This window comes from Muntiacus reevesi, chromosome 12 (genome assembly GCF_963930625.1).
Source record: "Muntiacus reevesi chromosome 12, mMunRee1.1, whole genome shotgun sequence".
Lineage (NCBI taxonomy): Eukaryota > Metazoa > Chordata > Mammalia > Artiodactyla > Cervidae > Muntiacus > Muntiacus reevesi.
In genome coordinates, this window is record NC_089260.1 from 1,067,701 (window position 1) to 1,350,134 (window position 282,434).

The 282,434-nt window shown below is 44.7% G+C and overlaps 4 protein-coding genes across 11 annotated transcripts; 1 reads left to right on the forward strand and 3 right to left on the reverse strand.

The window, feature by feature from the left end:
• The first annotated feature begins 25,297 nt into the window (after positions 1-25,297).
• ENPP2 (ectonucleotide pyrophosphatase/phosphodiesterase 2) lies at positions 25,298-156,808 on the forward strand. 7 transcript variants are annotated; one of them, XM_065903044.1, is made up of 26 exons: positions 25,298-25,386; positions 63,279-63,381; positions 76,829-76,984; positions 84,300-84,425; positions 87,500-87,560; positions 89,892-89,989; positions 90,201-90,280; positions 91,047-91,166; positions 99,746-99,801; positions 104,814-104,879; positions 105,837-105,909; positions 112,766-112,874; positions 116,015-116,140; positions 119,624-119,655; positions 120,830-120,957; positions 122,578-122,665; positions 122,827-122,914; positions 124,008-124,192; positions 127,734-127,785; positions 138,796-138,870; positions 140,166-140,302; positions 141,449-141,584; positions 142,241-142,318; positions 145,816-145,948; positions 147,346-147,502; positions 154,518-156,807. In XM_065903044.1, exons 1-26 carry the CDS (start codon positions 25,312-25,314, stop codon positions 154,686-154,688), a joined length of 2,709 nt encoding a protein of 902 aa, XP_065759116.1. In that variant the 5' UTR covers positions 25,298-25,311; the 3' UTR covers positions 154,689-156,807. The 7 variants fall into 7 exon arrangements, with proteins under 7 accessions (XP_065759116.1, XP_065759121.1, XP_065759119.1 ...); XM_065903047.1 differs by lacking the exon at positions 25,298-25,386 and adding an exon at positions 26,172-26,316 and having other exon boundaries at positions 154,518-156,806; XM_065903046.1 differs by lacking the exon at positions 25,298-25,386 and adding an exon at positions 26,510-26,588.
• A 56,689-nt stretch (positions 156,809-213,497) lies between these two features.
• IMPA1 (inositol monophosphatase 1) lies at positions 213,498-237,874 on the reverse strand. 2 transcript variants are annotated; one of them, XM_065903167.1, is made up of 9 exons: positions 237,735-237,874; positions 232,496-232,558; positions 232,092-232,225; positions 230,268-230,372; positions 228,994-229,039; positions 226,694-226,802; positions 223,566-223,674; positions 216,054-216,205; positions 213,498-215,048 (listed from the first exon to the last, which is right to left on the reverse strand). In XM_065903167.1, exons 1-9 carry the CDS (start codon positions 237,735-237,737, stop codon positions 214,933-214,935), a joined length of 837 nt encoding a protein of 278 aa, XP_065759239.1. In that variant the 5' UTR covers positions 237,738-237,874; the 3' UTR covers positions 213,498-214,932. The 2 variants fall into 2 exon arrangements, with proteins under 2 accessions (XP_065759239.1, XP_065759240.1); XM_065903168.1 differs by lacking the exon at positions 237,735-237,874 and adding an exon at positions 235,381-235,473.
• A 197-nt stretch (positions 237,875-238,071) lies between these two features.
• On the reverse strand, positions 238,072-245,286 carry SLC10A5 (solute carrier family 10 member 5). Its single transcript, XM_065903165.1, has one exon. It carries the CDS (start codon positions 244,205-244,207, stop codon positions 242,891-242,893), a length of 1,317 nt encoding a protein of 438 aa, XP_065759237.1. The 5' UTR covers positions 244,208-245,286; the 3' UTR covers positions 238,072-242,890.
• Positions 245,287-245,668: 382 nt separating this feature from the next.
• On the reverse strand, positions 245,669-271,499 carry ZFAND1 (zinc finger AN1-type containing 1). The gene is made up of 8 exons (XM_065903169.1): positions 271,423-271,499; positions 268,264-268,306; positions 267,302-267,341; positions 264,340-264,467; positions 264,164-264,255; positions 262,935-263,056; positions 249,145-249,300; positions 245,669-249,051 (listed from the first exon to the last, which is right to left on the reverse strand). Exons 1-8 carry the CDS (start codon positions 271,475-271,477, stop codon positions 248,881-248,883), a joined length of 807 nt encoding a protein of 268 aa, XP_065759241.1. The 5' UTR covers positions 271,478-271,499; the 3' UTR covers positions 245,669-248,880.
• Between the last annotated feature and the right edge of the window lie 10,935 nt (positions 271,500-282,434).

The window sequence follows — 282,434 nt, forward strand, 5'->3', positions numbered from 1 at the left end:
TTTTATGTCAGCTGGATTGGGCCACAGGCTCTGCAGGTGTTCAGTTAAACGCGAGCGTCTGTGGGGGAGTTTGGGTGAGGGAAGCAGACCGCCCTCCCTGAGACGGTGCACGTCATCCAGGTCATCGCACGGAAGGAGATCTCTCTCGGCCTGGCCCTCTTCCAGCTGGGGCCGCAGTCTCCTTGTGCCTTTAGACTCAGACTGGAGTGTCCACCTTCTTCTCTCCTGAGTCTCCAGGCCTCACACTTCTCTGTCTCCACAGTCCCGTGGGCCCACTCCCTAGAGGGAGTCTCTTTTGAGCATGGGGAGGAACAGAAGGCCAACAAGTTTAGAGCAGTGATTCTCAAACATTTTAGTCTCAGGATCCTGTTGCACTCCTAAAAACTACTGAGGATTCCCAAAAGCTTTTGGTTGTATGGATTCCAGCTATATTTGTCATATTAGAAGTTAAAAATGAGGACATTAAAAAATATGTATTTTTTTCATTTAAAATTGTAATAATAAGCATGTCACATATTAATATAAATAATATTTTATTTAAAATAACTATATTTTTCAAAACAAGAGCATTTTAATGAGAAGGGGAATATTGTTTTGCCTTTTTTTGCAAATCTCTTGAATCTCTAGCTTGCTGAATGACAGCTGGATTCTCATAGCTGCTTCTGTGTCCAGTTAGTTGTATTGTGTTGTTCTGGCTTTAGAATATGAAGAAAATCTGGCTTCACACAGATACACAGTTAGAAAACATGAGAGTATTTTAATAGGCTTTTTAGATATTTGTGGTTATGCTTCTCTGATACCGCATCGAAACTCAACAAGTGATAGTCTTTTAAAGGGAAGTTGCAATGTGGGATTTGGAACTATATCAACAAAATATTTATCCTCTGAGAACACAGACATGAAAACAACATCATGGTGTTAGGATAAAAGCAGTCTTGGCCCCCATACTCTAAAATGGGTGTCAGGATCTAAACTTTGAGATCCACTGCTTTCGAGCAGAGTAACAGCAAACAATGGGTGAGGATGTCACCACGGACTTCACGTGGGAGCTGTGATCAGACTTGAAAGCTTATTCCGAGTGAAACATAAAGCCATCATGGGGTCTTGAGTGGAGAAGTGAGTTGGTGTAACATTTCAGTTCAGTCTCTGTGTCCATGGAGAATAGATTATGGAGGTCAAGGGTGATGCAGAGCTTCGGCTAGAAGGCAGCTGCAATCACCATGTGGGAGATGACGGCGCCTTGGACACAGAGGCAAGATGGAGGGGGTCTGGGTTGCCAGATGAACATCTCTGGAGCAACAGAAATGAGATCCATCTTTGCTGTTGTCATCTTGCCACCACGTGAAAGCTGATGAAATAAACGGCTTTAAGCAGAAGCCTTTACTCCCTTTGTGATGCTGTGGGCATCTGCCTAGACTCTTGATGTCTCAGAAGATCAGAGGGTGTCAGAGGGTGAAGGAACGCTGGAGAGTCGGTAATCTGTCAGGGACTTCTGCATTATCCTCTGAGGAACAGGAGGGTCTCCATGAACACACGGTGTCAGTAACCGCAGAAATTCTAGGAAACCAGTAGAGCGGCACTGCAGGGGCCCATCTCTGCTTCAGCCCGAGCAGCTTCACTGTTGCCTGTTTTATTAGTAAAGCCTTTAACAGCTTTTGTCCAGAGAAGGCATTCTGTGGCTGATAAGAGCCTGGGAATCAGTCTTGGCCCTCTGCTGAGTCAGGTGCAGCTTCAGAACCCTCGACACCAGTCTACGAGTACCAGGCCAGAACTGGCACTGTAGATGGATAGTATTTGCCCTGCCTCGTGGAAGCCCAAACTTTCGATCTTATCACCCGGCTGTCAGTTTCAACTCCTCCTGCTCTGAGTTTACCAGTTTCTACTTTTCACCGCCCTGCTCTCCTGGCCTGGGGACCGCCCCCGTACAGAGATCAAAGAAAGCTCAAGCTGAAGATAGACTGCAGAGCATAGCGGCTGAGAACAAAGCTTCAGTGGACAAGGGCGCCAGGCAGAGGGCAGGCCGCGCAGCAAGGCAGATGGGTCCCGAAGTGCGGCTGTCTCGGCTCAAGGCATTCGAATTCAGAATTTTTAAAAATTCCAGGAAACAATGACAGTAAGTCTAGGAAGCACACGGAAACATCCCACAGCGCCTCCTGGACTTTATTTTTTTTGGGGGGGTGCCTCTCTGGAATCTCAAATTGGTCCAACTTGCCCATTTTTCAGAGGAGTCTTAGTGGAGGTGCCATGTCTTGAGAGGCTGTGGTTGGGGGAATTGGAGCTTGGATTTCAGAGCCCGACAGACCTGGTGTGCATCCTAGGAGCACTCTTTGCTTGATGCGTGATCCTGGCAAACGCCCTGGTGCGCTGCATTTCCTCACCCGCCCATCCCCAGGAAGCACACGGCCCAGGGCCTGGCACGGTCAGTGCGCAGCGGGGCTGTTCGTGTTCCTCTGGGATAGGGTCCCACACGACCAGGTCGGTGCCAATGCCGAGAGGCTTCGCCTCCAGGAGGTCCGTCCCGGACGGCTGGTCTCTGCGCGCGAGCGCCGGCGCGGAGGCGGCTGCGAAGACGCAGACGAGGGTTGGAGAGCGGGGGCCTGGGCGAAGGGAGGGTTCCCCCTGGGCCTGAGGCTGTTTCTCGGGAGCATCTGCTTTGCCTTAAGCGTGGGGTCCCTGCAGGGAATGTTTTGAGAGGAAGCGGATTTCTGTCCTGGGTTTCCCCAGCGCTGCCTTGTGATGGGCAGAGGCCGGGCCTCTGCGCAGCAAACCGCCCCCGGGGAGCGCCAATTTCCTGAGTGAACGCAGCCGCGGAGTGGCTGTCAGGAGGGAACGATTTTCCATCGGCTCAAATCTAGAACAGATTTGAACTAATGCCCTGGAATTAAAACTCATCCTGTTTCTGGTTGAATACAGAATGATGTTTGCAAATGTGGTTTTAAGCATGCTGCTTGGATGGGTTTTCTGTTGCAGTATACCCTTCTCTAGAGTGTTAAACACTTTATAAATATCTGTTTGCTGTTTCGGTACAGTCTGGTTTTGATTAAATTATGCTCACAATTCTGGAGAAATGTTGTCTCTGACGTATCCATGCAGTGTAGGTTTTCAGAACTTAAAAAGAAAGGCTTTTATAGAGGGTTCACTCTGTCAATTCAGGACTGGGGACTTGCAAGTTAATCCCTCGTAATTAAATAAATTTTAACATGCTTAAGGGAGGAGGCAGCATGGTATAATGGTGAGAATATGGCATTGGAATCACAAGGACAGATTCCAGCTTTCTTGTCCAGGTGTGTGCCTTCACTAAGTCACTCACATCTGCCTGAACTTCTCTTTCCTCATCTGTCAAATGAGCACAATAACATCTCCTACTCAGGACAGGGCTGTTAGGAGGTTCAAACTGCAAAATGGGTTTTGAATACTTAGCTTGGTGTGTGGGAATTAGTGGGTGCTTCTGCACACCACATTGAAACCCTGCGCATCTTAACCAGCCTTTGATGAGCAAAAACAGAGACTCACATCTGCACAATCCGAATGAACTAATCATGAGTTTAGGAGTCTTCGGTGCAGGGGGAGTCATCTTCAGAAGTTTTCTTGTCATACATCAAATGCTGAGGGAAGTCAAGCACGGAACAGAGGACACCATCTCTTTCCCCTTTCCTGGGCTTTCCAGGGATCAGTGATATTTGCTCCGTGACCCCCTGGGGGGCGGGGGGGATGGGGGTTCCGGAGGGAGGGGACCTCGGACGCCTGCAGCAACTCATGCTGGCGTAGGGCAGAAGCCAACGCAGAACTGGAAAGCAGTTATCCTCCAATTAGAACAACATAGAAACTGCAGGAACGTCCCTGGTGTCCAGGGGTGAGACGCCACACTGCCAGCGCAGGGGGCCGGGGTTCGATCCCTGGTCAGGAAACTGACCCCACGTGCCACAGTTAAACATCCCGCAAGCCACAAGGAAGGTCGGAGACCCAGGGGAGCCACACAAAGAGCAGCTACAGAGGAAGTCCATAGCTGCTGCTGCCGAGTCCAGCTCTGGAGGGCAGACGGTGAGCTGAGATGCACCTTCCATGTGGAGCAGAAGCGACTTCCAGAGAGACTGCGGGGCTTGAGAAAGGGAAGTCTGAGATCCCCAGACAGACAGGCAACAATGCCCAGGGCCGGGCACAGACAGACTGCCTGGAGCAGCCTCTGTGCCCGCCTGCCTGGGGGGCTGGCCTGCCGCGACCCCCCGAAGCAGAACTCCCCAACAATGTGCTCAGCCCCCACAGGCCCCCTTACCTGCTGAAATGGTCTCCACTGCCTTTCACGTGAAGGCATTTTCCTAAACCAGCGACCCCTTTGTCCTCCATGAAAGTAAAGTCTTTCCAGAAGAGATTGCCGGCTGTTGGCTGCTCTGCCGTGTCAGAAGGCTAGTTTCCAGGGAGACAGCCTGCCAAGGGTGAGGATGAGGACGTGGGCTCTCGGATTCTGTGAGGGGAGGCCGTGATGCCTGCCACATTAGTCTGGGAAGCCTTTTCCTAAGCGTGGTCTGAGCACCTCGATCACAAATCTTACCTAGATCACTTATCAAAAATTCAGATTTCTGAGCCCCACCAAATCCGTCTTTTAGAGGCAAGACCTGGGAGTTTGTATGTTTAGCAAACATTTGAGTGATTTGATCACATTTTTGAGAGTCCCTGCTCTGGTGGAGGGACCTGAGTGTGAACTCCATGAAGCTTTGAGCAGTCAAATGTATGACAGATCAGCTTACGTATTGATAATTGCCCCCAGAGATTAAATCCACCTACTGTACCTCATTGTCTTTGTAGAGCTCATCCAGGAACTCTCTCCCTCCAGGCAAAGGATGGCCGCACCACCTGGCTGAGACTGGGAGAAGAGCAGCAGGAGAAATCGCCTTCCTTCCCCTTCTACACTCACTAGCAAAGTCACCACCCCCAGGGAGAAACACACAGGTCCCCTGATCCCCATCGTGTTCAATACAGTACCACTGTGAGCGCATCTGAATTGTTCGGAGCTTCAGGTAGGAGAGAAAAAGGGTTTAGCAGCTCCCTACAAGATCATCAGTCCGTGACGGAAGTCTCTGGTGAGTGAGGCTTGTCACCGTCTGCTGTGACCCAGACACGCGCTAGCTCACATCCCCACGTGGTAGGACTGGTTTGCGTGTTCCGTAAGTTCCGTGGAGACCTTTCGTTTTGTTTTGGCAGAGCTGAGGGAAAAGAGTCATGGGGCTTATTTTCCATACTTTTACCATAGATTTTTATTTATCCAGCAGGGAAGAAAAGGAGCAATAAATTGAATGTTCTGCTCTTAAGAAAGACAGGCGGAAGGAAGGAAACTTGCAAGGCTTTTAATGACGCCACTGACAAAGGAAAGTGCCTAGAAACCTTCAGTGCTGCCAGCAGGGCTCGGCTGGTTGGGGTCTGGAGGAAGTTAGTGGATTCCTGTTTTTGTACACAAGTGGAAAGGGCGAGACGTGATGAATAGCGCTTTTATCTTGACGCGTGTCCTCCAAACATGAAAACAAAAATAAATGCCCTGAAGTACTTTCTCAGAGAACCAGTTTAACCAAGTTAGGGCATGTCTCTGGTAGTCTTCATTTCTAACTGGAAAGGAAGGATTTTTGTATCTTAGAAAAAAATTTTTTAGAAAAGTATGGAAGGAAAAATTTTTGTAACAACACTTTTTTAAAAAAAGTAATACTGAATGCTGAGGTTTGAACTGTGTGAGTGCTTGTGAGTAGTTTATATGATAATTCAATACATCGTGAGCTTTCTTACAATTTTTACCTCTACTTTTCATATTATTCAAATCAAAGTCCTAGCAAAGGCAGCACTTAATTTCATAATAGTTGTCAATGTCTTGAGCACTTAATTTTGCCAAGGATTATAGTAATGCTTTAAAAGTCTGACCTTGTAAGAAATCAAAAGAGGTAGGTATGCTAATTTTTACTTTTCAGATAAGGAAACTGAGACTTGAAGACAACCAAAATTAATCCTCCCCCAAAATGACCTGTGACTTGAAACCAGACCATCTGATTTTGAAGGGTGTGGAGGGAATCCCAGCCTAATAAAACCCTAAGTTTCTGTAGAACTTTGCCACGGGCGTGCACACTCACGTACACACACAACACACACAGAAGGATGATTTTTCCTTAGGAACAAAAATTTTCTTTATTTCATTTTATAGGGACCAGATTCAAGAGAGAGAGGATACTAGAAGCCAAAAGAAAGAACCCAGGAAGAGGTCAGGAAAACAGATCAGGGCTGTCAGCCTCCTGAGAGTGTTTCCGGTCATTTTGATGTTGAATTTTAGTTTTGTTCTTTCACTGACTCTCTATGTTCTTAAGGGCTTGGCTGGTAACATCCTTGACTCTGGGTTTTCTCATCTGTAAAAGAAGAAGCTGAACCAAATAACCATTACATTCCTTGTTTCTAGCATTCTGTGAGTATGTATGGTTCTTGCCTTCAAAAAGCTTCTGGTCTCTAAGGCAGGTGTAAAAATAGAAGCAATGCATGATTCAAACAGGAGTTCAAGTTCAAGACTGAAGTACCGCTACAGGTGGTCTTGGAGTCATTGCTAAATGCGTGGTGAAGACTCTAAGGAAGGTGTGAGAAAATACAGCCCTGGGGCCATCTGAAAATATTTTCCCAAGAGGATAAATAAAACTTAAGCTGGGCTTGTAAAACGTTCAAACAACTGGACTTACAAAAATTTACACATTGAATATATGTTCTTTATAATAAGTCAAATACTGCAGGAGTGCTGAAGTTGGTGGAGAAGGAAATGGCAGCCCACTCCAGTGTTCTTGCCTGGAGAATCCCATGGACAGGAGGCTGGCGGGCTGCAGTCCATGGGGCCGGAAAGAGTCAGACATGCCTTGGAGACGAGACCTTCACCACCACCAGCAGCACTGAAGCTGAAGGGCAGCCAGGCTGGGTGGAGAAAAAGACGGGAGTCCTTACGCGGGTATAGGTCGGTCTTTCCTGTGACTGTGTTCTCATGAACAGGCACATACATTGTGACGGATGTCGCATCACGTGGCTGCCATTCGCCCTGACCGCTTTCCCATGGCCTGGAGTTCCTCGATGACCCTTCTAGCTCATCACACCTGTTTCAGTGCCTGAGCAACAATGCACTTAGCAAGTTAAGCTGTTGAATGGATATTGTTATACTTGAATAAATGTTTCTTCATCCATCAATTTTATTTTCCTTTAATGATTTTTTTTTTTTTTTTTTTTTTTTTTTGGTGTGGACCATTTTTTTAAGTCTTTATCAAGCTTGTTACAATCCTGCTTCTATTTTGTTTTGGTTTTTTGGCCTCAAGGCACGTGGAATCATAGCTCCCCAACCAGGGATCGAATCTTCCCCCCCATGTTGGAAAGCCAAGTCTTCGCCATCGGACCCCCAGGGAAGTTGCTGTTCATCCATATAAACAAGAACAGCAGCTCCATTGAAACTGTGGGCCTGGCGCTACATGCAAAAGTTGAAGTCAGGTTGGTCCTATTTTCATGTAGCTACATAACCCCAAGGAGATGTGCTCATAAATGCAAAGTGGGAAGGGAAGAGTTCCTCAAGAGAAGTGTTGCAAGTGAGACCCTCCAGTTTGGACCACAAGGAAGGAGGCCAGTGAATTTTCAGCTCAGTGAAGTCTAAAGAGAAGTGATGGGATGGCGGAATACAGCCCCAGACAACTAGGTGATTTTTCCTGTCCTGCCAGTCCCCGAAACTAGTTCCCTTGGAACTAATCCAAGGATTCATTCCCTTGGAGCTTGGATATCGATTCTTAAGCTTCCTCCACTATTCCAACGTCGTGTAAGACTGCGTGCCGGGGCTCAGGTCACGTCATGACTTGTGGGCATCGTTGCTGTGTGTTCAGTCACTGAGCCGTGTCTGACTCTGTGGGACCCCATGGGCTGCAGCATGCCAGGCTTCCCTGTCCTTCGCCATCTAATTCTAGACGAATCCAGAACATGTATGAAAACAATACAGTGAAAGCGCTGGTTCTCATCACAGACTGAATAAAACCCAGATGGAAATGCGAGCCTGAGACTGAGGGGGGAAAGGGGAGGATAAGAGAACAGGCCAGTTTTTCATTTCCAGGTATCAGTGCACAGAGAATTAAGCACGGGAAGTCTAGGTGAGTGGTGGTTCCGTTTTTAAATTCATTCATTCATTTGACAAACATAAATGGGGTATTTATAATGTCCAAGGCGTTGTGCTAAGCTCTGAGAGACTGGAGACTCACCATTCCTGTAAATCTGAGTCACAATATTCAAAATGTGTTAGTTTATTACCGCTGCCATAACAAAGCACCGCAGACTCAGTGGCTTGAACCACAGAGCTTTATTTTTCCACTGTTTTAGAGGCTAGAAGTGCGGGATCAGTGTGGCAGCGGGCTGTCTCAGCAGACCTTCCTCCTTGGCTCGCAGACGGCCACCTTCTCTCTCTGTCTCCACACGTTCTTCCCTCTGAGTGTGGCCTGAGTCCTGACCTGTTCTTCCGCTGACACCAGTCACGTTGGATCGGGGCCCACACGTGTCCTCGTCTGACCTTTGTCACCTCCTTTAAGGCCCCATCTTCAAATACAGTCACGTTCTGAGGCCCGAGGACTTAGGACTTGAACACGTGAATTTTAAGGGGACAAAATTCAGCCCATAATGTGACGTTTCAAACATTCGACTCAATTCAGGAAGGGGAGAAGTTTATTTTCGGAGTGTTTATTTTATTAAAGTTTACCTTTAATAGGTAAACAAATACAAGTTCTACCAAAATGAAAACCAGCTTGAAGAATCCAAAGCCTTAAAACTTTCCATTCATTCAAGTTCTCATTGTTGATAAAGACAGTGATTTTTACATTTTTGGGCACTAAACTCTGTTAACCAGCCTGTTTTGTTTACTAAGCCCTTAGTTACAGCCTAGAGATGACGTAGAATGTCTTATTCTGGGAATGTGCACACACTGTACAAGCTCTAAAAGAGGAAAAAACACAATACTTTGCTGACTTTATGCAGAGATTTACATAAAGAGGATTTCAAGCATGTTAAAAGAGGGATGGATGGTGCTGGATCGCTGTCTTCCAGTGGACATAGACAAATTGTTTGGACTCGGATAAAAGGAAACATTTGACTCGGGATCAAGGGGAACAACATGACGTTAACCATGTCGGCTGTGCTTATCAACAGGGCCTGCCATGCTTGTTAAAGGCACTTCTGTTCTCAGAGAGGTCCTTTTCATGTATGACCTTAGGCATGACAGATAAGAGCCTGTGCAAAAAGATGAAGGATAATGCAAAATTCCTTCTTTGAGCCAATTCTTTAATTGGTAACTTAAAAAAAAATCTAATTGTTTGCATGCAATATTAGATTGGGGTTATTTTAAAATAATACATCTTATATGAATCAAATCTTCTTGTTATAATTGATTAATTCATTGTTGTTGATTAAGGGACTTATGGCCTAGGAAATTGAGGGCACGGGAAATTGAGGGGAGCTGGATCCAGAGCCCACATCTGTATTTTCAGGCCCCTGGGAGCACTCTGCCGTGATCTCAGGACAGCCTGCAAGTGTGCTGTGCGCAGAGAGAAACAGGGCCCTGCCTCTCTCTCTCCCAGGAGAAGGGAACGTGGCGTTTGGGGCTCCTCGTCTGGAATCTTTGCCTTCCTTCTGCACAGAAGGATAAGCGGATGGAGCTTAGAGATCCAATAAGACACCAGCCAGAGTCCCACATTTCCTTCAGTGCAGTGGATCAACTGAAGACTGTATTTATCAACTGACCAAACGGTTGAGTGCCTGCGGGATGCCAGGGTAAAAAGCAAAAAAGCCCCAGAAAACAGCACTCGTTCTGTGCTTTCTCCCTCACCCATGCAGGGAACTAGATATAAACATTATAAAATATACCCAAAAATGCAGTATGCATAAGACCTTTCTACTCACAGGCCAGGTTTTCCATCTGCTTTAGTCTCAGGGGCATGTCTCCTCTCCTTGTCTTCCTTTGTCTTTGCTGAATACCTTTTTGGCTGCACGCAGAGCCTGTGGGGTCTAAGTCTCCTGACCAGGGATTGAACCACACCCCCTGCCCTGGAAGCTCAGAGTCCTGACCATGGGCCACCGGGGACGTCCCTCCTCCCCTCTTCTAAATGGAAGTGTCCTTGAAGTAACACTGCCTCTTAGTCATTTCTTGTTTTTCTTTTTTTTAAAAAAATTTTGGCCACACTAGCTGGCATGTGGGATCCTAGCTCCCTGACCAGGGATTGAACCTGCACCCCATATCGGATGTGTGGAGACCTAACCCCTGGACAACCAGGGAAGTCCGCTTTTGGTCATCTCTACCTACAGTATTTAGCATGCCCACTACTGGTTTAACTAGATGAACTTAATATTGAACATGTGTAACAACAATACGGGAAAGATTTCATAATACATAAGATGGCATGAGGCATCTAGACCCAGCTGTGGGAAACAGGAAATAAAGGGCAGTAGCTTAGAAAAGTGGAGAGGTGTTTTCACCCCGCACTCAAGGGGTCTGTAGGTGGAAGCCAGCCCTCCACGCTGCAGCTGGTCTAGATGCCTTTCTTAGCACACTGCTGCTTACGGCTCCCATTCCAAAACAGCTGCTGGAACTATAGTGATGACATAAACTCTAGCCAGCAGACTGGAAGGCAGTGATGAAGAATGATTTGCCCCCTTCTTTTTGAGAATACTTCCAAGAAATTGCATACTCCATTTCTGCTTGTATCATGTTAGTCAAAATTTAGTCATGGCCATAGCTAACTGCAAAGGAAGATGGGAACTGTAGTTTTTTTCTAGAAGACCATAAGAATTCAATTAAATATCAGGGATTCAAGTTACTGGAGGAGAAGGAAGATCAGGGAGAAAGCTGGCAGAATATGACAAAACCCTGAGCTCTAAAGAGAGATGTTTCACTGCAATATTTCGTTTTTTTTTTTTTTTTTTTTTCTATTTAGGGGAAGGACAGTGATCTCTAGTCTTATGATTAAGACTGTAGAATCAATAATAAACAGATCTGATTGTATTCTGGCTCTGCCAATAACTGCATGTGTAGGACATTGATTAAGGAACATAACTCATAGGATTGTTGGAAGAAGTAAGCCACAGTCCTGGCGCACGTGCAATGTGCAATAAATGATGGTGTTTATTGTTACTTTTTTCTTACTACTTTCCTTGTTGAGAAAATATATACCCCAAAACATGTCTAGTAAAAGATATACCATCTATCAGCTGGGGGATGCATGCCTTATAAGCTTCAGTCACCAGAGTGCCCAAACAAGGAGCTATTTTTTCCTTCTAATTGAGTTGGTCTGGGGACTCATCGCTGAGAATATTCTACATACACGGGTCTCGGTCCTGTAGCCCCATGGGAAGTGTCTTTACGTGTAGGATTCTCTGCATTTGCCGGCCAGATGCCCCAGACAGGAAATGGCACACAGGGATTCCAGATTCTTTAACTATGTTCCCCTTATAAATATGTTTATTAAACATATCTTTCTCCCATATTGAGGAAAACTGTAAAGTTGCTGGTACCTATTCTAGCCAATTTCATTGGTTGCTTGGTTGGTATCAAATTAGTTGAACAGTCAAGTTGAGCACCAGTTACATACCCCAGCTCTGGTGTTTTTAGGCTCTTTTTAACAGAGGCAAATAGGTTATAAAGCCACCTGCAGTGACCTGGGCCTGGAAAAGGCACCTCAGTAGAACAAATCTTCACTGAGTGCTCACCATGTGGCAGGCACTGCATGGAGTGCTGGACAGCGCTGGTGTCTTGTGAGAGAGAAGAATCCAAGCAAGAGATGATGCACAGAGAAAGAGCATTGATAACACACGCTCTGGGGTCAAAAAGGTTTGCATATTCATCTGTGTACAATATAACTGGGAATGAGAATGCATACAGAACTCAGATCGGAGACGTTTCTATTCAAGAATGAGCGGGTTCCACCTAAGTTGTTGCAAATGGCAGAATTTCTTTCCTTTTCATGGCTGAATAACATTCCATGGCAAACTTGAGGGTATTATGCAACTAGAAGGACTGATGCTGAAGCTGAAGCTCCAATACTTTGGCCACCTGATGTGAAGACCTGACTCATTTGAAGAGACCCTGATGCTGGGAAAGATTGAGGGCAGGAGGAGAAGGGGATGACAGAGGATGAGATGGTTGGATGGCATCACCAATTCGACAGATGAGTTTGACTAAGCTCCGGGAGTTGGTGATGGACAGGGCAGCCTGGCGTGCTGCAGTCCATGGGGTTGCAGAGAGTCGGACACGGCTTAGTGGCTGAACAACAACAACAGAATGAATCAGACAGAGGAAAACAAGTACTGCATAATATTCACTTATTTGTAGAATCTGAAAAGGCTGACTCATACAAACAAAGTGCAGGGAGCCCAGCGCACTGCTTTGTGACGACCTAAAGGGGTGGGACGGGGGTGAGTGGGAGGGGACAGAGGGATACTTAGGGCTTGTTCACACTGTTGTTCAGCAGAAATCAACACGAGGCTGTAAAGCAATTGTCCTCCAGTTCATTTATGTAGTTATGGCTGATTCACATTGTACAGCAGAAATCAATTTTAAAACAATTACCGTCCAATTAATTTTTTTTTAAGAATGATCAGGGAAAATATATAAAGATATTTGCATAATTGCCTTTCTTACGGCACTAACTCTGTGACCTCTGCTAGTTTTGTTACCCTTTCCAGGACGGTTACCAAGGTCAGGAATGAGGTCCATGCTGCCTGGCCGATTTACGAGAGGAGCTGATAGAGCAATGTTACACCAACACAGTCCTGGGGACAGTGATCACATTTTGTAAGACAGTCAGAATTTGTAAAAGGAATCGAGCACGTTTTCTGAGAAGTCACTAGGAAACTATGATCTGAAACATATTACATTTTTTTAGTTTACCGGCATTTGTTAAGTTGCTTCTAATCTGACCTAGAAATTAATATAGTGGAAACAGAATGGTGCTTTGGATGCAGGACAGATTCACGTGTAAACCTAGCTGTCTCCTGGGCTTCTCCGTGATGGCGCAAGGTTTACTTAATGTCTGTTAGCGTCTGTTTCCTCTTTTGGGGGATTTTTGTGAAGATTAACTGGAATGATATATGCAAAACACTAGTCGCCGCCCGGGTGTATCAGACACTCATCATTAGTTTGCCATCTACCCCACACTCTCCTTCCGTCCTCCCCAGATCGCCGTTAGCAGTTGCCAAACTCAACGGACAGCTTTATTTGGTGTTTGTTTATAACGCTTGTCAGCACTGGACACTGCTGACTCTACACCCTTTCTCTCCTGTGGTTTTCACAATGCCACTGTCTCCTGTTTTCTTCCTGCCTTTACAATTCTTGTTTGTTTTAATATTTATTTATTTATGGACTCTCCCAGTGGCTCAGCAGTAAAGTCTGCCTGCCAATGTAGGAGATGCAGGTTGGGAAGATCCCCTGCAGGAGGGCATGGCAACCACCCCAGTATTCTTGGCTGGAGGCTCCCACGGACAGAGGAGCCTGGTGGGCTACAGTCCCTGGGGTCACAGAGTCGGACAGGCCTGAGTGGGGGAGCAGGACGCTGGTCTGACTGGAGGGGGCTCAGGGTGGAATGCGAGCGGTGGGGGGGCGGCTGCCACACAGATGGAGCTTCACTCGCTCACCCCCCGCCCCGCCGGGCTGCTCGGTTCCTACCTGGCCAGGGACCAGCACTCGTCTGAGGCCTGGGGTCTGGGGACCGCTGTTCTCAAACCAACTGAAAAAAAAGGAAGCAAAATTTTATCTTCAAAGAACTTGGGAAATACCCACAACCCCAAACTCTGAAGAATAACTGCTAAACACAGTAAAACTTGAATCTGATTGAGGAAGGAAAATTACAGTAAGCTCACATTTCCATAGGCGTGAATGCTCAATCACAAAGCCTTGTCTGACTCTTTGTGACCCCGTGGACTGTAGCCCACCAGGCTCTTCCGTCCATGGGATTCTCCAGGCAACTATCCTGGAGTGGGTTGCCATTTCTTCTCCAAGGGATCTTCCTGATTCAGGGAGCAAACATGAGTCCCCTGCATTGACAGGTGGATTCTTTACCACTGAGCCACCAGGGAAGCCCTCTACATCTGACAACTTACAGCAAAACAAACTCTTGATTAAAAATGTAAACATAAAACAGGAAGTCCTACAAGTATGAAAGAAAAAGTGTTTGGATTTTAAAGTAATATTGGAGTGGAAGGGACATTTCTAAGAACTGGCTAGAGCCCAGGAGCCATGAATGACATTGTGGTCAACTTACCTGTTTTCTTAGTGTACAAAGAGTCTTACAAATCAGCAAGGAAAAGACCACAAACTAATAAAGAGTTTGGCAAGGAAAATAAAAAGTTGTTCACAGGAAAAGAAGTACAAATGGTTTATAAACATAAGAGTGCTTGCTCATCTTCACTCAGTTAAAGAAATGTAAGTAAAAACAAGGAAATTGCAAAAAGGTTAACTTATCAGATCAGGCAAGAGTTAGAAGTCTGATCACAGTAAAGTCAAGGGTATGTGGAAACACACCGTCATGCTCTGGTGGTGAGAGCGTAAGGAGGCACTTCTTTTCAACGGGCAAATTGAAAATAGCGCTCAGAGTTTAAGAGCACACACCCTTTGATCCAGCAGCTGTGCTTTTAGTCATTTATTTTACCTGAATACCCCCATATATTTGCATAGATAGAAGTACAAGGACGGATTGCAACTTTGTTTGTAATAATAATCAATTGAGAACTTAAATATTTACACACTGAGAATTATTTCAATAAAAGATGATGCAACAATCTAATGCGTGGGATACCATACAGCTATTTTTTTTAAAGGAGGTAAAATTGCATATACTGAAACAGAAAGATCTCTGTGATTCATTGTAAATCGAGAAAGAAGCACGTACAGAGAGCAGTATATAAATATTCATCCACAGGAGGACTTATAAGAATGTTTATATGGAAAATTTTTGGAAGAAGAGAGAATAAAGATTTAACTCAGGAGTGAGGGTAAACCCAGTGGTCTGGGATAAAGAGAAGAATTCATCTTTTATTATATCCTTTTGAATATTTTAAAAAATATGTATGTGGCTTTCATAATGAGAATTAAAAAAGCTAAATACAAAATGCAATCAAATTCAAAAGGGGAAATTTCAAATCTCTTTAATGACCCTGTCTGACTTACAGGATTAGGTCCAGAAGCCCCGCCTGGCACAGTAACCTCCTGGCAGAGTGACCTAGGTGACCTTGCTCACCCTGTCTCCCAGAATTTCTCTTGGTCAAAAAATGAGTGAATAAATAGATAGCTGTATAAAAATGTTTTTAGAAAGCCTGCACTGGTGTTTCCAATGAACATCGCACTTTGACTAAATGAGCTGTGAGATCTTCTGACCCGCTGTCTTGTAATTGTCTTCAGGGTATTTTTTCCTTACCTTCATTGAATCCTTCTGAAAGGGTGGCGCTCTAGGAATTGGGAACTCATCTTGGATTCTCCCAAACCCAGCTTTCCTATTTTACAGATTAAAGATGCCAGACTTCTTTCTTTGTAGTCTTTTTTTAAAAAGAGAGAGAAGAATGGAAAGCTCATCTCTTACAGTTTTTTAATTATTCACTTTTGGTTGCTCTGAGTCTTCCTTGTCACAACGAGCTTTCTCCAATTGCGGTGACGGGGGCTTCTCTTGTTGCAGAGTGGGGCTCCTGGTGCCCCGCTTCAGTAATTGCAGCTCAGCGGGGGCTCAGTAAAGAATACAGGAGACGTGAGAAGTGGGCTTGATCCCTGGGTCAGGAAGATCCCCTGGAGGAGGGCATGGCACCCCACTCCCGTATTCTTGCCTGGAGAAGCCCATGGACAGAGGAGCCTGGCAGGGCATGGTCCATGGAGTCGCCAAGACTCAGACGGGACTGAGGCGCTTCATCAGGCACGCAGGAGCTCAGCTGTGGTTCATGGCTTAGTTGCTCCTCACTGTGTGGAATCTTCCTGGACCAGCGATGGAACCTGTGGTTCCTGTGTTGGTGGCCGGATTCCCATCCTCTGTACCACCAGGGAAGTCCCTTTCTTTGCAGTTTTGATGGATGTTTCCAAATGAAATGATGCTGGTCTTTTTAAGATGTCTTCACTTCCCTTGGATTGCAAGGAAATCCAACCTGTCCATCCTAAAGGAGACCACTCCTGGGTGTTTATTGGAAGGATTGATGTTGAAGCTGAAACTCCAATACTTTGGCCACCTGATGCGAAGACCTGACTCGAAAAGACCCTGATGCTGGGAAAGATTGAGGGCAGGAGAAGGGGATGACAGAGGATGAGATGGTTGGATGGCATCACCAACTCTATGGACACAAGTTTGAGCAAGCTCTGGGAGTTGGTGATGGACAGGGAGGCCTGGCGTGCTGCAGTCCATGGGGTCACAGAGTTGGACACGACTGAGCGACTGAACTGAACCCTCCCCTGATATTGCTGGTCCTTTAGCCATATCTACCATAGCCATACTTATGGTTTCTTGAGCACATCATCACCTCACTGTCTTTATTTCTTTACCTTTTTTGCATGAATGTTTCTGATTCCTTCCTGGAAAATTGTTCCTCATCCATTAAGGCCCACTTCAAAGGATGCCTCTTTTATGAGCTCTGATCTGACACTTTCAGGCAAAATAAGCTTTTCCATCATCTTTGCTCTGGTAGGACTTTCATCTGAGGGAGGCCAGGTATGTCCTCATCCCATCTGCTCCGTGGGCCCCACGAGGACCAGAGCCCTGAGCCCTCTTCAGAGCAACTGAACACCAGACCGGTTCCCACCAGACGTCAGAGGGTTAGGGTGGGGAGCGGCTCTGCTGACTACAGTCGGCTCCACACTGGCTCAGGCAGGTCACCCCACAGAGGAAGGGCAGGAAGGGACCAGACAAGGGTGTAATGTCACACGCATGTAGGCGATGAGTTTACACATATGCATGTGGGATATGTTAATGTCACACGCATGTGTGTGTTTTACACGAGTTACCTCTTTCATTCTTTACCTTTCAAAACAAGTCATCTTATCCTCATTTTGGAAATGCAGAAATCTAAGGCTCAGAGACTCAGATGGTGAAGAATCTGCCTGCGATGCAGGAGACCAGGTTTGGTCCCTGGGTCGGGAAGACCCCCTGGAGAAGGGCTTGGCAACCCACCCCAGTATTCCTGCCTGGAAAGTCCCATGGACAGAGGAGCCTGGCGGGCTCCATGGGGGCGCAGAGAGTTGGACACGACTGAGCAACTAGCACTTTCAAGGCTCAGAGAGATTAAGTAAATTACCCGAGAGGGGTGGTGGAATTCGGTGTCAAACTTGGGACTTTTTGGTTGCCCCTGTTCCTATTGCGTTCTGGAATCTGCTTTCCGGGAGGGAGAGGTTGAGACTGAAGCAGCCGTGTTATCCCTCGAGGGGGCACGTCTCCAAGCTCCACGTTCTCTCCTGCCTTCGAGGGGAGCAGGGCCTGCTGAGGGGAGAGGAGGGGAGCAGGACTGAGGAGATGGGGGTGAGGGCAGCCTCCCTCTCCTCCTCTCTGTCTCCAGAGGAGCCCCAGGAAGCCTCGGAGGGGAGCAGGGCTGAGGGGATGGCGGGAGGGCGGCCCCCTTCCGCGTGGCTCGTCCTCTCCTCTCCAGGGGAGCCCGTGTTGTGGATGCGCTCCTGACCCCAGCCCTGTCCTTCCAAAAGGCCAGCTGGAGCGGTGACGCTTTCTGGAATAACACGGAGAGGACGATGATGAATACTTGGCAAGCTCTGGAGTAGGAAATGTGAAACACGTGCCTGGTTGGGGTTCCTTCACATGTTTCTAATCAACCAACCAGATTGCGCTGGAGTCTTTTATGGCTTCTCTGAAATTTGTAGGGAAATGGAAAGCCAAGTGTGGGCCTGGACTGATTTGTGGTTGCTCTTCTAACTACCCCTTGTCCCCGACTCCTTCCACCACTTAGTGAAAATTATTATCGCAGTAAAATTTCTTAGTCATAGTTTCCAGGGGGTTGAAATTTCTTAGCTTGTCATATGGATGACATGAGAGCAGTATGGTTGGATGAGTCTGTATGGAATCTGACAAAAGACCATTGGAAATAGATATAGAAACAAGTAGATACAAGTAGGATGTACTGCAGCTTTGGTTCCATTCAAGAAGCATTTTAAGCACCTATTGTGTATGAGGTATGACCGAAACTGTATACAGAGGTAAGTCCTACTTTTCTTAGGAAAGTCCATATCTTAAACTGAATACATCTTAAAGTGAACTCACTATCTTCATAGTTCTGAGCTCAGATGATGACACTGCCAGTGACCCAGTTGCTGCAGCTAGAAACCATGGGACCTTTTCTGATTCTTCTCCCTCCCTTATAACCATATTTAATCAAGTCCATGTGATTTTTCCTCTGCAATTAAAAAAAATTTGCTTCCTCATCTCCGTTGCCATGATTCAGGTCTAGACCGTCATCATCTCTTGCCTGGATGTTCCTGTGGGTTTCTGAGTTTGTTCCACCTCATGTCCATTGAGTCAGTGATGCCATCCAACCATCTCATCCTCTGTCGTCCTCTTCTCCTGCCCTCAGTCTTTCCCAGCATCAGGGTCTTTTCCAATGAGTCAACTCTTCTCATCAGGTGGCCAAAGTATTGGAGTTTCAGCATCAGTCCTTCCAATGGATATTCAGGATTGACTGGTTTGGGATTCCTTTAGGATTGACTGGTTTGATCTCCTTGCTGTCCAAGGGACTCTCAAGAGTCTTCTCCATGCCGGGGTCTCCATATCTAATCCAAGAGGGTCAGGGAAGGTGCTATTTAAGTGGAAAGAAGAAAGACTGCCCAGGTTTAGAGGAGAAGGTGGAAGAGAACGTGGGTGAAGAGTCAGAAGCGAAACAGTGGGGAATTTCGAGATTCTAAGAAGGAGGGGTTACAATGCTGAGGCCAAGAAGGAAGCAGGCAGAGGGGCTAGTAAACACGCACCAGCAGCAGGGGGCAGCAGGTCCTCAGACGCCTCCAGCCCTTCCTGGCTCTCAGGCAGAATGGCCAGGACTGGGCTCACGGCTTGGCTTGTGCGACATGGCCCAGGATCTAGCCAACTAGAATCCTTAGCTAGAAACCTTTGTCAACAGCCAGCAACTGTGACCAGATTATCACTAAATTAGGTTAAGGAGTTGACACTTTATCTTTGCAACAGTGGAAAACCTCGCAGGGCACTCAGCAGAGTCATTCGGTCAGGTTAGAATTTTAGGATGATTTGTCCAATTGCAGTTTGGAAGGGAGATTCGAAGACTTCAAACTGGAGTCAATGGGAATGGTTGGGGGACTTTCTCAGAGGTCAGGATGAGAGGAAGCGGTGGCCTGGCCTTAAGGAGTGGCATCCATCAGAATTAGCACCGTCGTGAGTAAAGAGAAGCTAAGCAACAGTCTGAGGGAGCCAGGCAGGAACTGGAGTCTGTTACTCTTTCTCGCCAAAAGCCCACGTTAGTCAGAGACAGAATAGTGGATTTGCTGAACCGTGATTTTGACTCAGTGAGGAAGCAGTTTTTTTTTTAAACACCTTTACTGAGGTAAAATTGATATTAGAAATCTGTACATATCTAATGTATATAATTTGATGAGTTTGGCCATATACATCAGGAAAAATGGTATAGATGATCTTATTTGCCAAACAGAAGTAGAGACACAGAGGTAGAGAACTAAGGGGAAACATAGGAGGGTGGGAGGAATTGGGAGACTGGGGTGGATACAGGCGTGGTATCAATGCTATGTGTAAATAGATAACTGTGAGAACCTCCCGGACAGCACAGGGAACCCCTGTGCTCTGCGGGGACTTGAAGGGGAAGGAAGAGCAAAGGGAGGACACACGCGTATATGTGAGGCCGACTGGTTTCGGTATACAGTAGAGACTAACACTGCAGAAGGCAGTGGCAACCCACTCCAGTGTTCCTGCCTGGAGAATCCCAGGACGGCGGAGCCTGGTGGGCTGCCATCTATGGGGTCGCACAGAGTCGGACACGACTGAAGCGACTTCGCAGCAGCAGCAGAGACTAACACGACATCATAAAACAATTACAATAAAAATTAATTTAAAAAACCCAACAAAGTGACAAACATATCTATCCCCTCCAAAAGGATTCTTAACAATAGAAACTCAGCAAAGGAACAGACAGGGGAACAGCACAAGATCCCGTGAGTCCCCCACGCGGGCCCAAACGGCCTTTTGAGGTATCATCACCTCACCCGCACCAAGAACACCGATGTTTGCGGCAGCTTGCACTGTTTGTCCTCCCCTGGAAACTTTTTCATGAGGCAATTGAAGAATCTCATTCATTATCCCGAAAATCAGCTTGAGCTTTCACGGTTGTGCAATCGCACAAAGTTAAACTTTTACGGGCCCTTGGTTGGCCTGGCGCGAGTGAAACGTGAGCATGCAGGGTGGGTGTGAGGCAGACAGGGAGTCAGACAGTGATGGGATCAGTCGCCCTGCGGACTGGCCTTGGTCTGTGTTCCTGTCCTCTGGCTCCAATTAAGCGGTGCTTGAGGGCTAGCGTTTGATCTGGAAAAACCATTAATGAACAAAATAATCGTTCATGTTTTCTCTAGTTTTCTAACCGTGTTCAAAAATCTGTTGTTTTATTTTTTTAGGTCTCTTGGCTTTATTAATTTTTTAAAAAGTTTTTATTTTATATTGGAGTATGACTGATTAACAGTGCTGTGACAGCAGGAGACAGAGAAGGGACCTGGCCACACAAATCCATCTTTCCACTCACCCTCCACAGTCCCCTCCCACCCAGGCTGCCACATGCGCTGAGTGGAGTTCCCTGTGGAGGACCTTGTTGGTTATCCATGCTAAATCCAGCAGAGTAAAAAAAAAAATTAAAAAAAATAAAAATAAATCCAGCAGAGTGTACATATCTGACTTAGAGAATGAACTTATGGTTGCTGGGGCAAGAATGGGGGAGGAGACAGCGAGGGAATCTGGGATCGATATGGACACTCGGAAAATCTGCTAGTTTAACCGAAGGGAGAAAAATCCCTGCTGTGAAAGAGCAAGGTGTCAGGAAGAGTTGGACTCTAATTCCTAATGTTTTCCTCTCAGGTTCTGGAGAAACTTGATGAGATACACCCTTCTCTGGGTCTCATTTCCTTGTCTGAAGATTCTTCTGTGTGACAATCCCAGGCTTCTATGAAATCTTTGCATTTTGAAATGTCAGCTCATAGTAGGTTCTCAATATATATCTGAAAATTGGAGGGATGAGCCTTGTATGCTAAGCCCAGAGCTGTTAATGGGAGATACAGATATGTATACCTATGGCTGATTCATGTTGATGTTTGGCAGAAATCAACAAAATTCTGTAGAACAGTTATCCTTCAATTAAAAAGTAAAAAAAATTTAAAAAAACATTAAACAAACAAACAAAAAAAGGCCCTTTGTGTTTCAGCTGTTCTCAGTCATCGGCACAGGTGATGACTGGACACAGGCCCACGGGCATGTACACGGGCTGTCCAGTCACAGATGGGAGGAAGGCAATAAAGAGACGGGCCTGCAGCATCTGGACAGAGGTTTGCTAGATGTGCAGGAAAGGCCATTCACAGCAGGCGAAGTCAGGGACGGCCCTGGTGGGCCAGAGGTTAACAACACAGGCTCCTGTGCAGGGCACACAGGTTCGATCCCCAGTCGGGGAACTAAGATCCCACACACCACGGGGCGACAACCGAGCCCAATTCATCTCCACCTACCCGTCCCCCCGCAACTTTCCACTCATGGTAGCTTCTGCTCCCCACCATCCCTACTTTCATCAAGCAGAATACACATGACCATCTGGCGGGGGATCTCAGCATGATGTGTGAAGCTTTCCTAGAATAATTTTTCCTAGAAAAATTTTGAATTACTTTTGTAAAGCAGCAGAACCCTCTTTCCATATTAAATTTTACTTAGAGAAACAGTATGAAAACAGCTGTGGTCAGACATCAACAACTACAACATCATAAATATTTATCAGGCATTTATAATCTCCCAAGCGCTGTGCTATGCACTTGCAATATATCTTCTCATTTAATCTTTATTACGTTCCTATGAAGTGCTGCTTATAAGCCAGGATTATTTCTATCTTCTTTTTAGAAACGAGGTAGCTGGGATATCGGTAGAGAACCCGTCTGCCAATTCAGGAGACATAAGAGACCTGGGTTCCATCCCTGGGTTGGGAAGATCCCCTGGAGGAGGGATGGCAACCCACCCATGGTTCTTGCCTGGAGAATTGCATGGACAGAGGAGCCTGGTGGGCTACAGTCCACAGGGCTGCGAAGAGTTGGACACAGCTGAGCACAGCCGGGACTGAAGGTGACAGCTAACACACGCAGAGCTCGGGCAGATGCAGGCAGTCTGTCCTCAGTGCGGGTCCTCATGGCACAGGAGGTCAGGGGAGCCCGCCTGGAGTCTGCCTGCTCCCCTTCCTCCTGCGAGGGCAGTGGTAGCTAAGCCTGAGCCTCCTTGCTCCAGCTCAGGAATTCAGATGATTTACCAGGTTGCTGTGTGACATGATTTAAGAAATATTGCCCTGGTTTCTTCTCCAGAGCAAAGCACTCTACAGAGTCCATGTTCTGCCACGCTGATTCAACGTGAAAGGGGTCCTGTGGCCAAGTGAGTCTTCAGATGCAGAAGGAAGTGACAGTCACACACACACAAATGGGTGTTGTATGATTCTATTTACATGAAATATCCAAGACAGGCACATCTATAGAGACAAGAAGTAGACTGGTGGTCATCTAGGACTGCGAGATTGGGGAGTCATTAATGGATGATTAATGGGATGATTAATGGCTACAATGTCTTGCAAAGTTTTTTTTTTTGAGTGAAGAACATGTTCTAGAATTGATTGTGGTGATGATTAACTCTGTGAATACCTTAAAAACCACGACTTGTACCATTTAAATTGAGGAATTGTATGCTATGTAATTTATAGCTCAATGTGGCTGTTAAAAAACCCAAAACAAAAATAAACACAGCAACGATCTCCGAGTCAAAACGAATCACGACACAGCTGTTGGCAGCAACATGACCACTCTAACAGGGACACACGCAAGGAGCGGGGTGAGCCCTCTGGGGACACTGGGGAGGATCTGGTAGAGAAAAGGTCCTAAGCCCAAACCAGAGCTTCCTGGAAGTCCAGCAGCAGGGAAACGCCTCAGGCACCTGAGATGCTCTGTGGGTGATCTTGGTAGAGCTGATATTATGCTGAAGCTTAGAGCCACGAGAGTACAGGGCTTGTTTGCCTTGCACGCCCAAATAACAGATGCTGTGAGGAGGACCCAGGGGAAGCGGATTGCAAGATAAGCAGGAGCTCAATGATCCCATTCCCTGAATCGTTCATTCATCCGTTCATTTCTCTTTTCAGAAAATATTTATATGGATTTATTTGGCTGTGCAGGTCTTAGCTGCAACAGTCAGGATCTTCCATCTTCTCTGCAGCATGTCGGATCCGGCTCCCTGACTGGGGATCGAACCTGGGTCCCTTGCATTGGGAGTGCCGGGTCTTAGCCACTCGATCCTGAGGGAAGTCCCCATCCCTTCATTTCTTTGCCAAGCCTCACCCATGTGTCAGCCAGACATTTTAGGTCTGTGGTCTCTGGCTTGGCTTTTACAATTGCCTGCAAAATTAACAAAAACTGGTAATAGAGTCTCACCCCAGGGAGTGCCCTGGGTGTCAGGATTTTTTTCAGAGCTCCTCAGGGAGTTCTCACTTAGTCAATATTGAAAACCAGTAGGCTGCCTAATGGAGATAAAAAATAAAACAGTAAGGCAAAAATGGTTGAGGCACTTGGGGGTTATAATCGACAAATGTTTTTTGAAAGTCTAAAAGATGGATCCCAGCCCTCATGAAGTTTCAGGCTAGTGGAAGCAGCAGGAAATAGACAGGTAAGGGAACAAGGGAATCTCTCGTCACAACACGGGGTAAAGGATGTGACTGAAGTGAAGAAGGTTGATAGCTGATAACAAGGGAGAGGACAGCTTCCTGGATCGGCTGGTCGGGGAAAGACTCTGTGAAGAGGTGACTTAAAACTTGGTTCTAAAGGAGGAACTGGCCTTGGAAGATCCACCAAGAAGTATGTTCTATGCAGTGGACACATGGTGTGTGTGTGTGTGTGTGTCTTTGTTAAAAAGAATAGGCGTGTACTCAGACGATATTAGGAAAGATGGAGCACGCTCTGTGGGAGACAGTTGAATGTGTTTGTAAACTGATGAAATCAGTAAAGAACAAACTGAAAGCTAAGGGGATAGTTGATGAAAGAATGTTCCAGAAGACCTGAGAAGAGAGGGATTCTGTCGCACGCAGACTGGAGACTGGACATACAGTTTCTGGTGCCAGGACAAGAAGCAGAGCTCCCTCCTGCTAGTTCCTGTGATCTCTGCTGGCGAAGGGGAGACTGCTGAAAGAAAGGCGGCAGGGAGTGGGTTCTGAGGGGTGGGAAGGACTGTGGAGTGGGCGGGGGGCTGGCCTGGGCTGCGTTGAAGGCGTCTAGGGGGCCAGGCAGTGCGCCACGGCCGCGGGGCAAGCAGGTGCTGGGGCCGGTGGACACGCTATGCGCTGCTGTGTGGCGCTCACAGAGCACGATGCTGTGGCTGGGGCTTTGGAGATGGTCTGACCCTGGTTGGACCGGGAAACAAACAACAGGAAAGCGAGTTAAGATGAAACTGACATTAAAGTCATAAAACCGGGACATAAAGGAAGGAAGTGATGTCGAGAAGGAGGAAAAAAGCAGAAGACCTCTAAAGAGTCAAAAACCAAACAAGCATAATGGGAAGAAGGGAAGGCATCAGAACAGAGTTAGTTCCTTGTTACTCCATGGTAGCCCTGCACATACACAATAAAGTACTTGTACTTGTAAGGATAACAGTAGCTACTTGTCACTGTCAGAAGAAAGGCAAAGGGTTTGACCTACATAATTTCATTTAATTCTCATGGCACATACCATAATCCCCATTTTACTGATGAGAAAACTGAGGCTTAGTGAGGTTAAATATATTTCTTGCAGTTTATAGCTAGGAAAAGGAAGAAACTGTATCTGTCTGATGACGCCAATGCCCACAACCACCAGACAGATACACATTTCTTGCTGTAGAATAGTCTATGACTCCTGCACCCTCGAGTTAAGAGCTGGTAACCCAAGCCAGTCATAGTAACCCATCAGGCTCGGCAGGATGAAGTCCAAATCCCCTCAAGAGACACAGAAGATCAGAGTCCAAACCACACCCTCCTCTCAGTCACAGCCTCCCACGCCCTCTGTTCTCCCCTGCAGGAACTATTTTCAGAAAGGCCTCAGGACAGCTTTTGGACATGATGCTGTCCGGGTCAGTGGTGTTCTTCTTCCTCTTCTCCTGGCCGAAACCTTCCAGTCCTTCCAGATTGAGTGTGAGTATCAGCCCCTCTCCCCTTGTCTCAGTGGAAAAATCAGAGTGATGCCACTTTCCAGACCAGCTGTCTCCAGAGCATCTCTGCTGACCTGCACCACAGCTGTCCTCCTCGCACTAAAATTCTGGTACACTGACTCCTTGTTCAGGGCTCTCTTTACAGTCTCACAGCCCTTTCCCCTTTCATTCAGTATTTCACCATCTGGAAGGGTCCAGAAAAAGGAGGGGAAAAGACTCTGACCAAGACCAGGGATGGACTCAGAGCAGCCTCAGGAATCCCTGGGCTTGTTCCAGCACTTCAGAGTGACCAGTCTGGTTCTCGCAGCATCCTTTTAGCAGTTGGCAAAGAGGAGAAATCAGACAATAAAACAATGTAGTCTATGAACTCAAGGTATCTGTGGACATCCTTAACTTTTAACACTTTTTTTTTTTTAACACTTCCTAACACTTTTATAATCCAAAAATTAGAATAGTTATCTTTGCTCTATGTTATTATACATTATGACTGTAATAGGTGCTTCTGTGTTATAATTCAGTTAGTGGGGTGGGTCACTCAGCAGGGAGGTGGGTGGTTTGTGGGTGCACCCAGGATGTGGTTGAAAAAACCCCAGCAGATTTCACTTTCTGGTTGGGTGACTGGGTAAATATCTTATTTTTCTGGAGCTGCTGTTTCATTCTGTGTAGAATGGCAGTCGTAGGAGAGCCTTCCTGGCATTGTTTGGGAGGTCAAATGACAGGCTGATTGTCCAAAGGTCTTTGTCAACTGTTGCAAGCTTCAGGGGGAGAAAATGGGGGTATTATTTCTCGGAGTGTGAGAGGACTTTATAGGAGGCACTGCCCGCGTTTAACCTGGAAATGCTAATTCAGGGAACTCACCAACCGCGCGGCAGGAAACCCCGGGGAGAGGCCGGGGCCGGATGCAGGAGCAATGGCAAGTCAGACCCCATGGAGTCTCCCTGAAAGACGAACATTAACCCGGCGCGTCGGGGTGGGGGCGGCGGCCCCCGGACGCCCCGTCTGCGCCCCCGGGGCCGCTCCAGGCAAAGGTCAAGCGCGCGTCCTGCCGGAGGCCGGCTTCCAATGGGCGCCGGGGCCCCGGGACGGCGGCCCCGCGCGGGGAGGCCGGGAGGCGGGCGGCCGGCCGGGGGCAGGGCCGGCGGGGCCGCGCGGGGCCGCAGCAGCATGGGCCGCCGCGCCGAGCGGGTAGGTGGGCGCCGGGCTGGGCCGGGCTCCGGGCTCCTCCGGGCGCCTCCCCGCGCGGGACGCGGAGGGGGGGCTCGCCTCCAGCCTGGGCGCCCGGGAGCGTCGGGGTTTGCAAACGCGCGCCCCGTTTCTGGAGACCCGGCCGCTGGTCCCGGCGGGGCGGCGGCTCCGGGCGATGGGCGCCCCAGGCGCAGCGGGGTCGGGGTCCGCGGGGCTCCGTCCTGGGGCCGGCCGGGCGCTTTGTGCGTTACCTGCGGAACCAGGGCTGTGCGGGGAGGACCGGCTTGTTGTTTTAAGCCATCGGTTACGGCGAAGCCCTCGGGGGGGTCCTCCGCCTGGCCCCGGAGCAGACGCCCTCCGGAGGCCGGGTCCGCTCCCGAGCCGCGGGCCTCTGTGCCTCCCCCGGGCCGAGCGGAGCCTCTCCGCTGGGACCGGAGCGGGAGCCGCGGAGTCCGGCCGGGCCGCCTCGGAGCCGGCACCCCGCGGGGCGGGACGGGGGCCCAGGGCGGCGGGGGTCGGGGCTGCAGTCCTCCACACGCCCCGGTTTCAGTTTAAAGGTTCACCCCGGATAAGGGCAGGGAACAAAAGCCCCGCTGGCGCCCGGCAGGACGCAGAGGAGGAGGCCGCCCTGGCGTCTGTGGAGGTCGTTCCCCTCCGGCCGGCGGGGCCAGGGACAGACCGTCCTCCTCACCTCAGCCAGTAGGTGTTTGTGAGTTTCCGCGCTTCCTCACCTCAGCCAGTAGGTGTCTGTCACGTTTCCGCGCTTCCTCACCTCTGCTACTAGGTGTTTGTCGAGTTTCCGCGCCTCTCCACCTCAGTCACTAGGTGTCTGTCACGTTTCCGCTTCCTCACCTCAGTCACTAGGTGTATGTCGAGTTTCCGCGCCTCCTCACCTCAGTCAGTAGGTGTCTGTCACGTTTCCGCGCCTCTTCACCTCAGTCACTAGGTGTTTGTCGAGTTTCCGCGCCTCTCCACCTCAGTCACTAGGTGTCTGTCACGTTTCCGCTTCCTCACCTCAGTCACTAGGTGTATGTCGAATTTCCACGCCTCTTCACCTCAGTCAGTAGGTGTCTGTCGCGTTTCCGCTTCCTCACCTCAGTCACTAGGTGTTTGTGAGTTTCCGCGCCTCCTCATCTCAGTCAGTAGGTGTCTGTCGCGGTTCCGCTTCCTCACCTCAGTCACTAGGTGTCTGTCGAGTTTCCGCGCCTCTTCACCTCAGTCAGTAGGTGTCTGTCGCGTTTCCGCTTCCTCACCTCAGTCACTAGGTGTTTGTGTTTCAGCGCCTCCTCATCTCAGTCAGTAGGTGTCTGTCGCGGTTCCGCTTCCTCACCTCAGTCACTAGGTGTATGTCGAGTTTCCGCGCCTCTTCACCTCAGTCAGTAGGTGTCTGTCGCGTTTCCGCTTCCTCACCACAGCTACTAGGTGTTTGTCGGGTTTCTGCGCTCCCTCACCTCAGTCACTAGGTGTTTGTGAGTTTCCGCGCCTCCTCATCTCAGTCAGTAGGTGTCTGTCGCGGTTCCGCCTCCTCACCTCAGTCACTAGGTGTCTGTCGCCTTTCCGCGCTTCCTCTCCTCAGCCAGTAGGTGTTTGTCGAGTTTCCGCGCCTGCTGTCCGCCGCCTTCCCATGACTCTCCCACCCAGCTTCTTGAAAGAGCGGATGACGCTCACCATCTCCATGTCCTCCTGCGCTAAGTCGCTCAGTCGGTCAGCATCTTTGAGACCCCATGGACCGCAGCTTGCCAGGCCCCTCTGCCCAGGGATTCTCCAGGCGAAAGCACGGGAGTGGTGGTGTGTCCTCCTCCAGGGCGTCTTCCCCACCCTGGGCTCGAACCTGCGTCTCTCAGGGCTCCTGCACCACTGGCCCAGGCGGTGCCGAGGGGCCTCTGCTCTGCTCTGAGGACGAAGCTTGGCCGGGGTGCCAGAGGCCTCTGGGAGCTCCACCGTGCAGTCTGTGGCCTTCAGCCTTCCCCAGGGCTTCTCTGTGTCATTGTGAGCGGTTGCTCACCCTCGCTCTGATGAGTTTACTGTCCTGGAGTCTGATGCCTGCCTCCTGGTCCCCTCTGACCTGCCTCCCTTGCAGTCCCATTGACTGCCTCCCTTCAGCAGTGTTGGTGTGTCCCGCTGCCCTCTGGCTTCCCCTTGGTCTTCCTGGGATACCTCATCCACTCTGGTGGCTCCCCCGCTCCATACATATCTGTAGCCTGTTTGGGTCTTTCTCCTAAATCCCACGCTTCTCTACCGCACCTCTCCGCTCTGTGGTCTCACGGAGCCCCTTCAAGTCCACTAGTTCAGACAGCATCTCCTCCCCTCCCCTCTTAGGCCCGCTCCCCCGCCGTTGTCCTCCGCTAAAATGGGGTCCCTGGTCGTCCAAGCCACACAGGCCAGAGTCACCCCGGACAGAGCCACCGTCCCCTTTCATTGATGATGCTGGTCAGGCCCCAAGTCCTGTCCCCCTCCCTGCTTCATGGGTTTTGCGCACTTGCCGGTGTCTCCAGGCCAGCTCCCACTGTTTGCCCCACGTTGACTCTGGTCCCAGCTTTCTGTGAGTCTCATTTGAGACCAGTACTGCCCACCCCCAGGCGCCCTGTCTTGTCACTCTCCTGTATCAAATGGTCTTTCTAAAATGCAGTGCAATCACGCAGATCTTTTTGGAAGAGTGTGCAGTGGGTTCCTGGTTTTTCCTTTTGAGAACAATGTTGACGTACACAGGAGCTCTGGACTTACCCTTCACCTCTGTCTTCAGTGTGATCTCTTGGCAGTCACCCACTCCCTCTGCACGTGTGATGCACGTTTGATGCGCACCGTATGCATGCAGTGTGTAAATTCAGGCATGTGAATCTGTTTCCTCACCCTAACTTTCCTCCGTGTCCTTCTCTAGGGTCTGGTCTGACTTACGTTTTTTTCTTAGACTTGGCTGGCAGCCCCTCTCCTGGAGACCACCCAGGCCATCAGCTCCTTATCCTCCAGCAGGGTGGGTGGTCCTTTCCTTTTCTCCCAGAGTTTCCTCTTCTCTTCTGTCAGAGCATTTACCGTTCTTTGTTGCAAGTGTCTGCTTGCTTGTCCGTCCTCCACTGGTCTGTAGGCTTCTCGAGGGCAGGATCAGCTCTGTCTGTCCTCGCGTCCTTTGAGCCTGTCCTCTGGATCCAGGGGGGACGCACAATGCATTTATGTGAATTCTTGTACAATTCTGATCAGTGACAATGATCTTCAGGTGTTGAATAAGATGACAGAGATACAATGTATAATACAACACGTAAAGAATGAAGAATGAACATCAACCCTGATGATCAGGGACAGGCACAGTCTTCCAGTATTGAACAAGTGAAGGTGTAGACTTTCAGGGTGTTTGAGATAACCCAAGTGAGGTGGACTTCTTTTGTTGTTTTAGCTGTACAGCATGTAGGATCTTAGCTCCCTGACCGGGGATCGAACCTGTGCCCCCTGCATTAGAAGCTCAACGTTCCAGCCCTGGAACGGCCAGTGGAGTCTCAAGGTGGGCCTCTGAGAGAGCCCTTTGATAAACTGACATCAAATAATCAAGCTGGCATGTTTTGACACCAGAAACAAGGCTCTGAAGGGACCAGCAGAGGAGATGTCTGAGGCCTGCTAGAGTGATGGAGGCTTTGGAGACTAGAGATGAAAAACTTCAGTTTAATTTTCTAAAGAAATATGTGCATTCAGAATTCTACGGGCAGAGTGACGGTGACGTTCTAATAGGGAGCTATTTAAACTGCAAATTGTACTTTGAACTGTTTGGAGACCCAGTACATTACTGTGAGATTCAAATATACATTACTTTTTAGAAAAAAATGTGTCATATACACCATATGGTGCTTTTTGTAAACTTTCAGGAGGTTCGTCCAAGACTGCTCTTGGGCCCCCTGGCATGGTCATGAACCTCAGGCTCAGAATCTCTAATCAAAGGTGTTATTCATTCAGCAGGCATTTGGGAGAGCAGGAGGTGATCACCAGGAGCCCACTTCAGTCCAAGAATGCACCTTTTCTCTTTTGGGAGGGTCCCAGTGGACTGAGTGCCATTGAGCTTGCAGTCGAATCACTGGGGGTCGTGTCCCTGCTCGAGCCCTTGTGAGCTGCATGACTTTCTCTCTGAGGGACCATTTTATTATCTATTAAAAAAGGATAACTAAAATAAAGTTTATGAAAGGATTGACATCTGGAACATAATTATACTCAGTTTACCTAGTCAATTAAAAAACTGTAATTTTAGGAAGGGCCCAGATCTCGTGACGTGCTCCTGTGTTAGAAGCATGAGTGTGGGCTGGATCAGTGACTGTCTGAACGCATTCCCTAAAGCATAGCTGATTGGCAGATGGACCTCTTTAGAAGGTGTGCTCCTGGGGTCCATCTCCACTCCTGTTTTATTCAATATTATTAATATCCATGAAGGTATAGCACACTACTCACGTTTGCTCAAGAGACAAGGCTTAATTAAGGATTAGGGATCCAGAAGTTAGCAATATGTTGTAGTACACTTTGATATTTTATCTTTGGAAGGAGTGTGCAAAAATAGATGAAAAATGTATTGTGTGTGCCCAAAGTCATTTGCACATTATTGTGTGTGTGACACAGAGAGGGAGTGCGTTCGAGCACAGAAGAGGGAAAGTTAAAGTCAGAAGTGGTGGCTTCGTATACTTGCGGTGTAGGGACTTAAATGGACAGTGAAATCAATTATGAAGTTTTCTGCTAAAATAAAGTTAGGTTTTTTTAAAAGAGGTGTGGAATATAGAAGGCAATTGTGTAGGGCCATTGTCACTCTAATATGTGTTATGCAGACCACATCTAGAACAATTGTATCTAGTTCTGGGTGCTAAATATGAACTCATTAGCAGTTTTTGAGCACATGTATGTATGTGGTGATGGTTTAGTTGCTAAGTTGTCTCCGACTCTTTGCAACCCTATGGACTATAGCCTGCGAGGCTCCTCTGTCCATGGGATTTCCCAGGTAAGAATACCGGAGTGGGTTTGCCATATATATACATTTTTTTGAGCACATATATTGGGTTGGCCAAAAAGTTCATTTGAATTTTTCTGTAAGATGTTACAGAAAAATTATATATATATATATGTATGTGTGCGTGTGTGTAGTATGTATATATATGTGTATGTGTATAGAGTATGTTTATATATACATATATATATGTATATATATATATGTACACATACATGTATACATATATTGGGTGGGCCAAAAAGTTCGTTCAAGTTTTCCCATAACATCTTATGAAAAAATCCATAAAATCCATCCATACTGTAAAATATATATATATATAATATATGTAAATATATATATATATATACACACACACACATACATATATATGTGCACACTGTGTTCCAGTCACTGTGCTTAGATTCTGATGATCATGGTGCTGAAAAAACAGACTTGTTTTCAGGGCGTTCACAGTATAGGCAAGGTGCTAGATGAACAAGCAGGGGATTTTAATTCAATGTTATACTTGCTATAATAGGGGAAGCTTAGGTCCCTGAGGAACCACTTAAGGGGTTTTTAATTCAGACTTAATGGAATCGGGGTAAACTTCTAGAGGCAATGATGTTTATACCGAAACCCAGAAGCGAAGTATGGGTTATCAAGGCACAGGTGGTGGAGGGAGGGAAGAAGGTTCCACGTGTAGGTGAAGTGACTTGGGTGGGGCAAAAGTCCTGTGCAAGGAACCGAGGGAAGGGGCATGCACCCCGGGGGATGTGGGGAGGAGAGAGACGAGAGCAGAGAGGTGGGTGGGCCTAGAACTTCGTGCTGCGAGGCTCTGGCTGACCTTCAGAGCAGTAGGGAGCTATTGAAGGTTGTAAGCAGGGCAGTGTCACAGTCAGTTTTGTGGAAAGATCAACGTAGTTTGGAAAGATCAATCAGTTTTGGAAAGATCAATATAGACAATGGGTTAGAGGGATGGTCAATGGGAGAGAGAGAGAGAAAGAAGGGGTGGGAAATGGCTTAGGAGGAATTGCTGTGGTATAAGCAAGAAGAGATGGTGGCTCCAACCAAGATAGTAGCAGGCAGCTGACAAGAGAGGGGCATTTTCAAAACTCATTAGGAGCTAGAAAGCAAGGAGCAACGCACATCGTGCTGCTGTGAGGACGGTTGCAGGACGTTTAACCCGCAGAGACGTCCAGAGAGCCTCTTTAGCCGTCTCCACGTCTTCCTCTCTCCTGTGGGAGAAAGCTTAGACTGTGCCGACTCTCCGAGATGGCAGCAATGGCCAAGTGGGTGGGAGATACAGGGAGATGAATTTCAGCTCAGTACAAGGAAGAACTTTCTAACAGAGCTGATCCAAGGCAGTGTGTTCTTTGTCACAGAGATATTTAAGCAAAGGCTTGATAAATATTCTAGGAACAGTTACGGAGGTAGGGATGGAGTGGCCAAGCTAGAGGGCATTGACATTTCTTGTCAACTCCAAGATTCTAAGATTCCGGGTATGAAGTTCAGATATCTTACTTAGCTTGGCATTTAAGGCCCACTGTGACCCCGCCGTCAGTAGGACAGCCATATGCCCTGGTTTCCCTCTGTCTTTCTAGTGAATGCCTGTCACCTTCTAGTAGCTATTAAGAACACTCAGTATTCCCTCTCAAAAGTCTTCGTCTGATACATTTTTATGATCATCCATCTCTTGACTTGGTATTCCTGCCTTATCCCCCGGCATCCTGTTAGACACCCTAAGAACTACTCATACTGGACTTTTGTTACTCCTAGAGGAGACGTAGCGTTCTGTTGCATGTTGGTTCACTTAAGTCATTTCCTCTGCCAGGAATACCCCTCCTCTTTATATTCTAAGTACCTTACTGAGAATATACTTTTTCATAAAGGCCTAACCTAAATGGGCTTTCCAGATGGTTCAGCAATTAAGTATTCACCTGCAAGCAGGAGGCCTGGGTTCGATCCCCGGGTCAGGAACATCCCCTGGAGTAGGAAATGGCAACCCACTCCAGTATTCTTGCCTGGAGAATCCCATGGACAGAGGAGCCTGATCGGCTGTAGTCCACAGGGTCCCAAAAGAGTTGGACACAACTGAGCAACTAAACAACAGAAACAACCTAAATCAAATGCCGAGTCCTTCATCCACTTTCTGATAATTTTATAAGCTTCGTTACAGTGCTAAGTGCTGCGTCATGCTCAGTCGCTTCAGCCGTGTCTGACCCTTTGTGACCCTGTGGACCGTGCCCCGCCAGGCTCCTCTGTCCATGGGGTTCTCCAGGCAGGAACCCTGGAGTGGGCTGCCGATAGTGCCGAGTGTCAGGGCAGAATGATTTTCATATGTATTTGGTTTTTTACTTTTTAATGGACGTGTCGTAGCTTTATCACATTGTGCCGGTTTCTGCCTTACAGCGCGTGACTCAGCTGTGTGCATACATCCATCCCCTCCCCGGTAAATGTCCCTCCCGCCCCAGCCTGTGGCTCTGGGTCGCCGCAGAGCACCGGCCTGAGCTCCCTGTGCGGCGTGGCAGCTTCCCACCAGTGAGCCTATTTTACACCTGGAAGCGGATCTTTATACATATTTGACCTCCCTCTGTTATCCCCTAGGAGTCTAGTGCAAAGACCTGTGAAAAACAGTCACCCAGTGGTGTGAATTATACAATGTCTAAGGCAGTAACCTTCAGAAGAAAATTCTCATTTATTAAAAAAGTCGTATTTTCATTTTATGATTTATGTATTTTGTGGAAAAAATTTAACAAGAAGAGTAACAGGGGAAAAATTATCTACAATCTTGGGTACCTAGAGACCAGCATATTAACATGTCAGTGGATATCCCTTCTTTATTCTTTTATGCACATGTAGCCTTAAAATTGGAATCACGAGTATCCTTCTATAGCCTGCTTTGCATTAAAACATACCAAGTGTTTTACTCCATGTCATTGTATGTTCTTCAAAAACGTGGTCTTCCATGGGTGATGAATTCTGTTCCATCCTGTGGCTGTCTCGTGCTTTGCTTAACTAACTCCTCGCAGTGGACGTCAGGTCGTTTCTATTTTTCAGTGTTGCCAGGAATGCTTTGATGACCATCTGAGACATACATCTTGTTCCCACACGTCCATTCTGTGAGGGACATTTACATTTTGTAAAATTGCAAGACAGCTGATGACCAAATACTGATATTGAGTTGCTTAGAAAACATGAGTTTAAAAAGGGTCTAATTTAACTTAAAAACTTCGTTTCTACTCTATGTTGTATAAATCTGTTGTATATGACACTCTATGTGTGTGCACCTATGTCTCCACTTCTCAGTCCTCTAACTGAATGAAGGAATCTGATTGTAAAATGTGTCAATAATCGTAGGCTTGATGCGGGAGTGAGACATAACCAGTAAATACATTTCTTGAATGAAGAACTGAGAGTTTGAAATCTAGAAACTTTAACATCTCTCTATCAGTATGACGCATTTTTATTTCCAAGCTAAATATAAGAAAAATGATGACATGTATGTTACAGGATAAAGAGAGTTCTCTGAAAAGAGAAACATTGCCTAATATTCTGGTGTCTGGAAAAGATACGTGACCATCTTCTTAGATTTTTATTCTAAAGAGAATAATTAATCTCCTTAGACACTCAACAAGCAGGTATATCTCCACTGTAGAGTGAAATGTTTTCATCTGAGAAGTAGGTCTTGGTTGGGAAACACTGTGAATCAGTTTGGTGACTTTTTAACAAAATAAATGAAAGATCTTGTCGTGGATTAAATGGTATCTGTCCCCTACCCCTTGAAGTCCTGATCCCTAATACTTGTAAATGTGACCTTATCTGAAGGTAAGTTCTATATTAGTTGTTCAGTTCAGTTCAGTCACTCAGTCGTGTCTGATCCTTTGTGACCCCATGGACTGCAGCATACCAGGCCTCCCTGTCCATCACCAACTCCCGGAGCTTGCTCAAACTCATGTCCATTGAGTCACTGATGCCATCCAGCCATCTCATCCTCTGTCATCCCCTTCTCCTGCCTTCAATCTTTCCCAGCATCAAGGTCTTTTCAAATGAGTTAGTTCTTCACATCAGGTGGCCAAAGTATTGGAGTTTCAGCTTCAGCATCAGCTCTTCCAATGAGTATTCCAGACTGATTTCCTTTAGGATGGACTGGTTGGATCTCCTTGCAGTCCAAGGGACTCTCAAGGGTCTTCTCCAACACCACAGTTCAAAAGCATCAATTCTTCGGTGCTCAGCTTTCTTTACAGTCCAAGTCTCACATCCATACATGACTACTGGAAAAACCATAACTTTGACTAGACGGGCCTTTGTTGGCAAAGTAATATCTCTGCTTTTTAATATGCTGTCTAGGTTGGTCATAGCTTTTCTTCCAAGGAGTAAGTGTCTTTTAATTTCATGCTGCAGTCACCATCTGCAATGATTTTGGAGTCCCCCAAAATAAAGTCTGTCACTGTTTCCATTGTTTCCCCATCTATTTGCCATGATGTGATGGTACCAGATGCCATGATCTTAGTTTTCTGAATGTTGAGCTTTAAGCCAACTTTTTCACTCTCCTGTTTCACTTTCATCAAGAGGCTCTTTAGTTCTTCTTCACTTTCTGCCATAAGGGTGGTGTCATCTGCATATCTGAGGTTATTGATATTTCTCCCGGCAATCTTGATTCCAGCTTGTGCTTCATCCAGCCCAGCATTTTGCATGATGTACTCTGCATATAAGTTAAATAAGCAGGGTGACAATATACAGCCTTGACGTACTCCTTTTCCTATTTGGAACCAGTCTGTTGTTCCATGTCCAGTTTTAACTGTTGCTTCCTGACCTTCATACAGATTTCTCAGGAGGCAGGTAAAGTGGTCTGGTATTCTCATCTCTTTAAGAATTTTCTGTGCATATGGATTTGCTCAAAAGTTCATTTGCATTTTTCCATTACAGGTTATGGAAAAACTTGAATGAACTCATTGCCCAACTATATATAAATAGTTGAGAGAGAGATTTATTATAAAAATTGACTCACCCGAGGATGGAGGCTGAGAAGATCATTCATGTATTGTCTGCAAGCTGAAGGACCAGAAACTGGTGGTGTAATTTACTGTTTGTCCAAAGAATTGCAGGGCTAATGGTGTAAGTCCCAGTCTGAATTCCAAGGTTTGAGAACCAGGAGCACCGATATTGAGGAAGGAGATGGATGCCCCAAATCAGCAAAAAGAGCAAATTCACTCCTCCTCCCTCTTTTTTTTCTGTTCAAGCCCCAGTGAATGAAGTGGTGCAGATCAATATTGTTGAGGATAATCTTTACTCAACCAATTCAAACACTCACCTCTTCCAGGAACACCCTCACAGACACCTGGGGAAATGTTCTGCCAGCTATAGGGGTGTCCCTTAGCCCAATCACATCAATTAGTCATCATAAGGATCTTTACAGAGGTAATCAAAGTAAGGTCCAGTGGGCCGTCACCCACTGTGACCACTGTCCTTGTGAAAAGGGGAAATTTGACACAGAGATGGGGAGGAAGGTGATGGAAGAGACACAGAGAGGAGATGGCCATCCTCGGACCCGAGAGGAGGGGACGGGAACAGACCCTGGAGGGACCCAACCCTCTGACACCTTGGTTTTGGACATCTAAGCCTCCAGGCCTGAGACACAATCATTTCTGTTATTTCAGTCACCTGGTTTGTGGTACTTTGTTATGGCTTAACACAGATTTAAATTAACACAGATTTCAGGAGAGCGTAATTCCCCTGGTGTGGTTTCAGCGGATAACAGCAACACAACATTGTTCTGCTCTTCCGTCACCAGAGATGATGGTGTTGTCCCTAGGCATGACAGCAGATGGAGTGTCGCTGTGTCAGTCACAGAGTATTTTCTAACTGATCTCCTTTGAGCCTGACCATAACAGATGAGCATTCTTTTCCTTTCTCTGGCATTGCCACGGGGCCTGCGGGATCTTAGTTCCCCGACCAGGGACTGAACCTGGACCCTTGCCTTGGGAGTGGGGCGTCTTAACCACTGGACCACCAGGGAAGTCCCGAGATGAGCGTTCCCCCGCCTCTGGTTTAGTGATAGGAACAGAGGTTCAGAGAGGCCAAGTGAATTATTCAAAGCTGCACAGCTCAGAAGTGGTAGGCCTGAAACTCAAATATTGGCCTTTGGATACTACATACCATATGATTTTAGTGAAAACATGATGCTTTTCACCTTTGTGGACATGCCAAATATCATCTTCCCTGTTTAAAATTTGAAAAGACTTTGAGTTGTGGCATGCTGAGCCGGTTTTTTTTTTTTTTCTTTCTTTCTTTCTTCTCCTAAATCCCCTGAGAATGATTTAATAATCCCACTTGTTGGAAGACCTCTGATGGCTGAAGACACCTACTCCACCCATGTCTTCATTATCAGATATTTATCAGGAATTTAGGCACCCGTGTTTATGTGCACAGAATATCTCTTCTCCACTCAGAAGCTTTGTTTACTGACAAAATGGACTTTCTCGGGACACAGTTTGATTACTGACAAATCCAACCGCAAAACTTTGGACATGTTGGATATAATTGAGTTTTTCCATCATTAATTCTGCTCAGATATTAATTCAGCATCGTGATGTGAGGAGCGCCAAACAAGTTCCAGGAAGCGCTTGTCTTTAGTCAGCAGGAACAAATGCAAGATTACTGCACTTTTTCCCTGGGTGACCTAAGCCTGTTCTTGGCACCAGTGCGTGCAGAGCGCTGGTTGTCTTAGTGTTTCAGTGGCTTCTACCCAGGGGACTTATTAGTTTTGAACCTTGGGGATAATTCCTTAAGAATGTAATTCTTCTTCTCCCTGAAAGAACAAAATGTTGCTTGTGTTGGGCTATTCTTGTTATGGGATAAAACCAGCAGTTTCCAAATTATGGCATCATAAAGGTTTGTAGGTTGGACTGTCAGATTCGGGAAAAGACAAGCAAACCAAAATAGACAACAGCAACCCTTCCTAACCCACTCCCAGGATGCCCCAGTTAAATTTCACTTGCAAATAAACAAGAACTACTTTTTTAGTATAAATATGTCCCCGATATTGAAAATACTAAAAAAAAAAAAAAAATTTGTCTCCGGCAACCTTACCTGTAAGATTATAAGATTACACTGGGGGTAGAGTACTGATAATTTATCAGTATTTCAAAAATCTATGAAAACTGTCCATTTACCTAAGTGAGACTTCAGAGTTTGCTGCAAATGTTAAATGTCCTTGATTTTGATTGGGATTTTCTTTGATCCAGCTCCACAGCATCGGTCATCTCACACTGAAACCATAGTTATATTACCATTTTTGATGACTTGTATTCCAGGGATCATGCAAAGTACATATATTATCTCATGTCATCCTCAAAATCAGAGGCTGGAGAACAATAGCCTATAGCCAGATCTGATCACTGCTTATTTTGTAAATAAAATTTTGTTGAAACAGTTACCTCCTTGTTTTCTGTATAGTTTGGGGCTGCTTTGATGTTACAAGTTGAGTAGTTGAGGTAGACCATTGTATGGCCCACAAGACCTAAAATATTTATTATTTGGCCCCTTACAGGAAAAGTTTGCCAACACTGGTTCAAAACCATCCTTTGAAGAAGTTACCTGTGTTCTCACTTTTAGAATGAAAGCATAGAGACCCACAGGGTTCGTAACTGGGTAAATTCTCATAGGGCTTCCCAGGTGGCTCAGTGGTAAAGAATTCGCTTGCCGCTGCAGGAGACAAAGAAGGTGCGGATCCAAGCCCTGGGTGGGGAAGATCCCCTGGAGGAGAGAATGGCTTCCCACTCCAGTATTGCCTGGAGAATCCCAGGGACAGTGGAGCTGAGCCCGTGGGGTCGCAAAGAGTCGGACACGACAGAGCAACTGAGTGTACCTGCACACGAGGTCTCACCACTTTTAGAATTCAAACCAAGTTCCGTCGAATCCCACGCCTTCTGCTCTGGCTATAGCTGGCCCTAAGGGTGATGGTCAGTTATGTGTATCCTTAAATGGTTTAACAATGGGGAAACTGATTTCTGATTTCTTATTGAATACTGTTCATCTCAAAGACAAGGCAGATTGTATGGGGTAGTGGTTAAGCAGCCAGGCTCTGGAGCCACATTGCTTAAGCCCCGGATCAACCTCCTAATTTCTCTGTATCTCGATTTCCGTTCCTGTAAGTTACAGAGGATGATAACACCTATATGCATAACTGTTATCGAGGTTAAGTGAGACGAAGTCTAAAAAATGGGAAGAGCATTTGATGTGTGGGTCACAGGGCGTTTATTATATTTATTTCAAATTATTACTTCAAAATAAGGGTGAAATAAAGAGTCTGGAGAAGTTGGGAGCATTTGCCACGGTTGGTTGACAGAGCAGCTCAGCCAGACGGCTCGGAGAGCGTGGTGGCCCTGCTTGTCAGCTCCCAGTGAGGAGAGACAGCTGTCTGGCTTCTTCATGTCAGCATGTCTCGTTTTATTTGCTTTACGGCGCTTCACAGATAACGTCTTTTTTTTTTTTTGTAATCTGAAAGTTTGCAGCAGCTCTGTGTGAAACTAGTCAATGGGTGCCACTTTTCCAACATCATTTGCTCAGTTTGTGTCCCTGTGTCTCATTTTGGTAATTCATGCGGTATTTCATGCTTTTTCGTTATTACTCTATTTGTTATGTGGTCTATGATCAGGGATCTTTGACATTACTGTTGCAAAAAGATTATGACTTGCGGATCGCTCAGGTGACAGCATTAGCAGTTGTGTGTTTTTTAAGGTAATTGTTTTTGAGTGGGCTGGGTCGCTGCTGCTGGGGGCCTTTCCCTGGTTGCGTGGAGTGGGGACTCCTCTTCACTGCAGTGCGCAGGCACAGTACTGCGCTCTCGGGCCCTAGAGCCTGGGCTTCAGGAGCCGTGCCTTCGGGCTTAGTTGCTCTGGGATGTGTGGGATCTCCCCAGACCAGGGATCAAACCCGTGTCACCTGCATTGACAGGAGGATTCTCAGCCACTAGACCACCAGGGATATGACCACCAGTCATAGTGTGTTTTTAAACTAAGATATGCACACTGATCTTTTTTCTTTTATTGTTTTACTTATCTACCTGCACCACACAGCAGGCAGGATCTTAGTTTCCCAAGCAGGCCCCCGCAGTGAAAGCGCTGAGTCCTAACACCTGGATCGCCAGGTAATTCCCTGTAGACTGATTTTCAGATATAATACTACTGCAGACTTGATAGGCTGCAGGAGAGCGTCAGCACCGTTTTTATTTGCACCGGGAAACTAAGCAGTTTGTATGCCTTGCTTTATTGAGATATTTGCTTTGTTGCAGTGGTCTGGAACCAAACCCACAGTATCTCCGAGGTCTGCTGGTAAGAGCTGTCTTTGTTCCAAGCACGCCTTGTAGCGCTTGGTTGGCTGTGTTTGCCTTGGGAAGGCGTGCTGTGAGATGTTACAGCATGTTCATCCAGTGCTCATTGGACCTTAAACCCCTTATTACTATTACCCTGGATATTTATAGTCCGAATATCCACTGCCAGTGGCTCCAAATTGACTAAAAATAGAGCCAGGCTGCCAGAGAATGACCTTCCTATATAACACAAGACAGGCAATTGTCCTCAGAAACATCTCAACCTGTGATTTAATCTCAGGAAAAAGCTGGAAAAAAATCAGTTTTTACCAGTATTCCTCACCCTCCAAAGTATATTTTGTGTATGGAGTCACTATGAATAAAAACTTTATGCAGAGCATGCTAAATATATTAGAATAGATTTGATCTTTTGAGGAGATTAGGAGATAAAGTCATTCCCTGAGAGTAGTGGGAGTGGAAAGGCTTGAAAAGACTGGAAAAATATGCAACATTATATAGAAATTATTGAAGGGTTAAGTCAATATGTAGTAACTAAAGACATGGCCAAAATTCTCCAAGCCAGGCTTCAACAGTACGTGAACCAAGAACTCCCAGATGTTCAAGATGGATTTAGAAAAGGCAGAAGAACTAGAGATCAAATTGCCAACATCTGTTGGATCTTAGAGAAAGCAAGAGAATTCCAGAAAAACATCTACTGCTTCATTGACTATGGTAAAGCCTTTGACTGTGTGGATGACAACAAACTGGAAAATTCTTAAAGAGATGGGAATACCAGACCACCTTACCTGGTGCCTGAGAAATCTGCATGCAGGTCAAGAAGCAACAGTTAGAACTGGACATGGAACAACAGACTGGTTCCAAATCGGGAAAGGGAGTATGTCAAGGCTGTATATTGTCACCCTGCCTATTTAACTTATATGCAGAGTACATCATGAGAAATGCTGGGCTGAATGAAGCACAAGCTGGAGTCAAGATTGCTGGGAGAAATATAAACAACCTCAGATATGCAGATGACACCACCCTTATGGCAGAAAGTGAAGAACTAAAGAGCCGCTTGATGAAAGTGAAAGAGGAGAGTAAAAGAGCCGGCTTACAACTCAACATTAAAAAAACTAAGATCATGGCATTCAGTCCCATCACTTCGTGGTGAATAGATGGGGAAACAATGGAAACAGTGAGAGACTTTATTTTCTTGGGCTCCAAAATCACTGCAGTTGGTGACTGCAGCATGAAATTAAAAGATACTTGCTCCTTGGAAGAAAAACGTTGACACACCTAGACAGCATATTAAAAAGCAGAGTCATTACTTTGCTGACAAATGTTCGTCTAGTTACAGCTATGGTTTTTCCAGTGGTCATGTGTGATTGTGAGAATCAGACCATAAAGAAGACTGAGCACTGAAGAACTGATGCTTTCAAACCGTGGTGCTGGAGGAGACTCTTGAGAGTCCCTTGGACTGCAAAGAGATCCAGCCAGCCCATCCTTAAGGAAACCAGTCCTGAATATTCACTGGAAGGACTGATGCTGAAGCTGAACCTCCAACACTTTGGCCACTTGATGCGAAGAACCGACTCATTGGAAAAGACCCTGATGCTGGGACAGATTGAAGGCAGAAGGAGAAGGGGACGACAGAGGATGAGATGGCTGGATGGCATCACTGTCTCAATGGACATAAATTTGAGGAAGCTCCAGGAGATGGTGAAGGACAGGGAAGCTGGAGTGCTGCAGTTCGTGGGGTCACAAACTCGGACATGACTGAGCGACTGAAAAACAACAAAGACATGGCCAGGACTGCTGGAGACTTTGCTTTGCAAAAATGAAGTGGCATGAGTGTGCATGGCCATTATCAACAGGGTTTTGCAATTTCCTGGTGTGTCTTAGGGGCTTCCCTGGTGGCTCAGTGGTAAAGAATCCGCCTGCCAATTCAGGAGACACAAATTTGATCCTTGATCTGGGAAGACCCCCTGGAGAAGGAAATGGCAACCCTCTCCAGGATTCTTGCCTGGAGAATCCCATGGATGGTGGAGCCTGGCGGGCTACAGTCTACAGGGGAGCAAAAGAGTTGGACATGACTTAGCCCCTAAACAACAGAGTGTCTTGGGTTCATGGAACAGAAACCAGAAAATAGCATTATTTTTCTAGGGCTGGAGTTTAGCCATCCTCTAGGATCTAGAAAATTCTTGAGAACTCTGGTTGTAGAGGCAGAGGGGGAAGGCCCCGGCAACCTTGCTGCCCTTTTATGGCGAGTGAAGCTGCCAGACGGCCGCCCGACCCTCTTCCCCTCTGTCTCAGTCCCCCACAGTCTGGGTGCGCTTCCCTTCCCCTCTCTTCAGCATCTTCTTCCTTTGTTTATCTGCTGAGCCAGCAGTGACTGTGTGCCAGGCTCCGGGGATAGGAGCAGAGGCATGGACTTGGTTCCTGATCTTGTAGCATCCACAGTCCAGTGGGAGAGGCGCACATGCCCGGAATTACATACTGAGCCTAAGCTCTCAGGCCAGCATGTGAGACATGAGTTGTTGCAGCAAGGAATAACAATTTTATTGGGAACGCCAGCTAGCCAACAAGATGGGCTTGTGCCCTAAAGAAACATCTTGCCTGAATTGTTTGTAGAATTTGGACTCCTTCTATACTGGAAGGGGAGGGAGTGAAGTCAAACACAGCCTGGGTTTCCATCAGCCTCTGGAGGGGTGTGTTCATTTCTTCCTCCCTGCAGTCAGGCACAGGTTGGCTTGGTCCGGATGCTCCTGTGAGGCAAACAGAGGTATTTTAGCTTAATGCTCATTATGTGGGAAGCAGGGTTTCCAGAGATGGGCCATTATGTATAATTTAAGCCTATAGGCCACATCCCTGTAGTAATTAACTTGTGTGTGTGTGTGCGCATGGGTGTTCAGTGATGTCTGATTCTTTGTGACCCCACGGACTGTGTCTGCCAGGCTCCTCTGTTCACGGACTAACTTAGAAGAACAAGGTTCTTCCTGAGAATTAATAGGGGAGATGAAACTAAAACTAAGCTCCAAAAAGCAGCTAGACATATTGGGGAGAGAAAGATTCTCTCCTGGAATAGGCATATGTAAATAATGATGATAATAAAGGTTCTTCCCTGTTACAGTTAGGGTAGAGTGTTGCAGTGGCAAAATGTAAAGATCTGTGGAGGGGGTCAGGAAGGCCTCTGTCTGAGCCGAGAACTGAAGGCTCAGTGAAAGCAGAAGTCTGATGAGTTAGCATGCAAGCTCAACCAGCAAGGCAGTGGCAGCCCTGAAGTTTGAACCTAGGTTTGCCTGACTTTGAGAACCCTTAACCAAAAAGGAATTATACTTGCTCTCAAAATGTTTACATTTAGCTATGTTGTCCTCCCGTGAAGCAACTTGGACAAGAATAAGGAGAGAAATCATTTATTCGTTCTTTACCCATTCTGATCATTTACCATGGATCAGCCATGATGTGTCTGCAAGTGCAAAGTGCAGCTGTGGCCAGAGCCCCCGGGACTGCTGAGAAAAGCTTTGTTGGCCTGGAGCTGGGGTGATGCAACCAGAATCCACAGGCTCTTCAGATGCGTCTCAATGCCCTCTTTGCTCCAAAGGGTTCCTGCCCTCATTAGAATGCGAGGCATGTGCGTCCCTCTTGTTTACTCCTTTCATTCCTGGGCAAACACAAGTCTAATAAAGAGGCAAACAAGTGTGTCCAGGTCAGAAGTCCACTCGGGAAGGTGGATATTTTGGGGAGGTTAGGCTGATGCTAGCAGGTGGCCATTGCACTGTGATCTCTGAATGTCATTCAGCTCCGTGAGGCTCAAGGGTAACATTGCCTGCAGTGGCAATTACTCACTGCAGCCCACTGCCTGAGGGAGGCTGAGCAAGTTTGAATGTTAGAATTGGCAGCCATCTTTCTTGGATATTTAGAGTTCTGTCTGGAAAATGCAGCTAGTTTAGATGGAAAAAGTTTAACAGTTTCTGTGCCAGATGTTGTGGAACTTTCAGGAGATGCTGGTGGGGGAAATCCCTGTCCTCGAGGAGCTTTCAATTTAGTAGGAAGAATTTCTGACATAGCAAACAACCAAGGAGGCAAGGTGTGGCAAAAAGATCAGGGAATTTAAACCATTCAGACTGGCTTTTCTCCACCATTACCATATAGGCTTGTGCAAATTATTTCATCTTTCTGAGTCTTGCTTTCTTCCTCATAAAAATAGGATGCTATAACTATTTCACTCCATATGTCAGCAAGTTTGCATAACTCAGCAGTGGCTACAGGATTGGAAGAGATCAATTTCATTCGAATCCCAAAGAAGGGCAATGCCAAAAAATGTTCAAACTACTGTACAATTTCTCTCATTCTACATGCTAGCAAGGTTATACTCAAAATCCTTCAGCAATATGTGAACCAAGAACTTCCAAATGTATAAGCTGAATTTAGAAAAGGCAGAGGAACCAGAGATCAAATTGCAAACATTTGTCAGATCATAGAGAAAGCAAGGGAATTCCAGAAAAATATCTACTTCTGCTTCATTGACTACACTAAAGCCTTTGACTGTGTGAATCACAGCAAACTGGAAAATTCTTAAAGAGATGGGAATATCAGACCACCTTACCTGCCTCCTGAGAAATCTGTATGCAGGTCAAGAAGCAACAGTTAGAACTGGACATGGAATAATGGACTGGTTCCAAATCAGAGTACATCAAGGCTGTATATTGTCACCCTGCTTATTTAACTTATATGCAGAGTACATCATGAGAAATGCTGGGCTGGATGAAGCACAAGCTGGAGTCAAGATTGCTGGGAGAAATATAAACAGCCTCAGATATGCAAATGATACCACTCTAATAGCAGAAAGCAAGAGGAACTAAAGAGCCTCTTGATGAGGGTGAAAAAGGAGAGTGAAAAAATTGGCTTAAACTCAACATTCAAAAAAGTAAGATCATGGCATCTGGGCCCATCACTTCACAGCAAATAGATGGGGAAATAATGGAAACAGTGACAGATTTTATTTTCATGGGCTCTAAAATCACTGTGGACAGTGACTGCAACCATGAAATTAAAAGAGACTTGCTCCTTGGAAGGAAAGCTATGAAAAACCTAGACAGCGAATTAAAAGCAGAGACATCTCTTTGCTGACAAAGGTTCATATAGTCAAAGCTATGTTTTTCCAGTAGTCATGTATGGATGTGAGAGTTGGATCTTAAAGCTGAACCAAAGAATTGATGCTTTTGAACTGTGGTGTTGAAGAAGACTGTTGAGAGTCCCTTGAACAGTAAGGAGATCTAACCAGTCCACCCTAAAGGAAATCAGTCCTGAATATTCATTGAAAGGACTGATGCTGAAGCTGAAGCTCCAAGACTTTGGCCACCTGTTATGAAAAGCCAATTCATTGGAAAAGACCCTGGTGCTGGAAAAGACTGAAGGCAAGAGAAGAAAGGGGCAACAGAGGATGCGATGGTTAGATAGCGTCACTGACTCAAGGGACATGAATTTGAGCAAACTCTGGGAGATGGTGAAGGACAGGGAGGCTTGGTGTGCTGCAGCCCATGGGGTCGCAAAGAGTCAAATATGACTGGGCAACTCACACGGGCTCCCAGCACACGGGAGCTGTTACTGAGCAGTGTCATTACTAGGGATAGACGAGTACACCAGGCCAGGAGCCACTGTAGAAATACTGCTCTCGCCTCCGACAGCGGGTGATGTTTGTTCTTAGCACTGGCATCTCATCGACCGTGTTGAGGCTGGGTGAAACAACGGGGCCATTGTCCATAGTGAGGTCACATGAGATCAACAGGAGTTTCAGAATTTTTATCAATTCTCAGGAAGAAGGGGAAACAGCTGCAGGAAGGGAGGAAAAGGAGAAAACAGAGTCTTTTGCAAAATATTTTGTCACAAGAGGCCACAGGCTGTGTCTCTGACTGAGGTTTACCCAGCTCCAAACCTAGAAGGCATACAGAAGCAGCTGCTTTGATCAGATAACACAAGAAAAGTACATTAGTATAATGGTCCCAACCTGTTATTTGGTGCCAAAGTGAGGAACTGCTTTACAAAATCTGTTCTGTTTCTGAACTGTTAAAGGCCCTATGGGATAAAACCCTCAACTGTCCTTCAAGGGTGAGATTAGAGGAATTTCTTTTAAAAGTAATAAAATATAGCATCGTGGACTATAGCAATAACTATTTATTAATAGAAGCTGGACTCTGGTTAGGCAGACCTTAGTTTGAATAAACTTGTGTGAACTTGGGCAAATTACTCAAATTTCTATGGGCTTCTGTCAAGAAGAGAAACCACTATGTACTTTGCAAGGCCGAGAATTCACGGGGCTCATTCCTGAACAATGTCCGGCACATCCTAGGGGCTCAGTAGATGGTAGCTGTTGTTCCCGACAGTGAACGCTAGGCGGATTCTTTTGCTTAATCCCTGCAATAACCCCATGAGGAAGATACTGGGATTCTCCCATTTTTACAAGGTCTAGAGAGGTTTTCTAACTCAGGCGAGGCCACACAGCTAGCAAGCAGAGTCACCACTCCAAACAACCCCGAGAGCCCAGGATTTTTGTAATGAACAAGTTGTATAACATCTCTCATAAGAGCAACAGAAGCTTAGCGGGTCAGCAGAAGGCCCAGAACTTCCGAGTCCTCTTGCGTAATACTCCAGTGGCAAGCTGAGGTTGTTGCACTGCAGCTTTGCAGTGGCTGCCTGTTTACAGAGGGTTGTAAGAGATCTCCCAGTCTTCTGCTAGGTCTCGTATAAGACCTCCAGTCTTACACTGGGAGAGACAATGTAAGATCAGCCTGCCTTTGGCTCTCTTCTAGCTCCGTCCGGAAGTAGATTCCTTCCTCTCTTGCTTCAGTCCATCAAATGATTTTGTGAAAGGGATTCTCCTTTTCTTAGCCTAGCCCTGACCGTGTTCCCTTTAATTGTGTGCCTACACGTGTGCTCAGTCCTGTCTGACTCTGGGACCCCGTGGACTGTAGCCCTCCAGGCCCCTCTGTCCTTGGGATTTTCCAGGCAAGAACACTGGAGTGCCTTGCCATTTCCTTCTCCAGGGGGTCTTCCCCATCCAGGGATCAAACCTGGTCTCCTGCATTGGCAGGCAGATTCTCTACCACAGAGCCAGCTGGGAAGCCCTTTAATTGATACAAATTAAATTGCACAGCCACAGGTATTATATATCTATCTACATCTATCTATGTCTATATGTATATTTCTTTCAGGAGATGAAATAGTAAGAACCAAGTGTATTTAGGATCCTTACTGTTCCTTTGGATTTATTCAGGAAAAAGAAAACCAAGTTTAGTTATTAATTGAGTAACTCTTTGCTGGTTATTACGTGCAGAGAGAACTCAGCTCCCTAAGAGAGTTTTAAGAGAGAAAAACAATAGGTGCGTGGAGTTGGAAAGGACCATACATGTTGTATAGTCAATATTCCTTTAAATTTAGGTACTTTAAAAGACCAACCTTCTCTTGAATAGTCACCATGAGTTCATTTTTTGTAAGAGAACTCTGGCAGCGTGGACGGCTGGAGAGTTCGTTTTGTTTTGAGATAAAACATGCTGCTCTGTACCTTCCAGTTTTGCTCAGGGAGGTGCAATGCGCTTCAGGTATCTGCGGACAAGCACACGCGGCTTCTCCCCTTGTCCGTGGGAAGCGCCAGGATGCTCGGTCACAGGCTCCTCAGCCGCGGGCCAGGGGGGAGCCCGTTAAACAGCCCTCGTCTCACTCTCAGGCGGAGTGAGCCTGGTGGAATCCCGGCACTGCCCGCCTGAGATCGCTGCAGCGGCTTCCCGTCCCGCCCGCAGGCAGCCCCGCGGCCCCCGCGGCCCGCGAGGTCCTCCCGACCCGGAGCTCGCGCCTCCCTCGGCGGTCGCCCGCAGGTGCCCGCACTGGCCTCTCCGAGCTCGCTGGCCGTCCCGCCCCAGGGCCTTCCCGCCTGCTGTTGCTCCCAGGAGACGCCTGGTTCTGCGGCCTGTCCACCCAGACCCTTGTCAGGAGCCCTCTCCGGGGAGGCTTCTGCTGCCGTCCCGCTGAGAACGGCTCCTCCGCCCCGCTCTCCCCTCCGCCCGGCCTCCTTTATCCGCGGGCCGTTACGCGGCGTTGTTCCGCTTCTCTCCCTCTGGAGTGGGAGACCACGAGGCGGGGCGCTTGTTTCTGCTTCCCCCCACTTCTTTGTTTATTCACTTGGCTACTCCAGGTCTTAGCTGTGGCGTGCGGGTTGTTATATTATTACTGTTAATTTTACTTGGCTGTTTTGGCTGTGCTGGGTGTCCCTTGCTGCAGCCTTTTCCCTGCTTGCGGCGCGCGGGCTTCTCCTGCGCTGGCCTCGCGCGTCCGGGCCCGACTCTGCAGCGGGGCCCGGCTCTGCAGCGGGGCCGGCTCTGCAGCGGGGCGCGGGCTCAGTACTTGCGGCCTCGGGCTTCGCTGCTCCGCGGACGCGGGGTCTCCCCGGATCCGGGGCGGAATGCATGTCTGCTGCACTGGCAGGCGGAGCCACCAAGGAAGCCCCAGGGTTTGTTCTGCCCCTGTGCATCTCGTGCCAGATGCATACTAAGTGCTCCATGAGTCTGTGAAGTAAGTGGACGGATGAGCGAATGGCCGCAGGCCCTGGTCACAGGGCCGCCCCGTCATCTGGGCCACGCGTCCCCGCGCTGTCTGTCTGCAGGGACTCAGATGAGACGTCCGGAGGGAAAGCAGTCCCGACGGCGTCCAAGCAGCGCGGCGCAGCTGACCTTTTCTCCTCCGGATCTGAGCTAGTTGCTTATCGGAGGAGCCGAAGGAAAAACGGGCTTCCCTGGTGGCTCGGCTGGGAAAGAATCCGCCTGCAATGCGGGAGACCTGCGTTCGATCCCTGCGTTGGGAAGATCCCCTGGAGAAGGGGAAGGCTGCCCACTCCAGGACTCTGGCCTGGAGAGTCCCACGTATATTCTACGGGGTCACAAGAGTCCTAAACACTGAGGGACTCTCACTTTCACTTTCAAGGTAAAATGAGGTTATTTAGAGCTGTGGTCCAGCAGGGGCTCCTATGGAACTTGCAGATAACAAAAACTCCTGGCTGTGGGGGATTTTTTTTTTAAGACCCAATTTTTTTTTTTAATACTCAACTTTCTTTATTTATTAGAACATTTTGTCTGTGCGGCATTCAGGATCTTAGTTCACGAGCCAGAGCTCAAACCCACACCCCCTCCATTGGAAGTCTTAACCACTGGGCCACCAGAGGAGTCCCCCAGTTTTCTTTTAACAAGACTCGTTTTCAGTTCTGGTCTCTCCTAGTATGAAGTTATATAGCCGAATTTTGTATGCTATTGTATTCAATATTGTATTTAGTATATGAAGAGTGTTATCCCAGACAGATCCAGCTATTTTTTTTTAATCTCTTGACTTCAACCTGTCAAAATATTTTTGAATTTTGTTCAGTCTAGGTCCATAGTGTGTGGTAGCTAGCTGTCACTGAATTATTGCATTCAAGAATATATGCCATATCCCATGATTTAGGAATCAAGAAGCTATCATCTCTATCACCCCCATAGAGGGCCTAGGAATCTGGAGAATGGGCAGTGAAATAATGTTTATGAAAACCGTCCATTTCCACAATCTTGTTTGCCCAGAGTAACAGCTAAGGTGGGTTGGAAGAGAGATCCTGTCTTAATTCTGCTGTCCAAATCTCATGTGCATAAAAACTGTCTCAGCATAACTGGCAGAAATCTATGAACTGTCTATAATTCATCCTACAAAAAGTCTGCAAGACAGGAGGACTCCCTGGAAGTGGCGGGGAGGAGAGATCGAAGGAGTCAGTTCTCAGTATCTCCCACACATAACCTTTGCGTACCTCTACAAGTAGAACTCCCAGGAGTGTGTTTAGCAACAGCTGATTTCCGTTTCTTCCAATTAAAACATGCTTCTTTGTTTCAGTATCCCTGATACGTAGTGCTTGGCGCATTGCCTGGTGGTTCAGCGGTGAAGAATCTGCCTACCAGTACAGGAGACCCGGGTTCAGTTCCCTAGAGAAGCAAATATCAGCCCACTCCAGTGTTCTTGCCTGGAGAATCCCATGGACAGAGGAGCCTGGTGGGCTACAGCCCACGGGGTCACAAAGAGTCGGACACGACTGAACAAGTAAACAAGAATAACACAAGTTTTGCTAAGCATTATCTCATAGTGAGTGCTTGCTAAATCTGTGTTGAATCAACACGGGATGAATTTGTATAACTCTTCCATTCGAACGGTTGGCGCCGTTGTCTGACAGTGACCTCCACTCTCTCTGGTGTCTTAAGAACTTTGAAATGACACGCTATGATGCCCACGGCTCTGATCACCTCCTCATTGCCAACTGATTCTTTTCTTGGGTCAGAGCAAGGTCAGTCTAGAATAGTCGTTAATCTGTGGCTTTTGATATGTTCTGAAATAGGAAACATTTTCAAGATTTATCAAACGTTTATCAGATCCTCTGCTTTTAATAGACTTATGTTTCTTCTAGAAAATAGTTGAAATTCCCATTCCTTTAAAATCTTGCCAGTTTTGTAATCCTCATTGGGAAATCATGGAGAAAAGAGGACTCCTCTGCTTAAAATGCATTTGAATTCAGGCAGGTTGCCCAATTAAAGTTTATTTTCTCATATATTGACAATGGTAATACCCTGAAGGGCTTTATGAAGGTTACATAAGGCAATATATGTAAATGTCTTTACTTATGTGGCCTGGCAGAGGGCAGGCACTTACTAAATACTAGTACCATTTGTGGAATGTCTTCTCCATGCCAGATATGATGCCACTCTTGCAGACTTGCTTTTCCGTTTCCTTCTCCCAGTCCCGAACTGCCCTAATCTCCCAACCAAGCTGTCCATACTTTAGCTCCTGTGACCTTGACTAGGAGAAACCTTTCCGTTTTGTTGATTGCAAAGTGGGGAGAGTGAGTGAACCTTAATTCTTCTGACTTATAATTCTTCACTCTTTTAACATTTTCTTTAAAAGAGAAGTGCTCTTCAAATGCACAACATTGTTCTTTTTTCTTTTTTAAATGAAGTACAGTCAACATATCCCATTATAGCCTTTTCAGGTGTGTAATATAATGATTCAGTATTTGTATATATTGATCAATAATCACCACAGTGGCCCTAGTTGAGATCTATCACCACACAGAGTCAGAAATCTTTCTTCTCATAAAGAAAGCTTTTAAGATCTACCATCTTAGCAGCTTTCAAATATGCAATGCAGTATTATTAAGTCCAGTCACCGTGCTGTATGTGACATCCCGGTGACTTATTATATAACTGGAAGCTTGTACTTTTTGATCCCCTTCCCTGGCTTTGCCCGCCCGGCTCCTGGAAACCATCAGTCTGGTCTCTGTGTCTCTGTGCGCTCTCTCTCTGCTCTCGAGATCGCTCCTATCAGTGAGACCCTATGGTATTAGTCTTTCTTAGTCTGACTTGATGTCACTTAGCATCATGCCCTCAAGGTCCATCCATGCTGTTCCAAGTCGTTGTTCTTAAATTCCCCCCACAGTCCCGCAGACCCTGGTTACAGTTTGTTGCCATTAAGACTCAACCACCTTGAGATCTGTAGGCGAAGTGACGGCTACAGGACCCTAGGTTTTCTCCTTAAGCCACTTTATTTGAAAGTCAAATGAAGCAGAAGCTGACAAAGCAGAATGGCAGAGAACCTGAAGTGCTCTGAAAGAGTCCCAGGAACTCCTCCTATTTTTAGAAAAGTAGAGGGCTTCATCACATCGAGGCTGGTTAAAATAGGTCCACACCGCAACGCAAATGCTTCAGTTTTCCTGTTAATTATCAGGTTTGGAGGGTAACTGAGGTGACTCTGAAGACACTTTGGAAGGCATTGACCCGAGCTGCAGATCAGGACTAATGCTGCTTTTCTGCAGGCCCAGATGCTTTGAAATTTGCTTCACTGTGGAAATAATCTCACTAGCATGCTCGCTCTCTCTTTTTAAACAGCATTTTTGGAGATATAAACCAGAAAATCCATCCTTTTAAGCTGAAGCTTTCAGTGGTTTCTAATACATTCACAGAGATGTGCAAACACTACCAGGATCTAACTTCAGAGCCTCTCTGTCACCCCAGAAGAAAACTTCATCTCCAGAGCAGTCACTTCCACACCACCTGCCCACCACGGGTGTACCTTCTTTCTCTGTGGCTCTGACCACTCTGGGTAGTTCACATAATTGGGTTCGTACAGTGTGGGGCCTTTATATCTGACCTTTCCACTTAGCATGATGTTTGCAAGGTTCATCCCTATTTTAGCATGTATTAGGACTTCGTTCCATTTCATAGTTGAAATGGAATTAAAAGAAACATTTAATTGCATGGACACACTAAGTTTTGTTTATTCACTCATCAGTTGAGAATTCTGATGTGGACACTTGTGTACAGGATTGTGTGTGGACACACGTTTTCCTTTCTCCTGGGCATATCCCTAGGAGTGGAATTGCTGGGTCCCATGGTAACACTACGTTTAACGCTTTAAGGACCTGCTGGATAGTTTTCCAAAGAGGCTGTACCCATTTTGCAATCCTGCCAGTAATAGACGAGGGTTCCAATCTTTCCACGTCCTTCCTAATGCTGCTTACTTTTTGTCTTTTTAATTTTAGCCATCTTGTGTGCTGTGCCCTGCTTAGTCCTCCATCATGTCCCAGCTCTGTGCGACCCCGTGGACTGGGTCTGCAGCCCGCCAGGCTCCTCTGTCCCTGGGGTTCTCCAGGCAGGAACCCTGGAGGGGTTGCCATGCCCTTCTCCAGGGGATCTTCCCAACCCAGGTCTCCCACACTGCAGGCGGATTCTTTACCATCTGAGCTACTAGGGAAGCTGTTAGCCTTCCTGGTGGGTGTGAAATAGTACCTATTTCATTGTAGTTTTAATTTGCATTTCCCAAATGAATAGCGATAGTCAGCATCTTTTCATGTACTTATTGACCATTTATATATTTTCTTTCTAGAAATGTCTGTTCTACTCCTCTGAATAAGGGTTAAATGTCTTCTTTTGCTCACCTCCAGGAGTTCTTTATATATTTGGATGCTAGACTCTTGTAAGATATATAATTTGCAGATTTTTTCCACCTTTTCATTTTCTTGCCATCTTGACAATAATATTTTCCAACCCACGAGCATGATTGTTTTCCCATTTACTGAGGTCTTCTGTAATACATTTCAATTATGCTGTCTAGTTTTCAGTGTACAAGGCTCACACTTCCTTTGTTAAATTAATTATTAAGTATTTTAGACTTTTTGATACTGTTATAAATGCAATTGCTTTCTTAGTTTCATTTTTGATTGTCCATTCTGAGTGTACAAAAATACCACTAATTTTTTTTATCATGCCATATTCCTGAACTCATTTATTGTTGTTGTAGTTCTAACATTTTAAAAACAGATTAATTAGGATTTTCTATATAAAAGTTCACACCATTTGTGAATAGAGGAAGTTTTACTTGTTCCTTTCCAATTCAAATGTCTTTTATTTGTTTTTCTTGCCTAATTGCTTCAGCTGGAAGTGCAGTGCTGGGCAAAACTGGGGGAGGAAGGCAGCCTTGTGTTGCCCCTGATAGGAGGAGAGAGTCTGCCTCTCACTGTTCAGTGTGATGTTAGCTGTGAGTTTTTCAAAGAAGTCTATTGTCAGGCAGAAGAAGTTTCTTTCTATCCCTAGTTTGCTGGAATGTCGCTGTTTGTCATCTGGCTGAAGGGGAATCACAGAAGTAGCAGTTCTGCTTCCTCCCCAAGAGGGTCGCATTGTGCTCCGAGCATGTGATGGTGCCCTTCCCGGAGCAAGTATGAACTTCCTTTTGGTTTGAGTTCAACAGCTTTCTTGAGTGGAAGCTCAAATTCTTGGGACTTTCCAATTCAAATAGAAGGTCGTTACTGTCCCAGTTGAAACCTGTCTCTCCGGAGCCCTCTCCAGGGGCACCGGTCCCTCTGCCAAGTACGTGCAGCCCATATTGTCTCAGGGCTGCAGAGAATGTGCAGAAAGTGGCTCGCGACATTTCCAGCTGAAACCCACACATCATCTCCCGACAAGTGAAGCGAATTCTCCTAGAACCTTTGTCACTACTAAGCACCTACCACGTGCCCAGCGCTTTGCTGCCTACTGAGATCGTGGGAGTAGATGCTTATCCTGCTATATTTAGTAAAGGTTTAGTGTTTGTATGTTTCCTGTGTTCCACTACTGAGCTACCTGCTTCACATGCACTATATCATTTGATCTTTGTATCAGTCCTGTGTGATAAGAACTATTATTATTTTTGTTACAAGAATTCTGAGTTTCAGAGCGGTTAAGAAAGGTCTCACGCTTGAAAGTGGCAGACCTAGGTTGGTTGGACTCCAGAATCCAGACTTGCAGTCTCTGGGCCAGGTTGTGTCTTTCCCCTGCTCTCTGGGAGTTTATATTCTTATTGCCGAGGCAAGAAATACTGAAGTGAGGCAGGCAACACCTCAGGGACAAGCGGTGACTGTCTTGGGCAGAGTCTGAGCTTCTCGAGGATGGTGCCACGGGCGCTGCAGTTGTGAGGGGCTTCCGGTGAGGGTGCGGGGCCTTGGAGAAGGCCACGGCTTGACGAAGGCTCGAGTGGCCACAGGGGGAGAGGGGCCGGGCTGAGAATCAGCCTGAGGGGAAGCATGCAGACGAGCTTGGACTTTCTGGGGCCCGAGTCTGGCTGGAATGAGAGCTTCTGTCAGTCATCGGTGAAAGATCTGGTCTGGGGGTAATTTGGGTCATGCTTTGGGGTGTGTATTGGTAAATGAATGGGCTTCGCTGATGGCTCAGACAGTAAAGAATCCACCTGCACTGCAGGAGACCTGGGTTCGATCCCTGGAGAAGATTCCCTGGCGAAGGGATGGCTAGCCACTCCAGTATTCTTGCCTGGAGAATCCTATGGACAGAGGAGCCTGGCAGGCTACAGCCCATGAGGTTGCAAAGAGTTGGATAGGACTGAATGATTAAGCACACACACGTAGGTATATCAATTCTACAACAAAGGGTGGGGTTTAGAGAAGTATCTAAGTAGTGGAATTGATTTAGTTATTGATTGGTTTCTTTCATTTGTTTTTGTAAATTGCACTCCTTGAACTCCCATGTTTCTGAGAAAGTACCATAGGCAGAAGGGAGGTGGTTGCTGAGATGGGATCCTGGCTTCCCAGTCCCACTAGAACAGCTCCAAATTTAAACATTGGTATTCATTTTGAGACTTTATTTGAAAGTAAGGTATTGATGCTTAAAAAAAGGGTTTCAAACCACGGAGTTAGTCCAATAATCCTGCTTTACAGTTGAATAAACACAGGCTTAAAGGGACACAGCTAGTTAGTAAGAGAACAAGAATTCAAGTTCAAGTCCCATTTTCTTTATGCCAAGTTCTTCACCGGACAAACATTTATTGTCTGTCTGTTGCACCCCAGGAAAGATGCAAGGCTCTATGGAGTGCAGGGTGAGTGGGCAGTGTATCTGAAGCGACCCTGAAGGATGGGGATGCCTAAAAAGAGGTTACAGATGCAGTGGGAAGCCCTTGCTCTGCGTGGGAAGGGCAGAAGTCAGGGGAGCTTCACAGAAGCGTGACCCCTGACCTGAATCCTCACGGTACCGGAGTCAGCCAGGGAGGCTAGGTGCAGGAGCGTGTTCTAGGCCAAAGCAACGACGTGTATCAAAGGACGAAGGTGTGAGAAAGCAGAGCCTCATCAGGGAGGAGCAGCGCGTTCCCTCATTAAGAAAACTTACCCTTTGTTAAGCACTCCTCTGTGCCCGGCATTGTGCTAGGCAGTTTACATGGATTATTTCATGTAATGCTCTTAAGAGTCCCGTGAGCTGGATATAGATGAGAAAACTGAGTCTTAGGATGGAGAAGTAATTCGCCAAAGGGTCATGTAAGGTCTAACTGTTAAACAGTGGTAGAGCCAGGATCAGAATTTGGGGAGCTTAATTTTGAATTTGGAGCCCTGTGAGCCTTGCTAAGCAGTTTGGATTTTGTCCTCTAGGTCAGTGGGTCTCAAATTTGCAGCAGAATCACCCGATGGGCTTGTTAAAGACTCTGGGCTCTGCTTTCCAGTTTCTGAGACCCAAGAATTTGCATTTCTAACAAGTTTCCAAGTGATTCTGACCCTTCTGGGGATCACACTTAGACTGGAAGGTTTTCAGTTTAGCGGGGAAATCATCACGTTTGCCTATATTTTATGCAAAATAAAAAATGAATTACAGATTGGATAAGAGAGACCTCAGTGGAAGGGTGTTTGAAGGGGCAGACAGTGCAAACGGGAAGAACAGTTATTTCTCTTACTTTTTTGCTCTTAGCATTTAATCATTATCTGATCAGTCCAACATTTACCTGTCTGGATCTGATTCTGCTCCTCGCTTTGTCTTTTATACTAGAATAGTTATTTCTAACGTGTGTTCAGAAGACTGAAGATGAAGAGATGAATCTAAAAGTATTCATGCAGGAAGGTAATTTAGGTATTCCTGGCACTCAGCAGTCTCTGATAAAGGATGGTAATAATTCTGATTAATGACTAGGATCTGCAGACATGGTGTCTGATTCGAAGTAAGAGATGAAAGGCCTGTGACGGAACAGAAGTGGTTTTAAAGTTTCCCTGAAAGGAGGCTGGAGAGGGGGGGTGGCTGTGCTTTGGGTGTGTGTGGCCTGGTGGAGACACATCCCACCGTAGTGGAGAGGGGACCGGCCCGGCTCAGGAGGCCCAGTTTCCAGGCTGGGCCCAGCCCTTTATTCCACCACCGCGGGCTGTCATCTGTCCACCTTGGGCTGTCCTCTGTTGTTTGAGCTTCCATTTCTTCATCTATTGTGTTGGCCAAAAAATTCTTTTGGGTTTTTCCGTAAGGTGTTTTTGGCCAACCCAATACAAGTGGAGTTGATGACTTAGCCTGCTTATGTGAGACCGGAGGATAAAGGATGAGAGTTCTCAACCTTGTGTTGATACTTTTAGTTAAATAACTTTCTCCCGTCATATAGCCACCCATCCGTGCTCAGATGTTCACACTTCAGTTGGCAAAGTTGACTCAAATGAGTTCCATTTGCCTGGATTTTTACATGCACCTTTCAGAGTAGCAAAAAAAAAAAAAAAAAAAAAGACTTAAATTGAGTTTGAGTTTTACAATGTTTTATTATAAGCTATAGTTAAGAACAAAGCTGAGCTATTTCCTGGGGGTAATTCTTCTTAAACCTCAATTATGAATAAATGTATTTTCAAGTGTTTCAAGTCTACTGTAAATTTACTTTAAATCAACTGCCTCGGAAGATTTTTAAAACTGCTGACACATGTTTTAAAGCTATTAGTGAGATCCCTTATTTTAACTATTTAATCCTAGAGTGTTAGCAAATGGATGCATATTGCTACATCTTTCTTATAATCCAATGAAAACCTAAGAAGTGACCTTACTGGCCATCATGACCATTAGCTATTCATTCACTCACGAGTCACATTTAACACCTTCCTGCCCCTCAACCTCCATACTCGGAGCATGAAAAAGTCCTTTTCCCGGCTCGCCCAGTTTTCTGCCTCTCCACCAGCACCATCGTTTTCCTGATGCCGTATCTCACTCACTGGCTTTTGTCTGGATTACTGCCACTGTTTCCAAACTAATCTACTGTATCCATTTTGACTCCCTCCAACTCATATCCACACTGTACAGAGGTTAAGGCTTCATATCTTATTAAGCTTCCACTGATTTAAGCCCTTTAAAGGCTTTCCAAAGCTTTTAGGATCAAGACGATTCCGCCCTACATGACTGATGAGGCCCTGCATGGACTGACCTCTGCCAACCTCTCCCCTCTCATTTCACTGCTGGCTCCCTTTTATCTCCCTGCACTGGTCGAATGGGCTGCCTTTGGCTGGAGGCATGGTGCCTCCAGGGTGTGTAGAGCCTTTGCATATCCCGTTTGCTCTACCCGACGAAGACTTTCCTCCTCTCTTACCTCACTACTCCCCTCTGCCCTCATATCACAGCTCAGCCGACACTTCACAAAGTCTTTTGCGACCCTCATGACCTCATCAAACCTGGATCATGTGTTCTCATAGCATCACTGACCCCTATACATCTACGCCTGCCACAGCTGCAATTTTCCGTTTATTTCTGTGTCTGTGCGAATTATATGGAGGCCAAGGGACTATGTTTCGTTTGGCTCCTTGTATGGAATTAGTGCCCAGAAGAGGGCTTGGCACACAGTAGGAGCTAATGAACATCTGTGCCATGAATGAATGTTCTTAGAGAGTGTTCTGGTATAGGGGCTCATGCTTAGGTCCCATTGAGAGTACATGTAATGCATAGATGTTTGTGATATAAATGGAAGTCATTGAAAGAGGTGACAGTGTTGATTTCAGCTTTCAACTGTGTAATAACTTAATAACGCAAGTCCTGTTGGCATTTGAAAAGGCATATGCCACTTCTCACTGGCGAAACCCCCAGGGACCATAGATTACTCATAAAACGTTGCCCCTGTGGTTTAAACTCTTAAGTGGAGTCCACTTTATACCCAGGCAGTGCTGGATTGTGAGAGCAATTGAGCCTGCTTGGTTTTGTCTTAGCTGTCATGATTTTTTGCTCCATTTAGACCAGCAAATCCCTTCTGCAGAGCCTCTAGTCTGGTGTTTATTCTGAATTTTCTAATAGTTCTCAACCACAGCAGAACTGAAAAATAAGACTTAACTCAAAGAGTTTTAAAATAGGGTAGGAAGAATGCACGTGGGTTCTGTTTTCTTAATTTCCTGGTGTTTGTGCTGCAGTGACTGCTTAAGCGTTACCCCTGAAAATCAGGTGGTCAGTGACTGTCTGGTAGTCTTAGAAGTACTGTGGGAATAGAGTTACGTCAAGGCACCGTAATTGTAGTTAGTTCTGCACAGTGAGAAGCTGGATATTGATAAAGTTTGAATCCATTCATGAATGCTTCATAATTACAGTAGGAGGCAAGAATGACAACCCTCAATTACAGATTTTTTCAAATCTCACTGTTGATCTCAAACCCTTTTACCTTAATCAGGGCTTGGAAACAAGGACTCACAGAAGCATGCCATGAAAAGATGGACTGTACATTTGTGTAAATACAACTACCGTATTACAATTAAGCAATGCACACCCTGGCTGCGTTGTACCACCAGCAAAGTAAATAAAAGACTGTTTCACTGCTTACAGTTTGGAGCTGGAAGAACTGGGGAAGAACCACCATGGTTTGCCATTAAGGGAAGTAAACTTTAATGTCCAATTAGTAGTGGATGCTATTAGTGATATATTAAGATTACATTGTGATTTAGGCCAGGCAAGTCAATATTCGGGACGTCGGTTAATTATCAGAGTAACTCACTCTAATGCTCTTTTCTTACATCGTTGGTGTCAGAACGTGGCCCTTCTGTTGCCTCAGAGGAGCCTGTTGTCTTAGCTCTTGCCTGGCTCTAAACTTTCCCCTTCTTCTCCTCATCTCCTGGAGCTCATGGTTTGGAATCTTGGGGTTTAGACCATAGTATCAACATTTTAAACAAGTTTCCAGGGTCATTCTTACGCCCAGTAAAGCTTGAGAATCACAGAATGATTTTTCAGGCCCGAGACTGTTGTTAAGATTTGTTTGGGTTTTCCTCTGCCAGGGGGCAGTATTCTCTGAAATATGGCTGGATTAATAGACCAAGCTGAAAGTTAATTTTAGTCTTTGTCGTACACTTTCTTATTTACTGACCCAACCACGAGTGACCGTATACCCCAATCTTAAATACCAGCACAGGTGAACTTTCTTGACTTAGTTCTGTTATAAAAGGTTTCGGGCTCTATTTCAGTCATCTTAGTTGAGTTTCTAGACATGCAGTATGCATTATCAGGTTTTTCAGTTTTCTCCATTTTAGATACTGAGGGCTAATTTTATTTTACGGTTGGTTAGATGCCCGAGGCAGGACTTGGGTCATCCCCCTGAGAGGCAGTTTGTAGTGATGTCTTTCAGCGAAATTCTGTGTGACAGTGGTGAGGTGGTGTGTGTGTGTGTGAGTGTTCTGTGCACAGCGCCCATAGCGGGTAAAGTGCTTTGGCCGAGTGGCTATCAGAAATAGAGGCTGAGTTCAGTCCTCTTAGAGTTGTTGGTAACGAGTGCTGTACAGAAGTCAGTTATGGATCAAGCTGGGCTTCCCTGCTGGCTCAGACAGTAAGGAATCTGCCTGCAATGTGGAAGACCCAGGTTCGATCCCTGGGTTGGGAGGATCCCCTGGAGAAAGGACTGGCTACCCACTCCAGTATTCTTGCCTGCAGAATTCCATGGACAGAGGAGCCTGGTGGGTTACAGTCCATGCGGTCTCAGAGGTGGACCCGACTAAGCGGCTAGCACACGCATTTCACTTCTCTGGCTGTCACACTTAAGACTTTCTCCCCCGCGCCCCGCACAGCTACTCTGCCTGTCCAAAAAGTGAATGGACAATGTTCAGCTTCTGAGTCTAATTATTCTTCAGGGGGAGCTTTCATTGTCCTCAAGTGGGTTTCTACCATCAAATATCAGATTCTGAAGTTGCTGGACTGCGGTGAGGGCTGGCGAGGCTGGTGAGGACGTTGAACGTTTGGACCGCTGTGGCGCACAATGCAATCACAGGATTGCGTTGACACTTCCCTTTTAGCTTGATAGTTTCCTCTGTAAAAGCCTGCATCCTGAAACTGAACATAAAGAGTAGAAAAATCTTACGCGGGGTTAACATCTTTCATAAGCCTTGCTGAACACACGACCCCAAATCATTTCAGTATGGCATGCAGACCGAAGCAAGAGACTTCTGTAGAAAGATCCATCGGCCTGCCACCTCTGTAAGAGTGCGGGAGGAAAAGGATTTGAGAGAGGCCGCTGAAAGCTTGGCGCTGTGTTTTCTTCTCAATTAGCTGTTACTAAATTCTGGAGTATCTGATGAAACCCAGACCTACTGTGCAGCCCACCATAAACAAGCTCTGGCTCTTGTGCTGTGGGGTTTTATTTGGGCAGCGCCCCAGCTTCCTCCGTCGCTCGCTGCATAGAACGCGCCCTGTTTGTTTACACACACACACGCTCTGCGCAAGCATCGTGCTCCCCGGGTCTGGCCGGAGAAGAACCAGAGATGAGCTTTCCTCCCCGTTTGAACCCTACAAGTGTACAGTATTTAAAGAGCTTTCAGCTTTTGCGGGCTTGATTTCTTTGAGAAGTCTCCTGGTGACTAGCTAGCTGAGTAAAAAAACTTTAAGCCTCACAATAGCATCAAAGGCACAGTGTTTGGTAGCTAGATGATAATTTATCTGGGATAAAACCTAAGGAAACAGTTCTGTAGACCTGAATTCTTCCTGCCACCGAGATGTCTTTCCTCACTTCAGTCACTAGTAAAGCCTCCCCCATCCCACCCTTGCAGCTCCGCAGTCCCTCCGAAACAAAAACAAAAAACCTATACCCAAAGCTGATGGTTTCTTCAGGAGGAAGAGGCAGGCAGACCTGAAGTCATTTTACTCCTCCTCACAAGGCAGGAGAACTCTGCCCAGCTTCACGGGCATTCCCAGGATTTTGATAAATGTTGCTTCTCTAAACTCTAAGGACAACACGGGGAAGCAGAATGCTATCTCTTGTGTTTTGTTACAATCCTGGGAGGTTTCATCGTGAGAAATGTTTGAGGAGCCGGGAGTCGCTGAGAATGTGGCAGAAGGGACAGGGTCATTTATACTGCCAGAAAAATAAAGAAACAGGCAAGACAGAGGGTTAGTAGGTTTAGAAATTATAAAACTTTCCTTGTTTTTTTAAAAACATCAAGTCGTGAGGTTGACTGCATTGAATAACCACATTGTTAAACCTTAAAAGCTTAAAGCTGGTAGAAACCCTTTTGTGGCTCTGTTTCATTTTTATCGGATAAAATGCATTTGGTTTCTTTTTTTAAAAAACCATGTTTTCAGGAGGGAAGGAAAATGAACATGCAGGGTTATTGGCTGCAGCAACATAAGAAACCCTTATGTTACCAGAAGAAACCACATGAAAGTATCTGTGTGTCAGGGGAGGGACCGATCGGGGGTGGAGAGACCGAGAGTGATGTTTCAAGCTTCTTAGGCTCAGGGCTGCGATTTGCGAACAAACTGTGATGAAATCGAGCTTTGGACAAATCAGAGGAGCCTGTCAACCTCCCAGGTGGGATTACTTGTAGTTAATAGACTGGACTCAGAGCCCCAAAAAGCAGCGCATTCAGTGTGGGCAAACAGAACGCACTGCCACAGGCTTTCCAAGAACCCCCTGCCATGGCCAGGAGAAGCTCATGCCAGCTCTATCAGGTAGGAGAAGGCCAGCATGTCAGAGTTGCCTTCCGATTTTGAATTTTCTTTTTGCTTTTTAAAATGAAGAGAGCCCTGCAGGGTGCGTTTGGGAAGCTGCAGGGTTGGATGGTGATGTTGAAGTCATTTGCACTGCCTTCGTGGAATCTGATTTAGGCTTGTCTGGCTGCACTGACAACTTGATCTCTTTCTTCTCTTAGGTAATATCTTTGTTCACTTTTGCTGTTGGTGTCAATATCTGCTTAGGATTCACAGCAAATCGAATTAAGAGGGCAGAAGGATGGGATGAAGGTCCTCCTACAGGTATGTGTAGCAGCTGTGCCCATTTTCAGTCCTTTTAAAATATTAGAAGTGATCACTGTCCACTTGTTAAAAAATGCACCTTTAATCTTGCAGTCTAACTAATTCATGCCATCTCTGGAATAAAATCAGCTCTCTGTCCAGTTCAGATGGGGGAACGTGGTTTAGTAAGAGAACATTTTATGAACTCTTCCTGCTGCTTCACTGACTGTTTAAATCTCTGTCCTCTGAATTCATAAATGCTAAGATAACATTAAAACTCTTGTGAACAGATAAGGCTGAAAAAGAAGTGGTGAGAACAGGTGCTGACTTGATAGTAAAGATATTGTGAGTGTAATTTGTTGTCATATGATAGGAGATCTAGTATTTGTGCCCAGAAAGTTCTGACCTTGAGAAAAAGAGGGATGGAAGGAAAAAAAAAAAAGACAGGGAACTGTTTTTATGAAAGTTCAGGACTATGAGGTTAAGTTTTAACCTAAAACAGGAAAAATATGAGAGGAGGTGCTTAGAAGAGCTTATGGGATTGACTTCTCCCTGGTTTCTCTTTTGGCCCAAGGAGAGGTGAGTTTTCAGAGCGTGTCGTGACTTAACTAACAGAACTGAGGTGAAAGAGTTTCCTTTTACAATATACACTGTGCCATAGGCAGTATGGGAATTCTTATAAAGGAGCTCCTTGTGCAGATCCAGGAGGCTTAACTGACCAGGTCTTAAGTAATGAGTTGGTTAATTTCCTGGAAATTGGAGCTGCTGATGGTTTTATAAAGAAAAATTACATATTAAGTAACGGGTACTCTAGGGGGCAATCTTTTCTTGACTTTTCCTGACATCTCGGCGTGTTTGCTGGCCTTCCTGTGCATTTTGTATTTCTCTGCACTGGATTTCTCGACCTGACTCATCAAAGACTGTCACCTGTCTCTTTTTAGCCAGCACGAGCATTTCTTAGCCAAGTTATGATCCACACACTGATGGAATCCTGAACCTTCCTTATGTCAAGCAAGTGACTTTTGAGTAAGGGCGAAAGAATTATATCAAAAGTGATTTAGTGAATCCAAGTGGAGGGTGCTTGGGGTGAAAAGTGAGAAAATAGATCACAAAGATTGCACTCCCAGGGAAGCAGTGGGCAAAGTGAGCTGTCTTCTCTTGGGGAAGGGGAGGAAAGTGGATCCCTGGGCTGGAGGATCCTGTTTTGTTGGTAAGGAACGGTTGCTCCAGACAAGTGTAACTCCTGCTCACATTGCCTATAACTCAGACTGAAGAGGGAGGATCAGGCCTTTAGTTTGGCCACGGGGGCAAGCTTGAGAGCCCACTGCTGGCTCTTTCCAATGGATCCTCAAAGGAACTTTTTTCCTTCTTTATATTAATATATTACTTTGGCTAAAACTGATATTAAAAGTGATTTCTCTGATGAATGTTGTAAAATCAAGTCGCTCATTATTTTCAAAGTTGACTTTTTCTTTTGAAAATGGTCATGAAAGCCCTGGATTGGCACCCTGGATCTGTCTAACTTGCCAGGTGATCTTGGGGAAGTCACCTGTGAGTTCCATTTCCTTGGCTGTACAATGGAGAACAGCCCTAGGTGATTTCCAGTTTTCCTTCTGAATTAAAAAAGAAAAACATGATTCTGTCTGTTCTGTTCCATTGCCTTTTGAATGTGTGTACTCTCTGCAGGAGAACTTGAAAAATATAGACCGGATTTACTAATCCTCAAATATATTTTGTGTATAATAAATAATTCCCATCCATGATTAAAAACAATTATAAGAATTAATGAATCAATGCTACTTCTGGAAAAATAATCTAAATTATCATCTATAAATCCAGTATATTTCAGAATATTTGCTTCTTGAATTATTGAATCAAATCACTGATTATTCTTGGCCTTATGGTATCTTCTAAAATAATTTATTAGTGAAAATTCTACTGCTAGGAAGTCTTAGTCTCGAGATTCATGTAAGTCTGAATTTGGGGATTTTGGTTTGCCTGGCACTTTTTATTTTTGAATTTCTGTTGATATAGCGTACTGCTGTTGAGGCACTGTAACTGATTTCTCCTGAATGAAGACCGTGATGTACTTTGGAAAGTGAGTGAAAGCGTAGTGCGGAGAGTTTAAGCGTTTTCGTCTTTTTAAATGCTGTGTGTGTCTGAAATGACACACACAGCCGATGATTCTGCCCGCGGAGCGGAAAACCCTGGCTGAGCTGTTGCATGCATTTCAGAGAAGACGCTAGGGGGAGAGGCTGCCATGCCCGCTGTCCCCGACACCTCCATGTTCCAGAGTGTTCCTGAGAAGCTCGGTCTTCGAGATTGTTCCACCAAGTGGAAGGAACACGAATAGCCAGCTTCACACCGACCGGGGCAGTCGGCTTCTCGTTTAGGAAGCGTCGTACCTCAGAGGCCTCAGCTGTAGCTGGGAAGGTTCTCCACACAGGCGGGCTCTTGCTGCTGGACTGTGGTGGCCGTTAGTGAGTTCAAGGCTGTCAAACTATTATAACTGATTAGCTGGCACACGTGGTAGCCGGATTTTTTGTTAGGATGTGGTGATCTATCGGAAGTCATGGTAAAATAAGATTTCTTCTTTCAGATCATAGATTTATGAGAGGATATGAAATGAGCAGAACTAATTACAAGTCTGCTGGGTAAACATCATGGACCATCAGGTACAAGAGATGGCTGGAATAAATTTTCAAAGAGAATGTCAAGAAAACGTGTGATTCAGTTTGACATTCTTGTCCCATACATCTGACGTAGCCAGCTTGATTTACCTCCAAAGTTGAAAGAGAATTTATGGGTGTCAGGTATGTGACACTCACGTAATGTGCTCATGTGTGTGTTTCTGTGTGATGGTGGAAGCTGTTTCACTGGAGTTGGTGACGGATGCTCTTCAGTCTCTGGGTGGAAATGGGATATCCTTTGAGAGAAGCAACTTCATAGTGGACAGACAAAGGGAAACGGGTGAGCTTGTCAATAACTGGGTAACAGAGACTTGAGAGCTTAGTTCAAGTCATCATCGTCTCATCCTCTGGCTTGGGAGTTTAAAAGTACGTGAATGCAAGTGAAATTTCATGGGGAAATGTGAAGAGTGTCGCTGACAATTTACAAGTAAAGCTTTGCTTTGTGAATCCTGGAGAAAACAGATAACGGTGACTGGAGTGAGAAGGTTCACATTCATTTGCTAGCTTTGGGCGTCTCGCCCTACGATGCAAAAAGCACTTAAATGACAAGGCAGTAGCCTGGAGGGACTGTAAAGCTGACAGGTGACTGTCATCAGCCGTTACTCTGCAGGGAAAATTAAAAGGACTCTCACGTCGTGGGACTTTATGTTAAATCTAATGTTGAAACCAGAAGGCGTTTAAGTCAGTGGAGCACAATGATCTGAGTTAGCGTTTAAAGAAGGGCATGGATTTCTCAGTTCTTTGTTATATGGCTCTTAGGTGCAGTGATTTTGCATGTATCTTCAGTTCAGTTCGGTTTCAGTTCAGTTGCTCAGTTGTGTAGAACTATATACAAATGCTGTATGGTGACCTTCATGGGAAGGAAATCCAAAAAAGGGGGGATATGTGAAAACATATAGCTGATTCAGTGTGGCAGCCTGGGGGAGAATGGACACATGTACGTGTGTGGCTGAAGCCCTTGGCTATCCACCGGAAACTATCACAACCTTTTCTTGGGAGGGGGCGCAGGGAGTCGAGTTCCATGTTCATTGTTGTACATATATATATTTCCTGTCTATAAAAAATACTTTTCTTTCTCGGAAGTATTAAAAAATTCATTAACCTTCAGTCTACAAAAAATACCTACTCTGCATGATAGAAAAATCTTTCCTACAAGTTTAAACTGATTTATACCCAAAGCTTTCCCCCAAACGTCTCAAATTCCTGGCGGCTCAGACAGTCAAGAACCCGCCCGTCATGCAGGAGACCCGGGTTCGATCCCTGGGCCTGGAGGATCCCCTGGCGGAGGGCGTGGCAACCCCCTCCAGTCTTCCTGCCCGGAGAGTCCCGTGGGCAGAGGAGCCCGGCGGGCCACGGTCCGTGGGGCCACAAAGAGTCAGACAGGACTGAGTGACGCTCACTTTCCCCAAAAAATACAATACGGAGCAACATATTGAGTCTTGGTGTGGAGGTGGGCCGTGCGGAGCGGAGGGGCACAGGGCCGCACGCGCGCACACGCGCTCACACGCGCTCGGCAGCGGCCTGCGCGCGGGGCTCCGGCCCACCTGGGAGCGCGCGGGGCTCCGGCCCACCTGGGAGCGCGCGGGGGTTCCGGCCCACCTGGGAGCGCGCGGGGGTTCCGGCCCACCTGGGAGCGCGGGGGTTCCGGCCCACCTGGGAGCGCGCGGGGGTTCCGGCCCACCTGGGAGCGTCCGGCCCACCTGGGAGCGCGGGGGCTCCGGCCCACCTGGGAGCGCGGGGGCTCCGGCCCACCTGGGAGCGCGCGGGGGTTCCGGCCCACCTGGGAGCGCGCGGGGGTTCCGGCCCACCTGGGAGCGCGGGGGCTCCGGCCCACCTGGGAGCGCGCGGGGCTCCGGCCCACCTGGGAGCGCGGGGGCTCCGGCCCACCTGGGAGCGCGGGGGCTCCGGCCCACCTGGGAGCGCGGGGGCTCCGGCCCACCTGGGAGCGCGGGGGCTCCGGCGCTCGGGGCAGGCCCGGCAGCCCGCACACGGCGCAGTTAACTGGCTGGGCCCCGCTACGAACGGAGCGCTTTGAGAGAAAGAGCTTTGCGTGCAGCGGAAGCCGACGCAGCTGTAACGCAGCGACGTGCGCGTGCCCGGCCGTGTCTGACTCCTCGCGAGCCCGAGGGCTGCACCTCGCCAGGCTCCTCCGCCCATGGAATTTTCCAGGCAGGAATACTGGAGCGGGTTGCCATTGCCTACCCAAGGGGTCTTCCCGACCCGGGGATCTAACACGGTTCATGCATCTCCTGCATTGGCAGGTGCGATTTTTACCACTGAGCCATCTGGGAAGCCATTAATTTTAAAAGGGAAAGGAGTGAATTCAGACTAAAATTTTATTGTGAACCTAATAAAACTTGTTCCATTTCTGTTGAACAGCATAGTAAATAGTAGGCAAAAACCTGGTAAGCAAAAAAATGTCCAAATGATATAAGCACACATTGTAATAGTAAACTTTTAAAATAACTTCTTAAAAATGGGTATTTTGCAGATTGTCTTTTAAAAAATCAGTTTAGTTTATATTCCAGATGATTTTTATGCATTGCTTATCATAATTGCATGCTTTAGAAAGGGGTGTTAACTATTCTTTAATTTTCAAATTTCATAAAAATTAAAGACTAAAATTGACAAGCAAAAAAAAAAAAAAATACAGAATCTTCTATCTTGTTGCATTAACCAGAAATCTCCATCTTTAATAAAGTTCAACATAGCTTATATCTTCCAAAATCATGTCTTAAAAAGAACATCTAAAATTCAGAGCTTATGTGCATAATTTGAAAAATCCTTTGTTAATGAAAATTATATTGTAGTTATGACCAGATGATCTAAAATGCTAGCTAGGCCTTTTCTAGCTTAAGTTAGGCCTAGGGTTCTTTTTTTAAAAACAACTTTTAATTTTGTTTTGGCATATAAAAGTATTGTGATACTTTCAGGTGGATGGCAAAGACATACATACATACATATATGTATGTATGTGTACATACACATACATGTATCCCTTCTCCCCCAAAGCCCCCTCCCATCCAGGCTGCCTCATAACACTGAGCAGGGTTCCCTGTGTAGTGGAGCACTACACAAGTGAAATTAAACTCTTAGATTTTATTCAAATCATCTATAAATCTGTTTTCTTGTAGTTTATGAGGTCTCTCTACATGAGGACGTGGTATTTAAAAACACATTGAGTGTACAGGGTTCTGAGGGTTTCCCTGGTGGCTCAGATGGTAGAGAATCTGCCTGCAGTGCAGGAGATCCAGGTTCAACCCCTGTGTCAGGAAGATCTCCTGGAGGAAGGCATGGCACCCCACTCCAGGATTTGTGCCTGGGGAAGCCCATGGACAGAGGAGCCTGGTGGACTGTCTTCCACGGGGTCCCTAAGAGTCGGACACGACTCGGCGACTTTCTCTTTCACCAGAGTTCTGATCTCCCAACCAAAAAAATGAGGATAACCTTACCTCTTTGCCTGAAAAGATTCTTGAAAACAAACGTGCCATACTAAGACTGAGGAGACTATAAGATATTGAGTGTATGGTGTACACTTCATTTATCTCCAAATTTGTTTGAAGGCCAGGGTCTCCATTTTTACCTTGTCAAATTGACAGTATATGCTATATAAAATGCCATTTCATTGTTTGGTAGCAGACTTATACTACTGACTATGATCATACATGTTATTTGAGTGATTTACAAGTGAAATTAGACTCAACTTTCATTCAAATCATCTAGAAACCTGTTTTCTTATAGTGATGGGGTCTTGCTACATGAGGACGTTGTATTTAAACGCACATTGAAAGTACAGGTGTTTGGAAACTTCCCAAGTGGACCTGTTAATTTAAAAAATTGTCTATGAAATCTGGTTCAGAAGCTGTGAAGAAGAGGAGAGCATATTATGCTGAAGTAATGGGTATTTATAGAAAGTGATGGATTTAGGAAGTGGAGATACTGACACACAGGCCTGTATCAAGTGCTGCTTTTGAAGAGACGAGGTCAGGAGTATCAAGGAAAAATGGCAACTTCAGTGCAAGAAAGTAGGACCAGAAAGAACACATCGTATACTCCAGAAGAGGCATAGACAGGACTTCACTCCTGAGTTGGCCGGCATCTTGATTGTCATCCACGTTGTCTGCCTTTTTTCCTTGTATTTTATGCTTCAGACAAGGCAGGCAGACACCAGAGAACCAGATCTGTTTCAGTGCTCTTGAAAAGGAGGTGGCATACTCACAGTCTGTTTCATTTCAAGACTTGCCTCTCACTTTCAGGAAATCCTCAGGCTGAGAACCATGGAAAGTGGGAGGAATAGAGAGCGGGCCACAGCACAAACTCTGAGTGCAGGACCGGACAAAACTTACCAGAGGCGTCCAGCTTCGGGCCGGGCTCAGCACCTTCAAACTCACACACAGCCTGCCTCACTGGCCGTCGTCCAGATCTGAACATTTCCATTCTGCAGGGAGATTTGGCGGGAAATGTGACTGGGAGTCCATGATGAAATAATGTTTAGGTCACAGCTCGTGTCATGAATTAGGTTCTTTCAAATAGTCTAATTAAATTATCAATAATTTTTTTTTTTTCTGTGCATAAATGGCACCAGAATTCCACAGTCCTCTGTGTAGGTATGGTAAGACGGAATATTTTAGAAAGAAGGTTTACTTAGCTAAGTAAAAAAATTTCACTTGTTTCTCTCAGAATTATGAGTTTGAATGCGATAAATCCAATTTTACGTTGGTGGGGTTTTTTAATCATGAAATTGCGTTTCTGGGAATACAGCATTACTTTTATGCACATCACATATACACATATTTTAAAATTTAAAGTCTCTAAAGAAAACTTCTGTCTGTGTAGGCCTGTGACATTTATTTTTTAAGATTCTGGAACTGACTTGTTCCTTTGAAGTGAAACAATATCATTTAAATATGTAATACAAAAGGCAGAATAGCATTTGAATCTCATAAAAGTGCTGGCAAGTGCCTCATGAAGTTTCAAACCCCCATCACACTGAGGACAGATTTCTTTTTAATTTATTTTTAATTGGAGGATAATTGCTTTCTGGTGTCATGCGGCCTTCTGCCTCACAGCAGTGTGAACCAGCGCTGAGTGTCCGCAGGCCCCGCCCCGTGCACCTCCCCCCAGCAGTGTGAACCGGCCCTGAGTGCCTGCAGGCCCCACCCCGTGCGCCTCCCCCCCAGCAGTGTGACCCGGCGCTGAGCGCCCGCAGGCCCCGCCCCGTGCACCCCCCCCAGCAGTGTGAACCGGCCCTGAGCGCCCACAGGCCCCGCCCCGTGCACCTCCCCCCAGCAGTGTGACCCGGCCCTGAGCGCCCGCAGGCCCCGCCCCGTGCACCTCCCCCCAGCAGTGTGAACCGGCCCTGAGTGCCTGCAGGCCCCACCCCGTGCGCCTCCCCCCCAGCAGTGTGACCCGGCGCTGAGCGCCCGCAGGCCCGCCCCGTGCGCCTCCCCCCAGCAGTGTGACCCGGCCCTGAGTGTCTGCAGGCCCCGCCCCGTGCGCCTCCCCCCAAGCAGTGTGAACCCGCCCTGAGCGCCCGCAGGCCCCGCCCCGTGCACCTCCCCCAAGCAGTGTGAACCCGCCCTGAGCGCCCGCAGGCCCCGCCCCGTGCGCCTCCCCCCAGCAGTGTGAACCCGCCCTGAGCGCCCGCAGGCCCCGCCCCGTGCGCCTCCCCCCAGCAGTGTGACCCGGCCCTGAGCGCCCGCAGGCCCCGCCCCGTGCGCCTCCCCCCAGCAGTGTGAACCCGCCCTGAGCGCCCGCAGGCCCTGCCCCGTGCGCCTCCCCACATCAGTGTGAACCGGTGCTGAGCGCCCGCAGGCCCCGCCCCGTGCGCCTCCCCCCAGCAGTGTGAACCCGCCCTGAGTGCCCGCAGGCCCCGCCCCGTGCACCTCCCCACATCAGTGTGAACCGGTGCTGAGCGCCCGCAGGCCCCGCCCCGTGCGCCTCCCCCCAGCAGTGTGAACCCGCCCTGAGTGCCCGCAGGCCCCGCCCCATGCGCCTCCCCCCAGCAGTGTGAACCGGCCCTGAGTGCCTGCAGGCCCCGCCCCGTGCACCTTCCCCCAGCAGTGTGACCTGGCCCTGAGTGTCTGCAGGCCCCGCCCCGTGCACCTCCCCACATCAGTGTGAACCGGTGCTGAGCGCCCGCAGGCCCCGCCCCGTGCGCCTCCCCCCAGCAGTGTGAACCCGCCCTGAGTGCCCGCAGGCCCCGCCCCGTGCACCTCCCCCCAGCAGTGTGAACTGGCCCTGAGTGTCTGCAGGCCCCGCCCCGTGCACCTCCCCACATCAGTGTGAACCGGTGCTGAGCGCCCGCAGGCCCCGCCCCGTGCGCCTCCCCCCAGCAGTGTGAACCCGCCCTGAGTGCCCGCAGGCCCCGCCCCATGCGCCTCCCCCCAGCAGTGTGAACCGGCCCTGAGTGCCTGCAGGCCCCGCCCCGTGCACCTTCCCCCAGCAGTGTGACCTGGCCCTGAGTGCCTGCAGGCCCTGCCCCGTGCGCCTCCCCCCAGCAGTGTGAACCGGCCCTGAGTGTCTGCAGGCCCCGCCCCGTGCACCTCCCCCCAGCAGTGTGACCCGGCCCTGAGTGCCTGCAGGCCCCTCCCCGTGCGCCTCCCCCCAGCAGTGTGACCCGGCCCTGAGTGCCTGCAGGCCCTGCCCCGTGCGCCTCCCCCCAGCAGTGTGACCCGGCCCTGAGTGCCTGCAGGCCCCGCCCCGTGCGCCTCCCCACATCAGTGTGAACCGGCGCTGAGCGCCCGCAGGCCCCGCCCCGTGCACCCCCCCCAGCAGTGTGAACCGGCCCTGAGTGTCTGTAGGCCCTGCCCCGTGCGCCTCCCCCAAGCAGTGTGAACCCGCCCTGAGCGCCCGCAGGCCCCCTCGCGGACCGCGGTCTGCGCCCCCACCCCGCTCCGCGTTGCACCCCCTGGGGGTCGCAGAGCGCCGGCCGAGCTCCCCGGGTTCCGCAGCGACCGCGCGGGCGGTCTGTCTTTCCCGCGGTCTCGTCTGTGTCTCAGGCCCCTCCGCCCCGCCTCGCTTCCCTGGCCGCGGCCGCAGCCCCTGCTCCGAGTCTGCGTCTCCGTCCCGCCCTGCAGATGGGGCCGGTACCATCCTTCCAGACCGCGTGTCTGGTGTTACCGTGCGGTGTGTGTTTTTCCCTTTCTGACCGACTTCGCTCAGTACAGACTTGGTTTTGTTTCCTGGTCTTTCTCGTTACTTCTGAGGTTTTTAGTTCTGACAAAGGAAGGCTTTACGCATTTTAGAATTCACGTATAAGAAGTCAGAATCTTTCCGTATCTGACTATTCAATCAGGTACAAGAAGAACAGCGGTCCTAAAACCTGAGCTCGGCCTGGTGCGGCGCGAGGGGCCCGGGACCCGGGTGGGATGAGAAAGCCGGCTCGGGGGGACGGGCTGCGGAGAGAATCAGGGCTGGGAGTCGCTCTGAAGGAAGATGGCACGGGCGGAACAGGCCCTGGAAAGGCCGGGTGAACTTTGTTCTGTCACTTTTATTTTGTTAAAAAAAAAAAGGGTGCAGCCGTTCCGCTCTTGGACTTACTGGCTTTGAAGACGTGTTGACAAGTGGCTCCATCGTGTGTCTTCCTGTTTCTCTTGCTGCCGTTCTCAGCGGAATCCCAGCCAGCCAGGAATGAGTTTGGCATGTGCATCCCTAATCCATGGGCTACCCTGGTGGTTCAGCAGTAGAGTCTGCTGCCGACACAGGAGACCCAGGTTTGATCCCTGCGTCAGGGAGACCCTCTGGAGAAGGAAACAGTAACCCGCTCCAGTATTCTCGCCTGGGAAATCCCGTGGACAGAAGACCCTGTGCGCTACAGTCCGTGGGGTTGCAAGAGTCGTACACACTTGGCAATAAGCAGCAATAATCCCTAAACCACACCAGCCCAGAAATTCACTCTTATTTGAAAGTTGTTAGGAACCCCATATTGAGTGCAACACTTTTTATGAGCTGTATCTTTGCATTATGAGTGTAAGTGCAACTCTTTCTTAACAAAGCTGTCTTCAGTTTAAGGGTTGGCAAGGAAGATGATAATTGGATAGGGGCAAGCTATTGTGTGAAATTCAATTATTTTCAAAAGCAAAGTGAGTGGTAAACAGAGAATAACTATTGTTGGAAGGAAGGAGTAAAAATCACTTTGATTGAATGGAGAAAGGTTTAAAATGATTAGAAATTCACACAAATCCTTTGAAAGTAATAATAGGAAAAAGGAAGAGATTATGATGAGGGGAAAGCAAAGGGCGTGAATGGAAGAAAACGTCACGTGTTGGCTGGGATGCCACAGAGGAGACGGGACGGGTGAGCATCTGCGAACAATGTGCCTTTGAAGCTCTTCTGATTATCCCAGCTCTAAGGATAGCTAAGTGTGCTTATATATGCAGTTCACGAGCTCAAATTCTACTCAGCATTTATCATGATAGATTGATGATGGAATGATTCTAAGCAGTATCCTTAAAAAAGGAATGTTTCAATTATAAGCATTTTTCCTATATTCACTTTTCACCATAGAACTTTATTTTTCCTTTCTCTGCTGCTCAGCCCTCCTCCTCTCATAGTTCTCGGGGTTCAGTATGTCTGTTGATTGGTTGGGCAAAGTCAATAGAAAAATGTGGTTTGTGAACCAGAGGTAATGCATTGCCTTGGAAACCTGATATTATTTCTTCAACTGAACGGGGGTGATTTGTATGTCTTTGAAGATCCCAGAATCAACCGTGCAAAAGCGTTTCACATCTCGTGGTCAGGTGAATCTGTTTGCTTTAGTTGAACTGATCTAATGCCGTACAGGTCAGGATTGGGTGACTGACTTGAAAGAGGACAAAGAACTAACAGATGAACAGGATGTTCAGATAAATGGTTTGGTGAACCTAGAAATGTCATTAAATATCTGTTCTCTCCCTGCCTCTGGTGTTTTCTTGATTTTATAAGTAATGGATTCTTATTATAAAAAAAATGGAAAATTCATAAACATAAACAAGGAACTAAAATAACAAATAATATTTGTAGGATATTTATATATTGTATAATATATCCTTTATGCACATAGATTCACATGTATGTCTACTTACACACATATAGGTATACATTATATATATACATGAGAGGGAGAAGTAAGCAAGCGAAACATCAAAAAAACAAAAAGACGTTTGTAAAACAGAAGTTTCAAACTGCAGAAGAAGTTTCCTTTCTTCTTGTCTTTCTGATTTCTCCAAATATAATTTCTGTTAAGAATTTTTTACAGTGAAGAGGAGTGCTATTCACATTGGAGTGTGCTGTGAGCTCAGTCGCCTCCGACTCTCTGACCCCATGGGCCGTAGCCCACAGGCCCCTCTGCCCGTGGGGTTTCCCAGGCAGGATTGCCGGGGTGGGTGCTGTGTCCTCTCCAGATTCGCTTTGGTACGATGCTTCTGTTCCCACCCACTCTCTCATCTCTAGCTCTGGCCTCTGACTTTATCTTATGTTTATCACTATCTTTATTGCTTTCTCTGTCTCTATTTCTAACAGAAAATATGATTTATACTAGCTATCACCAGGGCTTCCGTGGTGGCTCAGATGGTAAAGAATCTGCCTTCAATTCAGGAGACCTGGGTTTCATCCCTGGGTCGACCAGAATAGTTTTCCATGCTTTGCTGTTTAAAAAAACATGTTTATCCTTTTTGTAGCTCTCTCCATACTGACCTCTGCAGATCTGACTCGCTTTGTGAGCTAGGATGAGGATCCAGCTTAACTTCCAGCCAGCCTGTTACCCTAGCACTACTTACTGATTAGTTTTTTTTCATGCCTTGATTAATCCTTTCTTTCTCCAACATTGTAGAGTTTACATGTGTATAACTCTAGTTAAGTTTGTAGGTTTTACAGCTGGAAGAGTTCTTAAAGGTCTTTTATGTCAACCCCATCTGTTCAGACTGTTCTCAGAACATTTAGGCTCAATTTTCCTGTTGCAGTTGTAGAGAATCCTGCCTGCCAGTGCTGGAGATGCAAGAAACACAGGTTCGATTCCTGAGTCAGGAAGATCCCCTGCAGTAGGAAATGGCGACCCAGTCCAGTGTTCTTGCCTGGAAAATCACATGGACAGAGAAGACTGGCGGGTTACAGGCCATGGGTCGCACACAGTTGCATATGGCTGAGCAGCTGAGCATGCATGCACATTCCTTACAAAAGCTGTGGATTTTTGAACAGGGGAATGAACACTTCTAAGTGTAGACTTCAAAGTACTTTTCTCTGTTGGCATCACAACGTCCACAGAGACACAGATTTGTAGTAACAATCACTGTAATTAGTAGTAAAACCAGTAGCCAACATTTGTTGCTTTCTATATGGCTGACACCTTGCTCAATATCTCATTTAACTCTCATGATAGCCTCCAGTTACTTTTATTGGTCTCCCCACTGTACAGATCAGGAAACTGGTGCAGAGGACCTGCTGAGGTTCACAGCCAGCAGGAGATGGAGCCAGGCTGCTCAGCTTGAGTCTTCCTGCATCACGGCAGTCTTCTGCCCAGGGCCCCCCTGCCAGAGTGACGTGACAGGAAAGTCGCTCAGTCATGCGACTCTGTGACCCATGGACCGTACCCTGCCAGGCTCCTCTGTCCATGGAGTTCTCCAGGCCAGGATACTGGAGTGGGTAGCCTTTCCCTTCTCCAGGGGATCTTCCTAAACCAGGGATCGAACCCAGGTCTCCCGCACTGCGGGTGGATTCTTTCCTGTCTGAGACACCAGGGAAGCCCCCTAGTTACGTGACCTGTTCCCTAATCCCATTGCCCTGTCTCTTGTCTCTTGCAGTGCTGTCAGACTCCCCCTCGATCAACATCTCCGGATCTTGCAAGGGCAGATGCTTTGAACTTCAAGAGGCTGGACCCCCTGATTGTCGCTGTGACAACCTGTGTAAGAGCTATAGCAGCTGCTGCCTTGACTTTGATGAACTCTGCTTGAAGACAGGTGCGTAATTTGAATCCTCTCTAGTCTTGGTTAGCTGGCTTAACGACCCCCTGCTGTTGAGCAGCCTGCCGCTGCCACCCTGCTTTGGACGAACCAAACTGTGGGGTTTCGTTTGGTTCCTGGAGTCACTGTCAGTTGTGTTACGAGCACACTCTGTGTGACCGTTGTATCCACACAAGACTCAGGCCAAAGCGAATTCTTCGCAGCTGCAGTCGTCATTTATTAGTTTGGGATATTTATGACCAGTTATTTTTTCTTTCATCTTTATGATTTCTATCTCTTGCTGTCAATTCCCTCATTCACTGCTAGGATACCTGTGCTCTTTTTGGGGGTCTGTTTTAACTGCATTATTTTTGCTTGCCTGCTCAGTTTGTAACATTTGGTTTGTTTCATCTTATCGTATTGTGACGATGGGTCTACTCTGAGGTCATTACTTCTTCTCAGTGGAAGTCCCAAATCATTTTGGAATTCTTCTTGGGGTTGCATGCTCCAGGCATCTCTAAAATCTTCCTCCACAAGTTCCTGACCTTTGTTTGCATTTCTTCTCTAATAGAAGGGTCAGTGGAATATACTGGTCTCTGAACATGCATTAGTTGAGAAAATCACCTTTGGGGACTCATTCTACATGCTGTTTCCAAAGTCTAACCCTTTAGGTGAGACTTTGCAGTCACCTTGTAGATTACTGCCCCCGCCCCGCCCCCATTCCTCTGGGCAGCGTCCTGTTCAGACTCTATGGGAAAGGTGACGAGCAACCCTGCTCTTAAGGTCATTTTGTAAAAAATCATTTTTGGAAAAAGTGGAAGCAGTGACAGATTTTATTTTCTTGAGCTCCAAAATCACTGCAGCCTTGAAATTAAAAGATGCTTGCTGCTTGGAAACAAAGCTATGAGAAACTCAGATAGTGTATTAAAAAGCAGAGACATCACTTTGCTGACAAAGGTCCGTCTGGTCAAGGCTGTGGTTTTTACAGTAGTCATGTACGGATGTGAGAGGTGGACAAGAAGGAAGGCTGAGCGCCGAGGAGCCTGGCAGGCTGCCGTCCATTGGCTTGCAAAGACACGACTCAGCGACTGGACAGCAGCGGGAGTTGCTTTAGTACGCGGAGTTAGTTTCTACTGCTCGGCAAAGTGGACCAACTGTCTGTGTGTCTGTATCTCCCCTTTTGTCTCCTTCCCGTGTGGGTCAGCTCCGAGCGCTGGGCAGGGCTCGCTGAGCTCTACAGCAGGCTCCCATTAGCCACCTGTTTTGTTCATCGTATCAGCAGTAAACAGGTCCATCCCAGTCTCCCACTTCATGCCACTCCCCTACCTCCCCCACCTGGGTGCCCATGCTTTTCTTCTCTATGTCCATGTCTCTATTTCTGCTTTGCAAATAAAATTGTCTATACCATTTTTCTAGATTCCATATATATGTTAATACATGATATTAATTTTTCTCTTTCTGACTTATTTCACTCTATGAGAGTCTCTAGGTCCATCCACATCTCTACAAACAACCCAATTTTATTCTTTTTTATAAGTATTAGTGTTGGTTGCTCAGTCTTTGTCTGACTCTTTGTGATCTAATGGACTGTGACCCTCCAGGCTCCTCTGTCCATGGGATTGTCCTGACCCAGGGACTGAACCCAGGTCTCCTGTATTGTAGTCAGACTCTTCTGTCTGAGTGACCAGGGAAGCCCTCCTTTTTTATGGCTGAGTAATAATCCATTGTATTAAGACCGTTAGATACAGAGATTCCACAGCTCTCTTGATAAATTATTACCTGCTTTTAGACTTTTATGGTTAGATGATTATTTCAAAAATCTAGCTCATATTATCATTAACATAAGTCTGACTTTTCTAATGACAACATTAGAAACAGATATATTATTCTCCTTTACTAAAGGAATAGCACCTGATTTATATGAAAACCTGTGTCAACTCCTTACTAGTTCAGACTTCTCCCCCCTCCTCAAAAGAAGGAGAGTGCCTTTAGGCTGTTTATTTGTTTATTTATTTATTTTTGCATAATACATTTTCCCAAAGTTTGGCCATATTTTTTGTTGTTGTTCCTTTCCTTCTTCATTTGGAACTTCTCCCAGCTTTCTGAGTTGTGGGTTTGTAAACTGAAATGATGAGAACCTTGTAAACTGAATATAGGGATGGAACAGATGTTCCAGCAGAGTTTTTGGCTTCAAAATATTATTTCAAACCAGTGGTCTGTGTTTACTTGGCACTAAAGAACTAGCTAATGTTCCATATTTCCTCTCTACTTTGAGTATCTTGTCCCTGACACATCATCTCAGCCATCCCAATTCCTGATCTTAGAGCTTCTTCTAAACTTGAACAGTTCTTCTTAGCTTAGCTCTCTCTGAATGTAGCTCATGCCTTTCTTTCCAAGTTTAATAAATATAGACTAGAATAACACTTTAAAGTAGTTCACGTCCCTGTGTACAAAGATACCTTAGGCCAAATGTGGAAGAATCAAATATAAAATAATAACAAAGGGTTGAAGGATCTCTGAGATACCACTCTGCTGACCCAGAGATAAGCACAATCAGTGTTTCAGTGCAAACTCAGACAGTGTTATGTGTTTAGAATGTATTTGTTGTGCAGTTGCTAAGTCATGTCCGACTCTTTGCGACCCCATGAATTGCATGGAGCACACCAAGCCTCCCTGTCCATCACCAACTCCTGGAGTTTACTCAAACTCATGTCCATTGAGTCGGTGATGCCATCCAACCATCTCATCCTCTGTTGCCCCTTCTCCTCTTGCCTTCAGTCTTTCCCAGCATCAGGGGGTTTAAAACATATGTGTGTATGTATTTATATTTGCATATGTTTATGCCTGTGTGAGGGTGTATCTGTATTTATGTACCTTTATACATGTCATCCTTTTGAATGCCTATATCATATTCCATTGAACAGATGCAACCTACTTCATTGAATGAATGATCAGCATTTATGTTTCCCCTAACTCTTGCTACTATGAACAATGCATCAATGAATATTGTTCATGCATGTTCATACTTTCGTCTATTTTCCTTAGGATACATTCTGAGGAATGGGATTTGGGGATCAAAGTTTGTATCAGTTCAGTTCAGTTCAGTCACTCAGTCATGTTCGACTCTTTGCGACCGCATGAACCGCAGCACGCCAGGGCTCCCTGTCCATCACCAACTCCCGGAGTCCACCCAAACTCATGTCCATCGAGTCGGTGATGCCATCCAACCATCTCATCCTTTGTCATCCCCTTCTCCTCCTGCCCTCAATCTTTCCCAGCATCAGGATCTTTTCAAATGAGTCAGCTCTTCGCATCAGGTGGCCAAAGTACTGGAGTTTCAGCTTCAACATCAGTCCTTCCAATGAACACCCAGGACTGATCTCCTTTAGGATGGACTGGTTGGATCTCCTTGCAGTCCAAGGGACTCTCAATTTAACTCAGATGACCATTATATCTGCTACCGTGGGCAGGAATCCCTTAGAAGAAAGAGAGTAGCCATCATAGTCAACAAAAGAGTCCGAAATGCGGTACTTGGATGCAATCTCAAAAACGACAGAATGATCTCTGTTCGTTTCCAAGGCAAACCATTCAATATCATGGCAATTCAAGTCTGTGCCCCGACCAGTAACACTGAAGAAGCTGAAGTTGAACAGTTCTATGAAGACCTACAAGACCTTCTAGAACTAACATGCCAAAAAGATGTCCTTTTCATTATAGGGGACTGGAATGCAAAAGTAGTAAGTCAATTTGGCCTAGGAGTACAGAATGAAGCAGGGCAAAGGCTAACAGAGTTTTGCCAAGAGAATGCACTGGTCATAGCAAACACCCTCTTCCAACAACACAAGAGAAGACTCTACACATGGACATCACCAGATGGTCAACACTGAAATCAGACTGATTATATTCTTTGCAGCCAAAGATGGAGAAGCTCTATACAGTCAGCAAAAACAAGACCAGGAGCTGACTGTGGCTCGGATCATGAACTCCTTATTGCCAAATTCAGACTTAAATTGAAGAAAGTGGGGAAAACCACTAGACCATTCAGGTATGACCTAAATCAAATCCCTTATGACTGTACAATGGAAGTGAGAAATAGATTTAAGGGACTAGATCTGATAGGCAGAGAGTCTGATGAACTATGGATGGAGATTCGTGACATTGTACAGGAGACAGGAATCCAGACCATCCCCAAGAAAAAGAAATGCAAAAAAGCAAAATGGCTGTCTGAGGAGGCCTTACAAATAGTTGTGAAAAGAAGACAAGCGAAAGGCAAAGGAGAAAAGGAAAGATATTCCCATTTGAATGTAGAGTTCCAAAGAATAGCCAGAAGAGATAAGAAAGCCTCCCTCAGTGATCAGTGCAAAGAAATAGAGAAAAACCATAGAATGGGCAAGACTAGAGATCTCTTCAAGAAAATTAGAGATACGAAGGGAACATTTCATGCAAAGATGGGCACAATAAAGGACAGAAATGGTATGGACCTAACAGAAGCAGAAGATATTAAGAACAGGTGGCAAGAATACACAGAAGAACTGTGCAAAAAAGATCTTCATGACCCAGATAATCACAATGGTGTGATCACTCACACTCACCTAGGGCCAGACAAAGTATATATGCATTTCTTAAATGTAAATAAATGTAACATAATTATGCATCTCAAAGTTTATATTTCTCTCAAAGGGTACAGGCCCTTTTAGCAGCATGTTCTCATTTATAAAAATTTCTTTTCTGATATGATAAATAATTATTATTATCTAATAAGATTAAATATTTTTGTTTATTCTTATAGTTGCTTTTAAAATTATACAGAATCTTACCTTGCTTGAGGTTCACTAAATTTTTAAAAATTTCAGTCTTATGCCAAGTTAGTAATGCCTCACTATATCTAGCTTGTTAATAGTGATGCTCTTTTGTAAGTAAAGGGATTTTCATATGGGACTTGTTGTTTAGTTGCTAAGTTGTATCTGACTCTTTGCAACTCCATGGACTATAGCCCACCAGGCTCCTCCGTCCATGGGATTTCCCAGCCAAGAATATAGAATGGGTTGCCATGCCCTCTTCCAGGGGATCTTCTTGACTCAGGGATCAAGCATGCAGCTCCTGGATTAGCAGGAGGATCTTTACCAGGGACGCCCTTTTATGGAACTAGGGGAAGAATAAAAACATTTTTGTTGGGGATGTCCCTACTGGTCCTGTGGCTGTGCCTCTGGGTCCAGTGTTGGGGGCGCTGGGTCTGGTCCCTGGTTGGGGAACTAAGATGCCATGTGGCCTAAAGGAAATGAAAGAAAATTTCTTGAACTGAATAAAGAAAACTGAAACTACAACATATCAGCTTAAAAGATTACATGGCAAAAGTAACAAATTTTTAAAAAGTGTTTTGGTTGGAAGAATTATCTTTGAATTGAGGAAGAAAAACCTCACATGACCTCTGTCCATCAACATAACCTTGGAAAATTGCTAACGATTGAGAATAGCAGATCCTGGGTAGAAGAATTCCAAGCATTTAATCTGCTTGGAAAGAGAAGGCAGTGTAAACAGGGGTTATAAAAAACATCAGAGAATGGAATCAGGATGCAAGAGTAATTGTAAAATATGGAAATTAAACAGTAGTTGCATGATTTTCTAGTATGGCAACTAATATCTGTTTATCTAATTATTCACATAGCAATTGTAGCTCTCGGTAGAATATTACTAAAGAGCAGCATTGCTTTCTAAAATTTTTGCTTCTCACTTACGACATGTTTTAAGAGATGAAGATCTGAACTGTCCTTTAGCTCAGAGAAGCCTTTCCTGACCATTCTAAGCCAAGCGGACCCAGCCCACCCTGTCACTCTCTGTCTGTGTTAATTTTCTTCTCAGCACTTACTGCAAGCTGAAATGATCTCATTGACTAATTGACTTGCTTATGTTCTGTCTTTCCCAGCTGGAATGTAAGGTCCATGAAGACAGGACCTTCACTTCCTTGTTCTCCCCGGAACCTAGAACATGGAAAACATAGTAGATGTATTTTTTGAATCAGTGAATTAGCTATGAAGTTTCTCAGTACAGCAACCGTGAATTTAAAGAGTTGTATTTTATTTTCGTGGTAATTCTGAACTAGATTTAATTGATGTTCATGGACACTAGCTTGAGCCAGGCACACGCTCAGGTACTGGAGTTACAGTGGTGAAAGGAGAGACGGGACTTCCCTACCGTGGAACTTACAGCCCAGTGGATGAAAAGTCACGCGTGAAGTCCAGCACTCTCTTTAAAATGAAGATATTACTTTTCTGAAGGTATTTTCTTGGTGGAAAAGAGTTGTGAGCTCCTAATCAAGTATGCTCAGATAGAAATCTGTGACCCAGCAACTGATGTCCTTGAAACTAGGTATTCTGACCTGTAATTGTAGGTAGGGCCACAGTTTGATCTACACTCAGAACTGTGAACGTTTTTAGTATGACTTTATACTTTTCACGGCTTCCCTGGTGGCTCAGATGGTAAAGAGTTTGCCTGCAGTGCAGGAAACCTAGGTTCGATCCCTGGGTGGGGAAGATCCCCTGGGGAAGGGAATGGCAACCCACACCAGCATTCCTGCCTAGAGAATCCCATGGACGGAGGAGCCTGGCGGGCTACAGTCCACGGGGTCACAAAGTGTCAGACACGACTGAGCAACTAACACAAACATACTCTTCAAATAACTTTAACCTCTAGTGCATCTTATATCAGGTAGAGGCCATTTAGTTGCACTATCATTTGTATTTAAGTCAAGTTGATTAAGGTTTAAGTAAAACTACTTTGGAAAATAAAAGAGCCCAGCTATGGCCAACTAGTTCTACAATGGTATGTGCTAAGTCGCTTCAGTTGTGTCTGACTCTGTAACCTGTCAGACCCCTCTGTGCTGGGATTCTCCAGGCTAGAATACCAGAGTGGGTAGCATGCCTTCCTCCAGGGGATCTTCCTGACCCTGGGATCAAACCCATTTCTCTTACATCTCCTGCATTGGCAGGCAGGTTTGTTACCACTAGCACCACCTGGGGAAATGTCTCTTTCACAAGCTTTATACACCATACATTTTATTGGTCTTTTAGGACAGTTCACAAGTGGTTAAGGGTTCCATTTTTCCAAAGGAGCCCAGTGCCATTGGACTTTGTATTCCGATTTGAAAAGCTAAAAATCCATTCTATTTGTAAGTATGCCAAATATCATTTAGGCCTCAGGCCAACTCTAATTTCACAAGCAGATTAAATGATGTGGGACTTTAGCTCTTTTTCTTGGCAAGTGTTGTAAGCAGTTGTGGCCTCTTTTATTTGGTTTCTGCGATGCAGTGAAAAGTGTTCTGTTGTGCCGATTTCAGCTGGCGGCTGGGAGTGTACCAAGGACAGATGCGGAGAAGTAAGAAACGAAGACCATGCCTGTCACTGCTCGGAGGACTGCTTGGCCAGGGGAGACTGCTGCACTAACTACCAAGTGGTTTGCAAAGGTACGTGCTTCCTCTGCTGGCGGAAACTCTAGAGGAGGGAACACGGGAGACGTTCCAGGAGACCTTGGCTCTTGTGGCTGTGACACCTTGGATGTGGGCTTGGGAGGTGGGAGTGAGTTGGCTTTTTCATTTCTCAGGCTTCTTTCTCAGATTGGCCAGTCTGCACTTTGCTGATCTGAAATAGCAAGGAAATTATCCCAAATTCCATAATTAGGGACCTGTAGTCATGTATGCCAGAGAAGGCAATGGCACCCCACTCCAGTACTCTTGCCTGGAAAATCCCATGGACGGAGGAGCCTGGTGGGCTACAGTCCATGGGGTCGCTAAGAGTTGGGCATGACTGAGGGACTTGACTTTCACTTTTCACTTTCACGAACTGGAGAAGGAAATGGCAACCCACTCCAGCGTTCTTGCCTGGAGAATCCCAGGGACGGGGGAGCCTGGTGGGCTGCCGTCTATGGGGTCGCACAGAGTCGGACACGACTGAAGTGACTTAGCAGTAGCAGCAGTCATGTGTGGATGTGAGAGTTGGGCGGTGAAGAAGCCGAGCTCCAAAGAATTGATGCTTTTGACCTGTGTTAATGGAGAAGACTCTTGAGAGTCCCTTGGACAGCAAGGAGATCCAGCCAGTCCATCCTAAAGGAGATCAGTCCTGGGTGTTCATTGGAAGAACTGATGCTGAAGCTGAATCTCCAGTACTTTGGCCACCTGATGTGAAGAGTTGACTCATTGGAAAAGACCCTGATGCTGGGAGGGATTGGGGGCAGGGGGAGAAGGGGATGACAGAGGATGAGATGGCTGGATGGCATCACCGATTCCATGGACATGAGTTTGAGTAAACTCTGGGAGTTGGTGATGGACAGGGAGGCCTGGCGTGCTGCGATTCATGAGGTCGCAAAGAGTCAGACACGACTGAGCGACTGAACTGAACGGAACTGAATCGTGAAGAGATTTCTGGAAGAGTTCCTGTCTTGGTCAGGTTTCCCAGAAGCAGAGCCTGAGATGGGAGTGCTGTCCAGCGAACTCTCTGGGAAGGGCAGGCGGGCGAGGCTGTGGCTCAGTGCACGGGTCCCCTGGCTGTTCGCCCCTCGGGCTCCGGAGGGTGAGCCTCAGAGCTCTTCCGTCTGCAGCTGGGGGCTGCACCGGCTGTCAGCGGTGAGCCTCGGCGCCAGCACCAGCCTCGGGTGGGAGTGTGAGCATGCTAAGTCCCTCAGTTGTGTCCAGCTCTGCGACCCTCTGGACTGTAGCCCCCAGGCGCCTCCGTCCATGGGATTCTCCAGGCAGGCATCGTGGCGTGGGTGGCATGCCCTGCTCCAGGGCATCTTCCCCACCCAGGGATCAGCGCTCCGTCTATCACGCCTCCTGCGTTGGCAGCGGGCTCTTCACCACCCTAGCCGCCAGGAGAGCCCCGGGGTGGGAGCGCTGCTGCTGAAGGGGAGGGGGCCTGAACCGCAGCTCTCATTACGCCCCCGAGCCGTGTGTGTGCACGCTGACTTGGTGAGGTGGACTGTCGAATGTGATGGTTTTATTCCGATGGTAAATACTCGTCAGTGGACTGCCAAATGTATAAAAGATTCCGTTTCAGTCTTTAAGGAGTTTGTCACCCTGGCAACCGCTTAGCCAAGTTAATGAAAGGATCCCAGGACCTTTGTATAAAGTTTGCAGGTCACTTTTCAGTGTTTAAATGAAGACCTTTTCCTAGCTGTGACATGGAACATTTATGTAGAGTTTCCGTTCAAATATTTTAGGGGAAGAGCAGATCAGTCCTGAAATATGTGTGGCAACACATCCTACCTGAATGCTGAGCTTGAAAATTTCTCCTACCCAAATAATTGTTGTAGCTATTGATAAAACACAAAATTGGTTGAGAATTTTCTTTTCTTTTCCCTTTTATTTCCCTGGTAAATCTACCAATAATCCACAAAGGCTATTAGAAGAGAAAATAAAGTTCTAGGTATCATTGGTCATTGAATTTTGAAACACCGGCTTTTGCTGGTTTAAAATTCTAGTTGTGGGACTTGCCTGTGGCTCGTGCGTGGGCCCTGGGTTATCGCATGTGTCGTAGAGCTGCTCCGTTTTGAGGAGCGTGGCCGTGACACAGTGGGCGTTAGCTAGATTCGTCCTGACCCGGGAGATGTCCTGCGCTCTTTACTTGGGGGCAGTTTCTCCAGAGTCTTGGTCACAAGGGTTACTTACATTTCAGATATACGCTTTTGTTTGTTAAAGCACATGCTTTTTGGTAATTTTCGTTTTCTCCAGAGTAAGCTTCGTTTTTTAATCTAAGCTCTTTTTCAGTCTCTCTTTTTTAGGGTCTTAGTGAGTGAGTGAGTTTCCAGGTGGGGTGTGATTGCTTTCAGTGCTGTGTGGGTCTCTGCGTGCGGCAGCGTGGATCAGCTGCGTGTACACGTGTCCCCTCCTCACGCCCGCCCCGCCCCGTGTCCACAAGTTCCTTGTCTTTCTCTGCATCTCTGTTCCTGCCCTCTTCTCCAGATGAAGTGACTCAGGAATGGCATAGGCTTATGCTCTCAGGTCTTGCTGGAACATAAAAATGAAAGATAGCATTGGTTTAGATTCCTTAGTGCGAGGGCTGTGCACATACCATTGGTGAAGAACCGCTCTATGGCTGTCTTCCATCTGTCATCTCCGAGGAGTCCAAACATTTTTCCCCAGCTAAAGGGAAGTTGTATCATGTTTTCTATGGCTTTGAGATGTTTGGTGGCATAGGAAAAAATGTTCCGTCTAATGACCAAACAGTTTATTTCTGGAGGGAAACAAACATAGAATTTTGTTCCCTGACGCCACTGGTGTTTTTATCTACAAGCCATTTAGACACGGACCGCTCAAGTAAACACCACTCGGGGTTATTAAATCTAGGCTCTCCCATCTCGTATGGGTGTAGTGCAGTAAAGCCAAAACAGACTCTAGACTTTATTTCCGAAGGTCTTTTTAGATGGCGTTCCATAAACAACAAGTATTTAACAGGACACAGTTCTGCAATTATACTCTTCAATGCTCCAGATGACATGACATTTATAATTCAATTCACCCAAAAGTCTACCCGTTTTTCCTTACAGGAGAATCTCATTGGGTAGATGATGACTGTGAGGAAATAAAGACCCCAGAATGTCCTGCAGGGTGAGTGCATTTTATGAATATTATGCCATTTTATATATGTGTTGATAAAATATCACAAGCTATGGATGGTTAAAAGGTTTAAAACAATGTCCTCTTACATGAGCAAATTTATGAGTACTTCTGTGTAATTTCCCATTCAGAAGCTGGAATGTACATCTTGAAGGGGGAATTTTTTTTTGAAAAATTTTCTTCTACTGGGATTTCCCTGGCAGTCCAGTGGTTAAGACCTTCAGGCACCCACCATACGGGGTGCAGATTCAATCCCTGGTCTGGGAACTAAGATCTCACATGCCAAATGGTGTAACGAGAAAAAACAAAAAATTATCTCTGTGTCTGTGGTGATAGTTACACAACTCTGTAAAAATACCCAAAATCATTGAGTTATACAAGTAAAACAAATGAATTGTATGAGATGTGAATTAGAACTCAATAAAAAATTTAAAAAATAAAAGAAATATTTAAAAAAAAATTTCTCCTATCGCCTCTGCACATATTGGAAACAATATCCTCTGTATCTCACCTCAGCTGAAGATTTTAGAAATAACAATAATAATAACACTGAAGGGGAAGAGAAACATTTCTGGCAGCCATTTGGTTTTTCTGTGTTTTTTTCCTGAAGTGCTCCTTTTGCTTTTTTTTTTGGTGGCGGCTGTGGTGGTGGGGTGGCTGGAGGGAGGACTCCAGAGCTTCTCGAAAATATTATCCAAGATGGTAACTCCTACCAGATGCTGCAGGAAGCTGGCAAACCGCCGCTGCGGTGCTTTGCTGGGGTCCAGCCAGACCTAGTGACACCCCACAGCTGAAGTGGGACCAGCATAGGCGACGTATGACGCCTTCCAGGAAACTGCCGCAAATCCACGGACCCTTAAAGTGCCTGGCAGAAAATAAGATGCTCTACAAGCGTGTTTTCATGAGTGTATGTGACTGAACGTCTTTTTGTTTTAGGTAGCACAGCCTGGGACACAAGATCCAAGAGTTTAGATATTTTTATTTTTGTCTCATTTTTAACTTTCATGAGCTACTTGAACTTCTTTGGGCTATTAGAATGGGATGACAGTAGTGTCTGAATGTTTAAAATGTGTTTGGTTATTTTTGGAGGAGAAAGCAGTCCAAGTGGTAAAATCATTAAATGATAATAGTGATGATAGTAATGAACTCATAGAATTATTCTAAGTGCTTAGTATGTGACTCATTTTAAATATGGGCTTCCCACATGACTCAGTAGTAAAGTATCTGCCTGCCGTGCAGAAGACACAGGAGACGAGGATTTAACTCCTGGGTTGGGAAGATCCCCTGGAGAAAACCCACTACAGTGTTTTTGCCTGGAGAACCCGATGGACAGAGGAGCCTGGTGGGCTCTGGTCCATGGGGTTGCAAGAGTCAGACTCATTTGTTATGTGGCTTCAAATAAATGCAAGCTTGTTTGAGGAATAGTCTGCAAACCATTAGAAACAGTTTTCCACAAAGTTTAGCATTCTCAGATTTGATCGAACAACTGGAACTTAGACTATAACAAAGAGCCTAGTTCATCAGTCCTGCCCTAGCTAGATGGATAGTCTAGTTCTTTATTGATTAAGTTTTAGAGATCTTCAACAGTTTTAATTATTTTCACAATCATTTTGTAATTAAACAGAATTTTTGGTGTTTAGTCTAGTGATAAGATTGCTACTGTTTATTAATTTCATTTTCCTTCCTCCCTTCCTTCTGTATTTGGTAAATTATTGAAGCCCTACAATAGGTCCATAAAACAGAAAGATGAATAAGACACCAACTATGCTTTGAAACTAATGAAGAAGATAAACATGTTAATATAGCATTATAATATAATGTAATATGTTAAAATATAATATGCATTTATGAATTCAATATGTATTTATTATATAATTAATATATAAAGTGATATATATTAATATGAAAGAGGTATTAATTATTATCTTAAAGGAATTCTGAAGCATCAACCATTGCTATGAAAGAGGAGATCTTGAGCTGGATTTTAAAGAATGAATAGTTTTTCAGGTAGCAAATGGGAGAATTCATACCCCAGGCAAATCCATATAATAGCTTTTTACAATGTGAAAAACCTTGTTTGCAATGCCAGAGGCAGCCATGGAGAGAGCACATTGAGGGAAGCCTGGAGTCCAGCTCCTTCCCTGGTCATTTCACTCTGCACTGAAGTTGCCACAAATGTCATGTGGCTGAAAGCCCAGGCTTGTACAGATACCCTCGCTGAAGTTTTGCGTTAGAAATTCTCGGCTCCAGCTGCTAAGAAGGGTAAGCATGGTGCAACTCTGTGACGTTATTTGTCTGAAGTTTACCGTGTCACCGTTTAAGGTTTGTTCGCCCTCCGCTGATCATCTTCTCTGTGGATGGATTCCGCGCATCATACATGAAGAAAGGCAGCAAGGTCATGCCTAACATTGAAAAGCTGAGTAAGTCATTCTTGTGCCGCGTTCCTATCTGTGATCGGCGACCCACCCGGTAACCCTTAGCTGTCGGTTCTGAGATGTGTGGGCACACGGCCTTCCCATTTGAAATTCAAGAGTGAAGCGGGCCCCTGTCTTCGCTCGCTCGTAGAATGGGTCTCCCTGGGGCGTGTTTCCTGTTGTTTTTCTGGCTCTAATACCTGAATTCTGTCTCCAGGGTCTTGTGGCACTCACTCCCCCTACATGAGGCCTGTGTACCCAACAAAAACTTTCCCTAACTTATACACTTTGGCCACTGTAAGTATTCTTTCAAATGGTATAGATTCAAAGGGCTGATTTCATCCTGAAATGACTTACAGGGAAATTTTAACAACATGTTCCTTAGTGTTAGGAGAAAATCTTTCTGTTTTTCATCTTACCTTTATCAATTGTCATAGTAAATGCCCTTTACAACTTTGTCAGTGACTGAACTTCATTGCAACTTTAAAACCATTTTTTTCCCCAGATGCAATTCTGTCTGAATATATTCATCCAACCTCTCAGATACCACAGGATCTATTCTTTAGTTTCTGAGTTTTCAAATAAAAGCATTGACTTTGGAGCTGCTATGTTTTAATTTTCAGATGCTCATAAATTCTACCTCGGTTTCTTCTTTAAAAAATATGATTTATTTATTTTGTTTATTTCTTTTTGCCTTGGAGTAGAAATAGAACCGAGGAAAAAGGAATAGTGTATTTAGAAATAGAAGCTTCTTTGGAGACACATAAGTAGATTTCAATCTATAGGTTAATTTATTGTAATAAAAATTGTAGTCATCTTATTAAATTGTAACAGTTAAAAAAAACTTCAATGTTTAATTTCTTAAAATCATGTCAAGTTTCACAATGGCTTACAGCTAGTGTATAGATAATAGTCATGTTTCCTCTGACAGACATGTAAAAGTTATATATATCATATAAAATTGGAAATTACATTTTGTTATAAAACCTTCTATGATAAAATTTATGATAGAACTATTATTACATGTGGATTATTTTGACAATAAATTTGCTTTTCCACAAAGGGGCTGTATCCAGAATCACATGGAATTGTTGGCAATTCCATGTATGATCCTGTATTTGATGCACATTTCAATCTTCGAGGGCGAGAGAAATTTAACCATAGGTGGTGGGGAGGTCAACCGGTGAGTTTTGCATTTGTGTGTGTTTTTCTGTGCATTGAAACTCTTCATTTCCAAGTTTGTTACCTGTGAGAAAGATGCATTTAATTTCTTCATACTTGGCAATGTTTCTGTGTTGTGGTATTGTGTATATGTGTGTGTGTGTGTGTGTGTACACAATATGTGTGCATGTAACATGTATATCCATCTTGTTGTTAACTGTGTCCTACTCTTTGCGACCCCATGGACTGTAGCCCAGCAGGCTCCGCGTGGGGCCTCGGGGGAGCCCTGGGCAGGCCCGAGGCTGGGAGGGCCTCGGGGGAGCCCTGGGCAGGCCCGAGGCTGGGAGGCTTTTGTGCCGTCTGCCGTGGCAGGAAGAGTGGGCAGGGTCCACACACATCTACGAGTCCACCATCCCGAAATGAGCTCCCCCCTGGTGATGTCTGCTGCAGTCTAAGGGCTAAATGGAGAATGTAAAATAAGAAAAAAAAATATTGTCTTTGAGTAAAAGTCATCTATGGTAAAATATGCATTCAGTTCAGTCGCTCAGTCATGTCCGACTCTTTGCAACCCATGAACCACAGCACGCCAGGCCTCCCTGCTCATCACCAACTCCCGGAGTTTACTCAAACTCATGTCCATCGAGTCAGTGATGCCATCCAACCATCTCATCCTCTGTCGTCCCCTTCTTCTCCTGCCTTCAATCTTTCCCAGCATCGGGGTCTTTTCAAATGAGTCAGCTCTTCGCATGAGGTGGCCGAAGTATTGGAATTTTAGCTTCAACATCAGTCCTTCCAATGAACACCCAGGACTGATCTTTAATATTGCATAATAAACCAGTGTGCAAGGTTAAATAGGGTTTTTATTTTTAAAAAGTGTCGGAAGGCTTCTTGTACGTCGGTAATAGCATTTCTTTCCTGTAGGGGTTCTGATTCTGCTGTCCTTATTCAGGCTGGACTCCCAGGAGTCTATGATGCACTGTATTATAAACAAAGTGAAATCTGTTTCCAGGGTGGATTTCTCAAACCAAGTTTATGATAGAGGACTATTTTAGGTATAAATAAAATGACTGAAGTTAGAGTTCTGTCAAGCTGTGGCTAGTTGTTTTTTTATATTAATTCTGTCGTGGAAGCAAACTTGGCTTGAAGAACCACAAAGGATATAGAGATGAATAATCATTTTATCAGATTGGATCAACTCCCATCCAGTGTGGACTTTAGGCTTCCTCTGGGTCGGTGTGACTCAGAAGATGAGACCAAGTGTTCATTAGCTTCTGCAGGAGCAGAGGGAAAGCTGTGAACCTGCTCCATGAAGTGAAGTCTCTGTTTTAACTCTGTTCCCTTGTTTCCTCACTTGCTCTCTAAGTCGACACATTTCACGAAGTTTAGTGATTCCCTAGTGCCAGACTGGGATTTGCAGTGAAACCGATTTGTGTTTCTGTCTGTCTTCTTGAACAAGAGGCCACCAAAAGCATTCCAAGGAGCACAATGGATATAACTTGAAAACATGTTTTATTAAAATCTGGCATGTAAGAAGACTATATGGACAGGAACTATAAGAAACTATAGTATAAGAAACCGAAAATACTATAAGAAAATAGGAGCCTTAATAAATACTGCAAAGCATTTATACCATCCTCTCTAAGGCTTATATATTTCATGAACTCACCAGTGAAAAAATTGGAGTAGAGAAAACATTTATGAAAATCTTAGGCAGTTAAATCAAACTCAACTTATTTTATCTGAGTGATTGAACCATGGAAGGCACTTGGCAAATAACGTGTGCGTCAGGTTACATGGGAGTAAGAGCTGCTCTATTCCCAGCGCCAGGAGGCACTTGCAGTGTCCATCTGGAAATGTGAATCACACCACGAGACTTTCAAAACAGTTTCTACATTTTAATTTCATTACTAAAACCCTGATACAGAGACTTCCGCCAAGGTGGGTCTGCTTTTCGTTTGCTAATCTTCAGAACGCACCATTAAAAGTTGCCACTCGCTGTAAGCCCCGTATTCCTCCTCCATGTATTATAATGGGATTCCTTTTATATTGTTGTTTTGAAGCTGTTTACTTTTTTGTCATGACAAAAGTATGTTCCATAGTCTTAACGGAGGGCCGTAAGTGCATTTGTTTCTTTGAGAAAGCTCTCTGCTCTCATCCTGCTGTTTCTAACACTGAGATGTCTTGGTGGGGGAAAATTCCCTGTTCGGTTTAAAGCTGGAGTCAGCGAGGCAGAGTCACTGAGACTCCAAGGGGCCCCCTCATGTGGAGACTTGAGAGATGAGGTCGGCCCCCATCATGGTGCAGCTTCTCTGAAGCCAGAGTTTCTGGAGGGAAGCACTTCTAAGGCGAGAGGACGCGTTCTTCTTTTTTCAACTTAAAAGAATTTTTCAAGGGAAAACAAGATTCCGTAAACCCTAAAGTGCTTTACAGTGCTCACAGGTTCGCACACGTGACTCCATGTAATCCCGTAATCCCTCTTTTTCTCCGTTTTTCCACCGTTACAGTGCCCCTCCCCCTCCCTCTCCTTAGTGGTGTCCAAGCTCTGGTTTCTCCTTTATATCTGTGAATCTGCTTCTTGCTTGTTTTATTTGCTAGTTCGTCATGTTCTCATTACTCCTCAAGTTGCTGGGCCTACAGTGGTTTCTGGCTAGTTTTGGTAACGCAGTAAGTTGGTCCTGAGACCATCCTCGTGAATTACTGTAGCATAATGATGTTTCTCTGGAGGCTCAGACAGTAAAGAATCTGCCTGCAGTGTAGGAGATGCGGATTGCGTCCCTGGGCCGGGAAGATCCCCCGAAGACGGTCACAGCTACCCACTCCAGTACCCTTGCCTGGGGAACGCCATGGACAGAGGGGCCTAGCGGGCTGCAGTCCACGGGGTCACAGAGAGTTGGACATGACAGCAACTAACACTTCCACTTTTTTTCAAGAATGCAAGATAGATGGCAAGTTCAAGAAAGAGACAGCAAAGAAAAGAATGACGTTAGAGTAGTCATGAACTCCCAAGCCAAAGGGATGGCCTTGATGGCGCTAGTCTTGGCTTACCGCTCTCTTTTATTATGTTGCTAACAGGTGACTTTTTTCCCAGGAAAGCTACCTTTTCTTTATTCTGTTGCTCCTTTTCCATCTGTGCTATAAACCTGTGTTCTCTTTGTGCTGTATCATGGTGTACTTAGAGCAGACCCTGCTCCCCAAGCCCTTGCCTACGATGCTCGTCTCTCTCTTAAATTTCATTTGAAATATCCATTCCCAAGAAGCTTCCACTAGGCTTTCTCAGCTCTTAATAAGCTCAGGGACCCTGTTTTGGGTTTTTGTATTGTTTCTATCATGATTATGACAACATCATTTGAAATTACTCAGATATTTGCTTTAGTCTATGGAGCCCAGGAGGGCAGAGACTTGGTCATTTCTCTCTATTCTCAGGACCCAACCCGCTGCCTGACTCACCTAGGCATCCTGTTTACCAGGCCTGAGCTTCTCTGCACCTCCGTCTCAGGCGTCTATACTTCTTCCTGAATGTCATCACTCACTTCCTCTGGCGCTCATCCCCTGGGGAGTGCCGCGCTGGCTCACGATCTCTGCCGCGGCATCCCCAGCCCTCACATCTTTAGTCTGTTCTGACTCTGTTTTTAAAACTTAATTTGTTTTGGCTGCACGGGGTCTTCTTGCTGCGTCCGGCTTTCTCTCGCTGTCAGCCGTGGGGACGCTTCTGGGCGGCGCCCGCCTTCCCCTCGTGGTGGCCTCTCTCTTGCAGAGCGAGCCTCTCGGGCTCAGTAGTTGCGGCGCACGGGCTTAGCTGCCCCTGGGCACGTGGAATCCTCCTGGACTGGGGGTCGAACCTGTGTCTCCTGCGTTGGCAGGGGGATGCTGCTTCACCCGGCCAGCAGGGAGGCCCTGTTCTGAGACTTGAGTCTCAGTGACTGATTTCCTCCCGCTGACACTAGGGCCCTGCCGTTCCTCTGGTCTCAGAATTCCATTTCTTCTACTTCTGTGCTTTGGGATGCAAAAGAATCGTTTCCCTGCAGAGAACTACTAGGAAGACTACAATAGTAGTTCGTAGTTTTCAAAAATTTTTTTTTTGCTTATTTTCCTTTTGAAAACACCTTCCCTTCTTCCACAGCTGCATATTCTACTGAATTTGAGAAAGTGTTAGATTTTGCATTTTAAATGCTCCTGGTCCCAGCGGGAAAGTTTTTTTTTTTTTTTTTTTTTTCCAATTCTGATAACATATCAAGAAGGTACAATATTTATATTCCCATTTATTCCCTTTTCAAAACGTAGCCTCTAGGACACAGATGTTGAAAACTGTGCCTCTAGATAAAGCAAAGTAAAGGAAGAAATACTTGGATTAAAGGTCAGAAGGCCAAACTGGGTGTCTTCTTAGCTAATTTTTTTCAAGCTGTGTAGTTTGACTCATCTCTGAGGAAATGTATATTACTTTCAGATTCCCAGTGGGAAATGAAAAATTATGATTTCCACTTCTCTGAATTAGTGAGAAACTAGCTTTATGATGTCTGTTTCGTGACTCTCCCCCACTTTTACAGCTCAGGAGGCTCCTTTTCACGTATCTTCCTTTGGACCAACATTTTACTGCACTGTTTTTCCTCTGCAATTACTAGATTTAACTTCAGGGCTCTGAAATATAATATATACGTATAACTTGCAAAGGAACTTTTATAGCTGCTGATGATCTGATTTAACTTCAGAAACCTTATGCATTCAGTCTCATACTGTTTGCCAGATCTTTCACAGGCCAGCTTCATTACTGCTAGGATTCTTTCCTTTGAGATTTAAAAAACTTTTTTTCTAAATTTCAAGTATTCTCTCTTATTTGTTCACTTTTTGCACTTTTCTGGTCAGGCTCCCAATTTTCTTTTAGAAAATATGGCCAACATGACTTTTACCAGGAGCAGGGAGAAATCACTTCTCTTGAAAGAAATGAAGAAAGAAAGAAAAAATTTTACCTTTAATTTGTCTTCATAGTTCACATTGTCATTGTTTTTTTTTTTTTTTTTTTAACAATTGGTTAATTTTTTTTCTCTAATTACCGAGATGTTGTCACTGCAAAAATTTTAAGTACAGAAAAGTATACAGAACCAACAATCCTGATTTTGCCACCAGGATAATTTTAACACACATCTGTCATCCCTCCCAGTTCCCGTTCCTTATACCATTGCGAAGACGCCTTTGGTGATCTTTCCCCCGAGGGTTAGGAAGCTAAAAGTTACTCATAGGGCCTTCTGTTGCTCAGATAATACCAACCTCAGCATGTATCCCACAAGATAGCTTCTGAAAGTGTAGGGTCATCTCTTGACAAAACTGTATTTTAAAAAAAAATTCCATTAGAAAACCCCAGATTTATCTTACACTTCATGTCTACCAAATATTGCTTAATACAACTTCCTTGGAAATAAGGCACCAGATTTTTTAGGAAGTTGCTTGACTATGATGCATTAAACTTATGTCTCTGAAATGAAAATAAGTATGCAAAAAGATCACCTATTATAAGAAAAAGACTTCCCAGATAGTGCTCGTGGTAAAGAATCCGCCTGCCAATGTAGGAAAGACAAGAGATGTGGGTTCGGTCCCTGGGCCAGGAAGATCCCCTGGAGCAATGCACAGCACCGCACTCCAGTCTTCCTGCCTGGAGAGTCCCACGGACAGAGGAGCCTGGCGGCTGCAGTCCATGGGGCCACAGAGTCGGACATGACTGAGCGCAATATCAGAAACGGACCTGTCTGGAATCTGAGGTGGTTCTGAGGCGCCTGCAGATGTCCAGCACTCAGTTTGAGTTCATCTTCTTGCTCGTGGAGGCGCTGGCACGAGGATGAATGATGAATGAGTGAATGAGGACCCACTTGAGTCCTCACTGGCCTGGGGATAAGCTGGAGTCGACCTGTAGAGTGGAAGATGCGTGCGTGCGTGCTAAGTCGCTTCAGTTGTGTTCGACGGGGACTTTGGACCAACCCCCTGGGTGGTGTTCAGCGCGGTCTGAGGTCCTGACCTCTCTGGTCCATCCCTGCGGGACGAGGATGACCCTTCTTTCTTGCTGACGTTGCCTGCCGGCAGCTTGGGCCTCCAGGAGTCTGAGAGCGTGTCTGCCCCTACCTGCCCCTCGCTTGCCAGCTGCGGCTGCTCTGCTGTGGGAGCTGGGGGTCTGCGGTGCTCCCCCAGGGCCTGGGAGTCCTCACGTGATTCTCCTCGGCCAGGCGTTCCTGGCCTTCCTGAAACTGTGGCCAGACTTCTGCATGCCCCACACCTCCAAATTGCCCCTTTCCCCCCAAAACAAAAGTTTTAACTGGAGTAAATAAAACACCGTCAAAATGTGGAGATGTTGAAACCAGAAAGGAGGGGGATCGCAATTACTGGACCGTTTTTGTTTGGGGTCTTGTGAAAAGCCAAGCCACACTTCTTTTTCCTGTTTGCCTCCTCAAGCGAAGGGGTTTCTTCTCCCAGACTTCTGTCCAGTGGGATACAGGCTGTCCTAAGTTGTTTTCAGTGACCTGAAATAACTCAATTATATTCATATCCATTCTTGTGTAATAATTAAGATGAAAATTGATCCAGGGTTTACCAAATGTTTGTAAGGACTTTACACATGTTAATTCATTACAGCTTAGAACAATCCCATGTGCTAGGTAATATTATCTACACTTTAAAGAAATGTAGAGGCCTTAGCTTCCTGGAGGATCACATGGCTGGTAAGTGACAGAGGCAAAGCATAAAATCCAAGTAACTAGTCCCCACGGTCAGGGTCTTAACTGCCATAGCTTCTGTCCCCCACAGCATGAGCTGGAAAGCATAAGTACACATACATACATAGATATATATTGTGCACACGTGTGTGCTGAGTCACTCAGTCGTGTCCGACTCTTCGCAACCCTGTGGACGGTAACCTGCCAGGCTCCTCTGCCCACGGCATTCTCCAGGCAAGAACGCTGGAGTGGGTTGCCATGCCCTCCTCTCCAGGGGATCTTCCTGATGCAGAGATCGAACCCATGTCTCTGTGTCCCCTGCATCGGCAGACGGGTTCTTTACCACTGTGCCCCCTGGGAAGCCCGGGTGCTATGTATGTGTGTACATATTTGTATATATTATATATATACACGCTATCTATCTACATATTGTACGTATTATATATACACTCTACATATTCGTATGTATTATATATACACTCTATCTATCTACATATTGTACATATTATGTATACACTCTATCTACATATTCGTATGTATTATATATACACTCTATCTATCTACATATTGTACATATTATATATACACTCTGTCTATCTACATATTGTACGTATTATATATACACTCTGTCTATCTACATATTGTACGTATTATATATACACTCTATCTACATATTGTATGTATTATATATACACTCTATCTATATATTCGTATGTATTATATATACACTCTATCTATCTACATATTGTACATATTATATATACACTCTGTCTATCTACATATTGTACGTATTATATATACACTCTGTCTATCTACATATTGTATGTATTATATATATACTCTATCTACATATTGTATGTATTATATATACACTCTATCTACATATTCGTATGTATTATATATACACTCTATCTATCTACATATTGTACATATTATATATACACTCTGTCTATCTACATATTGTACGTATTATATATACACTCTGTCTATCTACATATTGTATGTATTATATATATACTCTATCTACATATTGTATGTATTATATATACACTCTATCTATCTACATATTGTACATATTATATATACGCTCTATCTACATATTTGTATGTATTATATGTACTCTGTCTATCTACATGTTTGTATGTGTTATATACACTCTATCTATGTACCTACATATTTTTGGCCACACCATGGAGTATGTGGGATCTTAGTTCCCAGACCAGGGATCAAACCCACGCCCCCTGCTGTGGAATTGCAGAATCTTTACCACTGGACCACCAGGGAAGTCCCTGAAAAGAATATTTTAGAAGACTTAATGACATGCTTGGGTCACCTAACTTACCCTAGGAACTCACTCCTAAAATTCCATTTACTAAAAGGCTAAGTAAAAGGTGCAAGCAGAAATCCAGGATAAAAAATAATCTTCCTCCTCAGCCCCGTTTCATTCACCTCTTCGAGTATAAAATAAGGCAAAGCTGGGTTCCGCGATCTGGGCATCTGTGTGCCAAACTGGGGTTCTCTCTAGGCTTTCAACAGTCGAGGAAACATACGGTCACTTGAGGTCCTTTGATGAGCAGAATTCTGCCGTAAAAGTGAAATGTTCAAAACGATGATCAGAAGGGACAGGTACAGAAGAGACTCTTGAGATGAAATAAGGGTTGCTTTTTTTAAAGCCACTATAATCATAGCAGAGCTTGAAAGCTTTTGCAGAGAATGTATTGAATAACATTTATGGAAAGAATAATTCTGACTTCCAGATGTGAAAAAAAAAAGTTGCAAATATTGGGAGATTTATGGTAGGGTATGGGTAAAGTTTAAGATGTCTGAGCTAATATATTTTAAAACCTTTTTCTTCTTTGACCGAAAGTCAAAACATGTTCTAAGCCTCTTGTATTTTCCTCATTAGCTATGGATTACAGCCACGAAGCAAGGCGTGAACGCTGGGACGTTCTTCTGGCCTGTGTAAGTTACCTCTGTTTTCTCACTGTTTGTAAAATTACAGCTATGATTTAGTTTAGACACATTCATTCAACTCGATTTCATCTACATGTAAATGTTAGTACTTTCTGACTCAAGATAACCCTCCAGGTGTTTTGGGGGGGATCCTCTCTCTCTTTTTCCATCTCGATTCTCTTTCCCTCCCCCATCTCTCTCTCTCTCTCCCCCCATCTTTTCTTAATGGAATGGAAGGAAGATTCTTCTCTTCTACGTCTAGTCATCCTTTAGAGTCTTCTGTTCCTGTTTGTAGATTTTTGGTAACTTGGCACCTAGGGAATGTATATTTCTCAAACTATTTATCGCTGTGATTTGAGTTATCATTTTCTATAAATGTATTACAACATTCTATATTTATTTTGGTTCACAGCTTTGAAAATCAAATGTGTTGTTGCACAGCTGATGTAGTAGTCCAGAATCTGGAAACTTCAGACAGGAGACCAAGAGGAAGTCTCTGTTCCCCTCATTTTCCTACTGAGCTCCAGGGTTTCCTCAATAAGAGAAAAGAAACTGCTTCTCTTCCCCACAGAGGTGATGGGGCGGATTAGTAGTTAATGTTCATGAAACAGTCTTAAGATGAAACTTACCTAATAAAAGTGTCAACATGTTGATTATGTTTGAGGTTCCTTAGTGAGAGAAAGAATCTGTTTCAACTTTCATGGGAATTTTGTTCCCACTGAGACGTTCTTTCCATCTTGTTTTTTTTTTAAACCACCTAAAGCTGTTTCCATATTTGCCTCTTATGCCGTAACAAAAATCTGACTATTCTGTAATAGTAGAGTGCTGAGAGCAATCACAGGTACAGATTAATCCAGAATGGTACCATCTATATTCTCAAAATTCAGGAAGAAAGGTAGCTTTTTCAGACTTGAAGTGCTAAACTGAAATTGGGTTTGGTGATTTGAAGCTCAGACAGACAGTGTCCCTGAAGCATCTCCCACTCCCCTCTTTAAAAAGAGATCTTCTTGGCTGAGAAAATGTGCATGTTAGACATGTTGATTTACCAGCTTAATGTTATGCATAATATTTTTTAACCCTTGGCTGTCATTGATGCTTTTAGAAGTGATTTCTTCTTCTCCACAACATACTTGGCTGGCAGAACGGAGCGGCACCAACAGTATAATTAATACTTAGTCCTCACCCTTACCCCCCGAAACTGCTGAGAGCTTCATTGAAAAGGCTTAGTGTTCTGGTTCTGAATGGTGACTTTCTCCACCCATTTCAGACCTTACAAGAAGGTAGCTTTTGTGTGCTCCAAAGACATCTGTAGTTTTGCTTTGCTTCTCAGACTATTCTTCCTTTATCTCTGTATCCTGGAAGTGACTTGGATTCATTTTCTTTCTTTCTTTAAAAAAAAAAAAAAAGTGTCTTTAGAACTTAAAAAAAAAGGTCACACTTTCAGATATTTACTGGAATACATGTCAAGGAAATCTACATATCATCCATACTGAAAATTTTCAAATTTAAGCAGATTCAAACCATAGACTTGGACTTTGAAAGTCATCTTTTTAACCTGGCTCCATTCTGCAACCTAGAATTAGCCTTGCTTTTCAAATTATAGTATTTCGTTTCAGAATCATGCTCAGCTGTGTCTCCATCACCTTCTGTACTGTCGACTCACGCTCAGAGCAGTAGTTCCCTTTATGTTTGGGCGTCGGATTGATTCCAGTCCCAGCTCTGCTGCTCAGTAGGTTGCTGACCTTGGACAAATGTTTTAATCGCTTGACAAATCAATATCTTCATCTTTAAATGGGAATGATAGTGTCTTCGCCCTAGGGAGTCATGAAGATAGAATGAATTAACTTGCTTAAAGTCCTTAGTAGAGTACTTAGTACATAGAGAATAGCCAGCAAATGGTACTTGTTTTCTTATTCACATTATCTCTTTCAACAATGACCAGACAGCGGCTATCTATGTAAGACCTAAGGTAATTTGTTCCCCTTTAACACTGAATACCTCATCTAGTTCATTTTCCTTTTTTTTCCCTATTTCCTTTTCTTCTTGTAACATGTCTAATGTGCTTGGTCGCATGAGAAACCGTGTATCAACTGGTAACGGTGAAGACAACTGCATGAATCCCTTTCTGTTTGGAGTACACTCTTCCTTTGTCAGATCTGTTTGTACTGTGTCTGCATCAGATTTTAAACATTCATGACTAGGGGCCGTGTCTTTTCTAGTCTCTGAGGCTTTTTCATAAAGGCAGTCTTAGATCTACAGGGAAACTCGGAGACCACTCTGTGTGACTCCTCATGTTTGTGATCAGCACGCCAAGGCTTAGGCAGGTAAAGTGTTGTGGCTAAGGTTATGGTTTCACTGGATGCTCAGGACCCCACGTGCTCATCTCACGCTCTTACCACGCGCATGCCCTCACCCAGAAAATGATGATCACCTGCTTCTCTCTCCAAGCAGAGGATGGCAACTCTTCCGTATTGGGTTTTTTTTTTTTGGTAGGAGCGTCTTGTATCTTTATTTATATTCACGCAAATGCCTTGAATGTAATATGCTTTTAACAGATATTTCATGAGTGAGCGTATCATTTCTGTGGGCCCGTGAATCCAGAGCTCCTCTGATGGCTCAGATGGTAAGGAATCTGCCTGCAGTGCAGGAGACCTGGGTTCAATCCCTGGGTCGGGAAGATCCCCTGGAGAAGGGAATGGCAGCCCACTCCAGTGTTCTTGCCTGGAGAGTCTATGGACAGAGGAGCCTGGTGGGCTGCAGTCCACGGGGTCGCACAGAGTCGGACACGACTGAGCGACTGACACACACACGAATCCAGTCCGTAACGATAGAAGCCCACATTTTTCAATGTGCCAGACACACCTCTGAGTGCTTTAATCCTTACAACCACCTTGTAAGACAGCTCATTTTATAGAGCAACAGCAGGTTAAGTAGCTTGCCAAAGTCACATCACCAATGTAAACCTCAGAGCTGATGTTTCTTCCCCTACTTGTCAAGTACCCTGTCTAAAGAAGGCATTTAAAGGGTGAGCAGTCTGAGTTTGAAACAAATTCTGTTAATCTGTATTTTTCTATTAGCATCAAGTGAGTCCTTCAGAATCCATCTTTGTGATTTAACACCAATTACGTAAAATAAAGCAGCTTGTAGGTAGGTAGTGAAGTGAGGCACAATGAAAAGACCACGATACTCGCTTTTCTTTTAAGTTAGGAAAGAATTCAAAATATGTAATTATTTTGTTCAGATACAGAGGATTTCTAAGGCTGAGGAATTAAATACCTCAAGCGATTAACCTGGCTTGGCTTTGCCTACTTCTAATTCAATTATAGGATATAATAAACAAGATCACGTTTATTCAGTAGCATTGGAATTTGTATAAATGAGAACTTGTTTTATGGTAAACATGATTTTGTTGGGCTGGTAGGATAGTTCTAGATAGAGAAGTGGTCAGAGAGCGGAATGGCAGACCCAGCGCCTCTCAGGGAAGGGTGGTGTTGATGGGGGCGGGAGGGGGCAGACTGGGGGAGGATGCTGAGTGGAGCTGCCAACGCTGGCGGTCTACCGTGACTCTGAAGGTCTGTCCTTCCCCCGGCTAGCCCATGCTCATGTCTACCAAAACTGAAAGCTGAAATGGCTCACCCAGTAGCCCATGATATATTTTTAATAGCTAATTTTTTAGAGTAGTTTTAAGTTCACAGTAAAACTGAACAGTGGGAGCAAAGATTTCCCATATATTGGCTTGGCCCAAAAGTTCATTCGGGTTTTTCCATAACATCTTCGGGGAAAACCTGAACAATTTTTTTGTCCAACCCAATGCCTCCATCCGCATCCCACACGGGCACAGCCCCCCCCAGCACCGACATCCCCCACCAGAGTGGTACCCTGGTCACAAATGAGGAATCTCCATGGACATATCGCTGTCACCCAGAGACCACAGTTTACATTAAGGTTCACTCTTGGCCACAATCATTTTTACTACCCATAGTTAAATTTGGGCTTCAGTTTAAATTTATTGTAAACACGCTCCAATGTCTGATCTTGGATGAGGGAGCAGAAAAGTATGTTATGCTTCTTTTTAGGAAAGAATAAGCAAAATTCCCCATAAAGACATCACTCAGCTTGCGAGCATCATAATGTAACTAAGTCAGCCCACGATACAGCGCTATCATGCTAGCCGAGGGCTCTTGAAACGAGTGCCAGACTGAGGGTAATTATATTTCAACAGAGGCATGAGACTTAAACACAAAGTCATTGTGGATGAAGATTATACCCTTTTCGTCAGTCTCATAATTATATGTGCCTATTCTTGATAGGTTTTTTATACAGCTAGAAGAGAATTTCCCGAATACCTTTCCTAACCCCTTATTTTATAGATGAGGAACTTAAAGTTTCAGATTCAACAATGTTTCTTAAGTCATATAGCTATTTGGAGATAGCATGGTGACTAATCTTGATCGTTAATGAAAATAAGAACATTTTTTAGCGCTTACTATGTGCTAAGCACTGTGCATGCCTTTTGCCCATCCTGCCTCGTTCCATCCTTACAGCTGAGCCGTGCAGTGTGTGTTACTGTCATCTTTGTTTTACTGGTGAGTAAACTGAGGCTGAGAGGTCAAAGAAGCCTGGAGGTCAAGAGAGGTCATGCTAGCCGAAGGTAGACCGGGGATACAAGTCCTGGTCCCTTGGTGGCCACAGCTAATGGCTTTACCCACTAAATAGCAAGGGTTCCGAGTCCGGGGTCCTTTTTGTCTGCAGCCAAGCCTCTGTGAGCAAGGCAGATTCTTCACTTGACTGTGAATCAGAGTTTCCAGTCTTGTCTTCTGCGGCCGAGGCTGAGCAACATGACCTGTTGCAAATAGAAACGGACATTTAAACACTAATTGGAAAAGGGATCTTTTACTTCAGTGAAGTGAAAACAGATGCGGTAAGTAGAGAGCCGCTGGCCCGGGTGCAGGGGCAGGCTCGGCCGGCTGCCGTCGGTAGCGATGCCTCCTGACCTCACGCTTGCTGGTTGCTGCCCACAGGGTGATCCCTCACGAGCGGAGGATACTGACCATCCTGCAGTGGCTGACCCTGCCGGACCACGAAAGGTACCTGCCCCCGCCCCCTCCGGCTCCCTTCCTGCGTGAGTGCGTTTCTGCCTCGGGGTGGGACTGGGTGAATACCTCGACGGGCCGTGCAGTAGGGGCACAGCCAAGGTCTGCTGCTGTTACTGGCTCTGCAGTTCTGAGCCTTAAAGGCGGCCTCCCTAAGAGGGATTGAGGGCACAGTGGATGTAGGTGACTGAGGACAGTTTACTCACGTGAACTACTCCAGCTGCTAATCCTGGTCACCACAGCAGGGCTCGAGGGAGTTCTTTCTTGGCTTTGGTAAATAAACCAGCAGCATCCCAAGAACTGGGAAAGCATGAAGACTAACTTTTGGAAAGGTTTTATTTTATCGACGTGTAGTTGGTTTACAGTGTATTAGTTTTTACTGCATAGCACAGTGACTCAGGTATGCATTTTATATGTATGTGTATATACACGCATTCTTTTTCATATTCGTTTCCATTATGGTTTATCACCGGATGTTGACTACATATAAACAGTCCTATATAAGCAGTAAGGATTGCTTATCCATTCAGTAGATAATAGCTTGCATCCGCTAATCTCAAACTCCCAATCCAGAAGACTGATTATTTTCACTTGAATGGAGTTGTTCTTTCAGGCTGCAGATTGCATGGCCCCGTGAACTCTCACTGGGTTCTATTGTCTTAGGGATCAAAGACCTGAGTTTGCATGCAGATTTTCCTCCTGAGTTTTTATTCCTGAAGGTAGTGACCGGGTAGTTGCCACAGTGGGGATGGTGCAGAGGGTGGTGGATGTGGAAATAATAGAAAACAACAGAAAAAAAAAACAAGAAAGAGACTTTTTTCATGGTAAGACTAACAATGGTTGGGTGATTAACTCAATTTGCAAGGATGTTTTGGTAATGTGTAGGGATAAGTGATATTCTTTGTTGTGTGTGGTTTGGGGGAGATTCTGAACCTTCCAATTTTCCCGTAGGCCTTCAGTCTATGCCTTCTATTCCGAACAGCCTGATTTCTCTGGACACAAGTATGGCCCCTTTGGCCCTGAGGTTAGTAGCTTACCTTCTGCCTGAGAGCCTGTGTCCCTGGTCCGCCTCGTCTACTGACCTGATTTCAGGATTTGCACAAAGTCTCTTGGCGTGTTGGTGTGTGTACGGTAGATACAGAGTCAAAGAACTACAAGAGTGAAGACATTTAAAAGAATCTTAAACGTACCTGTTTTTCTTACAGGAACTTCATTTCAGATTGATTTGTTATGCAAGCATATCCTAAAGTTGGTGTTCATAGGAGGGTGCTCCTATCTTCCAGCTTGGTGTTCATATAGTCCAGCCACTTGGTGTTCATAGGTTCCAGTCCCGCAGGCGTCAGTCAGAAGATGAAGCACCGGGAAGGGCTGGCCTTTGCCGTCACCGGGGTAGGAGTGGAGAAGAATCTAGAGATGCAACCTGCAATGCAAGGCCGTGCGACTGAACCTCACCCCCCTTAGAAAGGCGGTGCTGCTCAGAGAGGCTAGGTCCGCTCAGCAGCCTTCGCGGGTGCAGGTGACCTGGAAAGCATTGTAGCACTGGGCACTTTCTGTTTGATGAATCTTGGCATAGGTATACACCTGTGAGAGCATCACCAGGATCAAGACTATGAACGTATCCCTCACCCCCTAAAGTGAAACAAATTCTTAATTGCGAGAAAAACACTATGGAATGAATCTGTTTAGCAAAGCAGTGTGACACCCTGATGCAAACACTTGGGAATCGTACGTAGTAGGTCATTTTGTAAGGTAGTATGCTGGAGAACTTCAAATTCTGGAGGTGGAAAAGGCATGGTGAGATTTTATTATGTTGTTCTTTTATCAAGTGATGGAAATTTCCCCAGTACTTCAGCATAGATCATTTTAAAATATGCTGGGATTTGCGAATCTAAATCTTTTAATATTTTAAACGTTTTCCACCACTCTTTCTTCCTGGGGTGCTGAGGTCTACATCAACATAATAAAACTTGATTTTCGATGAGAAATTATTTCACAAACTCTTCGATGATGGAAAATACCTCCTGTTCTCAGATAGCCAATGGCAGCACTGTTGGCTATAATTAAGTTTCTCATGTTCAGCATAAGAATGACTAAGGAAATACAGATAAGTATGTCTTGGCTTAAGTATTTTTGATCAAAATGCAGGATGTTTAAACAAAGGCAGTAAATACTGAGAACCATAAATACTTCTGAATGCTTTAGCATCAGTTCAGTGGTGATTCCTCTAAGCTCTGGAAACTAGCGGCTATGTGAAACCATTCTTAGTTTGCCTTAAATCATTGAAGTCATGTAAGTTCAATGTTCTTTTTCCTATTCCTTTGATGTTTAACTACTGCGCATGATTATGAAACACAAATGATAAAACGAGACAAACATCTGCATACATGAAACACAGAACTTATTCTTGCCAGAGCAAGCATGGCCGTTTTATCCTTAGGATGATTTTCTTTGAGATTAATCTAAAGTGAACAAAAGGAGCCACATTTTTTTAAGACGTTAAAAAAACACACACACACACCAAGCCCTAAGCAGTTCCATGTGCCCTATTTAAAGGTTCACTTTTGCTTGGATAATACTATCCCTAAAAGACTCTGTAACAGAGGCAAACAGAGATGGGTGTAGCCATTCTTTAAAAAGCAAGAGGCTGGTACTTTGGGAGGGCTGCTCCAGTTGCTTGGCTGGTAAGTATACTTGGAAATGTAACTTCTGACTCCCAGGCCAGAAAACCATTAAGCTCTCCTGTAGTACAGGAGATAAGCAAAGTGATCCTTTAACAGCCATGTTCAAACCGCACAGAACATTTTCTTTATGTCAAAAGGTGACTTTTTAATAATACACAGAAGGTATAACTCTTATAATTTTCATTTCCTTAAAAGTTATAAGGCTTAGCAATGAATGTTCTTTATCCACAAACATCTCTGGATTTTTCATATACATAGTTAAGTTATAATTACTTACTTGAAAGTGTGTGTGTGTTTTGATCGAGAAATGAATTAAAAGTTTTTTTAAAGTACAGAGCAGCGATAAATAAAGCATAATACAGGATGCTTTAATTGGCTATAATGATGGTTCTAGGTTTAGGATTCTCATAAACATATAAATCTTTTTTTCCTGAGTATTTCTGAATTGAGAGTTAGAATGATTCTTGCTATATTCTTTTTAGTATTAATGCTTCTTATAACTGGGATATTCTCATATATCCACAGGGTAAAACTTTTATGATGAGATGTTAGAATGTACCTTCTGTTACGATAACCTGAGAACTTGATCACTTTCTTCCCTTAAGAGGAAAGGGGTATTTTCAGATTTCAACTAATTCTCATTTGGTTCTACAAATCTTATTTTTTTACTGAGAGAAACACAAAACAGTTTATACTTTTCAAACATGAAACCAAAGCCAGAAAAATCTCGTTTTGTGTGTGTGGTAGACAGAATTGGTTTATCTACCTCATAATATGTATTCCTCACTTGTCTTTATTGAGCATACAAAGACTATACTGGCTGAAAGATTATTGTTGAAATCAGTAACATGCTGTCTTTTACGTCTATTGAGAACATGCCTCGCGTCTGAAATTCAATCAGACCGATCCAATCTGGCAGCATGTCGTCTGCTCCAGTACAGCCGACGTCTGTGCTTTCTTCAGCTAACATTTGAGTATACCTTTTTCAGGATGATTCGCAAAGGTTATTAAATGAGATGACCACACGTGGGGCGTGTAGCTCCAGGCAGTGGCGTATCACTCCTGGTTTCATAGCGTAATGGTGAATGTTCTGAAAACATGCTTGCTTTTGGTTTTTGGCGTAACCTTTGACCTTCTGTGCTTCTCTCCTGACTCTTGGTTCGGCTGCTCTTCAGGCCCGGAGGCAGAGCTTTGGCTGGCTAGTTACTACCTTCAGATGGCAAAGTATTCTTCTGAAAAGCAGGGAAATTTGCCCCGTCTCCCTCCCATCCTTTTAATAACCTCAGGCTCAATCTTCTCAAGTCAGACTAAAGTATGGCTGGTCAGTGAAAACTTAGCTTCCGTCTACCTCTAACATTCGAAGAAGGAAATACGTGCCGTATAATCCCTGGATGGAAACTCATTTTGACTAAATCCCCCGCTGCTCCTCTAACCCCCTGCAATTGGAAGGGCTCGCCTCTGGAGTCTTTGGAATGTTGAGGTCTCTTGCAAATGGCCGAGTGTCTGATGGGCAGACTTGAGCGCTAGCTGAATGTGTTTGGTGACCATGAAATGGTAAACTCTCTTTTTCCTTTTGCTTCTCATCTCATGGGGAATTGGCTAAACCGGAAGCATTTAAAAACAAGCAAGCACACCAGACCAGAGTCTGGCGAGGTGCTGTGTCTGTCCATCCTCTGTGGGAGAGAGGATGGGACGGCAGCGTCTTTGCAGTGCTTGCTCTGGACACAGCAACACCGCATGGCAGACGTGTCCCGGGACACACTAACATCGCCCCTCCTCTGCCCCTTCTTGCATCTGAATGATTCTCAGAACAGTCCCCCGCAGAGAGATCAGCTAGGTGGACGGCAGGCCTTGCTGCTTTAATTCACCTTTGCACCATCCGCAAATCAGGGGCTTGTTTTTCTCCAGCATTTGGAAGTCCGAGAAGGTTATCTTTCCTCAGTTTACGTGTCAGCCTTTACCACCCAAGAGATGTTCAAAACAAGATGCATAGTACAGTCGCTACCTTCCAGACCACTACCAAGAGGGGAATTTCTAACAGAAAGAGGATAAGTAGACTCTTTCTTGATATAAATATACTAAGACAAAGAGATCATGATGACTTCTTGCATTTTATCTAATTTTATGAGAGAATTTTTTTTAAATGACAATTCTATTTATGATTATTTCTTGGCTTACAGTTCCTGTCTACCAGAAACCCAAATTATCAGTGGGAAACTCTCTCCTGATTTGTGGAAATATCGGTATATTCATGACCAAGGAGGATTGTTTGGTATTTATGTTTCATTTCATCCTTGGTTTAAATTTTTTTTCCTGATCCTGTCCAAGGAAGGTGACAGTTGCATGGATATATTTGGTGGTCTGAATAGATACCTGTCTGAATCTGAATTGAAACTACATCCATGAATCCCTTTGCACCTTGAAATGATTGAGTGACTAGTATTTATTTTTCAGCGAGTACTTTATAAATGGAGAGTTTCTCATAACGAAGGACCAGCCTCTCCATGACGCAGGAGTTGTGGAATACCGAACTCTGCGTCACCTTCAGGTGTATCCACGAGTAGGCTCCTCAGCCAAAAGAGATCACACGACCAGATCCTCTTAGATTATATTTTTGTTCTCAGTGAAGAAGCTGTGACAGCAACACTGAGTTCAGTTTAGGAGGCTTCTCTCTGTAGAGTTCCCCAAATCACCCCTCATACCAATTTTTTTAAATCACTTCAGAGGGAGTCTTAGTTTGCTTTTTGTTTTTTAACTAAGACTTCACTGAGCCTAGAAGGCAAAATGTGAGCTTTATTATCTGACCCAGAGGGACAGACGGCTTCTGAGTCCACACATCTCTATCCGCCAGTACAGGAGAGTAGTTATGGTTCACCTCTTACTCCGGCTAAGAGACCTAAGAGGAAGGTTACCCCTAAGAGGAGACAGGGAAGACCAGTTACTCCTCCAAAGAAAAGAAGAAGAAAAGTACATAGGATGGATCACTATGCTGCGGAAGCTCGTCAGGACAAAGTAAGTTTATCTATTGTTCCGAAGATTTGTGGCGGGCAGCCCTGGAGGTTCCCTTCAGTGCCTTGGTTTGAAAATCAGCTGAATGCATTTCAGGAAACATTTGGTGCGTCTTCCTTGGCTTTGAGTCCAGAAGAATGTAGTACTTCAGAGGTTAGCGCTCATGTGAAGCGTTCTTGAACTCAGCCAAAAAGCAAACACCCTTCTACTTTCTTTAGACTCAGTTGCCCCCAAACTAATATGAACATTTCGGCTTGAACGAGTGTTAAGAGAGCTGGTGGTTTTGCTTGCACTCTTCCACAGAATTTGTCACAGTTGTTTGTAACCTTGGTTCTTGAGAACAACCCAGCAAGGTAGTCGGGGAAATCCTCAAAGACGGTGTGGATTAGAACTCAGCAGAGTACGGGCTTAGGTTCGCAGTCTGTTCCGAGGTCAGGGGCGGTCTTAGGTGGTAGGCGGAGAGAGGCGCAGTGGAAGGAGGGAGGAGGCAATGCGTGGGTAGAGGCGGGTGCGTTTTCTTGTGGAGAGGTGGGCAGCGTGTCCTCTTCATCACCTCCACGATAGCCTCTAGGCTGTCACTTTTCCAGACACCTTCAGACACCGCCAAGGCTCTGATCACTGAGAAGCAGGTCCTGGGTTTTAGCCTGAGTCATCGTGCTGACCAAAGGAAACTGACCTGTTGCCAGGGGTTGATGTAGGCTGCGCTTTGGTGTTTCTTGGTCTAGATGAAGGTCTGAGAGGAGGGCATGGTTTCCTCAGAAGCAAGCGCCCCTGTCCACCCTCTCTTAGCCTCTTCAGATTACGCTGCATGCATCGCGCTGACGCTTTCTCTCGTGACTTACTCCTTGGGACAGACTTTGAAATGCTGACTTCTGTCATAGAGGAAAACAAATTTACACCTTGACTTTACTGATGACATTATATGAGGGAAGATCCTGAGTCCTCTGAGAAGATGCCAGTGGAAGATAACATTATGTGTCTGAGGGAAGAAGACACGCGGATCCCTTCTGTTCTTGTGGGAGGCATCTTGAGTGGATGTGTGTGGCTGTAGCTCAGTTGTCAGAGTCGGCTAAAGCACTGTCAGGTGTTTGGCTGGTGGGGAGTTTCTTGAAAGTCTCTCTATTGCCCAGAGCTGAGAGGGACGTCCCCAGTACCTGTAATACGTGGGGACATTCATGCTATGGGGCCTCCTTGGTGGCTGAGACAGTAAAGACTCTGCCTGCAATGCAGGAAACCGCGGTTTGATCCCTGGCTCAGGAGGACCCCCTGGAGAAGGGAACGGCATCCCACCCCAGTATTCTTGCCCGGGAAATCCCATGGACAGAGGAGCCTGGCGGGCTACAGCCCATGGGGCAGCAAAGAGTTGGACATGACTGAGTGAATAACTCTGTCACTTTCTTGCTGTTAGAAACTGCCATTTGAAGCAAGGACTTGAGAGATGAGTTATGATTCTTACGCTTTGGAAATGTTCTCTGGAGAACTGAGTTTTCATTTTTCATTAGGCTAAATAAGAAACTTTCTAGAACAAGCTCAGTGACTCACTTCTGTTTAAGTTTGGACTCTTATAGATTCGTATTTTACTCCTGATCAGCCTGAAAGGGGCTAAATTGAGAAGGAGTAGCTTGTTTCCTAGGAGAGGCCCTTCTCTTGAGAATCTATTGTCAGAAATTGACACTTAAGTTTTTCTGGAACACTCGATGGGTCTCATCGTGTTAATGATGCTCCAGTTCGGCATCGTTAGTGAAAGGTTGCCATTTAACCTCAGAGCTGCTTTTGATTCCCTTGGCCTCCATCTTCTTGCCGTGGTTCAAAGCCTAAGTGATTTCACTCAGGGGTCAAGAAGCTTAAACTGTCCATCTGATTTTCTGCTCACTCTCAAAATTCTTGGATGTAAAGGACATTGTTATATTTTAGAAAGGCCATTTTATTTCTAAAAAAAGAATTGCCCTTAATATTTCAATTTTTGTGTCAAAGAATCTTGAAAGGGGTTGGATGAGGAGAGGTTTAACTTTCCTTAAAGAGTACAAATAAAAGCGCTTAGACCAGGTTTCCATTTAGAATGACAGGAAAATCTCCCTAGACAAAGCTCTGCCTCTGGGCCTGAAGTTTTCTTTCCAGCCTGTTTAGAAGATCTTTGAGATACTGAAAGGAAAAAAAAACCTTCAGAGACTAATTTGCTCCTTTTTCCAGATGACGAATCCTCTGAGGGACATTGACAAAACCGTGGGGCAGCTGATGGACGGACTGAAACAACTAAAGCTGCATCGCTGTGTGAACGTCATTTTTGTCGGGGACCATGGTAAAACTGTGTTCCTTTATCTAAGCAGATAAGGTTTCTGGTGGTGTTGGGGAACCCCAGAAACCCCAGGTTGTATTCCTTTTCTTCCTTCCCCCTTTCTTTAGGATGGGGAAAGAAATTGGACCGTGACTCAAAACTATGAGATGAGCTGAGACAACTCTTGCGTTCATGTCAGTCAAAACCAGGAACTTCCTGTATCTTCCTAGTCTTTGTAGGAAAAGCCTTTCTTACAAAATCTGTCTCTTATTAAAAAGTTACAGGGCATCCCCTGGTGGCCCAATGGTTGGGGCTTAGCGTCTTCACTGCTGGGCCCAGGCTCACTCAATCCCCGGTCAGGGAGCTGAGTCTTATAAGTCTTGCAGTGCAAAAAAAAAACCAAAAAACAGTTGCAGACAGTTCCCTTGCGATAGTAAGAGTTTCCTCTGTGAATGTGACATATCACTGCTAGTCACAACCCTAAAAGGAGCTCACATGATTCACACGGCTAAAAAATAAATTTGAACACGATGAAAAGGTGGAGACATAGCCTTCTGCTATAGAAGTGACATATAAGGGAAATTATTTCCCTGCATTCACTGAGTGAATTCTAGACCCAAGCCAGAGGACCCTGTTTCAATAGAGATGACTGTTAAAGAGAGGAAGAAACAGTTTAGGAAGCAGTTTTCTAAATCACTGTATAAAGGAGAAAAATTCATGGATCAAGAGCATCATAAACATTGTATGTTGATAGAGCTGGGGGAGGGATGCATCAGAGAACATTCTTACTTCACAGGTATGCAGACTGAGTTCCAGAGAATGCCTCCTGCATTCCAGAACCAACAATCAGAGACTGTGACTCTGGAAAATGGGCTGCTCCCTTCTAGGAGGGTTTAGAAGAAGAAAATTGGTTGAGCCGGTGGTTCTGTTAAGATTGGGCAAATAAATCTCCCCAATCAAACCGCTGCTCTGGGCCTGAAGTTTTCTTTACAGAATGTTCTAGAAGATCTATGAGAATTAAAAAAAAAAAAAAGAGCCCTGGGATTAACTTGCTCTTCTGCAGGGACTAAACGTGACTGTCTGCAGAACTGTGCCCCAAGAGTCTGACTTGCTGGAGAGCTGCAGAGAGGATAGAGAATTTGGAGCCTGTGACACAGCTGATTCAACTTAAGTGGCCCAGAGGTGTCAAGGACATTTGGTCAGATGGTGGAGCCAGATGTCTAAGAAGTAGATGGGTTCCACTGAGTGACTGCTGGAGCCTTGTAAAAGTCTTGGCTAGATAAAATTCATGTCTTGCTGGTGGGCAGCCTTCTGAAATGAATAGATGGCATAGCTTCTCTTTCTTAGAAGGTAGCATTGTCTGGCATTTCAGAGTCCAAGCTTTGGAATGAGAATGGGTTACATTGGAGTTCAAATTACACTGTGGCACTTAAAAGGCTCTCCAAGTCAGCCTCCTCATTTATAGAATGAGAGCGCCAACACCACTGCCAGAGTCAGCCTGGAGGGTGAAGGGTGATGAGGCTTGAGAAGCACGTTGAAAGCAAGAGAGATGCTTCACCACTGGGGTTGCTTAAGTGACTTAGAAAGGTAGAAAATGGAAGATCTTTCTAGTCTCCCATTCATATATTCTTAGAGACTTGCCCTTCCTGGATGAACACTGTTGTTTAGTCGACACTGTATGTGACTGCCTGCGCAGTTGCTCAGTCGTGTCCAATTCGTCTGACTCTTAGGGACCCCGTGGACTATACAGCCCACCAGGCTCCTCTCTCCATGGAATTTTCCAGGCAAGAATACTGGAGTGGGTTGCTATTGCCTTCTCCAGAGGATCTTCCCAATCCAGGGATTGAACCAGCGTCTCTTGCGTTGACAGGCAGACTCTTTACCATTGAGCCACTTGGGAAGTCCTTAGTAGACTTTGTACTAGAACATATAGCTGTCTATTGTTTTAATTTTTCTTCCAGAGATTTTAAATGTTAAAAGGCAAATCTATAGCCCTTGTGCTATGTTGGGATATATTTTTCTATCTATATTTTAAAGCAATCTGGGTTTTTTTAAAATATATTTTTATAAGGACTGTATAAATAGATTTTTCTTTGAAGATTGTGGTTACTTCCTTCCAGTTTGTATTAAAAAAAGGAAGGGGTTTGAATCTGGGATCCCAGAAGGTGATAATTTAAATTTTACTAGATCAGGACCACTCTGTTTATTCCAGAACCTTAGGGAATCCTTTAAAAAATCATTTATGTTCCCCCTCTTAAAGAATATTCAGATAGTGGATTGTACAAAGCAATATATTAAACCTTTCTAGCTTCATCTCATCTCATAAATTCTGAAATGACAGTAAAGTTCTCTTCCAGCCTCCATGATTTGTCATTCTAAAATTTGAGTTTCTTTTTATTTAGTTATTTTTTATCATTGATCAAGGAATTTTTTTTTTTTTTTTTTTGATGAGAGGCAGGTAGCAAATCATTGGTGGGCAGATATAGTATTTGTTGATTTAAAAAATTCGCTACCTAGACCCTTTTTGTGTTCTAGTTGCTAGCTTTCAGCTGTAACTGATTGCATTGTTTACAGCGTTGTTTTGTTTTTCAGTTTGGGTGGTCACTGGGGTTGACCTTTTTCCTTCTCTCTTGTTTCCAGTACTGTTTGGTCAGTAATATCCAAGGCCACCAGTGAAGGCAGAATGAGGACTGGTGCTTATGTACTCAAGTCGGGAGATGTATTAGAGAGAGAGTTGGAAAATGAGATTTTTGTAAAAAAGACACAGGACTGTACATTCCAGTGATTTACATCACTCCCAGCTAGAAAGAGTTTAAAGCGATTTGGGATTTTTTTTTAAACGAATTTATCTTTTTCATAATGATCGTTGTTTTTTTTTTTTTTTAAGATCATGGTTGCTTCCTTTATCTTGTTCTTGCTGAATGACTTAAAATGGTAACTGAGATGATGCATTTTCAGCCTTCTAGTGCTGCAAGATGATATGACTCAATCAAAAGTCTGGTGAAAAGATTATATAAAGAAGCACTAAAAAATCCAAAGTCAAGTTAAGAAATCTCAAGAGAGGGATCCTCACTTTCACTTGTGCCTGAATATTATCTTTAGTGTCTGTGTTGAGATTTTAATTTTATAATTGCCTGAAAATACTTTTCCCCCCCTTCCTATAGGAATGGAAGATGTCACATGTGATAGAACAGAATTCTTGAGCAATTACCTGACTAATGTGGATGATATTATTTTAGTGCCAGGAACTCTAGGAAGAATTCGACCCAAATTCAACAATCATGCTAAATGTAAGTTGACTCTTAAAACACTAAGTTGTTAGAATGGTAATATAGTGGAGTGAGAAGGGGCTTGTTCTCTGAAGCTGGACTACTTGAGGGAAAGCCTGACTTTGCTATTTCTTAGCCGAGTGAACTTGAATAAGTCATTGAAACTCTAAACCTCAGTTTTTTTGTTTTTTAATCTGAGGGGGGAAAAAGTGGTGATAACAAACAACTAGCTCATAGGGTTGTTGTGAAAATAAATCTATGGGTATCGCTTAGAATAGTTCCTGGCCCCTGGTAGCATTATATAAATATTTGCTCTTGTTTTTATCATGTGGAAAATACACTTAATTTGAGGCATGTGTATAACCATAAACTTCTGTTTACAAGAGAAGAACTTTCCAACCAGAGGCTCTTACTCTTTAGCTGCAGTGAGGGCGTCCATGACAGGGTTGGCAGAGCTGCCCCTAGAGGCTGGAGCTTCCTGGGAGCCTGGATGAAGGGGATCTCCTCACCTATGGAAAGCGATTGACAGAACCCAGCAGGAGAAGCTATGAAGCCCTTGAAAAGTGGCAGCTGTTCCGAAAGATTAGAAATAAAATAAACAGGAATAGTCTTATCGCTTCTGTTTTACACATTGGGGTTATGATAAGTCACCGCGGAGAACTTTGATTTATGGGCTAAGATGTTTTAGATGTTGCCCAACCACCTAGCTTTAGAGAAGTCTGTAGTTTTATTAGAGACAGGCGGCATTTTGGAAAGAAGAAAAAAATCCTTTAGCATTTTTATTCTTGGGAATAAGAAACCATTGGCACCAAGCAGAAAGCTTTGGAAAATTAAAGTTTTTCCCAAACGATGTTCCTGCGTCAACACAAACGGGAAGCGTTCCAAGGTCAGCTCCAGGCAACGCTGAGAAATAAACAAAAGTGTGGGTGTGTCTGCCCTCTCTCCGCACCTTCTCGGTCCTCCGCGTCCTCTCTTCTCTGCTCATTGGAGATAGGCTGGCCTTCGCCAGAGTGACCCTCGGGTACCTCCTGGTTTCGTATTTGCTTTCTAGGGCTTATGCAAGCGAGGTTTTGTCTAAAGATAGTCAAGACATCTCTAAAAGTAACAGGAAGGTTATTTTGGGGGGAGGGGAAGAAAAACTGTCCTGGGGCCAGTGAAATGGTAACTACCAATAATTAAATGTCTTGTATCTTAAAAAACACATCCATCCATTTTGTGAGAGGCCATAGAGAAGCTGGGTGAGCGCATAGACAGCAGTGATGGGCTCTCTGGGCTCGAATCCGGGTTCAAGTCTCTGCTGGTTGCCGGCCTCTATGACCGTGGGCAAGCTTCCTAAACAGCGAGCCTTGGTCTCCTCACCAGTAACATGATTATTGGGAAGGGTGAATGAGAGATCCTCTACTTAGCTTCTCTACTTATCACTTAGATTAGTGCTGGGGACATAGTCAGAGCAAAATAAATGGTAGTTACAGTGATGATGTTTTAAGCCAGACACATCTTACTGAATCCTTCCAATAGCCCTGTGTGACAGGTATTATCATCTCTTCTTATAAACAGTAATAATCAAGGCTCAGAGAGAGATGAAGTAATCGGCTAAGAGGGCGGCGGTTAATGAGTGGCGGAGCTGGGATTTAAACCCCGATGCTTCACTGACCCTTAACCACTACCCTGTTCTGGGGCGTCTTTCATCTCGGGGGGCTGGCAGCATGAGAGCCGTGTTTCAGGATTGAAGGCTTGGTATCTCACACGTGGGCTCAAGCTTGTGTTGTTTCCTAGAAGTTCTCTGGGATTTGTCTGAGATAATGATTATTTTTCTTCATTATTGAAGCATATGAACTCATTCTGTTTGGTCCCTTTGAGGACTGTGGTTTACGAGGTCACCGAGTGTAGAGGTTTAAAGCATGGCTTGCCAACACCGTTCCCCCCACCTTCTAAATGCCCGCTGGCTCAGTGCGGGCCCCCAGCAGAGCTGTCGTGAGGGACCAGAGAGGCAGTGCCTGCTCTGCCCTTAGAGAGAGGCTGCATGTGGTACGGATGCGAGCTGGGTTAATGATTGTGGCTACCATTGTTACTTATCTCCTTGCCTTTGAAAGATGCAGCTAAATTTTAAGCCCAATTTAAGTAGAAGGGAATCCACATTTATCTTCAAAATTCAGAGCTTTAGAAGTGAGATTCTGAACGTTGTCTTTGAAGAGCGCACATTTATGCGGCCAGGCAAGCTCACTAGTGTATTTGCACCAGGCTCCACAAGTCTGCTTCTGTTGACTAGCACAGTTACTGCGCGCTGACGATGCCCCGGGCCTGGGGGATGCAGCAGGAAATGACAGGCACGACCTGCTCCGCGGGTGTTTACATTCGGGGGACGGCTCCCCCCGCCTGTCCGTATCTCTTCCGAATGCTGCTTTCCTTTTCTGCTGATTCTATAATGACATGCTGAAGCAAATTTTTGGAAAACAAAACAAAATCCAACCAACCTACAATCTCCTCTTTCTCCCCACTCCCCCACACTCAAAAGGGACCTTCAGATAATACAATCCTGTCCACAGTTTACACACAGCTATTATTTGCATAGCTTTGCTTTTAGCTAGTTCAGGATATTGACTGAAATATCCTTTATTTGCTGGTAGTGAAAAGGAGATCCGTACATGTGTGTGTGTGTGTGAGAGAGAGAGACGGAGAAGGGGCAGCCACTCGTGTCATTAGACTTGTGATATTACTGAGGAAACCAAACTCCCTTTAGAAGAAATAACTCAGTGGATTAGAAGATCCATCTTAAAGGTGAACAGTCACTTGTTCCAAAGATCTACAGCTACATAGGGAGCTCCATTCAAGGCCGCAAATGCCTCAGGATAGTTCCTGATGTTTCAAGTAAACTCAGTCCAGGCTCCAGAGGGACCCTTTAGGAGGGTTTTTTTAACTTTTCGTTTTATATTGGGGTATAGCTGATTATCAATGTGGCGATAGTTCCAGGTGACCGGCAGAGAGACGGCCACACACACGCATGTGTCCCTTCTCCCCAGGCCCCTCCCCTCCCGCCCAGGCTGCGCGTAACCTCGGGCAGAGTTCCCGCGCCCTACGGCAGGTCCCTGCTGGCCGCCCACTTTAATACAGCGGTGTGCATGTGTCCTTTGCAAACCTCCTAGCCATCCCTTCCCTGCAACCCCCCCGGCAACCATGAGTTCTCTACGTCTGCCAGTCGACTGGGAGAATTTTAAAAAGCCATTTACCCAGTAACATCCTGGTGCTCTCAAAGGAGGAATTCCCTTTCAGAAAAGTTGACCCAGACTAAGCAGGGACATTTACCATCGGAATTTCTACTTATTTTGATGTATTTCACTTACTAAACTATTAAATACCAACACAGAGTTTTGCATGTACTTGAAACAAAATCTAAGTAACTCTTCCAGAAGGAAAAGGAAAGGACTGAGTTTCTTGCTGCAACATTGGCTTCTCTCGGTGACTCCTGGCAACGCTTCTGAACTCTCTCCTTCTCTCTTTGAACAGATGACCCTAAAGTCATTATTGCCAATCTCACGGTAAGTGTTGCGTGTCCCGGGACTCCGCCTTGGAGTAACTTCCACACACTCGCCTCCTGTGCTCACCTCCCTGTAGGATGAGAGGAGCGTTTTCCTCACCGCCCTGCCATCCAGTGTGTTTATTCCCCTAAGAGCTCTCAGAAATCCTGGCCCATGGACAGCAGCGGGCTCCCGAATGGTCTTGGCAATGATCCAGAATGGGAATATTTGATCATGCCATTAGGGCTGAAAAACCTTCATCCTTGGTTAAACAGACCCTTGCACTTTCTGAACCAGGTCTGCGCAGGCCCCATTCCGTTTCCCCATCCAGATTAGAGAGCTTAAAAGCGCCTGAGGAGGTGACCTCGTGAACCTCACCGCTCCCTCCTCTCTGCCCCACCCCCCGGCCCACCCCTGGACTTAGAGTGTTTCAGAAAAGCCTTGGGGTTTGAGCTGCTCTGTGTGGTGGTCCCACAAGTCAGGGACATATCTTAAAAACGTCTAACTCCCCTCTGTGATACCTTTCCATGTCTTCTTCAACGTTCAGTTAAATTCAGTCGCCCAGTCGTGTCCACCTCTTTACGACCCCATGAACCACAGCTCGCCAGGCCTCCCTGTCCATCACCAACTCCAAGAGTCCACCCGAACTCATGTCCGTGCAGTCAATGATGCCATCCAACCATCTCGTCCTCTGTCGTCCCCTTCTCCTCCCGCCTTCAATCTTTCCCAGCATCAGGGTCTTTTCAAGTGACTCAGTTCTTCACAGCAGGTGGCCAAAGTATTGGAGTTTCAGCTTCAGCATCAGTCCTTCCAATGAACACCCAGGCAGGACTGATCTCCCCCAGGATGGACTGGTTGGATCTCCTTGCAGTCCAAGGGACACTTAACAGTCTTCTCCAACACCACACTTCAAAAGCATCAATTCTTCAGTGCTCAGCTTTCTTTATAGTCCAACTCTCACATCCATACATGACCACTGGAAAAACCACAGCCTCGTCTTCAACGTTACCTAATCCCGTTTGAATCTATGTGTTTTCCACTTTTATTGTTTGATGGGGAGGGGGGTCACAAATTCCATTTACTTACTAATTAGCCTTTCTTTTGACTTAAAACCTCCTTCAGCTTTCTGGAGAGAATATCTTGGGCTTTTCCAGAAGACTCTCCATGCAAAATTCAATATCTGTTTATATTTCAGTGTAAAAAACCAGACCAGCACTTTAAGCCTTACTTGAAACAGCACCTTCCCAAGCGTTTGCACTACGCCAACAACAGAAGGATCGAAGACGTCCATTTACTGGTGGAGCGCAGATGGCACGTTGCCAGGTACCTCGGGGACAGGCAGTCCGTTTCTCACCTTCATAACCAGCCCCTCGGCCCCGAGGGCTTCCCTGGAGGCTCAGACGGTAAAGAGTCTGCCTGCAATGCGGGAGACCTGGGTTCGATCCCTGGGTCAGAAGATCCCCTGGAGAAGGGAATGGCTACCCACTCTGGTATTCTTGCCTAGAGAATCCCAAGGACAGAGGAGCCTGGCGGGCCACAGTCCATGGGGCCGCACAGAGTTGGACACGACTGAGCGACTGACCCCCACTGCATGTAGCTCTCTGAGGCGACTGCGTCGCCGTGAGGCCATTAGACTTTATATAAAGAGGTTTCCCGACTTCCCTGGTGAGCCAGTAGCTAGAAAGCCACACCTCCACTGCAGGGGGTGTGCATGTTTTCATGAAGAAAACTCGGGAGTTCAGTAGAAGTTAAGTAAAACATGAAGACAGTTGAGCAGATTAGCATAGACCAAAGCCAGCCATTTTAATCAGCAGCACATCTTCTCAACTTATCTTGAACTGTTGAGCTGTATACACACATATCTTATTACCCCAAGGTGAGAGTACTTTTCCAAGATCAAGGACTCAAACATTCAATTTCTTTGTTTTTCCCCAAGCGCTGTACTGCAGTGCCATGTACCTGTACGTACTTAGGAAATATTTGTCTTAATAAACGTGTAAGTGTTTTGGAAAACTGCTACATGACTCTAAGCAAAGGGCATCTTCCTGTCACAACAAGGAAGTTCAAATGCTTTTGATGTCTCGAGAGCCAGGTTTCGTTTTCTGTTCTAAACAGAGCCACTGCCCCGGTGAGGCCTGGCTCCTGTTAAGCGGTGCCACTATCAACGTGTGTTAAGCTTACCATCGGCTACACTTCCCAGCGGTATTACCAGATACATTTGTTGACAGGGAAATCTGTAGGCAGATATTTCTGTGGAATACAGATCTCCGTTCATTGATCAAACATCACACATTTTAAAAGCGCCAGCTGGGTGTGTGCTTGGCACGGAGCCTAGTGACGGGCATATAGAAGTGAGCCAGACAGACCTGGTCCCAGAGCAGAGGATCGTTCAGTCCTGGAGCCAGTGGGGCACGTAGGCAGACAGCTGAAGCTTTGTGGCAACTCTGCATCGAGAAAGTCTACTGGTGCCCTTTCTCCAACAGCACTATTTTTAAATTAGGGTATGTGCATTGTTTTCTTAGACATAATGCTACTGCATACTTAATGCAGTATACTGTAAATATAACTTTTACATGCACCGGGAAACCAGAAGCTCCACGTGACTCCTTTGTCGGGAGAGTCTCTGAATTGGGGCGGTCTGGGACAGAGCGTGCGCACCTGCAGGGTGTGTCTGTTCCTGTGACCAGCGCTTTGCTCAGTGCGTCCGTGAGACAGGAGGAGGGCGCCGGGCCTCAGGTCCCAATCTGTCCTAGGCTGAGCGTCAGCGCCAGAGCACTGGGGGCAAGAAGACAGCGTCATCTTTCATCACCCTGGGAATGATGCAGGGAAAGTGGAGGGGAACACGCTTGTATCAGTAAAATCCACTTCTTAGAGATCTTTTTTTTTTCTATCAGAGTGATTTTATGAGAAGTCCTGATTGATTGTACAATCGCTTTGCTCTAGGAAACCTTTGGAGGTTTATAAGAAACCATCAGGAAAATGTTTTTTCCAGGGAGACCATGGATTTGATAACAAGGTCAACAGTATGCAGGTATGCTCCCAGAACTATGAATCGAAGTGTGTTGTAGAGGTTCTGAAAAAGGATGGGAATGGAGGTATGAGTGAAGCTTGCAAAGCATTCATAACTCGAGGGAGGGTTGCTCCTGGATATTAGCAATGCCTAATTGTTTTTGTTTTCTTTTCTTTTGGAAGACTGTTTTTGTAGGTTATGGCCCAACATTTAAGTACAAGACCAAAGTACCTCCATTTGAAAACATTGAACTTTACAATGTTATGTGTGGTAAGTCACTTATTTCATCGAAACCAGGAAAACAATCCGGAGTTAACATATGAACTCATTTCGATGTCAGAGAAAGAAATGAGGTGTCTGTTTTCTGGGATCACCTCATCTTTTCATAAAAAAAATGCTGTAATTTGCCCATTGGTTCAAGGGACAGAATATCATCCCCCTTCTAAGGCTTCTTTGTCTTCCTTCAACAGTTGACTAATGGGGAGTTTTCACGGTGTTGCTGTTGGCAGCCTCCGGCTGATCTAACATAGCATTACAGTCTGACACCGCCGGTCGCAGGCCGGGTGAAGCGGGAGCTCGGCACAGAACCTGCCCCCTCCATCTCTCCCATCGCAGCCCAGCGCACGGCTCGCCAGCTGGCCTCATGGCCAGCTATTTATGTGCTCCTAATTATTTTTCTTCCTGGAGTCTCTAGTTGCTGGATGAGGACAGCTTTTCCTATTTAGTAAGGGAGTGCCGGTCTGGCGGTCAGAGGGGGAGCCTGCACGTCGGGTCTCCTGGGTTCCCTTCCCCTCTGGGCTGCCGGCGCTCGCCGGCCCTCCTCTCGGCTCAGGCCGGTCCCTGTGTGCCTGCTTGGCAGCCTTCTCACTCGCTGTGAAATCAGCCTGTTCATTTCACAGCGGCCCTTCAGGGCACACGGCCAAAGCCTCCTCTTGTCCCCGCTCTTCTGTGCAGCGCAAGAGAGGGCAGGCCCGAGGTTATTTATTGATCATAAGCCCCACTTCAAAACTCGGGATAAGTCTCATGGGGAAGCAGAAAGAAACTGACGCTGATGGTCCTTGGGTTGTAGCTGTCACAGACATAAAGGGTGGCGAAACGAGGCCCTATTCCTTCACTCTTTTGGGGAGTGTCTCTCTTGATATCAGGCCATGAAGATGCTATTTTAGAAAGTTGTTGCCAAGACCTCATTAGGCAAGGATGACCTAGGAACTAGGAAGGGAGCCTACCGTCTAAATTTGGTTGTATCCCATTCAGATTTGTGTTCCAAGTTTTCCGGCCCTTGGGAGGTGAATGGTTTTAACTCTCCACCTATCTCTTCAAAAATTTTTACAAAGTACCTGGCCCTTTTCTTTCTTCTCATCAGATCTCCTGGGATTGAAGCCAGCTCCGAATAACGGGACCCATGGGAGTTTGAACCATCTCCTGCGTACCAATATCTTCAGACCGACTATGCCAGAGGAAGTCACCAGACCCAACTACCCAGGGATTATGTACCTTCAGTCTGATTTTGACCTGGGCTGTACCTGTGATGATAAGCTAGAGCCAAAGGTAGAAGTAATCTTTTTTGTTTATCATGGAAGAGCCTGTTGGGTGTAGAGCAGTGCTGTCCGACAGAACTTTCTCTGATGGTATGCGTGGTCTGTCTGCATCGTCCAAAATAGTAGTTACTAGCTACATAGCTTTCGAGCACTTGGAACTAAATTTTTAATTTCATTTAGTGGCTTGTGGCCACCATATTGGACAGCACAGGCGTAGATAATGAAGAGCAAAGAATAAAATTCATACTGTTCTGTGGAGTCACAATTCCTAACCAAACGTTTTTCTTTTTTTCAACCTGGATCACATGTCTACAGTCATGGTCCCAATAGGAAACAGATGGCCCATGCAGAAGAGGTTTTTCAAGGAGGCTTAAAGGGATTGTTTCAATCACATTTAATGAGAAGACTATTTACAAAGCTGGCAGGGTAGAGGGAAATCGAGGAGGGATGGTAAAGGCGCCTGGGGCTCCCAGGGTACCAATCTGGATTTCAGCAAGAAAGGGGAGGAATGGTTACCAGCACATGGAGAAAGAGGCCTGTAGGGGGGGACTGAAACTTGGTTGATGGGTGCAGTGAACACACAGCCTGGTAGAGAGGGAGCTGGGGGTGTAAACACGGCCTCGCCACGCCTGCTGGTGCCGCTCGCTGTTGGCGCCCAGCCAAAGGGCAGGCTTGCTCTTTGATGCGTCCCTAGACATCAGTCCCCCGGGCACAGGGCAGGGGAGGGAAGGGGGCAACAGGGTGGGGGGTGGGCGTGCACACAGGCGCTACCCCACACAGCGAGTTGGGACAGTTATTGAAACAAACACATGTCCAGTAATGATATTTTTCTCATGTGTAAAAATCAATTGTATTTCTAAATATAGCAACAGACAATTGGATAATGAAATTTTAAAACATTTACAATAGTGTTAAAAATATAAAATATCTAGGAATGCTGAAAACTAGAAAACAGATTGAGAGAAATTAAAGAAGACCTAAATAAATGAGAAGGGGACGACAGAGGATGAGACGCTTGGCTGGCATTACCAACTCAATGGACATGAATTTGAGTAAACTCCGGGAGTTGGTGATGGACAGGGAGGCCTGGTGTGCTGCAGTCCATGGGGTCGAAAAGAGTCAGACGCGACTGAACTGAACTGAACTGAAGTAAATGATCTGATACTCATCATTCATTGAAGGACTCAATATTGATGGCAGTTCTTCCTAAATTAATCTATAGATTCAAAGCAATCTCATTCAAAATCCCAGTGGATATTTTTCAGCTTTTTCTTTTGTACTGGAGTATAGCCGATAGTAATTTGCTTATTGAATTTTATATTGATCAATGACCTTTAAAGTTGCCAATCAGTACTCTTGACAGCAACATACAACCAGTGTTACCACACTGAGTTGATAGGCTTCCAACACAAAGCAAAGCAATCCACGGTTTTTGCATGTGTGGTTTTATTACAGGCAAATGTGTGATCTTTCCATTAGACCTGAGAAAAGTGGAAAAGAGTTTTCTTACTGGTCTTCCCTCCTCCCCCACCATTGTCTGCCTTCTAGGGTTCCTTGTTGCCTGGGAGACACAGTTTGGGAGGCCCACCGTGACAGCAAGTTTGCTTCATTTCCCTCCACCCGTGCTTATTTTCTTATATATGAGCTCATTATCTGTTTAAGTTTTCTTTCTTTTTTTTTTTAATGTGGAGCATTTTTAAAGTCTTTGTTGAATTTGTTTCAATACTGCTTCTGTTTTGTGTTTTGGTTTTTTGGCCTCAAGGCATATAGGATCCTAACTCCCCAACCAGGAGTTGAACCCTCAGCCCCTGCATTAGAAGGCTAAGTCTTAACAACTGTACTGCCAGGGGAGTCCTACATCCCCTTTAATGCCTCCTACTTTAGCTCCTGATGAGAACTCACAGCGCTAATTAAAGTAGGTAATTCTAAGACTTCAGCTGGAGGAGTTGAGTTGCCCAAGTCAACAGGAAATGGTCTTTGAAGTGAATTCCAGTTATATTTTTAGAGGCACCTATTAGATTTTGTTTTCTGAATTGCCTTTCCTCTGGGAAACAAGAAATATTTTGGTTCTTTTATCTTAAACTACTTTGGAGGGATTCTAGATCATCTTTATTTCCTCAATGGTTTTCTCCAAAAGACTGCTTTTCTTAAAAAAAAACAAAAAACCAGACATACAAAAAAGGTATAAAGATTAATAAGATGAATACTTCAATACAGACATCGTGAGAGAGAAGACGTTAAAGGTGGCATAGAAGCTCCGCATGACGCTGCCGCCCCAACCCCGCTTCCTTCCTGCCTCAGAGCTAATAACCGGCATCCTGTGCGGCCCTTAGTTGCCCGGGCGTGGCCGACTCTGTGTGACCCCGTGGGCTGCAGCCCTCCAGGCCCCTCCGTCCATGGCCTCTCCAGGCAGGAATGCTGCAGTGGGTTGCCACGCCCTTCTCCAGGGGATCTTCCCAACCCGGGGATCCAGCTCGAGTCCCCTGCATTAGGAGGTGGATTCTTCACCACCGAGCCCCCGAGGAAGCCGTGTAGTTGCCACGGAGGCCTCTGTGCTTTCACTCCATGCGGCATCTCAAACAACGTGTCAAGATACCTTTAGCATAGTTCCCTAAAATAACCTATAGTGTAGTTTTGAATATTTTATTTTTTATTAAAAAGATTTCTTTTGGCTGCTCCTCGAGGCATTCTGGATCCAATTCCCACACCAGGGATTGAACTGACAGCCCCTACACTGGAAGTATGGAGTCTTAGCCACTGGACCGCCAGGGAAGTCCCCTGGATGTTTTATATTTTTTATGTAAATACTGTTATAACATATGTATCCTGAATTTGTTGATCACTGTATTTTTAAGATTTTTTACAAATTAATTCATGAAGTTTTATCTCATTCATTTTTATTGCTAATATCAATAATTATTATAATGCATAATAGTACAACTACTGCATCATGATTTTATTCATTTTGCTACTTGAGGATGCTTGGTAATTTCCAACTGCTACAGCCTCCAGACAATACTGCTGTAGACATTACTGCAAATGTCTTTGTACACAGGCTAGAACGTCGGCAGGATCTACAGTGGGAAATGGAACTGTTGAGTCATGACAGTTTCAGGATTGCTGGGTCATTGCATTTCTACTTTAGAAAAGGCAATTTTACAAATTCGTTTGGGAATCACTTTAGTGTACCTAGAGATTAATCCAAACTTTTGAGGCAATATTAGAGTTAATTTATATATATGTGCCCTAATCCTCATCATCGACATGGAAGGCTGGTCCCATGATTATCCATGGTTTTAGGAAAAGGAAGCAAAGTCATGAAGAGATTAAATAGCATGTCAACACTATAGATGGCTGAGAAGTAGAGCCTCAGTGTCAATTTGAGATAAAGTAGTAACACTTTATACAGTGTGTGATATTGGTGAAGCTTAGGATCCTATTTTGAATTTAGCTGGGTACTGAATAGAGAGAAGGGAGCTGGAAAGAAAGACCATTTCTGATCTGTTTTCTTTCCCCTTTTCTTTGTTTGTTTTTTATTTTCACACATGAAGAACAAATTGGATGAACTCAACAAACGCCTCCATATCAAAGAGTCCACAGAAGGTAAGGAGCTGACGGAAAGAAGAACCAGATAAGTTTTGTTTCTAGTTTTCAAAAACTGAAGACTTATTTACTTCATAGTGTAAGCACAATGTTTTCTTAAAATTTGAATTGGGATTGCAGAATAACCTTTATGCAATCTGGCAAAGGGTATTGGTTTTTTCTCTGTATACAAGATGCCAGCTGTGTAATAGAAAAGTTCTATTACCTTTTTTTCCCTCAACAGCTTTTAACCCTCTGAAAAACAGACATGCTGTTGTGTATCTGATGGGTTATAAGTTAAGGGCTGAGGGGACTTCAGATGAAGGGGATGGAAGTCACCATTCATAGTGGTAACAGCGGGTTACCCTGCTGAAGCTTCCCCACCTGGAGAGTCGGTGTGTATGTCAGGGGGAGGGACGCCTCCCCCTCGGGAGGAACTGCTAGAACTCTCTCCCAAGAGGGTCTCGGGCCCTAACTCACCCTCCTCTTGTTCTGCATTCCACTGTAACACGCCTGGCTTAGTCAGCTTCTGCAAGCTTGTGATGAGAAAAGAAAGCCTCAGCGGTTTGTGCATTTCTCAGTCCAGGATGCTGACTGTTGGCCAAGTGCTCCCTGCCCCACGGGCACTTTCCTTTAGAGTCTGGTGTGAAGGAGCTGGCCTGGTCCGAGTGTGCCCTTCTCGGGGTGGAGCCAGGAAATGGGGCTCTGCGTCTGCTCTGCTTTGTTCGACGCCTTAGCCGGCTGTGAGCATCTCATGGTCTTCTCTCTCCTTGCGGTCATTCTGCACAGCAATGTGCATCCTGACACCTCTCAGGTCTCGGCTGCCCCATCTGCAGGACTGAGTCTGCATCCTGGGCAGAGGGACCAGAGCTGAGGGCAGAGAGTGTGTGCCCCTACGTCCTGCTGACATCCTGGTGCAGGATCGAGTCACGTGTCCATCCCGGGGTTTCTGGCTGGGTTCGGAGCTTCTGCTTGGATGAGGCATTTCTCACTTCCATTTCAAGTTGACTGGGGCCAGCAGGGCACGTGAAGCCCGTGGAGGAAAGATGTACATTCTCTCCACAAGGACGCCGTCCTCCACGTTCCTTGGCAGTGGGTGGAAGCACATAATCCTTTACACAAGAGCAGTAAATAATTAGGGGCAGTAATGTGATCTACCACACAGGCTCTCCCTTCTGATTTTGAAATCCCAGGAAAATAAGAAGAAATTAGAAGGAGAGGGGAAGGCTCCTAGGCAGGTTACTGCAGCAGAGGCGACAGCGTCTTCTAACAGCAAGGGCATGACTGAAAGTGTGTGAAAAAGAAGGCTGAACTCAAGCACAGCTGCCCAGGTCATGCAGTCAAGACGCACATAGTCAAACTCTCTTGAGAGTGTTACTTGAGTTATTAGCTGACATATGGTTCTGTTTATCACATGTGCCGTCTTCAATCTGATTAAGTAAAGGTTGAGGAAACCTGCAGAAGATTTTATTTCCTTGACTTATTTTCCCTCTTTATAAGGATCTTCATCTTTGTCCCTCTTCCCTTCCTGCATACCCACCCTCCTGCTTCTCTCTTTGATGATGGAACACACAGACTCTTTGACATGTCATTGGATAAACATGGCTTTAGAGACAGGACTTGGTTGATGGAAGGTACACAAATCCTTCACAAACTTTAGAAGTGATTCAAAATATTTGACATCAAATCTAGTGGACGATGGTGTCATATTTGGAAAAATTGTAATACTGCCAGGATCAAGAACCCGCCTGCCAATGCAGGAGATGTAAGAGATGCAGATTCAATCCCTGGGTCAGGAAGATCCCCTGGAGGAGGGCATGACAACCCACTCCAGGATTCTTGCCTGGAGAATCCCATGGACAGAGGAGCCTGGTGGGTTACAGTCCATGGGGTCGCAAAGAGTCAGACACGACTAAATGAATTCGCACACACGCACACCACGATCGAGGAGTATAGTCTCATGATTTGAGTTTTTCAAACATTCAATTGGCAAGGCGGAGAAATATGACTGAAATGTTTCTTTTCTGAAAGTCACTAATGAAATAGTTAATTATGATAGCTTTGAAGGGATGCTCATGATTTTCTGATTCAAGCTCTGGCTCTTCATGGTCCTAAAACATTTCCAGCTGGGAAAAAAAATCTTTCACTTTGTTTTCTGGTGGCAGTGTGCTCTTGGGACGAAACCAGCCCCACGCTCGGCACAAAGAGTGGCCTCACCCTGCTGAGCATGGGAGGAGGAGGCGTCTTCTGGCGAACCGCTGGCTCAGGGCGGCCGGAGCTAGGCCTGGCGACCCCATCTTTCCTTTGCTCTGCTCACGGTTGAATACGTCTCATTTCCCGATGAGTTCACATCACTGAGGCTTAAAGTCTTTACTCTTTCATGGCCATGGACCCTCATGAGTCTTTGTTAAGCACCTGCCCTGAGCTGGGGGTTGATTTCGCTGAGACGTCTGGTTCTGTCAGCCGTCTCACAGCCAGTTCCAACACGTGACCTCACGACAGTGACGTGAGATGTTAGAGGGAGGCCATGGTAGCACATCTCCTTGGTTTGCTCGTGGCTCTCTCGTTTTCTTTTTAGTTTTGCTTTTGGCTGTGCTTCCTCATTGCTGCAGGGCGTTTCTCTATAGTGCTGAGCGGGGCTCCTCTAACTGAGGGGCTGGGCTCCTCCCTGCAGCGGCTCCCCCTGGTGCAGAGCTGGGGCTCTGGGTGGGTGGGCGTCAGCAGTCGTGGCTCCCGGCTCTGGAGCCCAGGATCCATAGCTGTGGCACACGGGCTGAGTTGCTCTGCAGCATGTAGGAATCCCAGACCAGGGATCGAACCCATGTCTCCAGCATTAGCAGGTGAATTCTTTGCCACCGAGCCACTGGGAAAGCCCTGGGACAGCCTCTGATGATGCAAGGGAGTCTGTATTTATTTTTATTACAACTAACGGCTTAATATCAATAGACTTTTTTGGTAAAGTCTGAGTTTATATAGCACTGTTTGCTGTGCATGCATACTAATGGCTGTTGGCAGTTGCCAATAACTGGAGTGATATAAGAGAGGTACTAAAACCATTACATGAAATAAAATAACTACATGTCACTGTCTTATTCGGTGCCTGTTGAAGTTCTACAAAGCGTGTAAGCCGCAGCGTCCTCCCTCCTGTCTGCCTCTCTCCGTCTCTGGGTGTTGCCTCCGTAAGGGCCCTGTCTCGCTCGTGGCTTCGGCTGCAGAGCGCCGCTGTCTTGGCCTGCGCTCCTTCGGCCGCTGCGGTGCGCCCCGGCTCGCAGGCCTGGCCCCTGGGAAGTCACCATGCCTGTCCTGCTGCAGGGCAGCCTCGGGGTTCCAGTGCTGTGCGCCCTGTGCTCAGAGGGACCACGTCCCCTTTCCGCACGTCTCTGAACATGTTCTGAGGCTTGTCAACCATTCTTTAGACCTAAAGCTCTATACAAATATAAAGTTGTGTTATTTTCCTGTCTAGTTTTTCAAAAATACACAAGAAGGTAGCTGCTTCTTTCAGAATAAATCATGTGCCCTGAACATACATTTGTACCAAACACATCTGTAAAAGCTGTGCATTCCAGTAGTGAAACAACTCAGGGTAAATTCAAGGTAACAGAAGAATGGTGTATTTAATTAATGTTAGGCTATGTTTTATCACCAACTCAATGGACATGAATTTGAGCAAACTCCAGGAGATGGTGAAGGACAGGGAGGCCTGGCGTGCTGCAGTCCATGGAGTTGCAAAGAGTTGGACATGACTCAGTGACAGAACAACAATGATAAATGTTTTATTATAAATACTATATTTACAGAATCAAGTCCTTTACTAAAATGAAGGGAAGAACAATATAATCTTCAAAAATTATGATCTAAACTGCTTTCTAAAGCCCTAATATTTCTACATTTGTAATGAATCCCAGATCTTAGTTGCATGGCTGCTATCACCAACTCAATGGACATGAATTTGAGCAAACTCCAGGAGATGGTGAAGGACAGGGAGGCCTGGCGTGCTGCAGTCCATGGAGTTGCAAAGAGCTGGACATGACTCAGTGACAGAACAACAATGATAAATGTTTTATTATAAATACTAAATTTACAGAATCAAGTCCTTTACTAAAATGAAGGGAAGAACAATAAAAAATTATGATCTAAACTGCTTTCTAAAGCCCTAATATTTCTACATTTGTAATGAATCCCAGATCTTAGTTGCATGGCTGCTATTTCTACATCAGATGTATTTAATGTCTTGGCAAACTTACTGAATTTTCATTTTGAAATCCGTTGAATGGATGGATGGATGAATGAATGAGATGGGGATGCTTAAATTTCTCATAGCAAGCATTTCTGGACCTGGAGCCGGGTGGAAGTTTCACTGTAAATAACTGCACTGTTTATTTTCACCTTAGTCTTTTCTCTGTTTACATTACTAAACCATGTTTTATATTTGCTTAGTCAGATTGGCATTCACATACCTTTGTGAGAAAAAGGTAAAAATGATTGTAACACCCACGTTTGGCTCCTTATCATACCCTATGAGAAATTAGCTTGGTTAGAAAAATGACTTAACCAACTAGTGATTCTTGTCAATTTAAAGCAGAGTCCTGAACAACTAGAGATGGACACTCTGTAGCTCTTTTCAATTATGAAATGCTTCTCACTTTTGTTATTTTACTGGAGATGTCAGTATTGCTAAAGAAAGGAGGAAATATACTTGTGTTTCTGTGTATGTATCCTCGTGTGTGTTTTGCAGAGGACTTAGAAGAACTCAATACATAGCATAATTGTCGATGATTTATAGTAGGATTCAAGATGAACTGGGTGAGACAGTGAATTTTTTTTAACTTTCTCTTTTGTATTGCGGTATAGCCAATTAACAAAGAGCGTTGTGATAGTTTCAGGTAAATAGGGAAGGGACTCAGCCATGTATATACATGTATCCATTCTCCTCTAAACGCCCCTCCCATCCAGGCTGACGGAGCAGAGTTCCTTGTGCTATACCTAAGTCCTTGTTGGTTATCCACTTTACACATAGCAGTGTGTACATGCCCATCCCAAACCCCCTAACTATTCCTTCCCCCATCCTTCCCCCAGGCAACCATGTTTGTTCTCTAAGTCTGTTTCTGTTTTGTAAGTTCATTTGTATTATTTCTTTTAGAACTCTGCATATAAAGGATGTCATATGATATTTCTCCTTCTCCAAACACTGAATTTTAATGACCTTTACCTATCAGTATTCCTTGCTGATATTGAAAATTTACTAAATCTGTTGTTGATGTTGTTCAATCGCTAAACCCTGTCCGACTCCTTGCGATCCCATGGACTGCAGCACGCCAGTCGTCCCTGTCCCTTTCCATCTCCCAGGTTTTGCATGTCTATTGAGTCAGTGATGCCATCCAGCCGTCTCATCCTCTGTCGTCCCCTTCTCCTCCTGCCCTCAGTCTTTCCCACATCAAGGTCTTTCCAATGAGTTGGCTCTTCACATCAGGTGGCCTAAGCATTGGAGGCTCAGCTTCAGCATCAGTCCTTCCAGTGAATATTTAGGGTTGACTTCCTTTACGATGCACTAGTTTGATCTCCTTGCTGTCCAAGGGACTCTCAAGAGTCTTCTCCAACACCACAGTTCAAAAGCATCAATTCTTTGTCACTCAGCCTTCTTTATGGTCCAACTCTCACATCTGTACATGACTACTGGAAAAACTATAGCTTTGACTGTACGGACCTTCGTCAACAAAGTGATGTCTCTGCATTTCAATAGTCTGTCTAGGTTGGTCATAGTTTTCCTTCCAAGGAGCAAGTGTCTTCTAATTTCATGGTTACAGTCACCGTCCACAGTGATTTTCAGTCTGTTCACTCAGTCATGTCTGACTCTTTGGGACCCCATGGACTACAGCATGCCAGGCCTCCCTGTCCATCACCATCTCCTGGAGTTTACTCAAACTCATGTCCATTGAGTTGGTGATACCATCCAACCATCTCATCCTCTGTCCTCCCCTTCTTCTCCTGCCTTCAATCTTTCCCAGCATCAGGGTCTTTTCCAATGAGTCAGCTCTTCGCATCAGGTGGCCAAAGTATTGGAGTTTCAGCTTCAGCATCAGTCCTTCCAATGAATATTCAGGACTGACTTCCTTTAGGATGGACTGGTTGGATCTCTTTGCGGTCCAAGGGACTCTCAAGAGTCTTCTCCAACACCACAGTTCAAAAGCATCAATTCTTTGGCGCTCATTTTTCTTTATAGTCCAACTCTCACATCCATACATGACTACTGGAAAAACCATAGCCTTGACTAGACAGACTTGTGTTGGCAAAGTAATGTCTCTGCTTTTTAATATGCTGTCTAGGTTGGTCATAACTTTTCTTCCAAGGAGTAAGCATCTTTTAATTTCATGCTGCAGTCACCATCTGCAATGATTTTGGAGCCCCCCAAAATAAAGTCTCTCTGTTTCCACTGTTTCCCCATCTATTTGCCATGAAGTGATGGGACTGGATGCCATGATCTTAGTTTTCTGAGTGTTCAGTTTTAAGCCAACTTTTTCACTCTCCTGTTTCACTTTCATCAAGAGGCTCGTGAGTTCTTCGTTTTCTGCCATAAATGTGGTGTCATCTGCATATCTGAAGCTGTTGATATTTCTCTTGGCAGTCTTGATTCCCACTTGTAATTCATCCATGCCAGCATTTCACATGATGTACTGTGCATATAAGTTAAACAAGCAAAGTGACAGTATACAGCCTTGTCATACTGCTTTACCAATTTTGAACCAATCTGTTGTTCGATGTCTGGTTCTAACTGTTGCTTCTTGACCTGAATACAGGTTTCTCAGGAGACAGGTAAAGTGGTCTGGTATTTCCATCTCTTTAAGAATCTTCCAGTTTGTTGTGATCCACACAGTCAAAGGCTTTAGTATAGTCAGTAAATCAGAAGTAGAAGTCTTTATGGAATTCCCTTGCTTTTTCTATAATCTAACAAATGTTGGCAATTTGATCTCTGGTTCCTCTGCCTCTTCTAAATCCAGCTTGAACATCTGGAAGTTCTTGGTTCACATCTTGCCAAAGCCCACCTTGAAGGATTTCATAGCCAACCTTGCTATGAATGCAACCATAGAGTAGTTTGAACATTCTTTGGCATTGCCCTTCTTTGAGACTGGAATGAAAACTGACTTTTTGCAGTCCTGTGACCACTGCTGAGTTTTCCAAATTTGCTGGCATATTGAATGCAGCACTTTAATGGCATCATCTTTTAGGATTTGAGATAGATTAGCTGGAATTCCATTACCTCCACTAGCTTTGTTCGTAGTGATGCTTCCTAAGGCCTACTTGGCTTCACACTCCAGAATGGCTGGCTCTAGGTGAGTGACCACACCATCATGGTTATCCAGATCATTAAGACCTTTTTTATACAGTTCTCCTGGGTATTCTTGACACCTCTTCTTAATCTCTTCTGCTTCTGTTAGGTCCTTACCATTTCTGTTCTTTATCATGCCCATTCTGACATGAAATGTTCCCTTGATCTCTCAAGTTTTCTTGAAGAGATCTCTAGTCTTTCCCACTCTGTTGTTTTCCTCTATTTCTTTGCATTGTTCACTTAAGAAGGCTTCCTTATCTCTCATTGCTATTCTCTGGAACTCTGCATTCAGTTGGGTCTGTCTTTCCCTTTCTCCCTTGCCTTTCGGTATCTGTAGAGCCTCCTCAGACAGCCATTTTGCCTTCCTGTGTTTCTTTTTCTCTGGAATGGTTTTGGTTACTGCCTCCTGTACAATGTTACAAACCTCCATCCATAGTTCTTCAGGCACTCTGTCTACCAGATTTAATCCCTTAAATCTATTCATCATCTCCACTGTATAATCATAAGGGATTTGGTGTAGGTCATACCAGAATGGCCTAGTGAGTTTTCCTTACTTTCTTCAATTTAAGCCTGAATTTATCAAATGTCCTTTACTAAATGACTATACTACAACTACACTGGATCAAGACACAGCGAGGTGCTTGACATATTTTCTCGTAAAGAATGCAACATCTCAGAGAGCTATGAGGCTCTGGGAGGTTAAGTTAGAGAATCACAAAGCTATGAAGAGTGAGATGAGATCTGGCTCCAGTTCTATAGGACACTAAAGCCTCTGTGCTTCCCTCTGTAAATGCTTCTTATTTTAAGGGTTGGAATAAAGAGAGAGTGTTTGGAGAGAATCTCAGTGCATAGCAGGATCTGGAAGTTGTTTCTGAAGCAGTAGATACTTGGATACAAACTTCTGGTCATATGAGCCTCTCAGAAGGCATGACTCAGGCCGAGCTCCTGCCCAGAGTAAGTGGGCCTTCCACTCATTGCGCTCTCCGTTAGAATAACCCAGCAGGCGGCATCCGCCTAGAGACTGTCCAAAAAGCTGGGAGAAAAGTCCTGGGCCGGGGTGGAGACCTGGATTCTGGGTGCTGTTGCGTAGCTGAATTATCTCACACAAATCATGAATCCTCAGCTCCTACATCAGCAAGATGAAGGTGACACTGGTCTGCCCAGTCTGTCTCTTGGGGTTATATTAGACGACTCATACGTAGAAATTCAGGTCTTAAAAGTCATAAAGAACAATATTTTGTTTTCAAATAAAACAATCATTTATTTATCCAGGTCGATATTTGGCAATGATGGAGGTAGAGAAACAATGGTAAACAAAACCAATAAAAGCCCTGTCCTCATTAAGTTATGATGATCTTATTGTGAGGTTTAGCCTGGTGCTAAGTTACGACAGTGTTTTAAAGGCCGAGGTAAGGAAGAACAGGACACCAACAGAGACGTCCAGTCTGATCCCAGGAGCGGTTGACTCAGCAGTAAATGATAGTGGACACTCACAGGCAAAGGAGGAGAAAGGAGGTAGGAAAAGCAGAGACCTGGGGCAGAGAGTCTGTGGTAAAATGTAAGAGCATATTATTGTGGGAGTGAATGTTTTAAAACACAAACAGAAAAAGGGGAGATTTTCATGTGGCTCTCGAGTCAGCCAGCTAATCTATGGGAATATGGGTCAGAAAGCTGAAGAGGGAAAAGAAATACACACTCCAGTCTGGACAAGCAAACGCTGGAAGACAAAAAAAGCGGGCTGGGGAAGTCCACACCACTTAAAAAGATTCGCCTCCCAGTACTTGCCAGATGTGGTATCTGGAGGGGAACTGCGGCATGTCCCAAGAATTCCAGACACTATTGTAAACAGGGACCTGGGCTGTGGAATGGAGGCTCCGTCTGGAATCTCATGGAGTAGGAACCCAGCCTGGGAAGACAAAAGTTATGCTAGATCCGTGTCACAAAGTCACGAGGAACGTATTTCAAAACTAGAAGTTCATCTCCAGGGTGTCTGGTCTCAGGACAGAGCCCTATGTGCACAAAGACTGAACTCCAAGTACACTCTGTGGCTCCCCCAACAAGGGGCTTTCTGCTGCCCAGAAAGGCCGTGAGTGGCTTGTCTAAGGTGTCGCTGGAGTAGCAGAGTCAGGCAGTGACCAAGAACCTGTGACTCTGATACCCTGATGAACCGCAAAGTGTCAGTCACTCGGTCATGTCTGACTCTTTGCGACCCCATGGACAGTAACCCTCCAGGCTCCTCTGTCCATGGAATTATGCAGGCAGGAATACTGGAGGGGGTAGCCATGCCCTCCTCCAGGGAATCTTCACGAGCCAGGGATCGAACCCCGGTCTCCTGCATTATAGGCAGACTCTAACACTGAACCACCAGGGAAGCCCTGATAAACCCAAAAAGGGAAATCTAAATTTTGATTCTGGGCCTTAAAATGTTTCTTACTGCAAAGATGATTTCACCTCTTATGCTTCAGGAAGACTCAAGTAGATTCTTTCAGTCATTGGGGAGCTCGTGGGCTCTTAGGAGACTGTCAAAGCTACTACTTTTTCTTTTTTTTTTTTTTTTTGCTTCATATCATATATGATCAGTTAACCACTGGGAAAAGTGAGTCAGATAATGATATATTTGTGCTCCATGTGCCAAAAACTCCAGTAGTACATATCTTGGGAGCTAGGAAGCCCACATTTCTGAAGAAAATCGAGTCTGTACATATAGAGCAAAAGCACAAGCGGAGATGGAGAAGCTTAACTAGAGAAACGTTTCAGGAGAAGGGGACTCTTCGGACGCCTCTCCCCTCCTGGCCCCTTCCTCCCGCTCCTCCCCTTGTCTTTTCCGTGAGAGCTGAACAAAGTGACCATTTTATCTGTCATCCCCTTTTGAGGGTGAGAAGGGGGATTATGCCAGGGCATAGGCATAAATGGGATGTGGGTTCACTGTGTCTTAGCTTCCTAAGTTCCATAAGGACTGCACTGATGCCCTCACCCCCATCTGTGGCAGGTACCATTCTCTATGTTCCTACTCCACCATGTCAGTATCTCTGCTAGAGTGGGTACCAGGCTGCATTATGTCAGTATCTCTGCTAGAGTGGGTACTGGACTGCATTTCAGTTATTAATGCCAGGCTTCTGTCTCCCACTGAACTGTGAGCTTCCAGTCTTGTCCGGAGAATCTCATGGACAGAGGAGCCTGGCGGGCTGCAGTCCATGGGGTCACACAGAGTTGGACACGACTGAATGACTTAGCAGGCACACACGATTTATCTCTATTCCATAACCCAAGATCTGACACACATTTTGACAAGGGAGGATGTATTGACAACACGTTTGAAGGGAGACAAGTAACAGGATTGGTGGAAAAGTTATTCCCAGTGGAAAGAAAAGGCGTCACATATATCATAGCGCAGGGTTGCTGACAGTGATTATGGGCAGTTCTGCAAATCAGTCAACTTTCATGGAATGGAGGGATGACAAGAAGTAAGGAGGAACCAGAGTTGGTGGAGTCTACAGATTGTCCAAGACTGTTGACTGATGGCTGCTCTAAAGAGGGGCGGTGCGTGAAGGAACACAGCTGCTGTTTTGCTGTCCTCCTTAACGGGACGGACTGGATAATCCACCAGGTTTGCATTTGAGCTTGGAGGAATGTGTTGGGTAAGCATGAAAACTTGAATGATAAAAAGAGAATAGCTTCTCAAAGAATCTTGATACTTCTGCTTCCAGCTGAAACCAGGAAATTCAGAGGCAGCAAAAATGAAATCAAGGAAAACGTTAATGGAAATTTTGAACCTAGAAAAGGTTTGGTTTGAGTTTTGAAGGACAGTCTGACCTGGTTAATAACTGCTCCCAAGTACTACTGTTACGATTTGCAGGCTTTTTATGTGTTTGTTATGCATTTCATTTATATAATATTTAGCCTATTGTTTTCTAATTCTTAGGGGTGGGTCCCTAAATTCGGCAGTTTAACCAAGGCTTCTACATTTACTGCAATGCTGACGAAGCCCAACTACCCAGAGCAGGCTTGTGCTGTAACAGTGTGGGCTGTTTTGCCTCAAATCAGCAGTTCTACTTGGGAGGGTCATGCAAAGTAATCTACAGAGTTTTCTCTGTTACTTGCGTAGAATGGTAATACTTTAATTAAAGCAACATGTATACATAATTTAATAAGTGATTGCCAGAAATGATTTTCTCTAATAGAAATCATACCAAATTTTTTTTTTTGGTCATCACTTAGGGAACTGTGAATTGCCGAAGCCTAGGTCGCTAACTATTTCGATCTGTAGAACCTCAATTTTTAAGAGTCCATGGCCATTCTGACTTTGGCCTATTTAAAATGGGCAGATCAAGCTTGAGGCATTTATTGTGGGTATGGAATGAAGGTTTGCCCACTCATGTCCCCTCTCTTCTTAGAAGATGAAGGTTTCAAACCTTTATTTCTTCCTAAGAGGAATCTGTATTCTGGGGTCTTAACTGAGTTCTTTGCTAACTGCCAACCTTCGTTTTGTACTCAAAGGACCCTCTTGAACGCCACTTATTTTATCTATACATGTTCCTTTAAGTTCTTACCTAAAGGGTTTTCCTATGTGTCACAAAGCTACTTACTTTAAACGCTCATTACTGCTCACTTTTTATGCTGAAATAATGCGTATTTGAGTTGCAGTTTACAAATAATGATCAAAGAGTGCCTTTCTCTTAATTAAATTGCTGGTTAATTTGATGAGCCTTTCAGGGTCAAAGGAATTAATTCTATAAAAATCCAACTGTCTTGACTTCCCATTCAGCTGAATCATTCCACAGTTTACTATGTTTCTTTCCCATGTGGATTAAAATTCTTTACAACTGGAAAATAATTATTAAAATAAATATGGCATTTGCATTACAGTTTTGATGACTGGAAGCCTTGACCCATGCTTAGGTGATCAAATAAACCACCAAAGTGTTAGGAACACTAACCTGAATAAATTAAGGAGAAGGAACTACATTATTAATAAGTAAGCAAGCAAATGTTGGACAACTTGACTCTCTTCCAAAGAGTCTTTAACATTTGATGTACATTGTAATCTGTATTTAAGACATTATTTTTTCTTTCCTAGAGAGACATCTCCTCTATGGACGGCCTGCTGTACTCTATCGGACTAGATATGATATCTTATATCACACTGACTTTGAAAGCGGTTATAGTGAAATATTTCTAATGCCACTCTGGACATCATACACTGTTTCCAAACAGGTCATTGAGAAAATTGGGTTTCATGTTCTTCATGTCATTACGCTCCATGCCTTAATAGAATGATTGTTGGCGGAACAGAATTTTTTCTTAGAAGAGACTTTAATTTTTCCTGATGAAAGAAATCCTACATAGGATCTATTGTAAAATATTTTGAATTAGGCTTTCTGCCATGTTCTAATAACTTCACGGTAATATGTGAGATAGCATAGCATACTAATTCTGTTAGTTTCTTTTACTCTGCTTGTCATGGCCCAGTAGTTTCAGAAGCTATCAAGATTTGGCTGTGTGTTTTAATATACTTTATTAGAGCAGTTTTAGGTTCACAGCAAAATTGAATGGAAAGGACAGAGATTTCCCATATATCCACGGCTCCACACATCACAGCCTGACCCCACTAACATCTTGTTTTCTTTTGTTTTGTTAACGAAGGTTTGTTTTATGTTGGGGTTTCAGTTTTGGTAAAGATGAGATAGTTCAGTTTATATCAGAAATTAGAAAAATTTATTAGCAGTCAAGATATGTTTCTAATTTCTGAATACAAAGGACTACTTGAATACAAAGGACTACTTCAGCTGCCCCAAACATAACTACTTGTTAATTTGTACTCGGGCATAAGCAATACATAAAGTTATTTCTTTTAAATAGGAGATACGTCTATATTATTTCTCAGAATATTATTTTTTAAGCTGTCTTCTGTGGAATCTCATTCATTATGTCAACAGTGAGATTTCTGCCTTCCATATTATTGTTTTACCCAAGACTGATAAAGAGAGTTCTGCTAGTAGGAAAAAAAGAGTTTGAAAATTACTAGCTTAGTGCATTTAAAAGTGAGGTCTTTTTATTTTTTTAAGAGTATATTTTACTTTTTTGGCCAAGTGGCACATGGGCTCTTAGTTCCCTGACCAGGCATTGAACCCCCCCCCCACCCCGAGTTAGAAGTACGGCGTCTTAGCCACTGGACTGCCAAGGAAGTCCTCTCTTGTTTGTTTATTTTAAAGAGAGACTATCAGAATATGAGCTATAGTAAAAGCTGATGGGGCTTTGATTTGGGCTGTGTGGAACCGGGCAGTCTGGCTTCAGTGTCTCCCCGCTGGTTTGGTACTGTCTCTCCCACGGCTTTGCTGATGACTCTGACTCACCATTCAGGCTGAGGTCTCTGGCATCGCTGAGCACCTGACCAACTGCGTCCGGCCTGATGTCCGCGTTTCTCCGAGTTTCAGTCAGAGCTGTTTGGCCTACAGAAATGATAAACAGATGTCCTATGGATTCCTCTTTCCTCCTTGTAAGTTACAGAAGACCAGGATCTAACCATTCTAGAGGGGTGTTATTCTGCGGAGTCTGGCGTGTGCAACTTGGTATTTAGGATTTCAGTGGTTTTTAGAGGGGTGCTCAAAAGGCTGAGGAGATGAACTTCTCTGGGAACCTTCCAAAAGCAGCCAGAAAAGAAACCAGCTTTCACAAATCCTATTCCCAGGGAGTTCTAAAGTGCAAGGGAACATTCACTGTGTCTCCTGACATCATTAAATGAGAATCTAAAAGTGAAATGGGAAATTAATGAGACATTAATCTTTTAAATAATACTATAGATGTGATCTCCTAAGAATACATGAAGCCCTTTAATTATCTCTCATTACCTTGATGGCATTTTTTAAAGTCCAAATTACACTGGTAAAGTCAAGGAACTCTTTTACATAATACTTAGTAGACCCAAGATTAGGTTGGAAGCAAAAGAACATAAAAATTTTATTTAAGGAGAAGGATTGAGTGAAGAAGAGAGGTGGAGTGGGAAGAGAAGTAGGCAATGGCACATAGAGGGGATAAGTGGGAATGAAAGAGTCGGTCCAGTCACTGCATGCCGTTTGGGTCATTTTATAAGATTACTTTTATTGATGTCGATTTTAGTGTGTAATAGACACTATTTGTTTTCCTAATGTTTAGATCTGAGCTCGTCCCCAGAAGCTAAATATGATGCATTCCTTGTAACCAATATGGTTCCAATGTATCCTGCTTTTAAACGTAAGTCCAATATTTACCTAGTAGATTATTATTTGTGGAAATAAATGTTTCTAAATTTATCACTTACCTTTGCTACCTCTAGATTCATTTTAATAATAATAATACCTTTCATGTGTTTAGCCTTTATAATTTTCAACAATCTTTAATGTAATGTAATTCTCTACTGCTAATCCAAATTATGAATCTGTGAGGGAGCTTGGTGATTTTTATTTTTATTTTTGGTGATTTTTATTTATCCCTTGTTTATAATCAAATTAAAGTCACAAGAAGTGACTCTAGTCATGAATGGTAGAAGCTGAGCTAAACCAAGTTTGTGCTTCTAATCGGTTGTTCTTCCCATTTCAGTGCTCACTCTATCAGTGGTTTCAAGAGTCTTTGTATTTTGGATGCTACCTAACATTTAACAGCATCTGTATTTATTTACTGAATGTTACAGTAAAAGCCACGAACAGCCCTTCCTTTAGGGGAATGGTGATGATGTATTCTGAATATTGATCCTGAAACCTAGCAAGACCTTAATGAGTCTTCTGAATCATCAGAGTATAAATTCAGTTGGTTTTAGGGCTAAGTAAATTATATACACTCATAATCTCTTTCTATATGATATAAATATTTGTGGGTGATAGTGATGAAATGAATGGTATAATCATGGTGAGCTCTGGCTCCCAAAATGAGTTCTGGTCCCTGGAGTGTGACCACTGCCTATGTGATCACAGAAATGCCATTTAGCCTCTCATTTGTAAAATTATAAGATTTGAATGCATGACTTCTATGGCTTATATGTATTTGTAACTTAATTGTCCAGTGAACAAAATAATCCATTTTCTATTTCTGATTAACAAAGAATTTATTCATTTGCCCTTCCATCCATCCATCTATCCATTCATTTTCCTTCCACCCACCCACCCATCCATCCATCTTCCTTCCATCTACCGTGCATGCATCCATCCATCCACCCATCCATGTATTCAAAGATAGAGAAGGCATTATGGAGTAGACTTGATCTCCCTTTATTTCATTTATAGCAAGCAGACCTTGATGCTTCTAGGAAAGGTGGGAAAAGGAAACATTTCTACATAATTTCACTTAGTAAAGGAGCATTGAGCTGTGTTACATGACTCTCAGGACTAAAATAAAATGTCAAAACTGAAACATGAGATGGTGAAGTGTCATCTACAGGGCCATGCCTCCTCAACTTGACATCGGTAAAATGGCCAAATGGTTTAGAGGAAAAAAAATGTTTATTTGTTGTCCTCAGTTAGTAAATAAGGGCTTATTCAAAGGTAGACTCTGTTGCATATGAGTGAAAATTTAAAGTATGCTTTAAGAGGAGGTTTCCTGGCTTGTTCTCGGGCCCAGTGGAGAAATGTTTCATAAACTCACGTAAATCCATTTGTCATAATATTACATGGAATGCAGCTTCATTGAGTTTCCACAAATCTGGGTTTCCTGGATTTCTTTATTCTTTGCTGATGCCTTTTTGACCAAGCAGCAATAAAGGAAACACACACACCGTCCCACCCTGAGGCTGGTGTGGCCAAAGGCCCTTCACAGAGGGCCCGCTGTTCTTCAGCAGGGAATGGTTTTTTCGCAGGCCACATTTCTGCGGGTTTGGCCTTTTGACTGTTCCCATTGTTATTTCTTTCCTTCTGTGCCTCTCCAATTTTTATGCTTAAGTTAACATTTGGACTTCTCCCCCACTGTCCTCCCTCCTTATTGCAAATAATTATCCGTGGTATTTTGGCTCTGGTGGCCTGCTCTGTCCTTCTCACTTAGAATAGAGGATCATCAGCAGTTGAAACCCCGTGGGAAAAATGCCCAAGTATTTTTTAATTAGAAGAGGTAAGAAATGATAACAGCCTGAACCTCATAACCCCCATGTATTGGGTTGGCAAAAAAATTCGTTTGAATTTTTCAATCACATCGTACAGAAAAACCTGAGCGAGTTCTTTGACCAACCCAATAGCGTCGAGCGCGGTAAGTCACATCTAACATTTTGGAGCCAGCTTCTCTGGTTTGCGTTTCCCGTCTTCTCTTGCCTTTTCCCTTCCACCCCTATCCTTCCCCCTCAATCGACTGTCATGGAACTGGAGCTAGCCTGGACAGAGAAGTCTTCTCTAGAGTGTGACTGTGAAACTGAGAAGTGAACCGTGGAGGAGACACCCGGGAATCACAGATCAAGGGCGAGTTTTCCAGACAGAGGGAGGAGCATGTGTAGCACCTTACTCTGAGGCGCGTCCAGCAAGTAGAGGGGCAGAAGAAAGCCGGTAGCTGGGGGGGAGGGATGGGAAGGAGAGTCACGGAGGGAGGCAGGGGCCACGGTGGACAGTTGGGGCTTTGATCTAATTATGGGAGAAATCATCTGGAGTATGAGAAAAGGGTGCTGGGGAGTGTGAGTCACTCTCTGATTCATGGTGTGAGAGGATCCGTCTGGCTGCTCCAGAGAGAACCGCCACATACAGCCCGCGGTTCCCAGCCTTGTTGGCACCAGGGACCAGTTTCGTGGAAGACAATTTTTCCGTGATGGGAAGGGGATGGTTTGGGGATGATTCCAGTGCATTACACGTATTGGGCGCTTTATTTCTGGTATGACATCAGCTCCACATCAGATCATCGGGCGTTAGATCTGGAGGTTGGGGACCCCTGAACTACACAGAAGGAAGAGTTTCTCCCAGGGGGCCCAGGAAGTAGTCTTTTGTGGCAGCTCATTGCAAGAGAAGATGGTGACTTAGATCAGCGTGGACGCAGTGAGAATGGTGAGGAGTGATCAGCTTTAGAAAACTGGGCTGTGTTTTGGAGGTCTCACTGCCAGGACTTTGCCACATGTGTATGAGAGCAGACAAGTCCAGGGTGAATCCTAGGATTTTGACCCAAACATCCGAGAGTGAATGCCACTGACGGTGATGGAGAAGCCAAGAGTTTGGAACTGGAGTGAGAAGGAGAATTAAGAATTCTGTTTGAATAATTTTTTGTTAGATATGATAATGAGGTCTTCAAATGCACCGTGAGATGGGTGGTTGGATAGTATGTCTGGAGCCGCATAGAAAGGTTAGGGCTAGAGACATAAACTTGGGAATGAGTCTGTCTATGACATCATGAAAGGAAAAAAGTAGATTAAGGCCTTTTTGCAGTTTTTCACAAACACTATACTTCCTCCATTGCACAGCTATTCTGTCTTCCTGGAATGTTCTGTCTCCACCTCTTTGCTCAGGAAAATCCCCTTCAGATCTCAGCCTAATAACCACTTCATCTGCAAAGGCATCCCTGACAGTTCACCTAGGTTAAACTCCTCTACCAATGAATGTCTCCATGTCTTTCTCTTTTCTGGTGCATAAATGACACACACAGCTAGTGCTTTACGATGGCTTGTTCTCAAGAATCACAACAGCTCTACTGTCTCTTCACTTGTGATATGTGTCTTACTTAACACACCCTAGAGAGAATTCGGCCAAAGCAAGGAGTTTTGTTCACCAAGAACTGATTTTGTCTTTGCACAGGCATCTGGAATTATTTTCAAAGGGTTCTGGTGAAGAAATATGCTTCAGAAAGAAATGGAGTTAACGTGATAAGTGGACCAATTTTTGACTATGACTACGATGGCTTACATGACACACAAGACAAAATCAAACAGTAAGCTTTTAAATTCCAAGATCTCACTCAAGAATATTTTTCAAATATTCATGTACTAGAGAAGAGCTGATACCTCTCAACCCTGTTCTTCTTTGAATCTCTTTGCGAATTCTTCAGTTCTTTTGGACCTTTTATTAAACATGGCATTGGTAGTTGAAAGAAACAGGAATTTGTGGTAAATAAATGCACTTTCAGCTCCATAAAAGAATATGTATCAAAAGATTAAATCTTTTTCATTTATTCTTTAATAACTCTTCTGGGAATATAATAATTTTCCCTTGTTTCCCTTATTTTGGTGGGAGGGGAACTTTTAAAATTCCTTAGGTTTTCTGAGTCAGTACATCTCAATAGGAAATTGCACATAAACTTTGATCAAACCTCATTTCTGTCCCTCTCTCTGGTGCTATTAGGGATATAAAAGAATTAGGCATACTCTATTCATGAGGAACTTACAGTCTGGTGGAGAAGGCAAGAAGATATAAATAAAACGAATTCATAATCATCATTTAATTTTATACATGTATGAAACAGAGAGTAACACAAAATATGAGAGGGTTTAATTGTGATTTATAGTTAATTAGACAAAAATATTAATTTTTTCATATAGATAAGTAATAAAATAGATCTTACTGCCTTTCCAGTCATCCATAAGCGAAATTTTATCTTACTCATACATTTATTAATGGTTATTGTTATAGTTTTAAGCTCAAATTATATTATCAGCTTAATCGTAATTTCAGTATTTTGAAAATGATTAAAATGAAGACACGAGAAAACTAAGTAAGGAATTACCGCTTCCTATGCTATGCTCTACTGGAAAAGATTATTTACACTTAGCACTCAGTCCTTAGAATTTTCTTCAGTAAAGGAGTTCTCTGTACCAAGTTCAGGCCCTCACTGTGGCTTGAAAGGGCCATTCTTTTCCTAGCTCCTGTGCTTTCTGCCTCTGGCCCATTTGATACAAATCTATGAGAGTTATTCTCCTGAATGTGGATCCCACAGTGGTGCTCCCAAGCACGGAAGCTTTCAGTGGAGCATCACTGTCCAAACTCCACAACTCTGGCGCCCAGAACCGCCGGCCCTCCTACTGCGGTGCTTGCGGACTCTTCCCGACTTCCATTTCTACTCCCTCCACCTGCCATTGTGTCCAGCCTCTGCGTCTGGGTTCAGGCGGTTTTTCTTTGCCTCGACTATCTTTTCTGCTCTACCAGGTTGAGAGAAAGAGTTCGGGCATTGAAAACATTATATTCAAAGGCAGAGAAGTGGGTTAACGCTTGTAAGCGAGAAAGAGTTTCCGCTGAGAGGCCTCGCCTTGCAGTCGCGGGGGCAGCGATCACTGGCCACAACTCGGCAGAGCGCGGTCCCTCGGCCCTAACGCGTCTTGCCTCCCCTGCCAGGTACGTGGAGGGCAGCTCCGTCCCCGTGCCCACCCACTACTACAGCATCCTCACCAGCTGCCTGGACTTCACGCAGCCCGCCGACCGCTGCGACGGGCCGCTCTCCGTGTCCGCCTTCGTGCTGCCCCACAGGCCCGACAACGACGAGAGCTGCAACGTGAGTGCAGGCATGGCGCCCTCCAGGCTTCCGCTTCCGCCCCCGCTTCCGCTTCCGCCCCGCGCGCCTCTGGCTCACCGTATATCGTGCTCCATTTTCGTTGCTTTAAAAGCCTTTCTATTTTGTTGCTATTTCTTTTTACCATTTACTTGTTTATTTTTTTTAGGTTCTGTTCAGTAAGTACATAGGTATTTATTATTATCAGTATTATTATTATACAAGCCAGAACATTTCTGGAAGTGAAGGGAGGATGCTACGAAATAACAACTACGGACAGCAGGGATGAGCCATGCTTAAGTGAGGGGCATATTTTCACGCTACTTGTAAGGCTAGGGGAGCTTGTTTAGTTTTAGTTGGAGGATCGTTGCTTCACAAAGCTGTGATGTTTCTTCCCTGCGTCAGTGTGAGCCGCCCTGAGCACGCAGGTGTCCCCTCCCACCTCACCCCTCCGCGTGGTCACAGAGCCCGGCTTCGGGTGCCTGCATCACACATCACACTCCCTCTGGCGATCTGTTTTACATTTGGAAATGTATGTGTTTCAGTGCTGTTCTCTCAGGTCATCCCACCTTCTCCTTCTGTTATTATTTTGTAATTGGAGTACAGTTGCTTTACAATGTTGTGTTGGTTTCCACTACACAATGAAGTGAATCAGCTTTATGTACACCTATTAAATAAAACAAGATAAATGACTGTGCATCAAGTGTATAACATAACTGCACAGAGAAAAGAATTCAAATAAATTATGTATATGCACTCTGACCATAGGGCTTCCCACGTGGTGCTCGTGGTAAAGAACCTGCCTGCCAATGCAGGAGACATAAGAGATGCAGAGTTGATCCCTGGGTTAGGAAGATCCCCTGGAGGAGGGTACGGCAGCCCGCTCCAGTATTCCTGCCTGGAGAACCCCATGGACGACAGAGCCTGGAGGGCTGTAGTCCATAGGGTTGCAAAGAGTCAGATACAGCTGAAGCAACTTAGCACACATGCACTCTGACCATACTCCCTTAATGGGATACAGTTCAAGAACAAATAAAGCAAGCAAAGAAAATTTGAACTTTACACAGTAGATGTGGTGTTGCTAGTGATGTTGATATTTTAATTTTGAAAATTAGAAAAATGTACTGTTATAAAAGCAGCGTCCTTTGGGATTTGCTGACAGAATTCATCTTTGTGTCTTAAATTATATCCCCACCCTTGAACTAGAACACACTTGAAAAACATTTGGACTATACAAATGGGTATACACAAGTTGAGTCTTTGGAAAGGACCCAGCAAAACTGCCTAACACTGGGGAACTCTGTGTCCTAATGGCTGTTTATTTTTCAATGTAAGAGTATTGTGCGTTTACTATAGTTCTGTTTCAGTGTTTGCTCTTGACAAATGATAAAAGTGCTCAAAAGTCTTCAGTTTTGCACAAGACAAATGTATTTTATAACAGTGAAAAGTAGCACAACGTTGGTAGTTACTGAAATGAGGGAAGAGCTCCCAGGAGCTCATTAGATCATTTGCTCTACTTTTGTGGATGTTTGAAAATTTCATTAATAAAAACTTTTTAAACTTTTTTTTATATTGGAGTATAGCCAATAACTCTGGAGAAGGAAATGGCAACCCACTCCAGTATTCTTGCCTGGAGAATCCCATGGACAGGGGATCCTGGTGGGTTACAGTGCATGGGGTCGCAGAGAGACACAACTTAGTGACTAAAACGACAACAACAATAGCTAATTAAGAAATGTTGTGAAAGTTTCAGGTGACGGGCAAAGGGATTCATGTGGGGATATATATATACCCCCGTTTTCCCCCAAATTACCCTACCATCTAGGCTGCCACGTAACACTGAGCAGAGTTCCCTGTGCTACACAGTAGGAATTTGTTGGTTATCCATTTTAAATATAGACACAAACACACAGGAATATATGCTCTACACATCAGACTTCGATTTTCTACTAGTTGTAAGGGCAGGTGTAACAGGTCACCCCATTCTTAAAGAGCACAGATGACTCGACTCACTTATTCCAATGTGAAAGCAGGGCAGCAGGATGCAGAAGGCCCGGGAAGGCAGACAGGAGTCATGCTGTGTGCTCCCGGCTCCGGTCTAATGCTGCGCTTGGGGGCAAATCACGTGACCACTCCAGGTCTCTTTAATGTGATGGAAACCTTTGTGCTTCAGGGTTGATTTTAGAATAGTCTCTATGCTTCTGTTTATAGGATAGAAGGATCAGAGAGAAAATCTCTGGGAGAAAATTTTTAGTCAACAAGCGGTGCTTAAATTCCTTAATTATTTATGTAAGGTACCCTGGGAGAAACGATGCTATGTTTAACATAGTCACTCCTCCAGGCAGCCTTCCAGGGGAGAGCAAATGAAACAAGCACAGAAACTGCTTTTCACTAAAAGGCAAAGAGTCTTAAGAATAGCTTCAAGACAGATTTTCAGCTTCGCGGACAAGGTAGTTTTGAGGCTAGGTCTTCAATTACAGGTGAAGATTGAGGCTATGGCCATCTGAAACAAAAAACAATGGATGCAGGAAAAAATAGAAATTTTAAATATGGCTAAAAAAAGTTATAAGTTTGCTGAGAATATTGGAAATGAAGATCATTGTGGGAGATAAGGTTTTAAAGGTTGCGTAGAATCAAATTTGAAATAAAAGTCGTCAGGCCTTCCCTGGTGGTCTAATGGTTAAAACTCTGTGCTTCCAAAGCAGGCAGCCTGGTTTTCATCCCTGGTTGGGGAACTAAGATCCCACATTTCATGAGGCCAAAAATAATAATAATTAAAATAAAATAAAAATAGCCATAGCAGCCAATAGTAGCAGTTGTTACCATTGACTGAGTCCATGTTAACCATCCAGTATTGTGCAGTCTTGTCTCTTGTATTATTTCTCATCATCTTATTACCCTATTAGGCAGGTACGTATGACCCCCTCCCCCTCCCCTTTTATTAACTTTTGAGGAACCTATAGCTCATAAAGGAAAAGTATGTAGCATGGTTATCTGGTTACCTTCTACCTAGTCGGTAGAAGAACAGAACTTTAGATTCAAGACCTCTGTTTTCAAAAGCCCATCCTCTTTTGAATGTACCCGATTTCTATAGTGGAAGCTTGGAGCCTTAGCACCTATTTGCATTGACATTAGTGAAGTGAAAGTCACTCAGTCATGTCCGACTCTTTGCGACCCATGGACTAGTCCATGGGATTCTCCAGGCCAGAATACTGGAGTGGGTAGCCTTTCCCTTCTCCAGGGGATTTTCCCAACCCAGGTCTCCTGCATTGCAGACTGATTCTTTACCAGCTGAGCCACAAAGATAACCACAAAAAATGCTTAGACATAAGAACAATATTTTGGCCTCTGTTTTGGGAGATAAATTAGAATTGGAGAAGATTAAGCATGGTCCTTAAAGGGCTTTGGCGGGATTTCCAGGATTGAGGTAACAGAACTTGAACTGGGGTGTGGTCTTGGAAATTTCTAAAGGAAGGTGGAAGGCAGCAATATTGTATTGCAGGGATCAATAAGATCTTAGAAATAACTGGATGGGAGGTGGAGAAACAAGGGTGCGTCAAGTGAGAGAGGAGCTATCCTCAACTGATTGGCTTGACCTTCTCAATTCTGATCGTCTACACCCACAGGAGTAGCTAATGGTGTACCAGGGTGGGGGGTGGTGTAATACCTCTGGATCTGAACTTCAGTTTTACTGAAATTTTGTTGTGGGGAGGTAACATTTTTGCAAAAAAGTAAACACATATTTTATGGGGTGAAATTCAAAGTTGCCATACATGTTTAAGACAAGGCAGAGACTACAAAGATATTTCGGACTTAAGTCATGTAAGAGACACCTAAGTTCTTGGGGGAAAGGTGTTCACATTTTCCTGTCATTTGGGGAATCTGGTGACGGGGGAGCTTGAAAACACTGCTCTGAACTCAGCTCAAAGGCAGTTTTTATTCATCCCAGTGTTCTGTCTGGCGGCGCCCGCTGATGTCCTCGCGTCTTCCCCTCTGCCCAGAGCTTAGCAGTATTCCTTGTAGTGCTCATGTCAGCACGCTTCTCCCTGAAGAACCCCCTGCCACACAGACACTGTCTGTGCTTTCTTTTATTTTTTTAAATTGGAGTATAATTGCTTTACAATGCTGTTAGTTTCTGTTGTACAATGAAATTAACCAACTGTACATATTATATACCCTCCCTCTTGGACCATCCCTCCTGTCCATCCAACCCTTCCAGGTCATCCCAGAGCACCGAGCTGTGCTCCCTGGGCTTTACAGCAGGTCCCCACTAGCTGCCTACTTTACACAGGGTAGTGTATATCTGTCAGTCCCAACCTGCCAGTGCGTCCCACCCTCCCCTGGTGCCCCCAGCCGGGTCCACGTGTCCCTTTTCTACATCTGCGTCTCCATTCTTGCCCTGGAAATAGGTTCATCTGTGCCACTTTTCTAGATCCCACGTATATGCATTAATAGACAGTATTTGTTTTTCTCTTTCTGACTTCACTCTGTATGACAGACTCTAGGTCCATCCACATCTCTACAAATAACCCAATGTCATTCTTTTTTATGACTGAGTTATATCCCATTGCATATACATACCACATCTTTTTTTCCCATTCCTCTGTTAATGGACACTTGGGTTGTTCCCATGAGCTGGGTTTGGTAAATAGTGCTGCAGTGAGCATTGGGTACACGTGTCATTTTGAATTACATCCTTACTTTAAGGTCCACCTTAAAACTGCTGGGACTTGAATTCACAAGCTCATTTGGGAGGAAGGCAGGTGAAGGATAAATGTCCATAGCAAAAACAAAAAACAAAACAAAACAAACACTAAGCCAGTCCCTGGATTGTGCTTTCATTTGCATTAATGTGTAAAGTTATTTATTTTTAAAGTTTTTCTTTTTCTCTCTTGGGTCACTTGAACTTTTATTTGACTTTTATTAGTTTTGCGTTTCATACTAGAGTCTCCTGCAGCAAATACTTCAGTGGGTTGCCAGCTAGCAAGAGGCAGAAGTCATTTTATTCCTTGTAGTGTAGCCCAGTATTTTGACTAATTGGAGGCTGGATTTTAGCCTGTGAGAACCAGAGGAGAATGCCTCTCAGATGAAATTGGCAAATCACTTCCCTAGAAAAGAAATAGCAAAAGACAGATTTTTTCCCCAAATTCTTATAATCCCAGCTGGCCATTATTTAAATTACGAAAAACCTTTTCACCCCTTGTCCACACATTCAAAAGACTGCGTTTACAAAGGAAACATTACACTTACTGACCATTGAAAAATCAAATGAATGAGTCGAATATGAAAATTCTCCCAAAATATCTCTTCGTGCTTACTCTGCTTACTCTGAGGGGGTCCCGACCCATTTGGAGACCTCCTACTTCGTTAATTATATATGGTCACACTGAGGACTGGTCAGTACCGTTGTGGGCAGAGTTATATTTAGGCCTGTCCTTTCCTATGAATCCCAAAGATCTTGGTCAGCCTGGGTGAGGAGGGTGGGGCATGGAGGGTTAAAATCCTTATTTCCTCCAGCCTCCAAAGCAATTTCTTCCTGTTTCTTCCTTCTGATGGGGATGGCCAGGCATCAGTTTTCTGAACCAACACCCTCCTGGACGTATTTAGCACTGGCACGAGCTGCCAGAGCTCCCCGTCCAGGCCCGTGTGGGTTGGAGCTTTCCGAGAAAACTCAGTGCAGGTTCTCGGGCTTTGGTGTAGCTTACGGAGACCGCTTGCGGTGGCAGACTCCGGCGAAGGCGTGCCTGAGCTGTCTCAGTCCTGGGACATGCAGCTGCCCTTCAACTTGTAGAAAGACTCTTGGCAGCCGTGGCAATTTGGGAATGAGATTATTTGCAAAGACCCTCTTGCCCCCTCTCTTCTCTAAAGGTAGACATTTCCCCACATTCTCAAGGTTCTCAGATCTCATTCTTCCTCTCAACTTCCCTCAAAAGTAAAAAATATTTTTTAAAAGGATTTTTTAAATAATGCTTTGTTGGCATTTTTCTTTCTTTCTTCTTTTTTTGCTAATTAATTATTGATTCATTTGGCTGCACCGGGTCTCAGTTGTGGCATGTGGGATCCGGTTCCCTGACCAGGGATCGAACCGAGCCCCCTGCTCTGGGAGCACAGAGTCTTAGCCACAGGAGCACCAGGGGCGTCCTGGCACTACTGTTTCTCATTTCTCCTTAGATGTGAAATAAATTTTTAGTGCGAGACATTTAAATGTCTTTCCCCTCGAGTCTGGGCCAATGAGGCGACTGACTCTTGGGAAGCGGTGAAGACAGACAGAGATTTCCTTTCTTCCCATCCTGGGAACGCCCGTGATGGCTTTTCCCTCTCTCCTCCTTCCTCCTCCCCGTCCTTCCCCCTGCCTCGGAGCTGCACAAGCCTTCTTCGTCTTCTGTACCAGTGAAGGGTCAGACGCTCTAGCGAGGTCTCCGAGGCAGGAAGCGGAAGGGCTGCACTTCCAACCCCGGCCTCTCGGGCCCCAAAGTGCCAGGTGTACCCACTGGGCGGCTCAGTTGGTATAAGTTGAGTCAAACTCATTCCAATGTCAGTTCATTGCAGTCTAGTAGGTGACGTCACAGATCTAGCATGTTCTTCAGAAGCTCCAGGGGCGCCCACAAGCTCTGCACCCCCCGGGGAGGCCGAGGCGCTGCCGCCCTCCCGCGCTCGGCTCCTCGCTGCAATTCAACCTCGGGGCAGACAGACAAAGACTGATTGCTACGCGGCCTTGCGCTCTCCCGACCTTGATTTCTGTTCTGAGGACCCACTGAGTCAAATGCCCTCTTGCACCACACCTCGCTTTTATTCGGTCCAGCTAATCGCCGCTGAAAATGCTTCCAGCCGAGGGCCGGTATTTGCGGTGCATTGTGGCGGGGATGTGGGAGCCGTGGGGAACCCAAGGGGGAAGAAAACACCTTGGCTTTGGGCGCAGGAGTTCGCAGAGGTCGTGTGTGGACTTGGACCAAATGGAGCGTTTGGAGAAACGCCTTTGGAAAATTCTGACTCTGATTGTCTTTCTTTTCCGTGGCAGAGCTCAGAGGACGAGTCGAAATGGGTAGAAGAGCTTCTCAAGATGCACACAGCGCGGGTGCGGGACATCGAGCATCTCACCAGCTTGGACTTCTTTCGCAAGACCAGCCGCAGCTACCCGGAAATTCTGACCCTAAAGACGTACCTGCAGACGCATGAGAGCGAGATCTAGCCTTCCGGCCCTCTGCGCTGCAGGCTTATCAACTGGTGTATATTTTTATATTGTTTTTGTATTTATTAATTTGAAACCAGGACATTAAAAAAAAATGCTAGTATTTTAATCCTGTACCAAATCTGACATCTTACGCCTGAATGACTCCACTGTTTTCCTCTAATGCTTGATTTAGGTAGTCCTGTGTTTTGAGTAGAGCTTGTAATAATTACCGCAGCTTGCATTTTTAGTGGAAGCTTCTAAACGGTGCTGCATATTCCATATTTGCATTGAGGAAATCTCAATCTTCCAATGCACAGTTGCCACATTTAGTCCCGTACTGTGTTAAAATACTGATTTTTGTAAAGTTGCATTCATTTATTGTTAATTATGACAGACATTTAAACCTTATAGACCAATATAGACCAATCTTAAATATAATAAATCACACATTCAGTTTTTTTTTTTCTGGTTTTATTTGGTCTTTGTTTCATATAAATTAGAGGGTTTGCTTCTAGTGTATTTCATGCATGAAAAGGATACATTTCTTGTATTGGGCCCTCTTCCCAGTTGGATATGGTTTACATAGACAAAGGGATGTTCTTAATGGTCCACCGTGGTGGCTTGAATGAGATAGAGGATGTATTGATAACATATCTGTGGGAGATCAGAAGGACAGAGGGAGAAGGGAACCAGAACCCCTGAATATCCTGTCTCACCTATCTATTTTTAAAAATATTTTGAATGTTGGAGGAACAGGTTCTTTTGATTAAGTTGTTTCAAAGCTTTTATTGAACTTAGCTGAGAGTGTACGAAGCATATATTCTGTATAAGCATCAACCTAAGAACCAGGAAGGATATAAAGAGAAATAAGACACTGAGATGATATATAGGCATGAAAGTGTATTTAACTAATCAAGGTAGAGAATAATGAATGCTAAGTGAACAGTGTTAGAGTAACTCAATATGACGGAAGGGTTTGAATGATAGATGGGGTGATTTTTGATGGACCCAATTGTGGCCATAAGTAATAATGAAGCACAAAGTGAGGAAGTCATTCAGAGATTTTCTGTCCTTCTGATTGTGTTATGGATAAAGGGGCTTCTCAGTACTGCCGTATTTCTAACAGTTAATAATCTTCTCTTAAAAAAAAACAAACAAAAAAACAAAGAATAGCACGTTAAATTTTCCTTTAAAAATAAATTCGCTTAAGGGAACTTCCCTCGTGGTCCACTGGCTAAGACTCTGTGCTCCCAATGCAGAGGGCCTGCATTCGATCCTGGTCGGGGCACTAGATCCTACATGCCCAAACTAAAAGATTAGATACCACACACCCCAACGAAGGTCCCAGGTCCTGCATGCCAGCTAAGACCTGGGGTAGCCAAAGAAATAAGTATTAAAAACATTTTTTTTCTTAAGGAACACATTGTGTTAAAAAGTACATAACAAAAGCAGGACAGATGGTATATGGACAGTGGGGATATGGGAAAAATCATGAAAGTGGTATGAGAAAAACTGATGTTTGGGAAACACAGCTACAGGAATACACTGGAAGAAGTGCTGTGGTAATACTGATGACAGCTGTATTTATCCAGCAACTGCTATGTTCCATGCACATCTCTGGCCCTTCGTACGCTCAGGGAAAATTTTATGGAAAAGGGAAGAGGTGAAGGTGGGGATGGGCAAGGCTGGAATTGGGCTTTGGAGTTTGGGGTAAATAGGGTGGGAGCGAAGCCATAGTTAATCATTAGTCAAATTCATTTCACCTGCCTTGACAAATCAAAGTCATCTACAAAAACACTTGCATGTCCTCCAAGTGGCATGTAGCCTAAACAATAAGAGGTTTGCCCAGACTGTTTCCCAGAAACTTGGAGTCAGCTGTGTCTAATTTGAGCTGAGCTGGTTAAGACTGGATAGGACTCCCTACCCTCCAACTGGGCATGCGCAAACACCCACTCTCAGCGACCTTCTGACCTCACAGAGCCGGAAGGTCCCCCTGCAGGTCATGCTGTGTGCCTCCGGGTTTTGAATGTGCAGAGGCCTGTTGCTTGGTCACACCTGCACAGAGGACGATGACTACTGTACCTTCTCCCATCACCTCTCCCCGTGATCTTCCTGCTCCCCAAGCCCCAGACCACCCTGCCGCTTCAGTTTTTTATCCCATAAACACCCCAAGCTCCTTGTCTTCTGGGAGATGGATCTGACCTGACGTGTCTCTTCACTTGGTTGCCTTTCAAATAAATAATCTCTCTGCTGTAAAAGTCGGTGCCTCAGCGTTTTAACCTGCCGCCCATCAGGCAAAACAAATCTGGTTTTGGTAACAGAAGTGTGGTAGAAACGAATTGGGATATCACTCACTGTTTAGTATCATGTCGTGATTAATTCATCATCTACTACATGTCAGTACCTATACTTGCTGTTGAGGATGAAACTAAATAAGATAAACATGGTTCCTTCACAGAATTTGTACTTTAGTGGAAAATAAGAGACATTCAAAAACTGCAGGGCTTCATTATGATACGCACAGTGAGAGAATTAAACAGGTGCTGAGGGGCAAGAGAGTGGAAAGAGAAGCGGCTTCGATGACAATACAGCCAACACGTGAGGATGAGAAAAGCTGCCTCAAGAGCAGAAATAAGGAAGAGCCTGCCCAGGGACTGGGGAATTCGAGACCCAGAAGTACACGCCTCGGCACGGTGCTCTTGCGTGAGAGGTCTTGAAACAGGAAAGGCTGATAAGGGATACGGTCCTGCCCCGAGAAGTCAACCTACAGATTTTGGGAGAGGCCCAAACAGGGAGAAGTCGATCAGTCTTCTGGAGTCCTTCTCCCTGGAATCCATGAGAAGGATGAACAACGTGCCTGCCACCAGGAAGGATGCTGAGTCAGAATGACTGGCCAAAGACAACCAGAAACCCCCAGTCCCGTAAAGCCCTTGCCTGCAAGACCGAGGGCAGAGCAGTTCTCCTGGTTCTATCACCCGGGTGCCCCTTCCCAATAAATTTTTTGCTTGGCCAGCGCGTGTCTCCTTGGAAAATTCATTTCTGAGCATTAGACAGGAGTCCACTGTCAGGCCTGGGAGTGGGGGAGGGGTCCCCCTTCCTGCAACACGAGGACTAGGGGTGAGAAAGACTTTGGCATGTGTGAGGGTCTGAAAGAAAACAGGTGTGCCCAGACACAGAGGCGGGGTTGTTAGGGGACAGGTCAGCAGATCCTTGTGGGCACCACTGAGGCATCTAAGTGCAACGGAAAATAATTGAGAAGTCATTGGCCGAGGTATGACAGGGTTCCATTTAAGATTTCAGTGTATTGGCCTGGATATGCCGTAATTATATAGCCTCCTCTCAATCTCATTCCACAAAGTGCAACTGATACTAGAGAGTCCAGCCAGTTAGGTGCAATCCGTCAGTCAGTCAGTTCAGTTGCTCAGTCGTGTTCGACTCTTTGCGACCCCATGAACCGCAGCACGCCAGGCCTCCCTGTCCATCACCAACTCCCGGAGTCCACCCAAACCCATGTCCATCGAGTTGGTGATGCCATCCAACCATCTCATCCTCTATCATCTCCTTCTCCTCCTGCCCTCCATCTTTCCCAGCATCAGGGTCTTTTCCAATGAGTCAGCTCTTTGCATCAGGTGACCGAAGTACTGGAGTTTCAGCTTCAACATCAGTCCTTCTAGTGAATATTCAGGACTGATCTCCTTTAGGATGGACTGGTTGGAGAGTCTGAAATGCAGTACTTGGATGTAGTCTCAAAAATGACAGAATGATCTCTGTTCATTTCCAGGGCAAACCATTCAATATCACGGAAATTCAAGTCTATGCCCTGACCAGTAACGCTGAAGAAGCTGAAGTTGAACAGTTCTATGAAGACCTACAAGACCTTCTAGAACTAACACTCAAAAAAGATGTCCTTTTCATTATAGGGGACTGGAATGCAAAAGTAGGAAGTCAAGAAACACCTGGAGTAACAGTGAAATTTGGCCTTGGAGTACAGAATGAAGCAGGGCAAAGCCTAATAGAGTTCTACCAAGAGAACGAACTGGTCAAAGCAAACACCCTCTTCCAACAACACAAGAGAAGACTCTACACATGGACATCACCAGATGATCAACACAGAAATCAGATTGATTATATTCTTTGCAGCCAAAGATGGAGAAGCTCTATACAGTCAGCAAAAACAAGACCAGGAGCTGACTGTGGCTCAGATCATGAACTCCCTATTGCCAAATTCAGACTTAGGTGCAATAATTCTGCACTAATACTCCTAACAGCAGCATTGCAAGATAGAAGGGTCATTCCATTTTTAAGAACTATTTGCTAGCTCTTTGCATAGCTAGACTTGCACTTCACCTCAGATTGAACTCTTCTCAAAATAGACTATACCTGAGGCTTTGGGGGTGAGCAGTTAGCAAATTTAGTTGAGTACTGCTCCTCTATTTTTAATCCTTAGGTCAAATCTTTCTTTCTCATAAATAAACTGCATACCAACCACTGTGTATTTCAGGTGAGCGGTTTTGCCGATAAACACATGTCATTAATTGGGGGGTTATTTATGAAAGTCTCTGAATGGACAGGGACTCTATTAAAATGAGGTCTGGAAGATTATTTTAAGTTGGGGGTATTTTTTAAATTTTTTTATTTTGAGACCTTGGTTCATTCATGCTTTCATTGAGCTAGTTGCCAACTGCTTGCTAGCATGGTGGTCCTGTTTTAGCAGATAGGTTCAGAAACTGCCTCTCTAAAAGGAGCCCACTGTAAACAGAGTAAACCAGGAAAGCGCTGCATAGTTTCTCAGGGGTAAAAACATTCTGAATTGTTTAGAAGAGAGATGACTTAAAAAAAAAAAAAAAATCTCTGCACAAAAGCAGGGTTTGGCATCCACTGGGTTTGCCCAGATTCGGGGCCGTCCGGTCCTGCTTTGGGAAGGGCTGCTGCGGACTGAGGATGTTCCCCCCTCCAGCTGTCTCTCTCTAGCTCTTCGCTGAGTCAGGCCGGGCCGCCTTGTGGGTGGGAAGTGGTAAAGGCGGCAGGAATTCTCCCATGAGGGGAGGGATTGTCCGGGGCCGTGAGGAACAAGATTGAGCTGTTTGAGTTTGCAGGCTGGGGTGAGCAGGGCGCCGCGAGAGGCTCTCCAGGAGCGGCAGGAGCTCCTACCTGGGTTGCACTTCCAGGAGGCGTCTGTCCTGGCCCCCTCCTGGCCCCCGCATGTCCCCACCCCTGGCAGGCGGCTAGCTTCAGATGGAATGGCAAGGGGGACGTGCTGCCCCGGCCCTGTGAAGCTTTGCCGCCCGGCTCTTGGGAGCAGGCCCAGCTGCAGCCCCTGTGTGAGCTCTGCGCTCTGTTCCCCCTAATCCTTCACGGGGTTCTTTTCCAGCCTTTAAGTGGAAACTCAGGTGCTATTAATGTTCAACTGAATACTTGAGACACTTGGCAGTGTTCTTATTGAAAAATGCCTAAGAAGGATTTTAACTTTAAACGTCTTTTGGTATATTGGGTCATGCTCATGCATGCTAAGTGACCTCAGTCGTGTCTGACTCTCCGTGACCCCATGGACTGTAGCCCCCCAGGCTCCTCTGATCATGGGATTCTCCAGGCAAGAACAATGGAGGGGGTTGCCATGCCCTCCCGCTGGGGCTCTTCCCTACCCAGGGTCAAACCCAGGTCTCTTAAGTCTCCTGTATTGGCAAGCACGTTCTTTACCACTAGCGCCCCCTGGGAAGCCCATATCGGATCATGCATATGTGTTAAAATATAGTCACAGTGTAAAATGACTTTAGTGAGAACAATAATGAAGACCAACTCTACCTTAATTGGAAATTAGCGTTTATAGCCTGGTAGGCTACAGTCCATGGGGTCTCGAAGACTCGGACACAACTGAGTGACTTCCCTTTCAGTTCACTTTCCTGCATTGGAGAAGGAACTGGCAACCCACTCCAGTGTTCTTGCCTGGAGAGTCCCAGGGACGGGGGAGCCTGGTGGGCTGCCGTCTATGGGGTCACACAGGGTCGGACACGACTGAAGGGACTGAGCAGCAGCAGCAGCTACTATACACCAGACTATGAGCTAGTGATCTTACCTCTGTAATGTTTTTCACTATCGTAACAGCTCTGACGTACTTTCTAAACCCCACATTTTATAGCTGAGAAAAATTAGACTAAGTTGGTCAATGTCATATAGAGAAAGAGAGGAAAGGCAAGATTTGAGCCCCCCTCTGATTCCCAGAGCCATGCTGGTACTACACACCGCAGTGTCTCTCGGGCAGGAAGAGGAGAGGAACAAATGGGAAGGGACACTGAGAAGCGACGACATTCGGAGCAGTCAGACTCCCGAAGAACTGGTCAAACGTCTTACAGGGAGAAAATGATAGAAGACAGTTCTAGCAAACACTTGCAAAACTATGAGTTCTGAGGGATTGTAACACTGTCAGGGAATGGAAATTAGTTTCGTGAAGCATCTCGTGCTAGGTTTGGAGCTGGATGTGGAGATGGAAATTTAGGCTGGTCAGGCTGCGTTCAATAACAAGGGAGCTTGCTGAAAGGATTCAGGCTTCATGCTGATGGCTCTTGGAGTCCATTGAGAGAAATCCAACCAGGACTGTGACTGAGGAAGCGCCACCTTCTTTCAGCTCATAGCACAATTTGGAGACGTATCCAGGGTAGTGCGTGATTGTTACTGAATGTAGGGATGGAGGTGGAGACAATTCCACCAGTCTCGGGGATGGGTTAAGTAGAGTCCCTGTGCCACAGCACACACCCAGTGGTCACCCAGTTTATTAATATCAACAGAGCATGTGTGTCAACCCCAGTCTCCAGGACACCCCGCTCTTCCCCAGTCCCCCTGGTATCCATACTTGTTCTCTATGTCTGTGTCTCTATTTCTGCTTTGCCAATAAGGTCATGTGTACCATTTCTCTAGATTTCACATATGTGCATTAATACACGATATTTGTTTTCCTCTTTCTGACTTACTTCACTCTGTACGACGTTCTCTGGGTCCAAAAGGGAGGGGATATATCTTAATGTATATGTATGACTGATTCATTTTTCCATGCAGTAGAAGCTAATACAATATTGTAAAGCAATTATCCAGCAATAAAAATTAATAACAAAAGAAAATTTAGGGAAAACCTCTTATAGGAATGATTTTAATTTTGTGTAATGAAATGGTATTGCATAGATTTTTATCATGCAATAAGACATTTTTGCATCTATACCTAATTTTGAATTACATATGAAAAGATACAGTAACTCAAATTAATTTATTTATAACATATGATCAATGGCATTACATTTCCTGGCTGTTAAAATTGTGTTTTATAGTGTTAATAACAAATGTAATAAAAAGTATTTCCTTAAAAGATAAAATAAAATATATATTTGGTACATAAAAGTAGCTTTGGGGGTGGAAAGGTGGGGAAAAGTTGACAGAAAAATGTGTGCCTTTGTGCTTAATCGCTCAGTCGTGTCTGACTCTTCTACCACATGGACTGTAGCCCGCCAGGCTCCTCTGTCTATGGGGATTCTCTAGGCAAGAATCCTGGAGTGGGTAGCCATTCTATTCTCCAAGGGATCGAACCCAGGTCTCCTGCACTGCAGGTAGATTCTTTGCCGCCAGCCACCAAGGAAGCCTGACAGGTAAATAGGAGATTCAGTACAGAAACTGAAAGAGGAATAATAAGCATAATTCAGAGGCTTTTAATTCTGGCAACTGGGGAGATGATGGGGCCGAAACCTCAAAATTCTCAGAAAAGGAACAGGTGGAAAGATGCTGGCGGAACAAGGAGATAATACGTTATTAATTCATAAGGGCTGAAATGGAAGCATGAGCAAGCCATCTTCGTGAAAGTGATCAGGAAGCAGGCAGAGAAGGAGACCCAAGGTAAGGAAAAATCGACACCCCTGGTATGTAGGTGTTAGTTAATATAATACGCGTGGGCCCCATGACCCCTGTAAAGTATGCAGAGCAAGAGAAACCAAGAGAGAGCAGGAACGCTAGCATTTCAGGGCAGGGGAGAGACGGCAAGTTCACATTAGGCAGTGGGGCACACTCTGGAGATGTGTGGGTATACAGGTTTAGGCAGCTTTAAGTCTAGTATTTCTCATCTGTAAAAGGGTGATGCGGGACCTGCTCGGCGGTGGTGAAGGCTCCATGCTCTCAACGCAGGGGGCGCAGGTTCGGTCCCTGGTTGGGAGCTGTGATCCCACATGCCTCGAGGTGCAGCCAAAAAAGTAAAAAGAAAAAAAGTGATGACAATAACTCTTTTCAGCATCAGCAAAAGAATTGTGGCAAGAAACCTCATTGAAATATAAATTGATACATTTTCCCTCCATTTTTAACTCCACTTCCTAGCAAGGAAAGCATTCCCTTTTAAAGTGTTTTCTTGGCTTCAGGGCTTTTTGCAGAGTGGGTGTGGGGAGCAGCAGTAGTCAATAATTAATGGATTTCCTGTCTTTTGTGAAAACCTAAACCCACTGAAGAAGTGGAAAAAAATAGTCTTTAGTGTGCCAAGAGAGAGAGGGGCCTTTCCTGGGATTCAGGACAGGGAGAAGCCTGCAGATTCAAGCGGTGATTATACCCCAGGAGGGCTTCCCTGATGGCTCAGATGGTAAAGAATCCACAGTGCAGGAGGCCTGGGTTCGATCCCTGGGTCAGGAAGATCCCCTGGAGAAGGAAATGGCACCCCACTCCAGTGTTCTTGCCTGAGAATCCCACGGACAGAGGAGCCTGGTGGCTGGAATCCATGGGTCGCAAAGAGTTGGACATGACTGAGTGACTAACATGTACACTCCAAGGTGTGCTGTGTGTTCCTTTTAGGGGGCAGAGCCCTAGATTCTGGCATCCTGACCTCAGCCTGGACATGGAAGATTTCCAAGGGATTTCAAGGGACTTGAAGATGCACCATGGAGGCACCCATGCCCACTGTCCTTCTCCCATCGTTCCCCATTTACTAGATTCTGGACTAATCAGGGGTGAGGCAATGATGGGACTCTCCACAAAGACTGAAATAAAACGTGTAAGCCACGTAAACTGGAGTTTAGATTAGAAATGCAATTTATTTTAGGGAAACAGATTTAGGGAGTGAACTACACTATAGACTAGCTACATTTGGAAAATGCTTAGCATCAGCTTTATCTATGTCAAGTGTTCAAGAAAATTATCTAAATAAAGAGTGAAGGAGAGTCAGGAAGACAAAAAATCTTAACGCATGCATGTGGAATCTAGAAGAACAGTACAGATGAACCTATTTGCAGGGCAGGAAGAGAGATGCCTACATAGAGAGTGGAGTTAGGGACATGGTGGGGGCGGGGTGTGTGTGTGATGAACTCGGAGGTTGGGATTGACATGCATACATGACAATGTGTGAAAGAGAGAGCTAGTGAGGACCCGCCGTACACGCAGGGAGGTCAGCCCTGCTCTGAGACCACCCAGCCGGGTGGGATGGAGGAGGGAGAGGGATGTATATGTGTCCACAGAGCTGATTTCCCTCCTTGTCCAGCAGAAAGCACCACGACACTGTAAAGCAGCTATCCTCCAACGAAAACAAAGGATCCAGGAATAAACATGTTCATGGAAGAAGTATCTTGAAAGGTAGGGAAAGAATAGAGAAAGAGTGAGTATTGTGAAACCCAAGGACAGAGACATTTTCAGGACGGAGGAAGTGGTCCGTGATACCAAATGCCAGAGGGAAGTTAAGTTAGACAGGAATTTGAAAGCATCCATTTGAATTTTGCAATAAGGTGGCCATCCAAGACCTTCCTGAAAGCACTATCAATGAAGGGGTCTGAGAAACAGCCACACTGTCCTGGGAGGAGGAGAGAATGGAGACCATGTGGGAGGCAGGCAGTGGAGACTGGCCCTTTGGAGTTCAGAAACAGGAGAAACAGACAATATTTGCAGATGGGGAGAGCTGAGGGAGCAATTTGTGCTATTTAGGATGGGAAAACTTTTCATAGGCTGTTGAGAGGATTTGATCATCCTGGAAAGACACTCATGGGTAAAGCAACTGAATTAGAAACAAATTCAAAATTGAAAGCAATGGATGAATAGTCAGCTGTCGTGGATTTGCCTTCAAATTAAAGAACTAATAGAATTATCTCTTGGATTGTGTTAGCATAGAACGTATGACATCCATCGAGCTTTGCAAAATGGTGGTCTGCAGGCTGCATACAGGTTACTTTGCTGAGTCCATGGGATATTTTTTAAAGATTAGACGCCAAAGGTTTTTAACCTCTCCTGAAACATTGAGAATCTTTAATTTAGTCGTTGTTCGTAGGCTACTGTTCCTGTCAACCCTCAGTGGGAGTCTGTTGGTCTGACCTTAGCAGCATTCTCAAGCATTTTCTAGAACAGGGTTGGCAAAGGTTTTCTGTAAAAGGCTTTGCCATTCAACCTCTAATTGCTCAACTCTGCCACTGTAGACTCGAATCAACTGTAGACAGCACAGAAACGAATGGGCTCTGTTTTGTTCTAATACACCCACCTGTCTTATTGTTCTTTATGCTCCCGATGGAATACCACTTGCCATTTTTTATTGTGTTGGTACTTTTGTTTTTCATACTTGTCCTACTGCATTACTTTAATTTGCTTGCCTTTACTTTTAAATTTTTTATTAATTTAAAAAAAATTTTATATTAGTGTATAGCCAATTAGCAATGCTGTGATAGTTTCAGGCAGACAGCAAAGGGACTCAGCCATACATAGACATGTATCCCTTGTCCCCCAAACTCCCCTCCCATCCAGGCTGCCACAGAGCATTGTACTTCGCTTGTCTTTAGACCCTTGATTTTGACTTCCATGTAGGCTCATCAGACGCTTTGGACTGAAGGACTCAGTGCTAAAACCCACAAAGTCTTGAGTAAACTGTGATGAACTGGTCACACCACCCTGATGTTTGCATTATGTTACATTTGTATCCTAATCTACTTTGCCATGGAAAATGCACCGTCATTTTCCTTAATTAGTTAAAAAAATCTTAGTAATCTTTGGTCTCTTTCTGTGTTAGGGCTTTGTTTGCCTTTTCAGTAGTAACTCCAGGAGTGTTCTGCTTTAGTAAGTTTATCTCCTCCCCTTCAAAGGGGTGGATCTTGTCTTTCCATCCAGAGACATGCCTAGTGCCTAGTGGAGATTTGATTATCATTGAGAGAAAGGTGGGTGGCGGGTGGGCCTTCCTCTCTTGACCCTCTCAGACAGTGTCATTGTGGCTGAACACCTCTAGGCTGGGGTGAAGATAAACGGTAATTCAGCGGCCACCACATCCAGAAACGACAACTGTGCTCCTTCCGTGTGCGGATAGCACTCACTCCGGCCGTGGTAACTCCGCAGCCGGAGAGCCGCAGATTCCTGTCCTGCTCTCCACCTCGCGAAAACTCAGCTGCTCATTTGGTCAAAGGAGCCCTGTGCCTCTGCCGTCCCCTTTCACACAAACGGCGTGAATCTGCAACGTGAGGAAGGACCCCAGGGCGCTGAAACCGGAAGGAGCTTCAAGTTTGCCCTCTCTGCTCCAGCAGTTCTCGCGTGTTTCTTTCCTGGCAGTCCGTTCATTTGTAAAATAGGGATGCGCATATGTATCTCTGGGTGTTTATGAAAATTGGAGACAACTGTCAACTGAAAAAACTGCACAACCTCACCGTTGAGAATGATGTTTTATGTGGCGGATTTTCTGAGGACTCCAGTCCAGAGGACAGCCTCTAACACGGGTCTGAGGGACTGTTCCAAAGAGACAGGAGGAGCCAAGACACATAGGAAGTTTTGCAACAAAACCCAAAGAGTGGGACCATAGAAAGATTACTGTTAATCAGAGCAAACCAGACATCATGAGTTGAGGAATCTGGCGTGTTTTTCTGTGTGGGAAGATCCCGGAGTCCGGCTCGCTGAAGCCGCTCCCTTGACGGCAGCTGAGCTCTCCGGGGCCAGTATCTCGGTCTTTCCCCCCGCACCCCCTCCTGCATGTCCTCCGGTGCTCGGTCCGAGGTCCGCAGTGACTGCTGGCTGGAGGACCACAGCAGCCTCTGGCGCTGACACGGCGGGTGCGGTCCTTCACCCACACAGAGAGCCCGGTTCGCGAACACCTGGTGCTTCCGGGGAGGCCCCGGGGACTTCCGGGGAGACTCCGGGGACTTCCGGGGAGACCCCGCGGTGTGGCAGCGGGGCTTTACACCAAGCCGGCCGATGCGCTGTCACTGTGTCGTGTTTCAGACGCCTAGCACAGCACTTCACAGGTGAAACTGTATTTAATCCTCACAAACATAACCCGATCCCCTGTCCTGCGAACGAAGGTGTTCCTAGGATTCAGGACTTTCAGCTCTAACACTGGGAACAGCCCCAAGCACCCTGGGACAAACGGGTCACCCCAAAGCCTATCGGTTAAGTGTATTAGTGGACCCATTTTATAGACGAGGAAGCTAAAGTTTAGAGAGGTAAGGAACCTGCTGAAGATCACGCGTGTGTGGCAGAGCTGGGATCTCCAGCCACAGCTGGCACAAGGTCCGATCCAGAGGCCTCTGTCCGACCCAAGGCTCTCTCCTTTCTTCCAGCTCCACCGAGCGGGGACAGAGCTGTCCTTCTCAGTAGGAAGCTGGCCGAGTTTCACAGAAGCCTGGGATTTTCTGGATGGACGGGGTGGGTTGAAGGAAGGCTGGTTTGAGTTCTCTCCTTTATTTAACACCAGAAGGAAAACCTTGTTCCCCTGGTGGGGAGGCATTTTAACCTGGGGGTGAAGAGTGAGAGTGGAGGTGAAGTCTGATCTCTTTCCTCTTTTACACTTTCACTAAAAGTGCGAAATAAGCTCAGTCCCGTCGAGGTCACAGTAAATAGCTCTCTGTGGCTTGTATAAGTCCACACCACATGCATCTGTGGACATAATAAGGAGTCCTGTTGCTCTAAAGCTGGGGAAAGCATTCGTTTCTTTGCATGTACAAGTCAGAAGTCTTACCCCAAGAGATAAAAGCAGTTTACGGTCTGAATATAATAAAACGTCGGTTCATCTTTGACAATACGTGTCCACAACATCCACCCTCACCATGATGAAAGTCCCAGTATTCTAGAGCAAAATGAACTGTCTTGAACTAAAAACTATTTTGTTCCCGAGAAATGTGTGTGTGCAGTTCAGTCGTTTTAACTGTGTCCGACTCTGTGACCCCGTGAACTGCAGCCCGCCAGGCTCCTCCGTTCATGGCATTTTCCAGGAAGAATATTGGCGTGGGTTGCCATGCCCTCCTCCAGGGGATCTTTCTGACCCAGGGATCGAACCTGAGTCTCCTGCATCTCCTGTATTGCAGGCAGATTCTTTACTGCTGAGTCATCAGGGAAGCCTTCCTGAGCAATATTTATTGACAATAATACTAACGAAAAGGTAGTTGTCACAGGCCCATGAGTGAGAATGCTCCATAGGTGAGTTAACACCTGGGATTCCATAATAAAAACGTGTCTTCCATTGGTGTGTTGGACCTGAGACAGGCCAAACAAGAGTGATTTTGGGGATGAGTGCCAAAAAGCTGCAGTATCCTGAGAAGCAGGGCAGGTGGAATCAGGAGGCATTTTCTACAGGCCCAAGAAGCACCTGGGGACTGCAGCCTAGAGGATGGCCAGGTAAGGGACGGGGGCCAGTGCTTTAGTATCAAGTAAACTCTCTCATGAAAAAGAGGCTCCCTTCCAACATATTTTCTGTATGTCTCCAAGTCTTATTCTACACTGCTTCTTCTGCTGTCTTTATCAATAGTTATGTCAACGCCTTAGCTTTATTTTATTTACGTATAGTTGGTTTACAGTGTTAGTTTCAGGTGTATGGCCAAATGATTCAGTTTTATATATATATAGAACAAACCTAAACAATGTATTAAAAAGCAGAGACATTACTTTGCCAACAAAGGTCCATCTAGCCAAAGCTATGGTTTTTCTAGTAGTCATGTATGGATGTGAGAGTTTGATCATAAAGAAGACTTAGCGCCAAAGAATTGATGCTTTTGAAATGTGGTGTTGAAGAAGACTCTGGAGAGTCCCTTGGACTGCAAGGAGATCCAACCAGTCCATCCTAAAGGAAATCAGTCCTGAATATTCATTGGAAGGACCGATGCTGACGCTGAAACTCCAATACTTTGTTCACCTGATGCAAAGAACTGACTCATTGGAAAAGACCCTGATGCTGGGAAAGATTGAAGGCAGGAGGAGAAGGGGAGGCCAGAAGATGAGATGGTTGGATGGTGTTACCAACTCAATGGGCATGAGTTTGAGTAAACTCCGGGAGTTGGTGATGGACAAGGAGGCCTGGCATGCTGCAGTTCATGGGGTTGCAAAGAGTCAGACACTACTGAGCCACTGAACAACTATACATATGTATGTGTATATATATATTCTTGTTTGGAATCTTTTCCCTTATAAATTATTACAAGATATTGAGTATAGTTCCCCGTTGTGCTACACAATAGCTCCTTACTGGTTATAGTACATTACCTTTAGTTATTTTTTGTACTGAAGCAATATTGGTTTAAAATGTGTTGGTTTTAGATGTACAGCAAGGTGATTCAGTCAAATACACACAAACACACACACACACACTCTTTTCCAGAATCTTTTCCCTTATAGATTGTTACAAGATATTGAGTATAGTTCCCTGTGCTATATGGTGGGTCCCTGTTGGTTATATTACCTTTAAAATATTATTAAAAACGATGTTTGAGAATGTGCTAACAGGAGTATCTTGCTTCTACTTCACCTACCCTTCACTTCCACAAGCTTAGCTTCTGGGTTTGGGTTAATTTAGTTTAGGTCTTGGTTTCCATAAATTATGGGGCAACAACACTCCTTCTCGCCTCACCCAAGGTAGACTTCTACTTGGAGTAACCAGTGAGATCTTGGTAAAGACGGTGTGAGGAGGCTTCAGGACTGTTTTTATTTTGTGCTACCTGAGTGATCATACTAAGTTCCATATGTTAAATTGTTGCTACGCCTAAATGGGAAGATTTCTCTACAGGAAGCACAAGTCAGCCTTTTGTTCAATTGAAGAAGCTTGCTTCCAGGTTTGCTTCTTTTCATTTCTCTTCTAGTCTTCTTGGTCTTCCTTTGAGATCTCCCCCTCGGGAGGGGGATCGTTTCTGTTACTGGCCTGGACTGGCAGGTCACGGAGGGCACACTCACAGCGGGAGATGGAAGACAGCTGAGAGAAGGCGCAGTTTGCAGGGGTTGAGGCAAACCAGCTAGAGGTAGGGACACACTCTGGCAAGGGGAACTACTGCCCTTTGGTCTGTTGAGCCAAGAAAAGGAGAGGTTTCTGGAACCTGGAGGAAGAGCTGTAGTTGTGGAGATGGTTCTCGAGTAATGGCTATGACATTCAGAAGCAGGATGCAGCCGTGTCAGACCCATGGCTGGCAGGGAGAGACCCCGGAGAGAAACACAGTGGACTGTCTCCCTCCCGCTGGGGTCTCCCCTTGGTCAGACCCAGTTGGAGGCTGGAAGATGAAGGAGCTTGTTGGTAAGTCTGCCGTGTCCTGCTGAACCACACGGCAGAGCAGAGGGGAGCAGGGGACAGAGGGGACAAGAGACGCACAGTGAGGTTGTGCCTTTGGTCACTTCGTGGAGCTTCCTTCTGCCTCTTCTTTTTTTGGCTAATTTGCAGCTGACTGCTGCTGCCTTCTCAGGCTCTCTTCATCCCTTCATATCCGTGTTTAATGATCATTGTCTGGAATGGCGTCTACCTCTAGAGCGCCTGAGGAACGTGAACTGTGCTTTAGTTGACACTTTTCTAAACATTTTTTAAAAATTGAAGTATAGCTGACTTAACAGTGTGTTAGTTTCAGGTTACCGCACAGTGATTCAGTAATATATATAACAAATGTGTGTGTATAATTTATATTATACATATATATATACACACACACATATGTGTGTGTATATATATATATATTCTTTTTCAGATTCTTTTCCCTTATGAAAGTCTCTGTCATATCTGACTCTGTGACTCCATGAGTTGTAGCCCACCAGGCTCTTCTGTCCACAGAATTCTCCAGGCAAGAATACTGGAGTGGGTTTCCATTCTCTTCTTCAGGGGATCTTCCCAAACTGGGGACTGAACCCAGCTCTCCTGCGTTGCAAGTAGACTCTACCATTTGAGCTACCTGGGAAGCCCCTTTTACCTTATAGTTTATTACAAAATATTGAGTGTAATTTTCTGTGCTCTACGGCAGGCCCTTGTTGGTTATCTACTTTATATATAGTGATATGTATATTTTAATCTCATCCTCTTAATTTATCCCTCCCCTGTGCGTCTCCCCTTTGGTAACGGTAAGTTTGCTTTCTATGTCTATTTCTGTTTGGTAATTAAGTTCATTTGCATCTTTTCTTGTGATATGTACTTATATACACTGGAATATCACTCAATATTACTCAAACATAAAAAAAAAAAAGTGAAATAATGCCATTTGCAGCAACATGGATGGACCTAGAGATGATCATACTGAGGTAAGGCAGACAGAGAAGGACAAATGTCACTTATAAGTTGGCGCTTTTCCACCGTCAGGTCTCAGCGCCGTGTCCGATCCACAGTATGACTCAGAGGTGCTGATGCTGAGTAGCACTGGCCTAAAGCAGCAGGTGAGCTCCAGGTAAAATCATGAATCTGAAAAGCATGGTTCTAGTCTCTACTGCCACCGAGTTTTGGAGGGGCCTTGCCCACTTTGGGCCTTGCCTCACTTTGAGAGTGAGTTGGACGATCTCTCTGGATTAATCCACTGATTAAGATCTTGTAATTTGATTAGCTAGTCAATGGGAATTTGCTGTATGACTCAGGAAACTTAACCCGGGGCTCTGTAACACCTAGGGGGCTGGGATGAGGTGGGAGGCGGGAGGGGGTTCACGGGGGGGTGGGGGGGAAGGGTTACCTACGGCTGATTCATGTTGATATTTGGCAGCTCAGTTCACTTCAGTCGCTCAGTCGTGTCTGACTGTGACCCCATGGACTACAGCACGCCAGGCCTCCCTGTCCATCACCAACTCCCAGAGTTCACTCAAACTCATGTCCATTGAGTCGGTGATGCCATCCAGCCATCTCATCCTCTGTCGTCCCCTTCTCCTCCTGCCTTCAATCTTTCCCAGCATCAGGGTCTTTTCCAATGAGTCAGTTCTTCACATCAGGTGGCCAAAGTATTTTGAGTTTCAGCTTCGGCATCAGTCCTTCCAATGAATATTCAGGTCTGATTTCCTTTAGGATGGACTGCTTGGATCTCCTTGCAGTCCAAGGGACTCACAAGTCTTCTCTAACACCACATTTCAAAAGTATCAATTCTTCAGCACTCAGCTTTCTTTATAGTCCAACTCTTACATCCATACATGACTACTGGAAAAACCATAGCTTTGACTAGATGGACCTTTGTAGGCAAAGTAATGTCTCTGCTTTTTAATATGCTGTCTAGATTGGTCATGTTTGGCAGAAACCAACATAATTCTGTAATGCAATTATCCTTCAATTAAAAAATAAATTAATTTTTAAAAAAGAATCTTATAATTTTGAGTTTCTAACCTTCCCTTCCCTCTCCACACCTAATTTCTGAATCCATCTCCTCAATTCAGATACAGAATTCTTACTGTGCCCTTCACCAGTAGTTTGTTCCAAACTCAAGATTATTTACTCCCATCTTGGTACTCCCATTGCTGTCTAACCAAGTAAGAGATAATAATTATCTCTACATTCTTTAGTTAGTTGATTGCCACTGGTTCCTCTCTGGCTGGGTTAGAAAATATTTGGCTCATAATCTCTGTTATGCATTAGTGCGTTCCTGATATCTACCAAGAACTTGATAATATCCGAGGAAGAGACGAATGTTAGGACAGGAGTTTCAAATGATTCTCAGACGGAAGGAAGAATTGTCAAATTACCGTCCTTAACCAAAGACTTCCCTGGTGGCTCAGACGGTAAAGCGTCTGGCTACAAAGCGGGAGACCCAGGTTCGATAACTGGGTTGGGAAGATCCCCTGGAAAAGGCAACCCACTCCAGTGGTCTTGCCTGGAAAATCCCATGGACGGAGGGGCCTGGAAGGCTACAGCCCATGGGGTCGCAAAGAATCGGACAGACTGAGCAACTTCACAACCGAAGATAATATAAATGGTTCTTGGTTTTGTGCTGCTCCGGCCATCGCCTATGGCTGGGCCTAAACCTGTCTCTCCTCACCTTTCCCCCTGACCTCCACACTGTATCTCTCCTTCCCTGGATGGCTGTTTGAAGAGACTTGAGTAACCCAGCAAGAGGAACTGACCTCTAGACCTCAATGGCATCTTGTCTTTGCAAACATTTAGCTTTGCAAGAAAATAAATTTAAGTCCTTCTCAGAAGTGAGTTGGACACCAAAGCTCTTGCATGTAGCTTTAAACTATATAAATTCTTATAAGCATCTTCGCATCTGACTACAGGTAAGATATTTTGTCCCTCAGGGTCTTTTTTTTTTTTTTTTTTCTTAATCATCTCTAAAGTGAAAAGTCTGGGCCAGACTTTAACGATACTTTAAAACTTTCAAGCAGCCTCTATGGTTTAGGTCTGCCTGGTTGTGACTGTTGACTCGCCCACTAATTAGCAATGACACCTTGCAAAAGTCACTTTGCTGAGTCTCACTTTCTTGTCTGTAAAATATGATAAGAAGGCACAGACTTTGTAGAATCATTGTAAGAATAATAGAATTCAGATAAACCTGGCATGAAAATTAGCTATGTTTATTGCAGAAAAGCACACACTGATACATAACCCAGATTTAATTTAGTTTTGTTGATCTTTTTAGAAGTCATCAGAATGTAGAGATCATTACAAAGTCTCAGTAAACTGTGAGGGACATTTGCAGTGTGTTTGGCTGCTGGGATCCACGGCACCCCCCTTTTGAAAGCAGCTCTCCAATTTCCTTCTAAGAAATCACCTTTTGGGACTTCCCTTGTGGTCCAGTGATTAAGAGACTGCGCTTCCACTGCAGGGGTCAAGGATTTGATCCCTGGTCAGGGAACCAAGATCCCACATGCTGAGAGGCACTGCCAAAAAAAAAAAGAAAACTTTCTTACCCTTCTCTGATTTCATACACTTTGAATGACAAGGATCCACTCCAGTTTTACAGGCAGATTACTCAGATCTGATCAATTATAGATGTGCTTTTCCTTGAGCTCATGAGTGATTCTGAATGACATGTGACCTCACTAGGACCAACAAGACACAGTGGGCCTTTAGCTGGAATGTCCTGAAAGGAGATGCTTCTTCCCACAAAACTGGACCCCAGGAGGATGTGAAGCTGGACCATGATAGTCTTCTTTCTTCCAGGAGGAGCTGTCACTCCAAGTAGAAGGTCACAGTGGACTCAGAACAAGGTAGAGACACCCCCAGGGTTCCTTGCCTCAGCCAAGCATGCACGTAGACATTTCTGCCAATCTCTTCAGTAACATGGGTCAGCAAATGCCTTTTTTGCTTCAGTTAGTTTTGAGCTTGAATTTGATATGTAATTGATGGAATGCTGACTCACCCAGGAGCTGGTCTTTTCTTCCTTCTGTGAATTAGGGTTTATGAACTCATACAAAACTCAGAAAGCAATCGTAACCACACACACCCCTCCCAACCCTTCTATCATCAGTCTCATCATTGCAAAGGTCTTAGTTCAACTTCTTTTTTGCCATACAAGCACCTTCACCAAGTCACCTCCTCTGCGTCCCCGCTGGTCCCCACGCTCCTCACTAGCTGCCTCCCAGTGCCCGGCTCCCTTGTTAATGTTGGTTGGTCCTCCACAGAGTCTAAGCTGTCCACTGGTGCCTCTTCAGGGCTATAATGAACAAATACCTAACCAACAGTCACCTATGGACTGGTTCTATCTTACTCTTTCTCAGTGACAAAGAAAAATTTGAGTGTCCTGATCCTGTCTGAGGTTAGGAGAGACCTAGTTTGTTTATTTTTTGGAAAGCCATGCTGCTACTGCTAAGTCACTTCAGTCATGTCCGACTCTGTGCGACCCCATCCCTGGGATCCTCCAGGCAAGAACACTGGAGTGGGTTGCCATTTCCTTGTCCAATGCATAAAAGTGAAAAGTGAAAGTGAAGTCGCTCAGTCATGTCTGACTCTTCGCGACCCCATGGACTGCAGCCCACCAGGCTCCTCCGTCCGTGGGATTTTCCAGGCAAGAGTACTGGAGTGCGGTGCCATTGCCTTCTCCGGGAAAGCCATGAGCTAGCTCTAATTCAGCTGAGTTAATGAGAAAGGGAGGTAGCCCAGAGGCTCCACTGTGAACTGGTGGGCTCCTCGCTGCGGAGGCTGGAGAGGGCAAAGGAGAGAGTGGCTTGACTGCAGTATCATTTTCCTCCCTCTGGGAGCGTTTCAAGCGTCTGCTACCAATGTCAGGGAACCAATGACTCATCAAACAGTCGGGTGTTGATTTTGGGAAGGGGAGAGGAAGTCCCCGCTTTGGAGCTCACGGACGGCTCTGCACTAAGGTAAGATCTCATCGCCCCGGTGGGACTGACACGTTGGCGGGACTACTTGCTCGTTTGCTGAGCTGGGGAGAGGCCGTGTCCTCCGGATTTCAGGGGCGGGGTGGCGCCCTTGCAGTCAGAAAACACTGAGGCCAGCCCTTCCCGCGGTAACGCCTCCTGTGTCTCCACGGGCCAGGCGCCGGGCCCTGAGGTGAAGCCTCGGTCCCCTGAGGGCAGAGAGCAGACAGACGCGCCTTCCGTCCCAAGGATTGGCGAGGTGAGGTGAGGAGCGCGTCCGGGCAGAGGCGAGCCGCCGCGGGGAGGCGGCTGTCGGAGAGGCCGGGCCGCTCCCCCCAGCCCTTCTCTCCCTTCCACCTGCAGGGCCTGGGGGGCGAAGAAGCCCAACTACTGACTGAGAAGCGGAGGGCCGCGGGCCCGTGAGGGGAAACGGTCGACAGAAGCCGCGGCTCCGCAGGCGGCGCTGGTCTCGTGTGAACGCGCCGCCCTGCCCGTGACCGATGAGGCGCACGCGCCCGGACGCTTGCTTTCTTCTCTCTCCTTTAGGGTCTGGGGCAAAGACCCGCCTTCTGACCGCTGCTGCATCCTTCCGAAAGCCTAGTCTCCCCTCAGTCTGTTTCCTCGTTCGTTTCTTTTCTAGAATGGTGACGAGGTGTTCACAGACACTTGCGCATGTTTGGTGGTGGTGATGGTGACGGTGAGGGCGTGTTCGCCGTGAACTGCGGTCCGAGGGCCTCGCCCGCCCCTTCTCAGCGGGTCCTGGCCGCGGGACTGAGGCAAAGTGCGGGCGGCCCTCGTTGTCGCAGCCGCACCGGAGGCCGGCCCTGGAACGCGGCGTGGACGTGCGCCAGGCCCTCAGCTTCCGGCCTTCGTTGCAGCGCCGGGTCCCCGCAGAGGGCCGGCCCAGCCGGTACCGCCCGCTGGTGAAGAGGGGCCCCGGTGCCAGTCCCCAGACCACTCTGTCTCCGGAGCGAAGCCCGTCCCGCCTCCACCTCCTGTTCCACTGCCGGGGTGGTCCCTCTCCTGAGGGCAGCCCTCCTCCGAGCGCTTCAGACTCCACACTGCTCTCTCTTCACAGGGGCCTTACATCATTAATGAGCCCCCTCGGCTGGATCTCTCCGTAAATATTTAAACACACGGCTCTCTTCAATCTGTGAAAAAAAAATTCCGCTCGTGTTACACCTGTGTCCTCGTACAGCTTCTTCTGTTTTTCCTGCAAACAGCCTTCTAATCCTTTCCAGTTTTCAGGGCTAAACTTCTCAGAAGGCCTGTCTGCACCCGGGGCCCCATTTCCTCGCCGCCCCACCGGCTCCCGCCTGCACCGCCTCCACCGCACTCGCCGAGATCACAGAGACCTCGCTGCCGCCTCACCCAAAGGTCACTCTCTCATTCCCCGCCTCCGGGCAGGATTTCACACCGCGGATCCCTGCCGTCTTCGTGGTGACTCCAAGATGCCGCGCCTTCCTGGCTGTCTCCCTCCATCTCTGGCTGAGTCCTCCTCTTTGCAGCGTCTTTCCCCCGCTAACCTTCCATCGCAGTTTCTCGAGGCTTTAGGGGAGACTTCCCGGCTGGTCCAGTGTCAGAACCCTGCACTTCCTCGGCAGGGGCGCGGGTGTGTGAGCTGGCCGGGAAACCGAGGTCCCACATGCCACACAGTGTGGCTACAGAAAAGCAAAGAAAACTTTCTCAAGGGTTAGTCCTAGACCCTCTTCTCTTCTTTTCTCTCAAGAATCTCCTTGATGTACACGGCTGTCATGACTGCCTACTCGGGGGTGACTTAAACCTCAGTCTCCAGTGCAGATCCCCCGGAGCCTCACACGTGTGTGTCCCACTCTCTGTTCACCGTCACCTCCTGCATGTTCCGAGGCCGCCTCGCGGTCACCCTGTGTAAAGAGCTCCGGAGTCGGGAGCTCAGGTTTCAGTGCTGCCTCTGCCTTTAGACGTGATTCCTGCAAGCTTCGTTACTAAACTTGAGGGACTAGGTTCTTATTAGCTGGGGATTTTGCGATTTTTGTGTGATTTTGAAGCTAAAACCTTACAGATAGGTGAGTTTTCAGTAGGCAGACATGAGTAGACGGGCTTAAAGGACACATGAGCAAGGCCATAGAAATATCAAAAATGCATAATTCCTTAGGCACACAGGGAACTTGGAGCATGAGGGCAGAGATAGGCTGAAGAATGTCAGTTAGAACACTGTATTTTTGCTGTGTATCTAGGAGACAATATTTGATGAATGGAGTAAGATGGTTGGATGCAGACTCAAGATAACTTTGGTAGGAACAGAAAATGCATCTGAGAGGTGTAAGGATAGTACATGAAAAACTTATTTGAAAAAGAGCAAAAGGTGATAAAAGACCCAAGCTGCGTAATGAAAGCAGTGAAGTAGTAACTGTGGTGGTCCAGTAGTTAAGACTCCCAGCGTCCAGTGCAGGGGACATAGGTTCAATCCCTGATCAGGTAAACGAGATGCCACATGGTGCATAGCACTGGCAAAAAAAGACACAGTGAAGAGAGCGCCTTAGAAGAAGAGCCACCAAGAGGGTAGACACAGAAGCGTTTGGTATCTGGGGGATGATTGAGTTGGAGACTCGTTTATTCAACAAATAGTTTTAACACCTATTTTGTGCCAGATGTGATATGGGTATTGGCGTCCAAAGATGAAAAGACTTGATCATTGATTTCCAGGAAATATGTTAATTAATAATTACAAAGAATATGGTACAAGTCAGAATGGGCACATTTTCAAGGGACAGTTAAATCATAAAGAAGTTTTATGTCTTTCTGGGCGAATAAACATCATAGAGGAGGTATTTGATCAAAGATTGAAAGAATGAACTAAGGAGGTGATTGGGGTAAAAGAAGAATATTCAAGACCAAGGCTCAAGTCTTACTCATTTTTATATTCCTACTGCCCATTTTGTAGTGTGCAGAAAATAGAATGACCATACAATTCTGGGGTCTAGTAGAAGATGGCTACAAAGGGAGGTGGAAGATGACGAAACAATGAAAGAGAGGAAGGAAACGATGACCATTCAGACGCTGAACTTAGAGACCATGTGGTGTTTTCCACATCCTGAATGGTACCATGACAGCTTGAAGGAGCTGATTCTGCTTTGAAGTTTGCCAGCCTACAATTAAGAGAGTTCAGCCATCAGGAGAATACAATTCAATAAACAGAATTACAAATTTTTATTCTTATTACATTCAGAAACTTTAAAATACAATTATATTTTGGTCCAAGGGACAGGCCACAGATTTAAAAGAGTCAGAAGTCTTGATATTTTCTGGAGTCTTTTTGCTCATCTTTAATTGAAAGGATATTTACTTTTCAAGCCAGTTTTCAGGTCAATCCAATTATGCTTCTCTGTGACACATACTCTCATTTCACCTTGGCAGATTGGTTTCATTAGAAATAATCCACGGTGGGGGTAGTGTTAACATAATATTGCTTCTAAACTCGGCACAGTTTGATGAAAGATTTGGATGTACTTGGTGGGTTGCCGTTCCAATTTCAGACGTTTTGCTGGCATTCCCTGAGAGTCTGCCAAGAGCAGGGGATGACAGCTAAATGGGCTTTTCATACTCTGAATGTGGCCGTGGAGACTCAGTCCTGTGACTCTCTTTAAAAGCCTTGGGGAATTGATGATCGAGAGGCCCTGAGCTCCTCTGAGAAATGTTGTTTCAAATGAGTGCTTGCCAATTCCAAACTTACCAGTTAAAACTGGAAGATGAATTAGGTCATCTCTCACATTTATGCATTGTTTAATCCAATTTGCAATGTTATGTCACATACATTATCCCACTGGATCTTCATAGTCACTCCGGGTTGTAGTCAAGAACGGTCTTACTTTTTCCATTTTATGGATTTTACAGATGAAGACTGGGTTGAAAGAGAGTAACTTGTTTGTTCGTATTTGCACAGATAATTAAATGTTTATGAGGTCTGGGAATCAACTTGGTCAGTTCATTCCCAGTCTAGGGCTTATTATACTTAACCAGGTAGTTTTACTTGGTAAGACTTTTAAATTTATTCATTGAATGAATGACAATACAGTCTTTGCAGCAGATAATGTCCATACCACAAGTTTAAGCAGGCAGTATAATGAAGATGGAAAAGGTACTCAAGACCATGACTTTGCTCTTCACGGCTTGGACTTCACGCATCTTTGTGTCTAGCACAGTGATGACTTTACTGATTCATTAGCCTGACTCATCATACATTTGGGATCCCCAGGTGGCACTATTGGTGAAGAATCTGCCTGCCAATGCAGGAGACATTAGAGACACGGGTTCAATCCCTGAGTTGGGAAGATCCCCTGGAGGAGGGCATGGCAATGCACTCCAGTATTTTTGCTTGGAGAATCCCATGGACAGAGGAGGCTGGCGGGCTATAGTTCATGGGATTGCAAAGTGTCAGGCGTGACTGAAGCGACTTATCACGTGTGCACACATCATACATATACCAAGTATCTCCTCCTGAGGTGTACAAAGAGTACTCTACAAAGAAGACAGAATGACCGTAGCAGGAATCTTTCATGAGTAGAAGTTCCATTTCATTAAGACAATTTGCCTCACCCACTTCACAGTACGAAGGAAGATTATTCTTGAACTTTTTTGATATTCACATTAATTGCATCTCAAGTTGCTTTGGTAGAAGACACTGCTGGCCCAGGTTTCTGTACCCACCACAGTGATTCTTCAAGGGAGCAATCTGAGGCCCCCCTTGGTATCTGCTGCCAGACAGCTTACCATTGTTACAGTGTTTTGGTTTCTTCTCATGCAAAGGTGTTATTCTCAAAGGGCTCACAATGGTTATTGATCGGGACAAGCTTGGACATCAGCAGCAGGGCCCACTAGAATCAGCTCTCCTCTGTAAGCGGTAGGCCTTGGCCTTAAACCTAGACTTGTCTATGCTCCATCTTTGTGAGCCCTTTTCAAAGGCCTTTGTTGGATTTCAGTTGACATCATTCCAATCTATCAGAGAGAGTTTAATGTTGACTATCACACTGGAAGTTGCTGAAGCATCTACCACCTAAGTGGGCTTCCTAGGTGGTGCTAGTGGTCAAGAACTCACCTGCCAATGCAGGAGACCCAGGTTCCATCCCTGGGTCAGGAAGATCCCCTGGAGAAGGAAATGTCAACCTGCTCCAGAAGCCTTACCTGGAAAATTCCATGGATAGAGGAGCCTGATGGGCTACAGTCTATAGGGTTCCAAAGAGTCGGACACGACTGAGCGACTGAGCACACACACCACGTGTGTATCCAAAAGTCCGTTAACCTCCGTGCAAACCTTGCCATCTAATCACAGATGTGCCATGTCTTTGGCACAACAAGGAACATCTGGAGGGGCTTTTGGCAAATACCTCCAGATGATTCCCATTAACTCTTGCCTTATCTTTATATATCTAAGAGAGCTATTTTGGATGATTCTTTGTGGAACCAAGAAATCAAGAGGATAGGTCCATTATTTTACCTAACAAAACCAGGAACAAATTCATGATTTCCTATCAAGGCAACTTGATATAACAGTGTCACAGACTATTGAAAAAGTTGAAAGCCTTAGTGTGACTTAAATATTTAGGTAAGCCTTCTATACAGAAGTAGAACTTTGTCCTGACATTTAAATGCTGAATGTATCTAAGAAAGAAGTCTAAGAAATTATATAGAAATACAGAGTTTATGAACATTTGACTTGTAAATCTCTGCTCAAGCTACACCTCACTCTGTTGTAAGAGAAAGGGAGAAAAATGTCTTCTGCTAGAATGGCTAATAAGGGGAAAAAGGACAGAGATGAGGTGGCAGGAAAGACAGCAGGGCTCTGAGTCCAAGAAGGATAAAAAGGCTGAACTACATGTTGACACTAATTTCAGGGTTGGTCTGCGGCTGATGTGAAAATGCTGGAGTCAATGGACTAAAGAAAGAACCGCCGTGAATTAGGGGTTATCAGGACAGCTGCAGTGGGCTGAGCGCTCAGGGGCAGGGCGTCCAAGTTCAGTGGCTCTGGGGCCTAGATCCTTGATCATCAGTGCAGCCTGTATGGCGGGGCCGTGCGCGCTCCGTGGCGCTGACCTGAGAGGTGGCCCTGGGGGGGTGCGGATTATGTTTGCCTCCTTTAATTCCATTCGGAGCATTGTTTTTCAACTTTCCTGTTAATCCTGTGAGCTACCAGTTTTCTCCCAAGAAATCACTGCTTCTGCTTAAGTTATTCAGTGGTACTTCCTGTCTTTTGTAAACAAGAAGCTTGCCGAGTGCAGATCCTGGAACCAGTAGTGTACACAGGTGTATTTTAGGAGAATGTGAGAACTGTGGGGCTCCTTGAATCGATTAGAATGAAGAGCAATGAAAGTTCAGCTCAGATTCGGTCTTGAGCATCCAGAGCTCATGGTACACAGTTGAGAAATCTGCTAATGAAGCTTATCAGTCTGGGATAAAACGCATATCAAAAGCAAGATTTGGTGGACTGAGTCGTTTCATGCCCTGGGGTGCAATGAAGACTCCTAGAATTTGAGAACTGTTGGCTGAGGTGTGTGTCACATGGTGTCTCAGCAGAAAGGAGATGGTACACTCAAATAGAGTAGCTGAGGAAAGTCTAGCAAAGGGCTTACTAGAGCGTTGTGAGCAGGGCTAAGGGAAATCAACAAGAGACGATGCAGCAGTGTAGGGGTTTGAACTGCAAGGTCCCTGCAGCCCCGCGCCTGAAAGCAGGAGGCAGGAGCAGTCACCAGGGCCCCGAGACAGCTGTCGGTGCCGCCGCAGGCTTGTAACAGAGCAACGTGGACTTTGGTAAGAGGATCCAGCCGCTGCCTTCTCCTGTCTTGGCAGGCTGCAGGCCAGGAGGTAAATCCTCCCTTATCTTTCTCAATCCGATTCTCCCCCTCAGGCATCCCAGGGGCTTCAGGCAACTGAAGCTGCAAGGCTGAGGTCACCTGGTTGGTGCAGAACCTGGAGATGGCTTTGGGGGGCAAAGAGCAAGGAAGTGAAGAATGGAGTGTAGATCAGGGTGGACAAACAGAGGCTGTTCTTCACAGGGCGGCTACTTCTAATGGCGCTAGAGAGAGCTTTCAAGAGATTAGCCAACTCAAATTCCTACATTCTTGGCTCAAGGAACACCCTGAAAGAAAGGTATTTTCTATGACCATGGAAAAGAATATCTTATCTCTCAGAGTCTTAAGACGGGGATGGCCCCCAACCAAACAGTTTTGTTCCAAGCTTTGACATATCACAGAATCAACTTAACTCAAAGTTTGTTAGACTTCTTCTAAAGTTAATACAATGAAATAGGATGGGACCTCCGTGAATCAGAAGGGACTCTGTGAAAGAATTAAGTGTCTACACTTGCAACTGCAGTGAGCCTTCACGGCCAGCTGAAATAGCTTACCCCTTTCCAAGACTGCTGTAGGACTTTGTGACCAAGTCTGACTCTTGCAGGAGAAGTCATTTCTTCCTCTGTCCTCTCTACCAACCTAACTAGCTGTCTGTTAAACACTTGCTCCTAGAATATCTGGGTTGTGTGTGTGTGCTCAGTCATGTACGATTCTTTTTGACCCCATAGACTGTAGCCCGCCAGACTCCTCTATCCATGGGATTTCCCCTTAGAGAATGCTGGAGCAGGTTGCCATTTCCTACTCCAGGGGATCTTTCCCACTCAGGGATTGAACCTGCATCTCTTGCATTAGCAAGCAGATTCTTTACCACTGTGCCACCGGGAAAGCCCATTTATTTTTATTGTCCTCATGAACGTATGAGTATAATGAAATACCCCACTTTTATACACTTTCTATCTTACAAACTTTCTAGCTTCTCAAATTCTTCTAGTAGTGAAAAGTATATTTCATTCAAAGTCAAAATAGAAGACAACACCAATGCTTTTTAGACTGTTGATTCCAAAGGTTGAAAAAGTAAACTAAAGTGTAATGAGGACAGAAGCATCCAGAGGATCGCAGTAGACAGTGAGGGAGCTGAGCTGGAGATAGCTGCTCACTTTCAGCATAAAGTCTGAGAGATGGAGGAGAAGCATTGCAAACGCTGCTATTTGATGTCTCTTCAATCCCACGACCAACACGGGATCAAGTAAAACTATCAGGCTGGGGGCAAATGTATTTATGGGATTGTTCCTTAGAGGTGACCTGGGGAAGGGGTGTGTAGCACCAAGATTCAAAGAGGAAAAGGGAAAAAACGAGGACCTACGAATAAAGAGTAGAACTTGAGGGCACAGATAGACATTATAACTCTTTCCTAAATCTATGCCTTCTTTCTAAGTTGACAGAGTGAGTAGCAAGGCCTAATACTTCATGTGCTGTCTTGACATCTTTGAGCCTCATATGTGCATGCTTGGTCATGACCGACTCTTTGCAACATCATGGACTGTAGCCCACCAGGCTCTTCTGTCCATGGAATTCTCCAGGCAAGAATACCAGAGTGGGTTGCCATTTCCTTCTCCAGAGTATATCTGAGTTAGGGACATTAAAAAAATTAAATCTAAGAAAAGAATTTTATACTCCAAAAGTATTACAAGAATTTACTAACTTATATGGACAAAAATCTAAGATATGTGCGCAGGAATGGATTCTGAGGGTGTTGTGTTAAAAATGGAAGATCATTTTATTTCAGGCTGAGCTTTTGGAAATTGGTCTATTTTCAGTTTATGTTGGGTTCATTGTGCATGTTTAAACATCTGGGAGTGGTTCTAATTTTTTTTCACTTGGTTGACTGAAATCTGGACCTACATGAAAAAGATGCCAGTTTCACTGTAGAGATGGAATCTAAAGACTTTTAGGATGGGAGGGTTGAGATGGATGAATTATGTATGACTCACCTACTCATTGCTTAACCACGGTCCCCGAATGGCCTGCTCTGCAGCTTGACTCTGCCCTTTGTCTACACTGCTTCCTTCCCCACCTTCCACAGGTGCTGATCCCAAGGGCTTTCTAAATAAGTATACTGAAATTTAAATGCCATCTCAGAGTTTACTTCTCAAAGAGCCCAACCTATAACATCAGCTATGTGCGTGCGCTAAGTCACTCAATCGTGTCTGACTCTTTGCAACCCTCTCTGTCCATGGGATTCTCCAGGCAAAAAGACTGGAGTGGGATACCATGCCCTCTTTCAGGAAATCTTCCCGACCCGGGGATTGAACCCGTGTTTCTTATGTCTCTTGCATTGGCAGGCAGGTTCTTTACTGGTGCCACCTGGGAAGCCCAACATCAGCTGTAGCCTCATCTCAATTACAAAAATGGGGAATATAACATTAACCCATATTTCTCACCTTGCAATGCGTGTGTGTGTACACACAGGCGTGTATGTATACTTCATTATCTGCTTTCGCTATCTCATTTTCATATGTGTGTGCATATCATATATTGACAGAAGGTCCCTCGTGTTCTACCTGCGGGGCCACCCCGGGTTATTTCCTTCACTGGACAGACCCTGCTGCTCAGACTGGAGGCCGGGAAAGCTGGTCCGTCCGAGCGTGTCGCTGGTGGAGTAGTGCTCGCCTTCCCCTCTTTCCATCTACCTTGCACCAATTTGCCCTGACTTTTATTTATTTGGCTGTGCTGAGTCTTAGTTGCAGCATGTGGAATTTAGTTCCCTGACCAGGGATTGAACCTGGAGCCCCTGCATTGAGAGTTTGGAGTCTTAGCCACTGGACCACCAGGGAAGTCCTGGGTAATGATGTCTCGTCTAGTCAAAGTGGAAGAATATCAGGGAGAAGTAAGATCCGGAACCCGGGGCTGGCTACAAGACCCAATGAGACATTGTTTTGCTCCCATCAGACGACTCTGAGAGGCTGGTTGTCTTGAGAAGCGTTTCACTGTGTTTACAGGAGCAATGCTTTCAAAAATATTAAGAAGCAAAGAAGGATCTGGGGGGACCTTAGCCAGAATGGAGGATGTCATGAATGTTAGTCAGTCTGACTGCCCAGAACCTAACAATATCCTTTGCGTTTTGGAGAAAGTCCTGAGAGAGGTGGGAGGTTATTCTCGCTATAGAACTGGAAGCAGTGGGCTATTCTCTTTTCAGCTTTGCTCTAGTAGCTGAACATTATTATGCAACTGATGTGTAGTCAATCAGGTTCTCCAGCATCCAACTCTGAATGTTGAGGAAACTCTGCAAGCGCTTAGCATGGTCACTTAACAATTATTTCTGCACAAGCTGGCAGATTCACGAGTCCAGGGTCGTTATAGCAGGAACCTGGTGGCTGAGGGATCTTCTGTGTAAAGTAGTGACGTTAGAAGCGGGCCGTCTCCAGGCTGTTTCCCTAGGTCCCTGCCACGCTGGTTCCCTTTCCTGGTCAGTTGGTCAGAATCCGTCTGTCATTTGCATCCCATGCTCTCGCTGGGATCTGAACCCCGGGGCACTCCTGAGTCCTGGGCACAGGTCCTTAGTGGGGTTGAGGAGCTCAGGCACTTGAACTTCAGGGCAAACTGGTGCAAGGTAGATGGAAAGAGGGGAAGGCGAGCACTACTCCACCAGCGACACGCTCGGACGGACCAGCTTTCCCGGCCTCCGCTCTGAGCAGCCTGGGTCGTCCAGTGAAGGAGATGACCCTGGGGTGGCCCCGCAGGTAGAACACGAGGGACCGTCTGTCCTCCTCCGGCCTGGACTCTGCCCCGTGGTCTCTGCTCTCTGCTTTCCTTATTTACCTATGACACCGGCACGTTTTGTGTTGGCAGGGACACATCCCAGAGAGCCCCGCTGCCTAGAAGTGAACACACCCTGATTTTATTGACAAGTGATTACCAGCAAACTGGAGAGTAGCTGCTTCATGGACTTGGACTGGTGCCTGAGCGAGAGGCGCGGAGCCATCTGAAAGGCCCCCGTGTTCCACAGCAGCGAAAGCACTGGCAGGAACGGAGAAGCGTGTTGGATCCCACAGTTAGACACTCTGGAGCATGGAGCGTCTCCCGTCAGAGCAGTCCTCTAGTGTACTCACTCGGATGCACGCTCAAGGCTGTGCACTGCACCTGTGACTGTCACAGCAATGGCAAGAAAAGAGGTTACTGGGAAACCCAGACCGGCTGCCAAGGCGAGCACACGCGGTTATCCATTTCTCCTTGACATTCTCATTGCAACAAGTAAGTCGTAAATCTCCTGTTATTTAAATGGCAGATGTTGAAGAGTGCTATATTTGTTAAGGTAAACCTATAAAAGGGCAAAGTTAACGCACAGCATCTGGAAAGTAGGCCATAGGTTAATCCCTTCAGATTCAGGAAGGGATTGAGGAAGGAAGTCTGGGAAGCAAAGACCCCCCTAGGGACCAAGAATTAACAGAGCAGAGCTCCCCTTGTAGTCTGAAGTTGGGGCGCTGTTAGTGAAACACCAACATTCCCTTTTGTGATGGACTAAACTCTTGTACCCCTTTCGCCTCCCTTTCCAAATTGACATGTTGAAGCCCTCATCCCCTAGGTGATGGTATTCGGAGGTGGGAAACGTGGGAGGGAATACAGTTATGAGCGTGGAGCCCTCACAAATGAGATTCGTGCCCTTTTAAAAAAAGATGTGGAGGCTTCCCCGGCAGTCCAGTGGATAAGACTCTGTGCTTCCGCGGCAGGGGCATAGCTTGGATCCCTGCTCAGGGAACTAAGACCCTACATGCTCCACAGTAGAGTCAAAACATAGAGGAGAGAGAGACTTGACGAAGCTTGGTCTCTCTTTGCCGTGTGAGGAGACGGCCGAAGGCGGTCATCTGAAAGCCAGGAGCAGGGTTTTTACCGGGAACCAGATTAGCAGCACTCTGCTCTTGGATTTCATAGCCTCTAGCACTGTGATGGATAAAGGTTTGCTGATTACACCGCCCAGTCTGTGTTATCCAGTTGCAGCAGCCTGATCAGATGAAGAGTAAGACAATTTCCAAATAGAAAGGCAGCTGGTGTCTCTTGATGAATTAGGAAATCTTTCATTAAAGGCTTAATTATAACAGTGGCTCGTATCTCATATACAACCAAAACTAACTCACTAGACACTGAGAAAGCACATCGTCTTAAGAGAGCTTCAGACAGAACCTCTACCATATTACTTGTTAGAAGTTACTGATTACCGGCTCTTCGCCCGCCACTGCACAGACATTTTCTCAATTCATCCTCTCAGCCGTGCTCTGTGGAAGCTTTTATTGTGTCCATTTTACAGATGAGGCTCGGAGAAGATAAAGGCACCCTTCAAAGTCTTTTTCTGTGTGCCAGAATGCCAGAACCCGGCTTTGTCTGGTTTTGAAGGTCAGGCTGTTTTTACTGTTTTGACTAGAGCTGGAATAAGACATTCATAAAACATCTGCCCGCAAGATAGGCATGTTAGTCTGCTCACGGCTCATCCCTGTCTTTTTGAGGTTAACAACAACCAGTGTGTTTTTTTTTAACCACATGTCCCTGGGTACCATTGTCAGATTCAGAACGCCAGGCTGCCCTGAAACTTGATCCTCCCCAGTGTGGGATCTTTCATATTCTCCTGTTCTTTGACCTCACGATTTACCTAAAGCACAACATCAATCCAGTTTAGTCTGGAACAAGTTCTAAAAGAAAGCACATTACTCGACACGCTGGGGGAGGAGAGGACAAGGGAGGCGGGATGGAAACAAACTTTGTGAGAGCGCTGTGTTTTGTCACAAGGACCAGGGTCACGTGGCACTTTCAAAGAACCCAAACAAGCAAACCACCAACATGCAGAGTGGTTTTAAAGACATACGGTTCGAATCACCCTCGTTCCATGGAGTAACAGAAATAGGAGCTGAAAATGACCTGCCTGGCCACCCTGTCCTTCCGGAGTCAGTACAGATGGTTCTCTGTGGCCGAGGCCGAGTGAGGGCTCTTGGGTTGATGAGCTCAGTGCTGGGGGAACCTCGTTGCTCCCCCTGTGAGTTGGCCACCTAACGGTTCTTACCGCTTGCAGATGTCCCAACCCCAAGCCAAAGCTTTCCTTTGCTACCCTTCATCTCACTGTCCGTCCAGTGTACTCACAGGCCTCTGACTCACCCTTTTGTCTCTGGCCGTTTCCATCCTTTGCAGAGGCTGGCATGCCACGCTCAGGGTGTTCCCCCAGTGCCTGACTTCTCCCAGTGCCCACCAGCAAGTCACGCTTTCCCGAGATCAGGAAGCTCAGGCACGAAGCCCAGAGAGGCTCTGCACACGAGTGGCCTTGGGAGGCGGTGGAGAGCTTAGCCAAGTTTCCCTAGGTCTTCTCCTCACAGCTAGTCTTTCTCAAAGGTTGCCATTAGTACGTCCTTAATGGCAGAGTCAAGTGAATGCACATCTCAGAGGGCTCCACCCAAAGTAGCTTGCAATTTCTTCAACATGGCGTATTTGGTCTTACATTTTCACATCTTAAAGGTATCTGTGCTTTCTTTAATGGAAAAAAAAATGTTTTGAACACAATCCAATGAAAATATTCCACTTTGCACACTCTCCTACCTGCAACCCCAGTCCTGCAAAATCCTCAAGTAAAATTGTTATCGTAGGAGGAAATTCCATGGCAGTTCAGTGGTTCCTGTAGAAGGAAATGGCAACCCACCCCAGTATTCTTGCCTGGAGAACGTGGACAGAGGAGCCAGGCAGGCTGCAGTCTGTGGGGCTGCAAAGTGTCAGACGCGACTGAGCAACTTTCACTCACTCACTCCAGTGGTTAGAACTCCATGCTTCCACCCTGGGGCCGCGGGTTCAATCCCGGGCAGGGAGCTAAGACCCCCGCCTTCCTGATCTCTGAGCGTCTTCGTGTTTTCAGTCTGACACCCGCCTCTGCCCTGGCAAGACAGAGGATCGCAGCCTTTGTTTGTGAGACACTCAGCCCGAGTCCTGCAGGCAGTGAATTAACGCGACGGGCCCTTCCTTGGTCTGCAGGAGAAGACGAGGAGATCAGAGCTCTCCGAGCCTCTCTGCGTCCTCTCTTCCTGGCGTCGCCCTCTCGGGCCCGCTGACTTGCTGGAGCAGAAAGCTCCCCGCGCCGCCCTGGGGCCGCGTGTGACCGCATGTGGGAGGGCCTCGTCCGCCCGGCGGGCAGGACCGGGCCGGAGCCCCGGGGCGGCGCTGCGCTGGGCGGCTGGCGGCGGCCTGCGTTCTCTGCCCTCCTCTCCGGCCGGTCTGCGCCCGTCTCCCGAGCGCGCTCTCCTGCTGCCGAGGCCGAGGCCGACCGGCAGCCCGGTCCGTCCGGCGGGCCCCGCACCAACCGCAGCGCTCACGGCCCCGCCCGCCGACCGAGCGGGCGGTGGAGCGGTCGGCGTCGGCGGTCTCAGCAGCCCGCCTGCCCCGTGCACGGTCGGGGCGTGACCGCTGCGGCGCGCTTGTTGGAACGGCGTGTTCCTCGGTTTGTGCGGCCGCCCGGGTCTGGCCCCGCAGGCTCTCCCCGGGGCGGCAGGCGGGGGCGGCCCAGCGCGGTGGACCCCCTGTCGCAGGGCCGGGCTCGGGGCGGGACTCGGTCGCTGCGGCGCGTGGGCTCGGTGGCCGTGAAGCTCGGGCTGTGTCGCTCCGGGGCCCGCGGGGTCTTCCCGGCTCAGGGACCGAAGCTGTGCCTCCCGCGTTGCGGGCGGATTTTACGTCGCTGAGCCCCCAGGGGAAGCCCCGTTCACCCTTTCTCGTGAGCGCAGGGCCAAGTCGCTGGGCGGGCCTTTGTATGATCTGTCAGTCTATTTATCTATCGATCCGTCCATCCATCTATCATCTGTCTCTAGGATTTAAAAGATCGGTCCAAAAAAAAAAAAAAAAAAAATCAGTGCAGGGTCTGAAACCCCTCTGCTGTTGGTGCCCGAGGACACGTGTTTCACCAGGCGAGGGGGAAGCCAGGCCCTCCCCTCTGGCTAAGGACGCCGACGGGACACAGCCTGCCTCATGCTCAGTCCTGGCCGCTGGCGAGTGAGCGCCGGCCTGGACTCAGCCAAGCAGGGGCTTCGCCCTGCGACCCTGATCCTGGAGCCCGTGGTGCGGAGCAGGGGGAGCGCGTCCGAGTTCGCCCCAGAGGCAGGGGTGGCGCGTGTGCATGCCTCCGGAGAGGCATCCAGGGCAGGCTGTTCGGAGGAGGGGGCCTCTCGGCCCTCACCCTCTCTACGCTCTTCCTGCCACTTTGGAGCTCGTTTCCTTTGCCTTCTCATCAGTTTCCTGGGCCAATCCCTGCCCTTCCAGAAATCCTGGTGTCCTTCAGTTAGCTGGAGTTTTGATTACTTGCGTTCAAGAACCTGACTCAACAAACCCTTCAGCCCAGCCCCACCACGCGAATCATACTGCTGCCCGCTGCTGGGTGGGCGTCTGTAAACGCGCGAGGTGACCCGCAGGGAGCAGCTTGGATGTGCCCCCGCGGCCCCCGCCGTGAAGCACTTGTTCCCAGAGGCTGGAGTGCTGGGCGGACGGCAGTGCCCGCTGCCCAGGGGCTGACCCGCGGCGCTCGCCCGCCCGAGGCCATGCCCAGCAGGCCCACTCAGCGCCGGGGCGGGGGTCGTCCCAGGTGCTTTGCTGAGGCTGGAGCTCGACCCCTCTCTGCCCAAGCATGCGTCCATCCGCTCCCTGCACATCCGGGGCTGACCTTGCTGGGCTGAAACTCCTATAAAACCCCCTGCATGCTGGCCTGCATCGCAGAGTCTACTTCCTGGGAAACACAGTATGTGGGAGATTTTGATAACTCAATTGTTGGGGCCCCAGTGCAGTTGCTAAGACGTAAGAAAAGGTATCTGCCAAATAACTGATTCCTTTTAGAGAACAGAAGACCATCCTTCTCTTGCCTAAAACTGATCTCCATATCTACTCTGAATCCATCTCTTTCCCCCTTTTGCTTCTCTGTAGACCTGTCTTCACCCTCTTTCTTACATACCCCTGACCCTCAGACAGGAGAGGATGTCGAGCTTTGTCTGGGCTTTCTTCTCTCGGAGGAGTCCGTCACCGACACGGCTGGCGGGGTCCAAGGGCCGCTGACTGTGTGTCTGTTACATCCCAGCACCTGTCACATGCTTGGCACTTAGCAAGCACTCAATACATACTTCATTTATTGACTGAAAAGTGGTATCTTCTACATTTCTCTGTTGGGGAAAAGAAAGTTAACCCAGTAGCAACTTAGAAGATGTTTTGAAGAGGAAAAAGTTTATTCTAAGCCTCTTGGAAGACCTACGTTCGCTTTTATAGTTAGTCTAACATTATTATTTCTTAGAGCCTTTCCTCAGTCATCAAGCGAGGCAAGGCCTCTTACTTTTGTTTTTATTCACATTAAACTGCAAATAACTGGTGTGACTGAAGTGCTTTTCTCAAGAGGAAAAGGTATTTTAACAGATACCAGTAATACAAGATAAATGTGTAATGAATAATAATTATAAACATTTTCATGTTAGCTATGCTTATTTTGTTTGGCTTTGCAAAGGGGAACCACTTACATGATCTCATTTGTTATATACAATCTATGAGGCCATTTCTCATTCTTTCCATTTTATAATGGATCAAACTGAAAGTCAGGGAATGTAACCTTCCTACCTCAAATTACACAGCTAGGAAATGGAGGATTATTTAAACCATTTACAGTCGTTTAATTGTAAATTGCATGCTTTATGTTTTATTTGATGCTGTTGAAGCTAAACCTGGAATTTCAGGCTTCCTTGGTTTGCCAGGAAGGGGCGGTTTGGTCAGATTCTACCTTATGCAACTTGTCGGGAGGGTCTGTGTGTTTGGATGCACTCAGTCGTGTCCAGCTCTTTGCAGCCCATGGACTGCCGCCCACCAGGCTGCTCTGTGGGATCCTCCAGGCAAAAGTACTGGAGTGTGCTGCCATGCACTCCGTCAGGGGACCTTCCCGACCCAGGAACTGAACGTGCGTCTCTTGAATTGGCAGGCGGATTCTCTACCAACTGTGCAACCTGACTTATTTATGAAAGCGAAACCCTCGTTCCTTTCTGTGATGACTCTTAGGAGAGAAGTCCCACTGTCTAGCTGTCAGTCTTTTCTGAAAGAACTCCTGGATGAGAGAGAAGCCTGTATTTGTTTGGAGGGTATATCCAGTTCATGGGCTCCAGGGACAACATTTGTCCTGAGAATCCAGCAGTCAGCTAAGGGAGAGATAGCAAAGCCAAGTAAGGCAAAGCTTTTATGTGTAACCGCTACTGATTCAGATTAGGAAAAGGTAACCAACTTCTGTGATTGCAGAAGTCCTGTTATGAAGCTGTTTCTTTAAGGCAGAGGAAGGCAGAAGAGTGGTCTGGAAGAACCCAGTTGCACCCTGATAGCGATCTGGCCCCAGGCTCAAAGCCTCTCTCTCTCTCCAGAGCCCGGTCCCGCAGAGCCCTTCACGCTGGAGTACCAGCTTTGACTGCTATACTTTTCATTTGGAAACACATCTTCCTTTCCAATTTTCCAGGCCTCTCTGTCTAACCATGTTCTTGGCACACCGTTTGATCACAGCTCAGACATTTTAACCTGCTTAAAAATACTGTGGATGGATTTTCCAGGAAGGCTAACCTAGACTTGAAAACAATGTTTGATCTTAGGGAATAGCTTTCTTTCTTTTTTTTTTTCTTTTTGCCCACTGTCATGCATAAAATACACCTCAATAAGCTGTCTAGAGTGTCTCTGTATGTACGTGTGCACACGTGTGCATGTGTGTGTGTGTGTGTGTGTGCGTGTGTGTGTGTGTGTGTGTGGCGTTTGGGGACTGGAAAAGCAATTTCACCTTATTGATGGGGAAGCAAAGTGCCTAAAAGGTCTTGCCCTGCTCTGAGTATTCACAGATGGGATAGGCAAACTCATTATTGATAATGTGCAAGAATTGGCGAAGTGTTAGGAAGACAAGGCAGTAGTCAGTGTAGACTCTTTCTGCAGAGGTCCTGATGATACTTCTCAGACATCCACGTTCATCTGAGAATCTCCCTGATCCGGATCTTTAAGCACTGGCGTGCAGCTGCTGAGGTTGTTACTGTTGCATACCCTCCCTCTTTCTAGCCGTTATCTCTAGAGTGCTCATGGCCTGCTGGGCGCCATGTTCAACGATTTACGCAGATCTCTGTGCTAAACCTTACAAGCCAGAGAGGTGGGCCCTAATTACCGTCTCCACCACCCAGAGGAGAATACAGAGGTATGTCTGGGGTAAGAAATGTGTCCAGTGGCCCAGAACTACTGAGGCGCCAAGGTTTTATTCAAACCGAGGAGTTGCACGTCTTCTAACCATTCAACCAAGCGGCCTCCACCAAGAAGCCGCTGAAGGTGCTTGCTTCTGAGCAGGACTTTCCAAACGACCTCCAGACTCCAGCCATGCAGCCGTGACCTCCACGCCTCTCAGGAGAGCTGGGTAGGTCTCCCTCTTCTTTGCAGGCCAAGCACAGGGTGAAGCTCGGTGAACGGGGAGCCAAAAAGAAGGTGGCTTTGACAAAGCCAGACTCCCCCGCCGCGGACGGCGAGGCTGGCCGAAGGCCGCTCTGTTTATTAGCAGTGCAGGCAAGGATCTGCTCTGCCGAGGAGTTTTACGACGTACAAAGACTGTGCCTGTGGCTCACTTCTGAGAAAAGCAAATGCCGGGCGACAGGATGTGAGCGAATAAAGCGTGAGATCGGGCGGCGAGCGCGTCCAGCTCTGGTGGGTGTCATCACCGAGAAAAACCTCCATGCTCTTTTCACGGTCTGGGTTTTGCTTCTTTTCCACTTCCCTTAGTGGGGTGTGTTCGTTAAGGTGCTTTAAGAATGCCAGAGTTTTCTCAGTAAAAACATGTAGAGGGAAATACAACTTCAGCTTTTTTTTTTTTTTTTAGCAATCTGGACTATGCAGGTGGTGTGTGGGGGGAATACTTTTTAGGATGTTTTGGTTGCGTGAGCAGAAAAATAATAAAAATAAACAGATGTATTCAATTAAAAATGTATTGATTTCCATAACTATAAAATCCAGTGTGGGTATGCACTTGAGGCTAGGTGTGAGCCAGTGAGTCAACAGCGGAATCAAGGTGTTCGTTTCTTTTTATTGTTCTGCTTTGCCTTCCAAGGGCTTAATGTCATTGTAAAGTCCCCACACAGTTTAAGATACTTGCTGGCAGCAACTCAGGCCAACGTCTTCTTGTTTACATCCCAGAGAGAGAGAGAAAATCTTTCTGCTATGAAACCGAAGTCCTTTGCCTGCTCATGACCAACTTAGGCATGAATCCATCCTTGAATTAACCACTGTTGCCACGTGAATTAGAAGAGACTGTTGACTCTACCAACAATCTCCTGTTGCTAGTGGCTCCAAATAGGTTTCATCAGGCAGCAGAATTCCATCTCCCTTCCTGTTGCTGTTCAGTCTCGAAGCTGTCTCTGACCCTTTGCGACCCCGTGGACACAGACGGTCAGGGAAGATACCGATGGACGGCTTCCCTGTCCATCACTGTCTCCCGGAGCTTGCTCAAACCACGTCCATTGAGTCGGTGATGCCATCCAACCATCTCATCCCCTGTTGTCCCCTCCTCCCGCCCTCAATCTTTCCCAGCATCAGGGTCTTTTCAAATGACTCAACTCTTCTCATCAGGTGGCCAAAGTATGGGAGCTTCCGCTTCAGCCTCCTGTAGTGATTGCTTCAGGACTGGACGTGCAGTTGGTATCCAGACCAAGCTGGAGATGGATATCCTTGACAGTAGTGGTTGTTTCGTGATGGATGAGGACAGGCCCAGTGGGTGGTGGACATGCAGCTGCACCTTCCGTTTCAGGAGGAGGCAAGATCAGAATACAGCCATCCAGTCAGTGCTGCTCGATTTTCTGATCATTGACAGAAATGTGAATACATGAGAAAACTGATTATTCTCTTTTAAACAAACTGAATTCCATTTACCTCCTGTTGTGTCAGGAAGCATTTAACAGGAGGCTTCCTGTGTGCTGTTTGGGGTCTGTCAGGAATCCTCTGGTCCTTATTAATTCCTGAATATTCAGGAATTAAGAGGAGAGGCACGCCTTTCCCGGGCTTGAGGAATCCAGACATTTCTCATTAGGCTGATAAGTACCCTCTTCTTTTTTATGAACGATATGGTAAAAAGTGATTGTTTGCAACTCTCTCTCTTAGATAGCGATCGTCTTATGTTTTGTATATGTGGAATTTTAATCTTTGCTGAGAATAACTACCTTGTAAGACAGTATATATGCTTACACCATGTTGATTAAAACACCTTTGCTCATCAGAGCTTTGGTCCCCGTCTCTCTCTCTCTCTCTCTCTCTCCCTCCCTATTTCTGGCTAATTCCTTGGAGCGCTGAGCTCACTTTCTTGCCCGGGCTTCTAAGCCCCTCTCGGGAAGGCGCACCGTGCCTTCACCCACTCGAGAGGGCTCCCGGTGCCTATGTGCAGCAGCGCGAGCCCTGAGAACAGGACTCTACTGGCTTCCCGCGTAAACCAGGGGATATCGGCCTCTCTCTCTCTCTTACTTTCTTATCGTCTACTCTGGACCACCAGGTTCTGGTCCATGAAAGGACCAACACTGTTGCTGCCCCTATTTTACCATAATAGATTCGAAGTTTTTCACCCATGTTCCACATAGCATCGAGACAGGTGATGTAAGCTGTCAGAGTCACTATTTACTGGTCAAAAAATTCAGGAGCAGCTCTAGATGTGAGGACGAGTCTTGTTTTTCCTCTTAACATTTTCCTGCTAAATTTCTCTGTAAAATTACAGACACACCAAAAATACCTACAAAAAATGCTCACACACATTCACTACATAAATGCAAAGTTATGTAAGGTATATATTAATACATTTCTTTATCCCAGTTACTCTAGAGTAATGTTAACACTTCAAGGTCTTCTATATTTTTTCCCTTATTTATGGACAAAGGGTACAGAGACATGTCTAGAATTGTTTTGGCTGGTCTTTTCTTTTTTTTCAATAATAAGTGAAATTATATCATGTACATTACTCTACAAATGTCCTTTCTCACTTAATAATAAATCACTGATATATTTCCACATCAATAGCTGTGGATATAACTTATTTTTCAGTAGACAACTATGAATGCACGTCAAAATTTTTCCAACTATTATATCATTCTGTTCTATTATTGATGGACATGGAAGACAATGCTAAATATTTCACTTTATTTAATCTGGCATGATAGTATTTTTTTCACTAAACTTGGAGAAGGCAATGGCAACCCACTCCAGTGCTCTTGCCTGGAGAATCCCAGGGACGGGGGAGCCTGGTGGGCTGCCGTCTATGGGGTCACACAGAGTCGGACACGACTGAAGTGACTTAGCAGCAGCAGCAGCATGGGGTATTGTACACTTGAAAAGGGGGAGTCATATGGTGTGTGAATTATGCTTCAGTAAAGCAGTGATAAGATATGTATGTGTGTGTCTATATTTTAAGTCAATGTGTCCATCCTCAGAACCTGATCCTGTGCTTAGAACATAGTATCAGCTAAAAAAAAAATATTTATTCAATTAATTTCCCTTTGTGACATAAATCCACTGAAATCAATCCTCTTGTAGTTCTATGTCATAAATTAAAATAATATAGTTTAATCATAAAAACATCTGTGCCTTAATCGCTTTTCCTAAAGAGGTTAAATTTATGATTGAAAATAAGATTGACTATGAAATGATGTGAAACTAATGAACATAAAGTATGTATCTTAAAGGATCAAGCCAGGAGAAAACCTCATGTAAAATGTTCTTTTATTACATAGAAGCCAAGGACAACTTAAGCTAAGATTCAAAGAGAAGCTGATTTCATATCCCCTCCACCGGCCCAAACTTTCCTCTGTAACACAGATTTAGAACATTAACCAAAATCGTGAATGATTCATGAGGGAGTTCATTCCAAGGCGTTTACAAAGCTTCAAATTGCTAACACCATTTTTATCAGTCAGGGCCTGTCAGAAAATCCACTTACTCGAGGTGGTGGAGGTGACTGCAATGAAGGACTGGGTGAGCATCGAGCCCGCGGGCGAGGTAGCTGAGGCGCGGGCCCTTGTCTTGCTCCTGAGCCTGGAGGCTCAGGCCTGGCGGTCAGGCTGGAACCCGGGGTGCAGAGGCCATGGAGGGGGTGCTCGCCCCTAAAGTGAAGCGGCTTCTGCAGAGGAGCCCGCCCGGCCCGGCCCTGCGCGGGGCAGTCCCGAGGGCGCACCCAGCTCTATGCCTGCGTTTCCACCGCGCCGTCATCCCCGGGCCAGAGCTGCCTGCAGAGACAGAGGACCCAGTGCTTCTGCCCACACAGGTCGACCTTGCTGCTCCCAGCAGGGCGGGAAAAGAGAGCGGGCAACACCCGGCACGTTCCTCTAACATGTAGATCACCTCTTAGAGTTCAGGAATTATGAATCAAAAATGGAAATAATAATTAAAAATAAATCAGGTACAAGCTTATACACATGGACTAGAGTAGTTTGCCAAGATGTTTTCCAGCCTGAGTTCCCTTCTTTTCTATTAAATCTCTTATTTTATTTTGGAGTACAGCCGCTTAACAGTGCGGGGATAGCCAGGCGACGGCAAAGGGCCTCAGCCACCCCGTCCGCCTGTCATTTCCCCCAGACGCCCATCCCGCTGAAGCCGGGCTCGCCTTTCCTAGCGTTTTAATTTTACCATCAACATTTGCAATGAGGATGAATTAAAAAGATGATAAACTTTTCCGTATAGGATCGTGTCTTCGCTCTGCAGTGATTAGTTCAGAGCTGATCTGCTTGATATCTGCTTGATGTTTTCCTTGTCATCGGCATCATTTATGTCCAGAGGGGCTAAAACACAGGTCATTCCAGAAAATACCTCCTTCTGAGCTTGGTGGAATGAGTGATGTTGTATGATTCACAAGTTGTCTCAGCAAAACATGTGTTGAGTAACCGCCCTGTGACGGAACTTGTAGCAGACACTGGGAAAAATACAAAGAGGAATTAGACACAGCGAGCTTGGAGCGAGGGCTGCCGTGACGGCTCAGCAGTGAGGAATCCGCCTGCCAATGCAGGAGACGCTGGAGACACGGGTTCGATCCCTGGGTAGGGAAGATCCCCTGGAGAAGGAAAGGGCAACCCGCTCCCGTATTCTTTCTGGGAAATCCCATGGACAGAGGAGCCTGAAACATGGGGTTTCAACAAGCTGGATACCACTTACTGACTGAACAACAGCTCCAGAAGCACACCTTCTCTGAAGAGACAGGCAGGCAAGCGCTCGACTGGTTCAGTGTGTGAACTGGCTCTTGGAGTCACTGATGGGTGTTCGAGTGTAGGGCTTATGTGCTTACGTTCAGATCTGCTTCTGCCTACTACCTTTGTGTTCTTAAGCAAGTTACTTAACTTGACATGTATAATAATAATAATCGTGGCAGATTATAGCTTATCAAATATGGTCATAATGCTCATCCCACATGCAACATGACTTTGTCTTCCCCTCCCTCATTAGGGGTAGAACTAAGTTTTCTACCCCCTTGAATCTGAGCATGTCCTGGGATTGCATTAAGCAACAGAATACGGTGGGAGGTGGTGAAGAACCTGCTTGCCGATGCAGGAGACCTAAGAGGCGCGGGGTCGATCCCTGGGTCGGGGAGATCCCCTGGAGGAGGACGGGGGAACCCACTCCAGTGCCTGGAGAATCGCATGGACAGAGGAGCCTGGCGGCCTACAGTCCATGGGGTCACAAAGACTCAGACACGACCGAGCGGCTCACACACACACACACACACACACACCCCATGTACAAACCAGCAGGCTTTGCGTTTTTGTTCCTTCTTCCTAATTTCAGTGAGCACCGGGCCGTTCCATTGTAGTTGCATACATACCAGACTGTGACTCCTTAAAGTCGGTTCTCAGGTCGAGCTGCTCCATCTTGGGGTATGGAGTCTGACATGTGCGTGTCTCACTCACTAATGTTGTGACGGGGGCGAATCAGTTCATTTGGGGTGTGGAGTCTGAGATATGAGTGTCTCACTCGCTAGTATTGTGACGGGCTCATCAGTGCATCGCTGCGGTCTCCAGTTTGCACATGAAGGTTGGAAGATGATCCTAAGTAAGACGCGATCCTCAATGGGCCCATCTGAAGTTATATTCGAGGGTAGAACTTCTGTATCCTGCGTAAATCTCAGGATCAATTTGGCCCAATCTCAACTAAATGTGGCAGTGAAAGGAAGCGATTGGTTATAAAAATCATCGCTGAAATAAATCAGTGCATGCCATTTATCTCTTAGGGGAATTTAGTCAATAACGCAGGGCAGAATATTTTTAAATGCCCTTTTTTCTTCCCTTCTATTCTCCCATCTTATAGTTGCTCTAAAAGGAATCTCTCTCTCTTTCTCTTTCTGCCATTTTGCCAGATTTTGGTTTTTTTTATGTATGTCTCTCAGCTCTTATCCGTAGATTGCCTTAGCTTCACTGGTATTTTATTTAGAGTTTAATTCTCTGCCTTCCCTATTCCTCAGATTCTCAACAGACATGGAGAGCCTGAAGAATGACTCTCTTCCCGTTCCTTCCACGCCTCCAGTCCTACCTCCTTTTCTTATTTTCCTAATCATGCTTTTAGAAAAAATTTAAAAAAGAATCAAATTGTTTAGGATAGAGTGTAATACTCACTGAGCAGGGGAGGGTGAGGTTGATGAGCTCAAAACCCTGCATGTACGGGCGCAGCCAGTCCAGTCGCTCAGCCCTGCCTGCCTCTTTGCGACCCCATGAACCGCAGCACGCCAGGCCTCCCTGTCCATCACCAACTCCCGGAGCTTACTCAAACTCATGTCCATTGAGTTGGTGATGCCACCCAGCCATCTCATCCTCTGTCGTCCCCTTCTCCTCCTACCTTCAATCTTTCCCAGCATCAGGGTCATTTCAAATGAGTGAGGTCTTCACATCAGATGGTCAAAGTACTGGAGTTTCAGCTTCAGCATCAGTCCTTCCAATGAACACCCAGGACTGATCTGCTTTAGGGTGGACTGGTTGGATCTCCTTGCAGTCCAAGGGACTCTCAAGAGTCTTCTCCAACACCACAGTTCAAAAGCATCAATTTTTTAGTGCTCAGCTTTCTTCACAGTCCAACTCTCACATCCAGACATGACCACTGGAAAAACCATAGCCCTGACTAGACGGACCTTTGTTGGCAAAGTAATGTCTCTGCTTTTTAATATGTATGGGGTAGAGGGAGAAAAAGTTTCAGAGAATATATATCCCCCCAAAGAGGACTTCCTAAACTTGAATCATCCACGTCCAGGGCAGCAAATCATGACGTCCTCCTTTCTGTCTCACTCCCTCGATTGCTCCTCTCCTTGGTCTGTGCTCAGCGTCATTTCCAGTCCTTGGCTTCTTTTCCTTTTCTCTGTATTTTAACCATCTTCTAACTTCACCAGTTCTCTAACCTGGCCTCTTCCCAGAACCCTAGAATCTCTCTTCCCTCAACTTTTTATTTGCCTTTAAAGATATTGTTGGATCCAGGATCAAGATGTCCTGGTTTTTATTTTTTCAGTTGTGTTAAGAACATAATATGAGAACAACCCTCTTAACAAATTTTTAGTATAGGTGCAATATTGTTACATACAAGCATGATGTTGTACACAGATCTCTAGAGCTTATTTATCTTGCTTTACTAAAACTTTACAACCAGTAAAAAACATTGCTCCATTTTTCCAGCCCCAGCCCCTGGCAACCACCATTCTTCTTTCTGCTTCTTTGAGTTTGACTATTTAAAATACCTCCTGTCAGTGGAAGCAAACTGAATGTCCACTGATGGATGTATGGGCAGCACAATGTGTGTGTGTAAATGGAGTCGTTTGTTGCTGTGCAGTGGCTAAGTCATGTCCAACTCTTTGTGACCCCACGGCCTGCATTCAGCCAGGTGCCTCTGTCCTCTTCTATCTCCCAGAGTTTTCTCAAAGTCATGTCCTTTGAGTCAGTGATGCTATGTAACCATCTCATCCTCTGTTGCCCCCTTCTCCTTTTCCCTTCAATATTTCCCAGCATCAGGGTCTTTTCCAAGGGGTTGGCTCTTTGCAACAAGTGGCCAAAGTATTGCAACAGTCCTTTCAGTGAAAATTCAGTTGATTTCCTTTAGGATTGACTGGTTGGATCTCCTTGCAGTCCAAGGGACTCTCAAGAGTCTTCTCCAACACCACAGTTCAAAAGCATCGATTCTTCGGCACCCAAAGAATATTCAAACTACTGTACAATTGGGCTCATTTCACATTCTAGCGAGGTTATGCTCAAAATCCTTCAAGCTAGGCTTCAGCAGGACATGAAATGGAATATTATTCAGCCATAAAAGGAAGTCTTACCATATGCAACAATGTGAATGAATTTTGAGGACATAATGCAAAGTGAAATAAGACTGGATCCATTCTTACAGCTGATCTTTGAGTATGGAAACCTCCCTAGGGGTTTTACTCATCTTTGTGATCATGGCATCTGGTCCCATCACTTCATGGCAAATAGATTGAGAAACAATGGAAACCGTGACAGACTTTATTTTTTTATGCTCAAAAATCACTGCAGATGGTGACTGCAGCCATGAGATTAAAAGACGCTTGCTCCTTGGAAGAAAAGTTATGACCAACCTAGACAGCATATTAAAAAGTAGAGACATTACTTTGCCAACAAAGGTTCATCTAGTCAAAAGAAAAAGAGAAGAAAGAAAGAAAGTGAAGTTGCTCAGTTGTATCCAATGGTTTGGGACCCCATGGACTGTAGCCTACTAGGCTCTTCTGTCCATGGGATTTTCCAGGCAAGAGTACTGGACTGGGTTGCCATTTCCTTCTCCAGGGGATCTTCCAGACCCAGGGATTGAACCCACATCTCCTGATTTGTAGACAGACGCTTTTACCATCTGAGCCACCAGGAAAGTCAGTCAAAGATATGGTTTTTCCAGTAGTCATGTATGCATGTGAGAGTTGGACTGTAAAGAAAGTTGAACGCTAAAGAATCAATGTCTTGGAACTGTAGCATTGGAGAAGACTCTTAAAAAGTCCCTTGGACTGCAAGGAGATCCAACCAGTCCATTCTAAAGGATATCAGTCTGGAATATTCATTGGAAGGACTGATGCTGAAGCTGAAACTCCAATACTTTGACCACCTCATGCGAAGAGTTGACTCATTTGAAAAGACCCTGATGCTGGGAGAGATTGAAGGTGGGAGGAGAAGGGGACGACAGAGGATGAGATGACTGGATGGCATCACCGACTCACTGGACATGAGTTTGAGTAAACTCCGGGAGTTGGTGATGGACAGGGAGGCCTGGTGTGCTGCAGTCCATGTGATTGCAGAGTCAGACACAACAGAGAGTGAACTGAACTGAACTGAACTGTGTTCCCAGTACCTAGAAACACAATTTTGTTGAATGCATACATGACAGAATGAATGAATGAATCTGACTTTCACCAACATTTCTACCACCCATTTTCTACTGGATGCTGCCTACTTGTTGACAATCCCTGTGTCTGTCGATAGACGGCCCCTCATTAAAGGCCCACAGCGACGATTCCTGATCGCTCACACCCGCTCATTCCCCGTGCGCTCTTCCCACTACCATCACCCCTCTTTCAGTCAACCCATTCTCTCTTCCCAGCTTGCTGGTGAGAACAAGCTTTGCCCGTAACCATTTACGGTTATGCTTCACAGTCCCCAGCTCCTCCCTGGAGTTTTCTGGTAACAGAAACCTTTTCCAAATCTCATTATGATGATTAAGTGCACACTTTTTCCTACCAAATGTCTAAAATATATTTCGAACCACATGGAACCATTTTTAAACCCAATGTTTTCTCAAGAAGCCCTGATTCCCCTTCATGTTACCAGTCTCCAGAGCTTGCTTTATGAGAAATAAAGAAAAACGAGAATCAACCAGTTTTAGCCTAAAAATAGTTACTTCTAGAAGCCTATTGATTTTAATACCAGGCTATTCCACATCAAGAAGTCTCACATATTTTTTTCTGAGCTCTAGATAACCTCCATTTTCCTAATAAACTGTACCAGGACAGAGTCAGATGGTGTCTGGGCCACCTGATGGCTCAGTGGTCAAGTATCCTCCTGCTAACACAGGGGACATGGGTTCGATCCCCTGGAGGAGGAAATGGCAACCCACTCCAGGTTCTCGCCTGGGAAATGCCGTGGACAGAGGAGCCTGTCGGACTGCAGTCGGTGGGGTTGCAAAGGGACATGACTTAGTGACTGGATGACAACAAGACGGCTTCCGCGGACAGAGTTTCAGCTCTGCAGCGATCAGGTTAACGACGAGACTGGCTTTCTTTGGGTGAAAGATCGCTGATAGGCAATCAACTTCCCTGGGCCCATGTGAGAAGGGAGGAGTTTTGAGCTGATTCAAGATAGAAAAATGCATTTAGCCAGTTTCCGTAGGAATTATTGTCAAAAGACTTTGAGGAGAATTATTTGAGCTTGGACCCTTTAAGTATCTCACATCTGGTTCTCTAGTAGCAGGAATTGGTGTGACCAATAAATGTGATTTGCTGAAGGAGCACCTTTCAGGAAGATCCTGTTTAAAAAACAACCACAACAACAAGGGGAGAAGCAAGGAGCCAAGGAAAACTACCAGGGTGTTAGTAAAGTCCAGGCTCGGCGTCGCCCGCAGGGCCTGCAGAACATCAGAGAGACCCCGTAGTAGAGCCGAGGTCAGGCTTTCGTACTTTTGTGTCAACCAGGAAGGTGTGTACCTCCCCGGACTGGACGACTTTCCTTGCCTGAGTTGGGGGCAGGCAGCTGTGAGCTGCCAATGAATACTCAGAGCAGTTGGGGAGGGGGACGCAGGAAAAGAGAAACCAACGTGTTTGGACCACCTTCTGCCAGGCACCCCGCTAAGAGCTTTGCATATGTGGTCTTGTGTAATCTTCCTAAAGCTATTACATCCCCACTCTATAAATAGTTAGCTGAGGCTCACGTTTATTCGAGGCTCTGCAGTGGATGCTGCTGTTGTCCAGTGGCCAAGGCATGTCTGACTTTTCGAGACCCCATGGACTGCAGCACACCAGGCCTCCCTGTCCCTCACCATCTCCCGGAGTTTGCCCAAGTTCATGTCTATTGAACCAGTGATACCATCCAACATCTCATCCTCTGTCGCCCTCTTCTCCTTCTGCCCTCAATCTTTCCCAGCATCAGGGTCGTGGACGTAGTGGGTGACCACGACCCAAATTCATGTTCTGTTATCTTCGACTGGGTTCAAAGCCATTTGTGTCAGAAATAGAGTCAATATATTGAGAATATGTTCCCAACATATCATGAAAGGTACAACATTAATTGAAAATCTAAAATCTGTAAATAGCAAAGCTTCTAGACTTTCTGTAATGTTGTTTTATTATTTTTTGACATTTAAAATTATCTATCTTTAAAATGAGAGCTATCACATGAGTTTCAGAAACTAAGCCTTAATTCTGTATTTACTAAGTGCATGATCTTTGGCAAGTTACCTAACTATTGGCCGTCTGGGTTTCTTGATCTGTAAAATAAGACTTCTGATAATATCACCCTATTAAGGTCATTATGCAGCATTATTTATTATCTTATTTAGATACTATACATGTAAAGAACTTTGTAAACTAAATATCATGCTCTGAATGATAGTTTTATTGATAATGAAATTTTGTGTTCCTACAGCTTTGCAAATATTTAAGGATATGAACATGGTTCTCTTTGGCCTCAAAGCCTATGTGATTAATGTAATATTGCCTAGAAATGGAAATAACTGCTGTGTTTATCCAAAATCTCACAAGGAAAATTAAAAGTGAAAGTCAACTTTGCAAGGATAGGGCATTAATGGTTTTAATCTAAAACTGTCCATGTTTTCAGCTAAGGAAAGAAAATTGTGTATATGTGTATGTGTGCATTGAGTGTAGGAAAGAAAAGTGTATAAAAATAAGTTCTTCCATGGATCAGATGACCAAGGAAGAAGGGACAAAGTGCAGTTCTCATTCTGGAATCACGTCTTCAGACAAATGTTCAATTCAGTTCAGTCGCTCAGTCGTGTCCGACTCTTTGCGACCACATGAACGGCAGCACGCCAGGCCTCCTTGTCCATCACCAACTCCCGGAGTCTACACAAACCCACGTCAATCGAGTCGGTGATGCCATCCAACCATCTCATCCTCTGTTGTCCCTTTTTCCTCCCGCCCTCAATCTTTCCCAGTATCAGGGTCTTTTGAAATGAGTCAGCTCTTCGCATCAGGTGGCCAAAGTATTGGAGTTTCAGCTTCAACATCAGTCCTTCCAATGAACATCTGTAGCTCAAGATTTAAGGAGCCTCACCTTTGACAGATAAGAAGGCCTGCTGACTTGTTCACGCCACGGCTGGTCCAGTCCTGTACTCAGCTTGGCCGCATGGTTGGTGATGTGGAACCCCTTTGAAATAAGATTTGTTCCCCTTCAACTGTTATTCTATTATTCTTAGGAATTTTTTTCTCTCCTTGAAAGCCACAGCCTCGAGTTTTGCTTCAATAATACAGACCAACTTGGCAATGGAAGAAGGCAGACTGCTGCTACAGATTCAATAGGAAATGGTTATAAAAAAGGCTTCAGACCTTTGAGGAAATGGATCTTTCACTTTGGTCTGTTCTCCAAATAGAAAGAAAATGCCATCTCCTCGGAACAGGGGACGTGAGATGTATTTTCCTTCTCTGGATTGTGTTTAGAAAGCGTAAGGCAGACTTTCACGCGCCAAACGCCCGGAGTTACCAGAGCAGGGAGCGCAGGGCCGACGTGGCAGGCGTCTGCCTCGCCACTCCTCTTCTTCACAGTCTCCAACGTGACCCGGTTCCACCCTCTTTTCTCAAATGAGTGATAAAGTGAACAGTCACGGGGCAGTTTGAAATCACGTGCGATGAGAAGACCTCAGCATCTCACCTGGGATAAGCGTCTCCAAGGTGGAGACCTGGCCCGAACCATGAGGACACAGTATTGTGCTCAGTCGCTCAGTCGTGTCCAACTCTGCGATGCCATGGACCGTAGCCCGCCAGGCTCCTCCGTCCGTGGGGTTCTGCAGGCAAGAATACTGGAGTGGGTTGCCACTTCCTTTTCCCAGAGATCTTCCCAACCCAGGGATCGAACCCGAGTCTCCTGTGTTTCTCGCATTGGCAGGCAGATTCTTTACTGCTGAACCACCTGGGAAGCCCAGCCACCGGGTTAGGAGGCCTGAAAACCATAACCTTTTGCTTGAACCAGTGAAGTTGCTCAGCTGTGTCTGACTCTTTGTGACCCCATGGACTGTAGCCTACTGGGCTCCTCCATCCATGGAATTTTCCAGGCAAGAGTACTGGAGTGGGTTGCTATTTCCTTCTCCTGGGGATCTTCCCGACCCAGGGATTGAACCCAGGTCTCCCGCATTGCAGGCAAACGCTTTACCGTCTGAGCCACCAGGGAAGCCCTTTTGCTTAGGTTTTTTTCATATTCAGTAGCTCTCCAGGGAGGGCTACTGACGTAGCGTGGGTACACCTTGATATAGTATACCCACTTTTTTCAGAGGTGAAAAGTGGAACTGTGAGTCGCTCAGTCTCGTCTGACTCTGCGGGGACCCATGAACTGTAGCCTGCCAGCTTCCTCAGTCCATGGAATTCCTGGGGCTTCCCTGGCGGCTCAGATGGTGAAGAATCTGCCCGCAATGCAGGAAACCTGAGTTTGATCCCTGGGTTAGGAGGATCTCCTGGAGAAGGGAATGGCAACCCACTACTATTCTTGCCTGGAGAATCCCACGGGCTGAGGAACCGGGCAGGCTACCGTGCGTGGGGTCACATGGAGTTGGACACGACCGAGCGACCAGCACTTTCACCTGGGGCTTTCCTGTGGCTTAGATGGTAAACAGTCTGCCTGCAGTGCGGGAGACCCAGGTTCAGTCCCTGGGCCAGGAAGATCCCCTGGAGAAGGGCATGGCAACCCCACTCCAGTGTTCTTGCCTGGAGAATTTCCACGGACAGAGGCTACAGTCCATGGGTTCCCTAAGGGTCGGACGTGACTGAGCGACTAACATTTTTTAGATGAGGTAGCTTAATCCCAGATGGTTTAAAAAAGTTTCCCAAGAGCACATGTCCAGGTTTCTGGCCCCGGTGACACCTAGGCCCAGGGTCCTTCCTCTGTCTGATCTGTCTCTTCCCCAGGCCGCCATTCCGGTCACGCCGATGACCCGTGGAAAGGGTCTCCAAGTCAGCTCTTTTCCGTGACCTTTTCCCGTCACGGGAAGCTAAATGTCCCGTCAGTGGCTTACTGGGCTTGGCAGGCCCCCAGGGGATCCTTCTGCGGGGCTGGAGGTGTGGGTGAAGGTGCCTCCAGGGCGTGCGTGGTTAGCTCTTTGGATGCACTCTTGAAAGGCTCTTTGGATAACAGCGGTCTTCGGTCTCAGGAGCTGCCAAGCCAAGGAAGGAAAAGGCATGAACATCAGAACGAGCGGTTGCACAGAGTGGGTGTTGCGGGTGCCGGCGGTTTATTAGGACTTCAATAGTTGTAAACTAATCTCAAACGGACACAGAGGCCAAGGCAAGTTCAAGGTGCGGGGACAGCCTGCTTTCACCCTAGTTTCATGGAAATTTAGAGCGTTTTCCAGTTTTAGTGCTCAGAAGTTTGGGCTCTATCTGGAGGTTACGGTTATTTTCAAAGCTTTAAACAGACCTGAGCTTGTTCTTGGGTCTTTTCCTTGATCAAGTGTCATTTTATTTATGTCTCATATGTTTTACACATTTTTGCTTTAAATTCATTTTTCTACTCCCTTATCTTTTTTAAAAGGCAACTTGACTGGGGTATCATTTACATACAATAAATGCACCATTAAAGTGCAGTTCGATGAGATTTTAGACATGTACACACCCATGTAGCCATCACCTCGGTTAAGACACAAGGTTATTTTCACTCGCCCAGAAAGTTCTCATATTCTTTTGCAGTCATTCCCTCCGTACCCAGGGGCACTCATTATAAAATTTCTATCACCGTTACTTTCTCCTGTTCTCAAAGTTGATATGAATAGAATCATACATTATGAACTCTTAGGTCTATTCTCTTTTACTCATAGTTTTTTTGAGATCCATCCATATTTTTGCATCTGTCACTAGTTAATTGTTATTCTTTCCCTAACTCTGGTATAACATTTTAAAATTGAAGTATAGTTGATTTACAATGTCGTGGTAGTGTCTGCTGAGCAGCTAAGCGATTCAGTTGTATCCACTTTATTTTTTATATCTTCTCCAGTGTGGCTCATCACAGGATACTGAGTCTAGCTCCTTGTGCCGTTCAGCAGGCCCTGCCGCATCTCCACTCTGTAGTTAGCGATCTGCATCTGTTAACCCCAGACTCCTACTCGGCCCCTCCCCAGCCGTCCGCTCCCGGCGCAACCACAAGTCTGATCTGAGTATGACAGAACTTAATTCTAAGTTTATATAGTTTACTAAATGTTGAAATAATTTATACTTATTGGAAGTTGGTAACAATATTACACCAGGTTCTCCTTATGTTAACATCTAGGAAATAAATGCGTTTCTGCTAACCCATATATACACCCATCTCTGTCCATGTCTGTACTGATCAATCTGTATGTGCACGTACACTCAAACATAAGTAGATATGCAGATTCTAAGGTGCACACACATGAGGAGAACCTTGAGATCTCGTTGACATCTCCGATTCCAACCCGGGGGTCTCACAGGGCTCATTCTACCGTCTCCTCTTCGTTAATCTGCAACTTGTTTTCTCTGACGGTGGGAAACCTGTCTCTCATCCTCGATAGTTTATTGACTAAACTGTTCAGTCTCAGTCTACATGTAAAGTTGTTTGGGAATGGTTATTCATATCCCTGTAAGAAACAAAAATTTCAGCTAGAGCACAGGGGGCGTTTTCCACTGTATACTGTTTACGTGCAGAATATAGTCAAAACAGTTTCTTTTTCTACAGGTGTGTCAAGAAGTCAGTCCTTCCAGACCCACTTCTTTACCAAGATATTTAGACCAGTTTGTTTCTTCCCCTTCCCCTCCAGTTGGGTTATGTCATTCATCTGTAATAAAGTTAAATTCACTTGCTGCACTATACGTTTAATCTTCCCTCCTCCCCAGTGTCCTGGTTGAGTGCTTCCGTTTTGCATACGGTAAAAACGACTCTTTAATGGTCTAGTTCTATGAGTTTTTAAAAGTGTAGAGAGTCACATGTCCACCACCACAGTAACATCATCTCAGTAGTTATGTCACACTAGTAGTTCATTGTTTTTAGTAATATTCCATTGAAAAAATATACCATAATTTATTTATCTATTTAGAGAAATTTATTTGTCCATTTAGAGATGGTTAGATGGCATAACCAACTCAAAGGCCATGAGTCTGAGCAAACTCTGGGAGATAGTGAAGGACAGGGAAGCCTGGCGTGCTGCAGTCCGTGGGGTCACGGAGTCGAACACAACTTAGCGACGGAACAAGAGCAATTTAAACCTTTCCTTGTTTCTGGACACCTGGTTTGTCTCCTCCAGGCTTGGCCCTTCTAGATCGAGTTGCCGTAAACATTCTGATACAAGCCTTTTTGTGGACACAAGCCTTTCTTTATTTTGGTTAGATACCTAGAAGTGGAGTTGCCAGAACATAAGGAAAGAGGATGTCTACTTTAAAAAAAATCTACTAAATTTTTCCAAAGTGCTTGTACAATTTTATGTTAACTAGTGATGATGAATGAACATTCCAGTTCCTCCACATTATTACCCTTTTGCTCTAGAAGGTTTTAATCTTAGCCACTCTAAAATTAAAACGCTATGTCACATGGTTTTAGTTTGCGTGTCCTGCTGGCTAGCGATGCCGCGCACTTTGATGGCGGTTGGCCTGTACCCACCATCACACCTACAGGGTCACTCGTCATGTTGACACGCTGAGAGGACACACACAGGTTGTGGATACAGGATGTGGACATCGCTGGGAGTCCGTGGCTCTGCCTGTCACATGTGGTATGGATGTAGCAGAGTGTGCTAACGACGCCTCTGTTAAAGAGCATCTGGCTTGTTTCCCGTCTCTGACTATTATGTATAAAGCGTCTGTGAACATCCGGGTGCTGCTTTCCATATGCTCACGGTTTCATTTCTCTGGGGTAAATGAATAGGAGTGCAATTATTGAATTTTTCTGATCCGTTGGATATTCAAGAGTGTGTTTAATTTTCATCTGCATGTTAGGTCTTATGTTAGATAGTTTACTCTGCTGTGGGCTGATGTAACTGTTCTGAGCATGCTAAGGCAGGCTAGGCCAAGCTTTGATGTTCAGTAGGTTAGGTGTATTCAATCCATTTTGGCTCAACAGTATTTTCAGCTTACTATCGTTTACAGGGATGTGACCCCGTCAGCTGGTGCTGGTGGTAAAGAATCTGCCTGCCAACGGAGGAGACACAGGCTCGATCCCCGGGTTGGGAACCTCCCCGGAGGAGGGCACAGCAATGCGCTCCAGTATTCCTGCCTGGAGACTCCCGTGGGCAGAGGAGCCTGGTGGGCTGCAGTCCACAGCGTCGCAGAATCGGACGTGACCGAAGTGAATGCACGTGCACATGGACCCCATCATGTCACAGAAGATCTGTATTTTGCTCTTTTATCTTCATACCAACTTCTGTACTTAAACGATCTTTACTTCATTCCTAAAAGTTGTCTTGTTCTTTTCCCCAAGCATATCTGCTCATTGTTTGTTTGTCTGGGTACCTTTTACCCTGGGTTACCAGCTGGCCCTGGTGGTGAAGACCCTGCCTGCCACCGCAGGGGATATAAGAGACGCGGTTCCATCTGTGGATCGGGAAGCTCCCCGGAGGACGGCACAGCAACGCACTCCAGTGTTCCTGCCTGGAGACTCCCGTGGGCAGAGGAGCCTGGTGGGCTGCAGTCCACGGGGTCGCAGAGTCAGACCCGAGTGAAGCAAATAAGCGTGCATCTTCTACCCTAGCTAAGCAGTTTATATCCAGCTGTGTCCTATTTGGGGTCTGACAGTTCTAAGATCTGAAGTCCTAAGGTGTCTAAACTGTTGCTGCCTGTAGCTTTCACTGGTGGTGGCTTATTCTGTGTTTGGTGACCTTCGATTCTAAGCTCACAGATGGTTGATTTTAATCTGTGGGCACCCCAAGGTCTAAGTTAAGAATGCTGTCCTTCAGAGAAGATTCCTATTTGCTCTGGCCTGAAGGCTCCCAAGTGGGAGCCACTCTACCCCTCTCTCGCGGTCTTTGGTAAATGCAGATTTTAAGGTCCACCTTCCCTGTCCTCCTGTTCCAAAGCTAGTCTTCTGACTCATTGGCTACGCTGAATGCAATGTATGGAATACACTGAAGATACATCCTTAAGGAAACCTCAGGGTTTACTGAGGTTTCCCTCAGTGAACCATCATACCTTGGGGATAGAGACCTCGGGATTTCTTCCATTTAGAAAGCACATTTTTATGCAGGATTGACTGTTTTGTTTAGAATAGGTCATCAGTAGTAGAAACTTATGCGTTGTTCTTTTAAATTTTTTTGTATGTGCTCTTCCTGAATTGGCTTACTCAGGACTTCCCCGCCGGTGCAGTTGTTGAGACTCCAAGCTCCCGAAGCAGGTGGCATGGGTTTGATCCCTGGTCATCAAACTAAGATCCCGCATGCCACACAGCATGGCCAAAACCCCAAAACCCTAAATTGGCTTTCTCCTCCCCTAAGTCCAGCTAACTCTAGCGATTCAACCCAGTTGTTTCCAAATTCCTGCATTGCTGCTTTATTTGCATACTTATTCTTCTGTTACTTCTTTAAAATGCCCAGTTACTTTTTTTCACTTTAGGTTATAAATAGACAAACGAGCTATGTACCGACTCTTAATTACTTTCCCCCTACCTATGTACACTTCAGCACAGTGCCTGCCACCTAATAAATGCTGGTTGAAGATGTTCTATCTTCGATATTTTCTGTCAAAGTGGTTTGTGTAGAGTTGGAGATAATGTTTGTTTAGTGAAGAATTCACTGGAGATAGAGGGAAAATGGGGAGTTGAGTTTTCTTAGCAAACATTCCAAATATGACTGTTGGCGGAAGGATTTCTGAGTGGCATGAAGAATGGAGATAAGGGATAGGAAGTTTAAATGTTAATTTTCTTTCAAAAGGCACGCACAGCTAAACAACCCTGGGTCATAAAGAGCTTTTTGTTTTCAAAACTGGCCTTTGCCCTGAAGTTAATCACTTAGCAGCGAATAACGTGAACGTAGCTACGACGCCCCCTAGTGGCCACTCTCTGCCAGCGCAGAGGACGACGAGGTGGTCTTCAGCAAACAGGCTGGGAATTCTGAAATGCAGATATTCTGTTCTTTAAGCTCAATTTATCCACTCAGAAATCTAAAAAGATTTCACTTTCTCCAGAAAACACTCGTAAAAGAACAAACTATGACTGAATAAATAAAACCCATTCTCTTAAAAAATAATTAATATGTACCAATTTCTTTTCCCCACTAAAATATTGACCTTTACCGCTTGACAGTCAGAAAACTGACTTATTCATGATCCTTGCTCCCAAAGAGCTCAGAGTATTGTGGGGATACAGACAGACAAACAAAAACTCTTACTCACTGAGACAAATTCAATATGGGTTTGCACAAAATCCCAGAGAAGAGGTGAGCCGAAGATGGGGCAGAGAGGCGGGGACCTTTGGCTTAGTTTTGGAGGGTGGGCACACGTGTTGGGTCTGGTAGGAGGAGGGAATCCCAGGCAGCTGACGCTTGGGTGAGGCCGACTCTGGTGCTTCCCGGCGGTGACTTGATCATAGGCTGCGGGCATCACGTGCGGAACTCGGGTTTGCGCGGCGGAAACGACGGATCAGAGATAAATTTAATCTGGTGGGTGGCGGCGGTGGCGTTTTAGTCGCTGAGTCGTGTTTGGCTCTCGCAACTGTAGCTGCAGCCCACCAGGCTCCCCTGACCGTGAGACTTCCCGGGCCGGCACACTGGAGTGGGTTTCCACCTCCTCCTCCAGGGATCTTCCCGACCCAGGGACTGGACCCGGGTCTCCTGCGCTGCAGGCGGCTTCTTCACCGACGGAGCCCCAGGGAAGCCCAGGTGTACGTTAGGTGGACTCCCACCCCGGTATCCTTGCCTGGGGAGGCTCTGGGTCTGAGACATGATTTCTCCGGCTGCGCTGGGTCTCAGTCGAGCACGCAGGCCCCTCTCTCGTGGTGGGCAGGCGTCCCTCTGGTGGTGGACTCAGCGGCTCCACAGCAGCGATCTTAGCTCCCTGACAGGGCTGGAACCCGAGTCCCCTGAATTGCAAGGGGGCTTGGAGATTCTTAACCACCAGACCACCACAGAAATCCTTTTATTTCATATTTATGTGAGGGATTAGATTCTAAGCGAGAGATCTGGGCGTTAGCGTGGAGGAGACTGGAGGGCCAGTAGCAACTCGAGACCATTGTAACAATTCAGGAGGTGACTGTCCAGGTGCCGCAGTGGGGATACGGAACCGGAGAAAAATTCCAGAGACTTCCTGATGCATCTGAACACAATGGGAGGCCAACTGCATAGGAGGTGAGAGGCACGGGAGGGAAAATATCACCGGTCTGCCTGGGAAAATACTATGAACTAAGAGAAAAAATGTAAGGAGAGGAAAGGATGGGAGCAGGGATTGAGTTTTATTTGGAGACACGTTCAGCATGAGACATCTGCAACACATTGAGAGAGATTTTACTTGGCCTCTGAAAGCATGAGTCTGGAGCTCAAGAGAGAGAATTCTAGAAGGATGCTATCTACTCGGGGAATTCCCCAGCCTTTGAGTGTGGCTGACTTAGAGAGTCACATCTGCTGAACAGAAAAGAATGGAAGTGAGAGTGACGACTTGAGAGACCAGGTTACAGGAGGCACAGCGGTCTCCTGCTTGCCTCCTCTCTCGGTTCACTTCTTCCGGGGGAAGGCCGTCGCCACGCGATGAGGACACTCAGCTACGAAGACGGACAGGAAGGCAAGCCTCCGGCCACCAGACAGCCACACAAGCGAGACTGAGGAGGCGCTTCAGCCCCCGTCAAACCGAGATGCTGCAGCTCCGTTCAACGTCTCGACTGCAAGTGCAAGGAAGACCCTCGGGACAGGATCCTCGCTAGGCGCCCGGGACTGCTGCTCCCAGACTGTGCCGTGGTAAGCTGGCCCACTGGACGCTACCGGGCTCGGGGACAGCGTGTTCTGTGCACAGGAAACCGACACAGGCGGCCACCGGCGCGGGGAGAGCGCCGTCTCTGGCCCACCGGCTCCTCCTGGGCTCCAACTGCCGCCACTGTCGATTTAAATCAAACGCACAGCGAGAGTGGCGGGGGGAGTTTTGTTTGGTGCAGTCACTGGAATGGCATGGTAATACGAAATGTTAACAGGAACAGTAACGTGAAATATAAAAAGGATGACCAGATGTTCTTACGTCCAAACCTGAAGTAAAATTACAGAGTGATCAGCTCATTACTTTCCGTAGCAACTAGGAATTACTACCTTCAAAATACTCATTCTTTCAATGCTTATTTTTGGATTGCCTCGCATTTGACAGGTACCATGTTTGGTGCTACACTGATGAAGAAAACAAGGTTTTCTGCAGAGAAAGAAATCCTGGTCGAGGCAGTATTCATTATATACATCTTACAAATTTACTATGGCTTTTGAAACTAAAGAAAAAATTTTCCAAAAAGTTAACTGTCTCATTAAGAATGCATATGCACAGAAATAGTAAGCCAAAATTTCACAGGCTCATAAATACTTAGAAACTCTAAATTGCTAACTGGCTACTTCAGCTGATGTGATAACCTATCTCACCAACTGCCTGGGTACTTTCCCAAAGTACATTCTTACCACACAGACATTTTTAAAACAATGAACTATTTCATCCACTCTTGCACACCTACTCTTAGTAAAACACAGAACAAGTTGTAGTTTTTAAATATGGACGCTGAAAGCAATTTACACCAATCATATTGTTCAAGTGAAACAGAAGTCCTGAATTTTGTAATACCACGAGCACATCAGAAAACCTGGGGAGACCAACTGTGACTGAATGTGTGAAGCTGTCAGAGTTAATCTTCATCATCTCTTTGAAGAGGTATTATCTGAATTTCTTTGGCTATCCTTTCTGCTAATGTTTTACTGCTTGAAGCAATTACTCTTCGTGACATCAAATCAAATGGTCCACCTAAAATCAAATATGGAAAATGGTTATATCTTGTAAACAATAATTCCTATAAAACAAGCATAGCAGTATGTACTGTGGTTGATCATAACATTTTATATTTTCTATTATCTTGAAAAAAAACTACACTGTGTCATAACCATAATGTTTAAGCTTTGCTAATACATAAATGAGTTTCTCAGCATCTTTTAGAAATCCCAGTTTTGAAGGAAGTGGGGGGTCTGACACACGTCATCTTTATTGCATGTTTAGAACCTATTGACAGAAAACCCAAGGCCAGGGATCTGCACGCTGCTCTCCTTCCCACCTTAATTCTTTGCTGCTTTTCTCCCAGACAGCTGGTGAATTATTTTAACCCAGGTTCACTCTTTACTTTTAAAAATTTCATCATCAGTGCAGAGAAAGTATGAAACTCCCCTAGGGCCAAGGCAGAAAGGGATGGTGGAGGAGGCCCATACCGACACCACAGTCACCGCTCAAAGAGCTCTTGGTGCAACCTCAGACCCGGGGCCCTTCTAGCCTTTCTCTATAGCCTCTCAAGAGTTCCTGGTACTCATAGTTGAAGAGGCTTGAAAGTGAGAGTGAAAGTCGCTTGTGACCCCATGGACTATACAGTCCCTGGAATTCTCCAGGCCAGAATACTGGAGTGGGTAGCCTTTCCCTTCTCCAGGGGAGCTTCCCAACCCAGGGATTGAACCCGGGTCTCCGGCATTGCAGGCGGATTCTTTACCAGCTGAGCCACCAGGGAAGCCTTGAAGAGGCTTAGCCATTTATTATTATTAATTGCACACTACCATTAACTTCTCATTTTTGCCTCTGTCTCCCAATATATGCTATTTTGATTCTGCAGAAAATTACATGTTTGTGTTGCCTTGAAGAGCTGAAGTGTAAACACTGAAAAACTATTAAAGGGAAACATTAAAAGATACATCTAAAAAAAAAGGCCATATTTGGAGGACAGTCCCATAGGTATGAAAAAAATGACGCATTCCGGTTCCGCGGTTTTACCTGTGACGTCCAGGAGCACGCCGCCAGCTTCAGTCACAATGATGCCGGCACCTGCAACATCCCAGCAGTGAATCCCCATTTCATAATATGCGTCCGCAGCCCCAGCGGCGACCAGGCACATGTTCAGAGCTGCTGTTCCAACACCCCGGATCCTAACAGGCAAGACGGGAAAAAATAGTTATTCAAGTAAGGCATTCCTCCTTAGCTTCAGTTTCAAGTGTGGACTGAGATCACTTGAACCAATCTACCGAATGTTAAAAAAAAAAAAAAAAAAAAAAGGTGGCACTGAATTTTAAAATCAAAATACGTAAAACCTAATTATCATGATACACTATATAAACAGAATGAATCCTAACAAACCTATCAGGTGTAAGGTAAACATTAAAACGATGATACTTTGGGAAGAAAAACACTGATGAAAACGCTTTAATTCTGCTGCCACAGCGTGCATGCCTCGTCACTGTGGTCTAAACCCGGGGACGACAGCCCCAAGACACAAGGAGTCTGTCGGAGCTTCGTGCGAGAGCGCCCCTGGTCACCCCCAGTGGCGCGGGCATCGGCACGCGTGGCCAGAAGGTGGCAGCCCTGCCGGGCTCTGCGGACATCGGGGCCTTCTCACTGAACCTTGTCCTTGGAAATACACCAAGTCAGGGTGAGGACAGACATCATCTTATCAGCTATTGCAATAATAACTGATTCAGGAAAGAATCATCAATAAATGCTAAAATGATTGATATTTACACATTGAAGTATCTCCCTATAAGACACACAATAATTCCAATGGGAAAGATGGCAAGATCACTACTAAGTGACCAAAGTTAGCATCCAGTAATGGGACAAAGGGCGGCCCTGGTGGCTCAGCTGGTATAGAATCCGCCTGCAATGCGACCTGGGTTCAGTCCCTGGGTCGGGGGATTCCCTGGAGGAGGGCATGGCAACCCGCTGCAGTATTCTTGCCTGGAGACTCCCATGGTCAGAGGAGCCTGGCGGGCTACAGTCCACGGGGTCACACAGAGTTGGATACAACTGAGTCACACACATACGCACACGCACGACGGAACAAAGGTACCCTGTGTCTCCAGACAGAATGCACTGAGGAGGAGGACATAACAGCACTTCTGTTGCATTCCTGCCGAAAATGCATAACCCAGATCTAATCAAGGAAATCCAACAAACTCAAATCAAAACGCATGCTGTAAAGCAACCGCCCTACATTTTTAAAAAATGTCAAGGTCATAAAAGATAAAGGCTAAGCAACTGTTCCAGGTTACAAGGCATTGATGAGGGCTTCCCTGGTGGCTCAATGGTAAAGAATCTGCCTGCCAACGCAGGGATACAGTTCGATCCTTGGTCCGGGAAGACCCCACGTGCCAAGGAGCAGCTAAGCCCAAGCACCACAGTCCTGAGCCAGGGCCCTGGAGCCCGGGAGCGGCAACTCCTCCGCCTGTGGGGGCTGTGCTCCCAGACCTGACGAGCCCCAACAGGGAGGAGCCCCGCCGCCGCCGCAGCTCAGAAAGCCCGCGGGCCACAACAAAGACCCAGTGCAGCCGAGTTATATAAATCTCTAAAAAAAAGAAGGCTTGATGAGAATAACACTTAAAGTGCAGCATGTGATTCTGGCTTGGACCTTGGATTAGAATTCTTTCAAAACTTAATTGTCACTATATTAGACAATGTATCAAAGCTAATTTCCTGATTTTTATAACTGTGTTGTGGTTATCTTAGAGTATGTCCCTTTTATCAAAAATATACACACTGAAGTATTTAAGAAAAAGGAGTCGCCATGTCTGTAAATTAACTACTTTCAAATGGTTTTTACTCAAACTCCTTCTTTTAATTGTTTGAAAGTGAAAGTGAAGTCGCTCAGTTGTGTCTGATTCTTTGTGACCCCATGGACTGTAGCCCACCAGGTTCCTCCGTCCATGGGATTTTCTGGGCAAGAATACTGGAGTGGATTGCCATTTCCTTCTCTAGGGGATCCTCCCAACCCAGGGATTGAACCCAGGTCTGCGCATTGCAGATAGATGCTTTACCCTCTAAGCCACCAGGCAAGTCCTCTGAAAATAACGCAGTCAGGTCTGTTCACTGAGACTCTTCATTATTTTTTAAGAAATAAGAGGATTTCACATGTCAGTGATATTGTATGACACATGGAATCTAATTTTAAAAAATTGAGACAAATGAATTTATTCACAAAACAGAAACTGTACAGATACTGAAAGCAAGCTTGTGGTTCACAGGGGAAATATGGGGGAGGGATCCATCAGGGCCTGAGATGGACACACACACACACTATATGTAGACAGACAACCAACAAGGGTCTACTGTCTAGCACAGCGAACTCTACTCAATATTCTGGGACAACCCATGTGAGAAAGGAATCTAAAAAAGAATGAATATGAATGTACATAACTGAATCACTTTGCTATACACCTGAAACAAACAGAACACTGTAAATCAACTATACTCCAATAAAATTAAAATTAAAAAGAAATAATGTGATATCTGTTTTGTATCTAAAAAATAAATATAAACTAGTACTGTGCCTAGTACATCCTTCATGCCAAAGCAATTTAACAACAAAAAAGGACCAGAATTACATGATGCCCTTGATTTTAAATACATTTTACCACCTACAATTTTACTATATATCAAAATTAAGAACTAGCAATTCCGAAAATGTCCATAGATATATAAACCCAAATTAACGTTATGGCTTTTTTCAATTTATCAAGAATGGTGTACTTTCCTCCTTTCTCAGGGGATATGTGATAGTTCATACCTCACATCACAGAAAGAAAACACCAAGATCTTCCATAAATCATCTCTTGGCATTCTATTCAGACATTGAACCCTGGGCTGGAAGACCAACGCTAGATGCAATGCTTCTGTCTACTTCTGATGTATCTCAATAGCTCTCTGGCAAGAGGTCTTTTGATAAGTAAGTATATTCTTTTATGGGTAAGTATTACTAAAGATAGTACTTAGTCACCAAACAATTGAGGCTGTGGCCTAGATTTTGCAAATGTGTTCTGTCTGAATCCCATATTAGTCTGATCCTCCTTTACAGTTAGGATGGTATAGAGCTAAAAAGAACCTGTCCATCTTCAGAATCACAAAGATTTGAGTTTGCTTCCCTGCTCAGCTGCTTAAAATCTGTAATTTTGAAAGAAGTTTCTTCTTCAAATTTTAGTCTTCTTGTCATCGAAATGGGGACACCAATTGGCCACAGCTGCAATGATCAGAAACAACAGAAGCAAAGCACCCTGCGGAAGGCCTAGCAGATTAAAGGGTCTCAAAAGAGAAGCCAAGTCATGATCAAATCATTCCCTAAAGCAACACACAAGAAACATCATTGAAGTAAACAAATATAGTGCATTTCATTAAATGAATCCCCCCAAAAAAGGAAATGGGATCCATAATGATTTACTTTGCCTCATAAATGTCATTTACAATTAATATACAATTATACTTCCACTTAAAATAAAGGAGGTGGTGAGCTTCCCTGGTGATATAGTGGTAAAGAATCCATCTGCCAATACAGGGGATGTGGGTTCAATCCCTGGTCTGGGAAGACCCCACACTCCATGGAGCAACTAAGCCTGGACACCACAACTACTGACCCACGTTCCAGAGCCCGTGAGCCACACTCCTGAAGCCCGGGTGCTCCAGAGCCCGTGAGCCACACTCTGAGCCCGTGTGCCCTAGAGCCCGTGAGCCACACTCCTGAGCCCGTGTGCCCTAGAGCCCGTGAGCCACACTCTGAGCCCGTGTGCCCTAGAGCCCGTGAGCCACACTCCTGAGCCCGTGTGCCCTAGAGCCCATGAGCCACACTCTGAGCCCGTGTGCCCTAGAGCCCGTGAGCCACACTCCTGAAGCCCGGGTGCTCCAGAGCCTGTGAGCCACACTCCTGAAGCCCGTGTGCCCTAGAGCCCGTGAGCCACACTCTGAGCCCGGGTGCCCTAGAGCCTGTGGCCCACGGTGGAGAGCAGCCCGCTCGCCACAACTAGAGAAAGCCTGAGCATGGCAACAAAGACCCAGCACAGCCAGAAATAAATAAATAAGCCTTTAAAAAGTAAAAGAAATGAAAAATCTTGAGAAATGAAAGAGAAAATGACATGCCAGTCCCTGCCTCCTACACCTAACAGGGATTCCTAACAGAAATTACACAGAAGAAGAGAACTAACGGAAGAAGAAACTCTGAAACCAGGAACCCAGATCACAAAGTGAACAGAAACGGAAAAAAGTAGACACAGCCGCATGTAACTACAGTGAAACATCAAACATCATTAATAATAAAGTGTTTGGGTTTTTTCTGGCTGATAAACTTTCTCTGCAAAGGAAAAGTAAGCACAGAAGTGAATGAAATAAAAGAAGGAAAAAATAACATAAGAGATAATATAACTCAGAAATGAAGAGGAATAAAAAAAGACAAAACTTTATCGGAAATTAAGACTGAATCACAAGGTACCCTTAAAGAGAAGAGATGCAAATGAAAACTTGAAAAAGGGCAGCGAGAAAAAAAACAATAAAAGAAAGTAAAAGGGGCCAGAGAGAAAGTAACAGAAGAGAAGATACAAAGGAGGTTGAATGTTCCTGCTGGTGTCTTTGAAGAAGAAAATGAAAATAGCATAAGTGAACTAATATTTAAAATTCAAGAAAAATTGCTAGAAAAAAAGAAAAAGAGACATTAATCTATTGATTAAAGGGAGAAAACCATTCCACAACAAGCAACTCTAAGAATTCCAAGATATACCCTTATAAAAGTATCAGCCATAAAAGATTAAAAGAAAAAAAATTTCTCAGAGACTCCAAACAAAACATGAAATAATTCAAAAGTCAGTAAAATCAGACTGGCATCAGATTTCCCAAAAACAACATATAAAGCAAAGCAACAGTGAAACAGCATTTTAAAAGAAATATTCTTCATACTTTCTTTCACTAAGGATGTTCTATCCAGCCAAGCTGTCCTTGGAGTTTCAAGACCATAGGAAAACAGTTTGGAATATGCCAGAAATCTTGGAATACCGTGCACAGGTGCCCTTCCCAAGAAATCTACTAGAGGATGAGCTTCACCAATACAAAGGTGATAGGTGTTAAAGCAAAAAAAAGAGACCAGTCTTGAAAATTCCCTGAGCAGACCAAATCAGTTTAGTTATGAAAACAAAGGTTAATTTAGCACATTTTACAAAAGTAACTAGACCTAGATCATCTCTTGCTTATGCTTCTGAAAATTACAAGCAAACTTAAATTGTTTCTCAAGGTGGATATGACTTAACCACTAATCAATTCCCTATCATTTAAGAAAATTCTATTATAGTCAATCATTTTGAACAATAACTAGTTGCTGCCTTCTTACTGTATAAACTGCTTTATAACAATACATGGCTGAGCCTCATCCCATGTTTTGGTCTGGGTGTTCCTGGTTTGCAAAAGTGTCTTTTTGGTTTGTGCGTAATAAAAATTGAATTCAGTGATTCAATGGTTTTACTTGTTATTTCTGAACTTCTGACACCAAGAAAACTTCACAGGACAGTGACCATTTTATAAAGGAAAAACTAAGACCACAGGATGGGACTATGGGTGAAATAATATGTAGTAATAATATGCCTGATAAATTAGAAAGAATGCAACTTACATAGCTTAAATTAAAAAAAAAACAAACTAGATTGAGAGGGAAAGAAAAGCAGAGTAAAATCACTGAATGTTATATAGGCAATAGGCAGAAGCTAAGTAGTTCTGGAGTCTTTACAGAACTAACAGAACGGTTAAGTAAGAAAAGAGAATATTAAGGGCATTATAAACAGTTTTAATATAAAAGAAACCCATGAGAATAAAATTGAATCTTTTATAAATAGAAAAAGAGAGAAAAAAAAGAGGATACACTAAATAAGTACAGAGTACTTAATATAAAACATAATATACAAATCACAATACAACATAAGATAATACAAAATTGAGACCAAACAAAATGGTCATATAAATAAATGAACAAGCCTAACTTTTTTATTAAAAAGAAAAGATTTTCAAATTGATTATAGAGCAAAACTCCACTCTATGCTGTATTCAAAAGGTGCAGTTAAAATGCACTGATTTCAAAAACACTAAAAATAAAGGTGGACAAAGATTAACTGGACAAATGGAAACAATCAGACTTCAAGTCCAAACATCAAAGTACGAAATGTACTTTTTTCCAGTGTATATAGAAGTTCCACAAAAACTGATCATATACTAGGCCCAAAGGGAACATAATAAAGCTCCATAAAATATATTTATTACAATGTAATAAAACTACAAATTAAAAAACAAAACCAAGAAAGCACAAAAAGCATTTCCCCATGGAAGTTTAAGAATACAACTCTTGGGTAAAAGGGGAAACACAAACAGAAGTTACAAATTTTGTGGAAAAAAACTGCCATGAAAACACATCAAAATCTGTGGGATACATATAAACCAGCAATCAGATAAAAACTCATAGCCTAAATACTCACCTCAATAAAAATCAAAGCATAAAAATAAATTCTCTACTTAAAAAGGAAAAAAAAACCAGGAAACAACAAAATGAATGACAAGAAAGCACAATGATGAAAACAATAAAGCAGGGAGGATAAGGACAGCAGACCAGATTGATAATCAAGATCCTGGTTCTTTCTTTAAAAAAAAAGCACTAAAAAAAAAAAAGCACTGACAAACGGCCAAGTAATTTAATCAAGATTTTTAAAAAAGAAGAACAAACAACATAAAATAAGAAATGATAAGGGGGGAAGAAAACTACTGACACAGACAGGTCAGAAATGAACTGTAAGAGTCTACCTTGCCTACCTTGTGCAAATAACTTGAAAACTTAGAGAAAGTGGGTAACACTCAGGCTACGGAAATGTTCCAGGTTAAAGGCGGTGAAACAGACACGACAGCCAAATGTAATGCTAACCCTAGACTGAATCTTGCCCTGGAGGAAAAAAATGCTATAGAAGACATAGCTAGATTAGCTGACAAAACTAAGTATGTGTGGATACAGTTATGAAGTCAATAGTTGTACTGTGGCTACAGAAGAGAATATCCCTATTCTTAAGAAATAACAAACTGAATTATGTGGGGGTAAAGAGCCACACACTAAATAATTTATCATGAAATTGCTGAGGGGGAGAAAAGGAGAATATTTACACAAACACACACACACACACAAAGAAAGAGACAGAAAAGAAGGAATGAGAAAATGATAAAGCAATGGTACAATGTTAACAATAGCTGAATTGCTTCTTACAGGTTTTTAACTGCACACTGCTGTTTCTTACAGGTTTTTATTTCTGCAAGGTTTTCAAAATTTCAAATTATTTTCAAATAAAGGTTTTTAAAAAATCACATTTTAAAATTAGAATTACGGTACTGACTCCATGTCTATTAATTAAAAGTTCATTTCTAAATAAAAATTCATTCCTTAGAATGTCAAATTATCTATAGCATCAATATAATAGAATATTCAACTTCAGGGGTAAAGTAAAAAGAGCTTACCCATGGATGGGAAGGCAAAGAAGCCTTTCCATATTAGAAAGAATAATTCTCACAGTCTCTGGTGTTCTGGAAGAGCCCAACTCTGTCACCAAGAGAGATCTGGTAACATCTAAAAGAAAAAGTTTCAAATAATTACTACAGTTTATAAGTAAGAACCTGACAAAAAAATTTGACAGTGTAGCTCAACAAATTGGACATTTTTATCCTTCTTCCTAGTTGAATCATATTTGTCTTTCTAAGGCTTTAAATATTTATGAATTCTTCTTCTCTTCTAGTCATTTTATCATCATTTTTATAATCATCAAAAGGCATCTAGCTTCTTAGCCTACCTCCCCGAAAGTGCAGAATATAACCAGTTTGCCTACATGCATGATAGCCACCAAATGCCTTACATATGTTTTTAAAAAGTAGAATTTAAAAATAGTTTATATATAGATTTGAAATAAAACAAAAATTAAAATTAAACGGTACCACAGTTAAGTGAAGAAGAACTAAAGAGACTCTTGATGAAAGTGAAAGAGAAGAGTGAAAAAGTTGGCTTAGAACTCAACATTCAAAAAAGGAACATCATGGCATCTGGTCCCATCACTTCATGACAAATAGATGGGGAAACAATGGAAACTGTGAGACTTTATTTTTTGGGGCTCCAAAATCACTGCAGATGGTGACTGCAGCCATGATATTAAAAGATGCTTGCTCCTTGGAAGAAAAGCCATGACAAACCTAGACAGCATATTAAAAAGCAGAGATATCACTTTGCCAACAAAGGTCCATCTAGTCAAGGCTATGGTTTTTCCAGTAGTCACGTATGGATGTGAGAGTTGGACTGTAAAGAAAGCTGAACACCTAAGAATTGATGCTTTTGAACTGTGGTGTTGGAGAAGACTCTTGAGAGTCCCTTGGACTGCAAGGAGATCCAACCAGTCCATCCTAAAGGAAATCAGTCATGAATATTCATTGGAAGGACTGATGTTAAAGCTGAAACTCCAATATTTTGACCACCTGATATGAAGAACTGACTCATCTGAAAAGATTCTGATGCTGGGAAAGATTGAAGGCGGGAGGAGAAGGGGACAACAGAGGATGAGATGGTTGGATGGTTTCACCAACTCAGTGGACATGAGTCTGAGTAAGCTCCAGGAGTTGTGATGGACAGGGAGGCCTGTGTGCTACAGTCCATGGGGTCGCAAAGAGTTGGACACGACTGAGCGACTGAACTGACTGACTGTTGGCAGAAATGTAAACAGGTGTAACCACTATGGAAAATAGCACGGAGGTTCCTCAGAAAACTAAAAATGGAGTTGCCATATGATCTAGGTGGACATATATCCACACAAAACTGTAATTTGAAAAGATACATGCACTCCTACATTCACCGCAGCATTATGTACAACACCCATGATATGGAAGCAACCTAAATGTCCATCAACAGATGAATGGATAAAGAGGATGTGGTACATATATACAATGGAATATTACTCGACCACAAAATAATGCCCTTCGCAGTTACATGGACGAATCTAGAGGTTATCATACTAAGAGAAGTGAGAAAGATAAAGACAAACATAGTCTAAAACATGACACAAATGAACATACCTATGAAACAGAAAGCGGCTCAGATACAGAGAACAGCCTTGGGGTCGCCCAAGGGGAGAAGAGGTGGGGCAGGGGAGGGATTGGGAGTCTGAGATTGCGAAATGCAAGCTACCACATACAGAACAGATAAACAAGGCCCCGTACAGCACAGGGCACCACGCTCAACATCTGGTGATCAACCCCAACGGAAAAGAATGTGGAAAAGAATACAATGTGTACAGTGGAACCACTCTGCTGTATAGCAGAAATTCACACACTGTAAGTCAACTATACCTCAATAAAATTAGTCATCTGACCTCCATTTACTAACTTGACAAATTATCCAGTGCTTTCTATTTTCTCTTTGAAGCACTGTGACCAAAGCTCAGGACACACTCAACCCTCCTGGCTCACAGGCTACTCTTGGGACACCTCACACTTCACCTCCGCCCACAGCTGAGATGTGCCCGCCAGCTTGTTGCAAGCCTTGTTTATAACTGTGAGCTCTTCTAATGATCACATAACCTGTGTAAGTGAAAGAAATAACAGAAGAGGGGAAAGAGTTCTTTCTATGAAAGCTGCCACATTCCTTCAATTCTAAGATGCACATTTTTTTCACATGTTAACATCTCGAAAATTAGAATGTATCTTCTAATCTCTGTGGTCTTAGAGTTCAATAAAAAGAAAACAAATTCAAAATCTGCCCTCAAATTAAGAGTCTGAGGAGAAAAATTATAAAAGTGGAGGAGGATTCTAAAGTTTTTGCTGCACATAAAAGAATCTGGAAAAAAAAAAGAAACGAACCTGCAAGTGTAAACTGTGGAAAATGTTGGGATTGCTTTAGGGAAGAGAAGTGCCTCCAAAACACAGTGAGCTGCCCCAGAGAAAGCAGACTTAAAAAGGCCAATCACTATGCTCATTACAAAAAGTTTTATGCCTCATTTAAAAAAAAATTTATCCAAGTATAGTTGATTTACGATGCTGTGTTAGTTTCTGTTGCACAGCAGAGTGATTCAGTTACAGCTTTTTATATATATATATATATATATATATATATGTATCTAGGTATTCTTTTCCGTATTCTTCTCCATTATGGTTTACCATTGGACCCTGAATATAGTTCCCTGCGCTATACAGTAGAAAGGTGCTCTTTACCCATCCTTATATATAATAGCTTTATGTCTCATTTTTAATGATTTCCAACTTGAAGGGGCTTTTCTCTTTCAATTTACTAATAACTAGTCCCAGTGGCATCAGAGCAGAGGAATTCTAGAAAGAATCTGAGACGCAGGGCTGAAGCAATGACCCAACAGCGCCGTGCGGCGGGAGGCGCGCTCGCTCCCCAGGGCCCCTGACAAAGCCGCAGCCTTGCGTTCACGCCGTCTGCTCGCTGTACTTGCCTCCCCAGCTTCCACGACAGCGTCCACAACTGTGGTCACGATGAGAAAGCAGAGAAAACACACACACTTATGAGTCAGGTCACACTTGGAGAACACCGAGGTTGCCGCACGAGTGCGTGGTCTGAATCACACCCAACAAGAGGGGGAACCCACCTTCCTGGCGTGAAACCTGCAGCTTCTGCCCGTTACAAAAGGCACCTCTTCCTTTCCGGCCAGTATACATCTTATCCTCCAGGCAGCTGTACACGACGCCAAACTCCACCTGCGGAGGGAGCAGCGCGAGCTTTCTTTACCAAGCCTGAGCACTTTCTTCATTCAGTCATACTTTTTCTAAGAGAGCAGCAAGAGTATCTGGTACGTTAATGCTTTTAATGCTTTTAAACGGCTAGACTGTGGGCTATTTGAAATGCTAATTCCCAGCTGAGCTGAGGAAGAGGTCATCAGGTCTGAACCCTGAGTCTCCTCCCATCAGTTTCCAAACTCAGGGTGTACATTTTGACCTCTCTCCTTCCCGCCTCAGATGAAGGCAGATCTTCCCTGTTTTCTAAGGTGACTCCTTCCTCCTGTGTCACCCTTTTCTGAAAACCTGCTCCATCAACGGATCCCTGTCTCTTGGGCTTTGATTCTGGTACTTCTCGCCAGAGTGACCCTCCCTCACCAGGCCTTCATTACCTTCTCCTGTTCTCCTCACTGCCACAGAGTGGTCTAGACTTTGAGTCTCTCATTCTCTTTCTACATCACAATCTGGCTTCTGCTCTGATCATGCATCTCTTGAAACTCCCTGCAAAGAGATCGTGAATGGACTCTCATGGACCAAGCAAGACTCTGAAGATCTGGAGGCTGCGGACCACCAACAGTTAACCCCATACTCTGTGCTCCTGGTGCTGTCCTCCTCCCGCTGCTCTCTCTTGGGGTCACTTTTTCTTCTGACTTTCCTCTCTGCCTAACCCCCACCAGTTGTGTGTCTCAGGCGTTTTCACCCTTCCTTTTCTTCCAATTCCCTTTTAGCTCTCTTGATTCTTACAGGCTTTTTCTTTCCAGTCCACAAAGTCAACTACCCTTATAGGTGTGGCTCCCACCAACCCCATTAACGCAGGTCAGAAGCTGTGCTTCGGAACCTAGGCTTGCAGAAACCTCAGCCACAGAGGTCATGCTCCCTCACAACCTGATCATGCGTGCCTCAGTCCTTCCCCATGAGTCAACTTTATCTTGAAAACACTTCCTGATTTTGGCTATTTCCTCAGTTATTCTCACCACCTCCATCTCAGTTCAGAATTGCCCACCCCTCTGGTGTGACCTCGAACGGTGCTGGAATTATCTGGCACTCTGCACTGAAAAACCTCTGCTGGTTTCCAACCACCTCGAAGCCAGTAAGTGTTCCGGCACAGACAGACCACATGGCCTCATGGCCTGACCACAGCAAGCTCACCTCGCCAGTTCTGCTCCGACCATTTCCAGAGTTTCACTCACAACGAACATCTCACTGTCGCACATACACATCCTGCTCATCCCCAGACTGTTCTTTCTGATTAAAATACTTTCCTTTTCTTCTTTACCTGGAAAATTCCCAATATGACCCAACTCACATGACCAAATTCTAAGACCCCTTCAATTTATTATGAAGATTTCCTCAAACTGCTGCTACACCCTCTTCACGTTCTTACTTTTTATTTTTTCATAGTTCGACATCTAACTTTTGCACTGAACTGGGAATTCAACAGTCCAGAACGGATGATAAGAGAAATGCTCGCTTATCTCCTTTTGAAGGTTCTCACTGATTAATACAATCCTGTGCCTAAGATTTCATTTGCACTAATTTATGTTCTTTTTTTAATTTATGTTTTTATTTTCAGGGTTTTCTTAACTCTTTTGTGTACATGTTGATCAAATATATCGCAAGCTCCTTGAAGACAGTTATGTAAGGTGTTATGTAATGTTAAATATCATTCATTTTTTTATTAATCAAATACTCAAACAGCATGGAAATGCAATAGGTGTAGAGTGTACGCTACTGGGCTTTAGATATAGTAAGTATTTAGGTTCCTGAATATACTCTATTTTCTCATCACACTTGGCCCCTACCACTTCCTGGTCTTTCCCTTCACTAAATGTCTACTAAAGCATTCTTAGCTCAGCACCCAACTCTTCCATTAAACATTTCAGATCCTATATCAACTCCTATCATATTCACATATATAATGGTGATTAAATACTGAATCATATTTCAGTTACTTGTGCATATTTTTTCCTTGTAAAATCTTCTCAGAAGACACTACGTTTTCTTCACTGGGAAAAAGTATCACAACAAGTTTAGCAGGTCTGTGTTTTATTTCAAAATAATGGTACTACATATATTGAATAGAGACAACCTAAATTTATCATGGAGACTCGTTTACTCTTTCTCAGAAAACAACAGCAAGGCATTTTACCAACCATAAAGTTAAACAACATACCTTTTTGTTTACCACAAAGCCAATTGAAACAGCTACGAAAGGAAATCTTTAAGAAAAAAAAAAACAAAAAACACAAATTTACCAAGGTAGAACTTATTTTCAACGAACTTTTTTTCATGATATAACTGCTTACAATTTTTCTCCTATGAACAGTCTCATCCCTTCCCAGAACTGTGTGTATAGTATGCAACCCTCTGTATAAGTGCGGGGCAGGGGCGGAGGAATACACAGATGCATACATGCAGAATGCTTCTATAGGCACGAGACATCTCTGAAAAGATTCACAAGAAACTGATACCAACAGCTGCCTCTGGAAACGGATTCTGAGAAGTTGGGGTTGGAAGTGGGAAGGCCACTTGGCACCGCACGCCTTTCTATACTTTTTGAATGCCAAGTTCCACGAATATAGCTTAAAGGTCCACAAAAATGGGATCATACTATCCACTGTACTATAATCTTCTGTATGTTACCTCATATCATGAGCATGTTTCTGCAGTAACATTCTATCATATATAGATCCTCCGTCTTAGCTTTATGGCTTTAACAGTTCTATTCGTAAAGATACATACGGCCACATATGACAACTTCAAATATAACAACTATGTGTCATCCCACCAAACTCGGCTACTTGTTGAAACTCGTAATTCCATCAGGCTTTCTTCTATATATCTGGACTGAGATACTTAATGTGTGTATATATATATATATATTTTTTTTTTTTTTTCCCCCTACATATTCTTCTCAGCATATACTGAATTACATACTTACTTTGTGCCAGGCACTATGTGAAGTTTTTATATAAATGTACAACTCATTAAGTTCCATTAACAATTCTATGAGGCAGGTACCATCAATGTGCCCGTTTCAGGGAATGAAAAAAGTAAAGCTGAGGCTTAAAAAGGTTAAGCTAACTCGCCCAAGGTCACAAGGTCACATGTTCTAAACCCGTGTTCTCTCTGAAGCTTCTCTCCTGGACTAAATGCGCTCTGTGAAGGCGCACCCAGTGCTGAGTCAGCTCCTTGGCTGATTTCAGAGCAGCAGTGTTGCGTGCATGCACCCTCATGTGGTTTAATGAGGAAAAGAGCGGTGAGCAGAGCGCTTGGCTGCACATGTCCATGACACTAATAGCTCATTACTCATCCACAGCTGAGGAAAACTATGCATAGCATATGCTACAGCTACAGAATTCTCTAAAGCATATGTGGCAATGAAAACCATATTGAACAGTCCATTCAGTTAATACACGAACAGTAATTACAATACTAAAAACATACCCGTGTACAAAGTTAGTTGTTCCATCAATAGGATCAATGATCCACGTAGGGTTGTCAGTTAAGATACTTTTTTCCCCCGCTGCCACAGACTCCTCACCAATGAAACTAAAAGCAAATATGACAAATTCTGAATCTTTACAGTTTTCAACAATTTTCAAACCTTTAGTCTACTATAAAACATAACAAAAGTCTACACAACTACACTTTTCTACTGTTTTTCCTGCAGACAGATGAAAGTGAGAAAATTTTATTTCCCCCAGAACAAGTCATGTGAAAGATGACAGAATTCAAAATTCTCAAATGTATTACTAAGATAAGAACAGATACATGCTGAAAAAGGCTTTTATTGCAGATGATAACTTACTAAGGAAATGTGAAGGTTTAAGTCTACCAATTCTCTCATAACCCTCTCTTCAAGAGGTAGAGCTTAATGTCCCTCGCCTTGAGTGTGAATCTGGACTTAGTGACTCGTTTCTAACCAAAGGAACAACGTGTACGTGACAACGCGCAATTCTGAAGACTCTTTGACAAAACGACACTGAGGTTTCTGTCTTATTCACTCTATTTCTCCACCTTCCCCTTCCCTCTGTTTTCTAGGTGAAGCCGCTCACCACACTGTGAGCCGCTCTGTGGAGGGGCCCACGTGGTGAAGAAACTGAAGGAAGCTGCCAGCAGACGAGCCATGAGGAACTGAGGTCACCAAAACCATAAGCGAACGGATCCTTCAGCCCCGGTTGAGCCTTGAGGAGATCAACAGTTTGACTATAACTCTCTGAGACCCTCGCCAGAACCACGCAGTCCAGCTACTCCCGTATTCCTGATCCTAGAAAACTCTACGTTATCTACAGCTGCTAAGGTTTTAAAGAGTAACTTGCTATGCAGCAATAGATAATACAGAGAACATGAAATAAGTTAAAGAGAAAGAAAATCACCCACCAAAATCACTGTATCAATATGCATTCCTAAAACACACTACACAGTAAATGTCAGGTTAACTCTGTAAACGGTGTCTGAATTCATTGGATTTCTTCTTTCCTTTCCTACTTTCTCTGTTATTTATGTCCTTTATTCAAAATTGAAAAGTCCTAATAATCATTACCATGAATTTCTTTTGTCTTTTTCTCTTAGCTATAAACCTTTTTACTAAGAGAAAGCATATGCAGATTTAAACAATTTTTTTTTCTCCTCAGTGGCTAAAATACCAGGAAAGGCCAATGGCATGATGAAGAAGAACTGGCGAATGACAATGTTAAAACTTTTAAAACGATGACAGTATTTCAGTTATATTTGTGTCCCGTAAGAGAGACAGATTTTAGTATTTTCTCTCAAACTCAAAGCTACCACTCCTTTAGCACCTAAAAATGTTTGCAATATAGAGAATAAAACTGAACTTTCAAATCTTCTCTATGACAGACATTTGTCACATTAACTTCCCAGCATCCAACACTCCTCTTTCTATAAAGGAATCCAAATATTCCCTGTTCACTGCTCCCTGGAAGTTTGCGCTTAGGGAAAAAAACCTAAGTTCAGCAAGTGATGTTTTTGCATATGATCTGTAACCTTGAGCTAATGGGGTAAGACATCCAAAGAGAGTAGTCAGGAGTGAGGCAGCTTCTAAACGATGGCGCCTAAACCTGACCCAACCCTAACCAGCTCTGCCTTCCTCCCTGGTTGCTCAGTCCTACTCTCAGGGATTCTGACACCCTCCAAATAAATTCCAGTTCAGCTTAAATTAAGGACAGTCAATTTCTGAGTCTAAAGTCAAAATTCTTGGACTCCAACCTAGATTTCATTTTTATCACATGAAACTGACATAAGCAATACCTGTGAGATGGATATTTTTCCTTTATGGATGAGATAAGCATTTTTTCAACTTTTTGGTCAGTAGCAGTTACCAAATCAGCCGGAGAACTTTTAACCATAATATTCATTTCATTCTTGAGAGCTTCACGAACCACCTAAAAAGATATTTTTTGGTAAGCAAATAAGAAAAGCATAAAATAAACCTTCAGTGGTTATGACTTTCTATGTATAAAACCACAGACTCTTACAATCAATTTTAGATATACAACTGTTATTACAAAACGTTTAATGACATAAAATGGAAGTATTCACCCATTAAGTAAATTGAAAACAAATCCAGATCAATAAAAATACATGTTTTGTTTAAGAAGGCAACCACATACTGCCCACATCCATCACATCATAGCTGAGATTTCAGTTCTTACCTCTCCAGCTTGTTCTGCTAGGGTTACTGCATAATCCATGCATTCCTGCCAAGGATCAGCCATCTTCTCAACAAATTCAAAACATACAAAGACAAAGCAGTTACAAATTGCTTAAAAAGTCTTAATTACAGAAGTTCATTCACAAAAACATCTCAATTTGCAAAATACTTCCATTCAGGATTCACCCTCCTCCTGATTCTAGAATTCTTTTTTTTTCCCTCAATATTCATTCACAGGTCCATTAAGAAACACTTTTAACCTAGCCTCATTCACTTCTATTGTAGAAACAGTTTCATAACAAAAAGTATTCTATGAAAGTGTTTCTCAAAGGGCCCATACCATATCACACTTTAAAAAAACAACAATCATCTGAGGAATGGAGAAGAAATGACACAAGAAATATTCTAAAAGATAGACGCATATTTGGGTTTAAGAATAAAGTAAAAATTAGAAAAAGAATACAGAGAACAGTCAGCCCTCAGTATCTGCAGTTTTGGCATCCATGGATTCAACTGACCATGGACGGAAATTAAAGAAGTTTTAAAGGGAAGGGGGAGAAAGCACTAATTGAGTATGGTGCTTTGTACATGTAAAATTATATTTAAAGATATTGTAAAGATGAAGAACTTAAAGCTCAGTGAATATAACTAATCTGCCTAAGGTTTTGTAGACAGATGACACATCCAGAATTTGAACTCAATTCTGAATCGAAAGTCCACTGCTCTTTCCACTGTGACATTCTGAGGAAAGAAAATTCCAGGACTAAAAAAACATAAAGCTAAAAATGAATTGCCCCAGGTTTCAGAGAGGGCAAAAAATAAAACAGTTTTGTCTTCTGAACTGTCCAACTTTCCACTGACTTTTTACAGAGAAGACTAAAATAACTCACCACAGGCTTAACCACACTCCAAAATCTGTACCTAGGACAGTGAAGCTTTTTAAGCTGTCAGACTCAGAAATGTGTGGCATCATTTATAAAGCAACCCTAATTGTTTAATCTTTACAGTTGAGAATAACTGACAGAGTTTCACCCTGGAGACTGGTCTGAAATCCCAATCATGGTGCTCACAGTATCGGAATGGGGATGAGAGGGGATGGGGGTGGGGGCAAAAGACAGATACTTTCAGCTGTTTCTGCTGGCTCTTTCTTCTTAATATATATATTATATGCGTGCGTGCTCAGTTGTGTCCGACTCTTTGCAACCCCATGGATTGTAGCCCGCCAGGCTCCTCTATCCATGGGGTTCTCCAGGCAAGAGTACTGGTGTGGGTTGCCATTTCCTTCTCAAGGGGATCTTCCCAACCCAGGGATCAATCCAGGGTCTGCTGCAACTCCTGCCTGGACTAGCAGATTCTTTTACCACTGAGCCACGTGAGAAACCTGTTTCTTAATATAAGCATTTAAATGATTTTAGAAGGAAGCCACTTTTTGAGTTACTCAGAGCAGTTCAAGAATTGTTTGTAAGATCTTCTTTCTTCTTTCCATTCTTACTCCCATCCCCTTCTTCTAGGCTTCAACAGAACTGGATGTTCTCACGGTGACTCTGCTTTCTAGAGGGAAACTGTGCTTAAGCCACTCATATCTCCCCCTTCTCATAGCACTGATATGTGTAACTCCTACCAATTCTTCCAGGCTCATTTCAAAAGTTACCCTTTCTTCTGGGGATTCTCCACCCAGAGGCTGTACTTGTTCAATCAGCTGAGAGCTATGCATTGACTATTTATTCAACGAGAAGCACCTAACAGGAGAACACTGACCTGGTCTTAGGTACCAGATATGATTTCCCTAAGAACACGATTCAACCAAGATTTGAAGGACTAACTCAACTTCAGGACTCCTGGTATGTGAAGAGGACCCAAAGGGCCTAAGTGACAGCTCAGAGATAAGAGGAACAGGAGGAGGGATGTGGCTGGGGGTCGTGCCATGGTGATTACCCCTTAGAGGCATGATTTCGATTTGAGAGCCATGAGGCATCATTACTTGGGGGCTGCAGAGCAAGACGAACGGGAGGGTGGAGGGAGGAATGGACGGTAGGGAAACGCTCTGGGAGGAAAAGGTGAGGGCACTCAGCAATAGAGTGGATACGGACCATGAGGAAGGGGGAGAGTTTAATGAGGCCCAGATTTCCCACTTAGGCAAATGAATGGATAACGGTGACATCAACCGAAACATGGAACGATATAAGACAGGCAAATCTGAGATCTGGTAAGAGATGGGGAAATCAAAAGTTTAATTAGGAGAGCGTGAGGAGCCCTTGTGAAGCCAAAAGGAGAGGTCCATTAGGCCGCTAAACACACGGATCCTGACCTCAAAAGAGAAGCACGGCCTGCAGATACAAACACGCGAGTTACGCGAGCAGGCAGCCACTGAGCGCCGCCGCTGACTGACACTCTGAGGAGGCCGCCCCGCCCGGAAGCCCACCGGCCGCCGGCCGCCATTCCCGGCGCACTCGGGGGTCTTCCCCACACCGCTCCGCTGTGTGCGCGCCTCTGCCTTCCAACCAGTCTGACGACAAGCCCAGAGGCAGCACCGCCTTCGCCTGCTCGGAGACGAACCCCTGAGGCGCGGGGGACGTCTCTGCCCCGCTCGCCGCCTCCTGCCGCCCGTCCGCGGCGGCACGTCGCGCAGTCGGGGGCTGGCGGAGACCACCCGCCCCGGACACGGCCGGGCCTCTGGGCTCCTCTGGGATCGGCGAGGCGACACCCAGTGGGACACCCCGCACCCGCCGCTCAGAGGCCCCGCGGCGCCGGGGTCGTCCCGGGCTCTCAGCCGGGGCCTCCGCGCCGGGCGCCCCCGGCCGAGCCCACCCCCCGCCCCGGCCCGCGGGGCCGTGAGCGCCAGCCGCCCCCAGGCCCGCCCAAGTGCAGCGGGGAGCCCGGGCTCACCTCAGGGCGGCGGGCGCACCAGCCCGTCAGACGCTCGGCGCTTCTGCAGCGAGAAGGCAGCGGGAGGAAGGGAGCTGGAGCGTCCGCCCGACAGGAAGTCCCGTCCTGGGCGGGGCCTGCTCGTGCCCCGCCCACAGCGCGCACCCCTGCGCCCAGCCCCCAGACCCCAGCCCCCAGGCCCCAGCCCCCAGCCCCCAGGCCCCAGCCCCCAGGCCCCAGCCCCAAGCTCCGCGGCTCCAAGCTACCAGAGGCGCCCCGCCCTGCCTAGGCCTGCGGGGTCTGGCACCTTCTCTTTCATCTGTGCTTCTTTCTCCTGTCCATACATTTGTCTGTAATTAAAAGAAAATTCCTCTCTATTTTGCCATCTCTCGCGTCTTTCATTCCTTCCCGTTTTCCTATTTCCATTTCTTTCTCCCTGTCTTTTAGTCCATCCTGTGGATGTCTCTACCTTTACAACTTTTGTTAAACCTATGCTGCGTGAAAGAGGAGAGTGAAAACGTTGGCCTAAAACTCAACATTCAGAAAACGAAGATCACAGCATCTGGCCCCATCACTTCATGGGAAATAGATGGGGGAACAGTGGAAACGGTGAGAGACTTTATGCTTTTGAACTCCAAAATCACTGCAGGTGATGACTACAGCCATGAAATTAAAAGATGCTTGATCCTTAGAAGAAAAGCTATAACTAATCTAGACAGCATATTTAAAAGCAGAGACATCACTTTGCCGACAAAGGTCCGTCTAGTCAAAGCTATGGTTTTCGGAGTAGTCATGTATGGATGTGAGAGTTGGACTATAAAAAAAGCTGAGCCTCGAAGAATTGATGCTTTTGAACTGTGGTGTTGGAGAAGACTCTTGAGAGTCCCTTGGACTGCAAGGAGATAACCAGTCAATCCTAAAGGAAATCAGTCCTGAATATTCATTAGAAGGACTGATGCTGAAGCTCCAATACATTGGCCACCTGATGCGAAGAACTGACTCACTGGAGAAGACCCTGATGCTGGGAAAGATTGAAGGTGGGTGGAGAAGGGGATGACAGAGGATGAAATGGTTGGATGGCATCACCAACTCAGTGGACAGGAGTTTGAGTAAGCTCTGGGAGTTGATGATGAACAGGGAAGCCTGGCATGCTGCAGTCCATGGGATTACAAAGAGTTGGACATGACTGAGTGACTGAACTGAACTGATGCTGTGTAAACCTACACTATATGTTTGCGTGTTGTAGGGGTTCATAAGGAGCCTCTTCCAAATGTTCCACTTTTGCAAGAGGATTATTTTGAGCTAAAGGCAACTGAGACCTGGTGAATGCAAGAGAAATTACTGTCCCTCCCTTAACTACCCAGAAGAATTTAAATTGGGGCGTTTTCTCAGAAAATAGTTTATTACTGGAGATATACTTTATCTAAAGGGCCCATCTAAATGGTAGGGCAAATGTCTAATTACCAAACATCTGCTTTTCTTACCATTCTCCTATCCTTGGAAGCTCCCAGGACCCATCCCATTCCTTAACTCAGGATGGTATATCAGTTCAGTTCAGTCGCTCAGTTGTGTCCTACTCTTTGCGACCGCATGAACCTCAGCACGCCAGGCCTTCCTATCCATCACCAACTCCTGGAGTTTACCCAAACTCATGTCCATTGAGTCGGTGATGCCATCCAACCATCTCATCCTCTGTCATCCCCTTCTCCTCTCACCTTCAATCTTTCCCAGAATTAGGGTCTTTTCAAATGAGTCAGTTCTTCGCATCAGGTGGCCAAAGTACTGGAGTTTTGGCTTCAACATCAGTCCTTCCAGTGAACACCCAGGACTGATCTCCTTTAGGATGGTATATAGTCCTCATTTTGCTTTTCTGCCTCTGACCCTCTCCTGCATGTGGGGTCTCTGGCCCTCTTATGTTTGTGGAATTCTCCTAAGTATTAAACTAAATTTGATTTTCTCCTGCTACCTCTGTCTCATGTCATTTTAGGGCTTCCCTGATGGCTCAGCTGGTAAAGAATCCACCTGCAATGCAGGAGACCTGGGCTCGATCCCTGGGTTGGGAAGATCCCCTGGAGAAAGGAAAGGCTACCCACTCCAGTATTCTGGCCTGGAGAATTCCATGGACTGTATAGTCCATGGGGTTGCAAAGAGCCAGACATGACTGAGCAACTTTCATTTTCATGTCAATTTAATTCTTAGTCCAGCCGGAAGAACTTAGAAGGTTTCCTAGAGGCAAGTTTTCTTCTGAACAATATATTCTAGTTAACCCATGATTAATAGAAAGTTGATAGATAGACAGATAGGTATTTGTTGGCCAGAACCAACTGCCCCTATTAAGAATTCTTTTGGTTACTTACCATTTACTGAGGACTTACCATGCGTCAGGCACTTGTGTTTTCACATGCATTATTTTACTTGAATGTTGTGACAGTTCTGTGAGAAGATATAATCAGCTGCATCATGAGGAAACTGAGGCTCAGGGAGGTTATTTATCCTCAAGTCACACAGCAAGAGGAAAGCGTAGAAAACAGACTCCAAAGTCCACACTCAGGGAATGTGGAGTGTTGGCATGATGAGGTTGCATCACATGAGGTGCAAGGACTAGTCTAAGGTCCTTAAAATGTTTCCTCTTCTTGAAATAACACATCTGGCATGATACAGTCTTACCATTATAATGCAAATGGCAGTGCACAGATACAAGATGTCACAGCAGGATCAAGGAAGCAGGTTATTTGGCTTTCTGTATTTGCAGTGATTTCTTCTCTTAGCTTGAGCAGAAGATGGGATACTGTGACCAATGTATTGCAAATGAGAATTCTCAAAGGTGAATGACATGAAGCGTGGGACCAATCCTTAAACCTCACAAAGAGCCAGAACTTTGTCTCCTTCGAAAGAATGATGCTGTATCTGATTTGACAACCTTGATTTGTCTAATAAAAGTTGCTTTTGTTTTCTTGATGAAAAAAATAACTTTAGAAATTAGATTTTTGGTTCTTCATTGTCAGTTATCTTAAAAGAATAATCTTGCCAACTATGTGATGACAAGTGTTGGGTTTTAACCAAATAAAATTTTCCAGGCATTTGCAGAAATGTCATGAGTCCTCTTTAAACCTCATTTAAATAAACATGGTCCCACTGCTTTGGCAAAACTGCTAAAATCAGAGTACTGGAAGTGAAATAAGATGGATGGACTATCTCACTCCTTCAAATTAAAAACTATTTCAAGCTCCCTACCTCAAATGAGCAGAAAGTACAGCCTTTTTCTAGGGGCCTCAGCTGCTACTTTACAATTGTCAAATAACTTGGAAAGTTCTCAGTCCAAGGAAGCTGTTCTGCTTTCAGATGCCTGACCGAAAGTGAAGTGAAGAGTCCTCTAGGGCACAGGGAGGTCTGGTGCTCAGATCTGGTTTTGGCGGCATTGCACACTGGCTCCCCGCTATCCACAAGGCTTTTGTCAAGCGCTGAGCTGTTCAGATGGCTGCGGAGAACTGGTGTCTGGTGCATTGCTCTCGGCTTCCCAAAGGGGAAATTTTTAAAGTTACAGTCATGCCTGCAGCTTTGTTCCGAACCCTCGATTGTGTACTGCTGTGCCAGAGTGCTTGGGGGTTATGGAGGGCTCAGCTTCCACTGCCGCAGGACAGAATCTGCTCCCTGGCATGGTGTCCAGTTCACCACTCCAGGTTTCCCTAATAAAGAGAGCCCTCTTAGGGGCTATTGATACCTTTTCCTACTAGCTGACTTCCATCCATGAGAACCTGGAGGAGAGGTGTGATCCAGTGCCGCTGACACCTGCCGAGACCTGAGTGTTGGTGGAGAGGTGCTGGGAAGGACGGCCTTTGTCAAGCGGAGCGCTCAGCCGTCACCTGCCTGAGTGATGGGCGTCCAGCTGCACTCTATTTGTGTAGTCAAGAGTGACCTTCATCGTGATTCCTCCCCAGTCCTGGCTATCTTGCTAACTCTATTTAGTCTCCGGAGTGGATTTCTTTTAAATGGAATCTCCTCTCTCTCTCTCTCTCTCTCACACACACACACACACAATGATTCTACATATCAAGATTTTCTTGATAATTAATTGTTTAGTGGACTTTGATTAAAAATGACAAGAATTTATAAACACACAGTGGGGGTCTTCATGAGTGGAATCTTCAGGATACCTAACAGGGTTTTATGTTTTGACATAACATAGACTGAAATTTCTGATAGAGTTTTTAGTTGTGAAAAAAATATATATATCATAGAATCATCTCTATTAAAGATTGGATTGAAACTTTTTTTAAACACGACTTACCCCTTTACCCCTGGATCTTCTGTCTAACCAATCATGGCTGTGTGAAATGTGTGAAAAGAAAATCAAGATGGAGCTGGTAGTCAGGATGCCATCGAGGAAGTGTGATTTATGTCTCAGCCTAAACACACCTTAATATCTTAACACAAGCACCCAGAACATCTACCCAGTGCTCCAGAAACTCAAGATATTATCGAGCCCTTAACCTAAAATGACTCACGACAGCCTGTCCCCTAAGGACAATTATTTCCTTTCTTTAATCAAGGTCAGTCAAAATTCGTGAGCATCCTTGTAACTGTCACCTGTACAAGCTCCTGACTCTTTCTCCCCTGTGATACTCTTTCAGGTTTACCCGAATCTGTGTCTCTTGAACTGCAGTTATAAAAACCTCAAATAAAGCTCTTTGTTCTCTGTAGCCTTGATATTGATTATTGCTGGACAAGTCGTTGGTCTGAACTCAAGCAATTAGGTAGCCTGCTTTATGTCTCTCATTCTTAAAGAACAAATAAGGAGCTTGAATAACTTCATCCCCATCTAAATTAGACAAACTTTCTCAGGTAAAATTTCAATATGATATATCTGTAAGATGAATGAAATACACTCCAAGTTCCATTCATACACATTTGTCTGCTTTTAAGTGCAAGATCAAACATGCATAGAGCAGCCATAATAATTACAGAGTTTACTGTATGTTAGGTGTTATTCTGAGGATCTTACTAATGTTAACTCATTTACTCCTCACGAAAATACCGTTAGGTATGTATTATCATTATCCCCACTTTCCACATCAATTTAGGCACAGAGAGACTAAGGAACTTGACCAATGTCACCCAGCTGGTGACAGAGCTGGAAATTAAGACCCAGGCACAACCTGGCCTGAGTATATGATATTGACTTTTACAGACATTAATGATTAATTAACTCAATGTTTTCTGAGCACTAACTTGATTAAAGGCTTTGGTTAAAAACTACAAGGAATTCAAAGAATAATATGTGGTCTCCGCCTTCAAGAAACTCCTACTTTGGTTTTTGCCTCCAGTAGAAAGCAGCTGCTGTGGGTGGTTATTATTGTCAACCTGAATCCATCACCGTCTGTGGTGTCAGTGACCCAGAGTTTCATGCCAGAATTACAGGCGTAGGAGTTGAGCAATATCTTAAACTTCAATTGAATCTCTTCCTTTTACAAATCTGAAAACTGAACTGCAGAGAAATGTCTTGTTTGAAGCCACAAGGATAAAGTACAACTAGAAAGGCAATTTCTTATCTCCCGATCAGTAAAATATGTTCATGAAAATGTGCAAAAGTCAAATGTATGCAAGCTTAATTATAATTTAATGCCCTAAGTTGAGATTTCTGTTTTAATAGAGTCAACAGTAAAGTGTTTCATGTAGGCAATTATCATTTTATAAAATGAATAATAACCATCCATCACCATGCCAAACCAGGGCTTTGATAAATCTTGGTATTCAAATACTGATTTGGTAAAATAAGAAAAAAAGAACTATGGTTGACTTGTCAGTTGGCAAACTGAACAAAAGTTCCCTAATACTGTAGTAAGATGGTGAATGACACTGATAGGAAAATGTTCAAAGTTTTAGCCTCCACACTAAAGTTATCAGATTGGTATTTCAAAACAGTAGTAGGTACACAAGGGACAAAAGTTTGAAGTGTGGTAAAATAATTATAGCAGCTCACACTTGAGGAGCATGTACCCTGTTCTAAGTACACTGTCCATAATATCTCAATTAACTCCTATGACAATTTGATGGCATTTACACTATTATCTCCATTTTTTAGATGAGGAAATGGTACTACAGGGTGATTAAGTAATTTGCCTACAACCACAGGCCTGTGAAATGTGGGAAGTAGATTTATTTAGAGTGGTATTTCTCTTTCTTGATGCCCACACTCTCTTTGGAAAAAAGTGAAAACTGAAACTAGATACTAGAAATTGCCTTTGAAAAACTCAATGTTAGTATAAAAACAAGCATACTGTTCATTTGGGCCCTAGTCTGTGCTTTAACACTTTATCTGAATCAGCACATAGGAAATGTGCTAGACATTATGTATCAAAATAAATATTGTTTGCATTATCATATTCTACTGTTTATATTATACTGTTTATGCTATTATATTATATAAACTTGTATTGTTTACATATGTTTATAAAATGCATGTTCAAAGACTTATAGCAAAATAGGGAGAATACAATAGGAACACAAAGAACTGTAATGCAAGCCAGACTGGCTAAATACTATGAATGTAAAAAACTGTGATGGGAATTTAGAGGAAATTTCAATTCCTGGTAGCTAACAGGGATTAGTTACAGCTTGTGTTTGAGCCAGGTCTGTGAGAATGGTCAAAATCTAGACAGAGATGGCATGGGCCCCTCAGGTTGCAGGGACAATGTGAACAAAGGCACAGTCATGAGTGACCCAGTTATCTGCTGACTGGAACCAAGCCTGCGCGTGACAAGTGGGAGAGGAGATAAAACCGGAAAGCTAGGGTCAGCAGAGAGTAGGAAATGCCTCACTAGGATACAGACTTTATTCCAGAGGTGACAAGGCTTTGCAGCAGGGAAAGCACATGATCAAAGTTAAGTTTTAGGAACATTAATCTGCCAGTGACTGGAGAGTAGACAGAGAGGCCTAAAGCTGGGGAAGAAAGGTTTAGGGAGGCAGCGATCTAGGGCAGAACCAAAGTAGGACTGAGAGTGGAGAGGAGACCGATAGAGAGGTATTACAGGAGATTGTCTGTAGGAAACAGTTCTACCGCAATGAAGGAAAGAGGAGGGGAGAAGGGAGAAGAGTGGGAGAGAGGACCCCGTGCTCCAGGGCAAACGGCGGCATCTCCGGTGGAGATGATGGGAGGGACACCAAGGAGACCAGAGATGCTGCATTTAAGACAGACTGGTTTCAAATAGGAATTTACATGTCCCTTCACTGTGTGAGCGGTTACCAAACGCCTGTAGTGGAAGGGCAGCCCTCCTGTAAATAGTTGGGATATATCATAATAAGGTATTATATTCCAATCCAATGCTATAGTAGTCTCCTTCTTCTGAATTCCTGCACATTTAACAGTCTGGACTGTCCACTGGGTATTAGGCACATATGACTGTATTTCTCCCCTAATGTCAAGTTATCAATCAGATCATAAGTGAGTTGAGAGTAGGAATCATCTCAGATAGTCTCTGCATCTCCCACAGTAACTCATTCAGAGTAGGACAATTCAGGAAAGATTTAACCATTAGACTGGGGGATTTTTCACTCTTTTTTCTTCGATGTTAAGGATGCATCTTTTCTTAGCCTTGTAGAACAGAAGGATCAGTAACATTTCACATCCAGAGCACATGGCCACAGTAAACGGGGCCACAGAAGCCGAGTCTGCATCGGACTGGGGAAAGGAAAGCTGAATAATGGCAAGCGCTAAGAAACTATTCAGAACCCCACCTTCAATAGCGACAGTTTTACAAACAGGAAGAGGCAGCATAGAAATTTTAGCAAAAAAGTACCCGAACAACAAACCCAAAGCAGGAACTAAGACACCCAACAGAAGCACCTCGAGGTTCACTGTTTTCAGAAACACCAATCCCATGCTGAAAGTCAAATAAATCCCTATAAACATTAAAATAAAACTCAGAGGTCTGATGATCCTCTCCAAGAAGTTTGCTTTGTTAGGCAGTCTACGCTTGATGGCTATTCCCACTGACATTGGTGCGAGGATGAAGAGGAGGGTTGACATAATTCTAGAAATAGGAATATGCAGTGTACCTGATAACCCTAAGATTCTACTGTATATGTACGAATTGGTAGGCATCGTTACCAGGGCCAGAAATGTTGACGTGCAAGTCATGAGGATGGCCAACGTGACATCTCCTTCTAGAAGCAGAGCAAAGAGGTAGCCCCCACCACCACCTGGGCACGTGCAGGTGACTATAAATCCAAAAGCCTGTGCCTCAGGCAAGGCCAAAATCTGCGTCAGAAGGAATCCGCAAAATGGCATAAGAAAAAACTGTACCACCGCCCCAATAACTACCGGTAAAGGCCTCTTCCACACCGTGTCAAACACCTGGAACTCAATCTTGCAACCAAACGCACATTTATTTAGCAGGATCATTGGCAGAAAAAGCATTAGGATGTTTCTGTCAATGAGGTTTGATGCCGGGAAAGGACTGTCTTGTCTCTGTTTGAGCACTCTGACTCGGACATTCTTTATCTCTTCAATGAGCCTTTCGCGCCTACCTTCCAAATCCCACAGCTGAACGGTCAGATTTGTCTCTCCGTCTCCATCTGTCACCAGATTTATGGTAAAGCTGGTCACGTCCGACAAGGTCTTGGTCACATTCACCACTTGGAGCATTTTATCATCTTCCAGTTGCACGAGGAGGTAGCTGGAGTTTGGTTGTTTATCTCTGTAACTTGACCTTACAACAACGGTTTCTTCCGACTTTGTGAAAAACAGTGCTTCAGTCTTTTCTATGTTCAGCAAACTGAGAAAGGGTTTCCTGGCTTCTCCAAGAGTCACAGATGACAAAAGCAGGACAATAAAAAGTTTTCTAATCATTTTAAAAGTTTAAAAGAAATCACGTACACAAAACTAGTTATACTGAAGAACATTCTTCGTACAGGTGTTCCACTGATGGTCTGAAGTTAGGTAACAGTTGTTTCTGCTGGATCAAAGTTCAGTAGGAGGGACTATTGTACTATTCAAACAAGTACAGAGCTGTCTAAGGAGTGACACAACCGGTTTAACCCAGTTACGAAACGTAAAAGGCACAGCATTTAACAGGTTCAATTTATCACCGTGGAAACCTAAGCTCTTTCCCCTACTTCCTCATTTCTGCCACTGGAAAAACAGCCTCCTACCTACCTGAATTTAACACCTTAGTGCCATTGTCTTTGAGTTCTGTTCCCTTCTATGCTAAAAGCAGACAGGATCCAAAAATTTAAATAGATGTTGAGGAGGCCTGAAGTTGAGTACTATTATTTTATTCATTCAGGTAAAAATCAAATAAAAATTTACTAAACGCATGTGCTGGAGGCCTGGGCTAGGGGCAGGGTACACCACAGTAATCAAGCCAGATGACTCTTTTCTCCTGGAGCTTAGTCCTGGAGGCTCTTTATCATTACTTAGGAAACTGCGGAGCCCATAAACTGGCCTTGCAGCAACCTTAGGCTAATAAGTTTTCCCACAACTCTAAATAGTGATCAAATCAGTTAGGCAAAAACTGAAAGTGTCTGTGGTGTCCTTAGGTAGAAAAACAACTTCCTGGGTGGTGACCAGACAGCTTGGCAACCTAGAGAAAGCACACAGCCGTATCCACGGCCAAAGAAACAGTGCGGTTAGTGGCCGCTGCTTCTGGACACTCGGACTCTGACCCAATGGGGCAATGGAGGCCACTGGGACTAATTCTGAACTCTTCTTCCTTCCTTGTAACACTATTCCTTATTCACAGCTAGGGGCAAAGATATTCAATTGACCCAACTTAGGTCATATGCTTGAGGGCGGCAAGAAATAAGAAGTATCAGGCTTTTTGGACTTCAATCCATAGACTCACAAATGCTTTCCATATCCCAGAGAAGAGGAAGGGCTTGTGATACTAAGCAGGAAAAAAAAAAAGACAAAACAACAAAAAACCCATTATAGTTATCTACTGCCGAGCCTACAGGTCTAGTAGTCTCTGATGATACAACCATTTCAGCAGACCCTTCACGATACTGTGTCTCATCCAACAATGACAGTTAAGTATTGACTATTTCAGATCATAAAATGTTTGCTCTTCAAAAGCTGTCCAAGCAATTTTTATTGGACATTTTTACAAGTTTTTGAAAATTTGATTTATGTAGGTTAATATTTCAAACGCAATACATTATAGTTCATAAATTTTATTTCCCTGTATCACATTAAGAAAAACAAGATACAGTGTACTAATACTGACAATAGCAACTGGAACTGTTTCTGTGATATCTCAGTTAAATTCTCAGGGAACTTCCCTGGTTTAAAAAGACAAGAACAAACATGAAGAACTTGAAACCAAAGCTACCTTTATGTTATGTGACCAAATATCTTAATTCACAATTATTGTCTCCCACGTCAAAGAGGTGTGAAATGTAAATTTTACTTTCCTCAGATCCTTCCATCTGTAGCCTCTCCCCTTCTCCTTAAAACTATCCCGAATAAAATCTGACAAAGCTGGGGAAAATCTAGTAGTTCATTATTCACTTGTATTTACTGGCTGCTTACATGACAACTAAACTCATTTCTATCATCATGTAGGTTAAATATTTATCTGAGTTTAAAATTTTTTTCAATTTGTGGGTTTTCTACTTTTAGTTCTAGTTGCCTGTGAGCAGTGAAAAGACTCTAAAGGGGAAGGTGGGTACAGTCAACCTTAGAACTATATTAAGCAGACTCAAGCCTTAAAAGCCTGAGAAAGGCGTCGGATTTCAAGAGTCATTTGGAGTGAGACCCTCGAGGGGCTTCCTCTCCTGCCCACAACGATGCTCTTTTCAGAAGGCTGCCCAGGCTGCAGCCCCTCCCTGCATGCTGGATCTACAGCGCCTCCAAGAATGCGGGCACATGCGTCTTCCAACGAGTCCGCTCAACTATCCGAGATCAGACTTCCGATGATTTAAGTAAGTCCTTTCCTTCACACTGCTTCCTCTTTTCTCATCACGACAGGACCTCTTCTCTGGTCTCCTTAAGTTTAGCTCAATCTCTGCGCCTTACTTCCTCTCTTTCCAACCCCCATTGGTATTTTTTCTGGGATATTTAGCTTTTGCTCAATTCATGAGACGTGTTGGTCAGCTTACTATGTGCAAGTAATTATGACAGATGCTAAGGTATTAGTTGGTATTAAAACTTTCTGGTATATGGTAACATATTTAAGGATTATTTTTAGTTCTGTTCTCCTGGTTTCTGATAAAAGAGTTATTAGAGTATAATGGCACTTACTATATATTCATTTGGCACTTGCCATACTGCTTTGTATTATAGATTTAATTACGTATCCATCTATCTCTTCATTGTATCCACCGTGGCAGTTAGAATCAAATCCTTACATTGAGAAGGTACTTGAATAACTTGGTTAATAAATGAATGTATAAGCAGCGGATAGAAATCAGAAGTTACCTCCATTCACTGCATGAAAACAGTATGAAGAAAGAATTAGAGGCGAAATAAACATTCTGAGTTTATTCCCTTAAGAAAACCTACAGCCACTACCCCTGTCTGTTGCAAAGTAAGAAAGGGACAGATAACAAACAGAAATAATTTCCATCCCTTCTCTACGGTGGTACTTTGCTGAGTACAGATGGAAGACATCAGTCAGGAGCATTAATCTTAATGTGCTGGTACAAGGTTGTAACTTTTGGCATGTGTTGTGCTTGGGTATATATAAAGGGCCTGTAATAAACTTCAGCTATCCCATCTTCCTTTTTACTGTAATATGTCCATACTGACAAAATGATGAAGTCACTGGAGGGGGTTTTTATCAGAGATATACCCCAAAGCACTTAGGTGACAACAAAAAAATAATTTCAAACAAAAAACAAACAAATAAAAAAAAACCCTTCCTAGGCCTGAGATTCCTCATCTACAAACTTTGTAGAGTGAATGAGATGACCTCTAAGTTTCTATGATACATGTATACACATCAATTTACACATCATAACGGAGGCAGATACTAAGGCTATAGTTCCCCGCCCCATGAGGCTAGGCTTGGTCACGTGTCTTGCTTAAAGCAAAAGGTCATGTGTCTTATCTTCTAACAGCCATTTCTTTCTTCTACCATAAGAATGGTTCAGATCAGTTCAGTTTAGTCGCTCAGTTGTGTCCGACTCTTTGCGACCCCATGAATTGCAGCACACCAGGCCTCCCTGTCCATCACCAATTCCCAAAGTTTACTCAAACCCATGTCCATTGAGTCGGTAATGCCATCCAGCCATCTCATCCTCTGTCGTCCCCTTCTCCTCCTGCCCCCAATCTCTCCCAGCATCAGGATCTTTTCCAATGAGTTAGCTCTCTGCATGAGGTGGCCAAAATATTGGAGTTTCAGCTTCAGCATCAGTCCTTCCAATGAAAACCCAGGACTGATCTCCTTGCAGTCCAAGGGACTCTCAAGAGTCTTCTCCAACACCACAGTTGAAAAGCATCAATTCTTCAGTGCTCAGCTTTCTTCACAGTCCAACTTTCACATCCATACATGACTGCTGGAAAAACCATAGTCTTGACTAGATGGACATTTGTTGGCAAAGTAATGTCTCTGGTTTTTAAGATGCTATCTAGGTTGGTCACAACTTTCCTTCCAAGAAGTAAGCATCTTTTAATTTCATGGCTGCAATCATCATCTGCAGTGATTTTGGAGCCCCCCAAAATAAAGCTGACACTGTTTCCACATCTATTTCCCATGAAGTGATGGGACCAGATGCCATGATCTTAGTTTTCTGAATATTGACCTTTAAGCAAACTTTTTCACTCTCCTCTTTCACTTTCATCAAGAGGCTTTTTAGTTCATCTTCACTTTCTGCCATAAGGGTGGTGTCATCTGCATATCTGAGGTCATTGATATTTCTCCTGGCAATCTTGATTACAGCTTGTGCTTCTTCCAGTCCAGCATTTCTCATGATGTACTCTGCATATAAGTTAAATAAGTAGGGTAACAATATACAGTCTTGATGTACTCCTTTTCCTATTTGGAACCCATCTATTGTTCCATGTCCAGTTCTAACTGTTGCTTCCTGACCTGTATATAGGTTTCTCAAGAGGCAGGTCAGGTGGTCTGGTATTCCCATCTCTTTCAGAATTTTCCACAGTTTATTGTGATCCACATAGTCAAAGGCTTTGGCATAGTCAATAAGAATGGTAATGTCCCCCAAAAGGGTCACAGCTTCATTTTAGATTCTGGAGTAAAGATAACATAGAGCAGAGTCACAGCCCATCAAAGCTGACATTAACCAAATGAGAAATACAACTTTGTTGTTGTAATTACAGCATAAACTAATAAAAGTTAATTAGGTACAAGGATTTGTTAATAACTGGATGTCAGTTAATGGTTACACTTGAAAACACAAAAATTCAAATTCAATTTAATAGAAGACTAATAATGTAAATTATGACATAATGGAATTCAAAATGAACTTTAAAAAAATATATATATATATACATAGTATTTGTAGTAAAAGAAGTTGACTAATGTTTAATTTTCTTCTTGATTTCTGGCTTGAGTCCCTGCATGGCTATTCCAAGTAAGAATCAACATTTTTTAAAAACTGGTCTTCATCACTCAGATATTCCAGGATAATATTTCCACCATTGTACAAAGGACAATCCTCCTTAGCAATCCAGGTTTCCAAAATATGATCCAAGGGTAAGGCCTCTCCTGAGACACTGTGACATAACCTCAATTTCTGTTAAGACAGAAATACGTCATAAGGCAGTAAATAAACATGCTTTATAGAGCATTCTAAAGCTTTCAGGGGCAAGTTATACCCTGTTGTTACCTTAGCTGTTAGTCTGTTGTTGTCATTTTTAAGGCTGGCTAAAGAAGCTGCAAAGTCTGTGGCCTTTCCGACGCTCCATCCTCGGCAAAAGAACATGGCTTTCCTCTTCTCTTTGCTCCCCTTAGGTAAGAATACCTGAAAGTAAATTCTTTCCGTCTGTAAAGATAAGAAGTTAAAATACAGGTTATATACATGAGGTAGACATCTGGTTTTGTCTGGTGATATCTCTTCCTTGCTTCTCCTGGCCAGAGAAGCATTATCCTCTAATGACACAACTTTGGGAAGACAATCATAGAATCCCAGCATCCATCTAAATGTGTGGGCAGAGAACCTAAGTCCCTAGTCTGGATGATCTGTGCAAAAATAGGCATGTGACCTAAATTAGGCTAATCATTTCCTGGGATTTTGCATTCAAAACCGGGGGGTAGGGAAGAGCAACAATTTTTTCAGAGGTTTTTTTTAAAAAGTCTTGCTAAATTAAATCCAAAGGTTTCTGCAGTTATCCCCCATGCCTCTCAGCCACTCCTGAACCAATGTGGAAAAGTTTCTTCAAAGGAAAAACAGTGAATCTAACACAGAGAAAGAGAGAAGTCAAGAAAACAGATGGCTTCTCTCAACAGCATTTGAGTCCTGGAATTCAGTTATCTTGTGAGACCAGATCAACGCATTACTTCCCATTATACGAGAAAAGAAATGGCTAGTGAGCTTCAGTCAAGTTTCTGTCTCTTACAACTGAAACTTCCTGATACACATACATTTCTGCTCACCTGAAAGACCTCAGTACACACTTAGCGACAGCAGGGCCTCTGAGAAAAGAAGAAACTTTAAAAATCAGAGAAGCATCATGTCAACAAGAGAGAAACTCGGAAATTCAGAGATGGCTCCTCTAGTATTCTATACCCTATATGCCTCTTATATATTGTATTTTCTTGCAAAATTACAAATGTAAGAAACAAGAATAGAAGCAAGGGTATTTAGCTTCTGAGCTACCCTTCTTTTCTAAAATCACTTTAAAAAAGTACTGGCTTTATAGACCAATTCCTGCTACAATAAATATTTTGGCATAACTGGAAGGTTTCTCAGTTATAGGGAGAGATCACAATTATTTTAAGAAATAATAGATTCAACACAATTTCCATCTCAGCACTAAGAAATTTAGATCTGTTAAAGACCAGTGGAATGCGTTATTACAGATAACAGGAAAAGACGAAATTATGGGAAATTCAAACTTTGGGAAAACTCTGTAACCTCACAGTTCTTGCTCCAGTAACATGGCAATAAAAGCATACATATGAAAAGAGAATTTTTAAAAGATATACCCTCACCTAAAAGTAAAAAAATAACTATGCCTGAGTATCTAAAATGAAACAGAAATGCAGAGTGACAGCAGGCAGGCTGATCCATAGGCCCCAGGGCTCAGAAGAGGCGGGTTAACAAGAAAAAGCAAGTATACAGGGTGAGGGGCCCCTGCCTCTGGCCGACTGCCTGGAGGCAGCGGCCGGTGTGGGACAGGCCCTCCGGCAGAGGAGGCTTAGGAAGTCACTGCTGCTGGCCGACAGGCGACTGCTCACAAAGCCGACACTCAGCGAGGCCAGATGCAACCTCCTCGGAGGGAACGGAGCCAAAGCCTCCAGCTCAGTAATGCATCTGCAGTAGGCCAAACATCTCTGCAGAGCAGAAGCAGAAACCGTCAGCCTCAGACTTGGGTTTGGAACAGAGGGCGTGGGTAGGTGGGCCTGTGGAAGAAAAGGCGAGACTTGGGGAGAGCTGAGTGAGACAGCAGAGACACAGAAAGAAACTGCTCCTCAACACGAACATGCTGAAGCTTGAAGCTGAAACTTCGAAACAAATCAAAGCTTAGCTTATTATGGGCAGGAGAAACTAAACTTGAAAAAGACATTTTAAAGAGATATTTAGGATATCTGTGGGTGGTCAGTCACTCAGTTCTGTCTCTTTGTGACCCCACGGACTGTAGCCCGCTGAGCTCCACTGTCCATGGGATTCTCCAGGCAAGAACATTGGAGCGGGTTCTCATTTCTTCCTCCAGGGAAGCTTCCTGACCCAGGGATCGAACTGGCATTTCTTGTGTTCCCTGAATTGGCAAACAGGTTCTTTCACCACTGAGCTACCCGGGAAGCCCCTATTTAGGACGAACAATGAGAAAAATTAAAGAATATTCATAAAAACAGAACAGTTATAAAACCAAAACAGGCAGAAATGAAATATGAAAAGCTATGAAGAGCTCTCTCTCTCTCTTCCGCAAGCGTGCACTCTTTCTCTTTCTCTCTCTTTCTCTCTCTGTGTCTCTCTCTCCCCCAGGTGCATGCGCTCTTTCTCTTTCTGTCTCCCACACACTGGTGTGCTCCTCCACTCTCTTCTCTTCGTGTCTTTGGGTTGGCATGCCCTCACGCTTCAAGGATGGATTCTCCTGCTATCTTCTAAATAAAATAGAGCTGTAACACTGATTTGTCTAAGAGCTATAACACGGTCTGTCCAAGACCCGAGAGCTGTGACGCTCTGAGGGTTTTAATGTCCGTCGCTCCAAATCTTTGTTGTGAGGAGCCAGAACCGAGGAGCATACACTCACCTGGCATCTATGGTGCCGTGACTCGTTTTTAACCTGGCTGAAACCACCTCGGCGCGGCCCCCACCAGGAGGAGACCAAGCACAGCAGGAGCCCAACTTAGCGAAAGCTCCCGTGGTAGAAGTGGAACATGAAGAAAACCCAGTGCAAGAGGCCCAGTGCAAGAGAACCCAGTACAAGAGGCCCATCGAGCTGGAGACCGGGACAGCAAAAAACGAACTCAGCAGAAACCTCATGAGGCTCAGCCTCGGATTCCGGAACACCTCCGGTTAAGCTCTCTCCCAGGACTCAAGCCCGGCCAAAACTAATGAAGCTCAGGCTCTGATGTCTCATTGCAAAAATTCACTGAGAGACAACGCGATAAATGGGAAATAACCAATCCACTTCCGGGCAGACGCCCTTGAGATGCATCCTTGATAACTGGAAGCTGTTTGATCCTCTAACTCTGAGGAGGAGTCGCTTAAAATTCTTTTGTGCCACTGCGTGGCCACAATATCCACTGGGGGATGAGGAACACTGGCCTGAGGATGGGAGTTTAAATTACAATACCATCCTGCAACTAGAATTATTCTGCAAAAGACAAGGGAAGTGGACAGAGATCCCTCATGTCCAAATTTTCTTTTGACTAAGAGATATGAAGGAACTATGTCTTAAGTATGGGATTGTTGTACGCCCTAAAAGTGATTCTACTAGGCAGATGGTGTTAGGCACAGGCAGCTAAGAGGAGGAACCCCCCCCCCCTCCCGCCCTGGTAAAGGCTCACCTCCCATGACCCCGAAGAGACTGGAGCCTCCCACAACTCCCGAGTTGTCTGGTATCCAAACGTGCCCCTATATCCGGGAGCACCCCCCTCTACAAAAGCCAGCTCGAGTTGGCTGGAGGAGAATTTGGACCAAACCGGGTCCATAAGCCCTTCTCCCTCTTAGAACTAAGACAGATCAAACAAGACCTGGGAAGCTATACAGATGACCCAGGCAAATACATAGATATGTTCCAACATATTACCTTGGCCTTTGACTTGACGTGGAAGGACATCATGGTCACATTTTGTCAAACTTTATTTGACCCTGAACATACTAGGGTCTTAAAGGAAGCCTGAAGGTATGCAACGGGGCTTCACGTGTCAAGTGATAGATACCCAGTAGGGGAAACTGCAGTCCCCTCCTCCAATTCTAGCTGGAATTATAATGACCCTGAGCACACCTGGGAAAGGGATCATTTTCTAATCTGTGTGAAGGCAGGACTGAACGCAGCCCAACAAAAAGTAATCAGCTATGCCTGGGTCTCAACAATAACTCAGGAGCCCGACGAGATCCCCATTGCCTTTCTGGAAAGGCTAAAAGAGGCCCTCCAAAAGTTTACCAATTTGGCCTTAGACTCTTATGAGAGATAGGTGATTTTAAAGGACAAATTCCTGTCCCAATGTGCATCAGATATCAGAATTCAGTTACAACAGCTACAGCAGCAGGAACCTGCTACCTCTTTAGATGAGGTGGTCCAGACAGCCCCCAATACCTATTATAACAGAGAACAGGAGAAGGAGGCCAAGGCCAAGGAGAGGGAGAGAAGAAAAGAGACAAGCCATGCCCAGATGCCGGTCGCCCTCCAGGGAAGCCCGATGGCACACCCTGATTCCTTGAAGGACAAGGCATGAGGCAAATGCCTAATCTGTAGACAGGCGGGGCACTGGGCCAAAGAGTGTCCAAACCCTGACAAGTCTCCTAGAACGGCTTGCTACAAATGCCATCAACTGGGACATTGGGTGGCACTCTGCCCTCGGGACCCAAGAGCCTCAAGGTCAAGCGCCAAGCCTTCCCTCATGATGGTTCAACAGGACTGAAGTAGCCCATTCCAGCCAGCCCGCCTGTCACAGATAACCATCATAGGGCTGGAGCCAAGGGTGCAACTGGATGTGGCAGAAACCTTGGACCACTGGACAAAACCCTGAGAGGGATTGTCAGAAGATCCTCTGGCCAATCCTAAGGAAATCTGGTACACTGATGGAAGCAGCTTTGTCTTAGATGGAAAAAGAAGAGCCGGATAAACAAGCTACAACATGTGGTGCCAGTTCAACAAAGATACAAAACTACAGCTGACCATGGAAAATAGCACTCACCCTTAGACGGACACCGCTACGAGGACTCAGGCCTGAGACTAGCAAGAGCGGGAGGCCCAATACCCCTCGCTGTCCCAGTTCAGCAGGATGTAGCCAGAAAGACCTTGACGGCCCTATTCCCAAAGAAAGTGGGGGATGTTAGGTAGTTAGAGTAGGGAAAAAGAGTCCAAAATGGTGGTGGCTAAAAGACAAGGAAGGGAAAAGCCTGCGAAAAGAGAACAAAGAAAGGTCAAAGGAAGGCCCAGAGTGAAGACTTCAGGTAGAACAAACAGCACTCCTGGCTAAGCCCAATTTGCATAGGGCAGGCCTAGGGGGAGGAAAAACATATAAAAGGAGAAGCCAAAGTGCTTTCTCTCCCTCCCTCTCTCTCGCTCTCTCCCCTGTGCGCCGTCACGCTCCTCCACTCTATTCTCTTCGCGTCTTTGAGTTGGCATGCCCTCACGCTTTGAGGATGGATTATCCTGCTAACTTCTAAATAAAATAGAGCTGTAACACTGAAAAAAAAAAAGAAAAGCTATGAAGAACCAATTAGAAATAAAAAAACTTAAAAATACAGTTTCTGAAATAAGAAACCCAAACAATAAATTTCTATAATATTCAATAAAAAGGCTTAACTGATTGAAAGATGGATTTGAGGCTGTCATCTAGAAGGCAACACAAACAGACATATAGAAACTATACATCCCCAAAACATGTCCAATAAGAATTTCAGAAAAGAAGAAAATGAAGCAATGTTCAGAAAGAAAACAACAATAGTTTTCTAAGGGTAAGGATCAACAGCTAAAATGCACCTCAAGGTCAAGCTGTGTAACTAAAACAAACCCATACCTAGAAACCTTGCACTGAAATTGTAAAATATCATAGACAAAAATCTTAAGTTATAAAACAAGGTATAGATTACCCATAAAGCAACAAGAGTAAGATCTACAGCACATACTTCCCAAACAATAAACAAAAGAGGTCAATGAACAGTTTATTAGAAGAGCTGAGAAAGGCAAATAGACAATCCAACTCAAGTGAGGGGAAAATAAGGGCAGTTTCAGACAGAACAGATGGAAAGAATTTACCACAAAGACCCTTGACGAATGAACTACTAAAGAATGTGCTTGAGCCAAAATAAAAGTGAGTCTTAAGAAAAAAAGAAACTCAAAAAATATATTGGCAAATTTAAAAAGCAACTGACTTAAAAAAAATCATGTGCATAAACAAAGTCTATGAGATGGGAGATACTCAACTGCAGAAAACATGTCAAACTCTTGGTCTTATTCAAGAGGATACAATCTCAAGTAACTTTAGATTTTGAGAGAAGAATTGGTATTTAATTATATATGTCAAAAATTTTAAATATAAGCACATGCCTCTTATCACCATTATTACAAAACATTATATTGGAGATTATATATAATATAGTACAAGAAAATGAACAAATTATTGAAAGGTGAAAACTAAAGCTGCTTGCCAATGGGATGGAATTGTATACCTAGGAAATCAAAGGCAAAAACAAAACAACTTCTAAAATAAATATAAGAATTTGATGTAGTGATTGAATACAATGAATATACAGAAATCAAGACCTTTTTTCCTATGTTAACAGTAAGTTCTGGAAACAGGTACAGGGAAATATTCTGTTCACCAAAGAAAGAAAATCCGTGAGATAACTGGAGATGTTTATGTGTGCGTGCGCTCAGTAGCTTCAGTCGTGTCCGACTCCCTGTGACCCTACGGGTTACCAGTAGCCCACCAGGCTCCTCTGCCCATGGGAGTCTCCAGGCAACAGTACTGGAGAGGGTCGCCCCTCTTCCAGGGGACCTTCCAAACTCACATTTCCTGCATTGCAGGTGGATTCAACAAGGAATAAGACTTAGATGAAGAAAAATATATAAAATGTTACAGAAGGCAATAAAATATGATCTAAATAAAAGAGAAGACATAAAGTTCGTAGACAGGAAGATAATGTTATAAAAATGTCATTTCTCTCAAAATTAATATATATCATGTAAAGCAAATTCAGAGAAACCCTCAGGAATGATCCTCAGTCAGGACTTGTGAACAGACGCTGCTGGGAAATTGAGTTTACTTTACCTAACTTTGCAGAAATCACTTGATAATACAAAGGAGGTTTTGTATCAATTACTTAGACCTGGTGGGTAAGGAGGGAGTCAGAATCCCCAGCACAAAGAGGACGAGGCCAACAGGGTAAGAAATCCTCCTGAGAATGCAATCAGGCTTCTGTAGGCACTGTTATTCACAGCCTACATCCTTGTGGGAAACAGTGACAGATATAAGAAACTACATTCTAAGATCAAGCTGTGTTCTTTTTTGCTTTTCATAAGGTTTTTTCTCCGTTTCTCCATTTTTGCTTTCAAAGAGTCTACATCCTTCAACAGTATCTGCTGGAGTCTGTCACTGACAACCTTGTCCCATCATGACAACCACAGAGATCCCAAGATGGATTAAAAAAAAGTGTATATAATAATCGTAAGGTCCATATGGATGAACAAACCAAAAGAGAAAAGAACTGCTAAGACAAAATATGGGAAAATATGGGTGAGACTTACATGATCATATGTTAGAACACTCTATAAACTTATTACATGAAGTCAACTTGGTATTAACATATGAGGAAAAAACAGATAAGGAATTAGAATAGGAAATCCAAAAACAAACCTAGTAAAAAATAAATCTTGAATTTAACATGAAGGTGATATTTGGTATTTCAACTTAATAAGACAAAAATGATTTATTTAATAATTAGTGGGCAAAACTAAACAACTGGAAGAAAATATCCTTAGCTCATATAATATGTTAAAGTCAAATTCCAGACCTATTAAAGACAGATAAAAATAAAATGAAAACCCTAAGAAAACCAAACCAGAAATGAAAGAAAAGACAGACCCTAGAAAAATTTAGAACAATGATATGTCAATAAGGTACATAAGCAAAATCAAGATTATTTGATAGATTTTGAAAAAAAAGTTTCCAAAGCAGACTGATTATAGAAAGGATCAATATCTATTCTATTCCAAGAATTTCCACAGTTGATGAAGCAAAATAAAAGTGAAATAAAAATAACAATGTAAAAGAAAAATGATCACAGGATATGCACGGGCAATTCAGGGAAGAGCATTCACACACAGCCAATGAACATAATAAAAAGATACTTAAACTGAACAATACTTTGGCTACTGAACACAAGGACACAAAGAGCTGACTTATTAGAAAAGACCATGATGCTGGGAAAGATTGAGGGCAGGACGAGAAGGGGACGACAGAGGATGAGATGGCTGGATGGCATCACCGACTCAATGGAGATGAGTTTGAGCAAGCTCCGGGAGATGGTGAAGGACAGGGAGGCCTGGTGTGCTGCAGTCCATGTGGTCACAGAGAGTCGGACTTCATTTAGCGACTGAACAATAGCAACCTGAACAATGGTCAAGGAAACCCAAAATACAACAATTAGAAGATACCTTTTCACAGCCATTAGACTGGAATACATTTAAAAAGATTATATAAACAGTTACTGGACACCTCCGGAGAGGAGAGGTATGCTCATGTATGACCGCAAGAGGCAGTATACTAAACAGGGCAGGATGGCAGGGTCTGCCCAGGTGAGTGATCTTAACAACACTTCAGATTACTCATCTGTGAAATGAGGATAATAATATATCACAGGATAGTCCTGAGTATTAAGGGAGATAAAAAACCCGGAGCCACAAGACAATGCTTGGCATGATGTAATCAGTCAATAAAAGTTCACTATCATAATTACTGATGGTAGAAATGTAAATTGTTGCAAATTCTTTGTAAAGCAGGTTGACAACATCTATAAAGATTTAAAATAGACATACCCTTGGACACAGCAAACATACTCCAGGGAATCTATCTCACAGACACAGGAAATCAGAAACAGGAAACTAGTCACCAAAACTGGAAACAAAGAGAATGTTTATTAACAGGAAAAAGGTAATGAAACTCATGATACCTTGGATTGTCCATCTTTTGAAGAAAATGATTTAGAACCATACTAGATCCCTTGGAGGAACTGCTGTCAGAAACTTATATACAGGAATATATAGAGCTGAAAGAATATATTATCTATCTGAAACCTGCTTTATTTTTATTTATAGGCTTTATCATTATCTGAAAATTGTAGTATACATTAAATAATCATCTCATCCTACTGGAATATAAGCTCTATATGGGCAGGGACTTTGTTTTAACAATTTACTGTCATATCCCCAGGGCCTGATTTATAGCAGGTATTCAAAAAAAGTGTTGACTAAACGAATATAATGCCCTTTTAATGAAACAGTGGTCCTAAAGCACTCTTTATATCTTTGCATACATATACCAGTAGATACTTTCATTTATGTAAAATTAGACACTTATATTAATATATACATGGGTGTGGATATATACAAATAACTTATGTCAATACATACATATATGTATAAACACACACAAACAATGATGCAGGGGGAAAAGTTCTATCTACAGACCTGCATGCTCTGTGATAAAGTATTAAGTGTGCTGAGAACATGGTTTCTCAGCCAGCCTGCCTGATTCAATTCGCAGTTCTCCACTTACTAGCTGTGTTACTGCCAAGTTACTTAACATTTTAGTGCCTCAATTATATCATCTATCAGGCAGAGATAATAGTATATATTTCACAAGCTGCTGCAAGGATTAAAAGTGTTAAAAGAGGGCCTGGAACAAAGTAAGTGCTACAGAAATTTCTGCTATTATGTTTTAAGTCATAAAAGAGCTGCACAGTAACGTGAATGACAGTACTGGACACTCCAGAGCAGGCCCCCTCAGTTACGTCACTGCGGACCCCTCACGCTGGATGACGCTTTCCTGTGGCGCTGCCCTGCGCCCTGCGGGACCTGAGCGGCACGAGAGCATCCCCGTGCCCGGGGTGACAACGAAACTGTCTGCAGACACGGTCAGGTCTCCCCGAGGGGCACAACCACCCTCGGCTGAGAACCACTGCTTTAGTGGGATGGACGTGGACACAGGAGGGTGTGTTGGGCTTTTTTCCCTTATATAGTTTTTAAGTTACCCTTGTTAAAAGTATGCAGTATTTCTATAACTTAAAAATGCTTCAAAAAAGAAACATTAAAAAAATTATTAAAAGAAGTTTATAATCAATGGTTTCTAGACCAGCAGAATAGAAGAGAATATAGAAAATTCAATCAATATAAAAGATGACTGGAAAGAAAGAAATAATAACAGCAAAAGGATGATCAGGAAAAAAAACATAAGATAGAAGAAATGTATTTAAATGCTTGTGATCATAATAAATATAAATGGGTTCAACTCACCTATAAAAGAGAGATATTATCAGATTGGATTAAAAAAACAAAGTCCAGCTACATACAGCTTACAAGAAACACCTTAAAAATAAAACAACACAGAAAAGTTGAATACAAAGGAATACACACAGAGTAGTAATTATTCACCAAAAAAAGGCAGCGAAACATCATCACAAATCAAAATAGATTTAAGGCAAAAAATTCATACTGAAGACATAATGATGAAAAAACTAAATGTACCTGATAATATAGAACTCAGCAAAACTATTAGAATTATAGGAAAAAAAAATTGACAAAACCACAGCTACAGTGAGAGATTTTATTGAATACCATCTGTTTCAGAACCTGATAGATCAAGCTGACCAAAAATTACTAAGCACACACACACATATACATATGGACAAACAGAATGACTGCACATTAAATAAAGAATAGGGCAAAATGTAAGTAATTGGAACATCTGGGTACCCAGTATGAAAACACTCTTTGTACTAGTCTAAAACTTTTCTGTGTTTGAAATTGTATTAAAATAAAGCTGCATGCATGTGTGCTAAGTCACTCAGTTGCGTCCAACTCTTTGTGACCACAGAGACTGTAGCCCACCAGGCTCCTCTGTCCATGGAATTTCCCAGGCAAGAACACTGGAGTGGGTTGCCACACTCTCCTTCAGGGGATCTTCCTGACCCAGGGATCGAACCCACATCTCTTACGTCTCCTACAGTGGCAGGTGGAGTCTTTACCACTAGTGCCACAGGAAACCCAAAATAAAGTCACCTCCCCTAGAAAAAAACACCCAAATAAGTAGGCTGAAAGAGTAAGCTCACCATTCAGTGTGAGAAGTTAGAAAAACAACATCAGAGGCAATCTAAACAAAGCAGAAAAAGGAAACAATAATATAACAACAAAATCGGTAAAGCAGAAAGCAAAGAAACAATAGAGAAGTCAATAAAACCAAAACATGATTCTTTGAAAAAAATTAAATGCCAATTAAAAAAGTAAACATAAACCTCTAGCAAGTCCGTTCAAAGGGAAATCAAAGTACAATTGAAAAATATTAAGAATGACTAGTGAAAGACACAACAGAGACTTGGGAACATAACAATAAGCTGAAAAAATCTGTATTTAACAGAAATTTTTAAGAAAAATGTTATTTCCCAGCATATATTTCAGAAGACATAGATTATCCAAATGAATCAGAGAACTACTTAACACATTAATTAGTATTCAAAATTCTCCCCCTACAAAAGGCAACAAATCTGAAGGTTTTAACAACTATTACCAAACCTTCAAGGACAATATGTATCTATTTCAAAGAATAGAAAAGGGAAAGCTACTCAACTAATTTTTTTTGCTACTAATGTCAGGACAAAACAGTAAATAATATATTAGTGAATAGTTTAGCAGTACATTTTAAAAAAATTATATACCAGAGTCAAGTGGTTTATCTAAGAATATGTGGGTGATTCACAACAGAAGATGATCAATGTAATTTATTACATTAATAAGGAAAAAAACCTCTATGTAATCATCTTACTATATGGAGGAAAAAAATTATAGCAATATTTAATAACCATTCCTGATATAAATTCCTAGGAATAGAAAAATATTGTTAACCCGTGGAAGGCTACGATCAAAAAATCTACAGCAAATATAATATTTAGTGATGAAACTTTAGAATTATTGGAATTGAAGTCAGAAACAAGATGGAGACCCCTGCTATCACTTACATTATCTAACATTGTTGCGGAGGTTTCAAACAATACAGTAACACAAAGAATAATGAGGAGGAGGAAGAGTAATAGAGAAGAAAATTTGAAAACAAAAACAAATACCACACAAAATTATCATTTGCAGAAGATGTGACTGCATGGAAAACTAGACAGGAAATCTACAAAATATGGGAACTATTAGAGTTTATTTGCTAGATAGAAAGACACTATACAACAATCAGCAATAACCAAATTAAGAAAATGTTAATTTAAAAAAGTTACCATTTATAATGGTAGCAAAAATTATGAAGAGCCAAAGAAAAAACTTAAGAAGAGACCCCTAAATGTGTATGGTAGGCATTATAGAATGTTATTTAAAGACATAAACAAAGACCTAAATAAGTTGGGATAGACTATGGAGATGAAAAGGAAGAATGAAATTTTAAAGATGTCCACTGTCTTACTTAAAATTGAGCACAATTTCTATCAAAATCACCATTTCACAGAGCAAGATGAAGTGGTCCTAAAATTTTTACAAAAGAACAAATGGCCAAGAATAGACACAGTTGGAAGCCAAGAATGAGGTGGACAGCCTCGTCCTACTTACTACTGTAAAAGCTACTACGATTAACACAGAACGATATTGACGCAGAGAGACAGACCAAAGGAACAGAACTGAGATCCCCAGACCAGTCCCACATATGCAGAACAATCTGGTGTGTAACAGAAGCGACATTACAAGGATGAACTCTTCACTTTCTTATGTTGTGACAATCAGTAACCCGTTGGGTGAGAGGGGGAGGAATAAATCTCTACCTCTACTTACTTACAATTAAGTTCCAGATGGAATAAAAAGCTAAACAAAAAAATGCGATAAAACTTTTAAAGGAAAATGTAAGTAAAAAACTCATTTTAAGAATTACGATCCTAAAGAAATCATTAATAGATATAATGCATTAAAATTTAAAAAGTCTGGATCACTAAAGAGATCAAAACCAAAGTAAACACACACTATAGACTGAGAGAAGATATGTGCAACATATTTAATCAAGAAAAGATCAGAACTTAGAATATACAGACTCTTATAAACCTTTTTAAAAGTTCCAAACAACCTAGCAGACGATATACACATACAAAGGATGTGAACAAATAATTCACAAGAGAAAGTCAAAGAGCCAATAAATGTAGGCAAAGTAGCTGAGCCTCACTAATCACAGGGAAAGTCAACTGTAAACCTCAGTGATGTACCATTTCAATCTGTCAGACTGGTGATAATGAAGAATGCCCAACACAGGCAGGAAACTCAGATGCTGCAAGGAGACAAATCAGTACAATTACTGACAATAAAAAAACGGACGATATCTAATAAAGCCAAAGATGAGCAAACCCCATTCTCCAGTTTTCTATTTCTAGGTATGTTCCCCAGAATAGCATGTTTCATTTTAATGGTCTCAATCCTGCAGGGGCTAGAAAGTCAACAGTGTTTAAATAGAATGAAAAATACCAGAGTAAATACACATCCTTGTAAGGCGAGCTCTCACTTACTGGAGCTGTGTTAAGGTGTGTATATGGGTCTACAGGTACTGGGTGGTTACGGAAAATACAGGTGATAATATGGGGTTTGAAAGAAACTGCCTTAGAGAAATGTCCCCCTGTGTACACAGGGTGCTCACTGCTGAACTGTTTATAACAGCAAACAACCTGGAAAAGAAACCTGAATCGTGTTCACCAAGAGAATAGATAAGCTGTGGTATATACATACTATAGAAAAGTGTGAGCTATCAAAATGAATGAAAGAGACTGAACATATCAGCACGGATATATGTTTAAAAAAATGATACTAAGGGTAAAAGAAAAAAGTTGAAGAAGGATACATATGGCTTTCTGCCATTTCTATAACGTAAAAAAAACTCCTAAGACTATTATTTATGCAGGTTTATACCTTGTAATATTTGAAATCATACATATTGAGTTCAGGTTTTGTTGTTACTAATGAAAGGGAAGCGTACAAAGGGGGCCCCAATTGTATCTGGAACTTTTTTGTTTCCTAAATATCTAAAACCAACCTGTGGCAATGATTTATCTCCAGCAGCATGCATCTTTAATTTCATCAGTGCTACCTTTGCAGCTGTTTCACTACTTTTTGCACCTTTCCGTCGTTTACTTGCTGTCTCTCCTGTCTTGGAATCTAAGAAGCAAGCATAAGGATATGAGCAAATAGGAACTTGCACATTTTTCAAAGTTTTATTATTACTAACTGTGGCCTTGAAACATACATAAATTACATATACTAGAGATATACGGAGACCACATTCATTTTTTAGGTATTATATTTACAAGAACAATGGAAAAATACCACTGAGTGGATGTAAGTGAGCCACACATTAAAATACTTAAGTTATATGTGCTTTCCGACTTAAATCTATTTAATCCAAAGCAATCACTAGCACTTCTGCAGAGAAGTGTTGCAGAAGATTTTTACTTAATTAATAGAATTTAATTTAAATTACTATTCTTAATATAAAATGAAAATTCAGTCGAGTATGTTGGCAGTGAGACTGGTCAACGACACAGATATATTCTTTCCACATATGTCAGATTATCAGCAACATTCACAGGACAGCTGACTAGGCTTAAACTTCGGTCTTTTTATTTTTTTGGTCTTTTTTTTTTTTTAAAGGAATCTCTCTCTCTCATTTTTTTAAAGGTTTTTTTTTAATCGTTTTACATTTTATTTTTTAATTTAAATTTTACTTGTTTATTTTCGGCCGTGCTGGGCTTTCACTGCTGCCCGCGGGCTTTCTCTAGTCGTGGCGAGTGAGGCTCCTCCCTAGGTGCGGTGTTCAGGCTTCTCTTGGGGAACATGGACTCCAGGGCACACGGCCTCGGCTGCCCCACAGCATGTGGGATCTTCTCGCGTCAGGGATTAAACCCGTGTCCCTGCACTGGCAGGTGGATTCTTAATCGCTGGGCCACCAGGGAGTCCTAACTTTAGTCTTGAAGAATGTAAACCACTGCTTCAGCCTCATGAATGTAATTTCTAGCCAAGATGGTTAACCAGCTGATACAAGTGGTCCAGCAAAAGAGAATACCTGCCGGATATTTCTATGGAATTTCCAAATCCCCATTGGCTAGGTAAGACTTGTGAAGAATACTGTCACAAGAATGTCCTCAAAATCGACAGCAAGTTATAACCCTCAGGGCGGCTAACACCTTCATGGCTGGCAAGCAGGGCTCGGGAGCTCACGAGGATACAGCAGTGAGGAAACATCAGACACGCTGTCCAGATACTTGCCAACAACGCCTTTGGCGAGCTTCTGAGAGGCAGCCATACGAGGCCTAGGGACTTCCAGGTTTTCACAGTTGTGATCTGGCTGATGACGGTGTCTGCGAGCAACAAGAGAGTGACACTGGTTCATGCGCTTGCATGTGACTTAGACAGACACACAGTTTGAACGGCCACGGGGTCACCTCAGGCAGAAGCGCTTCTCACAGCGAGGACACACGATGGGCACGAGCTCTCTCGCGGCACAGCCCCTGAGGGAGCACGCGTGAGAGGCGTGGGTGTCTGGCTTCGGTCTCTCGCTGAGGACAGCCACCTGAAGAGGGGGAAGGGGGCATGCCATCATATTTCACATTAAAAGCAAATCAACAAATCTATTCTAGACATCCAGAGCATTTTTGCTTCAACTTATAAAAGCAACCCACACAGTCTTGCACAGATTATAGTAACTGTGTGCAGAATGACTACTGTGCCGACTGCTCTACATTTTCAAAACCTCCCTACTGTGGTGTGTTTAACTTCTAAGCCAGGTTAAAATGACTACTCTGTCATTCTCTGTAAGTTTAGTCTTCTACTTTGTAACATGCTACACAAGGTACCAATAATAGCTCAGTTGGTGAAGAGTCCTCCTGCAATGCAGGAGACCCCAGTTCGATTCCTGGGACGGGAAGATCCCCTGGAGAAGGGATAGACTACCCACTCCAGTATTCTTGGGCTTCTCTGGTGGCTCAGCTGGGAAAGAATCTGCCTGCAATGTGGGAGACCTGGGTTTGATCCCTGGGTTGGGAAGATCCCCTGGAGAAGGGAAAGGCTGCCCACTCCAGTATCCTGGCCTGGAGAATTCCATGGACTGTATATAGACCACGGGGTCGCAGAGTCAGACACGACTAGAGTGACTTTCACAGACTAGGAAATCAGTCCATCACTCCTCAAATGACAAATCATATCCACTTTCCACACTGATTTTAGAGACTTAAATATATGTAAAAGAACACTTAAAATTATATTTTTCCATAATACAGTTAAAAACAGTTTGCACAATGATACAATACTCTTTGTGTGTATGCTCAGCTGGTTCCAGTCTTTGCAACCTCAGGGACTGTGGATTGCCAGGCTCCTGTCCAATGGACTTCCCGGGCAAGATTACTGAAGTAAGTTGCCATTTCCTTCTCCAGAGACTCTTCCTAACCCAGGGATAGAACCCACACCTCTTACATCTTCTGCATTGTCAGGCAGATTCTTTACCACTAGTGCCACCTACTGTATTACTAGCAAATATTATACTAGAGGAAAAAGATTTTATGAAATTTAAAAAAAAAAAAAAAAAAGTCCAGATCACTTAGGCTATTTTGAGTACTAAGTAACCAGATTTCTAGAATTAAATGAACTCAGTTGACCCTTGAACAGCTCAGGACTTAGGGTACAAACTCTCCACACTGTTAAAAATCCAAGTCTGTCTTCACAGGTAGCTTTCCACATCTGCAATTCTGTGTCTGCAGGTTCAGTGCTTTGTGCAGCACGTATTTAGAGAAAAAAAAAGATCCACGTTTGAGGGGAAACACACAATTCAAACCTGTATCATTCAAGGGTCAATGGTAATTGCTTGAAAACCATGACCAAAGGGTATCCTCTATAAAAACAGAGTTACATCTCATTGGAATTAATTTCTCAACCATTTTTCCACTTGTTTCAATGGTTGTTTTCCATTTGTTTCAATGGTCTAAAGGTAGAAGATTTTTATTTCACTATTTAATTAATAAGATCTAACTGAGAGACATTCTATGAGACATTCATAGAAAGCAAATTATATCACAAGAAAAAAGAAAGTACAGAGATTTATAAGCTACATGAGAAATACTGTTTACTATACGACTCTGAGTATTTCTCTCCAGTTAATCCTGAATAATACCAATATGTTAATTAATTTTTATTTCCCTCAAATCACCAAAACTTCAGAGGGCCAGATTTTGACTAAAGCTCATTTAATCTTAATTTTTATAATTGAGAGAACAGAGGTAAAAATTCTTGGTAAAGCGTTTGGTAAATGGTGGGAAGGAATAAATATTAATTGCAAAATGGGAGGCAAATGCTTCTTTCCAAATGGAGTAAATTCAGTTTAACTTCCTGCTGATCTCTAACCCAAAGGAGGTGGAGCAACTTCTCTGATTACAAATTCAAGAAAATTAACTAGGCTCAGCTTTCTCTTTATTTCCTAAGAGGCCTAACCTGGTGCAACATTGCTGTGATGGGTGGCAAATCCACCGAATTCTGGATTTTCTTTGAAGATCTTTTTGGTTCTACATTAAGCTTCACCATTCAACTTATTCTTTACCAGTTACAAAGATGATATTTTGGCTTTTATCTAACAGGTCTTTTTAATCTCTTGATGTGGGCAGAATTATGGTAGGGACTTTGCTGGACTACAGGTTTGCTCCTGATGATCTAAGGCTGATGGAGTCAGCACAATTTATTACCACAGAATCCTAACCCCAGGCACCGGTGAAAACGAACACAACAGTGAAGCAAACTGGAGGCAGCATATGATGAGGATGTCAATTCCATTACACAATTATAAATACAGAGACTGAAGCTAAAAGTGGGCTACCCACACAGAACGGTAGTATAAAGGAAAGAAAATTATAAGAATAAAAATTTATAAGTACCAAGTAGACGAGTTTATTTTTAAAGCAAATTGAGAAAAAATATAAAGTAACAGTCTCTTATAAATCAATTTAGTATGCCAAATTTTAATCTGCAGTACCCTGGTACTAAATTGAATCAAGACTTCCCTGGTAATACAGTGGACGGCAGTTCGCCTGCCAGTGCAGGGGACATGTGTTCGATCCTTGGTCCAGAAAGACTCCACCTGCCATGGAGCAACTGAAGCTCGTGGGCCACAGCTACTGGAGCCTGCGTGTTCTGGGGCCCAGGAGTCACAGTTACTGAAGCCCACGAGCCCGAGTCTGAATGCCACACCCACTGAACCCCGGTGCCTAGAGCCCACGCTCTGCAACTGGAGAGGAGTCCCCATTCTCTGTAACTAGAGAAGGCCCGTGAGCAGCAATGAAGACACAGCACAACCAAAATAAATAGATAAACAGAATCAAATTCTGAAATACAAACATGTTTCACTAGGAGATATTAACATACCTCAGGACAGTTATGGGACTCTCTGCTCCTGTGTTCAAGGCTTAAATAACAACAAAGAAAAGTATTTATTTAAATGTAATCAAATAATGTACTTAAAGATAACTGCAGAAACTTGAGCTATTTAGTAGGTAGATCCTTAAGATTAATTACACTCACACCACATTAACAACTCTGCATATAAGAATAAACTGAAAAGACAAATAAAAGACAGAGCACCTGTAGTCTCAAAAGTTTTAAAACCCAACTACTGTTCAAATTCAGTGTGAGTACAAATAATTCACCTCTCAATTTCCTTTTTATTTTGAGTGTTTTAAGATGCGTGAAAACACACTCTTTTGATTCCTTTTATTTCTCAAAAATAACCAATACTAATATGTCAAAGGAGTATTCTAGTTCTGAATGACTTAAAAACATGTACTATTTTTATTTCTTTCTCATAAGTCTTTCTGAACTACTGTCTGAAAAGAACTTATTCTTTCAGTGCTCTATTAAATAAATTAAATGCCTGATACTTGAAAGTTTAATTGAAAATATATCCAAAATTCTTATTTGTTCCCAGGTTTTACATTGCATGTAATGTATGCACAAAGTACCCAATTTACGAAATATATAGGATGGGCTCTTTTCACTGTATTAATAAAAATAAAAACTAATAATCATAATTGGATTTTTAAAATTATATTCTTTATATTATGGATATATTCTCTCCTTGCGATTAATATACATAACTTTTACATAAAAGTCACACACACAACTATAGAAAGTTTAAAGACTAGCCACATATATGCATAAGTAACCAGAGCCTATGACTAATCTATTTTTTTCTCAAGTGATTATTCTAGTGAATATCAAATATCAATGGCTAAAGTACAAACTATTTTAAATCATTCTGATTTTAGAAATAAATCTCATATTGTAAACAATAAAATTACTCCCAAATCCTGCATAAAACCTTAACTTACCAAAATACTCCTGAACATCCATCACATACAAATGGAAGAAAATCTAAAATAAAGGGAAAATGTTATATGTTCTGGTCAGTAACTGGTTTTGATTTAGGTTTCTTAAGTAAAAAAAATCAAGTACTGAAATGTGGCTACAGGAGAACCTTCCTTTTGAACAATATCCTAGTGCAGCAAGTAGTGGTTAAACAAAAGCCATCACAACCTCAAGTACTCTTGAGAGTAACCAGATTATCAGGAGATAAATATTACTTGCAGTGACAAACTAAATCAGAAAAAAAGAAGTCTTGGGAGTGTTTATCCCAGGTTTACCAGATGTTGCTTCTGAGGACCATATATCACAAAAATTCTGCATTTGAAGTGACAATCTTGGATTTCAATTTTGATTGCACTGCTTACTAATCCAGCAATGCTGGGCAAGTTACTTAAAGGTAGAGCTTTGGGTTTTACATATATATACACACACACACAGAATATATATATATATTTCTTGATACAGTATATGGTATAGTGCATGTATATGTATACAAAATCAAAAATATATTATTAGGTAATATAGATAAAAATAGGACATAAGTACATTGTGTTTGTGTGCATCTGTGTGTATATGTATATCTATGTGTGTCCATATCTGTATTATATGCCACACTTACTTCATAGGGTAATTGTAAAAACTAAATGAGATATGTAAAAGATAAGAATAGTAAGATAAAAACTGTAATTAACAAGAATAAGCACAACAATTCACTTGTTTTGAATATACTCAAACTCTGAGAAAAATCCTGGAGTGACGAGGTAGGGACATGTTCAAATATATTCCAGAAATTAAACAGACGGACTGATAGTGTAAAATTTAGTCCTGAACTGTTCCTTTCCTTGCTGTTAAGGAACAATGAAGCTAGGACTAAGCAACAATTAAGTCAGGAAGTGAATTTTTGGAAAGCACAGTAAAGTATCTGTTTTTGGATGTGGCAGTGACCACAAATCACTGAATATAATCGCTCATTCTCCAATCTGCTTTCAATGTACCCCATAATAAATTACAGTACACAGACAAGTGAGGCTGGATATATCTAATCACACTGCCTTTACAAAATGAAACCAGGAAGTACTGCACTTAAGAGAAAGCCACTATTACTCTAAAAGATCTCATCCTACAGGGTATCCTAACCCAAAAGAAAAAAGAGGTCCTATTTTAACCCAGGGCTTCCCTGTAGGTGTTAGTGGTAAAGAGCCTGCCTGCTAATGCAGGAGATGTAAAAGACGCAAGTTCAATCCCTGGGTCGGGAAGATCCCCTGGAGGGCATGGCAACCCAGTCCAGTATTCTTGCCTGGAGAATCCCATGGACTGAGGAAGCTGGAGGGCTACTGTCCACAGGGTCACAGAGAATCAGACATCAGAAGCAGAAAGAAGTGACTTAACACACATGCACAGTAAACCAAAGGGACCCTTGGCAACTTGCTGCTTGTGGGACAAGAGGGCTCTAATATAGCTCTTCCCTCACCTGAGAAGTGAGCTTAATGCATTGTCACTATTGTTCTGAAAGCATGGTACTGTAAGCATCTGTTCCATACCAAGTATGTAGATATACATCTGTCAAAAAGAGAAGAAAACTGAAATATACATCACTCTGCAAAACCTGTATGTCTCTTTAAAATGGGGAAAATATACATGCTTACTACTTTTAGAGACTTTGGTGACCAACTAAGTATTAGATGCAAACTAAGAGGACCCAGGGCTAAGAGTTAAGATTAAGGTAATTTCCTAACACTTGATAACATTCTCCTATTCATCCAGAAGCTAAATGAAATTTAGTACACTCACAATATCCTCTAAATCTTAACTGCTCTCCACTAGAGTCTGCAAGAAATCTGAACTCCAAAAGAGCCAGACCCTGGCTTCATTTCAGTGCTTACACTTTAAGAGACACCTTAAGTTGGAAGAAGTTGGAAAAGAAGATTAACTATGTAACAGATGGTAGACATCATGGACTTGATAATCAGGTATACCAGATTGACACAATTTACGGTCAAAACCCAATCGGCTAAGCTTCCCTATGAGAGTCTGCAAGGAAACATCGGTCCTTGCCTGCTGAAGGATGGCGGAGGACGACAGTCAGTGGTGAAAGCTACAAATCAGAGTCCTGTAAGTAACAAGAACCTCGTAGGGATTGTGCCTTTTAGCCCATCGTCCACAACAGGTCATCACTGACCAACTGGGGGCACTCCCACTAATTCTGAGCTAGACCCCAGAGCCCTTCTCAACAGTGACAGGGTACCTGCTACCAAAGACTGAAGCTGCAATGGGAGAGAAAACTTGTTTGGCTCGTGTAACAGCACGAGCCAGATGTGACAGCACCCATTTGGAGTGCAAGCCAGGTACCAGAGACAGGTGGCATTCTGTGTGGCTCTCGGTTTCAGGACTTGCCTGCTGCAGTTCCTAAGGCCTGTGCCACACACTCACTCTGCCCGTGAGCGTGGACTCCGTGTGTCACAAGGTCTCTCGGTTCAGCAGAGACTGAACATCACCTGACTAAAGCTCTAAAACGCAGCGAACTACCCTGAGAACTTTTCTGTGGAAATGGCCACATCCTACGTGGGCCAGAAGCAAAGCAGGTGCTTAGTAAGCGTTTACTGAGTCAGAGACAGTCAGAACCAAAGACAGAGCTGAGAGAGCAGAGACGCTCCCAAGGCAAGGCTCGGGGCCTTCTCACTGAAGTCCGTCCGCTGAGCAGCCAGCAAAAACGAGACTCAAAGCTGACCCAGCCCATCCTTCCCTGACAGACAACGGAAGGGCTGCGGACGAGGACCCAGGTCGCCGCGGCGGGACGGGGGACCCTCCCGGTTTCCACACCGAAACGCGCTCCATCCCGGGCTCGTCAGACAGCGGCGGGCGTGCGCGGCTCCTCGGCGAGGCGGCCTCGGAAACCGGAGCGGGCGCTGCCGGCTGTGCTTCCAGGAGTCGCGCAGGCCCCTCAGGGGGACAAGCAGCTCCCAGGCCCCAGGGCCCCCAGAAGGGCTCCGACCCGGCCAACTGCGGGGCCCGCGGGACACGCCCTGCGCCTCCTCAGCCTCCGCCCCGCGCCGTCGCCTTCACGCCCCGCCGCCCCGAAGGCAGAGCGCGGCCCAGACTCCCAAGGCCCCGGGGCGCCGCATCACCTAGCCGCCGGCAGCGTTCCACCTGGCAGTGCCGCCCGACGTCCAGCTCCGCCATCTCCACGCGCGCGAGAGGCGGGGCGAGGGGCGGGGTGAGGGGGGTGAGGCGGAGCGCGGCGCCCACTGGGAACGGGCGGGGCGGGGCAGGAAGGTGGGAACGGGGAGAGGGGCGGGGCGAGGGGCGGGCTTGTGCAGAGGGGGCGGGGCTACGAACGCGCGGCGCCCGCTGGGAACAGGCGGGGAAGGCGGGCCCTGCAGGTGGGACGGGGGCGGGGCGAAGGGCTGGCGGGGCGAGGGGCGGGGCGAGGCAGCGCGCGGCGCCCGCTGGGAGCGGGCGGGGGGTGGGCGGGGCCTGCAGGGGCGGGGGCGGGGCTACGAGCGCGCGGCGCCCGCTGGGAACAGGCGGGGAGGGGCGGGGCCTGCAGGTGGGACGGGGGCGGGCCGAGGGGCTGGCTGGGCGAGGGGCGGGGCGAGGCAGCGCGCGGCGCCCGACGGGGGTGGGGGTGTGGCCCGTGCCGAGAGGGACGGGCCGGTCAGAGCCTCCGGAGCCAGGGGAAGGGTTGTTGACTTGTTGGGCGTTTCTGCGGGTGGAAGTCCTGTCGCCCGGTCCTTAGAAAAAATAACCCGTTTTCTGGGAGATTGCGTGCTTGTGTGCCCTCTGTGTTTATCTTCTTTTGGCGAAATTGGAGTCGCGGAAGGCTTCCTCAGGAGTGTGTGTGTGTGTGTGTGTGTGTGTGTGTGTGTGTTTCAATTCTTGACTCATCCTACACCAGTGTTACTTGATGATATAAGTACTCCTTGCAGGAGAATCAGGGTTTTTTTTTTAATGCAGACGTTTGTTTAACGTTCTGGCAGGCAAAAAGTCTCTAGTTCTTAGTCTGAGTTCTAGTTCTAGTTCTAGTCTGTGTGTGAACTGAGCCGCCTAGGGCCACTCAGTTGAGAGAGCACACTCATTTAACACACATCCTGAAGAAAGCTTGTGGTCATTCCATGGGGAGGTAGGAAGCTTCATGTGCTTAATGAGTCACTTCAAAAGTACTGAGAAAAGAGAGCCTCTTCTAGGTGGGGTTAAATGGATGCCATGCCACTGACATGACGCCACACGACTCAGAGCAGATGAATGACAAAGCTGTGCTAAGGACAAGAACTGTAAAAGTATCCAACGCGTCATATATAACTTTGAATATTTCCCAACAAATATTCATTGAGGAAGGGGGAGTGTGGATTGGGAAACAGGTATCCTTACTTCAAGATTTGCTCTTCAAAAATCTGTTTAAAATTTTCATCTCAGGCTTGTTTGGGTCTGGAGAAAAACTTTAGATTTTAGAGCTGGAAGTAGCAGAAGATATCTAGCTATCCCAGTTTCCTTCCTTTCTTTTTTTTTGAAGATAGATAAGCAGGCTCAGAGAAATTCTTTTGTGTGTGATTTTTTAAAAATTTTAATTGGAGGCTAATTACTTTACAATATTCTGGTGGTTTTTGCCATACATTTGCATGAGTCAGCCATGGGTGTACATGTGTTCCCCATCCTGAACCCCACTCGCTCCTCCCTCCCCATCCCATCCCTCAGGGTCATCCCAGTGCACCAGCCCCGAGCACCCTGTCTCATGCATCGCAGGTTCAAAGAAATTAAATGATTTGCCCAAGTTAGTGGAAGAGTTTGGACTAAAATCCAAGTGTCAACAGCTTCCGGCATTTTGAAGAGCCAGTGGCTTGGAGGAGGTTGGTGATTTAGTCACTAAGTTGCGTCTGGCTCCTTTGATCCCATTAACTGTAACCTACCAGGCTCCTCTGTCCACAGTATTTCACAGGCAAAAGTACTGGAGTAGGTTGCTGTTTCTTTCTCCAGGGGATCAAACCCCCATCTTCTGCATTGCAGGAGAATTCATCACCCACTGAGCCACAGGGAAGCCCAGCTTGGGGGAAGGGATGAATTGGGAGATGGGATGACATGCTCATTACTATATATAAAGGAGATAACTAGTCAGAACCTACTGAATAGCACAGGGAACTTTACTCAATACTCTTTAATGGCCTATATGGGAAAAGAATCCAAAAAAGAGTGGATATATGTATAACTGATTCACTTTGCTGTATTCAGTTCAGTTCAGTTGCTCACTCATGTCTGACTCTTTGCGACCCCATGAACTGCAGCACACCAGGCCTCCCTGTCCATCACCAACTCATAGAGTTTACTCAAACTCATGTCCACTGTGTTGGTGATGCCATCCAACCATCTCATTTTCTGTCAGCCCCTTCTCCTGCCCTCAATCTTTCCCAGCATCAGAGTTTTTTCAAATGAGTCAGCTCTCCACATGAGGTGGCCAAAGTATTGGAGTTTCAGCTTCAACATCAACCCCTCCAATGAACACCCAGGACTAATCTCCTTTAGGATGGACTGGTTGGATCTCCTTGCAGTCCAACGGACTCTCAAGAGTCTTCTCCAACACCACAGTTCAAAAACATCAATTCTAAAGCGCTCAGCTTTCTTTGTAGTCCAACTCTCACATCCCTACGTGACCACTGGAAAAACCATAGCCTTGACTAGTTGGACCTTTGTTGGCAAAGTAATGTCTCTGCTTTTAAATGTGCTGTCTAGGTTGGTCATAACTTTCCTTCCAAGGAGCAAGCATCTTTTAATTTCATGGCTGCAGTCACCATCTGCAGTGATTTTGGAGCCCAGAAAAATAAAGTCAGCCACTGTTTCTACTGTTTCCCCATCTATTTGCCATGAAGTGATGGGACCAGATGCCATGATCTTAGTTTTCTGAATTTTGAGATTTAAGCCAAATTTTTCACTCTCCTCTTTCACTTTCATCAAGAGACTCTTTATTTCTTCTTCACTTTCTGCCATAAGGGTGGTGTCATCTGCATAGCTGAGGTTATTGATACTTCTCCTGGCAATCTTGATTCCAGCTTATACTTCTTCCAGCCCAGCGTTTCTCATGATGTACTCTGCACATAAGTTAAATAAGCAGGGTGACAATATACAGCTTTGACGTACTCCTTTTCCTATTTGGAACCAGTCTGTTGTTCCATGTCCAGTTCTAACTGTTGCTTCCTGACCTATATACAGGTTTCTCAAGAGGCGGGTCAGGTGGTCTGGTATTCCCATCTCTTTCAGAATTTTCCACAGTTTATCATGATCCACACGGTCAAAGGCTTTGACATAGTCAATAAATCAGAAATAGATGTTTTTCTGGAACTCTCTCGCTTTTTCAATGATCCAGCAGATGTTAGCAATTTGATCTCTGGTTCCTCTGCCTTTTCTAAAACCAGCTTGAACATAGCAGAAGGTAAAACAATATTGTAAATCAACTATACTACAATAAAAAAATAAATTAAAAACCAGTGGCTTATCTAGACTTTGTATGTTTCTTTATCTGATAGCATTAACCAAGGGCAGATTTTCTAGAATTTTACTGTTAAATGTTCTAGATCGGTGGGAAATATTTATTTATCAGTGCAATAATAATGGAAATGTGTTTGTTCTTTCAGTTCGCTAGCGTGGGAGTATAGGAAGCGTTAGATGGTTTCACAAGCTGGAGAACAATGATACCAAAGAAGTTCTCACACTGTTGTGGAAGTTCTAGGACCCACCGCAGACATCCCAACCTGGGGATCCGGCAAAGGGACTGAGAACCTCCAGGGAATTTGACTTTGAAGGCCGGTGGGGTTTGTTACAGAACTTGCACAGGACTGGGGAAGCAGACTCTTGGAGGGCACAAACAAGACCTTGTGCCCCCACAGGAGACGGAGCCGGACTTGCTGTGAGTGGCCAGGAGCCTCCGGCAGAGGCGTGGGTCAGCGGTGGCCTGCTGCGGGGTCAGGGCACTGAGTGCAACAGTCCTGGCGTAAGTCCTTTGGGAGGAGGTCGCCACTGGTGGTGAGGATAGCCAAGATCACAGCTGCTAACTCTTCCATCCCCATTTAGTCTCTTTGCTGATTTCTCCTCTTGTTGCTGTTTAGTTGCTAAGTCGTGTCCTACTCTTTTGAGTCCCCATGGACTGCAGCCTGCCAGGCTCCTCTGTCCTGAGATTCCCTAGGCAAGAATACTGGAGTGGGTAGACATTCCTTTCTCCAGAGGATCTTCCCGACCCAGGGATGGAACCTACATCTCCTGCGTCCCCTGCACAGGCAGGTGGGTTCTTTATCGCAGAGCCACCTGGGGAAGATTTCTGTAAGTGCTACTCAAGCATGCCCATTTCCCCATCATTTTGTGCTTGGACCATTTATCAATTTACATCCTCATACTAGTGAAACTCCCATGGTTCCGGTGACTTCCACAACCATATTCTCTACCTTGAGAACTCCCTCCCAAATTGGAGGTTTCTCCTTCCATGTTTCTAAGTCTAAAATGGAATGCTTTCTTACCATAGCATCTGCTCCCTAACAAAGGCACTCTGCCACATGAGAAGCCTTGGATTCATTCTCCACCTCTCCTTTCTCACTTCTCTCATAAAAGTAGCCATTAAGCACTCTCAATTATTTCTCAAAAATGTCTCTCAAACCTGTTTCCATTTCTTGAATAATTTCCTCCCCCAAAACTCACTTCCTTGCCTAAGATCTTCCATTGACTCTTCATTATTCACATGATTTTTTAGCTTAGTAAGAACAAACTTTACCGGTAAAGCTTTTCACTATTTCCAGCCTCAGTAACAACCACTTCCTATCAGGCACCCTATTCCCCAGTCATTTTCATAATATACCTCCTGGCTCTTTCAGATGTTCATAGTTTTACACATGCCTTTCCTTTGCCCTTAAAGGTCCTCTATACCAGAGTTTTCTAAACCTTCTTGAGAATAAGGATCAGGTAAAGTGCTTGTCAATAAATACAGCTACTCACACCTTTTCCAAGGTCTTGTTTACAGGGTCTAGGATGGGTCCTGGGAAGTTATGTTTTTAACAAGTGCCCTCATTGTCATTCTTATCATTGGAACAGTTTAGCAAACAGGTTTCACTCTTACTCCACCTTCAGAGTGTAATGCTTTTAACCTTTCACCTGGGAAAGACTTCTGAATGCACAGGCAAAAATTCAGTCCTCCAGGACATTAGCCATCGGCTATAGTAAGTGGGACTTGAAACATATTTTTCTTACTAACACTAACCAGGCAAAATTATTATTTACCTGGCCAAAAACAAACAAACAAACATACTTCTGTGGCTTCTATTAGCTATAAAATAAAATCTGCACTTAAGTCGATTTAGCAAGTCCTTTGAATATCTATTATTTATCAAATATGATTCTAGGTTTGATATAGAATTGATTAAGACCTGATCTCAAGGAGCTCACATAATCTAGGAAGGAATGACTCTGCTTGGCATTTAAAGCCTTTTAAATCTTGGTATAACCCGTCTTTCTGTTCCGTTTGTCTCCCCAGGGCCTCTTCACACTCACAGTCTCAGGCCCTTCACCCTTGGTGTTTTTGTACCTGGAATGCTCTTCCCTCTCCCGTTTGATCTGGTTCATTTCTGCTTTTCCCTTAGCTGTGACCACAAGTATGTTCTCCTTAGGAAAGTCCTCTTTGTTCTTCCTGTCTAGGACAAATCCTGCTTTTGTAACATTCACCTCATATCCCCTCCAAAACATCTGTCCCAGATTTGATTTTCTATTTGTTTATATAATTATTTGATTAGTGTTTGTCTTCCCCTCTGTACTGTAAGCTCCATGAGGACAGGGGGCTGTGTTGTGGTTACATAGATGTTCCCTGTATAACTGTTTGTTAATCTGTCTCTATATGTTTATGTAACATTCAGTAGGTTTGTTGTGTCCCTAATACTTATCTTGCACAATATATTCAAAATCAAATCTTGACTATTTATTCAAACCTAACAATACTGGAGAAGACTCTTGAGGGCCCCTTGGACTGCAAGGAGATCCAACCAGTCAATCCTAAAGGAAATCAGTCCTGAATATTCATTGGAAGGACTGCTAAAGCTGAAGCTTCAATACTTGGGCCACATGATGTGAAGGACTTCATTGGAAAAGACCCTGATGCTGGGAAAGATTGAACGCTGGAGGAGAAGGGAACGACGGAGGCTGAGATGGTTGCATGACATCACTGACTCAATGGACACGAGTTTGAGCAAGCTCCGGGAGCTGGTGACAGACAGGGAGGCCTGGTGTGCTGCAGTCCATGGGGCCACAAAGAGTCAGACATGACTGAGCAACTGAACTGAACAGAACAATAATAACAGCTAAAATTTTGGATTATGTTATTATGTACCAGGTACTTAAGCGAATCGTTTAATCTTTATAATGACACTTTAAGATATATGCTATTATTACCCCCATTTCATAGGATGGCTTAAAAAATTACCCACCTCCTGCTTCCCTGTCCCTAGCACCTAAAACTACTGTCCTCTGTCTTCCCACTGACCTAAGTACTTGTTCTTAGCAGCTATTCTGCTCCACCGCGTGGGCTAGTCTCTCAGCCTGGGATGCTCTCTCCTTTCCTCACTCACTTAGTTTTCTCCTCCTCATCATCCAGCTCTCAAAAGAGTTTCTAGGACCCGCCCTAGATCAGATCAGCTCCTTGTTATATGTACTAGTTTTCTATTGTTGCCACAACAAATTCCCACATATTTAATGGCTTAAAACAACACAAATTTATTATCTCACAGTACTAGACGTGGAAACTCTTACAACCAACGTGTTGGCATAACTGTGCTCCTTCTGCAGGCTCTTGGGGGAGAATCCAATTCTCCAATGATCTTTGTTAAGAATCAGGGGCTTCCCAGGTGGTACTAGTGGCAAAGAACCCACCTGCCACTGCAGGTAGACATAAGAGATGTGGGTTCAATCCCTGCATTGGGAAGATCCCCTGGAGGAGGGCACAGCAACCCACTCCAGGATTCTTGCCTGGAGAATCCCATGGACAGAGGAGCCTGGCAGGCTACAGCCCATAGGGTCACAAAGAGTCAGACACGACTGAAGCGACTTAGCATGCACGTTAGGAATCAATGTTGGGAAGGTTATGTGATAAAGATGGTGCTGAGGTAGACGGGTTACCTCTCCTTTTGTATTCATTAAGTGGCTGGTGTGGAAAACACTTTACAGCTCAATCTGATAACACTTAGATTCTTTAATTTCTTTGTAATCAGGGATGGACAAAGATATGAGAAAATATGGATTCAAAGCTGTGCAGGCAAAACTCAGTCAGAGGCACCATAGATCTTCATTATCAATTAGGGCAATAAAACTTTTATTTTTGCAAAATTATTGTTTTTCATAATGCCTACTTTTGTATTCATTACTGTGATTGTGCTATATACAATGAATATCTAGTTCTGAAAAACAAACAAAAAACTGCTGATGGAAAGAATGTGTACATGCTGGCTGAGCTGTTTAATAAATAACTATTTGATGATGATTCTGCAGTATGTTTAAAGGATAATTCTTCTTCTGCTGCTTTGGAGAGTTCATTTGGCATTCTAAAAATGGGTGTAATTTCAAGGGGTGACCAAAATGTATCAGTTAGCCTGACATCTGAGTCTTTTTAACAGATCTATAAATTTCCAATTTCCTTTGCCATCTTAACCATGGTAAATCATTCTGAACAAGATCATTCTTTTGAACAACAGCCTCCTTATTAGCTGAGATCAATTGAGATTAAAAAATGAAAAATATACTAGATGCTGAGAACTCTTTATGAAACCACATTTGTAGGATGAGTATTGAATGAAGATTAATGTGTTATTTTCAGCTTCTACATCATTGATTTAAACATTTATTCTCTAAATCACACTGCTGGATTAAACACTACTATATATTTGGATGGCTTGCTTGCTTGCAAGTGTTATCTGTTCCCTATTGAGATTACATATTAATGGAAGGGGGTGATTTTTAATTCAAATGGAGCTTGCTTTGCACACCACATGTGTTTTTGAAAGTCTGACACACTAAATTGAGTAAAATAGATTTTTCCATTGAATTATAAATTAACGACTACATCCTTTATTTTAATTTCTGACTGATTTTCATTTGCTCTTTGGATACAAAACAAGCTCCTTAGAATATCAGGTGGCCCCTATGTGATCAGGACTCAGCTGACATTTAGAGACAATCTCACAGCGCTCTGCTCTTCTGTCTTCTTTAGACTCAATGTTTCTCCACACATTGTCTGAGACATTAATTCTCTAACACTACCTGCTTTATTTTTTCCATAGAGTACATTGCTTTCTTCATTAATTGTCCATCATTTCCTGACTAGAAAGTAGGCTTCAAAAATGCATGGATTTTAGTTTCTCTTTCTTCACTGCTGAATCTCCAGTGTCTAGATCTGTACTGGCTATATCATATGCACTCAGAAAAAAATAATGAATGAATGATTCCTTATCTTGAAATACCAGTTTCCCTTCTCTATACCAAGCTATCCTCTATTCATCATTCAAATTCCAGGTTCAATGTCACTTTTTCAAGTCACCTTTTTTTGACACCCAAGACAAAATCAACTTTATCTACAATTTGTTCTGACAGGTCTCTGTCCTTCCGAGTTCTCCATAGCACTTAATAAAACTTTAACTTATAAAGTCTATTATTTGTGGGATAAGTTGCTTACCTCCTGTCTTCTCTCCTAACTTGTAAAACACCTTCATCTTGTTCTTAAACATCTCCTCACTGTCTACCATAATGCCCGAAAGAGATGCTCCATAAATAGCTGTTGAATGAAAATATGGATAGATGGATGACTAAGCAGCTCATTATAACTTTCCGTCCCTCTGTCCCACTTGTTCAATGTTCTCTCAACAAGAATACAGTGTCTGGTGAGCCAGAAAGGAGTGCTTTTTGTATAGTGGAGAGGTTCTTATTTAAACATACTGCTCTGTGAACTCAGTAATACTTGTATGATCTCTGGAAGTTGATGCCTCATACCACCCTCTTTGCTCCCCATGTTATTTAATTAAATAAATGCTCTGTGAGTTTCTCCTCTGGTCCAAACCACACAGAGGGAAAGGTCATGTAAACAGTAGAAGGACCAGAAGCTTTCAAACAAAAGGATCTTTTACACTCACTACCTATGTGAACTTGTCCAAGTCACCAGCTGAGGCGGATTGTTTATCTGTCGTAGAAGCGGCAGCACCTGCTTTGTGTGGTTGGTGGAGGGGTTGTTAAGTAGACATGTGGTGTGCTTGCCATATGATAGGTGTTCAAATACAGCTCCCGTTACTGCTGTTACTGTAAGGTGAGCTCCCAGATGGCAGACTATATTTGCACTCCCAGTACCTTATGTGTAGAATACTCTCAGTAAACTTTGGTTAAACTGACCAGCACTCTCACGGGGCTTAAAATCTAAGCAAGAAAATAAGTTCCAAAACAGATTTATGAAACATTTAGATCATAACAAAAGATAATGCTTATTATAGTGTAATATACACAAGATTACATATATTACAGTTCGTAAGAGCTTTGGATGGCCAGGCAGAAAATGGTAAGAGGTGGCAGGCTGTAGTTATTGGGAAATTATAAGTTCACATGTTTGTGTGTCTAAGATATAGGACCAGTAAGCCTCTTAGAAACATATCCAATTTCTTTGTCAAAATGTAATGCTGGATCTACCAATGTTGGGTAAAATGGATCAAACGGATGCTTCTGGGTGGGTGTGATGGCAGGCAAAAGTGGGTTACTGGTCTTGAGCACCAAGGTGTGTCTGTCATAGTAATGGATGCTTCCTCTCCTTTAATAACCAGTGGTTAGCTAATCACAAACAGCTCCTGATGGCGGTGGGTAATGTTGCTCAAATAGCGCTGTATTATGTGGAGGACAGCATAGCCCTGGAAAACTAGGACACAGACTCAGTCCCATATTCCACATCTTTGTAGCATGCTCTGCACAGATTTTCAGTTGAATCGCATCATCCATAATCATTACCTATTGCTGTCCTTTCATCTTACCAAATTCTTTGTTTGCAGCTCTAATAGATGGGACTGAGGTATTGAAAAGGAACAAAAGAATGTTGCTTTTCTCTAGGACGTTCTTTCCCTTTTGCTACTGAGGTGTCTCTGCAAAGGCATCTGACATAGATCCAAACACAAGGACACCCCATTAAAGGCTTTGTATATATTAACAGCTGGAGAAGGAAATAGCAACCCTCTCTAGTATTCTGGCCTGGAGAATTCCATGGTCAGAGGAGCCTGGCAGGCTACAGTCCATGGGGTCGCAAGAGTCGGACATGACTGAGTGACTAAAGAGAGAGAGATACTAACAGTGACGCTGAATTGAATGGGGCCACCGAACACACTCCAAAGCCCCCACGTTAGAAAAAGAGATGGTCCTCGCTTCTCACCACTTCAAACCGTGTGAGGGTGATCTAGAATCCACCCATGCCCACTGGCAGCCAGCACACATCAACCTGCCCAGAGTCAGACCAGGTGTTCTGAGAGTAAGCCACTTCCCATCACACCTGCATCACAGAGGCGGACAAGTGTCCCTGCAAGCCCCCCCCTCCTGACCCACACCACGCACACAGGGACGAGCCTACCTGAACACTCTCTTTCACAAGGACGGGGACCTGACCCTGTGCTCACACGTGATCACAGACAGAAACACACAGAACGCATGTGTGGGACACTAGCACCTTGCCCTTCCAGCCCAGGTCAGCAAGGTGCATGTGCATTACACACCGGCTTTCAGGGGGAACAGTGGAAACAGTGGCAGACTTTATTTTTCTGGGCTCCAAAATCACTGTAATGGTGACTGCAGCGATGAAATTAAAAGACGCTTACTCCTTGGAAGGAAAGTTATGACCAACCTAGACAGCATATTAAAAAGCAGAGACATTACTTTGCCAACAAAGGTCCGTCTAGTCAAGGCTATGGCTTTTCCAGTAGTCATGCATGCATGTGAGAGTTGGATCATAAAGAAAGCTGAGCGCTTTAGAATTGATGCTTTTGAACTGTGGTGTTGGAGAAGACTCTTGAGAGTCCGTTGGACTGCAAGGAGATCCAGCCAGTCCATCCTAAAGGAGATCAGTCCTGTGTGTTCATTGGAAGGATTGATGTTGAAGCTGAAACTC

What these genes read in the sequence shown, in the direction of transcription:
- ENPP2 (XM_065903051.1), top strand. Translation starts at nt 63,046, where the DNA reads ATGGCCAGGAGAAGCTCATGCCAGCTCTATCAG. An exon ending in GCCTAACATTGAAAAGCTGA is followed by an intron (nt 89,990 to 90,200) that starts GTAAGTCATTCT and finishes TTCTGTCTCCAG; the next exon opens with GGTCTTGTGGCACTCACTCC. An exon ending in ACTTTACAATGTTATGTGTG is followed by an intron (nt 122,915 to 124,007) that starts GTAAGTCACTTA and finishes TCTTCTCATCAG; the next exon opens with ATCTCCTGGGATTGAAGCCA.
- IMPA1 (XM_065903167.1), bottom strand. An exon ending in GCTTTGTGGTAAACAAAAAG is followed by an intron (nt 226,803 to 228,993) that starts GTATGTTGTTTA and finishes CTCCCTCCGCAG; the next exon opens with GTGGAGTTTGGCGTCGTGTA. An exon ending in CGTGCTCCTGGACGTCACAG is followed by an intron (nt 215,049 to 216,053) that starts GTAAAACCGCGG and finishes ATTTGATTTTAG; the next exon opens with GTGGACCATTTGATTTGATG.
- SLC10A5 (XM_065903165.1), bottom strand. Translation starts at nt 244,207, where the DNA reads ATGATTAGAAAACTTTTTATTGTCCTGCTTTTGTCATCTGTGACTCTT.
- ZFAND1 (XM_065903169.1), bottom strand. Translation starts at nt 271,477, where the DNA reads ATGGCGGAGCTGGACGTCGGGCGGCACTGCCAGGTGGAACGCTGCCGG. An exon ending in GGAACGCTGCCGGCGGCTAG is followed by an intron (nt 268,307 to 271,422) that starts GTGATGCGGCGC and finishes CCTTTATTTTAG; the next exon opens with ATTTTCTTCCATTTGTATGT. An exon ending in AGTCCCATAACTGTCCTGAG is followed by an intron (nt 264,468 to 267,301) that starts GTATGTTAATAT and finishes CCCCCTCTTCAG; the next exon opens with GTGGCTGTCCTCAGCGAGAG.